At 41.6% G+C, this 288,358-nt stretch overlaps 1 protein-coding gene, 1 long non-coding RNA gene and 2 pseudogenes across 2 annotated transcripts; 3 read left to right on the top strand and 1 right to left on the bottom strand.

Annotated features, from left to right (window-relative positions):
* Nucleotides 1–69,529: 69,529 nt before the first annotated feature.
* Nucleotides 69,530–175,923, bottom strand: ANKRD30B (ankyrin repeat domain 30B). The gene is made up of 20 exons (XM_042909677.1): nucleotides 175,673–175,923; nucleotides 170,879–170,993; nucleotides 170,545–170,718; nucleotides 164,412–164,560; nucleotides 148,029–148,101; nucleotides 140,772–140,901; nucleotides 140,391–140,452; nucleotides 134,334–134,500; nucleotides 123,046–123,216; nucleotides 121,073–121,106; nucleotides 120,126–120,261; nucleotides 102,254–102,467; nucleotides 100,235–100,418; nucleotides 97,569–98,159; nucleotides 86,162–86,167; nucleotides 79,281–79,571; nucleotides 78,529–78,746; nucleotides 77,057–77,285; nucleotides 71,078–71,123; nucleotides 69,530–69,689 (listed from the first exon to the last, which is right to left on the bottom strand). The coding sequence occupies exons 1-20, from the start codon at nucleotides 175,921–175,923 to the stop codon at nucleotides 69,556–69,558; spliced, it is 3,375 nt and encodes a 1,124-aa protein (XP_042765611.1). The 3' UTR covers nucleotides 69,530–69,555.
* Nucleotides 74,743–75,736, top strand: LOC122203394. The gene is made up of 3 exons (XR_006195153.1): nucleotides 74,743–74,764; nucleotides 74,875–75,005; nucleotides 75,203–75,736. It is a non-coding gene; the product is annotated as an uncharacterized LOC122203394 (long non-coding RNA).
* On the top strand, nucleotides 106,440–109,114 carry LOC122203392 (annotated as a pseudogene).
* Nucleotides 118,639–119,020, top strand: LOC122203393 (annotated as a pseudogene).
* Nucleotides 175,924–288,358: the final 112,435 nt, after the last annotated feature.

The raw sequence follows: 288,358 nt of genomic DNA, 5'->3' as shown, positions 1-288,358 counted from the left end.
GAGGCTAAGGGAAAAGCCAAGGAGGAATAAGATGTGTGTTCATGTATATGTGTTCACACACTTTTATTAGGATGCCTCATTAAGAGAAAGAGTTTCTGGAGAGGTGATTTGGAATGCAAAATCACCATCACAGAAAATGGAGTATAAAATTTCAAAGCATTAATCAATGAGGAAATCTATTTTGGGAGTATGAAAACAGCAGGTATATTTCTGCTGTGATTTCCATTGATAATAGGAGCTATATTTAAAGACTGCGTGTACCCACTGACCTTAAATTCTTAAAAGAAGATGCGTGCTTGTGTTTTCTTGGTCAGGAGAGCCCTAATTCAAATGAGTTTCTACAATAAGGAAAGGTAATTCTTTGGCTGCTTCATCATGAGCCTCAGTTGACTCTTGGCCCAAGATTTAATTGGCTCTGGGTTTGTATTGATGCTCTGCATGTTTTTCCTATCAACCACTTTTGTTTGTGGATTAGATTTCTTCTTTCCCCCCTCTCTTTGTCTTTGCTTTTGGTTTTGGATTAAGACTGATATTTCTACTGTATGTGATCACTGTAATAGTGGCTTGTTTGATTTGCTAGGCATTTGGCTTTGTACCTGAAGCTTTAAATTGTGAGCTTCGTGTTGTTGTGCTAACAGCATAGTAAAGACAAAGAGGTCTTGGATTGTTCATCAGTGTCATTTTGGTACCCTAAGAATGTTTCTGGACATGTGGAATAAGTGTCCAAAACAAGATCATCAATGATGTCTCAGGGATACATCATAAGTATTTCTATGTATAATTCTCTTTTTATGCTGATGTTTAACAAATATTAAATGTATATTCGGGACCAAATATTGTAGTCCAGCTTGGAAAAAAAAACCTTTCCTTGTATAGGCTGATGTAAAGTTTCTTTCTTTTCGTCTTCCATCCATTATTAAGATTAAAGCACACTTACAAAAGCAAGACCACAATGGACATCTCTCAACTTACTAGAGTATATTGATAGATTCAGACACTTCAACTGCATAGTGATAATATATAACAAGAATGTGAATTCTATTTTGTTTCTTGCATCTTGAAGGGTGAAATCCTTATATTTGTTAACAGGACAGATTGAATTCTTAACTCTCTGTAACACAAAATTTAATAAAGGCACATTTTGTATGGTTCAAAACCATTTTCCTTATTACACTATAGATGATGTGTACTCATTTGCTGCATAAAAGAGAAGAGATATCAGGATTGGGTAAGATTATCATCTTTCTTTGCTGTAACGTGTTTTTATACCAAGGAGAAATATGTGACATGTGAACTTTAGTTTTCTCTAATTGATCACATCTTACATCAGTTCACTTCTTTCTCACATTCCCTGCTCCATTCTGCAACATGGTATCGAGGAGTCAGGACATTTGTAGTTGAATTTCCAAAATACGATATTTGTCAGCAATAAATGCACATTAAGTGCTTTTTATCAAAGACTTCAAGTGATTGCATCATATTATCAATGTACAGTTGACATTTTTAATTCCTGTTGTAACAATGCATTTGAACTCAAATGTAGATGCTAAAGAAGAATAATCTCTAAGATTTCTTTTCCCTTTAGGAATGAGGGAAGGAAAGATTTCTCAGAGACTCTAGCCCACATATTATTAATGAAACAGTTAACACTGTATCAACTTAGCGTTGCTTCTTTTTTTTTAATTTCTTAAATGTTTTATTATTTATTTTTGAGAGAGAGTTAGAGAGAGAGAGCGCGCGCACACGCGCGCACACACACACACACACACACACACACACACACACAAGCGGGGGAGGGGCAGAGAGAGAGGGCGACACAGGATTAGAAGCAGGTCCAGGCTCCGAGCTGTCAGTGAGGAGCCTGACATGGGGCTCAAACTCATGAAGCGTGAGATCGTGATCCGAGCTGAAGTCAGACGCTTAACCGACTGAGCTACCCAGGCACCCCAGCGTTGCTTCTTTTAACACAGTTGTATTTTAACGTAGTTGTTCGTTGTAAACCTTACCACAAAAATTTTCAATTTTTCTCTAACTTTGCTTTTGAATAAATTGCAATACCAATTTATTACTTTACCCTGGGAGTTATATAAAGCAGGCAAAGTTTTCTTTTGCGGACTAACCTTCTTCCTTTGTAATAACTTTATGTTGGAAGTCACAGTTTTACATTTTAAGAGATTTCAGTGCAGTGGTTCTTCATGTTTTGGGATGTGAATATCTGATGAAAGCCATGTGACCTCTTCACAGGGAAAATGTGCATGTGCACATATGTTCATGGTTTTGCCTGTTTTTAGGAGCTCATGACTCCCTGGGTTTCATTTTTGACTTAGTAGTTTCAGAGCAGAATAGATTCTTTGATGGTCACTTTGCCAGTACTGCAAATGGGACACCATTGTGATTAAACCCCTATTTTTAAATTTTTTTAATGTTTATTTATTTTTGAGAGAGAGACAGCATGAATGGGCAAGGAACAGAGAGAGAGAGAGGGAGACACAGAATCCAAAGCAGGCTCCAGGCTCTGAGCTGTCAGCACAGAGCCCAACGCGGGGCTTGAAACCACAAACCGTGAGATCATGCCTGAACCTAAGTCAGACACTCCACCAACTAAGCCACCCTGGTGCCCCAAACCCCTATTAAAAAAAATTTACTGTGTGGAATTTGAACATGTAATACTAATTATGACAAACCAGAGTCTGTAAGCAGTAATGTCAGACTAAAAAAAAAAAAATGAGGCTGCTTAGTTCAATCCCTGTTAATATAACCTAGGACAAGAAGACAGGAAGTTGTGTTTGTGTCGTTGGTAGCAATACATCCAGCCCTTACATTCAGTTACCTGGGGGTAGCATCGTGCACCAGTTAGTGGCATGGGCTCTGTAGTCAGGCGCCTGTGTTCACCTCCCAGCTGGGCGACATCTTGCGTGTGTAACTTTGGGCAAGTTACGTGGGGACCAACCAGAGTCCTTGCTTCTAAGGAGTGTAAAACAGTGCTAGCACCTTGTACAAACTCAGTAAATGCACAGTGCACCACAGGATAACTATGCCAGTATTTATAATATATAGAAAGCAATTGTTTTGGTTATGCCTTTCTGATCTCTACTCTTGTGCCAGTTCAGTGAAAAGGACTCATCTAGAAAGAGTTTCTTAGACTTTCCTGTGGTGTCCTGACTGAGCTGTCTGCCTCCAGCACAATCCCTGGGAAAGATGGGGTACAGTAAGGACAGATGGGTCCCCACATGCAGCCATGCTGGCAAGCTCCTAGAACATGGGTAATCTGTGGTGCTTTTCAGGTCTTCAGACTAAGGGTATGAAGCATTCTGCCTTCCCTTTCTGCAGTTTGTAGTCTGAATTTAAATGTTTGGTGATCCTTATTCTAATTATATATATACACATATTGTACTAATGAAGAAAATATTCATGATAAAGTGAACCACTGGTGTGAAATGAAAAATAAACAAACTTTAAAATAAAAATAAATATGAATTAGATCTTGAGCTGTGTAGCACTTTTAAATTAAAAGCCATACAGAAGTGAAATGATAGGGATTTGATTTTGCTTTCTTTCTTGGATCTTTATGCAGTATTTCTATGTATTTTTAGTACCTAAAAAGCATAAACTACAACTTATACTTCACCAATCACATCTGAGAGCTAGTAAGAATCCGTCATTAACACAAATTGGTTAGCTAACCTGTAAAGAATATTTTGAAGCACTTGGTCTGATTTTGCCTTTGGAACTAAGTCAGCTAAGACCTCTATTTTTGACAGTTATGTTCAATATGGAAATAATATTTGCAGGACTTTCAAACATTTGTCAATTACCACTGATGTTTTTAACAGAGCTAAAAAAATTTTAGAGCTAGTGAAGAGCTAGGGCGTTACCTGGTCTACCTCTTTTATTTTACATAAAATGAGAAGTTATACAAAGGAGAGTTTAAATGGTTTATTCCTACTAATTGGGATCCATTATTCCTACTTTTCTTCTCAATTTTTTTCTTTCTTTTCTTTTCTTTTTTCTTTTTTTAAGCAAAGGAAGTTCTGAAACTCTGGTGACTTGACCTTTGTTTTTACATCATAACTAAATAGATTATACTTCTTGGTTTGCTAACTGTACTTTCCTTTGTTGAGTAGAAATACTTGTCCTGGGTCTATAACCTATTACATTTTCAGTGGCCATCAAAGAAACAGTCCTCATTACCTCGATTGCTGTTTTGTAACTTTTATAGCACTAGCTGTCGATTCATTGACAAAGGAATTACATCTTTGTTAGGTATAAGTGAAAGAAACTTTTTTTTAAAAGTACTTAAAAAATAATTTGTTAAATATATACTGTGGACTCTTACAAAACAACTTAGCTTGTAAGGTCTGGGATGTAGCTTCGCCTTGGGAACATCTGGGACCAAGCCTTGAATGCCATCAAAACTGTGGTTTACCTGTTTTTCTGTCTGCCTTGGCTTCCTTCTAATGCAAATGAATTTTTGTTGAAAAATCTACTAGCAGGTCTAAGTTTAAATCTCCACAGATTCCCAATTCCAGTTCTAAGATTCTGGGAAAGGACACTAATTTGCTTAGCCTGAGTCATGTGCCTACTTATAGACTAATTGGCTGAGGTCAGGAAATGAGTGTTCACAGAAACAACGTCTTGGCTCAAGTAACCACTCTTGGCCCAACCAACTATGTCTCAAAATTGGGGTCACAGTGCCTCTCAGTATAACCATGAATTTTAGGAAAAGGGCAGTTCTTGGAAAAGGGTGCCAGATAAACAATTCTCATGGAGGCCACTATGTGACCAAACGAAATTTGCTCTTCATGGGTTCCTAAATCACCATTCCAATCTCTCCTTTCCCCAGCCATGTTGGAATAGATTAAAAACCTTGAACCAATCTAAAGAACTTGTCTTTAGATTTTACCCACACATCTTTATACTGGTACCAGTATTTTTTATTTTATTTTATTTTATTTTATTTATTTATTGGTTTGTTTGTTTATTTATTTATTTATTTTAGAGAGAGAATAAGCACACATGTGCCCACTTGCACACACAGGCCAGGAACGGGTAGAGGGAGAAGGAGAAAAAATCCCAAGCAGGCTCCATGCTCAGCGTTGAGCTCCCTGCAGGGCTAATCCTACAACCCTGGGATCATAACTTGAGCCAAAATCAAGAGTTGGGTGCTCAACTGCCTGAGCCACCCAAGTGCCCTGGTACCAGGATTTTTTTTATAGTTTTCGTTGTGCAATGGATGATACATATGAAAAAGCATATGCAACACCAATGTAAATTAAGAAGCACAAAAATAAACACCTATGAATCCATGACTTAAGCTGAGGAAATAGTATGTGACAAACATTACCAAAACCCCTGGTATGCACTCTCTGTAGCACCCCTCCAATATCTTACTTAATCTATTAAATAAAGGTTAATATATATTTCCCCTTTTTTGGTAGAAAGACAACAGAAGGTAGTAATCGACATAGGCTCTGGATTAGAATTCTGCCTTTTCCACATCCTACATGCATAAATAAGCTTAGCAAGTTATTTCATTTCCCTGTGCCTCTCTCCATTCTTCATCTGTTAAAAAAAAAAGAGAAAAGTTCCCATCTCCCAGAATTTGAGGATTATATGAGAAATACAGGATTTTTTGTAATAATGAAAACCTGGAACTGGAAACAATATAATACAAATATTCATTAACAAAAGAAAACCAAATTGGTAGACTCAAACAATTAAGTATAGTGCAATAATTATCATATAGGTCTACTATAGCTATAGGTGTAGATATTTCCCTAACAGAAGGCAGGGTTTCTTCTACAACTTATGTGGCTATTTCCCTGGCCCCTCTAATTTGCAGTGGTGGGGCTAGGGCCCAAAACTCAGAGCTTGGAGACTGAGACAGAGGGTCCATGTGTATTACTGAATTTTGCGTTTTTCCTATGGAAGAAAAATGGGCAAACAGGAAACTGGTGACATGAAAAGAGAAGACTCAAGAGAGCCTTGATATGCATGGTCACTGGCCTGGCAGAGTCAAGGTGTGAGTGAAGCAGCCAATAAGGAGATCCTGTGGTAGTAGGGAGGGGAGGGGAAGCAGAATGTTAGTAAACTGCAGCCCATAGTCCAAACCCAGCCCACCACCTAGTTTTGTATAGCTCAGGAGCTAAGAATGGTTTTTTACCTAAAAATGGCTGAGAAATACATTTTTAGAAATAATATTTCCTGACATGTGAAGATTACATGAAATTTCAATTTCAGTGTCCACAGATCACATTCTATTGGAACGTGTCATGTCCATTCATTTGCATAGTGCCTATGACTCCTTTCCCTCATGGCAGGGCTGGGTAGTTGTGACAGAGACCATATGGATCCCAAAGCCAAAAATATTCACTATGTAGCCTTTTACTGAAAAAGTTTGCTGATTCCTGCCTTATGGTATAAACTGTGGGTTTTAGGAAGAGATGCTAAAATTTAATACATGCTCAGCACTTTTGCCCAGTGTAGCTCACAGCTCTTCACATGTATTTAATATAATCCTGTGAATAACACTAAAGGTAGGTACTGTTATTATCCCCCTTTTACCAATGGGAAATTGAGACACTTAGGTAATTTGCCTCGTGTCATACCATTAGCAAGTAGAAAAGCTAGGATATGAACCTGGGCTGTCTAATCCCAGAGCAATAATGTGCAATATCTAGTTTAGTTTCATTTCCTGACTGTTAAGTAGTTCCTGCCAGTTTCCCTTGGAACATCAGTACTGCTCTGTAAATAGTTGCCTCCTGGGTCTCTCAGTCTTACTGTAGATTAAGGACCTTTTGCTCCTAGCTGCTCTCAGAATTCTCTCTTTTTCTTTGTATTTTGCAACTTTCACTATGATATGTCCTGGTGTTGACCTGTTTTTGTTGAATTCTCCCCAAAAGAAAGGTCAAGAAGAAATCACAGCCGGGGACTTGCTCAAAATATATATAAGCAATATATTGGAACAAGAACTTAGAACAACAGTCATAAGACTACTGGCTGGGCTTGAGAAAAGTATAGAAGACCCTAGAGAAACCCTTGCTGCAGAGATAAAGGACCTAAAATCACTCTTACTATAGAGAATTGAAGGATTGCCTGTGCCTACCTTTGGGGCAAAGGGTCAGTAGGAAAGGACTGTAGCCTCAGGGAATGGTTCCAGTTTAGTCCTGGGTTTTACATTTGATGGCATCATAGAATGAAGGAATTAATTGTGTGTGTGTGTGTGTGTGTGTGTGTGTGTGTGTGTGTGTAATATACATAGAAAATGTCCAGGATTCACCCCAAACTGCAGATAGTAGTTGCCCTTGAAGAATGAATGGATAATGTAGAATTGGCAAATTTCTACATTTTAATTCTTTGTAGTTTGAAATTTATAAGTGGAGTGTAGTCTGTGTATTGCTATTAAAAAACAAATGAACAAACCCTATAGAATATGGTTGAAAGAACCCTCTGAACTGCTTTTTCCTTTGGTGAGGTAAATTAGCTTGTCTCCTGAGATTATCTTAGATACTGAGAAGAGACAAATTGTTTAAAAATTCATTTCCCCAGGATACAGCCTAGATGGAAGACAGATTATCCAAGGACCAAAAAATGCCCTGCTCCTCTAATTGGGATATGCCCAATTTAATCAGGAGTTGAGGACACCCTTTCTTTCTTTCAGAGCTACACGATGGCACTGGGCTTCCTATTTTATTTTATTTTAAATTCAGTATAGTTAACATCCAGTGTGATATTAATTTCAGGTATTAAATATAGTGATTCAACAATTCTACACATTACTCAGTGCTCATCGTGATTAAGTGTTAATCTTAATCCCCTTCACCGATTTCACCCATCTACCTACCCACCTGCCTTCTGGTAATGATCAGTTTGTTCTCTACAGTTTAATAGTTTGTTTTTTGGGGGGACACCTGGCTGGCTCAGTCGGTAGAGCACATGACTCTTGATCTTGGGTGTAAAGTTTACTTAATAAAAAAAAAGGATTAAAGAAAAGAGTCTATTTTTTTGGTTTGTCTCTTTTTTTCTCTTTGTTCATTTGTTTTGTTTCTTAAATTCCACATATAAGTGAAATCATGTGGTATTTGTCTTTTTACAACTGACTTATTTCACTTAGTATAATACTCCATCTTCTTCATTGCAAATATCAGGGTTTCATTCTTTTTTTATGGCTGAGTAATATACCAGTGTGTGTGTGTGTGTGTGTGTGTGTGTATGACACATCTTCTTTATTGTTTCATCTGTTGATGGACACTTGGGCTGCTTCTATAGTTTGGCTATTGTAAATAATGCTGCAATAAACATAAAGGTGTATATATCTTTTTGAATTAGTGTTTTCATACTCTTTGGGTAAATACCCAGCGGTGTGATTCCTGGATCATATGGTAGTTCTATTTTTAATTTTTTGAGGAATCTCCATACTGTTTTCCACAGTGGCTGCACCAGTTTGCATTCTCACCATCAGTGCACTAGGATTCCTTTTTCTGCACATCCTTACCAACATTTGTTTTTTTGTGTTCTTGATTTTAGCCATTCTCATAGGTGTGAAGTGACATTTCATTGTGGTTCTGATTTGCCTTTCCCTGATGATGAGTGATATTAAGCATCTTTCTATGTATGTGTTGGCCATGTGTGTGTCCTCTTTGGAGAAATGTCTGTTCATGTCTTCTATCTGGGCTTTCTCATGACATAAGATATTCACAGCTGTTAGAGGACGAAGCTCCATGCAAACAGCTTTACCTGTTCCACTTTCTGCTGGTGGGAGTAGAAGAGAAAGCTTCTTCCTTGCTGAAGACATTAATGGAAACCAGTACTAGGCTTTGCTCATATGTGATACTTGCTTCCCCTTTAAGATGGTGAGGAGTGTGCTTTTCTTCCTCGATAACTGTGTACTCAGAAGGATTACATCCATTTCTCTTGCCTCCTCCACTCCCCAAAATTCACACCCCTCCTCCCCCAGGACCAAGAGAAAGAATAGTCCCAGCTGTTTGACTACTCAAGGCTTGAAAGATATGACAGAGCCCTCCAACACCCAGTCATCACTCATACCTGGCTCTAAGCCCTAAACTTTGGACAGTGAAGAGTGGGATCTATCTTTTGAGCTCCTCTTCATATCTTGGGAGACAGTCTCAAGCTTAGTAAACTAGTAGTGAGTGTTGCTTCCATTTTAGATACAGCAATAAAAATGAAGTAAACCAAGGACGCCTGGGTGATTCAGTCAGTTAAGCGTCTGACTTCATGGTTTCAGCTCAGGTCATGATCTCATGGTTCGTGGGCTTGAGCTCCAAGTCAGGCTCTGTGCTGATAGCACAGAGCCTGCTTGGGATTCTCTCTCCCTCTCTCTCTCTGCCCCTCCCCTGCTCATGCATGCACTCTTTCTCTCTCTCTCAAAATAAAGAAATAAACTTAAAAAAAAAAAAGTAACCGAACAAGCTGGACATTTCAGTTCTACTTCTCTTGCAATGTTGAATACAGACTCGCATATTAGAAACATTTAAAGGAAAATAATTACATGACACACAATGTAACATCACATTGTTTTTGAATTCAGAGTTAAAAAAAATTAGTATAAACTCAAACTTTCTTTCTTGGAAAGGACTATCTTTTTCTTTCTGAGATTACCTTCTTTCTGTTTTGGTGGAGGGGAATGCCCTTTTATGAAAGTTTTGAGAAATTTTATGAAATTAATTAAGAGTTCTTATAATTTTCAAGAAACTGTTCTAGGTTTTAAGGTGTTAGCAATGAAGGAAACACAGGAAGTCTCTTAACACAAGAGCGAATTCCAGAAAGCAAACAAATGCATGTTCTGTTGATAGTAATAAGGGCTATGAAGAAAAATGAAGTAGGGTCAGGAGTTTAAGCAGTGGCGCTCAACCTTGGCTCAACACTGGAAACACCTGGCAGCTTTAAAACATGCTGATGCCTTGGTCCCAGCTGAAGGGATTCTATTTTGGTTGCTCTGGAGTGCAGTTTGGTCATCTGGATTTTAAACTCCTCAGGTAGGTCTAATGTACAGCCAGACTTGAGAACCACTAGGTTGGAGAGTGACATAGATGCTACTTTAGGGAGGTGATGAGAGACTGCCTCTCTGACATAGTCACGGGGGAAGAGACCTGAAAACGGACAGATTGTGAGCCAAGAGCATATCCGAAGTGCAGTCCAAGTAGATGGACCACACAGGTCAAGTCCTGGAGTGAGTGTGTGCTGGGTGTGCTCTCAGGATGGGAAGGTTGTATGTTTGGGTGGAGCCGAGTGAGGCAGGGGGAGAGTGAGCATTAGGCTGGAGGGGTAAGCAGGAGCCAGATCATGTAGAGCCCTGTAGGCCACAGAAGGAACTTGGGGTTAGTCTAATGTGATGGGAAGCCAGGGGAATATTTGGGACAGGGAAGTGAAATAGTCGAATTCATTTTTGAAAAGGCTTATTCTGGCAGCTGTGTGGAGAATATCAGGTGCTAAATATCAGGTGCAAGAAGGGAAGTAGGGGACCAGTTAGGAACCTACTGCTGTAGATCAGGCTAGAAATAATGATGGCTTAGCCCCAGAGTGTTAGGAGATGAAGGAGCGAAGAAGTGTTTGGATTGGGGATAATTGGGAAAGGTAGAGTGAAAGGAATTTGCTGATAAATTGGATGTTGGGTATCAGAGAAATTAAAAAAGGAGTCAGGAATAACTTCCAAGCCTTTGGCGTAAGCAAACATTTTTGGGTGATTGGTGATGCCATTTGCAAAGCTGTATGACACTGGAGAAACAGATTTTTGTTGGCAGAAAGGGATCAAGAGTTTTGTTTTTGGACATGTTACATTTGAGATGAGATGATGTTGGGGTAATAAATGGTAGGGTTTTACTTGTTAATATTCTCAATTGACAGACAGTTGGTAACATCGGTCCTTGAATTTCAAAAGTTATACTATTCCATCAATATTTTAAGCTAGTGTATTCCTGTTGTAGAGCACGATTAGGAATTGTGTTCCTGTTTATAAATATCTCCTGGTAAAATATGTCTAAAAGAAATTGGAAGACTTCCAGTTTTAAGAAATTAGCAATCTTACTAATTAGACTGTTGAAATTCCTCCTGGTTTTATCATTTCTCTGAAGTATCTGCATTATGGCAAAATTAAAGCATTAATCTAATGTTAGATTGGGAGATTTATATAGAAATATATTCACAACAGTGGCTGGACTAAAGCCTTTAAATTTCATGCCCTGTCTGTGCGTAAAAATAAGACACCTGTGCTTTCCTGAGATCTCTGTATACATTGTAGCATCTCAGAAGCTGAAAATCAAGAACTTATATAAACGAGAAAAAAAATCTTTCCTTCCAGCACCATGGGTGATACCAGAATAGAATGTGTTATAAATGCTAAGAGATGTTGTTAATATTTAGTAGAGTCATCTTGAATGTCTGACTCTTTTCCCTGCTATTTGGCCAATGGAACAATAAAATAATTCCCTATGATATCAGAGCCACATTATGAATTTGAGTGTTTGTGAGCAGAGTTCCCTTGTGGCTCAGAATGTCTGAATACAAGTCAGCATCCAGAGTGTGAGATGACAACATCTTTCAAATGTGACTAAAATAGAGTCCTTCCGTGTTTCTCTGGCAACGAAAGGGAAAAACTAATTACATTTTTCTTTTAGAAAAAATAAACTATGAAAGAAAAAGCTAAAATTCCCAAGAATCTGAGTATCTTTCAATGTAGTTCATTTCCTAATATCCAGTGATTTTTATCACTAGGTATACGAGCCTCTACATTGAAAATGTACTTGGAAAAATTGATACAAAAAGAATAAAACCATCTCATGGGGACGGAAACTGTATTCTGTAATTTCATTTATCACGAATTTATTTGAAACTAAATTGTGGCCATCTGGACACTAGTGATATTAAAAACATGTTCATGTTGTGCCTATTTGGGTCACTTTCTTGGGTTTTAAGGGTCTCTTCATAAACATAAGCAGCATAAGTAACCTAGCATTAATGGAGTTCCTATGGAGATTTTTAGGGCCATAATGTTTCTACCGATTTCTTTCTGTGGATCTATGACATGTATCCCCAAAACAGAGCTTTGTGTATTTTTTGAAGAATAAAAACACATGCAGGCACAAAGCCTGCTTCATAGAGGCTCCCAAGAGTGCTTTCTCTTGGTCCCAAAAGGTAACTTTCAGTGGTGATGGGAACCGGAAGGGATGTTGGGAGCAGCAATTCCAGGCGATCCCTATTCTCCCTCTGCCTCAGATATCACTCACTGCTTCTGTTTTTGTGATCTTTTCACAGTCGTGAAAAAAAATTGAAAACATGATATGTCTGACAAAAGCTGACAGTGAAATCCTACTGGCACAAAGTAAAAATTGGTCTTCATGCACTTCCATGAGTCACACACACACAGACCTCTGATAGCAATGCTAACATATGTTTAACATTTACTTCGTGCCCTCCATACATCATTAATCCTGAAAACAGTGCTATGATGTAGGCATTACTATTAGCCCCATTTTACAGATGAGGAAATGGGCCTTAGAGATTAAGTAACTTGTCTCCATCTATCCCGCCACCAAAGGGAGCAGCTGGAAACACTACCATAGTTCTCCAAACAGTCACATGGAGAAAATCTCCAAGAGCAACCGACACGGTCTTCTAGGCTTCTGGGCTCTTGACTAACCCCACATAAGGCATATACCACCTACTCCTCACCAACTTGTCAGGAGACCTACCACATCGCTAAGCCTTTGGGTAGAGAGTAAATATCTCTGTCCTAAATATCCTGGAGGCTTAAGAGTGCTAAAGATATTTGAAGCTAGAAAGACTCAGCCAACAGACACTGTTCACTCACCTGGCAAAATCCTGTCGATGGGAGAAAGAAAAGAACAATAATTATCTAATAAAACTCCCCTTCCTTTTCCTGCAAGTTAATTTGAACAAAGATTCTACTTGTGGTATATAAAAACCTAGAGTCGAAAGGGATCTCTACAGGCAAAGAGCAGCTCAATTCTAGCTTCTTTTAATTTTAATATAATTCTTGAACATGAGTCTTTGTTTTAAAATTTTATATATTGTGAAGTTTCATAATATCAAAAGATGGCTGGTTTTCAGGTCTTAAGCTTCTCTGGAAGGAAAAGTCTTATCTTGAAAGCATTTCTAGCTGAAAAGCTTCAGCAAGTTCTGGCAAGAGTTTGGAATCACGAACAACCTTGTTCTTTCTCAAATTGTGTGACTCAAAAGTCATTTCTTCTTACTACTTGCCAAATGGTTGGGCTACCCTAAGCCCTGAGATGAATGCCTCCCAGAATTCATCTCCAGTCACATTTGCCTTGTCGCCTCTCCAGGTTAATCTGGTCCTGTGCACCTGAGCAGGGGACAGATCCAGAAGTTTGTAATGCACTTAGGCAGTATTTTCCCTTTGGACTTCCAGCCCGAGTCAAGCCCAGGTGGGTGGTGATTCAAGTTGAAAGGAACGTTGGCTCCATCCAAGCTTTTGGTTTTGATCTGTAGGAAAACTTCTTTGTAATGCATGCCAGGGGAATGTAATTAAAAAAAAAAAATACTATGTGGGGAATTGTTGTATAAGAGTAAGAATGCTTTATGGTCCCTTGGCTGGGATGTTTAAAATGCCGTATTGCAGGGGTGGAAACGTAAAGTGGAAGAATATTGCAAGCAAAGTTTTGGTATAAAATATGCCCTTTTAAAAAAAATTGGAGTTTAAGTGCTCTTTTTAAAGGACCTTAAAAGTCACCCCATTGGCTGTTGCTGGTGTTTTCTCCCAATCTTGAAAGTGTTGGAAGGTGATGAATCACAAAGGCCAGGAAGAAGCTTCTCATTCTTGTCCTCATCACCTGGCATGAGACCATATGACCATATAATAACCTTTAAAAATCATCTGCAACAGGAGACCTCTTGAATTCTAAGACTGATTTGTATTTTAGGTAAATTTTTACTTGGAACAACATAGGCCCAAGGTTGACATCAAAGTCACTTATTTCTTCTTTCCCCTGATCCAGCTAATTTTTTATCTATGAAATGAGGTGGGTTATTACAAAAAATTATGCAAATAACTCTCACAAAAAAAGATTTAAAACATTGGTAGTTGAAATGATTGCTTTATTTCTGCATTTATTAATGTAATGCAGACATATTATTTATAGCCTAATTATTTACACTCCAGTTTTTATTTCTCTGGTTAATTGTTTTTTATTATGAATATTTTAAAGCATACCTGATGTTCATAGGTTCTGAGAATATGCAGAACAACAATCTGCTTAAAGTAAAATCTATTGTAATAAGTGTCTAAAACTTGGAATTTATCAATAATAAGGAAAAGCAATACTGTAGGTAGAATTTTCCCTGTAAAATTATTTCAACTTTCCTGTAAATATGAAAATTCAAATACTAAAAGTAAAAACAAAAACAGACTATACTTACCTGATGGGACCTCTGTAACTTTCCCATTAAAATACCCAAGAAGATACCCAAAAGGACAAAAAGTGGGAACAGTACGAGAAAGTAAGGGGCGGGGGGGAGACTGTTTGCAAAGTTGAAACACAACTGTGCTATTATATCACTGGGGGTGGGCTAAGCAACAAATTCTGGGGCTCTGTGTGCTGTGAATTCTAAACTAAAGCAGCAGGGATAACATCAGTAAAGAAAGAAAAAGGCTTTGATTTACCTCCAGTGCCTGCCCAGAACAAGGAGGTCTCTTGGACTAAAACACCAAAGAGGCATTCAGCCGTCTCCCTGCTGTACATGAACTCTGCTCTAAGCTGGTCAGTTATAGCCCTTCTTGACTTAGCCACCTCCAGCCCCACCACAAGCCTTTTTTTTTTCCCTATATCTACTCAGACTCTAAAACTCCTGCCATACTGCTGGCAAGTAGAGTGATGAGTTTCAGTATAAAATGATTTTTACAAAATAACTATAGTCAAAAGGAAAGAATGGAAGAGCCCCAAGAACAGTGTCTGTTGGGGAAGCTATCAGAAATGTCACAAAGGGATAGAGATGGTGGTCAACTTTTGACCACCATTGGAGAGTTCACACTGTAGGGGGACAGGTCCCCACTACCATATCAATTCCATTACGGCAAAGTATTGGTGACCACGGCTTGGGTATCAAAGCCACGCTTTTATGCTGGGTTGGTCTAAAGCTACATATTTACTCTTTTGAGTGCTCTTCATTTTGTCTGCAGATTTTCTTCCATTCAGTATAATTTCCCTTCGGCCTAAAAATGTTGTGTTAGCATTTCTTGCGGTGACAGTCTATTGGCAATGAATTCTCTTAGTTTCAGTGTTTGAAACTGTCTTTACCTTGCCTTCATTTTTGAAGGGAATTTTTGCTGGATACAGAATTTTAGTGTGTTAGTTTTCCCCTTTCAGGACTTTAAAGATGTGGTTCTGGTGATTTCTGCTTTTCATTGTTTCTGGGAGAATTCAGCCATCATTTTCTTCATTATTTCTCCTAAAGTAACTCCCGCCCCCCATCCCCCTACCCCCCCACCCTCACACCCATACCCCCACCCCCCACCACCCTCCCCCCGCCCCCATCCGGTGAACACTCATAAGATCTGCTCTTGTCTTTGTTTTTTAACAGTTTGACTCTGATGTGTTCAGGAGCAATTTTCTTTGTGTTTATCCTGCTTGGAGTCCCCTGAGATTCTTGGATCTGTGGATTGGTATCATCAATCCAAGAAATTTCTCAACCACTATTTCTTCAGATTTTCCCCATGTTCTACTCTCTCTCTTCTCCCTCTGGGACTCAGTTACATGCATAACATTCAGTCATTATTGTTATTGTCCCACAGAACTCAGATTCTCTCTTGTTTTTAACCCCCTTCCACCCCTCCTCACCTCCGTTTAGTTTAACTTTAATAATTTCAATTGACTTGACTACAAGCTCACTGATTTCTTTTCCTCTGTTTTGTCTAGTCTGCTGAGTCTTATATCTGTTAGGTTTTTATTTCTAACATTTCTATTTGTTTCTTATAATTTCCTGCTCTCTGTGGATATTGCCCATGTATTTATGCATTGCCCAATTTTTGATCACTAGACCCTTTTACATATTTTTATAGTTATTTTAATTTTGAGAGAGAGAGAGAGAGAGAGAGAGAGAATGTGTATGAGGCAGAGGAGGAGCAGAGAAATTGGGAGAGAGACAGAATCCCAAGCAGGCTCTGTGCTGTCAGGGCAGAGCCTGATGTGGGACTCAAAACCACGAACCATGAGATCATGACCTGAGCTGAAATCAAGAGCTGCATGCTTAACCGACTCAGCCACCCAGGCACCCCTATTATAGTTATTTTAAAGTCTCTGTCTGATAAGCCCACCATCCGGGCTGTCTCTAGGTTCATTTTTATTGATCGCTTCTTTTTTCAACCATAGCTCACATTTTCTTGCTTCTTTGAATGTGTCATAGTTTTTAATATTGGATCAGGCAATTATGTGTGAAAGAACAATGAAAAGGAAAATAATATTTACTCCCAGAAAGTAAATGTAGGGGCCTGAGTTGATCTAATGTTTAAAAAAATTTTTTTTTATGTTTATTTTTTGAGGATAGAGACAGAGCATGAGCAGGGGAGAAGTAGAGAGAGAGGAAGGCACAGAATCCAAAGCAGACTTCAGACTCTGAGCTGTTAGTACATAGCCCCATTTGGGGCTCAAACTCATGAATGGTGAGATCATGACCTGAGCCAAAGTCAAATGCTCAACCAACTGAGCCACCCAGGCGCCCTTGATTTAATCTTTAGTTGAACTGAGTGTGGACTTCATTGCTGAATTGGTAGATTCAAGTCATCACCAGCTTCAGCTGTTTTGAAGGCAGGTCCAGCACTTTCCCTTTAGCAGGGCTTGGGACCCTATAGATGTCTCTTTGCTTTATAATCAAGTCACTGGCTTTCTAAACCATGGAAGATCCCTTTCTGCTTTACAGGCTAGCTACCAACTCTTTGGGTCAGTGGGAAGTTCTTTTTGATTGTCAATTATGATCCCTACTCTGAGGGCCTCAGGAGATCTCTCAGTGTCTTACCCCAGCCTATGTAGCACACTCAGAGAAGACCCATGGGGTCTTAGTCTCAGCATTCTGCCCTCCCCTAGCTATAGGAAGCTGCCAGTCAGTGCCTTGTACTGAGTGAAATACTCAAAGAGCTTTCTCTCATTCCTCCTTACCTGCTCCGAGGCTTTGGCTTACCACTTCTCTCTATTCAGTGGAAGCCCATGGGATAGAGTTGACAGGTGGGTGCAGGACTGATCTGTGGATAAGACTCCTTGGGATTCTAAACTGTTGCAACAATTCACATGGGGCATTGGGATTATGGGACTCAACTAAAGTCATCTTATAAGGAAATACAGAGCCTTAAAGAATATAATAGAGAAGAAGAAATGTTGAAAATCAATAAGATAAAAACAGAGAGGGAGGCAAACCATAAGAGACTCTTAAATACAGAGAACAAACTGAGGGTTGATGGGGGAGAGTTGGTGGGTGGGTTAAATGAGTGACAGGCATTGAGGAGGGCACTTTTCAGGATGAGCACTGAGTGTCATATGTAAGAGATGAATCACTGGATTCTACTCCTGAAGCCAAGATTATACTGTCAACTAACTTGAAAATCAATTAAAAATAAAAGAAAGAAAGAAAGAAAAAGAAAATCAATGAGATAAGTCTCCATCTAAAGAAGATAGAAAAATAACATAAAAATAAACCCAAACAAGGAGAAATAAGGAAATAAAAAAATTAAATGGATAATCAGCAGATCATAGAGAGGATGGAAAAAGACCAAATTTGAGTCTTTAAAAAGAGTTATAAATTTAATACATTTGGAGGAACACAATAGAAGAAAAAAAGGAAAGGCTTCAATACTCCAAAATGGAAATAAGACACACCTCAGATGTTACAGATATGAAATAGATAAAAGAATATTATAAAACAAAACAAAATACTTAACCCCCCAAAAAATGGGAAAACTTGAAGAGGACGAATTCTTTTTCTTTTTCTTTTTCTCTTTTTTTTTTTTTTTTTGAGAGAGATCACAAGCAGTGGAGAGAGGTGTAGGGAGAGAGAATTTTAAGCAGGTTCCATGCTCAGTGCAGAGTCTGATGTGAGACTCAGTCCCACGATCACAAGATCTTGAGCCCAAATCAAGAGTTGGACCCTCAACTGACTGAACCACCCAGGTGTGCCAAAGGGACGAATTCTTTAAAAAAAAAAACAAAAACAATCAAAATCTTAAACTAAAAAAAACCAGCTTTAATAATTATCAAATAAATAATAAACAAAATTAAAGAAATTTTATCAGTAGTCAAATAGCTATAAAAACCAAAACTTCAGGCCCATGTGACTTCACTGGCAAGATCTACCAAGCATTAAAGGAAAGAATAACACTGCTCTCACATAAAGTCTTTCAGATAATAGGAATAAGAAAGGGGAAGACTTATTTTGGAGACTAGCATAACCTTGACACTAAGTCTAACAGAGACAACACAGGAAAGACAATGACAAGCCAACTAAATTGGGTAATATATATTAAAAAAAGATAACCATCACTGCCAAGTAGAGTTTATATGAAAAATGTAAATTTAACATTAGAAAAATCAATAATTTTTAACTCTATATGGTGACAGATGTTAAGAAGACTTATTTTAGTGATCATTTCACAAGTTATATGGATATTGCATCATTATTTTGTACACCTGAAACTGTACCTTATGTTATGTCATTTACACTTCAATTTTAAAAAAAAGGAAAATCAATAAATGCAATTGACTGACAAAGGAAATAAGTCCTCTAATAATCTAAATGGATTCAGAAAAAGTACTTGATAAAATTCATGACCATTTATGATTGAAAACTCCTAGCTATTATGGAATAAAAACAAAATTATTTGTAGATTACCAAAAATCCTTCCATAAACTTCATATGTAATGGTGAAATTTCCCTTGGAGTTCCAGAAGAGACAAGAATGTTCATTATCCCATCTCCAATTAAGCATTTTACTAGTGCTCCTAGGCAGATCAATAAAGCAAATGAGAGGCATAAAGGAAAGGAAGAAATGAAATAGGTATAAATCACATATGACACAGTTGTGTTTTTGGTAAAACAATATAATATACAGGTAAAATATTAGAGTTAACAACATTTAATGAGGTAGGTCTATATAAAATCAATATACAAATTTCAATTGTGTCTACATAAACCAGCAAATTCTTTTTAAAAAAATTTGTTTATTTATTTTGAGACAAGAGAGTGAGAGGTGGGGGAGGGCAGACGGAGAGGGAGAGAGAGAGAATTCCAAGCAGACTCCATACTGTCAGCATGGAGCCCGACGTGAGGCTGGAACCCACGAACTGCAAGATCATAACCTGAGCCAAAGCCGAGAGCTGGACACCCAATCAACTGAGCCATCCAGGCAGCCTGAAACCAGCAAATTCTTTTTTTTTTTTTTTAATTTTTTTTTTAACGTTTATTTACTTTTGAGACAGAGAGACAGAGCATGAACGGGGGAGGGTCAGAGAGAGAGAGGGAGACACAGAATCCGAAACAGGCTCCAGGCTCTGAGCTGTCAGCACAGAGCCCGACGCGGGGCTCGAACTCACGAACTGTGAGATCATGACCTGAGCCGAAGTCGGACGCTCAACCGACTGAGCCACCCAGGCGCCCCCCAGCAAATTCTTAAGCACACATGATTTATAATAGCATCAGACAAAGCCAATTATCTAGCAGCAAATCTGACTAAGGACACAGAAAGGATATATTTATAGGAAAAATAGCAAACTTAAGAGACATTTACAGATTTAAATGAGCAGAAACTACACTCACAAAGACTCAATAGTATGAAAATGAAAATTTTCACGAATTGATTTACAGAGTTAAAAGAATCAATAACTTTTTTTTCGAGTGAAATCTCCAGAAAAGTTTCTACAGCTTTGTGTATCTGTGTCTGTGAAACTTGACAAATTAATTCTAAAATTTATACAAAAAGAAAAAAAATCCTAAATTTAAAATTTATAGGAAATTTTAAAGGACCAAAAGTAGCCAAGGTATTCTGAAGAAGTACAGGACAGCAGGATTTCCTCTCCTAGATATTAACATAATTTCTAAAGCTGTAGCAGTGAATACAGCCTGATATTAGTGAGGCAGTGGACAAATGGATCAGAATAGAGAGCTCATCTATGATTGTATGCATACATAGACTTCGCTATACCAAAGTGGTTGACAGGCTACTGAGAAAGTTCTTACAATAAAGGTGCTCAGAGAATTGGATTTCCATATGGAATAAAATGAAACTGCATCTCTAACCTCATATCATATACAAAAGTTGAATCCACTCAGATTAAGGCCGAAATGGAAAGGCAAAACTGTAAAGTTTTAGAAGACAATGAAGGAGACTATCTTTACTGTTTCACCAAAGGGGAGAATTTCTTAAACATGACCCTAAAAAAGCACAGAAAACATTTATAAGCTGCATTTCATTGCAATTAAGAATTTTATTTAAAAACCCCATGAAATAGGGGCGCGTGGGTGGCTCAGTCGGTTAAGCGTCCAACTTTGGCCCAGGTCACGATGTCGCGGTTTGTGAGTTTGAGCCCTGCTTTGGGCTCTGTGCTGACAGCTGCGAGCCTGGAGCCTGCTTGGGATTCTGTGTCTCCCCCTCTCTCTCTGCCCCTCCCCCACTCGTGCTCTGTCTTTCTCTGTCAAAAATAAATAAAATGTAATAAAATTTTTTCTTTCTAAATAAAAAGACCATAAAATTAGTGAAAGCCCAAGCCCTCGCGTGGGAGAAGACATATTTCAACTATATCACTGACAGAGGACTAGTATTCAGAGCATTTTGAGAACTTCCATGATGTGAAAAAGGTAGAGAATCCTAAAAATGGGCAAAAGACTCCAAACAGGCACTTCACAAAAGGGGAAATCCAAGTATGCATGGACATGGAAAGGTGCTCAATCTCATTAGTGATCAAGGAAATGTAAATGAAAATCACAACATACAACTTCAGCGTGGCCAAACTGGTGACTTTTTGATTTCACTGTTTATTAGCTTGACTCTTTTAAATATCTAGACCTGTAGTATGTGGAGCTCCACTTGTTGGAAATGTTAGCTGAGATTAAGTGATGCGGACTTTTTGGTAAATTTTATATTATTTTTGTATTTACAGAAAAGTTGCAAGAATGGTACCCCCTAAAACTTTGTTTTTTTTCCTTGAAAAAAAACCGTGTGGTTGCAACATGTAAGTTGCTACATGATTGAAAAGCTTTTCTGGCCTCACAATACCAAGAGTAGGCAAAGATGTGAAACTGTAAGAACTCACATGTAGAATAAATGCATGTCTAAATTGGTAGAACTGCATTGGCAGACGGTGACACTATAGGATGACGTTCATGATACACAAGTCAGAGATTCCTAGTTGTACCCGGGATATACATATAAGAATATTCACAGCAGTGTTGTTGACAATATTACCCCAAACTGGAAGCACCAAAAGAGTCATCATTGGCAGAAAGAATAAATAAATTGTGGTATTTTTATAAAGTAGAATCGTATATAGCAATGGAATTGGATGAATTACAGCTTCATACAAAATAGATGCAGGCTATCAACAAATTAAGAAAATAAGCAGGGCAAAACAGAGCATTCCACTTAAGAAATTAAGAAACGGGCAACACTAAACATATTATTTATGGATGCATGCATATATGGTAAAAGTATAAAGGAGAACAGGAAATGATTAGCATAAAAGTCTAGTAGGAAGTGATTAGCATAACAATTGGGATAAACAGTGCTCTCAGGGGGAGCAGGGTTTTGGGAGTAGGAAGGACTGCTCCTGAGGCTGTTGCTGTGCTAGGAAATTTCTATTTTGTGACTATGTGATGGCTATGCTGGCATATGGTTTTTTAACTACTTGTTAAACTATACATGCACTTTGACATGTGGGTAATATTTCACAATAAATTGTGTGTGTGTGTGTGAGAGAGAGAGAGAGAGAGAGAGAGAGAACAGGAGAGGGAGAGAGGGAGAGGGAGAGGGAGGGAGATACTGATTGATTCTTGGTGTGATTTATGTGGTCCCAATAAACTTACTGTTCAATGAAGCAGGCATTTGCCAACAAGAATATCATTTTTGCTATCTTAAAGAAATGGATTGATGATGAGAAGATAACCATTCAGTTACAAGAAAAGTAGTCATTATTGTATGGTTCAAAGATAGGGAGGATTGACATGTTACAGCGCTGGTGAGCTAAAGCAAATTGGTTTCATCCAGTGACATTTTTGCCAGTCTTGATCTGCACTGAGGTTTTGTAAGTTCACAGTGACTCCTGGAATAGCCATCTCTCTGTTTTCTCCTAGAAGTAAATGATACCAAGACAGAGTAGTTTTCTTTTGTCAAGCCTCCTTCATTTGGAGGAAGTGAGTGAATCACATCTACTCATTCAGAGTTTTTCTATGTCTTTGAAGTTATGAATTTTCAAGTATACTAGCAAAAAACAATAACAGTATAACTGAATTGTGTTTGTAGAGGTTAAAAGATGTATTTCTTTTTTTAATTTAATTTATTTATTTAAAAAAAATTTAATGTTTATTTTTAAGAGAGAAAGAGAGAGAGCATGCACATGTGAGCAGGGGAGAGAGAGAGAGAGAGAATCCAAAGCAAGTTCCAGGCTCTGAGCTGTCAGCACAGAGCCTGATGCAGGGCTTGAACTCACAAACCATGAGATCTTGACCTGAGCCCAAGTTGGACACTTTAATCAACTGAGCCACTCAGGCTCCCTGCTTTGTTTTTATTTTAGAGACAGAGAGAGAGAAATAGAGAGAGAGAGAGAGAGAGAGAGAGAGAGAGAGAGAGAGAGTAGGGGAGCAGAGAGAGAGACAGAGAAAGAGAGAGAAAGAGGGAAAAGGAGAGAATCTTAAGCAGGCTCCCTGCTCAGTGTGGAACCCAATGAGGGGTTTGATCCCAAGACCCTGGGATAATGACCTTAGCTGAAATCTAGAGTCGGACACTTAACCGACTGAGCCACTCAGGTGTCCCTAAAAGGTATATATTCCTTTTTTTTTTAAGTTTATTTATTTATTTTTGAGAGAGAGAGAGAGAGACAGAGACAGAGACAGAAGGGGAGGGGCAGAGAAAGAGGGAGAGAGGGAGAATCCCAAGCAGGCTTTGTGCCATCAGCACAGACCCTGACATGGGGCTCGAACCCATGAACCATGAGATCATGACCTGAGCTGCATGAAGTCAAGAGTCTGAAGCTTAACTGACTGAGCCACCCAGGTGTCCCAAAAAGGTATATATTCTTAGTTCGGGGCCTACATACTGCTGCAGGAACACTACATTCTTGATTTTATCCTTCATAGTTAGAAAGACAAGCCATAATTTTGTAGCTATATATAAAAAAAATTTCTAACTTTAAATAGGACTGAGTTAGTTGTGAAACTTTCAGCTTCTGTGAAAACAAACAAAAATGAAACTAGAATTACCTCTGTACACACACACACAGACAACCCTCACTGAAATTGCTTCCTATGACTGGAATAAGTGGGGCTCCACATTCTCAGAAAGAAAAAAAGGTCTGTATGTTCTGTATGAAAACAATTACATTGAGCATTCAAGTAACAGGAAGTTAAGGGAACTAAAAGATCCTTTCAAGGGAGAATGAATTGTTAAGAGAATTAATGCAGGGAATTAGTATATGCATTTAGGTCATGACATCGCTCATTTGGAACAAGCTGTTTTAAAATAATCATCCTGAAGAAAAGAACATTAAGTCATAGTAATATGGTTTAAATCACAGTGTGGGAGTAAAATTAGGCAAGAACAAAAATTGTTTATTATTTTATTTAAAGACTCATTTTGAAAAATCCTCCCAGGATGATTGATTGTGGTATGAAATTGACTTTTTAGGAAACAAAGGATTTCACCATTTTTTGTAGGGCTGCTCCTATTTGGTATGGGGAGTACCAGCGAGCTCAGATCTCATTCTGCTGAAAGATTTCTGCCCCCTTTCCGCAGTCTTCAGGCCCTGCTATCCCCAGTTCTCCTTTGCACTTCTGCAACTAGATAAGAGAATCAAATCAAGGTAACTGGAAGGAAAGGACCACAAAGTAGGGTTTATGTTTTTTTGTGTACTATGGCATACAGAACACTGGATTAAGAGCTGGAAGATCCTGGGTCCCAGACACTTAATAGTTGAGAGCAAGGCATTCAAACTTTATCAGTCTGGGCTTGTTTTGGTTAGGGATATAATTACTTACTTTGCGTACATTACCGGGTTGTTAAAAAGATCAAATAACATGTTGTGAAAAATACAAGTGAATTATAAAATCATTGTTACTGCACTCTAGAACAATTCTGCGCTGCTTGCTTCACCCCTCTGTCCCAGCATGCTTTGCCCTTGCCCCAGCTCTGACCTTGCTGTTGAACTTCCAGATCCTGTCATGGGGTCAGGGATAGGATGGCAGGTGGAGTGGCACAGACAAGGGGGGATGAGGATACTGAACAGAGCAGGAGCGACAGCCCAGTTACTCAAGGTTATTAGCTACGCTCTTTTTATTTATTTATTTATTTATTTATTTATTTATTTATTTTAAATTTTTTAATGTTTATTTTTCAGAGACAGAGAGAGACAGAGTGTGAGCAGGGTGGGGCAGAGAGATAGAGAGACAGAAAGAGAGAGAGACAAAATCTGAAGCAGGCTTCATGCTCTGAGCTGTCAGCACAGAGTCTGATGTGGGGCTCAAACTGGTGAACCTCGAGATCATGACCTGACCTGAAGTGGGACGTTCAACCGACTGAGCCACCTAGGTGGTTCCCCGGGGTTATCAGCTACACTGTTTGTGAGAGTCATAGGCAGGAAGAACACTCCTGAAAACTATAACACAATATCAGAAAGGTTTCTGAACCATTGCCTTTCCTAGTTCTTTCAATCTGATCCCTAAAATTAAGATTTAGCATTGGTATGGAGGAGGGCTCTTACTCTGAGGCAATCACCTTCTCCAACAGAAAGAGTTCCCTCCTCATTATTGAATCGTGAAATAAGTTGAGTATGGTGGAATTTGATTTACTACGTTTTGCTTGGGAGAGGTGGGACTGTACAGCTTTCAAAATGGTGACACTTTACAAAATGTAGTACGTCTGGGGTGTCTGGGTGGCTCTGTCAGTTAAGCCTCTGACTCCTGATTTTGGCTCAGGTCATGATTTCATGGTTTGTGAGTTCGAGCCCTGCATTGGGCTCTGTGCTGGTGGCAGGAAGCCTGCTTGGGATTTTCTCTCCCTCCCTCTCTGCCCCTCCCCCCGCTCATGCATGTGCTTTTTCTCTCAGAAAACAAACAAGCAAACAAACGAAAACCCAAAAAACAAAATATATACATCTTTTAATGGGGTACGGGGAATAATGTGTAATGACAGTGTTTTCTAGACTTTTCGGGGGCAGATCATAAGATTTGCTTTAATACTACCAATAAGTGGGTTATATGCCTGAGCATATAATCATAGGGGGTCACTTTAGAAGGGAATTTTCTCATTCTTTATGAGTACTCACAGGCTAAGGAAGGAATACTCTAAGGTTAAAGAATGTTAATATGTGCGTAGGCATCAGCAAAGTTGAAACCAAGACCAACCAGAATAACTTGCCTTACCATCAAAATGGGATTTCTCAACAATGGTGCTATTGACATTTTGAGCTGGATAGTTCTTTGTTGTAGGAAGCTGTCTTGTGATGGTAGGATATTTTGCAAGATACTTGGCTTCTACTTACTAGATGTTGATAGCACTCTCCAGACATTGCCAAATGACCTGTGGGGGTGCGGGGGGGCAAAGTCATCCCAGGTGAAAATCACTACACTAAAACCATTGATTTAATTTACTGCACAAAAATATTATTTTTGCTTTCAGAAATTTGCTCTTATGAAGGAACACACTTTTCAATTTATCAACAAATTTTAGTTCTCACTAATTTTACTAATAGTTTTTATGGCTTTACAATTTACAAACACTTACTTAAAAATTTTTTTTAATGTTTATATATTTTTGAGAGACAGAGAGACAGAGCATGAATGAGGGAGGGGCAGGGAGAGAGGGAAACACAGAATCAAAAACAGGCTCCAGGCTCTGAGCTCTCCGCACAGAGCCTGACACGGGGCTTGAACTGACAAGCCGTGAGATATGACCTGAGCTGAAGTCGGGTGCTTAACCAACTGAGCCACCCAGATGTCCCTACAATAATTCCTATATGCAATAGTAGGGAAGTGAAAGAAGGACAGGAGTCAATATTTATTATTTACTATATGCTATCCACCAAAGGACTTACTTCAAATACATTCTTCCATTTAGATCTTGGAGCATTTCTGCATGCGAGTTATTTCCTCCATTTTACAGATGATCAAACAAGCTTAGAGGTGGTAAGTGGCTTTCCCAAGAAATGTAGCCAATCTTATGACTTCAAGTTTTACTACTCTATATCCCACATCACAGCTGCTAGAGAGGCACTGATCTTTTACACTTGAAAGTGAAATAACAATTATAATCTGTGTGTCAGAATTAGCTATCTCGTAAGGGGCCCAAGTCATTTTTTACAGGAGTGTTACATCTTTCTGTTTTGAGTTTGAAGGCCCAAATCCACCATGTATCACTATGAAAAGAAAACTCAGTTCTGTGTTTTGCAATAACCAAATAACTCACACTGTCTCTGGGCCGATTAACTTACGTTACCCATCCATCTGGCTGGTTTGGATTATTATAGGCCGGATGGGTAGCAGGAGAGGTAGGGTAACATGTTACTGGGGATTCAGAGTAGTGAAGGACAATTTCCTTGCAGCTGATGAACAATTTGAAATTAAGTATTAAAATGCTCAACATCACTCCATCACTCATCATCAGGGAAATACAAACCAAAACCACGATGAGATACTACCTCATACCTGTCAGAATTACTAACATTAACAACTCAGGGAACAACAGATGTGCAGAGAGGGAAGATCTCTTTTGCACTGCTGGTGGGAATGCAAACTGGTGCAGCCACTCTGGCAAACGGTATGAAGCTTCCTCAAAAAATCAAAAATAGAGCTACCTGGCAATTGCACTACTAAGTATTTATCCAAGGGATACAGTTATGCTGTTTCGAAGGGCCACATGCACCCCAATGTTTATAGAACACTATCAACAATAGCCGAAGTATGGAAAGAGCCCAAGTGTCCATCGATGGATGAATGGATAAAGAAGATGTGTTACACACACACACACACACACACACACTGGAGTATTACTCAACAATCAAAAAGAATGAAATATTACCATTTGTAACTATGTGGATGGAGCTAGAGGGTATTATGCTAAGAGAAATTAGAGAAAGACAAATACCATATGACTTCACTCATATGAGGACTTTAAGATACAAAACAGATGAACATAAGGGAAGGGAAGCAAAAATAATACAAAAACAGGAAGGGGGACAAAACATAAGAGACTCTTAAATATGGAGAACAAACAGAGGGTTACTGGAGGGGTTGAGGGAGGGGGGATGGTAAAGCTCACTGAGGAATCTACTCCTGAAATCATTGTTGCAGTATATGCCAACTAACTTGGATGTAAATTAAAAAAATAAACTCTTTAAAGAGAAAAAAAATGTTTATTTTTGAGAGAGAGAGAGAGAGAAAAGAGAGAACGAGTGGGGGAGGGGCAGAGAGCAAGGGAGACACAGAATCCAGGCTCTGAGCTGTCAGCACAGAGCCCGACACAGGGCTCAAACTCACCAGCCGTGAGATCATGACCTGAGCCGAAGTCTGTCACCCAACCAAGTGAGCCACCCAGGAGCCCCTAGATACCCCTTTTCTTAAAAGTCCTTCAGCCACTGCATTTCCGGAATGCACCCCATTCTTTCTGGCTACTTTTTTCCCTGGCACCAATAATCCATCACACAGATTAATCAGTCTTTTCCCTCAAGTTTCCCCTCCTATTCCTGAACTCTCTAACACCTTCATCTTTATCTCTCCTCTAAATTAACTTCCTTTCATTTACAGGGCAAAGCCCTTAGCTCTCCACCCCCTCCTCGGGTCGGGGTCCACCTCTGCACATTGAAAGATGCATTCATCACTTTGCTAAACAAAAGGCCATGTCCTCAGATGCTCACCCTGTGCATCACTGAAGAAGTGGTAGGCTTTACAATTTCTGCCTTTCCTTAGTCCCCACCCCACCTCCTTTTCCCTCCTCCCAAGCTCTATAAGTGGAAGAGTTCAACATAACATTTCTTTTCCAATTGATAAGAACTGTCTAGCCAGCCCCCTACACATCTTAAAAAGATGCAGTAGTCAGTTTTCAATTTTTAAAAACGTTTTCTATTGAAGAATCAAGTACATACTGAAAAGTACACAGTTCCTAAGTGTACCTTCTATTAATTTTTATAAACTGAACATACACGTGTAACCAGCGTCTTGAACAAGACGCAGAACATTACAAGCATTCCAGAAGCCTCTTTGTTCCCTATAGCTGTCTTTTCTAATGACAAAGAGTCTGAACATGCCAGCATATGCTCTCTAACCAAGAGCACTGCAGTGCGTAACTGAGTTTTATTACTGTGTTGGCCTACAATCAGAAATTCACCACATGAGGCACAATTACTTATGTTATTTGTACCCAAGTCATTGAACAGGTAGTGATTGTTTTAACACTGTGGTTTAGGGCCTCAAGAAGGGGGAGAAATCTGCTTTCTGTTCCTGGGATTTCTCAGAGGTGTCGTCTCTTAGTCACCCATGAAGCCCCCATTTTCTTTGGGTTCTACACGTGTTACTTTCTCTGATGAGTGATTACTGCTCTCCCAGCAGACGTCACACTACTGCACGTGGAATTATTGCTCCCAGAATCACCAACGGCATCACTTCATACTGTACTGTATAGGAGACCCTGAAAGGGTAGAATTCTCTACCCCCAGTGAATCTCAGCCCTGGCAGCACATTAGAATTATTTGAAGAATTACAAAAACAAAACCCAAAAACCCCACAAAACCCAAACAAACAAAAAAATAACCCCACCAACCAGCCAAAACCACAACCCCCTCCCCCCCCACACACAGACACAACTCATATCCAACAATTACCTGAGAACCTGTTGAGGGGTAGGGTCCAGCACTGATACTTGTAAAGTTCTAGGTGTTTCTGAAGGACCGAAGAGCATTGCAACTTCTCAGCCTCTCCTTGCAGCTCCCCTCCATTGTAATTTTAGGCATATCAGTAACTCTAATTACATTCTCAAGGTGATTGAAAATTTACTCCAGACTTAATTCCTTAACTACCTTTCAAACATAGGGTAGGGCAGTTTTCTTTTTTTTCCAGCCAAGGGACTATCCTTAAGTTATCAGAAGCTGGCAAAACATCTCCATTATATCCCAGTTTCTTTCCACTGAGCACAGCACAGGAATGGCCAGATCCCCTGGGATCGCTGTGAGGAAGGTCTGACCACCAGAATGCCCTGCCAGGGAAGAGGACACTACTCCAGCGTGGAAGCGAGACTTTTTCTGGTTGCTTTCAATTCAGAACACAAGGTCTCCTTTAACAGAGCCACGCAAACAAGTGGCTTCTATGTCTCTGAAAGCAGTTTTACTCTCAACTGTCATTGGTCACTCACCAGCTACCTTTTGATGGCCCGTGAGCTGCACTGGTGATGTGAGGGGGGCAGTGAGTTGAGACGACAATCTGGTAGAGAGTATCCCAGAGGTTTAGCTCAGAAGAGGTCGAGAGAGAGAGAGGAGTAGGCGTTGGCCCGGCTGTGGAGGAGTTTTCTTTTTTTTTCTTTTCTTTTCTTTTCTTTTAAAATTTTTATTTAGTTTTGAGAAAGAGAGAGAACATGAGCAATGGGAAGGGAAGAGAGAGAGGGAGACACAGAATCCGAGGCAGGCTCCAGGCTCTGAGCTGTCAGCACAGAGCCTGACGCGGGGCTCGAACCCACGGAACGCAAGATCATGACCTGAGCTGAAGTCAGACCTTTAACTGACTGAGCCACCCAGGCGCCCTCATAGAGGCCTTTTTTATAGAAAAAAAATCAGGCCTTGCTTCCTTTCATGTCATCATGTGCCTGCTTTTTCTGGCGGTTTCTCTATCCCTGGGATGTATTGTGTCCAGACGATCTTCCTTGGAACTGTATCCTGCCTCCACCACCTGAAAGATGTAGCACCTAAAGGGTGGGCAGTGACTTGAGAAGGCATCCCACAGGTGACCTGTCACTGGGCATGGGGGTCATACACAGATATGAAATTAGCCCCAAACATCTCTGACTCCTCTTACACCCTTCTCCACAAGTTTCAAGTATTTGGAAATCCCACCTTTTCTTTCTGCCCCCTTCTCTTCATACTGGCCTAAAAAATTTTTTTTAAATGTATCCCTCCTTTCAGGGGTGCCTGGGTGGCTCAGTCAGTTAAGCATCTGACTCTTGGTTTCAACTCAGGTCGCAATCTCATGGTTTGGTTGGTGAGTTCCAGCCTGGAGTCTTGCTCTGTGCTGACAGTGCAGAGCCTGCTTGGGATCCTCTCTCTCTCTCTCTCTCTCTCTCTCTGCCCCTCCCCTACTCATGCTCTCTCTCTCTCTCTCTTTCAAAATAAATAAATAAACTTAAAACAATTTTAAATGTATCTCTCCTTTCAGTTGTTTTTCATGTTCCTTCTAACCTAGTCTTTTCTGTGTTAAAGGCTAAAAGAATGGATGTTATACTGGATAATTTGCTCCAGACTTCCAAGAGGTGTCTTTGCTGGAAAACAAAGTGTACCCCCTGATAAACTTGAAGCCCCAGCTTTGAAACTGGGCCCCAGGAAAAGAGTCCTTAACTTGTCCTTTTATAGTAAAACCCCTGGGGAGTCACCAGCTCTGATGGCATTCCTGACTGATGGGACTGGCTGAATTAATAATAATAAGAATAGCCATCATTATTGAGGATCTGCTATTCACCAACCACTGTATATTCATTATGCTGTATGATTAGCCCTTTAAAAAAATGTTTATTTAGGGGCACATGGGTGGCTTAGTAGGTTGAGCATCTGACTTCAGCTCAGGTCATGATCTCACAGTTTGTGAGTTCAAGCCCACATGGGGCTCTGTGCTGATAGCTCGGAGCCTGGAGCCTGCTTCGGATTCTGTGTCTCCCCCTCTCTCTCTGCCCCTCCCCAACTCATGCTCTGTCTCTCTCTCTCTCTCTCTCTCTCAAAAATAAATACATATTAAAAAAATGTTTATGTATTTATTTTGAGAGAGAGAGAGAGAGACAGAGAGCAGAAGGGAGGGGCAGACAGAGAGCGAGAAAGAGAATCCAAGCAGGTTCTACACATCAGTGCAGAGCCTGACATGGGGCTTGAAATCACGAACCATGAGATAGATCATGACCTGAGTTAAAATCAGGAGTCATATGCTTAACCAACTGAGCCACCCAGACACCCCTATATGATTAACCCCTAAGGTAGGTATATCTCATGTCACTTTACAAATGAAGAAATCAGGGCTTAAAAATGTGAATGGCTTGCCTCTGGTCACACAGATGGTCAGTGACTGAATGAAGCTTTGAAACCAGGTCTGTCTGACTAGACCCTGCAGCCTTTCATAGACAACATTGATCTTCCACATTTCCCCTGTAAGGCAAAGCTACTAAACCTTCTCAAGTTCCTGGTGCTCTTATGCCAAACCTGAATTCAGAGTTTCCACCAATTACAGCCCAGTTCAGGCCCGTTCTCTTCCTTCAAAGTCCCACATGAAGAGAGCTGTGTACTTTTCTCCACCTAAAGCTCTTTTTTTTTTTTTTTAAGAGATTGCTACCAAAGCAGCAACAGTTCATGTTCTATGCAAAATGTCATGAGCTCATCTTTGGTTCTTCCTGGAAAATATACTTAGTGTATGAGAGCCTTCCAAGAACAATGCCTTAACCAAGATTGGTGCTGATAGTTGGGATATTAGACACCTTTCAGAGAGAGCTATATATGGGGTATTTGTAGAGGTTTCTTGAATGGGTCAGTTAGGACTCTCTGGTTGGACAAATAAGGGAAATGCAAACTCAACCTGGCTTAAGGGAAAAGAAGGTATACTAGCCAAATATTGGCAACATTAGAGAGAGAGAGAGAATGGTGAGAATACATAGTTGTATGAAATTTAGAATACACCACTTTATTTTTTTATATGAAATTTATTGTCAAATTGGTTCCCAGTGCTCATCCCAACAGGTGCTCTCTTCAATGCCCATCATCCACTTTCCCCTCCCTCCCACTCCCCATCAACTCTCAGTTTATTCTCAGTTTTTAAGAATCTCTTATGGTTTGCCTCCCTCCCTCTTTTTTTTTCCCTTCCCCTCCCCCATGGTCTTCTGTTAAGTTTCTCAGGATCCACATAAGAGTGAAAACATATGGTATCTGTCTTTCTCTAGAATACAGCACTTTAGATGAAAAGCTACATCTCCCAACAAAGTTAAATCTCTAAAACAACCCTGAATGAAAATGTCAAGTTGATGCAAGCACCTGCGTAATTTGCTAAAAGTATAAAGTTTAAAAATCTATAAAACGGGTTTAAGGATTCACAACTAGGAAGTAAAAATATAATGTCATGCATGGGTGTGATAAATACTGAATTTATCTCTGGGGTTGGAGTTTGAATCAGGTAAGAGTACACAGGTTGTCTCAAATCTGCAATATTTAATGCTTTACATGGAAAACATCTAAATTATGCTTAACATATTTGGTAAAACTGGATGTTCATCATATCGTTCTCTACTCTGATCTGCGTATTTAAAATAATTCATAATTATCTTTGAAAAGGGAATCTGCTGACTCATATAAGAGAAAGATCTGTGAGCATCTGGCTATGGGTTTGGCTTGATCTTGAGGATCAAGTGGTGGTGTTAGGAGCTCTCTGTCCTCATATTGGGGCTCTCCCTTCTTTTCTCTGGGTTCTGTTCAGGTTCTTATTCATGCTAGAGGCGGCTTCAGGTCCATGCCCTAAACTTTCAGCATCTCTTATAAAATGGATTTCTCTCTCCTGACAGTTTCAGTAAGAGTCCTGGAATTTCATTCCATTGAATCATGTGCCACCCGTGAATTAAATCATTTTGATTAGGGGAGTGAGCTGGGTAGCCAGGACTCAGTTATGGGCCAACTGCTAGAACTGGTGAGAGAGGAGATCAACCTCTCTCAAATGACATTGAAGGAGGAGTTTCCCAAGGAAATTCGGAGAATGTCTAAACAAGCAGAAGGGGAAGTAGGTTTGGGGTAAAAAGAAACATATGCCACGATAAACCCTTCCACAAAGAATGATTATCTTAGTCCGATGCCAGCTGTGCTCACCTGTCTCTAAGTGAAAGTGACTTACAGGAAAATATATCTCAGTCTTACTGAGGAGTACATTTATATATGCAAACTCATAAATAAAATGTCATAAAGTATACTTTAACAGTATAGAAAGGAATAATTTGCCAAAATCAATTAAGATTTATCCTAGCATAGAATAATACAAGAAAATTCTTTAATATAATACATTGCATTAATAAGTTATGAGAAATAACAAACAATAGGTGAAACGATAGATATTCTCATTAAAACTAGGAACAATAAAATGGCGCTCATCATAATTTAATTTTTTAATGAAATAATAGTGCATTAAGGAAGAAAGTAGATACAAAAATTACCCTAAATAGAAAGCAGGAGAAATGTTCTATGTACGAAAGACCAAAACTAACAAAAGTGGACAGATTCAGTCCAGTTTATCAACAAAGAGAACCTGATCTAAAGGACAAGGGCACAAGCTTGCTTTGGAATGGGGACAGTGGGAGTATTAGATAGGGAGCCAGGTCGTTCTGGGAATTGTCTCAGAACTAGAGAAAAAGGAAGAACAAGATCCAAGCCCCAGGAAATGAGGCTGGTGGGAATGAAGCCGGAAACAGGTTCCCACCAGCTGGCTTGATACCCATAGAGCACTGACACTGTAGCACCTAGAATAGGGAAGCCCCAAGTCCTCCAGGTAGAAGAGAGTCACATAGGGGCCCAGACTTGCCATGTTGTGTATCTGTCAACACTTCTTTTTTTCAGGAACTATAGACACACTTAGCATAAGCACACTTAGGTGAGAGCAGCAGGGCAAGAGATTTTGAGTTGGTGCTGGGCTGGCTCATCATTAGTGGGCGAGGGCAGGCAACCTATTCCTAAATGGAGACTCCTTCTACAGACGATATAACTGGGCTGAGAATACTATGGGACAAGCCCTGACAGTGCTCTCCATGTGTATCAAGGATTATGAATGGTATATCATAAAATAAATCATTATGTTGTAAATACACTAATGAAAGACATCCGTGGCAGTTTGAGCTTTTGACGTGGTAGATTATCCTTTGTTACTCAACAGATCTAGCCCTCTGAGTAGACTAGAGGGCCAGAAATTCCAAAACTCAGAAGGCATTTGGTCAGAGGGTCTGTTTTCAGGTAAGAGGTAATAAGTATACTCTGCCTCTCCTCTCCCACTGAATGAAGCTATAAAACCTGGAGGGAAAAAAAAAATGTGTGGAGTAGCTATTTAAGGAATCTGAAAAGTAAATAGCATATGGCTTGGGAAAGAAGATTAGAGTTTGAAATATCATTAAACCAGGATTTTTTACCATTCTTTTTCTTTCTAATATCTCCTGGCGTTAGCTCAATGCACTGGAATTGGGCAATGAGGCACAGAAAGAGAGTTTTAGGAGACATCCTCTGGTGGACCAGAGCAGTGGAAAACACAACTTTTATGCTCAGAGAGAGTATGGAAATCTATCTCCCTTCTCCTCTTTTCAGGGAGGAAAAAAAAAGAGGGAAAAACATGACATACACTGGATACATTAAAAGGATAATAACCCTACTCACGTAAATTCAATAGCTTAGGTGAAACTGACTCATTTAAGTCTTCAAAAAACACAAACTACCTGAACTGGCTCAAGATGAAATAGATAACCTGAGGGGCACCGGGGTGGCTCAGTTGGTTAAACATCCAACTCTTGATCTCAGCTCAGGTCTTGATCTCAGGGTTGTGAGTTCAAGCCCTGAGTTCAAGTCCACTGGCTGTGGAGCCTACTTAAAAAAAAATAATCTGAATATATAACTATTTATATATACAAAAATATGTAACTATAATCTAATCATTTAAAATAATTAATTCTCAGTTAAAATTGATTTGAAAATCTCCAACCTCAAATAGTTTTACTGGTAAATTCCACCAAATAAGTAATGACAAAGTAACACTTATAATACTACCCAATTTCTAAATAAATTATCAATAATAAATAACCTTCCTCCAAATAAAACACCAGGCCTAGATGGTTTCACTGGTGAATTCTAACAAATATTTAAGGAAGAGTTAAGTTAAAAAAAAAATTGTTTTAATGCTTATTCATTTTTGAGAGAAAGAATGAGACAGAGTGCAAATGGGGGAGTGGTAGAGAGAGAGGGAGACACAGAATCTGAAGCAGGGTCCTGGCTCTGAACTGTCAGCACAGAGCCCAGTGCAGGGCTTGAACCCATGAACTGTGAGATCATGACCTGAGCTGAAGTTGGACGCTTAACCAAAGGAGCCACCCAGGCACCCCAGGAAGACTTAAGTTTAAATTGAATTTAGGTCAATTCTCCACAATCTCTTCCAGGTAACAGAACAGAAAACAGACCATACTCTAACTCATTTTATGAAGCCAGCAAATTCAAATTTGACAAAGACAGTACAAAGAAAACTATTCCAGGCTTATTCCGTACCAGGCTTATCTCAGTTTTAGATTCTCGTTGATTAACAACTCATAACCAACTTCATAATAAAAGAAAAAAAATACTTACCTCTAACACTATATTTTCTTTTGAGGTCCTTTGTTAGCTTATCTCCTCCTGGTTTTTGCTAATTTAAATTGTTGGCTATTGACAACACTCTAGATATTAGCTATCCACTTAATATGTCTTCAAGAAAATCTACAGCCTACCCTGAATTGTTGTTCTATCTACTCCACCCCATGTTCAAATATCAGAATGCTCACTTGGAATTTTGAACTGAAATTGAAATATGAAATATCATCATCAATATGAAATATCTAACAAATTTTAGTCGGTAGTGAAAATGAGCCTAATGCAAATATTTGAATAGCACAGAACTTGTATCCATGAGTTTCAGAACCACAGCTCTGAAAGAGTTTGGAAAAAGTTTGTGTCCAAGGCCCATCTTTGTATAAAATTCAACATAGCTGAAATCTAATTCATTTTCCCCCCCTTCCCTGTCAGGACTTTTCCTTCTTATCAGTGGCACCTAGGCTTAAAATATTAGAAAAATGTTTGATATTTTTCACTCCCTTTTCTTCTCCTTGTCCTTCACCAATTGCCCCATGCAATTATTCCTTATATCTTTTGGATACATCCTTCCATTTCTAGGCCCCCTGCCACCACCATATTCTCGCCCTTTCCTGAATAATTCCTATGCAAAGCCAAATTTATCCATCTAAAGGACTGTATTTTACATATCATCCTAATACCTTTGTTTATACTGAATTCATTCTGCCTGAAGTGTGGTTACCTTTCTTGTACCGGTCTAAACTGTACCTTTTGTTGAGTCCTGCTTTCCTTGTGACTCCATTTCTGGTTGTCCTAAGCTTCAACCACTCTTGTCTGAATTTCTGGAGCATGTATTGTGTGTGTCACTTATTTAGCACACAAAATACTACTTTGTTGTATCTGTGCACGAATGCTTGCTTCCTTTCTAGCAGTGCCTGTAATGGTTATGCGTTAAGAGGTATTGGAGATTCTTTTCCCCTCTAATATTCAAGATAGAGATTCAAGAGACATCTCAACTTATATGTATATAAAAAAACAAACAAACAAGTAGAATACATTGTTCCAGTTTCCTGAGGTTGACTTGGGGTTTTTATATTAATATTTTTTTGGAGCAACTACTCTTTGTCTCTATGCTAGACATTATACTAGATGTTGGAGACAGAACAAAACAGGACAGCAGTCAGTTCTGCTTTCAAGAAGCACATATTCTGACAGGGGAACAAATAAACACAATGACAATACTGTGGAGTATATATCACAATAGATGCATAGGGAATATCAGAACACATAAGAACACGTAATACTGATGTGGGAGGCCATGGCAGTCATCCCAGAGAAAGGGATCCCCAAAACTGGAACACAGAGGAGGAGTAGAAGTTGCTCAGGCAAAAGTGTGTGTGAGTACATGCAGGGGTGGGGTGGGGGGTGGGGAACAGAAGACTACTCCAGGCAAAAGGACCTTATGTGCAAGGTCCTGGAGACAAGCAAAACATGGATCGTTGAACATGGGAAAGGAGTTTAATTTGGCTGGAACAGAGTGCAAGGCATGGGAAAGCAAGAGATGAGGTTGGAGGGGTAATCAGGGCTTATGATAAGATAGGAAACACTTGGCAGGACAGTGAGCAGCATGTGGGAGGCAGGATGACTAAATGAGATGCATTTTAGGGGGGCCATTTTGCCTGCAGTGTAGAGAATAGTCTGAGTGGGGAGGGGAGTGGAGGCAGGAAGGCCAGTTGGGTTGCTGCTATGGTAGGTAATCCAGCATAAAATTGATGATGAGCTAGCCATATCAGTGGTAGTAGGGATGAAAAAAACTGGATAAGTTTCAGGGATGCTGAAGGTAGAACTGTGAGGACTAAGTGTGGGCGTGGGAAGAGAGAGAGAGTTAAATAGGTGTTCATGCCATTCCATAAGAAGAAAATCAGGAGAAAAATCTGGTAAGGAGGAGAAGATAATGTGTTCGGTGTCAGCCATGTTTACCTTGGGATCCTCCACCTGGGAATACCCATGTGGAGATGTCATGGCAGCCGTGTATGTTGGCCTAAACCTCAGGAGAGAAATCTTGGTCGGAGATGTAACTTTGGGACTCCAAAGTAAATTACTCCAAGTATATGTGATAAGGAAGCCATGTAAGTCCAAGAAGACAATATGTGTGTAAAGTGTAGAATAAGAAGTGTGTGTGAAGTAAGAAGATAAAGCCAGCCGAAAATCCTAAACCCCAAAGAACAAAAATGTTTAAAAGATGAGCAAGAGGATTTTACACACACACACACAAACAAACGGAAAAGTGGTCTAGAGGTAGGAGGATATCTAAGAAACTATGGTGTTGCCTAAGTAGGTCCACAATGTTACAGACAATATCAATAAATCTGGGCCTATTATTTATGAGAAAGGTTTTTTTTTTTTTTTAATCTTGGTGTGACTAGTACAGTGCAGCAATTCTCAAATGTTTAGTTGTACAAATTATTGTATACTCTTATAAATTACTGAGGACTCAAAAGAGCTGATTATGGCAGGTGATTATGTAGATTATGGCTACATCTACTAATATTAATAGAAATTAAAATAGAAAAATTTGAATGTATTAATTCATTAACAAATAATAAACCTATTTGTTATTAGTTAAGATGTTTGTAAAAGTAACTATTTTAAAACAAAAATCTTAGTGAAGAGAGTGGCATTATTTTACATTTTGGCAAATCTAATGTCAGGCTTTCTGGAAAACAGCTGGAGTCTCATTTCTGGTTCTGCCTTCAATCTGTTTTGCTGTCACGCATTATGAGTAGCCTCTGGAAAATTCCACTGTATTATCATGAAAGAACAAGAGTGAAAAAAGTAGATAACACCTTAAATAATGATGAAAATAGTTTGTTTTGCAGACGTCCTCAGAGGGAACTGTAGAGATCTGGAGACTACACTTGTAGAATTAATGCCCCAGAGTGGGAGAACTCCATGCCTTGAGCCTCACAAACAAGCTCTTGATACTATACTCAAAAGTATGCTGGATAGAGGCAGCTAAGGCTTCAAGGGTTATTTTATGAGAGGTTGAGGTGGCCTGGTTGATACTACCTTCCAAAGTTAGGAATGGACTTTAGAATGTTCATTCAACTGATTCATTCAATGTGTATTTATTTAGTACATATTCTATGCCAGGAACTGTTTTAGAGGCAGAAGATATACCAATAAACAAAATAGACAAAAGCCTTGCCTTCATGAAGCCTCCCTTCTGCTGAAGAAGATTACACAATGAACAAAATAGTAAAATATATAGTATACAGGAGCATGGTAAGTACTGTGCAGAAGAATAACGCAAAGAGGTATAGGGATTGTTGGAAGGATTTGCAAATTTCAGTAGAAGGGACAGAGAAGGACTCATCTGAGCAAAGGCAGCATTTGAGCAAAGACCTGAAGGAGGCGAGAGAGCCATTTGGTTATCTGGTGGAAGAGCTTTTCTAGGTATTTGAAAAATTAGTTTTTAAAATTTATTCTCACTTTAATTAATATGTATTCTTTAATCCAGCATCGATTATATCTGGCAGTAGCTGCAAGCATAGAAAATAAGATCTGAGAACTAATGTTCATTCAGGGTCTGTCATGGACCAGGTATTCTGCTAGGTATTATAGGTATTATATATGAAGCTTGGTACCCTCATTAATGTTTACAGTTTAGTGAAGACAAAGTATGCACGTACAATTCCTGCAGTTGTGGTGTAGCAGTTCTTAGGAGGAACAGTAGTCAGTTTGAAGTTGCACCAGCAGAGGCTTCTATGCACCTGATCTACCTGAAGTTTACACCTCTTACAGTGAACTGATGTGTGAAAGGTACTATTCTTTAATGTAGCAGAAAGTAAGCCAGGAAGTTAGTAACACCTAATCGCACCTTTTACAGAGCACTTGAGTTTACAAAGCGTGTTCGCTAATTAATCCATTTAATCTTCATAACCATTTTCAGAAGTGGGTATTCTTCTTAGAAGTATTATTGCCTTTGTGCCATGGAAAACAGGCTCGGAAGGCTAGATAAAGTGGTTATACGGTATATTGCGGGGTCTTTGAGCACAATGGAAGCTCTGTGGTACAACTTAATACGTTTATTTAAAGTAGCACTGGGACGGACCTGTGGGCAGAAAGGGCTGTACTTTTGCTGTATGAGCCTCCTGGTTATATCCTTAGTGCTCAGGGAGGAGGAAACGCGCAGGGAGTATTCCATCATAAACGTTTTTCTCTGAATTTCTACTCATAAAACCACTTTCACAAGATTTCTCTGGTGATTATCATTCAGTTGCATATTTAAAAAAAATTTTTTACAACATTTATTTATTTTCAAGAGACAGAGTGTGAGCGGGGGAGGGGCAGAAAGAGAGAGGGAGACACAGAATCTGAAGCAGGCTCCAGGTTCCCAGCTGTCAGCGCAGAGCCCCGCGGGGCTCAAACCCACCGACCTTGAGATCATAACCTGAGCTGAAGTCTGACGCTTAACCGGCTGAGCCACCCAGGCGCCTCGCACTCCCTTCTATATTAACAATTTGTAAGACAGGCAGCCATGAAACCCTTTAAGAATGTAGCAACCAGCACATATTTGAACCTTATCAAAACTATGCTGGCTATACGTCACCCTTGTGGGCTAAAGTTGAACATATTTTTCCTTCTATCCCTCATCAGGTGGAGTTGGGGACTTAAGATAATCTGCCTTCAAACACAAAGCTTTTCCTACTGCAATGCAGCTGTTGTGAGCAGCTGCTGAAATTAAACAGCGTTGTGCTCTGCAACTCAGCCCTTTCCCAAGTATACCACTGAAAGGCGGTCAGGTTAGGACCGGGGAATACTAACAGGCGGCAAAGCAGGGCGAAATCACCCATGGCTCTTCCACTCTGCGCTTGCGCAGAGGAGGAATTAAACTCCCCGGAAAGACGCCTGGGACTCTGAGTTTGCGCCGGCGCAGAGCGTCCTCAAGGCGGAATTGGGGCGACCCGGGCTCCTGCAACTTAAACACCGGGGAGAAAGGAAGGTGGCAGACGTGCAGCGGTGCGCAGGCGCGGGCACTTCTCTCGGGTGAAGGGTTGAGAGCCGACCTGGGCGGCCAGCAGGGCTGAGAGCGGAGTAGGGTCAGGATGGACGAGGACGTGCTGACCACCCTGAAGATCCTCATCATCGGCGAGAGTGGCGTGGGCAAGTCCAGGTGAGGCGAGCCCGCGGGCCGTGACGAGCGCAGCGGGTCTCTTGCTGCCTCCGTGGCCTCTGTCTGCTGGGCCGCGACGGGAACGGTAAAGGCGGCGGGCCAGGCTGGGGGCGGGCTCCGCGGGTTCTTCCCGGCCTCTGGGCCGCGCGGTCCTGCGGCCCCTGTCCTCCCAGCGCCCGCCCGGTTCTCGGCCTGTGCCAGGCCCGACTTGTCTGGATCGCTTCTCCTCACGTCGCGCCGAATAAACAATTCCGAGGGCCGCCGCTCCGCCAGCAGGTTTGCTGCCGACGAGCGTAGGGCATGGCAGGCGGGTTTGGCCCGAGTGAGGCCGAGTGCGAAGCCGGGTCTCAGCCCCTGGGGTTCGTGCGGCGGCGTGCAGCGGCGGCATGCGACGGAAGCGTGCTGTGGCGGCGGCGTGCAGCGGAATGCGCGTCGGCGGCTGCCTGCGGCATAGTGCGAAGGAGGCGTGCGGCAGCGGCGGCGTGCGGCGACGTGCGACGGAGGCGTGCTGCGGTGGCGTTCGGAGGCGGCAGCGGCTGCTGGCCGGAGGTGCGGGTCGGCTGCGCAGCGGGGCCTGACGTCACCGGGCGCTCGCCCCCGCCCTCCCGAGGTGCAGCTGCGGAGCCTGAGAGCGGGCATCTACGCAGTCTGGGCTGAGAACGCAGCGCGCGCGGCCATGGTCTCCGGAGCCTCCGCTAAGCGGGCGCAGGGCGCGGGAGTGGTGGGAGGGCAGCCCCGGTCCCCCGTCCCCAGCGCTTGGCTGACCGGCTGTCCCCTCCTCTCGTCCCACAGAGGCGGACACTAGACGGAGGCTTCTGCGAACCGTCCAGAAGGAGGTGGGTGCCGGAGGCGGGGGCGGGGTCGCGATCCTGGGGGAAGGGTCTCCGAAGGAGAGGTGGCCGGTGGTGGCGGCGGCGGGAACGGCCATTTCTGGTTTGGGGCTCACTTGGCTGGGTATTTATCTGCCGCGGAACTGGAGGTGGGTGAGTTTGGGGGTTGGAGTATAGGGGGACTCTGGATGTTTTTATGCTGTGTGCAGGGGCGGGTGCAGCGGGAGGTTCCCCCGGGTGTGGGGCACCCTTGGATATGTCTGCCTAGGTCCTCCTCTTGTGGAGGAGCCGGTGGTTGGATCTCAGTAAGGTGAGGCAAGCGCCTGGGGGTGCTGACTGGGTGTATTGGGTGGTGGGGGGCTGAATGGAGCTGCAGAAGGAAGACCAGACTTCGGAAGGGGGGAAAGGTTCACTGTGGAAAAATGCCCCTCATCCCAGATCTGCCCTTTCCCGCAAATTCTCAGTGCTTGGAGCCACCCCCAGGACAAGAGACTCCCCCCATCCCCCATCCCTGAAAGCCCCTGGCAAGTGGGTTACTCCATTTGTGGGCTTGTCCCCTGCTGTTTTGGCAGGTGGGTTTCCCTTACCCCCTACCCCACCCCCACATGCAGTCAAGTGAGAAGCAAGCAAGGTTCAACTGTCCCTCTGCCCCTTCCCTCTCCTTGGGGCCAACTGGGAACCCAGTCCAGCCTTTAGTTTGTAGCCCTGGACTGCCCGCAGAGGGGAGAATCCATACTGGTTGGTTCCTGGGAAGCGTTTAGATGCTTGGACTGTGTGTGTGCGTGTGTGTAAAGCATGCACACGCCTATGTGGGTGAGGACATGTGGCTGTGAGTGTGTGCCTCTGAGCATGTCTGTGCATTGGTCTGGAGATATCCAAGTATATCTTCTTTTTGCGTGTACATGGGTCTGTGTGTTTATGTGTTTTCGTGAGTATGAGGTGTATCTGTGTGATGCATGAGTCTCTGTGTACATGGGTGAGGCCGTGACCACGTATGTGTGATTATATGTGTGTCTATCGCCTTCCTTATGTCACTTCACATCCTGGGACCCCGTCATTGCTGACCTGACTCACCCCTGTATCTTGAGTCTTCAGCCTGAGACCACAAATGCCCTCAGACCTTGGGGGCTGGCCTCATATCTGTGCCTGTGTATGTGTGTTGAGGGTGTCCGCATCTGGTGTCAGCACTGAGCACCAAGAAGCCCCTCCCCGCCTGGTGACAGACAGCCACCAAAGGACAGGCTTGAAGCCTGGACCTGTTGTTGCCCCTCCCTGCTCAGAAAGCTCAGGCATATGTCTGCATATAGGTCTCTAGGTGTGGCATGTCCTGCGTTGTTGAAAGAATCAGCTCCAGGGCTGGCTGTACATTCTAGCATTTCTTTTTTTTTTTTAACGTTTATTTAGTTTTGAGACAGAGAGGGAAAGAGCATGAATGGGTGAGGGTCAGAGAGAGAGGGAGACATAGAATCTGAAGCAGGCTCCAGGCTCTGAGACGTCAGCACAGAACCCAACGCGAGGCTGGAACTCACAGACTATGAGATCACGACCTGAGCCACAGACGCTTAACCGACTGAGCCACCCAGGCACCCCTCATTCTAGCATTTCTGAATAAGGTGGGATGTGTGGAATTCCTCAGAAAGGCCCAGATGTTTTCAGTTTAGCCCTCTTAGAGGCCCTGTGGGGACCTGAAGAAAGCTCTATGTAGATAGACCACCTTCCAACAAAACATACAGACCTACAGTATTCTGATGACTGTGTTAGGGGAGGGTGTCTCTAGCACCTCCCCCAAAAGCCTTCAGGTTAAAATCCTGCAGACTCTTTGTTCATTGTTTAACCAAAGCTAGCTGTAATATGTGCTCTGCAGATGTTTGCAACTGGAATGGCTGTGTTTTCAAGGAAATGGTTGGCTGTTCAACTGGGAGTGGGGGCCACAGGCAGAAGAATGTGTGAACAAGGCATCTGCCTCTGGGCAGGGCTCCAGCTGGGACCCTGGTCCCAGCTCTCCCAGCAGCTCCCTCGATGCCCTGGACAAGTCCTTTCCCCTCTCAAGGACTCAGTTTCCACATGTGGAGAAGAAGCGTCCTTGGAGGTCCCACCCATGTCAGTCTAGTTTGGATTATTGGCCGAGGGGTGGGGGGGGGGGTGGGTATATTTGCCCCTGGTGACCAGAGGTGTGGGCCTGCATCCTCTCTCCTGGAAGCAGCCGAGTTTGGGGCATGGAATGAGCTTTCTGCCAGACATGAGGCCAAGGCCATCGCCTGATCAGAGGGACCTGTGTGGCATCCCCCTTGGTGCCTCGGGGGGGCAGGGACAGAACCTTGCAAATTTGAGCAAAAGGCCTCTAGCGCCCATTGACTCCAGATCTGCAGTCTTAAGGCACGGCTTACAGTAGTGAGTTGGTGGCTGATTCTGAATTCTGAATTTCTTGGGGTACATCGTTTCAGGAATCAGAACTTCCATTTCCTGGGGGCTACTCTGTGCCGTACCCTGTGTGTACAGGTAACTTTCTGAGGTGAGTGCGATTGTCCCCACTTTACAGACAGAGAACCCGAGCTTTGAGGGGAGGCGTGAGTTGCTCAAGAGCACACAGCCGACAGGGTGCGGAGCCAGGGACTTCACCCCCAGGTCTGTCTGACATCAGAGCCAGGCTTTTACCTGTCATAACCCAAGCGGGTCCATCCACATCTACGCAGCACTGCAATGTCAGCATGTGTGGTGCCATGATTTTGATCGCACGGATCGCCTCCACTGTTGTCAACATCTTGCACGACAGTGGTCCATTTTTAGTAGTATATATTTTTCAGTTCCTTTCTTTAGTTTTGAGCGAGAAAGCATGCATGTGTGTGAGCAGCAAAGGGGCAGAGAGGGGAGAACGGATCCTGTGCTGTCAGCACAGAGCCTGATGTAGGACTTGATCCCATGAAATGTGAGGTCATGACCTGAGCTCAGATCCAGACATGGACGCTGAACCAACTGAGCCACCCAGGCACCCTGACAACAGTGGTGCATTTTATATGGACACTAACTCATCATTTTCAGGCAAAGTCTCTCATTTGCATTAGTGTTCAGCCTTGGTGTTATATGTTCTATGAGTTTTAACAAATGTGTAATGATGTGAATCCACCTTTGTGGTATCGTGTGAAAGAGTTTCACTGCCTCAAAAGTCCTCTGTGCTGTGCCCCTTTATCCCTACATTCACCCCAACCCTTACCTCCATAGTCTTGCTCTTTCCAGAGTGTCATATAGTTAGAATCATACAGTGGATATCTTTGAATGTTTAGAAAATTAAATTCCCCGGTAATTGAATGTAGGCATTCAAGATATTCTTTGCCCTTTGTTTTGTTTTGTTGCTCATCAGTAGAGGATCTGATGATATATGCCTTCCATGAAAAACATGATTTCTCTAGATGTGTGTCACCTAATGGGGACATCATGAACCACTACATAGCACTCACATTGGGATCATCCTCCTGTGTGATGTGCGGTGGGTCTAGATAGACTCTCTAGCAATGGAAGGAGACAGTCTCAAGAGGTTAGAACTTTATCAAACTGAAATGCCAAATCCTTCTTCCTTAACTTCCCATTGGAAATAAGGCCAGGGAGAGTCTGTTTGCTATGGTTTGGCCATGCTGCAAAGTGCAATAGCTATAGAGCACACTTTGTGAGGGGGTGTTTCGTCCTAAAACTGAACAGTCTGTACTGAAGGGCTGGGGAAGTTGTGCCGTGTTAGAGCAAAATGAAGATACTCTCTTTTAACTCCTCTAGTAGTGGAAGTCCAGAAAAATCATGCTAGTTTCAGTTTGACATTGTCAGCTTAGGATAAACATTCACCTAACGATACCATTTTCCTCCAACGTCATAGAGTCGGTCAGTGATGGTCATTGTAAACATCAGTTCACCTGTAGGTGTCAAATTCTGATAAAACCCATTCTTGCTTTTGGTCAATATAGAGGAGAAGGTAAGATTTCTCAGTGCTTTAAGCCTACCAATGGTATAATTACCATTCAGTGTAGTGTGGTTTCCAGGTGCGGTCCCAAAGGAATACGTTTGAACAAATCATTAGCCATACACTTGTAATTTCCTGTATTTTTCGATTGTTGATTTAACATGTATTTTGCTTTCTTCTTTAGGAGCAGATAAGAATGCTGAGGAAGACTCTATAACCAGGTAGGATTTTTATGGATTTGTAAAAATGACATTTGCTGGGGCACCTGGGTGGCTCAGTCGGTTAAGGGTGTGACTCTTGATTTCAACTCAGGTTTGTGAGTTCAAGCCCCATGTCGGGTTTTGCGCTGACAGCCTCCTTGGGATATCTTTCCCTCTTTCTGTGTGCACTCACTCTCAAAGTATAAAGGAATGAAATGAAATGAAACAGAAAATGAAATGAAAGGAAATGAAATGTATGAAATGAAAATTATGTGTTTCCTAAGGGAATGCAGAGAACAAAAGCAGTTGTTGAGTGTTCTACCCTGGACGAGACAGTATACCCTATGCATAACATCTGTTAAGTTATATAGTCATCGCATAGCTTTGCAAAGTAGCTGCATTATTGTAGCCTACTTTTTATTACTTTGGCAAAAGTGGTTCAGGGCAGTTGATTACTCGCCCCATGATTCCATAGTTAATGAGTAGCTGAGGGGGTTGCCCGTCAGCTTATGTAGCTTCCACATCCATTCTCTGGTTCCTCAGCAGCACTGAGATGAAGACACAGATCCTAGGGCAGATCACCTCAGAATGTCAAAAGTAATGATGTCGGAACTCTAATTTAGGTTTTCTTAAGAAACCAGGTTAGTGCAAGTATTTGCCCTTATATGTTTGACCACTAGTGCTAACAAAAGTAATTAGTGCAGTGGTAACTAGTCCCTTGTTTTTACCATCAGAGATTGTAGGGTGGATGTCAGCTATGGCCATGGTGTCACGGCTTTTGCATAATAAGCAAGATCTAGTCAGGCAGCTCCTTAGATGTGGTGATATCCCCTCTTCTTGAGACAAATGAGTTTTCTATAAGGAAAGGATATCTAGTTGTAGACCATGTTTCGTTAATTAAATTCAGCCTTTATTTGGAGGATATTGCTTTATGATTCTCTGTTGCCTAAGTTCCCAGTCTGGTTTCCCTTTGGGCCAGTACCCTTGACTTGTTCTAGGAAGCTTTTTCTTTTTTTGGAGATGTTTTTTCCCATGACTTTTCTGTACTGTGTTTTTGCCTTTTTACTTTCTTCTCTGGTTTTCTTGGTATTTCTCTTTTTTCCATTAATTTTTCCACTTCTGCCATCTAAGGACTCTCCATTTTTCCAGAAGCCAAATCAAAAGCAGTTAGAATCTCAAGATTTAGGGAACCTCAGAGATTAATTCATCAAAATACCCTCTTGTACTTCAGCCTATGTTTAACCTCCTTGCCCAATGGTTGTTTCCATGGAGAATTTGAAACTCAAAAGAGATTGAAGTGACCTATTTGGATATGATAAGTGACAGAAATGAGATTTAAATTTGGGTTCTTTTCTTTCTTTCTTTCTTTCTTTCTTTCTTTCTTTCTTTCTTTCTTTCTTTCATTTGTTTCTTTGTTTCTGTCTTCACCTTGCAGGCAAATGTTTCAATAATAGAAAGCTGGGGAGCGGGTCTAATGAATACAATGAAGGAGAGTAAGAATCGAATTAGCAGAGGAGACCAGGTTTCAAGAAGAACAACACTGAATTGGATAGGAATAAGAGTTTTAGAAAAGATGTCAGAATATGGGGGTTTATGCCAAGTGAGATAAAGGTGAATGACGGGAATGAAGGACCCAGGATTAGGGGAGTTGCTTAGAAAGGCATATTCAAATAGAGAGTTCAAGAGGGTCCTGACCAGGTTTCTGCTTTTGTGTCTGTTGGTTTCATTGAAGGTGCGAGCATACTTCAGATTTTCTGTTGAGAGAGATTAAAAATCATTTGAGCTGCTGGGAAGAGTCTGTTTACAGCAAAGAGAAGTATGATATCATCTACTTCCACCCCCACTTAGGGAGGATGGCTTAGATCCTCTCAAGGAATTGGGGTTTGGATGTGGAGATTCTGAACAACAGAGATGTATGGCCCAAGGCAAGCTGTCTCCTCACTCCATCTCTATTCCTAAATCTGTGATGCCCTTCCCATGTATCTGTAGGGCTGGGCAGGGGTAGGACTGACTTGTCAAATCAGTAAGGGAGCTTCATCTGGATAGGTGATAACATGCCTATGTTGAGGTGACTGTGTGGATGACTGAGACTCCCAATTAGCTCCTGTTCTCCAGGAGCAGGACATGGCTCCTACCCTTGGTCATTTGAGCCCATCCTTGTTGTAGGAGTCTATGCCTTCATAGGCTAAAGATTGAAAGTTTGGAGAATGCCACTGAACCTTGCCGAAGAGGGATGTAGGAGTGGGAGCTCATAGGGAAGAAAATATTCAGGCCATGTATAGAGAAATAGAGGCACAACTACCGGGACCATTTTGATCACAGTCTCTCTCCTTGGGTAGCTGAATGCCCCTGAAGGGTTGGAAGGTCTTGCTAGTTATTATGGACCTCAATAAGGCAAGACCACTGTAGGAACAAAGTTGGCCTTGGGAACTTTTAATCTTTTAATCTCTAGTTAGTACTTCCACTCATAACATAGAAACCTGAACTTTGGTATATTTACTTAAACATAGGTCTACCTGACACACAATGTAATGTGTGATGCAACAACTCTGGATGTTCCTCCATGCTCGCCATAAGTGTAGCTCCCGTCTGTTAATGTATAATGCTATTATGATATCACTGACTAGATTCCCTATGCTATACCTTTGAGCCTTGTGATTTATTCATTCTATGACTGGAACCCTGAACTTCCCTCTCCCCTTCACCAATTTTGTCCATCCCCCCACCTCCCCTCCCTTCTGGAAACAGTCAGTTTTCTGCATTTATGGGTCTGTTTCTGGTTTTTCTTTGTTTGTTCATTTGTTCCCTTTTTTAGATTCTACATAGAAGTGAAATCATATAGGATTTGTGTTTCTCTGTCTGACTTATTTCACTTAGCCTCATACCGTCTAGGTATATCCATGATGTTGCAGATGGCAAGATCTCATTCTGGTTTATAGCTGCATAATATTCCATTGTGTGTGTCTGTGTGTGTGTGTGTGTGTGTGTCTGTGTGTGTGTGTGTGTTTGTGTGTGTGTGGTCTGTTCATGTATTGGTGGACACTTGGGTTGCTTCCATATCTTGTCTAATTGTAAATAATGCTATAATAAAGATAGGGGTGCATATATCTTTTCAAATTAGTATTTCCATTTCCCTTGGGTAAATAAATACCCAGTAGTGGAATTACTGGATCCTATGGTATTTGTATTTTTAATTTGTTGAGGCCCCTCCATACTGGCTTTCACTGTGGCAATACCAATTTACATCCCATGAGCAGTGCACAAGGGTTTTTTTTCTCCACACTCTGAGCAACGCTTGTTGTTTCCTGTGTGTTGAAACTGAGCCATTCTGACAGATGTGAGGTGAGAAGTCATTGTGGTAACTTTTATACATTTAATTTTCAACCATTTCAGAGAATTCCCTGCCTGTCACACTGGGTTGTGGAAACTCAGACTGGGTCTTCCCTGGAGATTTCACAGGTTAGGAGAGATGGAGGCAAAATAGAGAACTGAAAGATTTTTTAAAACAGGGTCCAAATTTTGAGACCTGTACTCTGGAAACCCTAAAACACTGATGAAAGAAATTAAAGATAATGGAAAAGAAGAGAGAGAGACATCTGATACTCACAGATGGGAAGAATGTATATTTTTAAAGTGTGTACACTACCGAAAGCAATCTACAGATGTAATGCAATCCCTGTCAACATACCAACAGCATTTGTCACAGAGCTAGACAAGCAATCCTAAACGTTGTACAGAACCACAACGACCTTGAATGGCCAAGCAGTATTGCAAAAGTGGAAAACTGGAGGAATCACAATCTCAGATTTCAAGTTTTATTCCAAAGCTGTAGTAATCCCAACAGTATGGTGGGTACTGGCGTGAAAAATAGCCACATAGCTCAGTGGAATAGAACCAAAAACCCAGAAAGAAATCCACAACTGTGTGGGCAGTTAATCTTCCACAAACAGGAAAGATTATCCAGTGGGGAAAAGGTAGTCTCTTCACCAAATGGTGTTGGAAAAACTGGACAAGCCACATGCCAAAGAATGAACCTGGACCAATTTCTTTACCATAGACAGAAATAAAATCAAAATGAATTAAAGGCCTAAGAATTAAAAGCAAAAATGAATTACTGGGACCTTATGAAGATAAAAAGCTTCTGCACAGCAAAGGAAACAACCAACAAAACTAAAAGGCAACCAACGGAATGGGAAAAGATATTTGCAAATGACATATCAGACAAAGGGCTAGTATCCAAAATCTATAAAGAACTCACCAAACTCCACACCCGAAAAACAAATAACCCGGTGAAGAAATGGGTAGAAAACATGACTAGACACTTCTCTAAAGAAGACATCCGGATGGCCAACAGGCACATGAAAAGATGCTCAACGTCGCTCCTTATCAGGGAAATACAAATCAAAACCACACTCAGATATCACCTCACACCAGTCAGAGTGGCCAAAATGAACAAATCAGGAGACTATAGATGCTGGAGAGGATGTGGAGAAACGGGAACCCTCTTGCACTGTTGGTGGGAATGCAAATGGGTGCAGCCATTCTGGAAACCAGTGTGGAGGTTCCTCAGAAAATTAAAAATAGACCTACCCTATGACCCAGCAATAGCACTGCTAGGAATTTACCCAAGGGATACAGGAGTACTGATGTATAGGGGCACTGTACCCCCCAATGTTTATAGCAGCACTCTCAACAATAGCCAAATTATGGAAAGAGCCTAAATGTCCATCAACTGAAGAATGGATAAAGAAATTGTGGTTTATATACACAATGGAGTACTACATGGCAATAAGAAAGAACGAAATATGGCCCTTTGTAGCAACGTGGATGGAACTGGAGAGTGTGATGCTAAGTGAAATAAGCCGTACAGAGAAAGACAGATACCGTATGGTTCCACTCTTATGTGGATCCTGAGAAACTTAACAGAAACCCATGGGTGAGGGGAAGGAAAAAAAAAAAAGGTCAAACGGTGATTTTTCTAATCCCATCATTCCATCTACATTTCTTATTTACAATTCTGTAAGGAGGAGGTATCTTTTTTTGTTTCTTTCTATCAATATGTACTCACAGTGCCTCTAAATGTTTAGTCAGTTATACCAAGCATTACTTAGCTTTTGTGTGGCATATTAACATTTACCGATTTACTTTTATGTGTGTGAAAAGGAATCATTTAAAACACTAGTAATTTAGGGACACCTGGGTGGCTTAGTCGGTTAAGCATCGAGCCTTCGCTCAGGTCATGACCTCATGGATCGTGAGTTCGAGCCCCGCGTCGGGCTCTGTGCTGACATCTCAGAGCCTGGAGCCTGCTTCAGATTCTGTGTCTCCCTCTCTCTGTGCCCCTCCCTGGCTCACACTCTGTCTCTCACTCACTCTCAAAAATAAAATAAAAACATTAAAAAAACATTTAAAACACTAGTAACTTAAAATCCATTTTAATTTGGCTTTTATATATTACTTGTTCCTTTAAAAAATTGGTAGTAAAACTTCATTTCACTCAGAACATGCCTAACAATGGATAGTGAGGAGAAGGGTAGTAACTGGCAGGAAAGTAAATTTGCCTAGAGTTAAAGTTTTACTAAGGGAATGATCCATATATAATATAAAGCCATCTGTCCTCATTTCAAACCCAATTGGAATCTGGGGACTATGATAAATTATGTGTTGTCCTTCCTATTAAAAAGACTTTTTCTGTTTTAAAAACAAATACTGAGATTGTGGCATACTGATGAGTATATACATAATTTGTTCCCCAGAGGGCCCTAGGTCTTGAAAAGTATCTTTTACATTTAGGCATCAGATTATTTTCTGCCTTAGGTTATAACTAACATACACATGAGTTTTTAAAATAAAAGCAATTAGCCCATTTGCTATAATGATCTGGTAAAAATTAGTGCATTGTGGAAAATTAGTATCTTACCAATAAAATAGTAAGGAAAGCATACTTTCATCTTTCAGTAATATGGTGAGACACTCAAGTTTTTGTCTTGTATAAAATATCCTGTTAACATATTTGTTAGATTTTGAGTCTGAGGATGGTACAATAAAGTTGGCGTTTTCTTTTTTTCCTTTCTGGCAGTTGGCCAGAGTAACAACAAAGAGAGGGAAAAACTAAAACACATACGCTGTATTCCACTAAACTAGAAGAGAGCTAAAAACCCTAGGCCACAAAATAGGCGGAATGTCTGCCAAAAGCAGCGAGAATAAGCAGGCTGCATGTGGGAAGTGGAGCGAGGATACCACACCTATAGAGCTTGGAACCAGCAAGAGATGCTTCATGAAACCGAGAGGCCCACCCTGAGATGCAAAACCAAAATCCCTTGTTTGCAAAAACAACGTGGGCTTTTAAAGCTGATGGCAGGAGTTTTCCTGTACCTGGTTTGATTCTAAGAAATTGGGGCGATGAAGCCAAACAGCCTTTTTTTGTTTTTGGCATTTTTCTGTCTCTGTAGCAGTGGGGAAGAGATGTCTTTGCATCCTGAAAACCTCAGGGCTGCTTGTCTCCAGTGGCTGTTGAGAATTAAAAAAAAAAAAAAAGATTCTCATGGAAAACCCTGAATCAAGACAAAGTTTTTCTGGTCAGGAACTGGAGTCACTATGGCCTTCTTCATGAACCTCTTACCAATAGCTTATCCAAAAAACCCCCAACCTCCTTTAAAGATGAATTAACAAAAAGATTTCAGCTGAAGGCCACTCCTACCTTTCCAGAATCAAAAAGGAAGAAAGTAGCAGAAAAACCAAGGACAGATAAAGCATACTCAACAGAAAAAATACTTCTGTAAGGGAGTTGAAAATCATGTCCAACCATTTTGTTAATTTAAAACACTTTTTGGAAGTATTTAGCACTGAGAGCACAAAGCAGTGATAGAAGAGGTCAGGGAGGAGATAGTGTAGCCACATGAGAAAATTCAATGTAAGCTGATTGAGCAGAAAGAAAAATAAGGTAAGAAAATAAAACCATCGCTGCAATGAAGGTGAAATTAGAAGGATCACAAGGGACAGTAGAGACTGGAAAACAAAATAAAGGACAGGGAAGCTAGAAATGGAAAAAGTGGGTGGCATTTATCAAAGTGAATACAAATCTTAAAACACATTAGAGAAAATGATGTGGAAATCAGAAAAGGAGATTCAGCATATGTGTATTTGAATCTTAAAAGAAGAAATAGAATGAGGCAACAGATACAAAGGTATAACCCAAGGTAATTATTTCTGACATAAAAATAAATACACACACACACAAAATTGTAAGAATATATTGAACAGGTTTTTTGTTTGCTACGTAGGGGTGTTTGAAAGAAAAAGGCATAAAGTTTCTTTTTCTGCTGTGGTGAGGCCATATGATGGTACTTAATTGGCTGCATAAATAGAACTAATTGAAATGTAAGCATCGGTTAGATCTTGTAGAAATTAGTTACACTAATTTCATATAATTTGATTACATGGGCAAAATTTGCTTCATGTTAAAGTTTTTATTTTTATTTTTAATTTATTTTAAGTTTTTGTTTTTTAATTTACTGTTTTAGGTAACTTACCCTTGAGTAGAAAAAGTGCTTTAAGTAAAACTTTTTTTCAAATGAAAAAATTAGAAAATTTAAAACAAGTTGTCTACTTAAGATAGCTCACAAACTGTTCCTTAATCTGGTTGTAAGACATAATTGCTAAAATATATGAAAATGGTTTGAGTTTTGATAATTTCAATGTAGACAAATTTTGGTTGTGATTGGTTGACTTAGGTCAATGATTCTTATTACTCCCTTGTTAAGCTTTTAAAAATATTAATGAGTGTGCCCTCATATTACCTGTGTTTGGCTTCTAAGGACAAGCGGTCAAATCTGTTCCATCCACAAGTTACCTTATGGTTTGGGCTTACTTAACAAAATGACAATTTATTTAAAATAGTGACTTTATATATCTTGTTTAATGCCATAACACAAACTTGTTAAATTATTTGGAAATATTAGGTAGTTAGAAGAAAAATGTAACTATTCTGTTTCATGTAATTTCATTCAGTTAAACATTTTAATTGGAGTAAAGCAATAAAGAGGGCTCTAGTATTTCTGTATTTAGAATAATGACAAATGGTCTTCATCATATGTAAATAATTTCTTTTTTCCTCTTTTACTAAGGGTTTTATTGGGAGAGAGTATGACTTTTTTCATATGCCTTGTCAGCACTGATTAATGGTTGATAGACTTTTTAATACAGAAGGGTTCTTGCTTTCCTAGATAGGTCTTCGCTCATATTTTTGACATATTTCTGGATTATGTTGACTAATAGTTTAGGATTTTTACATCTGTTTTTGTACACAAGATAGTCTTTATTTTTTTAAAAAACAGGATTTTATATTAAAGTTGTACTGGTTTATAAAATGAAAGTTTTCTATTTTTTAAAATTGTCGTTGTTAGCTTCAATATTGGAACTATCTGTTCTGTAGAGGTTACATTTTAACTGTGAATCATTCTGATCCTTCTCCCTTCTTTACCACTTTAACCACTTCCAGTTTTCTATTTCTTAGGACAGCCTTGGGAGTGGAACTGGGAAAGCCTCCCAACTTATCTCTTAATTGTTTATGTTTTTCCTTCATTTCTAAACTTGGATGTTTTTGTAGTCTGTCTTTTCTTAGGAACATATTTATTTAATTGTTTGAGAAATTGCTTCATTTTTTTTCCTTCTTCCTACTTATCTTTTGGTTTATTTTGTTAGTTTCTTATGATGAGTATTAAGTTGCCTTCTTTTTAGTTCTTATTTAATAAAGATATTCTGGAAGAATAAGTTTGCTGTGCCCCATAGGTTTTAGTAGGGTGTCTAGTACTTTTTCATTGCACACTAGATAGTTTGAATTTTCAGTTTAGCTTTCTTTGAACATTTGAATTTTTTTATTTTTATTTTTATTTTTTAAGTAGGCTTCATGCCCAGTACAGAGCCTAATGCATTGTTTGAACTCACGACCCGGAGATCAGGACCTGAGCTAAGATCAAGAGTCGGATGCTTAACTGATTGAGCCACCCAGGTGCTCCAAACATTTGAAATCTTTGATTTAGTTGATTTAGGGATGTGTTTCCTAAATTCCAGGCTATTTTGTTGTCACTACACAGACCTGTGTAGACTCGGTAAAAGGCCTAGCGCCATGCACGCACCACAATAGAAGCCCAGGCCTCTGCACACGATCATAGATGGGTGTACGTGTAAGCAAAGCTGCCCAGAGCCACGCACGCATACAGGCCCCAGAGGCCTCTCCACACGGTCACGTACATGTGTACACAATCCCGGCTCAGGTACACGCAGGAAGGGCAACCAGGACCGGGCACACACCATAACACAGATGTACACGCCCATGCACTCCCGGGAGCTGTAGGTCACACAGTCCCATGCACACAGCAGAACATGGGCGCAAACATCCACGCACACACCAGAACCGGACACGCGGACCCTGGCACACGCCAGACACACACACACACACACACACACACACACACACACACACAAACACACTGACCCGCCCCACATGCCATCGCACACACAGCAGCTCAGGACTAGCCTGGCCATGGGCCAGCGCATGCACGGTCACAGGCAGGGGGGCGCATGTGCCCAAGCACACGCACGCGCGCGCACACACACACACACACACACACATTTGATTGCACACGCAGGAGGCACAGAGCAGTGGCCAGAGACTGCGGCCTGAGGCGCCCAACGGCCCAGCCCAGCACGGCTAAGGGAGGGGAGGAGGACCCGGTGGGGGTGGGGAGCTCCTATAGGAGCTTGAATGAATGAATGAATGAGTGAGTGAATGACTTTCAGCCCCAAGGAGCATCCCTGTTCTTTTACCCATTCCTCCTCCCTTTCCATCCCTGTGGGAGGAGACGGACCCTCCAGAGGGTAGCCTCACACCATGGAGGGATGGTCACAGGGAACCTGCTTGGCCACACCTGCCAGAAGGGCAGGGGAAGTGAGGCTTTGGGCGGGGCTAAAGGAGGCATGGTAGAAGAGTAGTGGACCACCCACCTGTGGTCTAGAGTGGGACTGACATGGGCCCACAGCCCTGCCTGTAACCCAGGAAGTTAACGGGGTCCCAAAATACTTTTTCTTGCACCGCCCCAAAATACTTTTTCATGCCTGGATGCCCAAGACAACCACGTCACTGGTGTCCTGGCCTCCAGGGCACGCTCCTTGTGGCCCACTTATTTTCGTTTTATCTAGAAAAATAAAGTTGGAAATAATCATTCACACACCCTAATTACTCCATTGCTTTCTGAATTTAGAGCCGGTTTGGCTCTAGACTTTGGCTCCTGCTGAAGGAGGAATCCTCTGGGAGGGGCAGGGTGAGGGCCAAGGCAGGAAGCCAGAGTCTGCACTGACACTGGGGCCTCCTCGGGGTCTGCCCTCCACTTGTCCTCTCCTAGCAGGCTGGGAACTTCCCAGAAGCAGCAGCCCAGATGGGGGTCTGAGCGAGGGAGGGTGGCCAGAGGCAGTCTCCAGGATTCTGGTTTACCGAGACCCATAATGGATGACTTCCCAGGCTGTTCTACCCCACCTGGACCTCTGAGTCATAATAATTTGCTGCTATTTATCGAGCACTTACTATGTGCTGGGCGCTGGGCCAAGCACTTTGTCTGCATCATCCCAGCTATGCCTGCTAACTTCCCTTGAAGCAGGTACTATTATTCTCCCCATTTGGCAGTTTGAGGGTGCCTGGGGGCCGGGGCTCAGGACCGGGAAGTGGTGGGGCTGGGATTGTGCCCAGCCTGTAGGACCCCCAGAGCCCAATGGGGCCCCCTGGATGGGCGCCTCGGTCACTCAAAAGGGAACGGTCTCTGAAGCCTGGACGCCCAAAACAACCACATCACTGGTGTCCTGGCTTCCAGGCCACCCTCCTTGTGGCCCTGATTGCCACTCCCTTCTCCCTCATAGTCCTGGGGCTCTGTCTCTGGAAGCCCCGTGTAGTCTCACCTGGGCGGCTTGGGGAAAATACAGATTTCCCAGGTCCTGCCACACCCTGCTGACTCATAATCCCACTGCGGGAGAGGGGGCTGGAAACCCAGATTTTAAAATGTTGTCCTGGGGACACAGAGACCTGTGGACTCCCAGAACCACTGCCCAGCCCAGTGGAGTTCAGGCAGCTTTAAGAGACTCCCTTGCACTTAACCCAGATCCCTATGACCCTGCCCCCGCTTGTGTTCTCAGCCTCTGCCCCCTGCTACCCTAACCCAGCTCTGCACACACCACACCACACTGACCCCCCCACGCCCCAATTTGCCTTTATCCAGGCACCTGCTGCTGCTGTTTCCTTCTGGAAACAGGTCCCAGCTGGCCACAGACCCCACAGAGCTTGTGTAATACTCTGGACTGGTCGATCGCGGCCCCGCTCTTGCTAGCCCGGGCCTGGCACGCAGCCTGGGGGAATCATGGTTGGTGAGTGATGGTGGCCGGGGAAGGCGGAACAAGGGAGGGCTGCCCATGACAGGTGGGGCTTCTAGGCTGGGCGCACAGGCACTCTCTGGGGGCCGGCACCAGCCCTAACATGCAAAAGGCATTTGATGACTCTTTCTTAACTGCTTAATGAATGGTGATGAGTCGTGTGACAGGTGAGGGCCACGTTCGGAAGCAATGCAGATTGGCCGGTTGAAGTGAAAGATGGAGAAGGTGCCTTCCAGGCCATCTCAGAGGACTGTGAATATTAATGGTCCTAACTCATTTATGTCTCGGATGGGAGTGAGGGGCTGGTGTTTTCTTGCTTGATTTTATTTCAGTGTCTCAGGAGCCCTGGGAGGGGGTGCTGATGTAATCCTTATTTTGTTCAACAGAAACTGAGCCCTAGACAGGTGACTTAGTAGGGTCACACAGCTGGGAGGGGGTCCTGCAGAATGGAGCCTTGCCCGTTGTGCGAAAAAAAATCAATGAGTCTGCACTCTACAGTTTATGAAGCAGTAACACATTATCTCAGTTGGTTCTAGCTGTGGCTTGGAGGTGTGGCTCTACGTTTTCACCTATGCCCACATCCCAGGGTCAGAAAACCTGCATCCAGGGGCCTTCTGTGTCTGTAAGGGGCAGTGGTGGGAAGAGATCCCCGCCTCTGCACTGGCGGGAGAGAGAAAAAAAGAGGCAGTGTTGGGGGCTCTGGCACATAGTAGGTGTTTGGGGACCCCTGTGGTCAGTTCAGGCAGAGCCAGCTCTGGTCCCATCTGGACCTTGGAACAGCCCAGATCAGTCTTCAGTCTTTGAGCCAAGGCCCACAGGGTGTGGGTGACGGGTCCAAGGTCATACCTGCCATAAGAACTAGAGCAGAGGGTGTGAGGCTCCTCCACCACGGCCGAGAGGTCCAGGGAATGGGTCAGGGGGATTCTGTCTGTGCGGGATGACCTCTGTCAGAGCCAATAAACCACAGAGCCTGGCCCCAAAGGGTCCCCAGGCAAACCCCTCTCGGGAGTGTCCAGGACTGCTGTGGGGCCTGGCGTGTTATTGCTGTCACAGAAGTTCGGGGCCATACCTGAGTAGGGGCAGTGGTCCTGTAGCCACCAGTGGGGGATGTAACAGACTCTGTGGTCTGCCTCCAGGCACTGGCATGTGGGGAGGGCGAAATGCACCAGCACCCCACCCAGACTAGAAATCCAGGTGCTGGCTTCCCCCACACACACCTCCCTCACCCCGCCCCGCCGCCAGGCCTTTGCAGATGCTATCCCTCTGTCTGCAGTGGCCTTCCCCTCCTCTCCTGGCAGGTGCTGGCTCATCCTTTAAGACTCCTCCAGGAAGCCCTGCCTGACTCCCACCCCAAGGGCCAGGCTGATCCGCCCTGCCAGGATTTCCATTTGGCTGCTCCACAGGATGCTGAGAACCTTGAGGGCCTGGTCTGAGATGCCAGTGGAGTGGACAGGGAAAGCAGCTGTAAGGTGCAGCCCAGTTCAGGCGACTGTCCCTGCAGCCCACAGAAGAGACCAGGCTGGGGAGCCTTGAGGCCAGATAGCTAGCCAAACATGCCCATTTCACAGAGGGAACGTTGAAGGCCTGAGGTGCTTGGGACTGACCTAGAGCACCCTGGGGAGTGGGTGGTAGTCCCTTTGTGGCTTGTAAGAGGAGAGCCCAGTGCTGTGTGGCCGTACGCACCCCCCCCCTCCGGTCCCCAGCTGGAGCATTTGTCTACAGGATCCAGGTCAGGTCTGGGGGGGATGGGAGAAGCCCAGGAGAGCAAAGTCCCCAGGGCTCAGGTCTGCCCTCGGTCTTCCCATGTGGAGGACAAAGCTCCTTAGAGAAAATGCTTGCTGTCCTAAAGCTGGCAGGAAATGCACATCGATAGCTCATTCCAGCAAGAAGATGCGCGGGGGGGAAAAAAGCCTGTGAGAACTTAGGCCAAAATGTTAGCCCCGGGGATGGTGGGCGATATTAGCCTTCTTACGCTGTGATTTTCACATTTCCTAGGTTGTAGGTGAAACCTTTATAACCAGAGAAATGAAGTTACCATGGAAAGGAGAGAGGTCTAAGAAAAGGTGCCCTGAGAATAGCCAGCTCCCCATTCATGAGATTCTGGGGTCACCATGTGTGAGTGGCTTCCAGAGGGACCCTGGCCCTGGGCCCATCCCCCGGAACAGGCGCGCCTGGGGCAGACAGCTTAGCCCGTGTGTCTCTCTTTCTCGGAATTTGGGTCAGCGAGAGTCCAGACCTGGGGCTACTGGGATGTAGCACACCCAGAATTCCATTCGAACCTCTGCTGTCCTTCCTGTCGTGTGGGTTAGGCCTCAGGGCCCTCGCCTTCCCACTTCCACCTGGAAAGCCAGCCCACCCCACCCCAGGCTGTCCTCTGCCCCTCCCAGCCAGAGGTGGCCCTAGGGCTATTTCCTTCACCTCCATCTGGGTGCCCAGGTGGGTGCGTAGCACTGTTGACAGCCTTCCTTACCAACTCCGGCCCCGAAGTGCCTTTCCAGGGGGTCCTCCTACAATGTAGTCAAGTTCGACCTCGTGCAAATGGTCTTTGGAATCACAGCTGAGCCCTGATTCTGGGTGAGGATTGATCTCCGTCCCCCATATACCTAGTACAGAGCCCTCATTCATTCGGTCAGCTGTTATTCAGCCAAGTACCAGGGCCCAGGCTAGGTGCCAGGGGCACAGATCTGCTGACTTGAGGGTGTAACGTGTCTGTGTTTTTGAGCACGTGTTTTGTGCGCATCACCTGCACGCACACACAGCGTGAGCATCTCTGTCATATGTGAACTCTGGTCTTTGAGGCTGTGACAGTGTGTAATCCTGCCGGGACTCTGGGCACACCTGGTTAATTCATTCTGCAAGTGTTTAACAGACACCCACTAAGGAAGTACCAGGCTCTGACCCCAAAGAAAAATGACCCAAGGTCTCTGTCCTCAGGAAGTGCCGTCTTGGGGGCTGTCGCAGTGCGGACTGGTGGGGGCAGAGGCCGGCAGGGCTGGGGGTGGTCAGAAACGTGGTCCTGGAGACACGGGGAAGGGTGTTCCTGCCCAGCCGTGAGGATGATCTCCAGTATCCTCTTCAGACCAGTGATCTGGGGCCTGGGGCAGGCCTCCCCAGCCATTTTCATGCCCTAAAGCACCCCCGAGGGCCGACGGAACCGGAGCTCCAGGTGGTGACCCGTGGGCCCCGACTGCTGGGGGCTGGGAGAGAATACAGGGAATGAAAATGAAGCATGTTAGCTGGAGAACCTGCCTGGGCTGCAGACCTTTCTGAGAGGCGAACTTGGGGACCAGGCACCAGAACACAGCACCTGGAAAGTAGAACCCCGTGATCCAGACCAGAGAAGCGGGATCACGGAACTTAGAGGAGGAAGATGGAGCAGCAGAACTAGAATGTGGGCCTTCTAGAACCTGGAACACTCAAGTCAGCCAGAAGCTGGAAGATCCAGTCTGTGCCCCCGGTAGTCAGTGGGGGAAACTGAGGTCCGGCAGGAACGGGGAGGCCTTGAGCATTGGGTGAGTTTCAGTGGCACACACGCGGTCTCTGCTGAGCCAGGACCTCCCTACAGCTGGCTGCTGCCTGACCTCGGGCGAGTCCTGTCCCCTCTCCAAGCCTTTCCCCCTCTGTGAAATGGTCACGTGACGGTGAGACAAGATGGAGCACTTCACCTGGTGCTCAGGCTCTCCCGGCAAGCTAGTGGCATGGCTAAGGCCTGGACCCTGGCCACCTGACTCCTGAATGACTCTGTCCCCTTGTGGTGATGGTCTGGTCACTGCTGTTCCTTTCTCTTCTTTCTCACACTCAGTGGGACATTTGGGCACTTGCGGCCCTTTTCTGGAATGCTCTCGGGATCTAACAGAGGGAAAAGACTAATCAGAGGAGCAAGAACAGACTGGCGGCTCGATATGAAGGAGCAGGGGCCTGGTGCCTACAACCCTGCGTGGTGGCCTGTGCCATTTGGTGAGGGCTTCTTGAGTGTCCCCCAGTGGAGACGGTCGGGTCCTGAGCCAAGGGTGCCGCGGCCCCTCGAAGGCAGGGGTGGGCAGAGGTGGATTGGGAAGGGAAAAGAGAAAGGGCTCATTGTTCCAGCTCCATGGAGGCTCTACAGGTGCACCTGCTCCAGGCCACCTCTCCTGAAGGAGGTGGACGACCTTGCTCGGGCTCCCAGAGAGCTGGAGCTGTAGGATCTGGGCCAGGAGCAGCCTGGTCACTTCCCCAGATCCCTGTGAGGCGGCGCTACCAGCCCCCGCTTTTCTGCCTCCAAGAGAGCAGGATTCCAGAGTTGGGGGCGGGGGGCGTTGGAGCCAGGGTTCCAGCCCATCCTTTGAGGCAGCAGCAGCCTGGCATGGTGCCAGGCACTGAGCACCCAGGGGGGAACTGAGATCCCTTCCTGTTTCCCCTCCTTCCTTGCCGGGTCTCCTCCGGACCATCAGCCATCCTGCTCAGAGAGCTTGGAAGGCTGGAGTCCTTCCCCGTGTCTCTGCTCTCCACCACTTCCCTCCCGTTTTGGGGGACCCGTCAAGTTCCTGTACATGAGCCACCTCATCGGGGTGTGCCTTGCCCAGGCAGGACTAGACGTTTTCGAACCCCAGACCAGTTCTGAGAGCCCAGCAGCACTGACTGCAGGTGCAGGTGTGTGGATTTGGGGACGGAGGGGCGGGGTGTCGTTTATTCATTCAACAGGCCAAGGTCAGCGCCTCCTTTGCATCAGGCTCTGTGCTGGGGCCCCAGGAGAGTTAGGCAGCACCACCCATTGTGGGGTGAGGAGCCCTGGGGGGAAGGCCAGGGGTGAGGCAGCTCAGTCCTTCCTCAGTCCGGGGGAAGTGCAGTTCAGTTGAGCCTCCCTGGGCGAGAGTGAAAGATTACATGGAAACTTGGAGCCTCCTAGAGGATTTGGACTTTATCCTGGGAGCAGGTGTTCCAAGCTGAGAGGGGCAGCATCAGATGTGGCTTTTTGCTTGGCTCAAGCCAGGAGCCCCTTCCCTGGCAAGGCTGCTGTTGTCCAGGTGAGTGTGGATGGTGGCGCAGGCAGCGTGGGCCAGTGGCACAGGGGGCCGGGTGGGCCTCTTTGGGGTTTTCCATATAGAGTATCATGTCATCTGCGAAGAGGGAAAGTTTGACCTCCTCCTGGCCGATGTGGATGCCTTTTATTTCTTTGTGTTGTCTGATTGCAGAGGCTAAGACTTCCAATGCTATGTTGAGTGACAGTGGCTAGAGTGGACATCCCTGTCTTGTTCCTGACCTTAGGGGAGAAACTCTCCCATTTTTCCCCACTTAGGATGATATTAGCGTCGGGTTGTTCATATATGGGTTTTAGGATCTCGAGGTATGCTCCTTCTCTCCCTACTTTCTTGAGGGTTTTTGTCAAGAAAGGATGCTGTGTTTTGTCAAATGCTTTCTCTGCGTCTACTGAGAGGGTCCTATGGTTCTTGCCCTTTCTTTTCTTGATGTGATGAATCACGTTAATTGTTTGGCGGATATTGAACCAGCCCCGCATCCCAGGTATAAATCCCGCTTGGTCGTGGTGAGTAATACTTTTCATGTATTGTTGGATCCGGTTGGCTAATATCTTGTTGAGAATTTTTGCATCCACGTTCCTCAGGGAAAGTGGTCTATAGTTCTCCTTTCTAGTGGGGTCTCTGCCTGGTTTTGGAATCAAGGTAATGCTGGCTTCATAGAAAGAGTTTGCAAGTTTTCCTTCCATTTCTATGTTTTGGAACAGTTTCAAGAGAATAGGTGCTAACTCTTCCTTAAATGTTTGGGAGAATTCCCCCTGGAAAGCCATCTGGCCCTGGACTCTTGTTTTGTGGCAGAGTTTTGATTACTAATTCAATTTCCTGACTGGTTATGGGTCTGTTCAAATGTTCTATTTCTTCCTGTTTCAGTGTTGGTAGTGTATATGTTTCTAGGAATTTGTCCATTTCTTTCAGATTACCCATTTGATTGGCATGTAATTGCTCATACTATTCTCTTATTATTTTTATTTCTGCTGTGCTGGTTGTGATCTCTCCTCTTTCATTCTTGATTTTATTTATTTTGGTCCTTTCCTTTTTTTCTTTTTTGACCAGACTGACTAGTGGTTTATCAATTTTGTTAATTCTTCCAAGGCACCAGATTCTGGCTTGATTGATCTGTTCAACTGGTATTTTTGTGGGGTTTTTTGTTTGTTTGTTTGTTTGTTTCGATAGCATTAATTTCTGCTGTAATCCTTATTATTTCCTGTCTTCTGCTGGTTTGGGGTTTTATTTGCTGTTCTTTTTCCAGCTCCTTAAGGCATAAGGTTAGGTTGTGTATCTGAGATCTCTCTTCCTTCTTTAGGAAGGCCTGGATTGCTATCTATTTTCCTCTTATAACCACCTTTGCTGCGTCCCAGAGGTTTTGGGTTGTGGTGTTATCCCTTTCATTGACTTCCATATAATTTTCAATTTCCCCTTTAACTGCTTGGTTGGCCCATTCGTTCTTTAGTAGGATGTTCTTCAGTCTCCAAGTATGTGTTACCTTTCCCAATTGTTTCTTGTGGTTGACTTCGAGTTTCATAGTGTTGTGGTCTGAAAATATGCACGGTATGGTCTCGATCTTTTTGTACTTACTTAGGGCTGATTTATGTGCCAGTATATGGTCTATTCTTGAGAACGTTCCGTGTGCACTGGAGAAGAATGTATATTCTGCTGGTTTAGGATGAAATGTTCTGAATATATCTGTTAAGTCCATCTGGTCCAGTGTGTCATTCAAAGCCATTGTTTCCTTGTTGATTGTTTTGATCAGATTATCTGTCCATTGCTGTGAGTGGGCTGTTGAAGTCTCCTACTATCATGGTATTACTATCGATGAGTTTCTTTATGTTTGTGATTAATGGATTTACATATTTGGGTGCTGTCACATTTGGCCCATAAATGTTTACAATTGTTAGGTCTTCTTGGTGGATAGACCCCTTGATTATGCCATAATGCCCTTCTGCATCTCTTGATACAGTCTTTATTTTAAAGTCTAGATTGTCTGATATAAGTGTGGCTACTCTAGCTTTCTTTTGTTGACCATTAGCATGATAGATGGTTCTCCATCCCCTTATTTTCAATCTGAAGGTGTCTTTAGGTCTCAACTGGGTCTCCTGTAAATAGCATATAGATGGACCTTGTTTTTTTATCCGTTCTGTTACCCTATGCCTTTTGATTGGAACATCGAGTCCATTGACATTTAGAGTCAGTACTGAAAGATATGAATTTATTGCCATTATGATGCTTGTAGACGTGGAGTTTCTGGTGGTGTTCTTTGGTCCTTTATGATCTTTGTTGCTTTTGATATGTATACATATACATATGTATACATATACATATATGTATATGTATATGTATACATATGTATATGTATATATATGTATGTATGTATACGTAATTTTTTTTCATCTTCCCTCAGAAAGTCCCCCTTAAAATTTCTTGCAGGGCTGGTTTAGTGGTCACAAATTCCCTTAATTTTGGTTTGTCTGGGAAACTTTTTCTCTCTCCTATTTTGAGTGACAGCCTTGCTGGATAAAGAATTCTTGGCTGCCTTTATTTTTTATTTTATTTGTGTAATGTTTATTTTTGACAGAGAGAGAGAGAGAGAGAGAGAGAGCATGAGCAGAGGAGGGGCAGAGAGAGAGGGAGACACAGAATCCGAAGCAGGCTCCAGGCTCTGAGCTGTCAGCACAGAGCTGATGGGGGGCTCGAACTCACAGACCGCGAGATCATGACTAGAGCTGAAATCGGACGCCTAACCGACTGAGCCACCCAGGCGCCCCCACACATTTTTCTGCTTCAGCACACTGAATATATCCCGCCACTGCTTTCTGGCCTGCCAAGTTCTTGTGGGTAGGTCTGCTGCAAACCTGATCTGTCTTCCCCTTTAGGTTAGGGAACTTTTTTTTTCCCCTTGCTGTGTTCATGATTCTCTCCTTGCCTGAGTATTTTGTGAATTTGACTATGATATGCCTTGTTGATGGTCGGTTTTTGTTGAATCTAATGGGGGTCCTCTGTGCGTCCTGGATTTTGACGTCTGTGTCTTTCCCCAGGTTTCGTACATGTTTTCCGCTATGATTTGCTCACATTACCCTAATACCCCTATTTCTCTCTCTTCCGCTTCTGGGACCCCTATGATTCTGATGTTCCTTTTTAATGAGTCACTGGTCTCTCTAATGCTTAAATGGTGCTCTTTTGCCTTAATCTCCCTCTTTTTTTCTCTGCTTCGTTATTCCTTCTAAGTTTGTCCTCTATATCGCGGATTCTCTGTTCTGCCTTGTCCATCCTTGCCGCCACTGCATCCATCCGTGATTGCAGCTCAGTTATAGTATTTTTAATTTCATTCTGGCTATTTTTTACGTCTTTTATCTCTGCAGAAAGGGATTCTAATCTATTTTGGACCCCAGCTAATATTCTTATTATCGTGATTCTAAATTCTGGGTCAGACATCTTGCTTCTATCTGTGTGGGTTAAATCCCTGGCTGTCGTTTCTTCATGCTCTTTCTTTTGGGGTAAATTCCTGCTGAATTCTGTGGTTCAGGTTGTGCAGATTGTTGTGTTAGTCCTCCAATCAGTGTTCTAGGTGTGTAGGATGGTTTCGTGTTGGCCTGGCTGTATTTCATGGATGGAAGACACACACAAAACTTCCATGGTCTTCTGCCATCTTGGCCCCTCCCCCATTCACAAATATTTTAAAAACTTATCTCAGGGTGCCTGGGTAGCTCCCTCGGTTAAGCATCCAACTTAGGCTCAGGTCATGATCTCACAGTGTGTGAGTTACAGCCCCACGTGGGGCTCGCATTGGGCTCGCCACTGTCAGCGCAGAGCTGGCTTCAGATCCTGTCTCTCTCTCTCTCTGCCCCTCCCCTGCTGGCTTGCTTGGTCTCTCTCAAAAATAAACAGTTAAAAAACCTATCTCAGTAGACGTGAAATAAACATCTGTTAACATTCAATATTCATTCATGACAGAACTTAGAAAACTAGTATTATGAGGGAACTTCCTCAATATACTTGTAGCAGAAAGACCCTAAGTGACTCCATAATATCTGCCCTTTAGTGTTGTCACCTTTTGTTTATAATTCTTTTCTCTTAAGATCTGTGACTTGACTCTAGCTATTAGAATATGGCAAATGTAAAGGAATGTTGCAGACATAATTAATTCAGTTAATTCAGAGTCAATCAAAAGGAGGATTATGCTAGGCCAACCTGATCTGATCACGTGAACACCCTTCAAGGAGGACTGAGCCTTCTCTGAAGTGACATTCTCCTTGCTGGCCTCCTAAACTAAGCGGCCACATCGAGGAAGTCTACGTGGCCACGAACAAGGAACAGCCTTGCTCTAGGCTGAATATTGTGTCCCCACTCACCGAAACTCATGTGTTAAATCTTAATGTTCAACGTGATAGTATTTAGAAGTGGGGGATTTGGGAAGTGATTAAGTCATGAAGGTGGAGCCCTAATGAATGGGATTAGTGCCCTTATAGAGGAGGGCTGGGAGAGCTCCCTTGGCCCTGCGCCAAGCAGGAAGACCAGTGTCCATGAACCAGGAAGCAGGCCGTCGCTGGACACTGAATCTGCCAGTGCCTTCATTTTGGACTCCCCAGGCTCCAGAACTGTGAAAAATAAAACTTTTTTTCACAAGCCTATGGTATTTTGTTAGAGCAGCCCAAAAGGACTAAGACAAGTGCCTGGGAACGCTTAGGACCTAAGCCTCCAACTAGCCGACAACTAGCAAAGAGCTGTGGAAATGAGTCCAGTCATACAGTCACAAGGAAATTCTCTTAAAAACAAACACAATGGGCTTGGAAACAGATTCTTTCCCATCGAAGCACCCAAATGGGGAAGCGCCGTCTAGCAGACACCTTGGGAACAGCCTTGTGAGAACCTGAACAAAGGACCCAGCTAAGCCATTGCTCAGCTTCTGACCCATAAAAATGTGAGATACATGTGTGTGGCTATAAGACACTGTGTTGATGGTGCTCTGTTGTAAACGGCAAGAGCAAACCAAGAGACTGATAAAAGATATACACTTTTAAAAACCCCACTATCTACATAGTTGTAGAAAACTAGTTTTACATGTTGCAATTTCAAGAAGACATGAACACTCACTATCCTCACATTTACTCGTCATTCTTGTAGTAGGAAAGGAAAAAAAATGAAAGCTCTAGGAATTGGAAAGAAACGAAAATGCCACTATTTATAGATTATATGTCACTACATGCCCCAAATCCAAAGGAATCTGCAGATAAAACACTCAAGTAAGAAACAATATATTGTGGGGAATAAGCTTAGACAATTAAAAGACTAGTTGTTTGGAAAAATCAGTATAAGAAATGTCTTTCCTTACAAACTATTGGCAGATTCAATGCAATTCCAATGAGAAATGGCTTTGGAGAGCTTGCCAAGTTGATTAAAGAAGACCTGTGGAGCCCTTCCTTCCTTTCTTCTTTCTCATCCCCAACAGTTTAGTTCCCAGTCCTAGAAACAGAGGCATGGAGTTGTGGGGGTCCAGAGTGAGGTGCTGGAGCTTAGACAGAATGGGGAAGGCATTACGTGTGGGACAGTCACCCTGCACAGTGTTGGAGCTCAAGTGAGAGCATGCCTGAAAAGTGAATGATATAGAATAATGAAGTATCACAGACTGGACAGGGTGGGGAGGCATCTGCACAGGGGAAGAATAGCCCAGCGTGGGTTTTCAGAACCTGCAGGGGGGCAAACCATCTGCAGAAGAGGTGGCCTGGCCCAGGGTCTGAGAAAGGAGATATGTACATGTCTCAAAGTACTTCCCCACAAAATACTAAATAATTGGAAAGCGGAAAGTTAACATTCCAGGCGAGAAACCTGGCAGATACTACCTCTGGTGGCCAACATTAACATCACCAGTATTGGGACAAATCAAAATTGTAGGTCACATGATAGGATGCAATGAAAAGAGTAGGTTGTAGCGATACTCTTGCTAAAAATGTATGATCTGAATTTTACCGTAAGGAAACCTAAGAAAAATCCACATTGAAAGACATTCCACATTACTGGAATTTACTCGTCAAAAGGTTAAAAGTCATGAAAGTCAAGGAAAGACAAAGGAACTGTTCTAGAGTGAAAGAGACTAAGACACACAACTGAATTCAATACATGGCTCTGAACAGGACCTTCCTTGGTATTGCGTATACTACAGATAAGTGAGCAAACTTAAAAAGAATTATGAGGAATAAATGATAGAATTATACTGAACCCTTGAACAAAAGAGTTTTAATGGGTGCACTGACTACATACAGATTTTTTTTCAGTACTGGAAATGTATTTTCTTTTATAAATTTCTTCATGGTATTTTTTTTCTGTAGCTTTATTTTAAGATTATAGTACGATACATATCATATACAAAAGATCATTGGTAGTAGCAGTGGTTAAGTCTTTGGGGGTCAAAAGTTGTTCATGGCTTTTTGACTGTGGGGGGCAGGGGTCAGAGCCCTTAACCCCATTGTTCAAGGGACAAGTGTATTAGAGTTAATGCTCTGATTGTGAAGGTTGTATGGTAGTTATGTGGAATGTACTGACTTGTAGGATTTAAATGCTACAGGAATCAGGCATCCCATTAGCAATTTACTTGCAAATGGCTCTGGGGCGGGGAGGGGGGGAAGTTCTTTTTTTGTTTGTTTGTTTCTCTATTTTTTCTTTTCTCTAACTTTGTTTCCAAAAAGCAAATCAAAAATAACTAACTAAATAAATAAATGAAAAGGTGAAAAGCCTTAGGCAAATCTTACTTCTCTATGTGGAAAGAGCTATGAATCAGTGTTGACAAGTAAAATTATAAATAGGTTTTATGGCACTATAAAAAATTGTAATATGTACAAACATTGGCAATAGCCATAGCAGGAATACATCAAACTAACGTCTAAATCTTTAGGCCCACATATAGTGATAAAAATTGGAAAATACAAAAAAGCCATCCATGAACACTACTGAAGTATTAATGACAACTTCGTTGTTTGGGTGCTGTTCAAACAGCAGGGAGTGGAACAGTCTGATGTATGTCAAACCCTCTAGTGCTGGTTTCCACGTACAAAATGTGCTTAAAAGTTAATGAGATGCCAAGAAACATAGTTTAAAATATTATACAGATTTTCATTACACACATGTAACACAAAAACATTTTCCTTTAATCAAGATTTTGCCATATAGTGTGTTCAATTGGGAAACAATGAAAATGTTTTGTAAGCATCCAGTAAATTTTTTCTATTTATTTTTCAAATCATATAATTTTTGTTCAAAATCTGTACATATTCTCGTGACGCTTTCCATACTGGATCTTGATTTATAATTGAATCATCAGTAGATACTAAAGGAGTTCTACAGGATCCTCGTTCAACTTCGGTAGCAGCTGAAAAGGAAAAGAAAGAATTATCTTCTTTCTCCAAAATGCTTTTCACTACAAGTCCTTAAAAAAATAAAGGAAAGGAAAGAAAAAGAAAAAAAGAAAGTTGGGGCCTTTATGAAAAGGTGTTAAGAAAATTGAAAAATAACTACGTACAACGGCAATATGAAACCCAAGATTAGTATTAAATATATTTTGCTCAGGGTTGCACACTGAATTAATTGCTATTGTGGATAAATATCAGAGTTTCTGGTTTTTTCATTACAAGGTGAAATCACAAGATGAGGACACAGTCCACCCTGAACAATCATAAACTATAAACTGAAAAATCAAACAGGCATTTCCCAACATTTCTGAACAGGACCTTCCTTGATATACAGATGTAAGTGACAGGTATAAAACACAGCACTACTGGAACATACAGAAGGGACATCCCAGTTTTGTGTCAATATTGTCTGCTTTTTGGTGAAGGTGATATGTAAGCTGACACCTGAAGGACAAGGAAATAGTATGCTAGGTAGAGGGAAGAAGCACATACAAAGAGCTAGATGTGAGGAAGAACACTTGTGCAATTATGAGTAGTTTAGTTTGAGAAGGTGCTAGAGCAAAGCAGCAGAGTAGGGCAAATAGTGAGACAAGGCTGAATAATCTGGCAAGAAGCAAACTGATTTGGCTGTTTTCATTCCATGCTAAGGAATTTGAAGTTTTACGCAAGGGCAAAAGCAACGACAAAGTCAATGAGTGAAGATTGAAACCTGTTACCTGTCAAGTGACAGCTATATGACCTCTAATTACTTAATCAAGCATTACTAAGACGACTTTGGCTTTTTGGGTCTTCTATCACTAGCGGAAACAACAATTTGATAAAGCACACCTTTTCTGAGACTTGTGCAGGTTGACAGTTCCATAGGGATGGCACCAGTGAAGGAAGATTATCGCCAGAAATAATAACAGATATATAGACTTAGGGAGATTGAAAAAACTTCTTTAACGTTTATTTATTTTTGAGAGAGAGGCAAACCACAAGCGGGAAGGGGCACAGAGAGAGGGAGACACAGAATCTGAAGCAGGCTCCAGGCTCTGAGCTTTCAGCACAGAGCCCTCTGTAGGGTCTGAACCCACCTGAGCTGAAATCAGTCGCCCAACCGACTGAGCCACCTGGGTGCCCCTAGACTTTTGGGAGACTTTAAAAGAGCTATGAAACATGAGGACTAAATGAGGAAGAAGTGTGTTCTTCATTATGCTCATGCTTTTACATTTTTTATTAGATATGTACAAAAAAAAATGTGAATGCGGTATCCATTATCCAAACAATGGAAAGGGATGCCATTTACTATTTATAGTTTATTTCAGAAATCAATGATATCTAACTTCATACATTTTTGGAAACATACCTTCTTCTAGTGCTCTGGTTACTCCTTTCTCCAACTCCTGCTGCATCTGAAATAAGTCAAATATTATTTTTTTTTCAACGTTTTTATTTATTTTGGGGACAGAGAGAGACAGAGCATGAACGGGGGAGGGACAGAGAGAAAGGGAGACACAGAATCAGAAACAGGCTCCAGGCTCCGAGCCATCAGCCCAGAGCCTGACGCGGGGCTCGAACTCACGGACCGCGAGATCGTGACCTGGCTGAAGTCGGACGCTCAACCGACTGCGCCACCCAGGCGCCCCTGAAATAAGTCAAATATTATTTAGAATGTGTAAGGTAAACAAAAGACATTGTACGAATTATATATAGCTTACGACATGTGGTCTTGAAACAATACTTGTAGAGATTAAACCAAAGTTAGGGATTGCTTACATAGAAAGACAATCACATGAATAAAATAAATTCCTACCTATTTTATGTTAGTTTTAGATAATTGAGAACAGATACATACATACATACACACACACACACACACGTATATATGTATATATATATATACGTATATATAATATGTGTATATTATATATACATATATAATGCTATTTAAGTGAATCTGATAAAAAGCACAATTAATATTGATCTATTGAATGTGTATAATCTCTGAAAGGTGATGTTTGATCTTACTGGTACAAAAAAGTTTAAACAAGAATCATATTGTATACTGAATTATTACTTGGAAATGATTAGAAAATCTGCCATTTATGAAAGTTGAATCAGTTTTTTACCTTAATGAATTGTTCCTTAAAATGGGCTTTCCATTCTTTCACTTTTAGAAAAACAAAATTTGAAGGAATGCTTTTGCTATTAATTTTTCAGGACTGACTCTTAAATACATATAAAATGAAGAAAGTGGGACTGTCATACTGTCATGTGGAAATTCTACTGGCAAAAAATTGAGTAATAATATTTTGCTATCTGTATTATGACTAAAACACATTTCTTTTCATATGCACACAAAGATTTCAGAAAATCTCTTTGAAGAAAGGAAAAATAGAGGGTTACAACAGTTTTCAAACTTAGCATCTGATTTATAACTTTCTCAATTAGAGATAAGGAAAACAGTACACAATTTTCAATTGTAACTTTGTTCCTTTTCTCCAAATTAGGACCAAGTTTGGAAATACTTGACTTATTAAAGTTATGGTTATCTACTTACTTATGAAATGTGTACGAATATTTCCAACTACAGGTGACCCTTGAATAACACAGGGGTTGGGGTACGGTCAAAAACCTGCATATAATTTTTCATCCCCCCGAAACTTAATTACTAATAGCCTACTGTTGACTGGAAGCCTTACCGGTAACATAAACAGTCGATCCGTACATGTTTTGTACAGTAGAATAAGCCAGGGCACAAAAATGACATTGAGAAAAACAGAAGGAAGAGGAAATACACTTACAGTACTATACAGTATCCAAAAATAATCCATGTGTAAGTAAAGTAGGCCCGCACAGTTCGAAACCATGTTGGTCAAGGGTCAACTGTATATTACAACTGTTCCTATCTAGAATGTTCTTATTTAGATCTTTCTTATACAAGGTAGCCTCTCCCTGAATGCCCCAAACGGGCTCCAAAATAGTGTACTGAACATAATCAACACTGGTGATAAGGATTCCAATGTCTTTACAAATTTAGGTGTGAGGACAAATGTTTTGGCTGACATGTTTCCCAATATTTTCAGAGACTGTTTTCCCTAATACCTTTTTTTAATTGAAGTATAGTTGACAGACAATGTTACACTAGCTTCAGTATACAAATTCAGATTGGACAATTGTAGACACTATGCTATGCTCACTACCGTACGTGTAGTTACCCTCTGTCACCATACAACATTAATACACTATTATTGACGATACTTCATATGCTGTATTCTTCATTCCTATGACTTATCTATTTTATAACTGGAATTTATACCTCTTCCTCCTCTTCACCTATTTTGTCCTTACACTCTACCCACCTCCCCTCTACCAACCACCAGTGTGTCCTCTGTAGTTATGATTCTGTTCGTTGACTTGTTTGGTTTTTTTATATTCCACATGTAAGTGAAATCGGATGGTATTTATTTGTCTTTCTCCAATTTATTTCACCTAGCATAATATCCTCTAGGTCTATCAGTGTTGTCACAAATGGCAAGATCTCATTCTTTTTGATAGCTGAGGTATATTTCATTGTATACATATTACACATCTTCTTTATCCATTCATCTATCGATGGACACTTAGGTTGCTTCCATATTTTGGTTATTGCAAACAATGTTTCAATAAACGTAGGGATGCACACAACTTTTCAAATTAGTGTTTTCATTTTCTTTGGGTAAATACGCAGTAGTGGAATTAATGAATATCTATTTTTAAGTTTTTGAGGAACCATAACATCTTTGACAATAGCATTATATTCAGGCCTTATAAAATGAATGGGACAACATTACTATACCAGACTTATAAAATTAATAACTCAATACCAGATGATGGGGGTAGGCTTTATTCAAACAATTTTATGTTACCATTAATAAATACGATATAAAATATAAACCACGTTTTTTACATGACATGACTTAAGGAACTACCAAGGTAATGTTGCATCTTTTCCCCAAAAGTTCTTTTCCTAAATAGGTACCTCTGTGACCTTTATGCTTATTTCTAGGTAAAAACTGTGTTTCGATGGTGAAAATAGCTTTCAAGTCCATGAATAAGGACCCATGTGTACTTTTATATATACCTTTCCATTTATCAGAAATATAAGAGGGTGAGAAAATTATACACAGAAAAACTATATATCAGCAAATTTTAATTCAAAGAACATTTTTAAAGAATTTTTAATTAGAAGGATTTTCTCATTAACTGTTAGCATTCAAATATGGCCCTTAGAAATCTAAGGTTCGGTTGGAGACACCGCAGGATTGAGGGACAAGGAAGTCACAGCCATAGTCTCCATCTCTCCTTTAGTTAGACAGCTCTACTTCTCTCTGTTTTACACAATACAGTTTAATGCAAAAAAAAAAAATATGTTCTATTCTTTGAAAAAAAATTATTTTGAAGGTATAAAAGTCACTAATTTAGTCAAAATCCCGAATTTTGCGTAATAGACAAAAAGGGCTCAGAGAGAGTGTACTTTATCTGCGGTCATGAAACCAACTAGATGCAGATCAGAAATACACTTCTGGTCTTATCAAGCCTAGAGTTCTATGCCAGTTACTTCCTCATAGTCAGGAAAAATACGTATATTTTAAGTATAACTCAGAGAAAATGAATACATAAAACTTTGTCATGTGGCTCAATAATGTTTAGGTATGAGGTACAGAATAGTAGCTCTCTAACTAAATTACAAATTTTAAAGTCATGAATAAAAATAAAGGAACAGAAATTATGTTAACTCCTTTTAGTAGCAGTCAATTTTTAAGCACAACTTTTTTAAACCACAGGACAGAGAACTTGAGAGAGAAAATCTTTAGGTGAAGCAAGCAAGCTGAAACTGAGGAAATTCTTCCTGAAAGAATGATTTATTTCTTCCAAAGAAAATTTGGTTTATCAAAATCAGTCAACAAATGAGTGAACCCATTGTGTGGTTATTTATAGCAAAATTTAAAACCCAACACAGATTTCTCTTTCCCATCTAGCATGCTTCTGTCTAACCTCTCATTATTAGTTGGTATGTACAAAAGACACAATTCACTTTATTTATAATTTAAATCCAGTCAGAAATAATAGGTGAACCTTCACTTCTCACATTTGGACTTATCTCTCTCTCCCTCCCGACAGGAAGGGAGACTTACCTAATGGGTGAATTTGGGAGAAGGAGCTAAGCAGTGCTTATGTGTTTCTGAATCTCCTCTTTGAAAAGATGTGCCTGCCCACAGTAACATGAATTTGGGTCAGCTCTCAGCTCTGTGGTAAGCACCCTGCCCCCAGGGTGGGTGTCAAGCATTTGTTTCCTCAATTTACAACTGTGTGGGGAAGTGCCTAATTTGGGAGGAAGCCCAATGCGGCTAACATAACCTAAATCATATCCTCCAATTTGTTAGTGTGTATTAGTAATAAAGCTACTAAGTTTCTCTCCATCTCCCTGTCTCCTGTGTTCTGAATTTAGAAAGAGAAGAGCAGTGTTACTTGTCGCCTACCCAGTGTCACCTGTCACAGCTCCACCAAGAAAAATGACTAGACAACACTTACAGAAACATTCTCTTCTTCCTTGGCTTCATAACCAATGTACATTGTTCAAAAGCAACGCCCACTCAAAAGAGAGAAAAAATTGAAAGAAACCATTTTAGAAACAAACATAGAAAGTCAGACAAACTGAGGACACAGAGGAATACCTTCCAAATGAAAGAACATGACAAAACCTACGAAAAAAAAACACTAAGTGAAACAGAGGTAGGTGATGTACCTCATAAAGAGTTCAAGGGAAAGGTCATAAAGATGCTCAGTGAACTTGGGAGGAGAATGAATAGATCCAGTGATAACATCAACAAAGAGATAGAAAATATAAAAAAGAACCAATCAGAGCTGAAGGATACAATAACAGAAATGACAAATACACTAGAGGGAATCAACAGCAGATAAGAAGATGCAGAAGAACAGATCAACAATTTGCAAGACAGGGTAGTAGAAATCATCCAAGCTGGAAAACAAAAGGAAAAAAGAACTTTAAAAATGAGGCTGGGTTAAAGGACCTGTGGGACAACATCCAGTGTAATAATACTTGCTTTCAAGGGGTTCCAGAAAAAGAAAAGAGAAAGGGGCAAAGAACTCATTTGAAGAAATAAAAGCTTCATTTTAAAAATTCAAATATTTGCTTGATTTAGCTATTTATAAAATGCTCTACAATCGCTCAGCAAGATATTTTATAAAAATTGAAACAAAGGTGCTATAAGTCAAAAAAAAAGGAAAAAGAAAAAAGAGTGCCATAAGTAAGAAAGCAATTAAAGATGCATTCTCATGTTAGAAAATAGCAAAAATTTAACTTAAAAGAGAAATTAACCTTTTTAGTGTTACAAGTTGATTTAATTCATAAAAAGGACTTACCGTGGATTCTTTTTTTTTTTTTTTTTTAAAGTAGCCTCCATGCTCAGTGTAGAACCCAATGCAGGACTTGAACTCATGACCCTGAGATCAAAACCTGAGCTGAGATCAAGAGTTAGACGCTGAAATGACTGAGCCACCCAGGCACCCCCTTGGATTCTTTTAAATAGTAAACATTCATATGTCGTTAAGTGTTTGGAGGACGATCATTCACTGACATACAGGGGTGCAAAAACTGGATGATAGCAAAACCTTCAAATGTTTATGAACCACTGCCAACTGAAAATAAGTTCAAGCATCTAAGTGTACCTGTGGTCAGCAGGCAATAACATTTACTTTCTAAAATCAAATGTAAATGAAAGCTTTTCAAGAAACTTAACATGGGTCAGTTTGGTTATATTTATTGAATACAGTTAATACAAGGTGTCTCTTGTGGCGCACCTAGGTGGCTCAGTTGTTTTCAGTGTCCAAATCTTGATTTTGATTCAGGTCATGATCTCATGGTTTTGAGACTGAGCCCCACATTGGGCTCTGTGCTGAGCATGAAACCTGCTTAGGATTCTCTTTCTCCCTCTCCTTTTGCCCCTCCCCTGCATGCACTCACTCATTCTCTCGCTAAAATAAAATAAAAATAAGTATCTCTTGGAAATGAGAGATCAAGGGACTAACATATATATATATATATACATATATATATATATATATATATATATATATATATATATATATATATATGTGTGTGTGTGTGTGTGTGTGTATAGATATAGATATAAAATTTACCTCAGTTCTTTCTTAGCACAGATAATTATGACTTTTACTTCGTATGTATTAGTTACTTAAACAACTCAGAATTTCACCAAATTAAAAGCAACAATTATATCAGATATCTGAAACCCAAAGTAAAACAGATAATATAACTAACCTTCCACAAGGAAGTCTCCCAGTAGGCATATGACGGCCGTGGGTTTAAGGTAGGAATCACTAAGTTTCCTCTTGGAGTAAGGTTTCCATTGAGCACTGAATTATTTTCAAAATGTCCACAATAAGGTGTTTCCAGGCCTGAGCTCATAGTAAGAGTCCTGAGTAAAGTTTGATGCTGCTGTCTCTCCGCAAGAAGTTTTGTATTGCTCTCTGACAGTCTCTCGTTAGTCCTGCGAAGATTAAAAAACACAAATACATTTTCTTTTTCCCTAAATCATTCCTAAATGACTTACATCTTTTTAAGTTTCCATAATAGTAAATAGCATTTGCCATTGAACAGTGTTTTAACACTGAACATGTGACAGAGCACACCTACTATCTAAAATTATACTTTTAAAATCGTTCTAAAGAAATATTTGTGTTTCCAGGGGGATCTCTAACTAACAATTCAAATTAGGGAAGGGAGAGAAGTGGCTATCAGTGATGTACATGGCTTAACGAATAATACTTGCTGTCTTCTGGAATGGCTGTACTGACAGGATCCTTCAGGATGCCAGTATATATACATACTTATATTTAGTAAGCCTGTTTACAGATATAAAAATAAACCATCCCTCAAAGACATTTTCAAGCGTTTGCTTTCACCACTCTTGTACATTTCACTTACTATCTCAAAGAAACTGAGCATTTGACACCGAGGAATCAGTGAGACCAACAAGCTCTAGGGGAGATAGTAGATGGCAGAGGTGTGATCAGAAAGAACTAAAACAGCTACAGAGGCAATTAGCTTATAACAGTTACCAAGGCACTGGAGGCAGAATCTGCCCTTTCTGTCTTCAGCCTTCCACATACCTCCCTCCCACCATGGTGTTCTTTTTAGCCACTTTGGGAACTATACTCCCCTTCAGCCCCGTGTGAGTCTTTCTGAATTTCGCATGTGTGCCATTATGTAAAGTAGAAAAACCATAAAGGATAGTTTGTCTCAAGGCCCACTCTAGTAATAATACCAAAGTTCACAATCAAGAGAATAAATGTACCAAGCTGCCAGGATGAGTAGTAGTAGTACTTGACCTTTTAGGTTAAGGATGTCATCTTCCAAAAATGAACTCATCGACATTTCTATTTAGTGTACTTCTGACAAGCAATTTTATAATAATATGCTTCTAAATGAGAAAGCTTCAAACAATGCACTTAAAGACTAGCAGATCCGATCATTGGAAAATATACAGGGCAGGGGGTGCAGGGGTGGGTGGGAGAAGAGGTCCTGTAAAACCAAAAAGAAGAGGAGGGATGCAAACTGTCCTGGACTAACATTTCAAAGGTAAGTTCACTTAGAAACATCATTTTCTAAAATTACACGATCTAGTTGGCTTTCACTTCCTACTCATCTCATGAACTTAGCTCCACAGAAATTATGCTTTAGAGGTAAATTAATAAGCTAAATTTCTTGTCTGTGATTCTGTTTTGGCTTACCTGTTCAGCTTATTTTTCAAGGACTTTCTAACTTTTAATTCTTCTAGGTAGAGTTGCCTGTAGGTTTCCAACTCTGTTTTAGTAGAATCTTCTTGAGACGTCTTCATTGTAGAGACCTGAGATTCCAGATCTTTAATTCTAAGTTCCATTTGACTTCTCGTTGAAGCATGAGCATTTTCTCTTAACTGGTCCAAGTTTTCTTGAGCTGCTGCTTGTGCCTAAAGCAAATTCACGGGATAGTTTTAAAATAGCTATAATCTGAATAATTAATTATACCTGTTTCCTTTAGTTCTGAGTCAATGATTCAGAGAGCAATTTTAAATGAAAAAAAAAGCTCAAGTGTAAAATATTTATCATCAATGTCAACTGAATTAAATGATTTATAAAATTAAAGTTCAATCATTCTTGTATTAGTATTCACGCAATCTGATAATTCAAATAATAGAATCAATGACAAAATTTTAAAACTCAACAATAAACTTAAGAATAATCCAAGTACAGTGCAATTTTTAAATCATAATTTTTCTTTTCCTCTTAATAGTGAGACTAGTTGTTTAAATCATCATTTTTTCTTTTCCTCTCGATTTAGTAGGATCAGTGATGAAAACTGAAATCTTTAAAGGGAGGAACAAATGCCTCCAGAAATCTACAAATTACCATAAAGCAAGTAGAGGAAACCCATACAGTACATCTATCCAAGATGTAATTTGCAGTGAAATGAATGAAAGCACATTACAGATCAATCAATTAACCTGTAAAAACAGGTTGACTTCGTGTAATTTTTCTACTATGTCCAGTCGTGCTCTTTCTTCAATCTCCCATTTATACTGTTCCACTTGACTGCGTTCTACCATATTCATTTCCATAAATTGTTTCAATTTTACTACTTCTTGTTTTAACTTCTTGTTATTGCTCTCTAGTTTTTCACGTTCTTCTTTGAAAGCTTTCATTGATAATAACTCTTGTTGAAGAATTTGATTTTTTGCATCCAGGTGTAGACATTTTGAAGATGTAGTTTCCAGTTCTGTTGTAAGGACATCAGCCTGCATGAATAAAACACTATAGTTTGGAAGTGGAGTGGAAAGAGTCTAACTCAAAACTATCAATTTTTTTTTTTCAGATTTTAAGTAATCTCTAAGCCCAGTGTGAGGCTTGAACTCACAATCTCAAGATCAAGAGTAACTGAGCCAGCCAGGCACTCAAAATTTTAAATAAACTCATTTGCAATAAAATGTTACCTGTCTTAGAATGTGGAACCTTAAACAACTCAGAAAATCAAGAGCAAAGTTAAAGCCATCAGGTGTTACTGAAATAGATCTTTGCTATCGTTGTCTTTACTACACGACATTTGCACTTGATTCTATACTTTTATTTTTCTATCATTCTTTCATATCTTTCTTTCATAAAATAAGTCCCCTCTTAGGAGAAAGTCTCTTAGCCCTTCCCCCATCTTAACACTCCATAATTTTTAAAGAAGTTTTAGCAATATCATATTGACTTATGTATGCCCGAGTCCAAAAATACGTCCCAAGATAAGACTCTGAAAATAAGACTCTAATTCATGAATCTATAAGTAATGATTCTAATGCCACGGCCTTTTTCGGAGCTGCAAATGTTTTAATGCTAATTTGAACTTGAGAGGCCTAGGCGAACTGAAACTTAACCAGTTTGTTCCGCTTCTGTACAGAGCTTGAGTTACGGGAAACTAAAACCTAACCAGTCTAACCAGCTTGTTCCACTTCTGTACAATTGCTTGGTGCGCCCACGTATTCCTGACCAATCATTAAGATACCCGTACCCCCACTTGTGGTTAGACCTAAAGGTGGGAACCAATCAAATTCTGCTAAGTGTTCAAATTTAAATATCAACCAATTACGGCCCTGTAACTGTGGAAAATTCCTAATTTCCCCATGACTTGTTTGTACCTGTCTATAAAAGGGCTGTAAAAACCTCACTCGGGGCCTCTTAGCGTCACCAGCAACGAGTGCACAGAGGACCGGGTTCGAACCTGCAATAAAAACGACCCTTGCTGCTTGGCTTTGACTCTGGACTCTGGTGGTTCATTTTTGGGGTCTCTTGAACTTTGGGTGTTACAAACTGCATTCCCAGGAGAAATGATTCTCCAGGTTAAGAAATCACATCTCGCAGTATAAAACTTTAATTGGATAATCCACATATTTTTTTGAGGCAAAAAAAATTTTAATTCAATACTGTTGTCTTGTAATCCTTTGTTACTTTCTAGAAAATAAGAGATCATACTAAACAACAACAACAACCACAACAACAAAACTGGCTGGAGTTTCAGTGATGCTGAGTTGGGAAGGTCTTCCATCCATTATATATGATTTTGGTAAGACAAGGTGAGTGGATGTGGTCATTTTATAAATTTGTTGATACTTCTGTGAAAATCCCGCCCCTTAAATATATGCTGGCTTCAGTAACTGGTTTCTAGTGAACAGAATATGCAGAACTGCTGTGATTTTTAAGGCCAGCTTCGAAAATGTGATACAGCTTCCATCTGACTTTCTTTCTCTAGGGAAGCTCACCCTTAGAACCCAGCCACCACGTTGTGAGGAATCCCAGGCTACCTAGTGAGTCTTCATGTAGATACCCCAGCTGAGACTAGCCAACGTCCTAGCCAAAGGCCAGCCTCAACAGCCAAACACGTGCATGAACAAGCCTTTAGATGATTCTAGTCTCCAGCTTCCAGTTATGCCAGCTGATGCCAAATGAAGAAGAAATGAGTTGCCCTACTCTGCTTTGCCTAAACTAAAGATTGGCGAACAAGATAAATGCTGTTTTGAACTACTAGGCTTTGAGGTGGCTTATTATGCAGCAGTAAATTACTACCACAGATACTGATACTAAAAACGGTGTGCTGCTATTGAAAAAAACCTAAAACTAAACTTCCTTTGAACCAGGAGGTAGGTGGAACCTGGAAAGATGTAGAAAAGCATAAGAGTGAGACCCAAAAAGGGCCTCCACGAGACTCTTAGTGGAAGCCTGATGGCCTGTGAAGAGGCTGACAGCAAGGGTTTCTAAGCAAGTGAAGGAAATGACACTGGAGGAAAGGGAAGTCATACTACAAAATACCTGAAAGTAAAACGGATAGGAAAGAGAAACTAAAGAAAGACTATGCAACTGAAAGGAACCAGGACTTACTGGGTTCAAGTATCTGTTTCTCATTTACAGCCTCTCTACATGTGGAACTGTCAAATAATGCTAACATGAAGAAATGGTTTTTGGGTTATGAGAAAATACAGGGTGCTACCAGAAAAACAGAAAGATGTAAGGTATGCCTCCAATTTCTTTAGGGATCTTAAGAGTATAAGATTTTTTTTTTAAATTAGGTTCCACACCCGACATGGGGCTTAAACTCAGCACCCAGAGATCAAGTGTCACATGCTCTACCAACTGAGCCAGCCAGGAGCCCCAAGAGTAGACGAATTTTAAAGGCATTGTCATATAAGAGCTTCACAGGAAACCTGAAGCGAAAAGCTGATCTCAAAAGGACTTGGGAGGGTCGCTTTGCTACAACACGGCATGAAATCCAGTAATATTTATAGAAAACTAAAAAAGGTAAGAGATTTATAGTAGCAAACATACTATTTGCTAGCTTGGACCAAAAGAGACCAAATCGTGCAAAATGAAAAGAGGCCTTTGGGTCTTAGAAGTCCCACAGGGAGGAAGCAGGATGAAAAAACAGCTGCAAATACAGGTCATTCCTTATGAAAAGGAAGGAACCAAGAGCTCAAAGAGTAAAGAAAGGGAAGAGACATGGAGAAAGTATTCCCGTGGTTAGGACTAAGTCTTAACTTAAGAACTGACAGCATGCATCAGGCTATATTTCAAAACTCTTATGGACTAGGGTGCTTCCCATCTTCTTTTTCTGAATGGGAGAGTCTTCAGCAGTTGACTAGAATGTTGCATTTGTGAGTGGTCAATAACTGTCTCTTTCGTTCTCAAGTCCTCATATTGAGAACCCTTGCACTCAAGGGGCTATACTTTAGATACCATAACCCAGGCAGCTTATCCCCAGTGCACCTGATTAAGATGGTAAGATCTTGGACTCAAGCCCTGAACCTGATGCCATGATAACTGAGACTTGCAGGAGGTCTTGTAGGGGGAGGGGAGTGAATGTATTTTTCAGGTGGGAGGAATACAAACATTTGTGGCCAGTGGGTAAATTATACTGCTTTTTAAAGGTGTCCATAGGTTTCAAATATTAATTCAATAAAAAAAAAGACTATGGAACAACCTTAGTGACTTGCTCCTAATGAACAGAATATGTGACTATGATGCTGTGTGTATTCCAAGCCTAGGTGACAAAAGGCGATACAGCTTCTGCCTTGCTCTGTATCTCAGGCTGCTTACTTGGAATCTAGCTCCCCATCTAGTGAGGAAGTCTAGGCCACAAAGAGGGTCTAGGTGTGTCAGTTTAAGTGTTTCTGCTGCCTCCTGAACTGAAGTCCCAGGCAACAGCCAGCATCAACAACCAGACGTTAGTGAACAAGTCTTCAAATGGATCTAGCCCCAAACCTTTCAGTTGCCCCACCTGAAGCTGAGCGGGGCAGACACTAGCTGTCCTGGCCACACTTTTCCTAACAGATTTGTGAACAAAAGAAATCTAACCTTTGGGGAGTTTGTTAAGAAAGAAACAAAAATGATAAATGGAACAGTGGATGAAAAAAAAAGAGATAAGACACATAAACTTGTATAGGAGAAGTTGGTCTCCATTAAAGTAGGATGTAATAAATGTTAAGATTAATTTATTAACAACCAACAGTGCTAATGAGAAGAAGCAGATAACTAGAAGCAAGATCTAAGAAGTTTTTCTCTCAGTTTTTCCCCAGTTAGGATCATATTAGCTGTTCATTTTCCATATGTGGCCTTTATTATGTCGAGGTATGGTTCCTCTAAGCCTACTTTGTTGAGGTGTGCTGCTATCCAAAACATCCATCATGACCATATGATCCTGTCAATCGATGCAGAAAAGGCCTTTGACAAAATTCAGCACCGTTTCTTAATAAAAACCCTTGAGAAAGTCGGGATAGAAGGAACATACTTAAAGATCATAAAAGCAATTTATGAAAAGCCCACAGCTAACATCATCCTCAATGGGGAAAAACTGAGAGCTTTTTCCCTTAAATCAGGAACACGACAGGGATGCCCACTCTCACCGCTGTTGTTTAACATAGTGTTGGAAGTTCTAGCATCAGCAGCCAGACAACAAAAGGAAATCAAAGGCATCAAAATTGGCAAAGATGAAGTCAAGCTTTCACTTTTTGCAGATGACATGATACTATACATGGAAAATCCGAGAGACTCCACCAGAAGTCTGCTAGAACTGATACATGAATTCAGCAAAGTTGCAGGATACAAAATCAATGTACAGAAATCAGTTGCATTCTTATACACTAACAATGAAGCAACAGAAAGGCAAATAAAGAAACTGATCCCATTCACAATTGCACCAAGGAGCATAAAATACCTAGGAATAAATCTAACCAAAGATGTAAAAGATCTGTATGCTGAAAACTATAGAAAGCTTATGAAGGTAATTGAAGAAGATATAAAGAAATGGAAAAACATTCCCTGCTCATGGATTGGAAGAATAAATATTGTCAAAATGTCAATACTACCCAAAGCTATCTACACATTCAATGCGATCCCAATCAAAATTGCACCAGCATTCTTCTTGAAACTAGAACAAGCAATCCTAAAATTCATATGGAACCACAAAAGGCCCCGAATAGCCAAAGTAATTTTGAAGAAGACCAAAGCAGGAGGCATCACAATCCCAGACTTTAGCCTCTACTACAAAGCTGTCATCATCAAGACAGCATGGTATTGGCACAAAAACAGACACATAGACCAATGGAATAGAATAGAAACCCCAGAACTAGACCCACAAACGTATGGCCAACTCATCTTTGACAAAGGAGGAAAGAACATCCAATGGAAAAAAAGACAGTCTCTTTAACAAATGGTGCTGGGAGAACTGGACAGCAACATGCAGAAGGTTGAAACTAGACCACTTTCTCACACCATTCACAAAAATAAACTCAAAATGGATAAAGGACCTGAATGTGAGACAGGAAACCATCCAAACCCTAGAGGAGAAAGCAGAAAAAGACCTCTCTGACCTCAGCCGTAGCAATCTCTTACTCGACACATCCCCAAAGGCAAGGGAATTAAAAGCAAAAATGAACTACTGGGACCTTATGAAGATAAAAAGCTTCTGCACAACAAAGGAAACAACCAACAAAACTAGAAGGCAACCAACGGAATGGGAAAAGATATTTGCAAATGACATATGGACAAAGGGCTAGTATCCAAAATTTATAAATCTATAAAGAGCTCACCAAACTCCACACCCGAAAAACAAATAACCCAGTGAAGAAATGGGCAGAAAACATGACTAGACACTTCTCTAAAGAAGACATCCGGATGGCCAACAGGCACATGAAAAGATGCTCAACGTCGCTCCTTATCAGGGAAATACAAATCAAAACCACACTCAGATATCACCTCACACCAGTCAGAGTGGCCAAAATGAACAAATCAGGAGACTATAGATGCTGGAGAGGATGTGGAGAAATGGGAACCCTCTTGCACTGTTGGTGGGAATGCAAACTGGTGCAGCCACTCTGGAAAACACTGTGGAGGTTCCTCAGAAAATTAAAAATAGACCTACCCTATGACCCAGCAATAGCACTGCTAGGAATTTACCCAAGGGATACAGGAGTACTGATGCATAGGGGCACTTGTACCCCAATGTTTATAGCAGCACTCTCAACAATAGCCAAATTATGGAAAGAGCCTAAATGTCCATCAACTGATGAATGGATAAAGAAATTGTGGTTTGTATACACAATGGAGTACTACAGGGCAATGAGAAAGAACAAAATATGGCCCTTTGTAGCAATGTGGATGGAACTGGAGAGTGTTATGCTAAGTGAAATAAGCCATACAGAGAAAGACAGACATCATATGTGTTCACTCTTCTGTGGATCCTGAGAAACTTGACAGAAACCCATGGGGGAGGCGAAGGAAAAAAAAAAGAGGTTAGAGTGGGAGAGAGCCAAAGCATGAGAGACTCTTAAAAACTGAGAACAAACTGAGGGTTGATGGGGGGTGGGAGGGAGGGGAGAGTGGGTGATGGGTATTGGGGAGGCCACCTTTTGGGATGAGCACTGGGTGTTGTATGGAAACCAATTTGACAAAAAATTTCATACATTGAAGAAAAATAAAAATAAATGAAATGAAAAAAAAAACATCCATCATGAATGGATGTTATAGTTTGTTATAGTTTGTCAAATTCTTTTTCTGCATCTATTGCAATGATACGGTTTTATGCTTTTTTGAAAATTAATATGAGGTATCACATTCATTGATTTGCAAATATTGAACCACCCTGCAAACCAGGGATAAATCCCATTTGGTTATAGTGAATGATTTTTTTAAATGTTTATTTATTTTTGAGAAAGAGCACAAGCAGGGGAGGGACAGAGAGAGAGGGAAACACAGAATCTGAAATAAGCTCCAGGGTCCAAGCTGTCAACAGAGCCTGAAACTGGGCTCAAACCGACGGACCATGAGATCGTAACCTGAGTTGAAGTTGGATGCTTACCTGACTAAGCCACCCAGCTGTCCCTGCCCCTGGTGAATGATTTTTTAATGTATTGTTGGGTTCAGTTTGCTTATTTTCTTGAAGATTTTTGCCTGTTCATCAGAGATGCTGGCCTGTAATTCTCTTTGTGGTGTCTTTATCTGGTTTTGGTATCAGGGTAAAGCTGGCATAGAATGAATTTGGAAATTTCCCTTCCTTTTATGTTTTTCTGGAACAATTTGAAAAGGACAGGTTAAGCTTTTTCTTTTTTCTTTCTTTCTTCTTTCTTTCTTTCTTTCTTTCTTTTTGGTATTAGCTCTTCTTTACATGTTAAAATTTACATCTGAAGTCATCTGGTCCTAGACTTGTGTTGGTTGAGAGTTTTTTGATTCTTGATTCAGTTTCCTTGCTGGTTATTGATTTTTTTTTTCAAATTTTCTATTTCTTCCTGTTTTTGTTTGGTAAGTTATATGTTTCTAGGAATTTATTCATTTCTTCTAAGTTGTCCAATTTGTTGGCATATATTTTTTCACAATATTCTCTCATAAATGTTTGTATCTCTGTGGTGTTGGTTCTTATTTCTACTCTCACATTTGTGGTTTTATTTATTTCGGTCTTTTCTATTTTCTTGTTGATTACTCTGGCTAACGCCTTACCAGTTTTATTAATTTTTACAAAGAACCAGCTCTAGGTTTCATTGATCTGTTCTAGTTTTATCTGGTTTTTGTTTGTGTATCATTCATTTCTGCTTTAATCTCTTTTTTTAATTTTATTTTGAGAGAGACCACACATGAGTGGGGGATGGGCAGAGAGAGAGAGAGAGGGAGAGAGAGAATCCCAGACAGGTTCCATGCTGCCAGCAGAGAGCCTAACACGGGGCTCAATCTCACTACTGTGAGATCATGACCTGAGCCAAAATCGAGAGTCAGACACTTAAGCAGTTAAGCCACCCAAGGGCCCCCTGCTCTGATCATTATTACTTGCTTTCTTCTGCTGGCTTCAGGCTTCATTTGTTGTTCTTTTTCTAGCTCCTTTAGGTGTAAGGTTAGGTTGTTTGAAATTTTTCTTGCTTCTTGAAGTAGGCTTATATTGCCTTGTACTTCCCTCTTAGGACTACTTTTGCAGCATCTCAAAGGTTTCAGACCATTGTTTTCTCATTTCCATTTGTATACATGTATTTTTTTTAATTTCTTCTTGTATTTCCTGCTTAACCCATTCCAGTGTAGTAGCACGTTATTTAACCTGCATGTATTGTTTTTTAATAATTAAGGCCTGTTTTTTGTTTGTGATCCATTCTTGAGAATGTTCCGTGTACACTTGAAAACAACGGGTATTCTGTTTTAGGATGGAACGTTCTGAAAAAATCTCTTAAGTCCAATCTGGTCCGCTCTGCCATTCAAAGCCATTGTTTCTTTCTTTCTTTTTTTTTTTTTTTTAATATATGAAATTTATTGTCACATTTGTTTCCATACAACACCCAGTGCCCATCCCAACAGGTGCCCTCCTCAATACCCATCACCCACCCTCCGCTCCCTCCCACCCCCCATCAGCCCTCAGTTTGTTCTCAGTTTTTAAGAGTGTCTTATGCTTTGGCTCTCTCCCACTCTAACCTCTTTTTTTTTTTTCCTTCCCCTCCCCCATGGGTTCCTGTTAAGTTTCTCAGGATCCACATAAGAATGAACACATATGGTATCTGTCTTTCTCTGTATGGTTCCAAGCCACTGTTTCTTTGGGGATTTTCTGTTAAGATGTATTTTTTGGTGATTTTTTTAATTAAGATCTATGGATGTAAATGGGGTGTTAAATTACCCTATTACTGTATTATTATCAATTAGTTCTTTTATGTTGGTTATTGTTTTATGTACTTGAGTTCTCTCATGGTGGGGGCATAAATATTTACAATTGTTAGATCTTCCTATTGGATTGTACCCTTTATTATGATATAGTAGCATTCTTTGGCTCTTGCTACAGTCTTTGTTTTTGGTTAAGTTTATTTATTTTGAGAGAGACAGAGTTGGGGAGGGACATAGAAAGGGGGAGAGAAAATTTCAAGCAGCCTCCATGCTGTCAGCCTGGAGCCCACCATGGGGCTCAAAGCCACCAGCCATAAGATCATGACCTGAGCCAAGACCTAGTCGGTCGCTCAGATGACTGAGGCACCCAGGTGCCCCACAGTGTTTGTTTTAAGGACTCTTTTGTCTAACAAATGTATCGCTACTTTTTCTTTTAACGTGATAAATTTTTCTCCATCCCCTCGTTTTCATTTTTTTTTAATAGAATTTATTGTCAACTTGGCTAACATACAGCGTGTACAGTGTGCTCTTGGTTTTGGGGGTAGATTCCTGTGGTTCATCACTTATAGACAACACCCAGGGCTCATCCCAACAAGTGCCCTCCTCAATGCCCACCATCCACTTTCCTTTCTCACCCACCCCCCCCATCAACCCTCTATTTGTTCTCTGCATTGAAGAGTCTCCTATGGGTTGCCCCTCTCCTTCTCTGTTTCTAACTATTTTTCCCCTTCCCTCCCCCACGGTCTTGTGTTAAGTTTCTCAAGTTCCACATATGAACGAAAACATATGACATCTGTCTTTCTGTGACTTATTTCATGTAGCATAATATCTTCCAGTTCCATCCACATTGCAACAGATAGCACGATTTCACTCTTTCTCCTTGCCAGGTAGTATTCCAGTGTATATATAAACCACATCTCTTTATCCATTCATCAGTTGATGGGCATTTAGGCTCTTTCCACAATTTGGCTATTGTTGAAAGCACTGCTATAGACATTGGAGTACATGTGCCCCTATGAATCAGCACTCCTGTATCCTTTGCATAAATTCCCAGTAGTGCTATTGAGGGGTCATAGGGTAGTTCTATTTTCAATTGTTTTGAGGAACCTCCGCACTGTTTTCCAGAGCGGCTGCACCAGTTTGCATTACCACCAATAGTGCAAGCATCTCCTCACTTTTAATCTGCAGGTATCTTTATGTCTAAAATGAAGTTTTTATAGGCAGCATACAGATGGGTTGTGTTTTTTAATCCATCCTGTCACCCTAGGTCTTTTGGTTGGAGTGTTTATTCCATTTATATACAAAGTAATTATTGACAGGTATGTATTTATTGTCATTTTACTACTTGTTTTGTGGTTGTTTCTGGAGATTTTCTCAAATCCTTTATTGTTTTTCTCTCTTTGATGTCTTTCTAATTTGCTTTAATGATATATTTGGATTTATTTCTCTTTATTCTTTGCATGTTTATTAGTGGGTTTTGGTATATGATAAGCATTAATCTGTATATCGCCTCCTCTGCGTGTAGCAGTCTCTATTAAGTTGATGGTCAATTAAGTTAGAACTCATTTTTTTTTCTCCTCCCCATGGTTTGGATAAGCTATTATATTGTATATCCTTTTTGGGGGCATTCCTTGACTGATTTTTTTTTACAGAAATATACATTTTTACTGCTTTTACATTTTCTGCCTTTATACTGTCACTTTTGATCTCTCCTTTCCACTCAGAGTCCCCGATAATATTTCTTACAGGCTGATTTAGTGGTCACAAACTCCTTCCATTTTTGTCTGAGAAATTCTTTATCTCTCCTTCTATTATGAATGATAGCCTTACTGGATAGAGTATATTTGGCTGCAGATTTTTCTCATTCAGCACTTTGAATATATCATGCCTTTTCCTTATGCCTTGCAAAGTTTCTGTTGAAAAATCTCCTGCTAGCCTTGTGGGTTTCTCCTTGGAAGTTAATGACTTGTTTTGCTGCTTTTAAGATTTGTAGCAGTGGGGCGCCTGCGTGGCTCAGTCGGTTAAGCATGACTTGATCTTAGCTCAAGTCGTGACCTCGCAGTTCGTGGGTTCAAGCCTCCAGTGGGCTTTGCACTGACAGCACAGAGAGTGCTTGGGATCCTCTCTCTCTCTGTCTCTCTCTCTCTCTCTCTCTCTCTCTGCCCCTCCCCTGCTTGTGTCTGCGTTCTGTCACAGAAAAATCAAAAGCAAATCAAAACAAAAAAAAAACAAAACACTAAAAAAAAAAGATGTTAGCAGTATATTTTGCAAATTTAATTACAACATATCTTGGGTGTTGATTTTGATGGAAGTTCTCTGTGTCTCCTGGATCTGGATGTCTGTTTTCTTCTCCACATTAGGGAATTTTTCAGTGATTGTGTCTTCAAATCAATTATCTGTCCCCTTCTCTCTGTCTTCTTCTTCTTCTGGGACTCCTATCATATGAATGTTTTTACATTTGACGGAGTCACCGAGTTCTTTAAGTCTATTCATGCATTGGATAATTCTTCTTTGTTTTCTTCAGCTTCATTGTTTTCCATTACTTTGTCTTCTAGGTCATTAATTTGTTCCTCTGCTTCTTCCAGCTTGCTGTTCATTTTACTGCACTCTTCATCTTTGATCCTTGAACTTTTTTATGTCTGTGGTAAGGGTCTCACTGATGTCTTCCATTCTTTTCTCAAGTCCACTGAATATCCTTATGATCATGGTTTTAAATTCTCCATTAGGCGTGTTATTTACATCTGTCCCATTTCGGTCTCTGGCCATGGCTTTATCCTGTTCTTTCATTTGGGATAAATGCCTCTGTCTTTTCATTTTGTCTAAGTATCTGCCAGCTTCTGTGTGTTAGAGAAGCCAGTTATGTCACCTGCTCCCGAAAGTAATGGACTTAGGAAAAAGACGTCATGTAATGCCTAGGGTCTAGCACTTCAGGGAGTGTCACCAGTGTGTGCTGCCTGTGTCCTGCTGTTGTGTTCTGGCTATGCTAACCTTCAGGCCAGTCGTCTGCAGAGGCTCTCCTTGCCTGGTCTGGTGTGTGTTTGGTCCCTGGCCTGAATGTAGCGAGTTTTAACTAGGTGTGCTCTGGTCTGCTTAGGAAATGAGACCTGTCACCACCTCTACTGGAACTGAGGCCAAGGGAAACTCTCTGGTTGGGAGATGTGGTGTGGGCAGGCGTTTGTCCTGGTCTTCTGGGGGAGGGGTCTGCTGTGCTGGAACTCAAGCAAGAGTGATTGAGAAGGGTAGTTCCACCAGAGTGCAAGGGGGTGGTGCTTGGTGTAAGCAAGTTAGGTAGCCAGTGATAGCAATGCACTGCTTCCTGCAGGTGGCTTTATGTTTGTGGTGAGGGGCAGGAGAAGGAGATGGTGTCAGCCAGCGGCTTTGTTCCTACAGACAGGTCTCTCTGAACTTTGCCTCTGAGGGACGTGCTCTGAGAACAGCAAATAATCTCCCCACTGTGTGCCCCAGGCACTCTTCAGATCACTGTATCCATGCTGTATGCTCCCACGTTGTTTGCCTGCCCTCTGTCCAAGAGCAGTGCAGTACCTCAGGGCTGTAACCCAGCTAAACCGGATGCCCTTTAAAACTCCAGACTTTAAGCACTACTGGTGGCAATGACTCACGCAATGCAGCCCCTCTTGTTTTCCAAGCCAGTGGGTATGGGGAAATGTTCTCTTTGTGCGTTCCCCTGTGCGTTCCTCTCTCTCACCCTTATCCACAACCTTGACTCCCTCCCCTCTGCAGCAGCCAGGATCTGTTTCTCTTCTAGACGACATTTCTGCATCAAGGACCTTCTTTGATGTGGCCTCTTCTCTCCCTTTTGTTGTGGAGTTTGTTCTGTCAGTCTTCAGGTCGATTTCTGGGGTATTTAGGGTGAGCTGATTGTTATCTAGTTGTATTCGTGGGATGAGGCAAGCCTAGAGTCCTCCTACTCCTCTGCCATCTTCCTGTGTCTAAGATAGTTTCCTAAGATTCCCTTCACTTACAACAATTCTTACAAGTAGGCAGGAATGCCTCTTTAGAATTTCCCCTCAGGTGAAGGTAGAAGCACAGAGACATATGATTTGAAGCACAATAGTTGAAAAACTAGAAAGAGTCAATCTGATAACCAAAATTGGGCCTTTGATCTGATTTCAATTAAAGGAAATAGGCAGCTTTGAGTATTTTTTAATCCATTGAATACTCAATCTTCATTCTCCTTCCCTCAGTGAGGAAATAAAGAGAATGTTATGAAATCATTTTTCATCTTCTCAGTAGCACAACAAATGTACTGTCCTTTAGCACTACTTCAATTAACTGCACATTCTCCTTTACCTTACTCCAACCTTGTTTGTGGGGGGAGGTAAGACCATTTCATCTTTGTGTTGTCCCACAATGTTTCTCCGTATCATACAAGTTGGCTTCAAAAATTTTTTGTCATTCAAATTACCAATCTACTATTTGTCTCTGATAAATCAACTTAATACTACCTCACTTTGTACAACTGTATTATTTGAATGATGTAATGTTTATTCCATTAATTATACGCTGAGCTATAATGCATAGCTATGCATATCTTTCTATTTAAGTGAAAGAAAGCGATACAGGCTACTGTGTTTTCCAAGAATGTAGGATCTGTGCCAAGAACAGGATTAACACCAGTGTTACACACAAGAACCAGGTCAGAAGAGGATCTCATTGTGAATTGCAAGATGATGGATTAGCAAGATTGCTTAACAGGAAAGAGGAATACCCCAGAGTTAATCTTTTCCTTCCTAGATGGTGAAAAGTATGGGTGAGTCTATGCATTATAATGAGAGAATAAAATATAATGAAGTAAACGGTAGACTGAGTCAAGACATCCTATGGCCAAGATTTGATGGAAATGAAAGTGGGCAGCACTGACTGAGAGACTAAAAGTTTGCACAGGCGGGGAACATGGGTGGCTCAGTCAGTTGAGCCTCAACCTCTCAGGTCATGATCCCAGGGTCATGGGATCAAGACCCCTGTCAGTCTCCACACTGAGTGTGAAGCCTGCTAAAAATTCTCTCTCTTTCTCTCTCTCTCCCTCTCTGTCTCTCTTTTTCTCTCCGGCACAAACACACCCCCACATCCTGCTTGTGTATGCTCTAAAAATAAAATAAATAAAAATATAAATAAAGTCTGAACACACTAAAGAAAGAGCATTTTATCTTTTTGAGCCTGACTTCACATCAAGTCATGGGGTCAGCAAGGCATAGGCTGGTGAAAGGTTCCTTCAGGAAGCAAAAATCTCTATAGGAGCAAAGTTAAGTTCTACTACATTGGCTTTTTATTATTACATAAGTGACTGGTCATTTGCAAGATAACTAGGAAAAAGTTTTCATAAAATTTGATATGGTACTGGCATAAGGACAGATCAATGTATTAACATTGAGAATCTAAAAATAAACTCTCACATTATAGTGAACTGATTTTCCACAAGGGTGCCAGACAATTAAATGGAATGAGAATAGTCTTTGTAACAAACGGTACTGGGACAAATGGATATCCACATGCAAAGTAATAAAATCAGACCTCTACCCCATAGCATATTTACAAAATTAACTTAAAATCTAAGAGCTAAATGATAAAACTCTTCGACAAAAGCTGACGTGTATATGTTTGTGACTGGATTTGGCAATGATTTCTTAGACATGACACCAAAAGACAAAAGCAGATTAAGTTTACTTCATCAAAATTAAAAACTTCTATGCTTCAAATATCACCATCAAGAAAGTGAAAAGGCAAGTGACTAAATAGAAAATACCTGAAAATCCCATATCTGCTAAGGGATTTGTATGTAGGCTATTTATATAATCCTTCCAATAATGAAAAAACAATCCAATATAAAAACGGGCAAAAGAATGGATTAGTTCTTTAAAGACGAAATAGAAATGGATAATAATCACGTTCAAAGGGAGATGTTCGGGGTGCCTGGGTGGCTCAGTCAGTTAAGGTTCTGACTTGGGCTCAGGTCATGATCTCACTGTTCGTGGGTTCGAGCCCCGCATCGGGCTCTGTGCTGACAGCTCGGAGCCTGGAGCCTGTTTCAGATTCTGTGTCTCCCTCTCTCTCTGCCCCTCCCCTGCTCACACTGTCTCTCTCAGAAATAAAAGAGACATGTTCAACATCATTAGTTATAAGAAAACGCAAACCAAAAACCACAAGATGCCATTTCATACCCACTAGAATTGCTATCATAAAAGCAACAGATAATGACAAACATTGGCAAGAATCAGGAAAATGGGAACTCTCAAAAATTGCTGATGAAAATGTAATGTTGCTGCCACTTTGGAAACAGTCTGGCAGTTCCTCAAAAGGTTAAAGTAGAAAAACAATTTTTCTAAACATATTTGAGAGAGAGTGCACAAGTGGGGTAGAGGGACAGAGGAGAGGGAGGGAGAGAATCCCAAGCAGGCTCCATGCTCAGAGCAGAGCCCAATGTAGGGCTTGATTCCACAAACCCTGAGATCATGACATGAGCTGAAATCAAGAGCTGGCCACTCAACCGGCTGAGCCACCAGGTGCCTGCCCCTCCTCAAAAGGTTGAAAAAACAAAACAAAAACAAACAAAAAAGGTTTATTGAACAGAGCTACCATATGAACCAGCAACTGTATTTATAGGTATATACCCAAGAGAAATCAAAACATGTTCACATAAAAAGTTGTTCATTACACAAAAAATAACCTCAAAATGGATGAAAGACCTCAATGGAAGACAGGAAGCCATCAAAATCCTCGAGGAGAAAGCAGGCAAAACCCTCTTTGGTCTTGCCTGCAGCAACTTCTTATTCAAAACATCTCCGGAGGCAAGGGAAACAAAGGCAAAAATGAACTACTGGGACCTCATCAGACTAAAAGGCTTCTGCACAGCGAAGGAAACAATCAGCAAAATGAAAAGGCAACTGACAGAATGGGAGAAGGTATTTGCAAATGACATATCAGATAAAGGGTTAGTATCCAAAATCTACAAAGAATTTCTCAAACTCAACACCCAAAACACAAGTAATCCAGTGAAGTGACGGGCAAAAGACATGAATAGACATTGCTCGAAAGAAGACATCCAGATGGTCATACAAATCAAAACCACACTGAGATACCACCTTGCGCCTGTCAGAATGGCTCACATTAACAACTCAGGCAACAGCAGATGTTGGCGAGGATACAGAGAAGAGGATCTCTTTTCCATTGTTGGTGGTAATGCAAGTTGGTGCAGCCACTCTGGAAAACAGTATGGAGTTTCCTCCAAAAACTAAAAATAGACCTACCCTACAACCCAGCAATTGCACTACTAGGCATTTATGCAAGGGATACAGGTGTGCTGTTTCGAAGGGACACATGCACCGCCATGTTTATAGCAGCACTCTCAACAATAGCCACAGTATGCAAAGAGCCCAACTGTCCACCGATGGATGAATGGATAAAGAAGATGTGGTATGGGGTGCCTGGGTGGCTCAGTTAAGCGGCCGACTTCGGCTCAGGTCATGATCTCGTGGTCCATGAGCTCGAGCCCCGCATCGGGCTCTGTGCTGACAGCTCAGAGCCTGGAGCCTGTTTCCGATTCTGTGTCTCCCTCTCTCTGACCCTCCCCTGTTCATGCTCTGTCTCTCCCTGTCTCAAAAATGAATAAAATGTTAAAAAAAATTACAAAAAAAGAGAAGATGTGGTATATAGATTCCATGGAGTATTTCTCGGCAATCAAAAAGAATGAAATCTTGCCATTTGCAACTACGTGGATGGAACTGGAGGGATTATGCTAAGTGAAATTAGTCGGAGAAAGACAAAATTCATATGACTTCCCTCGTATGAAGACTTAAGAGTCAAAACAGATGAACAAAAGGGAAGGGAAACAAAAATAATATAAAAACAGGGAGGAGGACAGAGGAGACTCATAAATATGGAGAACAAACTGAGGGTTGCTGGAGGGGTTGTGGGAGAGGGGATGTGCTAAGCGGGCAAGGGGCACTAAGGAATCTACTCCTGAAATCATTGCTTCACTAAATGCTAACTAATTTGGATGCAAATTAAAAAAAAAAAAAAACTAAAGATACAACAAAAAGAATAAGGCCCCCCACCCACCAAAAGTTTCTCAACCCAGGAAGACTCTGGTTTGGGGATTCAGGAGATAAGGACCTTCTAGAGAAGTCAGAGCTATGGAATGAGTTGGCTGAACACTATCTAAGTTTTTGTTTCACAGGGAAGACTTTAAAGTGGCAGATAATTTCATGCCATAACCCTAATTCCTTTCTATAGGCATCTACAGAAAATCCCTCATTATTCTTTACTAAGCTTCATCAGTATCGGATATTCTTACAAATTTTAGTTTTAGAGACCTTAAAGATTTCTTTAGGACACAGTAGCAGGACGTCTAGCACTCTCATTCATAGAAGACTGATCAACGGAGTGTCATGTTACTCGCATGAAAAGTTCCCTAATACAATGTGACTCATTGATAAGAGGTCTAGAAAAGAAAATAATTTTCAATGTCTCTTCAGCCAAAAAAAGGACCAGTCAACAGAATGTTCTAGTTCCCCTGACGGGTATAGCTGTCTAATGAAACTTGCATGTATATTATATAGCTTTTGTGACTGACAGAAATGAGTTGGTCAGTGTATCTACCTCATTGCTCCCACTTAGGATTTACAATGTGAGTCCTACAAAGGAGGGTGAGAGTGGGATGACATTAACTGTTCTGCTTGGAAAATATTTGGGGTTTCACTACATATCGATAAATTAGAATCCTGAATGGCACATTAGTCTTTTCTGAGATTGAATTGTGAAATCTCTGAAAGGCTGATTAACTCAAGTGAATGGAAAAAAAAAAAAGAGTTTCTGAACTTGCAATGGTAGGAGCCCTATGTTTCTAGGTAAGGCCCTGACTGAGCAGCCATTTGTACTTTTTCACTGGCATTTCTTTTCCTTTACAAAATCCAACAAGGAGAAAAGTCCATTCCTTTGAGAAGGACGTTTGCGTAATGACCTCTAGTCATTGTTGATGAAGAGAATAAATTGCAGATTTGTAATTACAAATTACAACAAATCATCATTAAAATAACCCAACTCAAACTCTCACTGAAGGGATGAGATTACAAGAAGAAGTCAGAATTCAAGATGAAATGATCACTCAAAGATTGGGGACGTTTGAAACACGCAGAGAAATATTACCAGGGACTCGCGCACCTGTATGCCAACGTTCACAGCAGCATTATTAACAGTAGCCAAAGGTGGACTAAACCAAATGCTCACTATGGTATATATAAAATGTTGGTTTTTTTAGACTCTCACAATGTTTTTTATGAAAATCTCACTATAAACATCATTACTTTATGAATTCAATCAACTTCATCTATATAGAAGAATTACATCACTAGTAGCAAGTAGGAACAATATGAACCTACTATTTTGATCTGTGAGATTTTTCATATGATCCAAAACATTCTTTTTTTAAAAAAAATTTTTTTAACGTTTTTATTTATTTTTGAGACAGAGACAGAGCATGAAGGGGGGAGGGGCAGAGAGAGAAGGAGACACAGAATGGGAAGCAGGCTCCAGGCTCTGAGCCATCAGCCCAGAGCCCGACGCGGGGCTCGAACTCACGGACCGCGAGATCGTGACCTGAGCTGATTTCGGACGCTTACACATTCCAAAAGTAAAGTCTTTTCTCTGAGAGCATCTCTTATGTGATGGAGCTCAATTTCCAGGGCATTGAATTTACTTTCATCTTGAGAAAGTTGCCGAGAAAGAACTTCATTGTTATCTTGTAGTTTAGACACATCAAAATTCATCTTGTCCTGTAAGTGAAACCATTCATCTCTTGCTCTCTGAAAAGCAAGTTCTAGGTCTCTTCTTGATGTCTGACTCTGATCATGATCGTGTACAGCAGTAGCCAGTCTAGCACGGTATGATTCAACTTCTGCTTCCAGGCTCTCTTTATTTTGTTTTTCATTCTCCAGTTTAGACTTTAGCATCGTAATCTCAGCAGTCAGAACATTAAGCTGTCCACTATATCGGAATATTGTTTTTGATAATGTTTCCTCATTCTGTTTTATGGTCTTTTGAAGATTGTCATTCTTTTCCTTTACACTTTCAATGTCTTCACAATATTTCGTTTCCTTTCTCTGGTTCTGATTTTTTATGGTGTCTCTTTCCAGTCTTAGCATGGCGATTTCATCCTGCAACATGTGGTTTTTATGCAACAGATTTTGTATTTTCTCACGACTATCAGAAAGCTAAGTAAAACAAAGGACATTTTCATATCACATTCAATAAAATGACATTATCATCCTTTTCTTTGAAATTAAAGCATAATCTATGTTTAAACAATGAAAAGGTTACAGGAGGTGCCAGGGTGGCTCAGTTGGTTAAGTGTCTGACTCTTGATTTTGGCTCAGGGAATGATCTCACATTCTGTGGGTTCAAGCCCCACATCAGGCTCTGTGCTGACAGTCAGGAGCCTGCTCAGGATTCTCGCTCTCCCTCTCCCTGCCCCTCCTCTGCTTGCGTTCTCTCTCTCTCTAATGAATAAAGAAACATGGAAAGAAAGAAAGAAAGAAAGAAAGAAAGAAAGAAAGAAAGAAAGATTACAGTAAGTGAATATCCAACTGGAAAAAAATGAAGTTGGCTCCAAATCTCAAATTTTATACAAGCATAAGTTCCCAAAAGTTCAGAACTTTAACTGAAGATAATGAAGGCATGAAAGTAAAAAAGAATTCGTGAGAAGTTTTCAGAATCTCAGAATTGGAAAAGCCTTTCTCTGATTTACAACAAACCAGAAGGCCTGAAATAAAAGATTAATAACTCTGACTACACTTAAAAATTGAGTTTACAGTAGATATCAAAAACACAGCTACCCCACAGTAAAATCGTTAGCTCTGCATCTACTTGGACAGATTAAATTTCCTAAAATTCTTTTTTTTCCTGAGAATATTTCATAGATGTCTACTTTGCTAACATTTCTATAGTCAGTTATAAGAATAGATCTATTGATAACTGACAAATCTAGGCAATGTATTATAATATAAACACTTCTCCATATATCAAAGAACTCATTTGGTTATCACAATTCTAGAATGGAGAGATTAAAACGGTGAGCTGCAGGACTCTCCCCAGGTCTTCTCACTCCACAACTAGTGCTCTTGCACCAACCACTGCTACTTCTCTAGTGTAAATACACAAATATGAAAGAAGTCTTGAATTTCAAACTACTGATAGGAAATAAGGTGAAATTTATACATCTCTTAGAAAATCATGAAATTATTTACTGCTGCAATAACTTGTATTTCCTCTTCATGTTGAAAATAGTAATAACTATAAAAGAGGGGAAAGACACTCCACTATTTTATTAGGAATAAAATACCTATCAATAAATTGTCATTAAGTGTATACCATAGCGTACCATTGTTTTCAAAAGTTCCTTGTAATGAAAGAGGATGCTACTTGAAGTAAACTGTTACTTCTCTCAAAAGTAGGAGACTTGATACCGAAAATATGATCTGGGAACTGGCTATACTCGTCCTCCTGTCCATTAGCAGAAGTGTTCAACTGATCTATTAATATATCAAGGCAGTGAAGTAACTGTTCAAAACCAAAACACATGTTGCTAGTAGCAATAGTTTTGAGATTAGGGAAAGCTCATCGATTCCTACAGAAAGTAATAAAAGCCTCTCCTTTGGATGAGGACATTATGAATGTCACTAGTTGTTGCAGACAAATGCATTTAATCAAGAATATTATTTTATCCGATGAAACAAAAAATGCCGCCGTCCCCCATGCCCCTCCCCAAAAATATATGTGCTTTTAAAACCCTCTATAGTTTCCATGATGTACAGTGTTGGGTTTTTAAAATTTATATATACATACATGGAGAGAAAGTAATAATAATTAAAAAATAGAATGTATACAAATACATACACACATGTACTTCAAAATGACTAAAGAAGATATTTCAGAATTCGTTTTCTTATGAGCCATTTCTAGCACCTTTTGCTTGTAAAAGTGATTGTTTAGACTTCCATCTTGTAATACTCTGGCCTTCTGTTCTGGAGAAAGTTGCCACTGTCACTGCGCTTTTCTACAACCTGGAGATACGTTTCATCACGATTTTGGTCTCATACCGTTAAAAAAAAAAGTCAAAAGCTGAAGAGGAAAACTTTAAAAAAATGTTCCAAGGAACATGATCCCATGTTTTAATTTATTTTAAACCTAAATAATATATATTGAATCAAAGGGATACCACAGAATATATGTATAATACACTATATAATATTGATGGAAATAAACAATTTTTTATCAAAAAGTAATTTACCTGATTCAAATTATCTTTTGCGGCCTTCAATTCCATGTTTACTGTTCTAAGAGCGAGTTCAAATCCTTGTTTTGTTTCAACTTCTTTCTTATATTGGTCTTCTATTCTTCTTAACTTCTCCCTAATTTTTTCATACAACATATCAGCATTTCTTCTTTTTTCTTCCTCTTGTTTTAAAGTAAATCTGCAATTAAATGTGCTTATTTTAAAATTTGTTTTGTTAGAAATAAAAAGTTCCTCTTATGATCTGGCTCCACATATATTGGCTTACTGTCCAAATGAAATTTCTATGTTCTCAAGTTTTTTTTTTTTCCTTTCTAGGGCTCATGTTTTTAATTTGTCACTTTAATCTCTTCCAAAACATATATACCGTTGAAAAGAAGCAAGGAAAAAGCATTATGCAACTTAGTTACTTTTAGTCAGTAATAACTCTGGTAGATGTTGTAGGAAAGAAGTTTGAAATTATTCAAGAAAGTGAGAGTTGAAAATTACCCCTTTTCCCACAGGTATAATTATTCCTCCACAGGACAGATAATTCAGTTACTCATTAAAAAGAGAAGTTGCTGTTTATAAACAAGTTTATCAATTCACTGGAAATACATTTACCACTTGACAAAACATTACAGGTACCTCCAAAAATGATGTGCAGTGTAAGAGAGCATCTGCGGATGTTGTTTACACAACATACACATGCAGATTACTGTCATCCAAGTCTAGGCTAGCAAGTCTAATATCTGTTGCCCTATACATTTGTTTCTTCTTCCACAACACTTGCAACTTACCTTGTTGAAGATTACCTACTATATGAATCACTTAAAAATCCCTTCTAGAACAACACAGGATACATATCAATTAAGTAAACAATAGAGAGTAATATGAGCTTTCAGCATACACTTTTGAATTAATTTTATCTACCTATGACAGAGATGTTGGAAAAACTTATCAGTAATCACTTTCCGTATTACTTTTTTTAAAAATGTTTATTCATTTTTGAGAGAGAAAGGGAGAGCCCATGCAAACAAAGGAGGGGCAGAGAGAGAGAGAGAGGGAGACAGAAAATCCGAAGTGGGCTCTGCACTGACAGCAGAGAGCTCAATGCGGGGCTCGAACTCACAAACCCTGAGATCATGACCTGAGCCAAAGTCAGACGCTTGAATGACTGAGCCACCCAGGCACCCCCATTTTCCTTTGTTTAAATTTTTTCTTGAGGGAGAAATGACACAAGTGAACGAGGGCAGAGAGAGAGAAAGAGAGACAGAATCCCACGAGGGGCAGAGAGCGAGGGAGAGACAGAGAGAGAGAGAGAGAAGAGGGGCTCACCCGAAGTGGGGCTCGTGCTCACCCCAAGCAGGGCTTGAGCCCACCCAAAGCTGGGCTCAAACTCACGAGATCATCACTTGATCCGAAGCCAGATGCTTAACCAACTGAGCCACCCAGGCACCCCCACTTTACCTTTTAACCCCTGCATGTTAAGAATCAAATGGAATCAATTTGGGGGAATTTTACTGTCTTGAGAAAAATGACCATTTTATACTCTGTTGGTAGGTACAGAAATTAATGTAAGCTTTCCTGAGAACAATTTAAAAATATGGATCAAAGACCTTTATTAAAATTTTTATACTTTAACCAAATTATATTGTATTGAAGAATTTATTCCAAGTAACCAGAAATGTAGAAACAGATTTATATAAAAGACATTCTTGACAGCACTAATTAAAATACAGAAAGATGAAAAACAAGCAGAATTCAATTGGTTAAATAATGATGTTTCTTGGACTATGGTGGACTTTTACATGGCCATTAAAATTGTGATTTGGAATAGACATTAAATTATTAGAAGTATTCACTGTTAAGAACGTCCTGTGTTATTTCCAAGAATCTCACACTTCACAACACTAAAGAAGTTTTCTTTCCTGGAAAATCCTATAAGGTTAAGTTTGCAGTTACAAAACTGCCCCTACACTTCTGTCGTGCAAAAGTAAAGAGTTCAAATATTTATTTAAAACCGAGATGCTATACCTCAAACTGCATACTTCATGTTCCCATTCCACTTTTTGATGCTCTAACCGTGATATCACGTCTTTGGCTTCTCGTAGCTCGTTTTGTAGTGCACTAACCGTTTTTTCCATTTTTTTAATTTTTCCCGTAAGTAGTTTACAGTGATTTTTGTTACTTTTCCTTAATCTTTCATGGGAAACAAGTATATTTTGGATTTTTAAGAAGCCAGCAGAATCTGCATCAGAGAAGAAACAGAAACAGAAATAAAATATATGAGTACTTCTTGCATATACAGGACTGTGCATCTTCAATTCACTCATTCACAGATTGAATAAATATATACCTTCATGGAAGACATTATACTCAGCTCTACAGATACACTAGAGAAGACCCCTGGTTCTCGATTAGCTTAAAGTTTAGTGAAGGAGAAAGACAACTCAAATGATAAGTCTAAATTCAGATAGTTCCTATTAGGAAACAGAGTTCTGTGATCATAACTTGATCCAGATTGGGCCCAAGAAAGATAGATTTCCCTGAGGAAGAGGTAACTATACTGAGGAATGAAGGATGAGAAGGAGTCAATTAAGCAAAGGAGGAAGACAAGCACTCTCGACAGTCTAGAGCATGTGCCGAAGTTCCACTGTAACCTGCTTCTGGCCAACATGGAGTAACACGTACTGATTGATCTTCCTACCTGAAGCAGGCAAAAACAAAACAGACAAATTAGAATCTTAACATGATTTTCAAGACACAGAACTTCAGACAATGAAGGACAATGATCCCTGAAAACAAAACACGTTAGCCTAACACATGCCCAAGCTCACTGCCTTGAGAGAGTTTTCAGGCTACGACCCAGGAGACATAAATAATTTAAATAGATTCCACCAGACTCCTTGAGTCGAGGTGACGAAACTGAGAGTCTGGTGAATTCAAGGCACATAGAGATGACAGGTCAGCATCCAGGAGAGGAGAAAGCAGAACACAGAAAGAACCCTGGACATCTGCAGAGGGTCCCCTTTGGCTACTCAGCAGAGTAACAACCAATGCATACATGGAAGGAAGTCATCAAGGGAAAAAAATCTGAAAATATAGAGGAAACACTGCCTGGTGCTCCCACAGCACGAGGGACAGTATCTATTCACATTAGCTAGGATAGAAAAACTCATAATTTGCTTTAGGCTGATCACCTCTCTGGATTCATCCAATAATTCATAATAGCAACACTAAAGGATCCATCTGTTTGTAAGCAACCTAACTATATCTCCAAACAAAGCATGAAAAGATAACTAGAGGCATAGAAAATATTCTTTTAAAAACCAAATAGCACTTACAGAGATGTAAATTATGTTAGACATGAACAATACGATGGACAGGAATAAACACATTTTAGACATCACAAAACAAAAGACTGAAGTTTAACATTGGAAACCCGGGAGAAAACTTCAAGGGGGAAATACACAATTGCCCAAAGAGGCAGGGGAAAGGGACAGGAAAAAAAATGGCTCAAATCTTCCTAAACTTCATGAAAACTATAATCCCACAGACCCAGGAAGGATCTGTCTAGGAAAGAAGAAATGGAAGTAAACTATTGTAATTTTCCTAAACTATATACGATGTGGTATAACATTAATGGAAGCTAGACTGTGATGTTTAACCCACAGACTATAAAACCTAAACCAACCACCACAATAGCAAAACTGAAAAGTTCTAGCTAGGAAGCCTAAATCAATAAGTGAATAAGTGAATAAATAAATAAATCATAAATGGATAAAACTGAATCATAAAAATGACTCGATTAAAAGAAAGCGGAAAAAGAAGAGAACAGGAACAAGGAGCAGATAGGACAAATGCAAATACATTCAAACAGCATGATGACAGATTCAAATCAACTATATCAATAATCACAGCAAATGAAAACGGTCTAAAAGCCTCAACTAAGACGCAGAGTGTCAGAATGGATAAAAAAGGAAGACTCAGCTATATGCTACCTATACAAAATGCACTTAAAATGTCAAGACAGAAATTTGTTCAAAAGACAGAAATATGATATAGCACACTAACACTTGACTAAAGAAGGCTGAGCTAGTGTGGCTATATGAATACCAGACAAAACAGTTTCAAAACAAAAAATTATTACCAGCAATAAACAACAGGTCATTGTATAATCATAAAAGGGTCAATGAATAGCAATCTTAAATGTTTATGGATCTGTTAATAGCTTCAAAGTACCTGGAGCAAAAATTGATAGAACTGAAAAGCGAAATAGGCAAATTCGCAATTATAGTCTGATATTTCAATAGGCACAACATCAGCAAGGACACAGTAGACTTGACCACCACTCTTCTTTCCAAGGATCCATGGAACACTTACCAAAAAAGACTATACTCTGGGTCATAAAATAAATCTTAATAAAAGGAAGAAGTCAAGAGGCCTGAAGTCATAAAAGTAACCCTAACCCTAACCCTGACCACAAAGCAATCAAATCAGAAATCAAGAACAAAAATATCTCTGGAAAATACTCAACTGTTTGCGAACTACAGAACACATTGAAATATCCCCTGGGTCAAAGAAGTAATGAAAAGAGAAAAAAACTAGAAAGGATTCTGAACTGAATGAAAATGAAACCACAGTAGAATTTGTAGAGTCCTGCTTTAGTAGCACTCACATGAAGACTGATGGCACTGAATGTATACATTAAAAAAGAAGAGGGAAGTGCAATGCTCCTTGCTGCCTTTGTGGCTCCTCTGCTGCTTCCCAGGCGCCTCTCCCCACCCTGCCCCTGTGGCAGTTGGAGAGCTAGAACTTTCTTCACCTGCCCACAGAGCTGGCTTTCAGCCTGGTGGGGGCGGGATGCGCCACCTGCCCGGAATTGAAGGTGGGGGAGTAGCTGCAGGAGGTGACCACCCTACCCTGAGGTGGGCAGGGGCTGGACCACCCCGCCCCCCGCTGCCCCAGCCCCTGCCCCCCGCTGCCCCAGCCCCCGCCCCCCACACCCACGCCCCCCGACGCCACTCCCCACCCCCGCCATCCCACCCGCACCGACCCCCGCCCCCGCCAACCCTCGACCCTGCCCCCGCACCCCCAGCCACCAGGCCCCTGCTGCCCCCCCACCGACCCTCCCGCCACCCCCACCCCCCGCCCGCACCAACCCCTGACCTTGCCACCGCTTGCCTCCGCCCCCGCCACACCCCCTCCCCCCATGCCCCCCCGCCCCCCCACCACCCCACCCGCGCCAACCCCCGCCACTGCCAACCCCCCCCACCCCGCCCCTGCCGCCCCCACCCCCATACCCACCCTCCCCCCCCCCCCCGCCCCTGCCACCCTCCCCCCCTCTGCTGGAGCCGGAGGCCGCGACAGTGGCGGAGGCATGGGCCCTTCTGGAAGGGAGAGCCCAATGTCTGTGAGCCTGTCTCCCCTCCCTTCCTCTCCACCCCTGCCATGGGTTTTGTGTTCTAGCTCCCCATCTTTTTCTGATTACCTACATCATCACCCTTCTTCCGGCCGGCCTCATTTCCCAGCTTCTTGCCACAGTTTCTCTCACTTAAGACTCGGTTACTCAGGCTCTTTTTACCCTAGTCCTGCCAGACACTTCGCACAACCAGCAGCACTTAATAGTCTCTTTCATGGGATGTCCCCGTCCTTCCCCTGTCCTCACATCCTATTCGGGGCTGATGGCAGCCAGGAACCCTTCCTATTGCATTTACCGGCAGTTTCCACCTGGCCCTGAGGCTTGGCGCAGATCAAGTCCACCACGTCCATGCTGCGAAGGACCCCTAGGAGAACCACTTGTCCCATGGTGGTATTGGACAAGATGTTCTCTGTTTTCCTGGGGTTGTTTATTTTAGTCTGAATATTTGTTACTCTCCACCGCTATACTTTACAAAGGTATGTTCTGGTTGCATGACAAGGAGTTAGAAATGAGCCAGAGACCATTTGCAGGTAAGGAGAAGACTTCGACATTTAGGATTAAAGGAAGAAAGGAGAAACAGAATGTTAAGAAAGTTAGATTTCTCAAAGTATTTTGATATCTTTTGTGATCTGAGGAAGTGCAGATTACTGACCCTACACAGATTGACACTTTGGGAGAAAATTTCATGATGCTTGATTCGCTCTTGGAGTAACGTAAACACAAGTTCTCAAACCTGCATATTCTCTCATCTGGTATATCTGAATGTTCACTTCCATCAGAACTTGTATAAGAGAAAGAATGGGAGTCTGGTTCAACAAAAATGACTACATCCGGGACCTGAAAATGGTCATTCTGTTTCCTAATAGTGTATACGGCCATTTTAGTGGGGACAGATCGGGATTTTTACAGTTTACTTGGAGTATCCAGCACTGCAAGCAGTAGAGAAATAAGACAAGCTTTCATGAAATTGGCATTGAAGCTACATCCTGATTAAAAAAAAAAAAAAAAAAAAAAAAAAAAAAAAAAAAAAAAACCACGAATAACCCGGGGCGCCTCGGTGGCTCAATCAGTTGAGCGTCCACCTTCCGCTCGCTTGGGTCATGATCTCACAGGTCGTGGGTTGGAGCCCCGCATCGGGCTCTGTGCTGATGCCTTGGAGCCAGGGGCCTGCTTTGGATTCTGTGTCTCCCTCTCTCTCTGCCCCAACCCACTTGCATTCCGTCTCTGCCTCTCTCAAAAGTAAATGAACATTAAAAAAATAATAAATAAATAAATAAATAAATAAATAAATAAACCAAACAAACAAATGAATAACCCTAAAGTACAGAGTGATTTTTCAAAAATAAATAGAGCATATGAGGTACTCAAAGATGAAGATCTGTGGGAAAAGTATGAAAAATATGGAGAAAAGGGACTTGCAGATAATCCGGCAAATGGCCCGTATGAAAGCTGGGATTATGGTTGTTATGATTTTGGTATTTATGACGATGATCCTGAAAGCAGAACACTGGATAGAAGAGAACTGGATGCTGCTGTTAATTCTGGAGAACTGTGGTTTGTGAACTTTACTCCCCAGGATGTTCACACTGCCATGAATTCGCTCCCACATGGAGAGACTGTGCGAAAGAAGTAGATGGATTACTTCGAACTGGTGCTGTTAACTGTGGTGATGATAGAATGCTTTGCCGAATGAAAGGAGTCAACGGATCTCCCAGCCTCTTCCTTTTCAGGTCTGGAACGGCCACAGTGAAATATCATGGTGACAGATCAAAGGAAAGTTTGGTGAGTTTAGCCATGCAGCGTGTTAGAAGCACAGTGACGGAATTATGGACAGGAAATTTTGTTCACTCCATAGAAACTGCTTTTGCTGCTGGCGTTGGCCGGCTGATCATTTTTTGTTGCAAAGGAGGAGATTGTTTAACTTCATAGACACGACTCAGGGTCAGGGGCATGTTGCATAGTGTTGTTAATGTAGGATGGATGGACTGTGCCACCCAGGGCAAACTTTGTAAAAGTTTGGTATTATGACAAGTACTACTGCCTATTTTCCTCCTGGCGCCACATTAAATAACAGAGAGAAAAGCAGGGTTTTGTTCCTTAATTCATTGGATGCTAGAGAAATATATTTGGAAATCGTGCATAGTCTTCCAGATTTTGAACTGCTTTTGGCAAATACACTAATGGGTCGATTGGCTCGTCATTGGTGGCTCTTATTGTTTAGTTTTGGAAAACATGAAAATTCAAATGATCCTGAGTTGAAGAAACTCAAAACTCTACTCCAAAGTGAACATATTCAAGTTGGCAAGGCTGACTGTGCCTCTGCACCAGACATCTGTAGTAATCGCTCTATATTTCAGCCATGTCTAGCAGTATTTAATGGACAAGGAACCAAAGAATATGAAATTCATCACGGAAAGAAGATTCTATATGATATACTGGCCTTTGCCAAAGAAAGTGGTAATTCTCATGTTGCCACGCCTGGACCTCAAAATTTTCCTGCCGATGACAAGGAACCGTGGCTTGTTGATTTGTTTGTGCCATGTTGTCCACCATGTCGAGCTTTATTGCCAGAGTTACGAAAAGCCTCAAAGCATCTGTGTGGTCAGCTTACGTTTGGTACACTAGATTGTACGGTTCACGAGGGACCCTGTAACACATAAAGCATTCAGGCGGATCCAACAACAGTGGTATTGAACCAATCCAAGGTTCATGAGTATGAAAGACATCACTCTGCTGAACAACAGATCTTGGAATTCATAGAGGATCTTAGGACTCCTTCAGTGATCTCCCTGATGCCCACCACTTCCAATGAACTAGTTAAACAAAGAAAACATGATGAAGTCTGGATGGTTGACTTCTACTCCCCGTGGTGTCATCCATGTCAAGGCCTAATGCCAGAATGGAAAAGAATGGCCCAGACACTAACTGGACAGTTACTGTGGGCAGTATAGACTGCCAACAGTATCGTTCTTTTTTGTGCCCAAGAAAATGTTCAGGGATACCCTGAGATAAGATTTTTCCCCCAAAACCAAATAAAGCTTTTAAGTATCACAGTTACAATGGTTAGAAGAGAGATTTGGGGTCTAGGATTTCTACCTCAAGCATCCACAGATCTAATGCCTCAGACTTTCGATGAAAAAGTTATGCAAGGGAAAAATCACTGGGGGATTGAATTCTATGCTCCTTGGTGTGGACCTTGCCAAAATTTTGCTCTCGAGTTTGAGCTCTTGGCTAGGATGATGAAAGGAAAAGTGAAAGCTAGAAAAGTCGACTGTCAGGCTTATGCTCAAGCATGCCAGAAAGCCGGCATCAGAGCCTATCTGACTGTTAAATGTTATCCCTACGAAAAAGCAAAGAGAAACATTTGGGGAGAGCAAATAGATGCCAGAGATGCAAAAGCGATCGCTGCCTTAATATATGAAAAATTGAAAAATCTCCACACTCATGGAAAGAGAGAGAAGGATGAACTTTAATGATGTGAAGATGAAGAAAAAAGAGAAAAGGAATTCTAACACATGACATCAGAGGATCATCTTTGTAGGATGTTGCTACATTCTGGGTCAGAATAAAGGAACACTATCTCAGAAATGGAATCGCACCGTCTGAATTCTGTACAACATTGGTATAAATGAAGGGTCTGCAAGCTTTTTCTGTAAAAGGCCAAACTGTAAATATTTAAAGCTTTGTAGACCATGTACATTTGTCACATAGTCCTTTGTTTTTGCTTTGTTTACAACCCTTTAAAAAGTCTGAAAACTTTTCTTAGCTCAGGGCCATACCCAAACAGGCCAAGCCACATTCAGTCCATGGGCCATAGATTGCTAAGCCCTGGAAATGATACTAAAACTGCCTGGCTCAAACAGGAGCCTGCTCTGTCACGTACAGACACGTCTAGGGTCTATTCCTTAAAGTTTTGTGGCTGGCCTGAAAGGAAATAACTTGGTATTTAGTTACCTGTCTTAAAAATTGTGTGAAATGGCCACAATGTGGCCAGCAGATACCCGATTTTCTGCTGTATTTTAGTGAAGAGATTTTCTTCTTTTTTCTTTCTAAAGGTTGAAGAACTGAATTTAATTTTTCACAATTGAGAAAAATTTTGGTAAAATAACTCCAATAGATTTCTACAGCATCTGGAAGAAGAAGAAGGAAGAGGAAGAAGAAGAAGAAGAACAAGAAGAAGGAGGAGGAGGAGGAGGAGGAGAATGGGAGGGGGATGAAGAAGGAGAGGAGGAAGAAGGAGAGGAAGAAGAGGAAGAAGAAGATGAGGAAGAAGAGAGGTCTGTTGGTTCCACCTTTAGAAACTAGAACAAGAAAACAAATTAAAGCCAAACCAAGCAGACAAAATGAACTAATAAAACTCAAAGTCAAAATCACATGAAAGAAAGCAGAAAAATGATAGAGAATAATTGATGAAACTAAATGCTTTCAGGAGGTGAAAAAAAGGGATAAATTTCTACCAAGACTGATCCTGAAATGAAGAGAAACAAAGGAAATATTAACAATATATCAGAAATTAGTAATATACCATTACTAGACATTCACAGATACTAAAAAAATAACAAAGTAATATTATGAACTTTATATAATTAATTTGACAATTCAGATGCAGTGGGTAAATCCCGTGGAAGACAGAAATTAGCAAGCTCAATCAAGAATAAGGGGTACCTGGCTGGCTCAGTTGGTAGAGCATGTGACTCTTGATCTCTGGATTGTGAGTTCAAGCCCCATGTTGGGTGTAAAGATTGCTTAAAAATAAAATAAAGTAAAATGAAATGAAATGAAATAAAATAAATAAAATAAAGGGAAAAAAAAGAATAGATTAGCTAACTAACTCTATATCTATAAAAGAAACTAAAGTCTTAGTTAAAGATCTTTCCACACAAAACAATTCCAGGGCCAAGTGGCTACTCTGGTAAATTCAGCCAACATTTTAGGAACAGATGTCATCTAGTCTACACAAAGTCTCCCCAAAAAATGGAGAGGAGAAATATTTCTCCCCTCATTCTATAGTGCTAGCATTACCTGAAACCAAAACTAGACAAAGATACTATAAGAAAGAAAATTCTGTCATAAGCATGGGAATAAAATTTCTGAAGAAACCATCCACAAATCAAATCTAACACCACATTAAAGAGGGGGTGAGTCAACATGACAGAGAAGCAGGGGGACGTGAAATCACCGAGTCCCTCAAACACAGCAGTGAGGCAAGAAGATGTGGAAATCTAGGAATCCGGGCTACAGAGTGACATAAACATCTCCAGGGGCCCAGGGGGACAACTTGCCAGGTCATGGAGACTTTTAATCTATTTTTTCTGCACCTCTTCTGTATCTCCTTCTTCTTTATTTTCCTCTCTCTCTCTCTCTCTCTCTCTCTGTCTCTGTCTCTCTCTCTCTCTCTCTTCCCTCCTTAGATTAAGTTGTATAGTTTCTCTGATTCTCTGCCTGGTCAATTTTTTGTCTTCTTCTCTTTTCCCTTGCCCCTGTCATTTCTCCCTTTGTATGGGATAAGACATCTTCCATCACCGCCTCCCCAACTCTTTAAATTCTTTTCCAAGGTTACATTATGAACAAATCTAAGCACACCTAGTGGAATGGCCAACCCACCAATAGGAGTAGGGAAATAAAGCAACCAGAATCACAACAACAGAGAGCATGAAACACACTCCAAAAATACCTGTTGAAGGGCCAGGCCCTGGACAGTGTATGACCCCTTTTTAAAATAGTAGTAGGGGCGCCTGGGTGGCTCAGTCGGTTAAGCGTCCAACTTCAGCTCAGGTCATGATCTCGCGGTCCGTGAGTTCGAGCCCCGTGTCGGGCTCTGTGCTGACAGCTCAGAGCCTGGAGCCTGTTTCAGATTCTGTGTGTCCCTCTCTCTCTGACCCTCCCCCGTTCATGCTCTGTCTCTCTCTGTCTCAAAAATAAATAAACGTTAAAAAAAATTAAAAAAAAAATAGTAGTGCTCTCAGGTGCAGGACACATGACAACTAGGAAAACACATAAAATACTGAACACTGATGAAATGGAAGAATTCTCCTCAAAAGAAACTCCAGGAAGAAATGACAGCTAAAGAACTGCTCAAAACAGATATAAACAATAAATATATCGGTTCAAGAATTTAGAATAATAGTTGTAAGATTAACAGCTGAGCTTACAAAAAAGCATAGAAGACAGCAGAGAATCTATTGCTGCAGGGATCAAGGAGCTAAGAAATAGTCACAGTTAAGAAATATTGTAAATAAGATGCAAAATAAACTAGATGCAGTAATAGCAAGGATGGAGGAAACAGAGGGGAGAATAAGTGACATAGAAGATGAAATTATGGAAAATGATGAAGCCAAGAAAAAGGGTGATAAGAAAATATTAGACCATGAGGGGAGTATTAGAAAACTAAGTGATTCAATGAAATGCAGTAATATCGATATCATCAACGTTCCAGCATAAGAGAGAGAGAAAAGGGCAGAAGGTTTACCTGAACAAATTATAGGTGACAACTTCCTTAATCTGGAGAAGGAAGCAGACAACTCCCTTCAGATTCAACAGGAATAGGTCTGTGTCCAGCAGGCACAGACAACTCCCTTCAGATTCAACAGGAATAGGTCTTCTCCACAGCATATCATAGTGAAACTGGCAAGTTACAAAGAGAAAGAGAGAATTCTGAAAGCAGCAAGGGACAAACGGGCCTTAACCTACAAGGGTAGACACATATGGGTAGTAACAGACCTGTCCACTGAAACTTGGCAGGCCAGGAGGGGATGGTAGGAGAAAGTCCATGTGCTGAACAGGAAAATATGCAGCTAAGAATCCTTTCTCCAGCAAGGCTGTCATTCAGAATAGGAGAGATAAGCTTTCCCAGAAAAACAAAAACTAAAAGGGCTCATGACCACTAAACCAGCCCTGCAGGAGATCCTCAGGAAGACAATGTGAATGGAATGTTGCCAAGTCTACAAAGGACCAGAAACATCACCACAAGCATGGAACCTACAGACAACACAATGACACTATACCCATATCTTTAAATAATCACTCTGAATGTGAATGGACTAAATGCCCCTATCAAAACACACAGGGTATCAGAATGGATTAAAAACAACAACAACAAAGTCCATCTATATGCTGTCTACAAGAGACTTATTTTAGACATGAGGACACCATTAGATTGAAGGTTAGGGGATGGAGTACCATGTATTATGCTACTGGAAGTCAAAAGAAAGCTGGAGTAGCCATAATTAGATGAGATTTCAAACTACACACTCTAACAAGAGATGAAGAAGGGCAATATGTCATAGTTAAGGGATCTATCCATCAAGAAGAGCTAACAATTGTAAATGTTGGTGGCCCCAACGTGAGACCCCACAAATATATAAATCGATTAATCACAAACATAAGCAATCTTCTTGATAATCATATGGAAATTGTAGGTGACTTTAATACTCCCTTACAACAATGGACAGATCATCTAGGCAGAAAATCAATAAAGAAACAAAGGTTTTGAATGATACACTGGACCAGATGGATTTGACAGACCTATTCAGAACTTTTCATCCAACAGCAGCAGAATACACATTCTTCTCGAGTACACGTGGAACATTCTCCAAAACAGATCACACAGTGGGTCACAAAACAGCCCTCAATAAATATAAAAGAACTGAGATCATACCATGCATATTTTCAGATCACAACACTATGAAACTTGAAATCAAACAAAAGAAAAAGTTTGGAAAGCCTCTGAACGCATGGAGGTTAAAGAACATCCTATTGGAGAAAGAATGGGTCAACCAGACGATGAAAAGAGAAATTTAAAAAATATGGAGGCAAATGAAAATGAAAACATGACAGTCCAAACCCTTTGGGATGCAGCAAAGCATCCCTAAAAGGAAAACACATTGCAATCCAGGCATTTCTCAAGAAATAAGAACAATCCAAAATACAAAATCGAACCTCACACCTAAAGAAACTAGAAGAAGAAGAGCAAAGAAACCCTACAGCCATTAGAAGAAATAATAAAGATTAGAGCAGAAATAAACACTATAGAATCCAAAAAAACCCCCAAAAAACAAAACACAAAACACAAAAGGGTAGAACAGATCAGTGAATCTAAGAGCTGCTTTTTTTTTTTTAACGAAGCTAGCATTACCTTGATTCCCAAAACAGATAGAGACCCCACTAAAAAGGAGAATGCCAGGCCAATGTTCCTGATGAACATGGATGCCAAAATTCTTAACAAGATACTAGCAAATCCAATACGGCAGTGTATGAAAGAATTCTTCACCATGATCAAGTGGGATTCATTCCTGGGCTACAGGGCTGGTTCAATATTCGCAAATCAATCAAAATGATACATCACATTAACAGAAGAAGGGATACGATCATCCATATGATCCCGTCAATAAATGCAGAAAAAAACATTTGACAAACTACGGCATCCTTTGTTAAGAAAAACCTTCAAGAAAGTTGGGATAGAAGGAACATACCTTAACATCATAAATGCCATATATGAGAAGCTCGCTGCTAATAGCATCCTCAATGGGGAGAAACAGAGAACTTCCTGCCCCCCCCCACACACACCGGAGATAAGGAACATGAAAGGGATGTCCACTCTCACCAGTGTTGTTTACCATGGTGTTGGAAGTCCTAGCCTCAGCAATCACAACAAAATGAAATAAAACTCATCCAAATTGGCAAAGAAGTTAAACTTTCACTTTTCACAGATGACATGATACTCTACATGGAAAACCCGAAAGACTCCACCAAAAAGCTGCTCGAACTGATACATGAATTCAGCAAAGTCACAGGATACAAAAATCAACACACAAAAATTGATTGCACTTCTATATACCAATAATGAAGCCACAGAAAGAGAAATCAAGAAACTGAGCTCATTTACAATTACACCAAGAACCATAAAATACCTAGGGATCAACCTAACCAAAGATATAAGAGATTTGTATCCTGAAAACTATAGAAAAAATATCAAAGAAATTGAAGAAGACACAAAGAAATGGAAAAACATTCCATGCTCATGGACTGGAAGAAGAAATATCATGAAAATGTCGATACGACCCAAAGCAATCTACACATTCAATGCAATCCCAATCAACATTGCACTGGCACTCTTCTCAGAGCTAGAACAAACAATCCTAACATTTGTATGGAACCACAAAAGATCCCAGATAGCCAAAGTAATGTTGAAAAAGAAAACCAAAGCTGGAGGCGTCACAATCGCAGACTTTAGCCTCTACTACAAAGCTGCAATCATCAAGAGAGTATACTATCGGCACAAAAAGAGACACAAAGGTGAATGGAATAGAATAGAGGATCCAGAAATGGACCCACAAATGTATGGCCAACTAAACCTTGGCAACGCAGGAAAGAGTATTCAATGGAAAAAAGATAGCCTCTTTAGCAAATGGTGCTGGGAGAACTGGACAGCACCATGCAGAAGAATGAAACTGGACCAGTTTCTTACACCATACATAAACTCAAAATGGATGAAAGACCTCAATGTGAGAGAGGAAACCATCAAAACCCTAGAGGAAAACACGGGCCACAACCTCTTTGACCTTGGCCACAGCAACTTCTACTCAACACATCTCTGAAGGCAAGGGACATAAAAGCAAAATTGGACTATTGGGACCTCATCAAGGTAAAAACTTCTGCACTGCAAAGGAAACAATCCACAAAATTAAAAGGCACCAATGGAACGGGAGAAGATATTTGCAAATGACATAAAGGATTAGTATCCATACTCTATAAAGAATTTACCAAACTCAACACCTGAAAAACAAATAATCCAGGGAAAGAATGGGCAGAAGACATGAATAGACACTTTTCCAAAGACAAAGACACTTTGTCTTCCAAAGAAGACATCCAGATGGCCAACAGGCACATGAAAGGATGTTCAACGTCGCTCATCATCAGGGAAATACAAATCAAAACCACAGTGAGATACCACCTCACACCGGTCAGAGTCGATAAAATTAACAACTCAGGAAACAACAGATGCTGGTGAGGATGTACAGAAGTGGGAACTCTCTTGCACTGTCGGTGGGAATGCATGGTTGGTGCAGCTGCTCTGGAAAACAGTGTGGAGGTTGGTTCCTCAAAAAATTAAAATAGAATTACCCTACAACCCAGGAATTGCACTACTAGGCATTTATCCAAGGGATACAGGAGTGCTGATTCATAGGGGCACATGTACCCCAATGTGTATAGCAGCACTATCAACAATTGCCATATTATGGAAAGAGCCCAAATGTCCATCAACTGATGAATGGGTAAAGAAGATATGGTTTATCTATATGATGGATATTACTTGGCAGTGAGAAAGAATGAAACCGTGCCATTTGCAACAACATGGATGGAATTGGAGGGTAATATATGAAGTGAAATAAGGCAGTCAGAGAAAAACAGATATCCTGTTTTCACTCATATGTGGATTTTGAGAAACGTAACAGAAGAACATGGGGGAACAGAAGAGGGAAAAATCATTTCAGACAGGGAGGCAAACCATGAGAAACTCTTAAATGTAGAGAACAAACTGAAGGTTCATGGAGGGGTGGGGGAAAGGGGAGAATGGGTGATGGGCATTGAGGAGGGCACTTGTTGGGATGAGCACTGGGTGTTGTATGTAAGTAATGAATCTTGGGAATATACTCCCAAAGCCAAGAGCACAATATATACACTGCATGTTAGCTAACGACAATAAATGATAATTAATTAATTAATTAATTAATTAAACTATAGCCATGTGTGGGGGGGGGTGGAATCTAACAATACACTAAGGGATAATTTGTTATGACCAAATGGTGTTTATCCAAGAAATGCAGAGTTGGTTTAAGATTCGAAAACCAATTAGTGTTATTCACCATATTAACAAACTTTTAAAAAAGGAAAATTATATGATCATCTCCATAGGTAAAATAAGTCCCTTGTCAAAATTCAACATCCCATTCCAGATAAAAACATTCAGCAATCCTGGAATACAAGGGAACTTCAATATGATTTAAAACAAAACAAAACAAAACAAGTCATGATAACTCTACATCTAACGTTACATGTAATGGTAAAAAACTGAATGCACTTCCTAGAAGATCAGGAAGAAGACAAGTAGGACATGCACTGAATGACTTTTTCTCTTCAGCACTATACTAGCAGTTCTAGCCAATGCAATCAAACAAGAAAAAGCAACAAAGGACATCCAAATAGAAAATGAACTGCAAGTGTCTCTATAGCAATGCCATGGTCACAAAATAGAAGTTGGCAAACTCCCACCAGTGGGCCACGTTACTTGTTTTGGTACATTAAATTTTATCAAAATACAGCCGTGTCCATTAATGTATGCAGTATCTATTGACTGCCCTTATAGTACAATGGCAAAGCTGTTTAGTTGCGACAGAGAATGTATTGGCTACAAGTCTACAATATTTACCATTGTTAGTAAAATAGTAATTAAAAGTGAATTTTAATGAACTTTGCTTATGTAGAAAATCTGACAGAATTAAGAAAAATGCTACTAGAATTAATGAATTTATAGCGGCACATGGATGACTCAGTCGGTTGAGTGTCTCTTGATTTCAGCTCAGGCTATGATCCCAGAGTCATGGGATGGAGCCCTATGTCAGGCTCGCACTGAGCATGGAGACTGCTTAAGATTCTCTCTCTCTCTCTCTCTCTCTCTCTCTCTCTCTCTCTCTCTCTCTCTGTCCCTCTCCCCTACTCATGTACTCTCTCTAAAATTAAATATATGTATACATATAAATTTATCAAGGTTGGAAGATACAGAATCATTACACAAAAATCAACTGTATTTCTATATACTAGCTATAAAGAATCAAAAATAAAATTTCAGGGCACCTGGGTGCCTCAGTTGGTTAAGCGCTGGGCTCTGGCTCTGGTCATGATCTCACCGTTGGTGAGTTCAAGCCCCACGTCGGCTCTGTACTGACAGCTTGGAGCCTGGGGCCTGCTTCAGATTCTGTATCCCTCTCTCTCTGCCCCTCCCCAACTCATGCTCTGTCTCTCTCTCAAGGGTAAACATTACAAAAAAAAAATTTAATTTAAGATATATTATTTACAACTGCACTGAAAATAAAAAATAATCACAGTTAATATCATAAAAGACAGAAAGACCTATACATTAAAAACTACAAAATATTACTGAGAAAATTTTAAAAGACCTATATCAAGGGAGAGATATATCCTCTGTTCAGGGGTTAAAAAATTCAATATTGTCAAGAAGTCAATTCTCCCCAAATAAATCTGTAGATTCAACATAATCTAAACTTCATTTCCAGAAGACCACCAGAGTTGGGGTTTTGTTTGTTTGTTTGTTTTAAGAAACTGACAAACTGATTCTAAAATTCACGTGGAAATGCAAAGGATCCAGTGTAGCAAAAGAACACCGAAAAGAACCAAGCAGGACGACTAACACTACCTGATTTCAAAAATTCTTATAGACTGGCAGTGATTAAAACAGCATAATATTGGTGCAAAGATGGCCAAAGAGATCAATGAGACAGAATAGAGCCCATAAATAAACCCACACATATATGGCCAACTGATTATGACCAGGGAGCAATGGCATAAAGTGGAGAAAACACAGCCTTTTCAATAAATGGTGCTGGAACAACTGGATATCCATATGCAAAAGAATGAACTTGTATCCATACTTTATATCATAAAAAAGAATACAAAATGGGTCATAGATCTAAATGTGAGACCTAAAACTATAACACTTCTAAAAGAAAGCATGAGAGAAAAACTTTGTGACCTTGTGCTAGGCAAAGATTTCTTAGATATGAAAACCAAAAGCAACAGTCATACAAGAACAAATGAATGCGTAAACTGGACTTCACCAAAAAGAAAAACTGCTCTTCAAAAACACTGTTGAGAGAAGGAAAAGTCACAGACTGGGAGAAGAAAAACCTTGCAAAAAAAAAAAGAGAGGTGATAAAGGAACTGTATCTAGCTCTTTCCACCATCTTTCTGTGCCACCATCATGATGCATGTGAATGTCGTGGCAGATGCTCCCCAAAGCATAACAATACTGAAAAGAGAAGCAGACGCCAGGTTCTTACGAGGCCGTGCTCCAAAGACATTGTCCACTTTCTAACTGTGATGATGAAGCATGGTTACACTGGTGAATTTAAAACCATTGATGATCACAGAGTTGGGAAAATTGTTGTGAACCTCACAGGCAGGTTAAGCAAGCATGGAGTGACTGGCCCTAGAACTGATGGACAATGCAAAGATCTAGAAAAATGGCAGAATAATCTGCTCGGTTTGGTTTCATTATACTGACCACCTCAGCTACAGTCATGGACCATGAAGAAGCAAGATGAAAACACACAGAAGGGGAAATCCTGGGATTCTTTTTCTAGGGATGTAATACGTATGTGCAAATAAAATGCCTCAGTGGAAAACAAAAACAAAAACAACCACAAAAAAAAAAACAAAAAGAAAACAAAATAAGAAGGAACTGTGTCTAGAATATACAAAGAATTCTGAAAACTCAACAAGTAAGAAAACAAATTTTTAAAATAAAAAACGATTTGGACAATTCAAAGAAGATATACAGATGGCAAGCAAGCATGTGAAAATATGGTCAACATCGTCAGTTATTAGGAAAATGTATATTCAAACCATAATGATATATAAAATATCCATCTGAATGGCTAGGATTTAAAAAGCTGACAATACTAAGTGTTCATGAATATGTATGCAGGAATTGGTGCTCTCACAGACTGCTGGTGGGAATGGAAAACGGTACAACTCCTTTAGAAAACGATTTGGCAGCTTCATAATAAGGGAATATAAAGGGACATGAGATTTTTAAGGGTGATGAATATGTTAACTGTCTGGATTGCGGTTATCGTTTCATACGTGTAAACATATGTCAAAACTATCAAATGACTTCATATATGTGCAGTTTACCTAACTAAAGCTGTTGGAAACGAAAAGCTCTTTCACAGGAAGAAACGTCTAAAACAGTGGATAAGACACAGATGGAAAGAAGGATGTCAAACAATACAAGATGAAGCCAGAGGACTGTGGCCTTTTAACCTAATAGCAATGAGAAGTAACAGCTAAGCTTTAAGCAAGGAGGTAACATGATGAAATACACATTTTTTTGAATATGTAATATTTATGGTTGCAGTGCAGACCAAGGTCCTGGGAGGTTGAACGGCAGGGAAAACGGTCCTGAGGTTATTTCAGTCATCTAGGAGAAAAATAATGACCTGACCTGGGTGAAGGCACAGAAGAGAAGCAGAGTTAACAGACACGTTAGATGTGCCATTCTCACTAAGAAAGGTACAGTAGAAATGATGACTCTTTGGCTGAGAGGATACAATAGTTCTCCTTTTATTTTAATATAAAACATATTTCTGAGTTGAACAGCTCTACAATACAGCAGTGTTCTATGGTGCAGTACTAGGCAAGGTGTGCACATATTACTACAGCCATATACGTAAAAAGGCTTCCTACCTTTACAATCCATGCCAAGTTGTTCAATCAGCAACATGAAATTCTTAGAGTAAGGCAACTCACAATCCTCTGAGGCTGTTTCAGATGACTGAATGAAGTCGACAAGGTCATCCATAGAAGTAATTTGCTTTTTGACCTACAAATAAAGAATACCATTTCAAAATGTCCCCCAAATATTTATAAAATATACAAGGTGTAGAGAAGCGATAAATACCCATCTTTTTATAAAAGCAAACACAGGGGCACCTGAGTGGCTCAGTCGGTTGAGCATCTGACTCCATTGTGGCTCAGGTCATGACCTCAGGGTTCCTGAGTTTGAGTCCCATGTTGACCTCCACAATGTCAGCATGGAGCCTGCTTGGGATTCTCTCTCCCCCCTCCCCCTGCCCCTCCCCCACTTGTGCGTGCTCTCTCTCAAAATACATTTTAAAAATAAGTGAATAAACATTTAAAAGAGACTTTTTTTTTTTTTTTAATTTTTTTTTTTCAACGTTTTTTATTTATTTTTGGGACAGAGAGAGACAGAGCATGAACGGGGGAGGGGCAGAGAGAGAGGGAGACACAGAATCGGAAACAGGCTCCAGGCTCCGAGCCATCAGCCCAGAGCCTGACGCGGGGCTCGAACTCACGGACCGCGAGATCGTGACCTGGCTGAAGTCGGACGCTTAACCGACTGCGCCACCCAGGCGCCCCTAAAAGAGACTTTTTAAAAGAACGGATTTTTATCAAAAAGATACCGTTATCAATAGCTAGTATTTCTAAGTAACTTTTTCACAGCAAATGTCTCTACAACAAAGGAAGATTTTCTATTTTTTCACTACATCTTTCATAAAGTATTTTTTTTTGGCCACTGAACAATATCTCTAATAAATATTTATCAAAATAATATAATAAAATAAAAATAAAATAAATAAATAAAATAAAATTACATTGTCTATTTTTCTTACCTTGTTCTTTTTCTTAGAAATTTTCTTTGCAGGTCTGAAAAAACCCAACAACTCTTTTCAGGCAAATCTTAAATACTTAAAATACAAAGAATATTTAAATCTATTGTTTCTGATATAAAATCTCTGCATTTGAAACTAATTTTCTACAAAGGGGATTAAACAATAGAGTAACATTAAACAGCATAGAAAATATACTGCTACTAATATTAACAAAGGATTAGACGTATCCAGGTGTAATACATGTGCTGCTGAAGCGAGAACAACAAAGTACTAAATTTAGATAAAAACTAACAAAAGCAAAGGAAAATCCTAATGCTACTTGCATTATTTGATAGGCATGATACCATTGTTTTTGTTGTTGTCATTTTTACTAAAAATAAGCTTTTACTAGCACTAAAACCTACTTGGAAACTGCAAGTTAAGTCCCTATATGAAAGGACCCCTTTTGAACAATCGTGATATTAACGTGTTGAAGACTCACTGTGCAACTACTCTCTAGGCATTACTATGAGCACTTTACATGTCTTCAAGGCATTTGAAGCCCCACAACAATCTTATGAAGTAGGTTAGTATAGTAGGTATTTTACACAGGAAGAAAATGAGGCACAGAAAGTCGAAGTGACTTGCCCAAGAGGCCCTAATCGCTGGCCAAGAACAGACCCTGAATTCAAACCCAGGAATGTGCCTTCAAAGCATGTGTTTGATAACATGTGGTTAAAGTAATACTTAAGTGTTTCTAACTAATATAATAGCAAATGAATCTACATTATTATTCTATTTCTAGCTATAGCTGTACATAACAATTTCTGAATCTTACACATTCTTTTAAGAGACTTTATACCTAAGCAATATTGGAAATCTACTTTCAATAAACTACAGATTTGCTTCTTCTAGAGAAGTTCATCAACAGGCATTCATTCGTTCATTCAACTGTTTATTCCCACATTCAACACATACTTATTGAACATATAATCTGTGTCAATGACACTGCTGGTACAGGAAGCATGGTTTTTGTAATTTAGAGCTTTCCAGTCCAAAAGGAATAATCTGTGATGGGTTACTAGTTTATTTTCCAATTGTAAATAAACAAAATCTTCCCCTTTCCCCAGAACGTAAATAAATATTAACTTGATATAACCAGATACTTTCAAGTCCCTAACAAAATCATAGCTATTCGTGATGCTATCAAAGGCACTGAATATCTAAAATCATCAAGGAAGGATTAGTTCTATTCAGAATGGCCTCAGTGTTTGCATACATTTATTATAAGTGTGAGTGTATATATATACACACACATATACTTATATATTCATATAGAATTCATACAGAGGTATATATATATATATATATATATATATATATATATATATATATATATATACACCTGCATACACGCATATATATATTTTTAAATCTGCACATTCAATTATAGGAGAATACCCCATTGTGGAACCAATTCTGAATAAACCAACTTCTTCCACAAAATTACATGAATAGGAGTACTAAAGACAATTACTATAATCTTTAAAAGATACTGTAATACACTCAACAAAGTTCCTAATGTTTGGAAACGCAAACAAAATTAAATTAACTAACCATGTCTATCTCTATTGATCATTTCCAACAGCATACATACTCTAAAATCTCCCATCTTAAAATAAGAAGAGCAAGACAATGCCTTTGCAACTCACATTCTTTTTCAGTTATCATCCATTTCTCTATTACCTTTCCCAATTAAAATGCTCTAAGGAGTTGTTTACACTTACTCATCTTCCATGCTTCCACGGTGACTACTGAAACTGCTCCTTGACAAAGTCACTTACCCTCATCATAACTTTTCAAGCAGTGTGTTTGATATGTTGAGTATTTCTTGCTTTAGCTTGGACCTACCTACACTACAGCATCGTATTTCCACAAAAGGTAATCACGGCTAAAATTCCTTCACAGGCACATAAAGAATTTATAGATTTTACCTGCTTTCATGCTGATCCTTTACACTGAAATGGCTGCCATCATTCTTTTGTAGTGGACCACCAGTTAGGGAATCGGCCTTCTTCAACACTGGTGTGATCACAGCTCCTTTTGATGTCCCTGTTTCATTTTCACCTTCATTTAACTTCTTCATATGTAAACCAGGTTCACTCCTTAAAAAAAAAGCCATAAAAAAGCCAATGTTTTCTAATAATTTTACTGATAAAGAATAAAAAGACAATTTTCATTAAGTTCTGAATTTTACCCATCTGACTTAATTTATTAATTCAGAGAACAGTGCTGAAATACCAACCATACACAAGGAAATACTCATCTGTTGCTTCAAACACAGATAAGTATACAATTATAATACAATGTGATTTGTAAGAATTGACATGTGAAAAGCTGTAAGTGAGGACAAGAAAGGCTTTATTGAAGAGGGAAAATAAACAGGAGAGGTCACCAGGAAAAGAAACGGGAGAAAACCATTTTCTTAGAGATTAGAATGTAAGCACAAAGATTACATAGATGGCATCTAGGTGCCTTGAAAGGAAAAGTATACTTTTAGGAACTTGGAAAAAAAGCATAAGATACATGGAACCAAGTAGTAAGAGTCAGGAAAGAAATTCTGACTCAGACATGGGGAGTAATAACTAGATTTGTGCTATATTTTCGGCTTTTCTTTTAAATATAAAAATGCTTCATTTCAACAAAGTTTTAAAATAGCACGAGGTCCATATAACATGAAAGAAGAAATCAGGGAAATATCTTAGGGGCAAAACTACTTTTAAAATACCCATATGTCAGAGCGATATCAGTATCATAGCTGAGTAAGATGTACCTTGTTGTGTCTCCCCACCTACAACAAACTGGCATCTTATCCACCCAAGGGCAAAACTACCTTTGCAGGAGCTGTGGGAATCTAGCACCATATCCCAAGGGACCGAGGAAAAGTCTTGCCTACCCGTGCATCAGGTAACAGGCATACATACTACAGTCTAATCTGTGGACCTAGCAATAGCCCATAAAGTGCCTCCAGTCCCTCCCTCTCAGCTACATCTGGGAGTCCCTCCCTAGAAAACACTGTCTAGGATAATCACCCGGGGATGAGAGAGCCTATTTGGAAAACCAGGTGTCCTGCAGAGAATTTCCAGCATACCACTGGAGCAAAAAATCAGGGTTGGACACACTGAAGAGGTAGTCATTAAAGACTGGAGGAGGTGACTGCTACTTCAAATGCAAAGACAGCAATGCAAAATTGCAAAGAATATGAAATATCAAGGAAATATGATACCATCAAAGGATCACAATAATCTTCCAGTAATCAATCAGAAACACATGGAGATCTGTAATTTATTCAAAAGAGAATTCAAAAACAGCAGTTTTAAGGAAACTCAGTGAGTTACAAGAAAAACACAAAAAGCCAACTCACTAAAATCAGAAAAAACACTCTATGAATAAAATGAGAAGCTTAACAAAGAGCTGGAAATAGTAAAAACTGACTAAACAAAAATCCTGGAGCTGAAGTGTATAATGAAGGAGATGAAAAAAGCAAGAGTGATCACTGACAGGAAATGGATCAAGCAAAAACAAAAACAAATGTGAATTTAAAGACAGGAACTATCAAATTATCCAGTCAGCAGAGAACAAAGTAAAAAGAATGAAAAAGAGTGAGGAAAGACTATGTGACTACAAGTGAACCCTCATAAGGGTATTGGCAATTTCTCAGCAGAAACCTTACATACCAGGAGGCAGTGGGATTATACATATTCAAAGTGCTAAGAGAAAAAAGACTACCAATCAAGAATACTTTACTCAGCAAAATTACCCTTTGGAAATCAAGTCAAATAAATACATTTGATACACCGCATTAACAGGATAAAAAAAAAATCATATGATCATCCCAGCATGTGAGGAAAAAGCATTTGACAAAATTCAACATCTTTTCAGGATAAAAACTCTCAATAAAGTGGGTACTGAATTATCACACCTGGACATAGTGAAGTCCAATATGATAAGCCCATGGCCAACATCATATGCAGTGGTAAAAAACTGAAAGCTTTTACTCTAAGTTCAAGAACAAGGCAAAGTTGCCCACTTGACCACTCCTATTCAACAGGATATGGGAAGTCCTAGCCAAAGCAGTCAGGCAAGAAAAGGAAATGAAAGGCATCCAAATCAGAAAAGACATAAAACCGTCTTTGTTGGCAGATGATATGTTCTTATATATAGAATATACTGAAGATACCACCAAAAAGCTGTTCAAAGGATGAAGGATATAAAATGAACATAAAGATGCAGGGGTGCCTGGGTGGCTCAGTCAGTTAAGCTTCTGACTTCGGCTAAGGTCATGATCTCGTGGTTTGCGGTTCAAGCCCTCTATTGGGCTCTGTGCTGACAGCTCAGAGCCTGGAGCCTGCTTTGGATTCTCCCTCTCTCTCTCTCTGCCCCTCCCCTGTCCACACTCTGTCTCTTTAGCCTCTACTACAAAGCTGTGATCATCAAGACAGTATGGTATTGGCACAAAAACAGACACACAGACCAATGGAATAGAATAGAGACCCCAGAAGTAGACCCACAAATGTATGGCTAACTAAGCACTGACAAAGCAGGAAAGAGTATCCAATGGAAAAAAAAAAAGACAGTCTCTTTCTCCTGGGAGAACTGGACAGCAACATGCAGAAGAATGGAACTAGACCACTTTCTTACACCATACACACAAATAAACTCAAAATGGATGAAGGACCTGAATGTGAGACAGGAAACCATCAAAACCCTAGAGGAGAAAGCAGGAAAAAACCTGTTTGACCTCCGCCGCAGCAATTTCTTACTCGACACATCTCCAAAGGCAAGGGAATTAAAAGCAAAAATGAACTATTGGGGCCTCGTCAAGATAAAAAGCTTCTGCACTGCAAAGGAATCAATCAAGAAAACCAAAAGGCAACCGACAGAATGGGAGAAGATATTTGCAAATGACATATCGGATAAAAGAAGGGCTAATGTCCAGAATCTGTAAAGAACTCACCAAACTCCACACCCACAAAACAAATAATCCAGGGAAGAAATGGGCAGAAGACATGAATAGACACTTTTCCAAAGAAGACATCCAGATGGACAACAGACACATGGAAAGATGCTCAATGTCACTCCTCATCAGGGAAATACAAATCAAAACCACACTGAGATACCACCTCACGCTGGTCAGAGCGGCTAAAATGAACAAATCAGGAGACTATAGATGCTGGCAAAGATGTGGAGAAACAGGAACCCTCTTGCACTGTTGGTGGCAATGCAAACTGGTGCAGCAATCTAGAAAACAATGTGGAGGTTCCTCAAATAATTAAAAATAGAACTACCCTATGACCCAGCAATAGCACTGCTGGGAATTTACCCAAGGGATAAGGAGTGCTGATGCATAGGAGCACATGTACCCCAATGTTTACAGCAGCACTTTCAACAATCGCCAAATTATGGAAAGAGCCTAAATGTCCATCACCCGACGAATGGAGAAAGAAGATGTGGTTTATATATACAGTGGACTACTACTTGGCAATGAGAAAGAGTGAAATCTGACCATTTGCAACAACGTGGATGGAAGTGGAGGGTATTATGCGAAGTGAAATAAGTCAGGCAGAGAAAGACAGATACCATATGTTTTCACTTATATCTGGATCCTGAGAAACTTAACAGGAGACCATGGGGGGAGCGGGGGGAAAAAAGTTACAGAGAGGGAGGGAGGCAAACGATAAGAGACTTGTAAACACTGAGAATCAACTAAGGGTTGATAGGAGATGGGGGAGAGGGGAAAGTGGGTGATGGGCATTGAGAAGGGCACCTGTTGGGATGAGCAGTGGGTGTTGTATGGAAACCAATTTGACAATAGATTATATTTAGTAAAAAAAAATTACAAAATCAACATCAAGAAATCAGTTGCATTTCTACACAATAACAATGAAATAGCTGAAAAAGAAATATAAGGAGGGGCGCCTGGGTGGCTCAGTCGGTTGAGTGTCCGACTTCAGCTCAGGTCACGATCTCACGGACCGTGAGTTCGAGCCCCGCGTCGGGCTCTGGGCTGATGGCTCAGAGCCTGGAGCCTGCTTCCGATTCTGTGTCTCCCTCTCTCTCTGCCCCTCCCTCGTTCATGCTCTGTCTCTCTCTGTCTCAAAAATAAATAAACGTTAAAAAAAAAAAAGAAATATAAGGAAAAAATCCCCTTCCCCAAAACATCAAAAAGACCAAAATACTTTGGAATGAATTTAATCAAGGACTTTCTGAAAGATAGGTACAGTAAAGACTACAAGACATTGTAAAAGAAACAGCAGAGACACAAACGAATGGGAAGATACCCCGTTGTTTATGGATTAGAAAAATTAGTATCATTAAATATCCGCATTACCTGAAACCACCTACAGAGTCAATGCAATCCTTGTCAAAATTCCAATGACCTTTTTCACAGAAATAGGAAAAGCATTCCTCAAATGTGTAAGGAACAAAAAAGACCCCAAATAGCCAAAGCAATCCTAAGAAAGAAGAACAAAGCTGGAAGCATCACACTTGCTGGTGTCAAACTATTACAAAGTTATGGTAATAAAAACCGTATGAAGTTGCACAAAAACAAACACAAACATGAATGAAACAGAATCAAGAACCCAGAAATAAACCCATGCATGAAGTCAACTAAAAACCCATGCATAAAGTCTCTTTGTTAAGCGACCCGAGAAAACTCAAAAGAGAAAAGGTAATCTCTTCAATACATGATGCTGAGAAAAGTGGATATGAACATGCAACAGAATAAAACTGTGCCTCTACCTTACACCACTCACAAAAGTTACCCCAAACACAAATAACGACTTCCATATAAAATCTTAAATCATAAAACTCCTAGAAGAAAACACAGGATAAAAGCTCCTTGGCATAGCTCTTACGAATGATTTAGGATAGGACATCCAAAGTACAAGCAATAAAAGCAAAACAACCAATGCAATCAACAATGTTTCCGCACAGCAAATGAAACAAGCAACATGACGGAAAGGCAACCTATGGAAAGGATGAAAACATTCACAAGCTACAAATATGAAAAACGTCAATATCTAAAATGTGTAAGGAATTCGTACAACTGAACACCTAAAAACAAATATAATTAAAAACTGGGCAAGGCACCTTCATAGACGTCTCTCCTCAGAACATATTCAGATGGCCAAGGGTACACAAGAAGGTGCTCGATATCACTATTCATCAGGGCAATGCAAATCAAAACTGCAGTATATAGATATCACTTTGACCTATTAAAATGGCTATTGTCAAAACGACAAGAGATATCGTTGGCAAGGATGTACAGGAAAGGAATTCCTTGTACTGCTGTAGGACTGTAAATTGGGACAGCCACTATGTAAAACAGTATGGTGGCACCTCAACACACTAAAAATGGAACCTCCATATGAGCCAATAATCCCATTTCTGGGTATATATCTTAAAGACATGACATCCTTACCTTGGAGAGATAGCTGCAGCCCTCTGTTTATTGCAGCATTATTTACAATAGTCAAGAAACAACCTAAGCATCCATCAATGGATCCATGGATTAAAAAATATGGTATATATTTACAATGGAATATTTTCAGCCACAAGCAAGAAGGAAATCCTGCCATTTGTGACAACGTGAGTGAAACTTGAGGGCTTTATGCTTAGTGAAAAGAAGTCAGACACAGGAAGACAAATACTGTATGATCTGACTTATATGTGGAATTAAAAAAAAAAAATTGCACGGAAAACAGAACAGATTGGTGTTGCCAGGGTTAGGAAGCTGTGAGAAATGGGTAGATATTGGTCAAAGGGTACAAACTACCTGTTACAAGATTAATAAATTCTGGGGATTTAATGTGCAGGATGGTGATTACAGTGGACAATAGTGTATCATATCATTTGAAAGTTGCTACAAGAGTAGATCATCACAAACAAGAAAGGATAATTATGTGAGGTGATGGAAGTATTAACACTATTGTGGTAATCATTTGACAATATAAAAGTGTATCATATTAATACAGGTATACCTTACAGTTACACAGATGTATGTTACTTATATCTCATAAATCTGGAAAAACTTCAAAAATTCAAAAGTACTCATATGTCATTATCTATCGCTCAAAAATAGCAATCATCTGATTAGTTATCCTTTTGTTTAAAAAAAAAATGGTTTGCGGTGCCTGGATGGCTCAGTCCGTTAAGTGTATGACTTTGGCTCAGTTTGTGATCTAAGGGTTTGTGGCTTTGAGCCCCACATCGGGCTGTGTGCTGACAGCCCAGAGCCTGGAGCCTGCTTCGGAATCTTTGTCTCCCCCTCTCTCTGCCCCTCCCCCACTCTCACTTTGTCTCTCTCCAAATGAATAAACGTTTAAAAAAATTAAAAAAAAATGATTTGGTAACTTTTGTATACTTTTAGCCTAATATCTAGTCCTGATAGAAAATACTGGGAGATTCACCAAAAAGAAAATTATAATTCTTTTTTCATGGACTAAATGCATGCAACAGAATATTATTACCATACAGCTACGTACATTTCCAAAAAGAATGAAATTTCCCACAGATTATTTAGGACTTAAACATGAGCCCCGAAGAGCACCAAAAACAAAAACAAAACTAGCAATTGTGTTTTTTTCAAAAAAACTGTTATACAGATAACTTTTCTTGTTGAAATAACATCCAAGAAAAGAAGAATCTTTCTGAAAGCAATTATCAAACAATTCCTCTCGACCCAAACTTCAAAAATGAATCTGTAATTACAGAATTTAAAATAGCTTTCATTTTGAACCCAGTCAATAGAAGCAATTTTTAAGTAGAAAACATCTGGTGAAAGCCACCTCAAACTTAGAAAAAACAAAACAAAACAAAACAAAAACCCCCTAACACGTAGCCATGGTAACAAGAAGCCACCAGAATCAGTTTTAAACGTGTTAATCAATGCCCACCAGCCCTACTCACCAACCAATCCATTTCAGCTCCTTCCTTCTGAAAGACAGCCAATAAAGGACAAAAATCACTCCAAAGCACATGCTTCAGCGTGCCAACCAATCCACACCAGTCTCCAAGCACCCGAATAAGCATGGTGCTTCAAATGATGACAAACCATTTAATTTTCTGAAAGTCCCCCAATCCTTAAACTCCACTCTTCCCTGTTAGAAAAGACTATACCTAACCAGCATAGCTCGCTCTTATTTGTAAGCGATAAATGCCAACTTCATCTTTTTATTTCAGATCTTGAGGGCTCAGAATCCTTTGGCAAGAATCTTTAAAGTCGTATAATAATTTGCCACCATATTTTAGTTTCCTTCATAAATATAAAGGAAGTTTGCTATTCCTTTGATACATTTCACCATAATTAAAACTAACATAAATACAACTAAAAGAATAAGTAGCAAGTAAACACAATATTGGGCCCCCCAAAATCCAAAAAATGTATATAACTGGCAGGTTTAGTTGTCAGAATGAACCCACGCCAAACTTTGTAAAAGTGAGGACTAGTATTATGTTAAAAACAATACACACAGGTTAAACTCCATTCACTCAATAAACATTACTGAATAAGTGCTGTATAGACTAGAACATTTTCTAGGCACTGAGGACATAGCAATGAACACATAACAATCCTACTCATGAGTGAAGTAAACCTACAATAACAATAAGCTACACAGGCCAAACATACAGTATTAGAGGAGAAAAACTAAAGCAGAGAAATCACATTTTGAGGTGTTATAGGGAAAAGGGGAGTTGAAGTACTAGTCAGGATGGCCAAGAAAGGCCTTGCTGAGAAAGTGACTTTTAAGCAAAAACCTGAAAGAAAAAACAAACAAAAAAGGAAAAAGCAAGCCATGAGGTATCTGAGGGAAAGCATTCCAGATAGAGTCAACAGCAAGTACAGAAGTATGTCCGAAGTACTGAAAGAGTAGTGAGAAATTCAGTATGGCTGGACAGAATGAAAGGGGTAGAAAAGAGTTCAAATCAGAGAGAGAGAGGAGGAGACACCTGATCATATATACGCCTTGTCGGCATTAGGAAGAGTTTTGGCATGTACTCTGAGTGAAATGGGAGGCAATTAGGCTTTGAGCGGAGGAAGGACACAATCTGACTTACGTTTTACTAGATCCAAAGTGTTTAGAATTAACGGAAACAGAGGAAAAACAAAAGAAGAAACAAACAAACAAGAAGACCAGTTAGTTACCTAGTACTCCAATATAAACAACAGATGATAGTCTCTTGGTCATGGAAGATGTGTTTGGATTCTGGATATATTTGAAGGAAGACTGGACAAGATTCGCTGACAGATGAGATGTGATGTGTATGAAAAAGAAAAAGAAAAGAGAAAGAAAAAGAAAAAGAAAAAGAAAAAAAAAAGACAGGACTCAAAGATGATACCAAGTTTTTTAGCAGAGCAAATCATAGAACTGTTATTAACCCAATTAGGAAAGACATGAAAGGCAAATATTAAGAAAGAATATCAGGAGTTCAATTTGGGACATGTTAAGTTTGCAACAGCTATCCAGAAAGAGGTATCAAGTAGGCAGTTTGATATGCGGGCCTGGAATTATGGAGAGAGATCTGGGCTGGAGATATAAACTTGAGGATCATTAGAATATACAAGATAGTAAAAGTCAAGAGAAGGAAAATCCAAGGACAATTCCTGGAAGACATCAATGGGTTAAAAGGTGGGGGACGAGGAGAAACAAGCAAATCAGGCTGAGGTGTACAGACTAGAAAGGCAGCGGCAAAATCAGGTGAGTGAGTGATCTCCTACAAGCAACATGGAGACAGAATTTGGGAGGAGAGAGTTTTCCATTGGGTCAAATATTGCTGAAAGCTTAAGTCAAATGAGATGTATGAAATTATGTTTAGATTTAGTAAAGTGAAAATCGGTGGCAACCTTGAAAAAACAATTCTGGAGGAGTGAGAGGGAAAATTGCTACAATGAATTCAAGAATGGATGGGAGGGAGGGAAATCAGGATCAAAGAGTGAAGAAGGCTCTTGAAGGATTTCATAGCTAAGTGAAATGGTCATGGTTGATCTAATTTTCTATTATTGCTGTAGTTTTCAATTGTTACATAATGATTAGGTAGTATTTTTGTAATATTTGGAAGTCTTAAAAATTGCATATATGTAACACTAGTTTTTTTTTTTTTTTGCTTTTTTTAAATGCCACACCAAGGTACCAAATAACTCACAAAATTATACAATGAGAAGACTCCTTAAAATTTTTCTAGATATATAACATTATATAAGCTGATTACCATTTTTCTCATGCTTAGAAAGACCACGGAAAAACTAAGTTTCAAGGGCAGTATTTTGTGCTTGATAAAAATTATGGAACTCTAAGGGCACCTGGGTGGCCCAGTCCATGAAGCATCCAGCTCTTGATTTTGGCTCAGGTCATGATCTCTAGGATCTCTAGCATCGAGCTCTGCACTGACAGCATGGAGCCTCCTTGGGATTCTCTCTCTCCCTCTCTCTTTGCCCCTCCCCCACTCATGTGTGCATGCTCGCTCGCTCTCTCTCTCAAAATAAACAAACACTTTTAAAAAGTCACCTAACTCCAGGCTATTATATACTATCCAAAGTAATTAGTCACATTAAAATTTTATACACAGAAGTAAAAGGGGGTGGGAATGCAGAAAATAGTCCTACTTTGTAAACTGAATTGTCATCAATTGTAGAACATGAAGGCACTGTTGAAAAATTTGGTGTGGTGCATGATGAAATATATTCTCTAAAAAGGCAGGATAATGGCATGCAAGCAAGGTACCTTTATGAAAACGATTCACTGCATTATCAGCATCTTGGTTTATAGCACACGGGTCATGAAATGTTTATATAGAATATGAGACATGTTACCACGTGAAACCTCTTGGCAATATTCAGATTAAGCTGAGGGTCCAACATTGGAGCACTCATGCACTGGGAAACAAAGCCAAAAATCTAATAACTAGCAATTTTGTTGGTAATGAAGTAGACTGCCAGTGTAGTAAGGAACTTCCTTTTGCAATTCAGCAGATATTAAAAGTATTCTAACAAAATGTGCGTAAGACATGATATCAAACCAAACCAAATGCTTTAAATATACTTTGTTAAACCAGCAGGACACATAGACCTAAATTCATTTTTTAAAATGGTCACATATTCCATTACTTTATAGAAGTGAAACTTAACTTCCTTATTAATGAATGGATATTTAGCCTATCTCTGGGGCACCTAGGTGGCTCAGTCTGGTGAGCATCCGACTGTTGATGGTGGCTCAGGTCATGATCTTGTGGTCATGAGATCGAGCCCTGTGTTGGCCTCTGCACTGTTAACGTGGAGTCTGCTTGGGATTCTCTCTCTCTCCCTCTCAGTCTCTGCCCCCCCTCGATGCCTGGGCATCTGAGTGTGCACATTCTCTGTGTGTCTCTCAAAATAAGTAAATAAGCATTTAGACTATCTCCAAATGTTTGATATGGGAATGCTATAATAAATATCCTTCACATATACATGTAACATATTTATATAAGTAACCTTAACATATCTGTCCTATTTTGTATATGTAATAATATATAATAAATGCCCTTACAGTGTGTGTGTGTGCGTGCGTGTGTGTGTGTGTGTGTGTGTGCGTGTGTGTGTGTGTTTGCATGCACAGGCGCACGTGCTTGCTTATAGAAGTCACGTATTTCAGAAGGACCCAGTCCTGGCAACAAAACCATTGGAATAAAGGGATGACCTACCTGAAATATTTTTCTCATGTTATATTATTTATTTTTGACAGTGACAGAGACAGAGCACAAGCAGGGAAGGGCCAGAGAGAGAGGGAGACACAGAATCGGAAGCAGGCTCCAGGCTCTGAGCTGTTAGCACAGAGCCTGACGCAAGGCTTGAGCTCGTGAAGTGCAAGATCATGACCTGAGCTGAAGTTGGACACTTAACCAACTGAGCCACCCAGGTGCCCCGACATATTTCAAAATTTGAAATACACCGTTAAATCACCTTTCAAAAAGGAGTTACCAATTTCATCCAGCCACAGTGTCTAACAATGTCATTTTCCTCACATTTCCTAACTTTGGTTATTTTTTTAATAAAATATTTATCACTATGACTGCAAAAAATGGTATCTCGTTGGTATTTACATTTTTCTCATTAGCACGTAGGATGCAATGTCTCCACGAAAAATACGAAATTTGTTCATCGTGAACATTAGCTCAAACTAGAAAAGTTTGTTGCATAGGAAAATAACAATGACCTACTATTTAAATATTGCTATAGGCTTACCTATCAGAATCTTTTTTTTCTGTAATAGGCAATTGATGGTTATCAGTTTTTCCATTCTGTCTTTGTGGAATTAATCCAGCAGCCGCAGCATCATGTATGTTTTCTGATACTTCCATGTCACTTCCTCTGTGCTTCTTTTTTTCTTCAACCTTTAATGGAACTTGATACTAAAGGTAATTGTTACTTTAGTCAATAAAAAGAAGTTTTTTCATTAATTTTATCAGCTGACACTTAGTTTGTCATAAATTCAATGGAGGAAAATATTTTGTGTTTACTTTATCATTACAAGTAACTGTAATTTTTATAAACTCTGCTTCATTTCTGTTGAAATTAAAAAAAAGCAGAAGTTACCAATATTTCTAAAAGGGCTTTCTTAATTTTGTACTCTTATTCATATCCACACTTTGCTACCGAGAATTCCCCACCCACCCCCACCCCATCTGACCAAGAGATACAAAGAAATAAAAAGACAAAAGACAAAATTTGTCCTTTTCTATCCTTACCACCTGGGTTTTACACAACAGCCAGATTTAAAACATGGGACATGGAGGTGCTAGAGTAACAAAAACAGGGAACTTTCCTCTTTCTGCACGGAGCTTTTCTTTCCCTTTTTCTTTTGGATCCTAAGGTTCTCAAAAAAAGTGACAGTGTCCCCTAAAATTTATGAACCAAAGTTTGCCACAACACAAAAGGAACAAAGTGAAACGGACGTTAGGGTGGAATTCTGGGAAATTAGTAATGCTCTCCGAATCTCACATTCAATAACCATAACATTTTATAGGGAGAGGGTATAAACGTAATGATCACCTTTAATTCCATTTGCTACTGATAACGCGAGTAAAACTCGAAAAGGTTAAATGATTTGTCCCAAGTTCCTAAAGTGGCATTACCTAGCATTTTATGGCACCAAAAGAGATGATACAATTCTTGAATGCTGACTCAGAGAAATGACCACAAATTCATTAAATTAATGAGATGCATGAAAAGTGTGCCTTTGGCACAGTAAATTAATACCTTGATAGAGGACGAGGGGATTAGCTACTTATTCTTCTAAAGGAGGGTATCTCTAGGTTTTGTCTATTTCTTAACTCCACACATCTCAAAACTCAGTTTTCTCCCTTGGCGTTACATACTGAAGCTTTGCTGAAGGTTTATGCTACCTACATGCTAAAAATCATACAGGCCAAAAGGTATCATACTTTATTGAACATAAAGTGAAGGTTTGACTCAACAGAAACATCTGAGAATGATGATTTTAAAAATGTGGGGAAAAAAGCGGTGATAATACAAATAGCTGTTATTAAGCCTATCTCAAAGGGGTCATGTTGAAATTCTAAGTTCCAAGATTGTGAGTAAAGCAGACAAGACTGCATATATTTGTGGGCAATAAGCTTAGGAATTCCCTGAGCCTGCACTGATGGGTTAACCAGGCATAAAATATTACAAAGCCATAGGATGCTCACACCCAAGTTTGGGTAAACAAGATTAGGTAACTAAGTAGAGAGAGGGCGGGGAAAAGGCTCCAAGACAAAGGTGTGTGAGGGAAACCAGATTAGATATGCAGGAGGACACACTCCCCAATTTAGTACTATGGCAGGAAGCTGCTTTCACAGGAAGGAAGGACCAAATTAGGTAAACAGGTAAATAGGGCTATAGGCTGTAGGCTGCAGGGTGAAGATGCCCAGAGGGGAGCTAATTAGCAAAAGAAACGTGCCTTGTGGATCCTGAGGTAGCATCCCTCTTCTCCCCTAGACTAGCTAAGATAAACAGAGAAGCTGCCTCAGGTCTGCTGTTAACAACCATCTGCCAGGCACAAGGATTTTGTTTTATATTGACCCAAACCCCTAAAACCCTATATCTTCAAAGCCCCTTTCCCTCATGCCCATGAGTTCATGTTCACAGATTGATTGTGTCTTTGTGCACGTCCATCACCATGTTTGGAAGCCTTCTGATCCTAATAAAAACAGCGCAAGGACCCTTAATCCGGGCTCCTGTGTTCTCCCTGACATTAGCCGTCTCTCCTATTGTAATCCTGCATCCCGCTGCTGTCTTGCTAGACAAGCAAGAACCCTAGACCCAGAGTCTACAGACACGTACTGAAGCAATAAATAGATTGCTTTAGCTGGGAACATTTCTGTATATTCCTTCTCTTAGTTATTGCTCCTTTCCCATTTTATTGTTTATGGAAATGCAATTTATATTTAAGCCAATATTTTTTTTAAAAAAACCTGGAGATTATTATGTTTTTTAAGCAGTTTCTTTATGGTTATTCTGGTTCATGAGGTCACATGGTACTTACATAGCTAAGTTAGTTTCCCAGTTCATATACTACTTGGAAGACTGACACAGAAACTTTAAGGAAAACAAATCATAAGAATGTTTTCCTGAACTCTTATTTGTTAGATAGCAGAAATAATCTATTTCCAGACACAATTACTTATTTAGACGATTCCATTGTATTCACACTCTTGTTCTCTTGAGTGGAAAATCAGAATGGATCAGATAATTGCTAAAGAGAAAAAACAAGAGTAACAGCAAGGTGGACCTCTATCTCTTTTGGAGGTTGAACTTTCTCTCTTTCCAAAGACAGGAACTCTACTTGTGACATGTCTATCGCATTCTTAAACCTTTGCATATCTTGATGTAATTCTTCACTTAGATATACTTCAGATGCTGGAAAACTAGATGCTGAAGAAGAACTCACAATTTCTAATTCAGAATCAATACTTTTATAGTTATGAGTACTGGCATTATCTGCATATAATGGCTTCTGGAAAAAAGTCTTGTACTGGTTAGTTTTCTCGTGTTTGTGACAACAGAAATATCATCCCTTTTTGTTTGAACCGTGTGTTTCATCACATCGCAGCAGGCAAGCCACAAATCAAAAAGGCTCTCTGAATCACTAGACTGAGGTCTAATTTACAATCGGTGGTATTTTGGTCCATATTTTTTGCCATTTGCATGTCAAACTCTTGGCCTTCTTTTACTTTAAATGTAACTAGTGGGTTCCTTGCTTTTTTTATTTTCTATATAATTTTAAAAATCCTCATTGTTGTTAAAAAGATGCTCAATGTCTGGTTTGTTCTCATTTTCATAGTCTGTTTTACTTTCTTTTTTTTAATATGAAATTTATTGTCAAATTGGTTTCCATACAACACCCAGTGTTCATCCCAACAGGTGCCCTCCTCAGTGCCCATCACCCACCCTTCCCTCCCTCCCATCCATCAATCCTCAGTTTATTCTCAGTTTGTAAGAGTCTCTTATGGTTTGGCTCTCTCCCTCTCTAAGGTTGTTTTTGTTGTTTTTTTCACTTCCCCTCCCCCATGGTCTTCTGTTAAGTTTCTCAGGAACCACAAAAGAGTGAAAACGTATGGTATCTGTCTTTCTCTGTATGACTTATTTCACTTAGCATCATACTCTCCAGTTCCATCCACGTTGCTACAAAAGACCATATTTCATTCTTTCTCATGGCCAAGTAGTATTCCATTGTGTATATAAACCACAATTTCTTTATCCATTCGTCGGGTGATGGACATTTAGACTCTTTCCATAATTTGGCGATTGCTGAAAGTGCTGCTATAGGGGCACCTGGGTGGCTCAGTCGGTTAAACGTCCGACTTCAGCTCAGGTCATGATCTCACAGTCTGTGGGTTCGAGCCTCACGTCAGGCTCTGTGCTGACAGCTCAGAGCCTGGAGCCTGCTTCGGATTCTGTGTCTCCCTCTCTCTCTGCCCCTCCCCTGCTCATGCTCTGTCTCTCTCTGTCTCAAAAATAAATAAAAACGTTAAAAAAAAGAAAAAAAAAGAAAGTGCTGCTATAAACATAGGGTTACAAGTGCCCCTATGCATCAGCACTCCTGTATCCCTTGGGCAAATTCCTAGCAGTGCTATTGCTGGGTCATAGGGTAGATCTATTTCTCATTTTTTGAGGAACCTCCACACTGTTTTCCAGAGTGGCTGCACCAGTTTGCATTCCCACCAACAGTGCAAGAGGGTTCTTGTTTCTCCACATCCTCGCCAGCATCCATAGTCTCCCGATTTGTTCATTTAGCCACTCTGGACCGGTGTGAGGTGATATCTCAGTGTGGTTTTGATTTGTATGTCCCTGATGATTTGCTTTCATTTAAAGAATGCTTAGAAGATGACTGACAAGCATATTCTGGGGACCCAGAGTATGAATGAGAGAGAATGACATTTTCAAGACTAGGCTCTTTTTGTTCAGGAAATGCCTGAAATACTACCGAGACAGACACTCCAAATGCATCTTCTTCCGTATTTGTCCAATTCGAAGGTATTTCCTTTCAGTTCGTTCCTTGTTAGAGTGACCCTGTGGTGGTTCTTCTTCAAGATGAGTAGGAATGCTGTATTGTTAACAAATTTCACCAAACTTCTGCTTTCACTCACTGCTGATGAGTTTTAAGCTCTTTTTCCAGTCTAATTTGCCTTATTTGATCCACATTTCCTCAAAGTTTTGCATAGAAGCATGTCTTAAATATACAGATATATCATGCTCCCTAACACATTCCTTATCCATTGCTGGTTCTTGAGTCACTTTTTGCAGTTGCAAAAACGGATGGTTAATTTCCTTGTTTTGATTTTCACATGAATTTTCTGCCAGGATACATGTTTGTAAAAACACCTTATCCTTAAGTAATCAAGTACGGACAAAGAAAAATGAGAAAATAATTACAATTTTACTGTTAAATTTCTTAATCTATGTTTAGTTGTTCCCAAGTCACTGGATTGTAACTTCCTGTAAGAAGTGAAAACTAACTTGCCTTAGCCTAAGACAGAAGAAAAATATGAACTCATGAACTTAAGCTTGTCAGTTTTTGGAACTAAACAATTCATTACATGTTAAATCGACCAAAAAATTAAGTTAGATGTTTTTTAATGTTACAAACCTTAAAAACTATTTAGCTTACCATCCCTTATAATGAGCACTAAAGTGCATTTGAGCACTTTTTAAAGGTTAATAACTAGAGAATTGGAAAACTTCAAATTATTAGCAGCCAAATCAATTAATATCAAAGAGAAAGAAATGCGCTGGCAGTGTGAATCGGCTTAAGATTCTCTCTCTCACCCTGCCCTCACCTACCCACGTGCTCTGTCCTCACTCTCTCTCTCAAAAGAAATAATGAAAAGAAAAAGAAATCATAAGGAACAGAAAATACATTTACAGGATGGTACTCTATTTACTGAAAAATATCTGTGTGTAAGTGGACTCCCACAGTCCAAACCCATCTGGTTCAAGGGTCAACTGTATACCTATATGCTGTCTCCACTAAGAGCTTACAGGAACTTCACATAGCCCCAGATTAGAAAATCAAACACCCATTCCTACTTTCCCATTCTTTTCTGGACACTACTGCCATTTTATTGGCCTTCAGACATCTTCACATTTAAAACAAGTATTCTTGGGGGGCCTGGGTGACTTAGTCAATCAGGCGCCCAACTTTGGCTCAGCTCATGTTCTCACAGTTCATGAGTTCAAGTCCTGCATTGGGCTCCTTGCTCTCAGTGCAGAGCCTGCTTTGGATCTTCTGTCCCCCCACCCCCCTCTCAACAATAAACAAACATTCACCAAAAAAAGTATCCTCAATATTTACTAAGTCAATACATGCCACTGTGATCATTTTGTCTTCTATTTCTATAGCACCCTTTACAGGTTACAAAACGTTGCCACATTTGTTCATTACACATAACCAAGACGTGGGTATTAGTGCCATTTTTAGGAATGAGGTCATTGGCATTCAAGCAAGTTTTTCCAAGATCCCACAGCTAGGAAGTGACGGAACCAAGATGCTAGCATGTCTTTTGATTTCAAATACAGTGCTTGCAGCATTATGCAGCAGCTGCCTGGGCCTAAGACATCAGGACCTTTTTACCTCCTTCCCTAGTTGTCACCTTAGAATAGGTCATCATTACTTTACTTATATTACTACAAGTATGACTGCGATATTATTTTAATTATCCAAAAGTCAAAGTCAAAGCACCTCGTGGACGTTTTAACATCACTCCTCCATGCTTATACTTAAAAATAAGAAGAAGACAGTACCTCAGGAAGAGAAGGTGATTCTACATCTTCCTCTTCTCCCAATTCTAATGCTGACATCATATCTATAGGATATGGTCACAGATAAATTAATGTGTTACAGATAAAACATGTGTTACTATGAATTTTAAACACATACACAAGTCTATCTCCATTCATGACTATTTCAATAAAATAAAAGCAATAGCAGAAAAGATGTTCAGGGGGTTCAAGATTTTCCGGAAGCACAAGGGGGCAGTACTTGGGATACTTATAAAGAAAGATAGCTACAGAAAAATATCTTCATGAAAAAAGGATAATATATTTGGATCTACATACTTCCAGATTTTTCTCATACTAGCATTTAATCATAGGAAAACAACTCACAGAGATTCACTAGCTTACCACTTCTGTAATTTTTATGCACTCCAGCAGCAGAAGTCAAACTGTCATTAACTGTTTGCTCTGGTGGCACATTTTCAATAATACCAACACCATCTTCCTTTGCTTCCATTGCTGACTTTGCTGTTCCTTCCTAGAAAAACAGCACAAAACAAAAACCCAACTTCATAAAAACATCACATTAATTCCTTTGGTCACGCACTCACCCACTCAGAAAAACAAGCACATACTGTATCTGTCAAGTCATAGCCACGATCCGGGGACGAGCTGGAAATATAAATAAAAGACAGAGTCTGTTCTATACGCTAGTAGCGGTAGAGATGCATGAAAACAGGTAAGGACAGAACAATACCATCCACTAGTTCTGCAAGGGAAGTGAATCACGTACAGTGAACGCACAAAGGAGAAAACACTTACATTTGGGAAGCTCAGCAAACTTCCCAGCTCAGCTGGAAAGATAGGGCTGTATCTTAAAAGACAGACAAAGTGCATGGGGAGGGTGTGAAGGGCATTCTAGAATGAGCAAAAGGATCAACTATGAAGTAATATAGTAAGTGACAACACCTATGCAATATGGCAAAACTGGAACAGAGTTATTGGGAATGGGTAGATAGATATTACTGGAACATCAGGACGAAACCAAAAAAATAAATAAATAAAGAGCAGTCTTATGCTAGAACATGAATTTTCTCCTTCAGGTAATGGGGATCCATTGAATAAGCAGAGGAGTGACATCGTCACAAGTATATTTTAGAAAGGTCACTCTGGCAGCAATGTAGGATGAACGTAAAGGAAGCAAAACCAGAAGAGTACTGCAAAATTATAGGTGAGCGAGTGAATTACAGGAATAACATATGAAAAATGGTAAGCAGGTACAAAATATCGAATGTGGTGAGTGACTGGATGTGGTCATTTCAGGGAAGTTCGGAGTCCAGGACTTTTCCTGTTTCAGGGCTGCTATTTTTTAGGCTAGGGAACACAAAGGACAGAGCACATTACAGTCAGGAAAGAGGAAAGGGAAAGAGTCAGAAACAATGTCTTGAAACTAGGGCATATTACATTTAAAGTGCCCAGGGGACTTCCAAAGAAAATGTTAGGGCCGCCTGAATGCCTCATTCAGTTAGCACCTGACTGTCGATTTTGGCTCCAGTCATGATCTCACAGTTCAAGGGTTCAAGCCCCCTGTCTGGTTCTGCGCTGACAGTGCAGGGTCTGCTTGGGATTTTCTCTCTCACCCTCTGTCTCCCTACCCCTCCCCACGTGTGCTCTCTCTGTCTCTCTCTCCAATTAATAAATGAATAAACTTTAAAAAAACAAAAAGAAAATTCAGATCAATGAAGTTCAAGTAAGAAAAGGCCATCATAAATATCTATAAAACATATTAAACTGATAGAATAATGCAATCCTACACAGAACTGTGAAATTGTGAAAAGGAAAGTAAAAGGAGGCGGGAGGAGTTAAGATGGCAGAGGAGGGGGATCAGAATTTCCCTTGTCCCTCAAACACAGCAGTATTGAGGTCACAACACTTGGAATACCAGCAACACAGGCTGCAGAGGGACAGGAAAATCTCCACAGGTGCAAAGAGACAGCTTGGCGGGACAGAAGGGTGTGTATGTGAATTGGGAGAAAGAAAATGGGCAGCGCAGGCATGGAGTGGGTGAAGCCCTTTGGTACAGAAACGAAAGGAAGAGAGAGAGAGGCTGTGGGAAGTGTATTTGGATATGAGAAAACCTGTCCAGACCACAGACCAAGGAGATGTCCAGAGAGCCAGTTTCTCCTTTGCAAAACAGCCTTAGAAGCTAAAAAACAGAATTTTCAAGGTTGCCAGGCTTTCTCTAGACCAGAGCTGCCACCTCCCATCCCTGGTGGGGAGGGAGCCGCCCCTAGGCTCTCAGGGCAACACTGGGAGAGAACATCTTGAGTATGGTGGAAAGAGGAGGTATTGCCCTCCCCAAGGGAGAAAGAACCTGCAGGCACGAGCCAGAGGCCCTTTGTCCACTGTGCAGAGTGGCGCTACTCCAGAACCAGGTCTGAGCAAAGCGGGATCCTACAGGGTTTTGAATCCCAGCTCAGCGCTCAGGGAGCACAGGAGACTGTGCAGCAAGGCAAGCTGGCCTCCCAGGCTATTCTGTGAGGACGGCCTAAACAGTGAGTTTTGAGACACCTCGTGTGGGCAGGAGAGATTGGGGTGTTGCCATTTCTCTCCCCATGACCAACATCGTGGGGCTTCAGGGAACGGACAGTGAGCCTCAGTGGAGGCAGGCCCATGACACCAAACCTTGCCTCTCTGTGCCTGGTAACTGCTTCTCTATGGGAGTGAGACTGACACTAATGGGACCAGACAGCCCCTCCCCTAGACCAGCACAGCCACCAGTCCCAGGCACCAATAGACAACGCTCCTCTGGTTTTCTATCTTAGTTCGTTTGTTTGTTTTCATTTGAATTATTATTCTTTTTTCTTTTCGTTTTCAATGTTTATTTCTTTATTTTGAGAGAGAGAGAAAAAGTGATCAAGCAGGAGAGGTGCCGACAGAGGGAGAGAGAAAGAATCCGAGCAGGATCCATGCTCTCACTGCAGAGCCTGATGGGGGTTTCGAAGCCACCTACAGCGACAACATGACCTGAGCCAAATTCAAGAGTCAGACGCTTCACCAACTGAGACACCCAGGTGCCCATCTTTTCTTTCCTTTTCTTTCCCTTTCTTCTCTTTTCCCTTTTTTCTCTTTCTACTCTCCTCTTTCCTCTCCTCCCTTGGGAATCAGCCTAGTAGTCTCGGGTTGACTTTGGGTCAAAGCTATTTATATGTATTTATATTTCCCCTCTGTTCTTCTGTTCTGGTTCTTTGTTTGTTGGTTTCATCGGGGACGTTCTCTATACTTTTCCAGATCTCCTTCTTCATTTTCCTCCCTCTTTCTGGATTAAGCCCTATAGCTCCTTTGAGTCACTGCCTGGTCTTTTCTTCCACTCCTGTCATTTCTCTCTTGTTTGGGCTAAGGATTCTTCACCACCCTCTTCTCCTTTTTTCCAAGATTACTTCAACAAACAAATCAAAGCACACCTGGTGGAAGGCCCAAACCACCACTCCAAGTAGCGAGAAAAGCAGCCAAAGACGCACCAACAGAGTGCACACGACACACTCCAAAAACACGTGTTCAACTGTCAGGCCCTGGAGAGTGTAGGACCCCTTTGTAATATAGTAGTACTCACAGGTGTGGGACACAGAACAAGCTAGTAAAACACATAAAGGACAGGAAACTAGCCAAAACGACAAATCAGAAGAATTCTCCCCCCCAAAAAAAAAAAATTCCAGGAAGAAAGACAGCCAGAGAAGTGCTCGAAAGAGACAGAAACAATATATCTCATCAAGGTTTTGGAATAACACTCAGAAGACTCATAGCTGGGCTTGAAACCAAGCTGCTTCAGAGATCAAGGACCTAACGAATCATCACGATGAATGCTGAAAATGAAATGTTGTAAAGGAGATACAAAATAAGCTAGATGCAGTGACAGCAAGGATGGGAGAAGCAGCAGACAGAATAGGTGAAATAGAAGATACAATTATGGACAAAGATGAAGCAGAGAAAGGAAAGAAAGGAAATTACTAGACTACGAGGCAGGTACCAGAGACCTAAGTGATTCGGTGAGATGAAATAATAGCCACATCACAGGAGTCCCAGAAGAAGAAGAGTGAGAGAAAGGGGCAGAAGGTTTATTTGAACAACTTATAGCTGAGAACATCCCTCATCTGGGGAAGGAAACAGGCATCCAAGTCCTGGCGGCACAGAGAATTCCCTTCCAAATCAACAAAACCAGGTCAACACCATGGCATGTCATAGCGAAACTGGAAAACTACAAAGATAAAGAGAGAATTCTGAAAGCAGCTAGGGACAAACAGGTCTTAATCTACAAGGGAAGACACATAAGGGTAGCAGCAGACCTGTCCCATGAAACTTGGCAGGGCAGAAGGGAGGGGTAGGAAACGGTCAATGTGCTGAATGGGAACATATGCAGTGAAGAATCCTTTCCCCAGCAAGGCTGTCATTTAGAATCGAAAGAGAGAGAAAGGCTTTCCCAGACAGACAAAACCTAATGGAGTTCATGACCACTAAACCAGCCCTGCAGGAGATCCTAAGGGGCGACTCTGTGAGTGGAAAGCAGCAGAGACTAAGAAGGACTAGAGGCCTCACCTAAAGCATGAAACCTTCAGATAACATAATGTCGCTAAATCCGTATCTTTCACTAATCACTCTGAATGTGAATGCACTCAATGCCCCAATCAAAAGACACAGGGAATCAGAATGGATAAAACACAAAACAAAACCAAAGAACAAGATCCATCTACATGCTGTCAACAAGACACTGATTTTAGACCCCAGGACACCTCCAGATTCAAAGTGAAGGTAATGGGAGCCACCTATCATGCTACTAGAAGTCAAAAGAAAGCTGGAGTCACCATACTTCCACCAGACAGACTAGATTTTAAACCAAAGACTGTAGTAACAGATTCAGAAGGGCATTTAATCATAATTAAGGGGTCTATCCATCAAGAGGAGCTAACAATTGCAAATGTTTATGTCCCCAAAGTGAAAGGCCCACATAGATGAATCCATTAATCACAAACATGAATAAATGTATACATACAAATACCATGGTTGTAGCCGACTTTAAGACTCCACGCATGGCAATAGGCGGATCATCAAGGTAGAAAATCAGTAAGGAAACACAGATCCAATGTGTCATTGGACCAGATGTATTCAGATATACATAGAAATATATTGGACTTAACATATGCATTTAGATACATGGATATCAATACAGATGTAGTGAGATCTTTTCATTTAACAGCAGTAGAATGCACATTCTTCTTAAGTGTACATAGAACATTCTCCAATATCAATGACATCCTGGGTCACAAAACAGCCCTCCACAAATATAAAAGGACTGAGATCATACCTTGCATATTTTCAGATCACAACAACGAGCACTTGCTCATTCTTTCCCTCTCTCCCTCCCTTTCCAAGAGAAATACAAACATTACAAAAACATTTAGCTCAGCTCCTTCCAACAAAGAGGAAAAAAGAATAATAAACCTTGTGGGGCAATGAGTCATGGACGAAAACCACACACAGACCGTAGAATTCCATAACCAATATGTTGACAATGGAGTTGACAGAAAGTGATGTACTAAAAGAACAGACACTAAAGAAATGGTTTCTGCAAGGAAATATTAGGCTACGGGTAAACGATTAAAAAAGAGCATGGTGGGGGAAACACATAGGTGGCTCAGTCAGTTCAACGTCCACCTTCAGCTCATGAGTCATGATCTCACGGACTGTGGGTTTGAGCCCCACATTGAGCTCTGTGTTGACAGCTCAGAGCCTGGAGCCTGCTTTGGATTCTGTGTCTCCCTTTGTCTCTGCCCCTACCCCGCTAGCTCTCTCTCTCTCTCTTTCTCTCTCTCTCTCCAAAAAAATAAACTTGAAAAAATTAAAAAATACCTTAAAAAGCATGGGGGGAGAAGAGGAAAAAAGGAAAAAAAATAAGACATGACCAATCAATCAAGCATGAGCTTAAGACAAGGAAGAAAAGGAAAAATGTGAGCAAAATAAGGTAAGTGGAAACAACATACACTTTTCAACAGGTACATAGGTAGGATTGGGAATATGCTATGAACAATAGTGTCTTTTAACCCTTTTAAAGATATATGTGTGTATATATATGCATATATGTATATATGTGTGTGTGTGTATATATATATATATATATATATATATATATATATATATATATAGTGTATACATAAAAGAGTCTTTGATTCACAGAATACCCCTGATAATACTGACTTTTATCACTCTACAATTATCTGCTTATAAATACTGTAATAAAGAATTTAATTTTTTTGACTCTAAAAGAAATTGTTCAGTTACTGGCATCTATCACTTCCTAAGAGCTATAAATTATTACTACACTAACAAAAGAACAGAACAAGAAAGGTTCCTAACACATCAACTTTCACTATGGAGAAAGAATTGGGAATGAGAATTCTAGGAAGAAATGTGAACCTTCAAAGGATGTATGTAATGGGACACAGATGGGGTTAACAAAACAAAGGCTGAGGAGTTTTTCTCTGCAATTCTAAGCTCACAATGGGAGGATACTAAAAATATACTGTAACCTTCTTTCTTATGTAACTGCTGATTTCCTCAATAGAATTCATTTGCGTTTTTACATATAAAACACCAAAACGGAATATAAACTGAAGCCTTACTTTTTAAATTCACATATTTAATTGTGATATATCATGTGTATTTCGTTACTCTTCAAATTCCATTCTACGGAATTCCATTTCCCTACTCATTTATTCACATTCAAAAACTATGACATTGCTTCTTCCAAGCAAGACTTTATTCTAGGAGCTCCACGAGTCAAACAAGTATGTTTCCTAACCTGCAGTAGCTTCTAATGATTTAGGGGCTTTGGAATGAATATTTAAATAAATATCAGATGTCTGAAACTTTAAATTTTAGAATCTGACACAAGGACTAGGAGGAGATCGTTTTAAAAGCTAGAATAGGAAAGATTTCTGAAATTAGAAATTTGACAACTTGGCTATGAAGAGCCTCTGCTCATAGAGCTACTCTTTTCAGCAAAATACGTATTCTTCAGGGAGATGCACAATTGTAACTTACTCTTCGTGGAGTTATTTCAAAAATACAGGGGAACACTTTTGTAAGGTAAATGTTGAGAAATAATGTAAACATCTAAATTTCTACATTTTCTAATATTATTTTAGGCTAAATGTAGAACAAAGGATAGAGACAAAGGAAAATCCTGTATCTCACCAAAATAAAAATTGCCTGGGGCAGAGGGCAACCTACAATAGATACTTGGATCTAATAAGATTTCATTTAGGCATGAGTATTATCAGTCATGTTAGTATCACAGTAAGAATCCTTATCCTTAACCAAATGTCATATTTCCTCCATTATGGGAAAGCTTTTCCCAATATAATTTCACGGTCATTATATATTTTCCAGCCCATTCTTTGATCAGCCTCCACCTCTAGGATTTACCAAAGGAAAACAAAACAAAACAAAACATTCAACGCGTCATGTATCTGTAAAGTGGTTTGTTCTTGCTAACTTTCCGTTACACATGTAAAATGATGATACACAGGCTACTGTGTAAATTTTCAGAGTAAATAAGGGAGAAAACTAAATTCAGAGCAGGAAAGTGAGTTTCACAGGAGGGTACTTTACCTTGGTACCAAAACCAAAGTCTTGGCTAGCTGATGTAGGCCATGAATCATCAGGACCAGGTTTGTCGGAAAGCCTTTAGAGCAAAAATATACAACAAAAACATGTTCATTTATTGAAAAACAAAATTTCAAAAATTAAGGGAAAGGTCAGGTATCTGTTTCTTCAACGAAGTTTCTTGGTATAATTAAACGTTGGCCTCTGTTGTTTTCATTAAGTTTTACTTTAATTCCAGTAATAGTAACATCCAGTGTTATATTACTTTATGAATATAGTGATTCACCAACTCCATACTCACCCTGTGCTCATCATGACAAGGGCGCTCCTTCATCCCCATCACCTCTTTCACCCCTCCCACCACTCACCTCCTCTCTGGGAACCATCTGTTTGTTCTCTGCAGTTAAAAGCCTATTTCTTGGTTTGTCTCTCCCTTTTTTTTCTCCCTTTGCTCATTTGCTGTTTCTTAAGTGCTACATGAGTAAAATCATATGGTATTTTTCTTTCCCTAACTTTGCTTACCATACTACTCTCGGGCTCCAACCAGGTCATTGCAAATGACAAGATTTCATTGTTTTATGGTTGAGTAATATTCCAGTGTGTGTGTGTGTGTGTGTGTGTGTGTGTATGGATATACATATACACACACATACATACATATAGGACTTCTTCGTTCACTCGTTTGTCCATGGACGCTTGCGCTGCCTATTGGAAATAATGCTGCAATAAACACAGGGGTGCATGTGTCCCATGGAATTCGAGTTTTTGTATTCTTTTGGGTAGTATCCAGTAGTGCAATTACTGGATCATAGGATAGTTCTGTTTTTAATTTCTTGAGGAACCTCCATACTGTTTTCCACAGGGGCCGCACCCATTTGCATTTCCACCCACAGTGCAAAAGGTTTCCTTTGTCTCCACATCCTCGCAAACACTTGCTTCTTGTGTCTTGGAGTTTAGCCATTCTGACAGGTGTGAACGTGGTATCTCGATGTAGATTTGGGGAGCATCTTTTCATGTGTCTGCTGACCATCTGCATGTTGTCTTTGGAAAAATGTCTGGTTATGTCTTCTGCTCATTTTTAAACTGGGCTTTTTTGGAGGGGGGGATGTTGACTTGTCTCAATTTTTTATACATTGTGGATACTAACCCTTTACAGGATTTGCAAAACATTTGCAAATATGTTCTCCCATCCCAGAGTTTGCCTTTTAGTTTTGACGGTTTCCTTCACTGTGCAAAAACTTTGTAGTTTGATGTAGTCCCCATAGTTTATTCTTGCTCTATTTCCCTTGGCTCAGGAGACATAACTAGTAAAATGTTGCTACAGCCAAACGTCAGAGAAATGACGGCCTGTGCTCTCTTCAAGGATTTTTCATGGTTTCAGGTCTCACACTTAGGTCTTTAATTCATTTTGAGTTTATTTCTGTGTATGGTAAAGAAATTGGTCCAGGTTCATTCTTTGGCATGTGGCTTGTCCAGTTTTCCCAACACCGTTTGGTGAAGAGACTGCCTTTTCCCCACTGGATAGTCTTTCCTGTTTGTGGAAGATTAACTGACCATACAGTTGTGGAGTTCTTTCTGGGTTTTCAGTTCTATTCCATTGAGCTGTGTGGCTATTTTTTACACCAGTACCCACCATACTGTTTGGATTACTACAGCTTTGGAATAAAACTTGAAATCTGAGATTGCGATACCTCCAGTTTTCCTCTTTTGCAATATTGCTTTGGCCATTCAAGTTTTTTTGTGGTTCTATACAACGTTTAGGATTGTTTGTCTAGCTCTGTGGCAAATGCTGTTGGTATGTTGACCGGGATTGCATTACATCGGTAGACCGCTTTGGGTAGTGTCGACACTTTAAAAATATGTATTCTTCCCATCTGTGAACACTGGATGTCTTTCTCTTTCTTTCAATCATCTTCAATTTCTTTCATCAGTGTTTTACGGTTTCCAGGGTACAGGTCTTTCATACTTTGGGCCCCTGCTCAGCCCTACAGGTACTTGGGAAGGGCATCACAGATTTAGGAAAAGAGGTGGAGTGAGGAGACAGCTATCCTTGGGCCATACATCTTTGTAGTTCAGAATCTCCACCCCCCACCCCCAATTCCTTGAGAGGATCTAAGCCTTCCTCCCTAAGTGGGGGTGGAAGTAGATGATATCATATTTCTCTTTGCTGTAAACAGACTCTTCCCAGCAGCTCAAATGATTTTTAATCTCTCTCATCAGAAAATCTGAGGTATGCTCGCACCTTCAATGAAACCAACAGACACAAAAGCAGAAACCTGGTCAAGACCCTCTTGAACTCTCTATTTGAATATGCCTTTCTAAACAATTCCCCTGATCCTGGGTCCTTCATTCCTGTCATTCACCTTTATCTCACTTGGCATAAACCCCCATATTCTGACATCTTTTCTAAAACTCTTATTCCTATCCAATTCAGTGTTGTTCTTCTTGAAACCTGGTCTCCTCTGCTAATTCAATTCTTACCCTCCTTCATTGTATTCATTAGACCCACTCCCCAGCTTTCTCTTATTAAGACATTTGCTTGCAAGATGAAGACAAAAAAGAAAGAAAGGAAAGAAAGAAAGAAAGAAAGAAAGAAAGAGAAAGAAAGAAAGAAAGAGAGGGAAAGAGAGAAAGAAAGAAACAAAGAAAGAAAACCCGAATTTAAATCTCATTTCTGTCACTTATCATATCCAAATAGGTCACTTCAATCTCTTTCAAGTTTCAAATTCTCCATGTAAACAACCATTGGGCAAGGAGGTTGAACATAGGTTGAAGTACCAGAGGGTATTTTGATGAATTAATCTCTGAGGTTCCCTACATCTTGAGATTCTAAGTACTTTTGATTTGGCCTAGAAAAATGGAGAGTCCTTAGCTGGCAGAAGTGGAAAAGTTAATGGGAAAAAAAAAAGAAATACCAAGAAAACCAGAGAAGAAAGTAAAAAGGCAAAAACACAGTACAGAAAAGTCATGGGGAAAGAAATCTCGAAAAAAAGAAAAAGTTTCCTAGAACTAGTCAAGGGTACTAGCCCAAAAGGAAACCAGACTGGGAACTTAGGCAACAGAGAATCATAGAGCAATATCCTCGAAATAGAGGCTGAATTTAATTAATGTAACATGGTCTACAACTAGATATCCTTCCCTTACAGAAAACTCATTTGTCTCAAGAAGAGGGGATATCACCACATGTAAGGAGCTGCCTGACTAGATCTTGCTTATTATGTATAAAGCGTGACACCATGGCCATAGCTGACATCCACCCTACAATCTCTGATGGTAAAAACAAGGGACTAGTTACCACTGCACTAATTACTTTTGTTAGCACTAGTGGTCAAACATATAAGGGCAAATGCTTGGACTAACCTGGTTTCTTAAGAAAACCCTAAATTAGACTTCCGACATCATTACCTTTGACATTCTGAGTTGATCTGTCCTAGGATCTGTATCTTCATCTCAGTGCTGCTGAGGAACCAGAGAATAGATGTGGAAGCTACACAGGCTGATGGCCAAACCCCCTCAGCTACTCATTAACTATGGAATCACGGGGCGAGTAATCAACCTCCCTGAACCACAGTTGCCAGAGTAATTAAAAGTAGGCTACAATAACACAGCTACTTTGCAAAGCTATGCGATGACTATATAACTTAACAGATGTTATGCATATGATATAATGTCCAGTCAAGGGTAGAACACTCAACAACTGCTTTTGTTCTCTGCGTTCCCTTAGGAAACACATAATTTTCAGTTCATTCATTTCATTTCTTTTCCTTTCATTTTCCATTTCATTTCATTTCATTCCTTTATATTTTGAGAGTGAGTGCACACAGAAAGAGGGAAAGATATCCCAAGGAGGCCGTCAGCACAAAACCCCACGTGGGGCTTGAACTCACAAACCTGAGTTGAAATCAAGAGTCACACCCTTAACCGACTGAGCCACCCAGGTGCCCCAACAAATGTCATGATTACAAATCCATAAAAATCCTTCCTGGTTATAGAGTCTTCCTCAGCACTCTTATCTGCTCCTAAAGAATAAAGCAAAATACATGTTTAATCAACAATCGAAAAATATAGGAAATTACAAGTGTATGGCTAATGATTTGTTCAAAAGTCTTCCTTTGGGACCACACCTGGAAACCACACTACACTGAATGGTAATTATACCATTGGTAGGCTTAAAGCACTAAGAAATCTTACTTTCTCCTCTATATTGACCAAAAGCAAGAATGGGTTTTATCGGACTTTGACACCTCCAGGTGAACTGATGTTTACAATGACCATCACTGACCGACTCTATGACACTGAAGGAAAATGACATCGTTAGGAGAATGATTATCCTAAGCTGACAATGTCAAACTGAAACTAGCATGATTTTTCTGGACTTCCACTACTAGAGGAGTTAAAAGAGAGTATCTTCATTTTGCTCTAACACGGCACAACTTCCCCAGCCCTTCAGTACAGACTGTTCAGTTTTAGGATGAAACACCCCCTCACAAAGTGTGCTCTATAGCTATTGCACTTTGCAGCATGGCCAAACCATAGCAAACAGACTCTCCCTGGCCTTACTTCCAATGGCAAGGTAAGTAAGAAGGATTTGGCATTTCAGTTTGATAAAGTTCTAACCTCTTGAGACTGTCTCCTTCCATTGCTAGAGAGTCTATCTAGTCCCACCGCACATCACAGAGGAGGATGATCCCATGTGAATGCTATGTAGTGGTTCATGATGTCATTTTTCTCAACCCTCCCCATTAGGTGACACACATCTAGAAAAATCATGCTTTTTTTTTTCATGGAAGGCATATATTATCAGATCCTCTACTGATGAGCAACAAAATAAAACCAAGGGCAAAGAATATCTTGAATGCCTACATTCAATTACTGGGGAATTTTAATTTTCTAAACATTCAAGATGTCCACTGTATGATTCTTACTATATGACACTCTGGAAAGAGCAAGACTATGGAGGTAAGGGTTGGGGTGAATGTAGGGATAAAGGGGCACAGCACAGAGGACCTTGAAGGCAGTGAAACTCTTTCACACGATACCACAAAGGTGGATTCACATCATTACACATTTGTTAAAACTCATAGAATGTATAACACCAAGGCTGAACACTAATGCAAATGAGAGACTTTGCCTGAAAATGATGAGTTAGGGTCTGTATAAAATGCACCACTGTTGTCAGGGTGCCTGGGTGGCTCAGTTGGTTCAGCGTCCAAGTCTGGATCTGAGCTCAGGTCATGATCTCACAGTTCATGGGATCCAGTCCTGCATCAGGCTCTGTGCTGACGGCACAGGATTCTTTCTCCTCTCTCCCTCTGCCCCTTTGCTGCTCACACGCTGCATGCTCTGTCACTCAAAACTAAACAAAGGAACTGAAAACAAGATACTACTCAAAATGGACCACTGTCGTGCAAGATGTTGACAACAGGGGAGGCTAGGCGTGTACGGGAGCATGGTATGGTATATGGAGACTCTCTGCACTTTCTGTTATATTTTGCTGTGAACTTAAAACTGCTATAACAATAAGGCTCATTAAATGTAAAAAACAACAACAAAACACGGTATCCATTGAAGCTACTCTTACCATATATTAACGCATGATACAGTCACCTTGAAAATTAAGATAGATATGAAAGTAACACAGTAGGGGTACTGTCTCCCATATGGAATTATATGAAAATACATAAGGCAACATACAAAAATACAAAAGATATTTGTATACTTAGGAAAGAAAACAATTGGTGAATAGGATCAAATATCTTATAACTATAAACAGGAATTCAGCACTATATGAATCAAACCTGGGTTTTGCATATAATTAAGAGATTTTATTCTAATTTTAAATAAAAAATCATTATGTTGATCGTATCTAAGAATCATAAGGAAAGCTTAATCACATCAAAGAAGATTATAATGACCTAATATTGCCCTAGTCTTTTTTGTACAAATACCTACTTCATATGGATGATGAAACTGAAACCAGTACCATGGTAACCATCATATTACTTGCTAGTAAAATAAAATTTTAAGACGCCACCAAAAATTAAGTCAGGGCTATAATTCCTATGCAGAACAGATTTCATCCAGCAGGCCAAAGATGGCTACCCTCAGAACATCCTCCTTGAATGACTGGCCCTTGGTTGTTCCCTGGGATCTTGGACTTAAGGAGGGTTCCCACCATTTCCTAGCTGGTTAAGAGTGGCTCACTGTGCCTAAGTGCTGGTACAATCAATGTGCTTAAGGCCGTACACTTGATTTCCTTCTGGAAACCTGGAATTTTGGCACATGCTAAGGAGAAGATGCCTATGTGATTAGCGTTTGGTGAAAACCTTGGGCACTGAGTATCCATAAGCCTCGTACTGGCAGACATTTCACTTGTGCTGTCCTAATTTCATGCTGGAGGAATTAAGCACATCCTGCTAACTCCATAGAGAAAGGATTCCTGGAAGCCTGCGCTTGGTCTCCTCTGCACTTCACCCCATGCACCTTTTCTCTGGGCTGATTGGCCTTTCTAGCCTGTCCCCATACCAAACCACAGGCATGAGTACAACTATATGCTGAGTCCTGTGAGCTCTTCTAGTGAATAATCAAATCGGGGTGTCGTTGGGGTGCCTCTAACACAACTGCGTTATATGAAATTTTTATTATTTGGGTTGATGACACGTGGTTACAGTCAGAAGGTTATGCCACAGAATACCTGTCCTGGAATCTCTTTTTCTTGGTGTTTGCCTAGAAAATTCCTACATTCCTATATATCCATTTGAAGAAAGGTTTCAAAGGAATAGGTGAAAGCATGATGTCAGAAAGTGTGAAACAAGCAACAATCCTATTTTACTCAGAAAAACAAAAGAGAGAGAATCCTGGTGGTTGCCACTATGTTCTACCATATACAAGTTCCTCTCAAAGATGAAAAATCAGTTCATTTTCTCCAACTCACTAGGACTTAGTTCATTTTTCTGGCAGATAGGAATCAAAGAAGTAACAGGGATCGTTCTAGAAAAAACAGAACTATCAGACCCAGTATAAAAACATACTACCGATTATATAATTTTTTTTGTTTCTTTTCCTTAATTTCTTAGAAAATTAAAAATATAGTTCACCTATTAAAGGCAATTATTGCCAAAATAATCAAAAAGTCATAATTACTGTGTCCAAATTGTCAGGGGAATTATCCACCCCACCCTGAAAACAGCAGATTTGAGCATTAAAGATCAATAGGACCCATTTGGGGGAAGGCAAAGTGAGTTATCTTCTATATAATTGGTTCAAAACTTGGTATTCCATTTGGCCATATATTCTTGTTAAGTCACAGCTTACCAATTTCTGAAAAAAAATATTAAAGCAGTTCACTTTAAAACTGTACCCTACAAAAATTTCTACCTGACAATCCAGAAAATGCTTTCAATCTTGACAGGACATCATCACGGACAGTATCACTATCAGTGTGTGTACAGGTAGAAAGTCGTTTTGCCTAAGAAACTCATAAATATGACACAACTTTGAGATTAGGTAGCCCAATGCCTTAGAAGGAAATATACATATATGTTCAACATGCATATGGTGGAAATGTATTCTAATAGTAGTAGATTCCAAGATAATTTTCCTTAGAGCTTTCTTTAGGGATGAAATTCAGAAAGGCAGACTAAAAGGAGAGATATCAGAAGAAGGACAATCAAAAGAAAATAAAGAGAGACAGCATTAACAACATACAGTCAGGTATTCAAACATAACAAAAAAGACACAAGCAAAAATAATCCCGTATTGACTTTGTTACTGACATCACTAGAATTCCCAAACTACTGAGAACTAGTAGATTCAGCGCATCACCTGACATTTTCTCCTTGTTATGGTATTAGTTTTCTGCAATAACATAAGGACACGAGGTCAGTTTCTCCACTCTGCTGCTCTGGAAAGTATTTCTGATCAAAACTTAAAACTATTAAAAATACAGCTGTCTCGGGATTCCATTCCAGAGACAGGGCCTGACAGTGGCTTCCAGCTGTTGCTGCCAGATTTTTGTCTCAGTATTCATCCAGAAGAGTTCATCAAGGACTTGAGGAAAACCTCAAGTACTCCCACAAGAAGCAGGTAAGAACGACAACACTTTTCCTCACACTTGACTCCTAGGTTTTGACAGTTATGGAAAAATGCTGGGCAAGTATACTCACCAGGCTAGACCATTTTCCCTTGACCCTGCCTGGGTAGGTGTTGCATTTGCAAAAAGTTAGATAGGACCTTGGTGGATATGTTATTTTTCCACATTTGGACACCGAAAGCACCAACCACGTAAATAAAAGGCCTTACAACTCACAAATTGTTCTTTTGAAAAGGTTACCACCAGAGAACTTTTAAAAGTTAAATCCAACTTTCTTTGTAGTAATTTGATAAAATACTCCTGCTTGAAATTTTTAAAAATTTTCTCAACATCACTTCCTCTAATTCCTCGCCTACTTTTTCCCTAGCACTCCTCAGTCTTCGTTACTAACTGCCACTCTTCCATCCATCCTAAGTTGGTATTCCCAGGGTTTGTTCACTGGCCTTCACATTCTCCATGTTCTCCATCATGAACAAGCTCAATCTTTATCCAAGCTATGACTCTGCCTAATAATTCTCAGCAGATTATTTCAAATCTGCACCTCCAATCTTGAAGGTCTATCTCCAGCTGGAAACTCCTATTATTCAATTATCTAAATACTGAGAATATCCTACATGGATATTCCATCAAAGTCAACATATACAGAAAACTACTGGTCTTCCTCATTCCTGCTGCTCTCCTCTGTTCATCTGATAAAGTCCTACTCATTCTTCCTGTCCAATTTAAATGCTGGCGCACAACCTGGAAACCTCTGAATCTTCTGAGAGTTCTCTCTCACCCCCTAACTTTTTATGTTCAGGAATCACAAACTCATATTAACTGTACTGTTTCTGTCTCTGCTTTATCTTTCCCCTGCCACTGCCCTAGTCAAACATGAGTTCTTAACTGATGATTTTCACAGGGAAAAAAAAAGCCACCAAATATTATTGTTATTTCTTAACGATTAAAAAAAATTTCAGCAAAATAAATGAGAAAGACACAAGGCCCAGAAAAAAAAATTAATGGAATAAACTGAACCCCCTTACGTTTTCAATCTACACAGCTGAAAGTTTCACAATGGACTAATACCAGGCTAAGAAAACAAGAGCTTCCTTTGCCTCCCAGTCTCTTTATGTGGTTTCCTATAACCTATCTTCCATACGAGGGTTCAGCAAACTACGGCCACAGGCCAAATCCAACCTGCCATCTGGTTCTGTAAATAATGTTTTATTGGGGCCTAGTCCCAGGTGTTCACTTACATATTGCTACGGCTGCTTTCACACTACAAGGGCAGAGCTGAGAGACCACATCACCTAAAATATTCACTGGCTCTTTAGGAAAAAGGCTTGGTGATCTGTATTTTATGCCATAACCAGAGTGTCCTAACTCAAATCTAATCTTCTTAGTCTTCTGCTTCAAATTCTCCAAAATCCCTATATCAAATACTGCTGCCTCCCTCCCTAAGAGCCATTCCATATTCTTCATTCTTGCTAGAGAATCACAACTTTATTTGGATATTACTGTCTCCATACACAAAGAAGGTGGCCTCACCCTGGCCTCAAAAAGAGAAAGGATTATTCTAAGCTAATCACAGTACCTGGTTTACCAGGGACCAGTTTAGGAATGAGTATGTGATGTAACCTAGTCTTTAAAATGCTAGAGGAAGGCTACTGCAAGACTCTTCCTAGTGAAAAGAAACACCTAAAGAAAAGCAGTCCTTCCCACCCACTGGATGTTGCCATGTGAGAATATGATACCTGGAGCAGTTGCTAATTAGCCATCCCGGAAAGGAGAAATAAAAACACCACCAACTCCAAAACTGAACAAGAGACGACTGGGATCCTGATGACATCACCGAACCATCAAAACATTTCTGGTTCCTACTGTTTTCGTCACTGTTAGAAGTCACCTATTATTTGCCGCTAAAAGCAGTCTACTGAAGAAACTTCCCAAAGCCTATCGGGTAAGATCTACTCCTCTCTATAGCACTGACAAACTTCCATAAGCTTGTCTTACCTAGGTATTCACCTCATTCCCAACCATTCCCATAGCACACGTTTTCTACAAGCAAAACCCAACTGCTCATAAATCCTGCTAAGTTCACTCATACACCTTCGCCTCTGCACTGCTGTGTACTCCGCCAAACACGTAATCGTGACAGTTTACAAACATTGTCAAACATACAAATGTTGGTCCTGCCAAACATTGTCATTCTGCCTCTCTACCTGGCAAACTGAACTACTCACCCTGCATGCTTACCGTAGATTCTACCCAGTCTTTGAAAACTCAGATTCCTCACCGTGAACATACGGTAACTGGAACAAATGCCAATACAAAATAACAATGATATTTATAAACTCTACGAGACTCTGGCACCTAGTAAGCACTAAAGAGAGTAAATAATACAAATGACAGGGATAACAACAAACTCCTGGGGTTCAGAGACTGGTTTTTGAATGTTTGTATTCTACAAAAACAGGATAACACTTAGCAGCTAAAAGGCACTTAAGAGTGACTTGTGAAGTGAACAAATGGACATGAATAAAAATGATTCCTTTGAAAATTATTTTTAAAAACCACAGAAAATTTTCTGTTTCAAAAACCGCAGGGACAGCTCTATTCTGTTATGAGCACCTTTATGATCCAAACGCTGTCTGCTCGATCTTTGCCTTTCCTGTAACTTCCAAAACTAGCCTACAGAAGGTCTTTGGTAACAGTCTACCAAGTTAAAGCTTTCTTCCTACTTTTCAGATTGTACAGTGCACTAGGTGCCACAACTAGGGAGCAACAGTAGCTCTTTTTTGTGATTGTGAAACATCTTTGTGCTGTTATAATTTATGGAGCCCAAGTTGCCCTATTTGAATACTTATGAATATAAAATTTTGACTAATGGCAACAGACTATCTTATTCTAACAAAATTATAGTGTCATGACAGTTCTCCAAGAAACAGAAGAAAACATTGTTCTAATGAAATCAACATTTCTCATTCTGAATTTCTTGTTATTTTTAAATGTTTATTTATTTGGAGAGAGACAGAGCATGCATGTACAGGGGAGGGGAAGAGAGAGAAGGAAAAGGGAAAATGCCACACAGGCTCTGAGCTGTCAGCAGAGCCCAACAGAGAAGTCTCACACAGGACTCCAACTCACCAACTGTGAGATGATGATGACCTGAGATGAAGTCAAGAGTTGGACACTTAACCGACACAGCCACCCAAGCGCCCCTCTCTTTCTGTTTTGATTTATGAGGAGTGAAGTTGATAATGGTGAGACCTTGTTGATACAATATGTGAAATAACCTACGCCTCTCAACAAGGCATTGCTCTTCTTCAGTACTACTGGCAGCTATCTGTAAAAAACAATCTCATTGGCATTGCTGCACACTAGCTAAGTTTTGCAGTTCTTATTTTTTGCCATTTGTTTATGGTACCAGGAAAGTACTGTAGAATTCCCAGTTTTAGGGCTGGTTCATTTTTTAATGAGACAAATCACTAGGTAACAATATTTACTAAATATAATCCACTTGTAAACATTTTATAAAAGATCCATTTTTATAGCAAGTGCAATTTGGTATAATATGTTTATGGAGGAAACATAAAACATACTAACTTAAAAATCTTTTTTCCTCTGGGCACCTGGATGGCTCAGTTGGTGAAGCATCTGACCTTGGCTCAGGTCATGATTTCGCAGCTCACGAGTTCGAGCCTCACTTTGGGGTCTCTGCTGTCAGTGGTGGAGCTGTTTTGGATACTCTGTCTACCTCCCTCTGTCCCTCTCCTGCTGACTCTCTCTCTTTCAATCTCACTTTCTCTCTCAAAATTAAATAAACAGTTAACAAAGCATTTTCGTATTTATTACACAAAGACGTCACATGGTATTTTAGGGGTCATGACTAAAATAATGAATTTCTTTTCAGATAATACTGCCTCATATTTTCAATTACCTAAAGTTAACTTCTTAAATCATTCTGATCATTACACTCTAAAAAAAGAAATTAAGAAAGAAAATACACATGCAATTTACACATTGGTGTTCTTTTCTTCATTGTTCTTTCATTATCAAAACACCCTTACTCTGACTTTACCTATGTTAGGACCACCAAGAGCAATTCACTATGTAAAGTCTTACCTGGATTGCTATTTTGCAAAGAATTTTTAAGCACGATTTCTTCTTTATGGTGGCAAATTATTTTGTAACTGCTATGTATAAAAAAGGGTCATAAATAATATTACTATTTAATGCTCATATGAAAAACATTTACCAAATACATCAAATTCTTAGAGTATTTCAAATAATATCAGAGCAAATATCAAAACTTGAATTACCCCATATACTTCAAATTTGTATGTTCTAGAAGCTTTTCATTAAGTCTGTACTTAAAGAAGAAAAAAACAGGAAGATGAACCAGTCATGAATTGAGGGCATTCTAGCTTAGTAAATTAGAACTAGCTTGCCCAGGGCACCTGGGTAGGTAAGCGCCCAACTTTAGCTCAGGTCATGATCTCACGGTTTATAGCTTTGAGCCCCATGTCGGGCTCTGTGCTGATAGCGCAGAGCCTGGAGCTGGCTTCGGATTCTGTGTCTCCCTCTCTCTCTGCAACCACCCCCCACCCCAGCTCGTACTCCGTCTCCCTCTATCAAAAGTAAATACACATCAAATAGTAATGAGAATAATTAGAATTCACTTGCCAGAATGGAAAGTGTTTGGAACTCAGAAGTCCTAGCTCTATAACCTATAGCTATTTGTTCTTGGAGAAGCCACTTCTCTTTGGCTCAAAATCCTCCTCTATAAAACAAGGGAAATTACTGCCTTAGTTTACAAGGTTGATAAGAGGATTTAATGAGATATTATACCCAAAACATGGCCTCTCAGGCCATGGCCTCTTAGGTGATGCTCATTACTCTGGGAAGGGCAAGATGAGACCTTCCATGACCTCAGAAAAGATGCTCCACAGAATTTAAAGCGGTGGTCCAGGGGCACCTGGGTGGCTCAATCTGTTGGGCATCCAACTCTTGATCTCAGCTTGGGTCTTGATCTCAGTCTCGTGAGCTCGAGCCCCATGGTGGACTCCACGCTGGGCATGGAGCCTACTTAAAAAAAAAGGCAGGGGTACAGATCTACTAACAAAGGAGAAAGGGAAGTCCGATCTCTTCCTGCAGCATCATTTGAACCTCTCTGACAGCTTAGAATGGTACCAACTAACATCTTCTGGCCAAAAAAAGACAAACAAGATCCTCAAAGAGTAACTCATAAGGAAAGTCTAGGCTAAGATATGGGTTCCACATAAGGTCTCTGAGCGTGGAGGGACAGGGGTGTATGGCGAAAGCCAGGAGGCCCAGCTGCCCCAACAGGATGCTGGTGCTTTGGGATAGCTGCTGAGCATATGTGCATGTGCAGTGAACAAAAGAAACTTTGAAACTTTGAAATCTAAGTGTGGATCACCATGAAGACTGAAAAATCTGGATCAGCCAGGGAATCCTGGGAGCAAAGGTCAATCACGACCAGACTGCAGCACCAGTTTCAACAGCAATGTCGCAGAAACAGAATCAAAGGAAACCATAGAATGATCAGGATGTCCTTTTGTCCCCTCCAAATGACTTGTGAAAGAGGACTGTCTCTTTGGTCTTAGGGTGCTCCTTAGGTTCTTGGAAAATTCAAGGGACAGAGTACAGGAGTTAGCCCTCAAAGGAAAGTATAGGGTCTTCTACAAAACTGAACATTTCAAGACCCAAGTTACTAGTTCGAAAACACAGAGATGTAACATTATTTGTGCCCCATGGAAAGGGGTTATACCTGAAATGAAATGCATAGGGTTAGGATCCTGGAGGATAAAGGTCTCAAAAGTCCTGAGATAAAGAATCCTGCACACATTCCTACTTCCAACTAGTCTAGTCCTTTGCTTGATTTCTGGCTCATGTTGTGGACTAATCGACTGCCATTCCAAAACTGCCTGACCAAACTACGAAATCCCATCTGTTACATACGAAGTTAACAGTTAAATTATTTTAAACCTCAGTTTAGTAATAACTAGCATTTTAATACAAACACTTACAGATTAAAACCCTTAATATAAGCATATTCATCTGCAGTGCATCCATATACATCTTGAGGAAAGGGTTCAATACCTTGCTGAAGAAGTAGCCTGACTAAATTTGTTGAGTCATAATTTACAGCAAGCACGAAGGCTGTTATAACAGAGATAACTTCACTCTTAGGAATTTAGAGTTATTTAAACAGCTAATTTGATATACGTTATCAGGTTAATATCTTGCCTATGTGTTCAGAATCGACCATTTACATGTTTCAGTGTTCATATTTGTAAATGATCTCCAAGACTAAAATGAAGGAACAAAAAGGAAGCTTCTTGTCCCACTTGGGTAACGTATTATAGAGTTGCTAATTTAAAGTCCTTTGATAAACAAGAAACTATGCTGAGGTCACTTATCTGAATAGGTAAAGATTTTAAAAAAGAATTCCCCATGTCTTCCTTAATCTGATACAGTGCACTTCAAAGGCATCTAGAGAGGTCAAGTAAGTATAGAAACTATCTGCAGGCTTAAAATGATAATATTTTAATGCGAATGCTAACAAAATAGGCATAATTGTAGTTAACGATGCTGATAAGCATATGGTAGGCACTAAATTAAATGCTATGTATATAAAATATTATTTACGCACAACCACCCTTGCAGGATATATTATCATCCTCCTTTTCATATCAGGAAACATATTTAGGGATGATACGTAACGCTCCCAAGGTCACAACACCTAGCCAGTAGGAAAGCTATGAATCAACCTAGTCTTGCGTGAATCTAAAGCACATCTCTTCCTTCTTTATCACCCATCTATAACTTATCCTCGTTAAAGGAAAAGTCTATTCAGTTAAAGTTATCTTTCATCTTTCTACTCCTACCAATTAAAAATAAAATCAAAAATACATATACTGGACATGAAAAAGGGTAAAACCTGATGAGACCTGGTAATAGTAATTAATCATCACTTAGAGATCACCTAACGACATCAGTATTCCTCAAAAAAGAAAAAAAAGCAATTTAAAGAAAAGTGTCATCCAAAAGACAAAACAACTCCTATTTATGTTTAATATGCATCTTTTTTTTTTAACATTTATTGGCTTTTGAGAGACAGAGCTCAAGCAAGGGAGAGGGAGAGAGAGAGGGATACACAGAATCCAAAGCAACTCCAGGCTCTGAGCTGTCAGCACAGAGCCCAACGTGGGGCTCGAACCCACGAACCATGACATCATGACCACAGCCAAAGTCATAGACTTAACCAACTGAGCCACCCAGGCACCCCAATTTACATCTTTGAAGGACAAATGTATATGAAGTAGAATTTCTTTTTTTTTTTTTTTTTTTTCAACATTTTTTATTTATTCTTGGGACAGAGAGAGACAGAGCATGAACGGGGGAGGGGCAGAGAGAGAGGGAGACACAGAATCGGAAACAGGCTCCAGGCTCCGAGCCATCAGCCCAGAGCCTGACGCGGGGCTCGAACTCACGGACCGCGAGATCGTGACCTGGCTGAAGTCGGACGCTTAACCGACTGCGCCACCCAGGCGCCCCAGAATTTCTTTTTTAAGTTTACTTACGATTTATTTTGAGAAAGAGAGACAGTGCACCCGAGAGTGTGGGCAAGGGGCAGAGACAGAGAGAGAGAGAGACAGAGAAAGAGAGAGAGAGAGAGAGAGAGTTTGAGAATCCGAGCAGGTTCTGCACTGTCAGCACAGAGCCTTATGTGGGGTTCAATCCACAAACCATGAGATGATCACCTGAGCCAAAGTCGGTTGCTTAACCAACTGAGCCACCCAGGTGCCTCTATGAAGTAGAAGTATAAAAAAATATCATAAAAGGGTTAAGAAGGCCAATATTGTGTCATAAAGTAAATTAAGAGCTGAGAGTCCACCCTTTATAAAACTGATATGAAATCCCTTTAGTTAACACAAAATCATGTGCAGAAAAAACAAACAAATAAAAACCATTGCAGGAGCAACTGGGTGACTCAGTTGGTTAAGCATCAGACTCTTGACCTCAGCTCGGGTCTTGATCTCAGAGTCATGAGTTCAGGCCCAGCGTTGGACTCCACGCCGAGCATGGAACCTACTTAAAAATAAACACTGCAAATGACACGAGTCAACATCATCAAGGAATATGAATTCTGCTATACCCTGTTCTTCATGTGGCCCAGTCAGAATAATTGCTTTCTGTCTAACTGGTGATGTGTTGACAGTTTTCACTATATAATTATAAATTAATCTTCTTCTTCTGAAGTTAATCTTCCTGACTTGAATAATTATTACCACTCTAGAACCATACTAAGGTTTAAAAGAAAACTACTGCACCTTTTTGATTTATCCTCTGCATGTATATTTGCTGCCTTTTCTACTAAAACTTCCACTATTTGCTGTTTGTTTTCATTTACAGCAACTAGAAGTGGTGTGAAGTTATCCTGTAAAAGAGCAAAAACAATTTAGAATTTACAAAATTACACCTTTCCATACAGAATTTTAAAACATACAAAAGATCCTCTAAACTTAAACATATAATACAAAAAGTAAATAAAAAATGGCCTCTTCCTTCCCACCCCTGTGCTTTCACCTGCTGCTGCTCCTCTTTAAAATAGCCCTCCTCCACTGGGGCACCTGGGTGGCTCAGTTGGTTAAGTGACCAACTGCAGCTCAGGTCATGATCTCAGGGTTTGTGAGTTCGATCCCTGCATTGTGCTCTATGCTGACAGCGCACGGCCTGGAGCCTGTTCCAGATTCTGTGTCTCACTCTTTCTCTCTCTCCCCTCGCTCTCTCTCTCTCTCTCTCTCAAAAAGAAATACACATTAAAAATTGTTTTTGATAAAATAGCCCTCCTCCACCTTCTTCAACAGATTATATGCAGTCATTCTCCCAAATTCACTTCAAACACTGACTGGTTCCAAGATCGTTGCCTGTATCACATTACTTATGATGGTATACTGTAGTTATTGTTCCCTGTCTAAACCAAGAGCTTCTTGAGAGCAGGGGCTATTTCTTATCTCTATATCTCCAAACTCCAAAACGCAGCAGTAAATGCTTTACGTACTTTTACTGAATTAATAACCTAAATGATGATCTCTGGAGTAGTGTTTCTTAAATTATCTTCCAAAGAATACATACTTTGCCAGAAGGTAAGTACTATGTCCCAATGGAAAGATTTCATGATCACCTATGTTTGAGAAATATTATAAAACTGCATTATATGTCTGGCATTACAGAAATCCATTTAAATCTGCTCAATCCCCATTTGACAATCCTTTTTGTGGCAAACATTCACATTTGAGGAATCAGAGTTTCAGGGATATAGTTTGGAGAACTTTCTGATAAAAGGTGAAGCTTTTTCCAAAGTTATACAAACTTGCTTGTCTTCTGTCAGTGGTATCAGGATCCACTGACATCCGAGATGTCAACATAAGGCATTCCTGCTCCAAATGGGTCACTAAGGAGATGAGCTCAGAACTCCAAGAGATAAGCTTCAAATGAACTTTGATTCCTTAATATTAAATAGCCCATGGCCTTTCTCCTATGATAAAATGCTAAAGTTTTATCTTAACTGTTAGGAAGCTCAATATGAAATTTTATTCTCAATTATAATAATCCTGGGACCCTAATGCATATCTACTTCTAAAAAAATCTGTTTGTATTCTAGTTGCATTCCAGTTTCCACTGGAATAGCTACTTACTTTATATTTTAGGCAAAATATGAATCGGAAATAAAAATATAATGGTTTATCAATAAAAATTCAAACACTGGTTTCTACAGATCATTTTTAGCATAATGAAAGTGACTACATTATTTGCATTTTTAGGGAACAATGCTGACGAGAAAGAGAATATTGTCTGCAATAGGCATAACCTATTCAACTGTAACCATGATTAACGTAATACGGTTTGCAAATATTCCAATAGGAATACGATTATTCAAATTTTGTTTCTTTTAAAGTTTATTTATTTTTGACAGAGAGAGAGAGACAGAGCATGAGCGGGCAAGGGACAGAGAGAGAGGGAGACACAGAACCCAAAGCAGGCTACAGGCTCTGAGCTGTCAGCACAGAGCCCCACACGGGGCTCGAACTCACAGACCACGAGATCATGACCTGAGCCAAAGTCGGACGCTCAACCGACTGAGCCACCCAGGTGCCCCAGGAATACGATGATTTATAGTACACAGAAGGAAAAAGTGTCTTCTTTTCAAACTAACTTATGGGGCACCTGGGTGGCTCAGTCAGTTAAAAGGCCGACTTCGGTTCAGGTCATGATGTCATGGTTTGTGAGTTCAAGCCCTGCATCGGGCTCTATGCTGACAGCTCAGCCTGGAGCCTGCTTGGGATTCTGTGTCTCCTTTTCTCTCTGCCCCTCCCCCACTCATGCACGTGCTCTCTCTCCTTCAAAAATCAATAAACATTAAAAAAATAAATACAATACAAAAACAACTTAGAAAGTCGAACTTGGAAAATTCAATCCTATTCCGAAGACATTAACATAAAATACAAAATATATATTTTAAATCAATATGGATTCCCTTGAAAACCTTGAATCTTTATCAAAATAGACCATAAAACAGAGGTGCCTGGGTAGCTCAGTCAGTTAAGCATCTGACTCTTGACTTTGGCTCAAGTCATGGTCTCATGATTCATGAGTTCAAACCCAGTGCCTCCTAGGGATTCTCTCTCTCTCTTTCTCAAAATTAACTTTAAAAAAAAATTACCAAGGTTTCTTTGTGTCCCAAAAGAGATCTGATTAGCACAGTCTAAACATATGTATATATATATACATATATATGTATATATGTTTATACGCATATACCTATGTATATGTATATGTGTGTGTGTGTGTATATATATGTATATGTATATGTATAGATAGATCATAAAACAGTAATTGCAAATGTAATGCTTATGGAGGCAAAGTAGGTGACTCGAGTAAGTGAAGGCCTAAGTGGGGACAGTAGCAAACTGGAGACACACACGCCTCATATAAAAAGGGCAGCCGCTGGAATGCATACCAAACAGTAGTATGGGCTCAAAGTACCAGGTATGATTCTGTACGAAAAGTCTGAAATCCAGATTTCTGCATGAGTGTCATAATTTTTAACGTTGATTCAATTTATGGAGGAAACTAAACACATCCAGGGGCCAAATTTAGTCAATAGCCCACGGGTATTTTGGTTGTGCATAAAGCAAATATTTGTATGTAAATCTTTCCTGAAGTATGAGTATCACGTTTTACCAAACACTTAGGCCCCAACAGGTAATAAAAATTGCTATTAAGACTCATAAGAGGGGAGCCTGGGTGGCTTAGTCAGTTGAGTATCTGACGCTTGACTTCAGCTCAGGTCATGATCCCAGGGTTGTGGGACTGAGTCCTGCATCAGGCTTGGCACTGAGCTTGGAGCCTTCTTGAGGTTCTCCCTCTCTCCCTCTGCCCTTCTCCCCCACTCGCACTCTCTCTGTCTAAAAGAATCACAACAAAAAGACTCGTAACACCCACTTTAAGATTTTTCCCAACGCTTATTAAAACTGCAATCTATCTGTGTTTAATTCTCCCTGACTGCTAATCAAATAGACCAATTAGTTCACAACTATGCTGAAACTAAATTATTAAAACAATTCCCAACTGTATTGTCACTAACTACATTTCCATGTTTAAAACTACCATTTGGATTATGCCAGGGCTATATGAACTTAACAGACATCATAAGACAGTCTGTCACATAGCTTCAACTAATAAAAAAGATTCAAGATTTTCTCCTATTGCAATCAGGAAAACACTGCTTGTAATAACCAAATGGCTATGAATAGGAGAGAGAGAGAGAGAAAGAGAGAGCAAGCGTGAGCGAGTGGGGGGGGGGGCAGGGAGAGAGACTCTCATGTGTCTCTGCACCATCAGTGCAGAGCCCAATGTGGGGTTCGAACTCACAAACCATGAGATCACAACCTGAGTGGAAGTCGGACGCTTAATCAACCGAACAACCCGGGTACCCCTCCCTTCAGTAGTTAGCTTTTTTTTTTTCTTTTTTAAATGTCCACTTATTTGTGAAAGAGAGAGAAAGAGCACGAGCAGGGGAGGGGCAAAAAGAGAGGGAGACTACAGAATATGAAGCAGGCTCCAGGCTCTGTCTAAGCTGTCAGCACAGAGCCCAACACGGGGCTAGAACTTGTGAACCGTGAGATGATGACCTGAGCCTGAAGTCAGACGCTTAAGCGACTGAGCCACCCACACACTCCAGTAGTTCTTAACCAAGAGTTGTAGCACAGTCTCAAAAAAAATATTTCTAAATATCCATGTCTATGTATACATGTTACGAGATTTACTCAAACTCTTCAGGGGAGAGTTTAGGCTTGTAAAAAAAAATTGCAACTTCCCCAGGGCACTGGGATTCACCACCACGATTCCAGGTGAGAGCTGGTGCAGCAGCCAATCACATCAGTCTCATCTATGTGGCCAACTCCCTCTATCATTTGAAGATTTAGCCAAAAGAATGACTTCAAAACTGCATTTAATTTCCCTGAGCAGAGGTAGAACAGGGACTAAATGTAAAGTCAAAATGCAGCTTGATTTCATTACTTTTAAGCTTCTTACTTCCTATCAAGATATTCTAGATTTCAGAACGGAGTTTAGACTCTTATCTAAGTGGCTGTTTCTGCCAGAATAGGATTATATGACAGTTAGTTATTTGTTCTTTCCTCTTCTTGCCCACTTCATCAACCACCTGTTCACTGCCAATCTGATTTCCTCTGAGTCCTCCTACACTTGGTCTCTAGGCAGGTTTACAACTCACTCTTTCCCTAAGTAACAATTATTCCCCTCGAAAATTGAAGACTCCTTGACTAAACATATAAACTGAAGGGAAAAAAATAATAAAACAAACAGCCTCTTCTTGTTATTTTCTCTCATTTGCCAAATTTCCAAATTGGCCCACGTAGTTCAGACTGCTCCCTCCTTTCCCCTTTTTCCTCTTAAGCCTTGGCCAATAAAAGATAAATCCCATTTTTATAAATCACTTTTTTATCAAATGTGAACTTGTCAACAGCAGCAACATTTTTTATTGTAAAATACATTTGTTTTCTTTGAGTTTTAAGACAAAGCCGAGGGCAAATTTTGCTTTCCTGTGTTGTTTTTCACTAATAAAAAAAATTGGATGGGAAAAAATATTTGAAAACAAAATAAGTTTTACCTTTAACAAATATATTGTTTTCATAAATATTTGCCATAAATACATAAACCAAAGCAGTATTCTCTAATGTTTCTTTAGAAGTATCCTTATTTAAAATGAAATCTTAGGGGTGCCTAGGTGGCTCAGTTGGTAGAGCATCCAACTTCGACTCAGGTCTTGATCTCATGGCTCATGAGTTCACGCCCTGCATTGGGCTCTGTGCTGACAGCTGGGAGCCTGGAGCTTGCTTCAGATTCTGTGTCTCCTTCTCTCTCTCTGCCCCCTCCCACTCTTGTTCTGTCTCTGTCTCTGTCTCTCTCTCTCTCAAAAATAAATAAAAAATAATAAGAAGGAAGAAAGAAAGAAAGAAAAAACAAAAGAAAGAAAGAAAGAAACGAAAGAAAGAAGAAATCTTAGATAAATAAGTTGTTTCCAAATATTTTCATTCAGGGAATACTTGAACTTCCAAATACATAAAATTGACCCAACCTATGTCAACCAAGGGTGTTCCTTTAGGGGCTTCAGCAGTGAGAGGTAATGCATGTCAAAGAAAAGGCAGGTGGGCCAGCAAGTGTGGCCATCATCTACTCCCCATGTACAGCTACAACCCTGCTGAGGAGCTACACAAGGTTGAGCGGGAGCTACTCTCTGAAGTGGGACACCCCAACATGGTACATGGCTGGCCGAGTGGCTACCAACACAAGTAGATGCCTTTGCTGGATGTCAAGACATGACCTGACCCCAATGCCCTCATCTTCAGAGCACCGGGGCCTGCAGTGCCCAGCATCTACAACCTGCTGCTTTCTCCTCCCGCATGCACACATCCAAGCTCTCCCTGCTGGGTCTGGGTCTCCATTCCTCCTCCCACCTATCCCCAGCAGCACCCCTTGCCTAAGCCCCTGCATAGCACCCAGCCTCCATCATCAACTCACTCCCCTCACTAGACCTTTAGTCCTTTATGGGCTCTGAGACTACCATCCACTTATAGGCACTAATGGAAACATTTTCTTGCTGGGGTGGAAGGGTGGCTGGGAGATACAACTTTGCCCTTTCTGTGGGCACTACCTTTTTCTAGATCTCCCTGACTTGGCATTGGAGTTATTTCCATGATGACAGGGCCTGATGGATAGAATTCAGTGAGTGAGTGTGTGTGTGTGTGTGTGTGTGTGTGTGTGAAATAAAACATTTTGAGGCTAAAATATTCATGTATATATATAAAATTTCAAATAATGTATAAATTAGTTCTTTACCTTATTTCTTGCTTCAGTAATCGCATTGTATAGCAGCAGCTTCTCTATTATGGATATATTATCACCAAAGGCCGCATAGTGGAGAGCAGTGTTGCCACTCACATCCCTAATATTTGGATCGGCACCATTTTCCAATAGTAGGTTTACACATTTCTCTTCTTGGCACTGTACGGCCTGTCAGTGATATGCCAAGAAACAGAGTGTAAATTCTGAGAATTTAAAGTAAGCATGCCACAGGTTTCACCGATTCGTTTTGTTTCAAGGCAATAACTTCATTTCATTCTAAGTAATGACATCAAATCCATCTCAGGCAGACATAGCTGCTACTACACACCTTCATGAGAGCTGTCCTGTTTTCATGATCACAGAGGTTAAGATGGCATTTCCTCTCTACTAGGAGGGTCACCACTTCTGGATGGCCATTGGCACAGGCCAAATGGAGAGCAGTCCTAAAAAAGTGAGAGGACTTTTTAGGAAATGATAGTGCACTCTCTCAAAACATGCAGTTAATTCAGGAAATTGTAAACATTAAGTAGCATGTTATTCCTATGCCTCCAAAACAAAGATTCAGTTTTCCTCTGGAGAAAGTACAATATTTGGTAGTGATGACTCCTCACACTAATAAAAGAGCAGCCTGTTTGAAGAGAAAGAGCATGACCTCGGGATTCAGCTCCACTTGGGTTTCAATCCTAGTTTAACTCTGCCACTCACTAGTTATTGCTTAGACTTATCCTCAATGTCCTCAACAAAAGGGGATAAAAATAGTAGTTGTCTCGGGTCCCCTGGCTAGCTCAGTCTGAAGAGCATGTAACTCTTGATCTCAGGGTCGTGAGTTTGAAGCCCTACAGTAGATGTAGAGATTACAAAAATAAAAAATAAAAAAATAATAATAACAAAATGAAATGAAATGAAATGAAATGAAATGAAATAAAATACATAGTAGTTATCTCACAAGACCTCTTTGTGATGCTTAAATGAGGATCTATGCAAGTATTTAGAACACTTCCTAGCACAAACAACATCTCAATAGTTGTTGGATAATATAATTTTTACCATTACTACCACTTTAAATAGACAACACTTCAATTAGGTACCTTGATACAGTTACACCTACTTTGCAGACACGTTTTAAGGATTAGCAAGAATACTGCAACCAATGATTCTAAGATGCTCATTTTGTCACATTTTAATATCTCTGACATTGGAATGCAATTTATAACTCAAAATGTCTTACAAATGTAACTGGCAGGACTTTAAAAAAAATTTATTGGTACATAAAATAGTGGGACACCATAGAATCTTGGTGCCTTCCATTATGTGAAATGATGGTATATACAATAGGTCTATTGCAGTTCTAGTCATATGATTGGCATTTACATAAATTTTAGTTCTGAAAAGCATTATAGGAAAAGAGGACTAAATTAACAAAAGGAAAACATTTTTAAGGACTTCTTACTTTGCCTCTCAAGAAAGTTTAAGCCAAAGGAAACTCAGGATTCCAATGACCAGGAACAGCTCATTTTATTAAATATTGAGGTCTACAGATTGTACGGAAATCAAGTATTTCCAATGATCAATATTAGTACTTACTCCTCTCATAAATTTCAAAAGGGCAGGTAAAGGTTATCTTTTACAATTTCCTATCTTCAGAAACTTTGAAAGGAAGGAGGAAAACTTCCATTGAGATTAAGTCCTAATACTTCAATGTAAAATTTCTCATTTTAGGGGTGCCTTGCCGGTTCAGTCAGTAGAGCATAGGACCTTGATCTCAGGGTTGTAAATTTGCCCCACGATGGGTGTAGAGATTACTTAAAAATAAAATCTGGTGCAGAGCCTGCTTTCGATGCTCTGTCCCTCCTCTCCCTGTCCCCCTCCCCCTGCTCATGCTTTCACCCTCAACAATAAACAACACTTAAAACATAAAGTAAACAAGATAAAAGCTGGGGCACCTGGGTGGCTCAGTCTGTTAAGCGTGCAGCTCTTAATTTGGGCTCAAGTCACGATCTCATGTTCACTGGCTCAAGCCCCGTGCTGGGACTCTTTGAAAAGTGTATTGGAAAAGTTCCTGCTTTCAGCACGGGGTCTGCTTGGCATTCTCTCTCTGTCCCTCCATTCCCCCCACCCCCACCCCCACCCCACCCCTCTCAAAAAATAAATAAATAAACTTAAAAAATAAAATCTTTAGAAAATAAATCAATAAAATTTCTCATCCTGCTCATACTGTGCAAAATGAAGTCTTTGAGAACAAAAGGATATTGGGTAGAGTATGTCCACTATATAATATATGTGCAGGTTCTAGTTGATAAATAAATGGATGGAAAGAGTGGATAAATACAGTTGGAGAGTTCAATAGTTTTAAAGAAAAGGTATATAAAGGAAAGCATACTTCTGAAACAGTAAATAATCACTTATATTTGCTAGGTCTTATTTTTTCATAAGCACACAACTAATATATTTTACTTTCATGATTAATATAAATCATTTACCTATTACATGTAATAAAGCTACCTATAACAGAAAACATATGTATATGCTTAATATATGCATAATAAAATCTACAAGTGCAAATAAAAATTCTCCCTTTACTTCTGAAGAGCCAAAAGTTGTCCAGATATGCCAATCCTCAAAAAACATTTTAATTAACTCATTTTTCTTATTTTACATCCAAAAATATTTTTAACACAAAGTGAGAAATTATTTTTATGTATATAAGATTCATATTCTTGCTCTTCTCCAGGATTACTTCAACGATAATAAACCTTTCTGCTGATAATAAACTTTTAATAGGACCTTTATACACCTTTTCCTGTAGAAAGCACAGATTTTCTTTGAAGGAAAAGAAAAATGCATGTAAATACAAAGGCTCATAAATCAAAAATGTCATCACATTTTGTGCATTTTTGGGCTTAACATAAAACCGTAGTCGGCTTGTGTGTACCTATGATCACACTGATTTTTGTTCTCAATGATCAACTAAAGCACAGATCTGCATCTCTGTGTATGTCTATTATCTATGCCACCTTCAATGATCACATATCCATCTTATGGATATAATGCCAATTACTTATAAAAGCCATTATATGAGTTCTTCTTAATACATTGCTATTTTAAATAGTGCTGAGAAAAACAAAATGTATGTTATTTATCCCTAGTGATTTCCTAAAGATATTTTAGTAGAAATAAAATTGATGGGTAAAAGGAATATATATTTTTTAAATGTGGTACTTACACCAAATTGTCTATTGGAAAGTCGAAAACAACTTAAACTTTAAGCGGCAGTATAAGCACCATCACTCTATTTTCACAAAGGTTGTAGATGGAAAACGGTATTTCAGTCCCTTTTTAACTTAAATTTCTTTTTTCCCAGGGACACTATATTTCCCTATGTCCACTGGTCCCTTGTAAATGTGCAAAGAAGTACTTTGCACGATTTCAAATTACAGATTTTTGTTTGTTTTGATTTCAAAGACTTCCCTGTAAAACGAAGATATGTTTTGTTGTCTGATACAAATATGTTGTAAATATTTGCAAGTGCATTGTCTTTTATTTTAATAATATTATTTTCTGATAGAGGCTTTTAGGTTTTTATGTTGCTAAACCAATCTCCAGAATTCTTGATTTAAAATTTTTTTAATATTTGTTTATTTTTGGGAGACAGAGACACAGCGTGCAAGCAAGGGAGGGGCAGAGAGAGAGGGAGACACAGAATCTGAGCTGTCAGCACAGAGCCTGAAGCGGGGCTCGAACCCACAAAGCATAGGATCACGACATGGGCCAAAGTCAGACCGCTTAACCTACTGAGCCACCGAGGGGCCCCAATTTTTTTTGAGAGAGAGAAAGAGAGAGAAAGAGAGAGAGAGAGAGAGAGAGAAACAAGACAGAATCCCAAGCATGCTCCACATGGACAGCAGGGAGCCTGGGGAAGGGCTTGAACCCACGAACCCCTGAGATTATGACCTGAGCCGAAATCAAGAGTCAGAGGCTTAACTGACTGAGCCACCCAGGCACCCCCAAAAGTCTTGCTTTTCAAGTCATTCTTAAGATGGGTAAATAGGCATTTGTGGGGTTTTTTTCTGTTACTTTTCTTATTTTGCATATTATAATTTTTAAATTTATATCCCATCTGGAACTTACTTTAGGGAGATAAAAGTCTAACAAGTTTTCTCCAAATCGGCTGTTCCTCCACTACTTACGAATAATTCACCTTTTCCTACTAATATGAAAGGTCACCAGTATCAAATTCTAAAGTCTTATGTATATTTGAGCGTTGGTCATGTTCTACTCTGTACCACTCCTTTATCTGTCTTTTCAGCTGTTTGTAAATGAATAATTTGTGGAAATTTAAGGTACATTTTGATATCTGGGAGGGAAAATCTACCTCCTATATAAAAACATAAGTTCTTAGGTTAATTCCAGTTCATTAACATACAGTGTTCTATCAGTTTCAGATGTACAAGACAGTGAGTCCAAAAATTTCCTTAATGACATCACAAGAAGAGCATGTGTAGCTCAAAATTCTTAAAACCAGGATGCTTTCATTTGCTTTATCTAAAACTGACAGATACAGGAAGGGTACACATTTTGAGAAAAAGGAGTCCTCTTATTCAGAGCCATCTTCCACTTCAAAATGTCCTTCCAAGGTCCCTCAGTAAATAGCACACATACCTAAGTGTACACAGACATAAACTGGATACTGGATTCTGTCCCAAGAATTTCTAGCCCAGAAGTTGATTACAGGAATTATTTCTCCCATTACGCACTTTTCTATGTATGACATTATGGTATGAAAATGAGTCCATTAAAAACAACATGTTGTCAACACTTAATTTTGTGTGTATTACTATTGAAATTTGGGTAAATCACGTCAAACTTGAGAATCAAGTGGTCTATTCAGGAATTAACATGTACGTGCCAGGGCAGCTGAAGATTTTGTTTTTGCCGCTCACGCTGTCGGCCTGGGTGCTAGACCACGTAGGGTTCCCACAACCGGGGGGCAGCGGGACCTCAGGAGGGAAGAGAACCCAGCTCCCCCAGAGAGGGCTCGGATGCACAGGTAGAGCTAGTCCAGGTGTGCTTTTGTCCCAGGTCCGTCCCGCCTCCTCCCTGCCAGCCTCCAAGCCCCTATTACCTGTTCATCTTGTCTCTATCATCCACGCCATTTTCCCCCAAGAACAGAATCTGGTGCACTTGCACTACGTTGCCCACGCAGGCAGCCTTGTGGATCTTTCTGAGATCTCTGTCTCGGATGTGGTAACCCAGCAGCAAGTTGTCAATTCTATTATTCTTCTGCCCAACGCCCCTGCCCTGCCTCTGCAAGCCAGAAGCGAAGCCCAAGGGCGACACGCCCTTCTCCCTCCCGAACCCCCAAACCCTCTTCATTGCGAAGCCTGCGGGCTCCACAGAGACTTCACCCCGCCCTCCCTTTCCACTACCTCCCGAGCCCAGCACTAGCTCCGGAGATAGGCCAAACCCGCCTGGCCACAACACCCCAGCAGTGAGGATCTGTGTTTGGGTGTCTGCCACTTCTCAGTAACCGGAGGCAAGCAATACCGCCAAACACAAGCGCGCTTGCGCACTTCAGAAGAGGCAATCACTGCGCAAGCGCACAGAGGCCTGACTGTCAAGGGTACCCACAGCTCCGACGCTCCCCCCAGGCCCAGCGCAAAGCAACGAACGGAGGGGAGGGGACTCCGGTGGGGGGTGGGGCGGGGGCCCAAGCCGGAACCCAGCACACTTCTTGCCCCACAGCGCCTCCCGGGGGACCCCTCCCCCGCGCCGCGGCCCGGGGTGCAGCCAGGCGGCTGTTCCCGGACCGCGGGAAGGGGTGGAGGTGGGGGCGTGAGGCGGGGATAGGGACCGGGACCGGGGCCGCAACGCCCGCTAAGCTGGGAGCCCACTGCAGCCGCTACCGGATCCCGGAATGGGGCGAGAGGCTGCGGCGGAAGCCAGCATCTCCCAGCCTGGGGCCCCGGTGGCCGCGGAGGCAACGCCGCCGCCGCTGCCTCCGCTGCTGAGACCAGGCTGGAGATGAGTGAGTTAACCCTGACGTCACGGGGGACCCGCGCCACAGCCCCTCCATCCCCGCACTCCTGGCCTTTCTCCTCCATCTCCTCGCTTCCAGCGCAACCCCTCCCCCCCACGCCGTCAGGGCTCCCACAGCCCCCTCCCTCCATGAGCGTGACCTTAGGGGCGGGAGCAGGAGATATGGGCCAGGGGGTTGGGGACATGGAGACAGGGAGATGGGGGCGGGATGCCAGGGAGACTACTCAGCTCAGACGCACCCCCCAGGCCCAGCGCGGCGCAGCGAACGGAGGGGAGGGGGCTCCGGTGGGCGGTGGGGCGGGGGCCCAAGCCGCGGAACCCAGGGGGAGCCAGCACCTCTGCTCGCCGCGCTCGGGTCTGGCCTCGGCACCCTTCTTGTCCCACGCGCGCCTCCCGGGGGGCCCCTCCCCCGCGCCGCGGCCCTGGGTGCAGCCAGTTGGCTGTGCCTGAACCGCGGGAAGGGTCTTCATTTATCACCGATACTCATAGCAGCACATAAGCAAGACCTCTGCTTCATTGTGACTGATCCCCCAAAGCAGGAACGTGGCCTGTTCTTCATTATTGTCCTTTGAATGTTTCTCCACTGAGCCACTGAGATAATTACACTTTCTTTTCTTTAATGTTTATTTATTTAGGAGAGAGAGAGAGAGAGGGAGAGAGAGATGGACAGGGTGCAAACAGGGGAGGAGAGAGAAAGGGAGACACAGAATCTGAAGCCAGCTCCAGGCTCTGAGCTGTCAGCACAGAGCCCAAGGCAGGGCTCGAACTCATGAACCGTGAGATCACGACCTGAGCTGAAGTCAGACACTTAACCGAGTGAGCCACCCACGCACCCCATAATTACACTTTCTTAATGTGTTTGTAAGTTCCTTTTCATTTTCTTCCCCAAGTCCACACACACGCACACACACACACACACACACACACACACACTCACATGCTTTTTATCTGGGTAAAAGCCATTAAAATACCCTTCTTCCCTCATTTACCTTTTTAAGACATTTATAAAGAATTTCAAAAAAAAAAACACAAAAGAATTTCAAATAGTCCTCATAAATTTTCTAGCAGTATGAATCATATAGTAGGTGCAGAGTATATATTCCTTGAGTTAACTAACTGGACATTTGCTCAAAGGTAGGAAGATAATAATAGGTCAGATGGTATGTGGGAACCTTGTGTTTGCTCCTGTGTCCCCCTGCTTCCCTTTGCCCTTCACTCATCTCTCGCTGCCTGACTGAACCAACACCTGCTTATCCTTAGGGGCTACCTACCAATGTCAGCTGATACCATGGAGACTTGCACAGATTCCCTCTGCATAATAAAAAATGCTCTCTTCTCACCTACCACTTATACCAGCCACAATTGACTTTACCATCAACACTGTCTTGTCTAAGGGCTCTGATTTCACTCAGCCCAGTGAACACCTGAGAACATACTAGAAAGATCAGGGCAATGCTATATTACCCACAGAAAACTCAACTGCATTAGGACAATGAGTGAGACCCTCTCTCAAATAACAGGATTGCTCATGTTTGTGTTTCCACAGAAATTATCATGGGGGAAAAGGAGACCAGTAAACCAAGAAACATACTCTTAACTACAGAGAACAAACTGATGGTTACCAGAGGGGAGATGGGTGGCGGAATTGGGTTCTATAGGGGATGGAGATTAAAGAGTGCACTTTGTGATGTGCACCGGGCATTGTATGTAAGGGTGGAATTACTGAATTCTACACCTGAAACCAACATTACACTGTATTTTAGCTAACTGGAGTTTAAATAAAACTTTAAAAAATATTCTATATTAGCCATAAGGAAAGGCCCTGTGCTTAAGTGTCCAAAGCATCACTGTGCTTCAAATGACATTCTTGTCCTTCATACACAATAGAGTAACACTTTCCCCACATTTCTGTGTCCACACTTGTGCTTTACTGCTGAAAAGTATCCTTTGCTCAAAGAGGGTTTTAGAAAGCTCCTTGGGGATCTGTAGTCAGAAGTGTTTTTAGCCCTTGAGAAGCACTAGGAAATGGCCTAGAATTAGGTGCCTAAAAGTACACTGTGGTAATACATTCTTCATGTAGCTTTCAGTGTATATCTAGTAGAAAGTTTTGTTTAAACACTCTCTATTCATATAAGGGAATGTCCATACTCTTAACTCCCAGAAAAGCGCTTTTCTGAAAGCATTTGTGAATTAGCTTCTCATAAACATCCAGTAAGAAGTGAGCTTACAGCCATCTGTATAAGCACTGTATAAGCACCCATCTGTATAAGCCCAGGTGCTGAACTGACTGAAATAGTTGTGTTCTAAATGAGGATTTCAAATTCCTTTTACATACACTGAATTACAAGTGTTAAACTTCTCTGTAAAAAGCTATGGAAGGGACTTTTATCTGACTGCATAACTACTCTGTGCTTCATAGTCTTCCTTTGGTTTTTAACGCATCTAGTTGGGTAGTTTGTTTAAAATCTCTATTATGAAAAGGGATTGGCCATACACTTTATTGCCACAAATGCCATTGTGGCTTAAGGCATATTTGCGTTAGCTTCTTAGAGTCATCCAATGAGAAGTGTGCTTGAATTATTCTAAATAATCTCTAGGGAATGTACAGGTGCTTAGCTGCCTGAAACAGTCATGCACTGAGCAAAATCCCCAAATATTTTTTAAATATAGGAAGTAACAAGTGTTCTTAAATTATTTTGTATAAACACACTAACGGCTTCGAACTACCGTTTTGCAAGGCTGACTGATGACTTTCAACATATGCAAATAAACTCATGCAAACACTATATGAGGAATAAGAAATAGCCAAGTGTTTAACTGCTTAAAACTACAGTGTTCTTCAAAGGTCTTTCATGTAGCATTTCATGCACAGGTAATAGGACCATTTGTTTAAATACTCCATATTTGCAAGAGGGTAATGGCCATGTGTTTATCTTCCTAAAATTAAAGGTTGTGTTTCAAGTGCCTTACATAAGCCTCTTACACTGAAAAAAAAGTGCTTAAAGCACTAGAGAATGGACATGGCCTTAACTCCCTGAATGTGCCATGTGCTTAAATGCAGTTTGCATTTTAGTTCAATGTAGGAAGAAGTGCTCTTAACTCCTGTGTATACAAACAGGGAAGGGCCTACTGCCTGTATAAAACTACTTACTTCTGAAAGTGTCTTACATATAGCTTTTCACATACGTCTCATCAGAACTTTTGTTGAAACACTGTATGTTGGCAATAGGAATGGCCATGTGCCTCACTGCCTAAAACCACACTGTGCTTCAAGAGGCTTTCTTTTACCTCTTTAAAGTCTTTTTTTTTTCATTTTTGTATTATTCCTTCAATTCCATTTAGTTAAAATACAGTGTTCTATTAGTTTCAAGTGTACAATAGAGTGACTCAACAATTCCATATACACCGTCCAGTGCTCATCACGACAAGTGCACTACTTACTCTCCAACAACTATTTAAGCCATCCCACCATCTCTCCCCCTCTGGTAACCATTAGTGTGTTCAGTATAATTTAGAGTCTATTTCTTGATTTGTCTCTCACTGCCTTTCCCTTTTGGGGGTTATGTATGTTTGATTCACATCCAATATATGTATCTGCTATAGCCTTGTCCTGTTCTTTCATTTGGGATAAATATCTCTGCCTTCTTTCTCTAACTCTCTGTGCTTGTTTCTGTGCAATATAAATATGTTAGCAATACAGAAAAGCCATATACTTAACTTCTAGAAACAACACTGTACCTAAAGCATCTTTGAGTCAGCTTCTTTGATTTTACCATTGTTTAGGGTGCTTACATAATTCTGTATAAGAAGTAGGAAATGTTTGTGTGCTTCACTGCCTGAAAAAGCTGTGTGTGCAATGAGGATTGCATTAGCTTTTAAGTTCATGCAGTAGCAAGTCTTCCTAAACTTCTCTGTATACATAAAATGGAAGTGTCTTATGCTTTACCGCTTAAAACTAAAGTTTTTAAGGGTGTCAAGGGATCACTTAGACATTGTTCCAATGGCCGTGATCACAAAAGCCTGAATTTGCAATGTGCTTAAAGCAGATTTCAATTAGTGTTTCAGATAAATGTAGTAAGAAGTGTTCTTAATCTCTCTCTGTAAACTCTAGGGAGGGGTCTTGGGCTTGTCTGAAACTCCATTGTGCTTATAGCATCACTCATGTAGTCCTTACATACATATCATTGGAACTCTTGTTGAAACACTATTATGGGTAGAAAATGACTATGTTCTTAACTGCCTAAAAACTACCTGGTGTTCTTCATGTAGTCTTTTACATAAGTGTGATAGGAGCTTTTGTTGAAACACTGTATGTGCAAAGGGAATGGCCATGTGCTTCTCTGGCCAATGATGCTGTGCTTCAAACTTAGTTCAAAAAGAATTTTAAATACAGAGTCATAACTATTCTGACTCTCATGTAGAAGCACTGGAAATGCCTTTGCTCTTCAGTGTCTAAAACTACACAGTGGTTAAGGCATCTTTCATGTCACTTATAATGGACATCTAGTAAAAATTTGGTTTAAACTTTAATACTCTTGTGTTTAACCGAAGACAAAAGACTGCTTAAAGTAATTTTGTGTTAGCTTCTTGGATTTATCTTGTCACTAGTGTGTTTAAATCCTGGCAAGCGCTAAGGAATGCCCATGTGTTTGTTTACCTGAAATTCCTGTGTTCTCAAGGAAGTTTCCAAATGTCTCCTAAATACAAATGTTATTAAACTTCATTAGCTCAGGAATAGGGAAGGGCCTTCTGTTGAAGTGCCTAACACTACACTGTACTTCAAACATTTTTTAACAGTCTTCATATTTATCTCATAGGCAACTTTGTCGAAATGCTATATATTAGCAATAAACAATGGCCCTTTACTGAAGTGCCTAAAACTATGCTTTTTCAGGCCGCTTGCATGGAACCCTTTCCATGTAATAAAACTCCTCCTTAAATGTACTACAGAAACAGAGGAATTCCTTGTCTTTACTTTAAGTACATTTATTTATTTTGGGAGAGGGAGAGAGAGGAGAGAGTGCACAAGTGGGCAGGGGCAGAGAGAAAGAGAGAATCCCAAGCAGGCTTCACACTATCAGCACAGAACCCAATGCCATCAGCATAGAGCCAGATGTGGGGAATGAATGCTCAAATTGTGAGATCATGAATTGAAATGAGATCAAGAGTTAGATGCTAAGCCGACTAAGGCACCCAGGCACCTGAGAAATGCATTGTCTTAACTGTCTTGAACTCCACTGTGCTTAAAGCAGCTGTCAATGAGCATTTTAGATGAATGTAGTAAAAAGTATTCTTAAACCCTCTGTATAAACCCTAAGAAAGAGCTTTGTCCTTAACTGTCTAAAATGACACTGCATATTAAGCATCTTTCACACAAGTCCTGAGACAGCCAGATTGCTAGCAGAGTCCCTTCCTTCTCAACAATCTCCAATTCTCATCTGTCATAAAAGATGCTGGTCGTCCATGTATCTATTTTTACCACTTTGCTCAATTTTCGAGGGAGGTTATCCTTAGGGTCCATTCAGGTTCAGGCTTTCTGAGGAATATCCTCTGCTTGGAAGTGGGGAGTCTGGTGAGGTCCCTATAACTGTGGGGTAGGTGTTACACAGGACTCCATTTGAAATCTTTTTCAGAACAGTATGTTCATCCAGAAGCCTAGGCCATGTGAAGGTGCCCAGCAGAGAATGTTTGGTAGGGTGAGCCAGAGGTTTTGGAAGGGAGATGGTCTCTTTTCTGGGGTGAGTGGAAGTGAAGGCAGATATCTTTCCAGATTAATTCAATTCCATTGGAAATGTAGAACATTGGCCCTCCTTGGAGCCATTCCCTTCCCATCACTGACTTTTCTAACTAGGTCTTTGTTCACACTTAGGAGCCATGGAGCTCTCACACACTCAACCAGCAACCAGGAAGAGACAGGGAGTTGCCATTTTAGTTCTGTGTTCAACGAAAGAGACCAGTGTCAAAATATCCAAAGGGAGGATGGCCCGTTGGTCCCTAAGCACTTGGTGCTTGACAAGTTGTGCTATGGAAGGTGAAGGAGAGCCAGTTGATACATTCCCCTGGCTGATTGAGATATCCTCATTTTGACTGGCAGACAGTTTACACATGGGAATTAGGCTCCAGGAGCTGGTGAGTGCAAGAGTCCTTTCCAGGAAGACAATACCAGGTTCTGGTTCCAGATGCCCGAGCCACAACAGCCAGGAGTACCCAACAACTACAGCTCAACCACTGCCATTTCTATCCACTGATGGGAAGAATAGGGAAGACAGAGCCAGGGATTTTAGGCTCTGACTGCAGGAAGAATGCAGACCAGTTGCTAACAGGGCTCCCTTGTATAGCTTGTAGAGGGCTCCATTTGCTTAAGTTCACAGGCTTTTCTTATTCATGAGATAGTCATCATGCTAGGAGACTGTGCTGGGTACTTCATTCTCAACATTCTCCCATTAACATCTCTAGAGAAGAACTCTGGCCACCCGTAGTTTCCCTTCACACACTGTTGCCTTTTTTGAGAAACAATTCTGCATGGAGTCCATTCAGAGTCAGTGTCTCAGTGTAATAATCTCTGCTTCCAACTCGGGAGTCTGGTGATATAGGTTTTGCATTGGGCCCTTCTCAATTTGGTTTTAGACCTATGTGAACATACAGAAGCCTAGGGCATTTGAAGGTGCCCAAAGGAGAATGTTAGGATGTAGGCTAGTTCAGGGGTCTGGGGAGGGAGCCGGCATACTGCATGGGGTAAGAAGAAGTGAAGATAGTTCTTTCCTGGATTTAGCCCATGCCAAAGAGGCAGACAAAACCTTGACCCTCCATATACTCCTTCCACTACTGTTATTGTTTTCCTATGTCACGTTCACCTTCCAAGATCATGGGGCTGTCATTTACACAGCCAGGGTCCATGAATCAGATGCAACTTACTAGTCAGCACATGAGTTTATTGGGAGCTCTCAATGTCTGATATTCCTAAGAAAATCCCACCTCCTGGTACTCAGCCATAGTAATCTTAGTGAATGGAAGCCATTTTGCTTCCTCCCATAGCTGATTTGTGAAGCATTTGCCCTGAAGTTCATAAGGTTTCCTATAGGAACTGTTCTCTACACTATACCAGCCTTTCGAGTGAAGACCACACCAAGGCTGCCTACCAAACAAGTGACCATCAGCCAGGAGCACATACCTGCTACTGCTACATTTCTGCTGCCCTATCTGTGGATGAGATGGCAGGAAAGACATCCAAAGCCAGAGATTTCCTTCTATATTTGAAGGAAGGCCTAATGGAGGCCTCATGATGACAGTGCTTCGGGTGTGGCCTGGAGGAGAGAGGTCCCTTTACCAAAGCCCATGGCTGTTTCTAATTTCTGAGACAATCAACTTGCTAAAAGATTGTGCTAGTCAATTCATTCACAACAGTCTCCCATTCCCACCTCTAATGAAGAACTTTAGCACACTATCATCTTGAACCCCTTTGCTCTATTTTCAAAGGAGTTTCTCCCTGGGTTCATTCCAAGTGAGTCTCTCAGAGGAATAGCCTCTGTTTTCAAGTGAAGAGTGTGGTGAAGTCCTGGTGAGTGTGCAATGTGTTTTGTAAAAAGACCACCCCCTCATTTGCTTTCAGAAGTATATGGACATCAAGAGGCCTGGGTCACTGGAAGATGCCCAGTGAAGAATGTTTGTATGTATGCTGGGCCAGAGGTTGCAGGAGAGAGCTGGCCTGCTTTATGGGCTGCAAAGAAATGAAGTGAGACACTCCTTCCCAGATTGATCCAATTCCTATTTGGAATGTTGAGCTTTGGTCCACCTCCTAGTCATTTTCTGACCATGGCTGTGTCTCTAAATAAATTTTTGTTCACACATAGGTGCCATAGAATTGCCACACACTCAGCTGACACCCTGGGGTAGGCCACAAACTCCCACTCTGGTCCTGTGCTCAGTGAGAGCTTTCAGGCTTGGCTATACCAAAGGAACGATGGCCTCTGAGTAGGTGGTGCTTGGCCTGCTCTGGTATAGAAGGTCAAGGGGAGCGACTTTGCTTCACTCACGTGCTTGATTGAGTTCCTTCATTCTGAGAAGCAGACAGTTTGCATATGGGCAGTATGAACCAGGAGAAGGTCAGCACAGGAAGAGCCCATTCCAAGAAGAGGGAATGAAGTCCTTGTTCCCGACTTGTGAGCAAGAGCCAGAAAAACTCAGCTACAGCTCAAACACTGCTGCCTCTGACAACTGATGAAAATCCTGGAAGGGACAAAGCCAGAAATCTCTGGCTCCTGAAGAAAGGCTGCAGGCTTCTTGATGATAAAGCTCCTGTGTGTAGTCCTTCAGAGGGCTCCCTTTGCCTAAGCCCATAGGCATTTCTTATTCCTGATAACAACCACGTTGATAGGAGATTGTGATAGTTATTTCAATCTCAACATTCCCCATGTCAGCTCTAATGAAGAACGCTGGCACTGTGTCCCCATTTACACAGCGTGACTCTCTTTTTGGGAAAAAAAAAAAGGTTCTACATAGAATCTGTTTAAACCCAGTGTCTGAGAGATATACTTCCTTCAAGTTGGAGTCTGCTCGTGTCCATGTTATTGTGATACAGGTTTTGCCTGGGCCCCTCTCAATTTGCTATCAGAAATGTGTGGCTGACCAAAACCCTAGGTATTTGAAGGTGCCCAGGGAGAATACTTATGGGCAGTCTAAGCCACCAGTCAGGGGCAGATCCTGCCTCCCATGTGGGACAAGAGAAAAGAAAGGCAGATATCTATTTCCTAGATTTGACCAATGCCCATTTGAAATGCAGGACCATGACTCACCTTGTAGTGATTCTGATCCCATTGCTGCTTTTCAAACTTGTTCTCAGTTCACACACCAAGGCCAAGAGGCTCCCCCATACCAACCAAGGTCCAAGGACTGGAATTGAGGTTTCAGGCCATTTGTGATACAATGCAGAGCTCTCAGAGTCGGATACATGAGAGGACAGCTAGCATACCTGTTTGTGAAGAGGCTGGGCCAAAAGCATCAGGGAGGTCTGGCCTCCATGCTGGGCCTTGGGGAAAATGATGTTTAATGTGTCCATTCCACATTGATCATATTCCTATTGGATGGAAAGATTGGACACACTTTGGTCCTGACTGGTGCCATTCCCTTTCCCTTACTGTCTTTCTGACTCAGTCTTTGTTCACTCTTACTAGCCATGGAGCTGGCACTCACTCATTGGCCCCAAGGGGTGGGCATGGGCTACACAGTCAGTTCCATGCTCAGTTACAGCCACGAGCATGGGATATCCCAAGGATAATAGCCCTCTTCTCCATGCTCTTGATGATTGGCTGTTTGTAGCAAGGTATGGGCAGAGGGGAGCCAGATTGCCTCATTGCTCTGTCTGATGCAAGTGCCTCCCTTCTGAAAAGCAGATAGTTCACATGCGGCAGGAAGTTCAAGAAGCTGGTCAGCCCAGAAAGAGCCCTTTACAGGAAGAGGGCTCCAGTGCCCCTTTCCATACTTTGGAACAACAGCTGGAGGCTCATCATAGCTACAGCACTGTCACTGTTCACAATGATGGGAATATCAAGAAAAGTAGACAGTGTCCAAGGCTCTCTAGGTCCTTCTGAAGGAAGAAGACAGGCTTCTTGCTGACAGGGCTCCCAGATATGGATGCTAGAAGGCGCTTTTGCCTAAGTCCTTTGGTGTTTCTTCGTCTTCCCATAGCCAGGTTGCCTGGAGCTGGTGCCTGGCACTTCCTTCTCCACATAATTCCCCTTTCGATCTCAGAAGAGCTCTGGCCCTCCTTATCCACCTTTACACATCTTTGTTCTTTTGTAGAAACAGGGTTCTTCCCACAATCAATTCAGAGTCAGTGTCTCAGAGTCATATCCTCTGCCTTCCATCTGGGAGTCTGGTACAGTCCTTGTGAGGTGGGAGAGATGTTGCGACAGGGCTTCTTCTCATTAATTCATCAGTTTCAGAATTACGTGGTCATTCAGAGGTCCAGGGAATTTGAAGGGTCGTATTAGAGAATGTATGTGTGCAGGTTGGGCAAGAGATTTGGGCAGGGACCTGACCTCCTTCTGGGACAAGGTCAAATGAAGTAAAGCATCTTATTTCCAAGTGGGTCCCAATGTCCACTGGGTATGTTGAGCTCCATCCCTCCTTGCACCATTTCTTTCCCCTTGCTGCATTTCTATTTTGTTTATCCATTAGGCCCCATGGAGCCATCAGTCACTCAGCTGGCACCCCTGGGTAGGCCACAAACTCCCACTCTGGGGCTGTGCTCAGTGAGAGCAATCAGGCTCTGAACTAACAAAGGAAAAATGGCCTGACTCTGAATGCTTGGTGATTGCCCTGCTGTGGTGTGGATGGTGAAGAGGAGCCAGCTTGCTTCACTGACCTTCACATGTCCTTTTTAGATTGATCACATTCTCATTGGATGGAAATATCAAACTCACTTAGGTCCTGGTTTCAACCATTCCCTTTCACTTACTGTCTTTCTGACTCAGTCTTTGTTCACCCTTACGAACCATGTAGCTGGCACTCATGCAGAGGACACCAAGGGACGGGCATTAGGTGCCCACTCAGTCCAGCACTCAGTGACAGCCATGAACATGGGATATCCCAAAGGAAAATAGCCCTCCAATCCTTGAGCTTGGTGATTAGCAAGGAGTTGGGGGAGGGGAACCAGCTTGCCTCATTGCTCTTCCCGATGGAGGTGCCTTCCTTCTGAAAAGCAAACTGTTCACACATGAAAGAGGCTCCAGAATCTGGTCAGCAGAGAAACATCCCTTTAGGGAAAGATGGCATCAATGCCCCTTTCTACACTTTGGGGCAACATCTGGGGGCACCTCATGGCTACAGCACTGTCACTGCTCACTCCATTCAGTATTGGGAAAAACAAGAAAAGCAGATAAAGTCCCAGGGCTGTCTAGGTCCTTCTGAAGGAATAAGGCAGGCCTGTTGCTCACAGGGCTCCCAGAGGCAGATTCTAGAGGCCTCGTTTGCCAAAGTCTTCAGGGGTTTCTTCTTATTCCCATAACAAGTTTGCCAGGAGCTGGTGCCAGACACTGCTTTCACCCTGGAAATCCCCTTCCTATCTTTGAAGAGATATGGTCCTCCTTATCACCTTCACACATCTTTGCTGTTTTGTAGAAACAGGGTTCTTCCCACAATCCATTCAGAGTCAGTGTCTCAGAGTCCTATCATCTGCCTTCCCCCTGGGAGTCTGACCCAGTCCCTGTGACTGGGGGAGAGATTTTGCCATAGGGATGCTTCCTCATTAATTCATTGGGTTTCAGAATTATGTCGCTGTCAATAGGCCCAGAGATTTTTAGTTTCCCAAAAAAGGATATTTGTGTGAAGGCTGGGCCAGAGATTTGTGCAGGGATCTGGCCTCCTTTTGGCCAAGGGCAAATCTTCTTTCCAAGTGAGTCCCAATGCCCACTGGAAATGTCATACTTTGGCCCTGCTTGGGCCCATATTCTTCTCCTTGTTTTATTTCTGACTTCTTTCCCCCCTTAGGAGCCATGGATCCATTACTCATTCAGCTGGCACCCCTGGGTAGGCATCAAACTCCTACTTGTGCTCAGTGAGAGCTATCAGGCTCTGATCTAACAAAGGAAAGATGGCCTTTAGTCCATGAGTGCTTGTTGCTTGGCTTGCTGTGGTATTGGAGGTGAAGGTGAAGCTTCCCTCACTGATCTGGATGATTGAGTTGCCTTCATTTTGGGAAGCACACAGTGTGCACATAGGCAGTATGGACCAGGCCGTGGTCAGTATAGGAAGTGCGTTTTCCAGGAATAGGGAATGAAGACCTTGTTCCAGACTCCAGAGCAAGAGGCAGTAGAACCTAACAGCAACACCCCCAATACTGCTGCCTTTATCAACTGCAACAAAAAATGTGAGGGACAGACATAGCCAGAAGTCACTGACTCCTAAAGAAAGAATGCAGGCTTCTCGCTGACAGGACTTTCACATGTACTCTCTTAGAGAGCTCCCTTTCCCTAATCCCGTGTGCTACTTCCAGATACAACCAGCTTGACAGGAGACTGTGCTGGGTATTTCATTCTCAACATCTCCAAGTCTCATGTGTGATGAATAGCTCTGAGAGTCTGTATCTCCATTTCTGCCACTTAGCTTTTTTTGTCAAAAGACTTTCTGCATGGAATTTATCTAGAGCCAGTGTCTTAGAGTAATATCCTTTTCTTTCAGCTTGGAAGTGTGGCGGTATTCTGTTGATGGTGATATAGGTTTTCCTTTGGGTCCTTCTCAAGTTTGTTTTAGAATTTGTGGCCAACCCCACACCTAGGGTGTGTAAAGATACCCAGGGAGAATGCTTGAGGGTAGTTTAAGCCAACGGTTATGAGGAGGATCCTGCCCCCCTGTGTGGGAGAAAATGAAGGGATGATAGAGATACCTCCTTCTTTGATTTCATTCATGCCCATTGGAACTCAACTCCTAACCTGTTGCTGCTTTTCTCACTTGGTCACGGTCACCCACCAAGACCATGGGGCTGCCCTCTACACAACAAAATCCCAAGGATTGGAGGTGAGTTTCCAGTCATTTTCTGAGTCAATAGAGGGCTCTCAGAGTCTGTCCCAGAGGTCAGCTGATCCTCTGTCCTGTAGCTCTTGTTGCTTAGCGGGGTATAAGAGCAATAATAAATAATTGCTCTTCTTTGGAAACAAACGTTCTCCCTGGAATCCTTTCAGAGTCAGTGTCTCAGAGTCATATCCTTTCTTATTCAGTGAGGAGTCTGTTACAATCCCGGTGAGTGTACAAGAGGTTTGGCCACAGGGGTCCTGGGAATTGGGTTTCAGAATTTGTGGACGTCACCAGGCCTAGGGTATCTGCAGGTGCCCGGTGGAGAATGCTGGTGTGTAGGCAAGCCAGAGATTTTAGCAAGGGAGCCGGCCTTCTGCCTGGATGGAGATTTAATTAAGACAGATATCTCTTTTCTAGATGGGTACCATTCTCTCTGTAGATGCAGAACTTTGGCACTGCTCATACCCATCCCCATGCCATTGCTGCTTTTCTAGCTAGGTCTCAGTTCATTTTCCAGGAGCATGGGGCTGTCACTTATCCAGCCATGGCTGTATGAATGGTGCCAGTTTCCCAGTCAGTTGATGAGGAAATTGAAGGCTCTCTGGGTCTAATATCCAGAGGAAACCTGGCCCTTCTGTTCTGGAGCACAGGCTGTTGCTTAGCTGGCTCGGGTATGCATGAGCATTGGTAGCCAGTTGGCCTCCCTCCCCTCACTAATGGAGACCCCTTCATTTGGAAGAACAACAGGTTTTCACGCAGGCAGGATGCTCCAGGATCTGGTCAGCACAGAAAATACCTTTGGAAGGATTACTGCACCAAGTCCCACTTGCAAATACTTGCTCATCAGCCAGGAGCACATCTCTGCTACAGCTGTATCACTGCTGCCCCTATGGACTGTTGGAAAGTGCAGGACACATACCCAGAGCCAGGTCATTACTTCTGTTTCTGAAGGAGAACAATCTGGGCAGACTTCTTGTGGACAGAGCTTTCAGGTGGAACTCACAGATGGCACCATTTGGCAAAGCTCACAGGGGTTTCTAATTCCTGAGTCATCAGTCAGCAAGCTAGGGAAGACTGTGCTAGTCACGTCACTCTCCACAGGATCTCATGCTTATCCCTGATGCAGAACTCTGAGCCTCCCTCTATCCATTTTCACCCTTTTGCTCTATTTGAACCCTGAGCCCTTCCTGGGCTCCATTCCATGTGAGTGTCTTAGACTCATACCCTGAGCCCTCAACTGGGGATTCTGGTCCATTCCCTGTGACTGTGGCATATGTTTGGCCAAAGGGTCCCTGACTCTTCAGCAGGATAATTTCCCCTGCCTGATGGTTCCTCTCTGCGTGAGTCTCACAGTACTTGGATTAGTAGCCAAGTCGGCCTGTATTTTTTGTTTTTGTTTTGCACAGGACATATACTCAGATCCTCTCAGGTTTTCAAGTATATTGAATGGACAAGAATAACTGAAAAATGGGAAGTTGTTACAATATCTGAATGATGCTCAGGGCAAGATCTATTTATTTTAAACCAGTTCAAACTTGATGATATATGAGCAGGCAAGGCAACCCTGCTCTAGTACCTCCCTCTGCACTTCTTCCAGGCATATTGCACACTGGCCAGCATCTTTACTCAGTTCATTCTCATTATAGGTTATTCCTGGCTTTTTTCAATGCATCACATCATGCATATCCATTTCATGTGAGGATACACATGTGAGAGTACGTTAATACTACAAACATGGGCTGGGAGAAGTGAACTCGTAAGGAGGCAAAGACCAGGAGCTGCTGCCCTCAGGGGTTCCATCCTATCTACCAGTCCCTGCCTTCTGTCACTGATCTTGGGGCTCTTGTAAACATAGTCCTGCCAGCCAGAACCATCACCATGGCTACTGTTGAGTATGCTGAAGGGGGACAGCGCTGCACCATGGCCAATGCCAAGGTTGCCACACCATGTTCACAGTGGGGCCTTGTTTGGCCACTGAGGCTGCTATGGCATTGACTAATGTACAGGGCTGTTCATGCCTTGGCACTTGACCCAAAAAAATCCTTGTAGCCATGCCCTGCACCAAGTACTGATGACTGTGATCCCACTGGCCCCCTGCCCTAGCTAGAAGGTAAATCTAAGTCTGAGTAAGTGCAACTACTGCCATTAGCAGTCGCTGGGCTGCCTTGCTTGGTGCCCACCTCCCACATGTGCAGGCTTGTGTGAAAATCTATCCCTGGGTATTGGTCGAGTGAGTCACAGCACTGTGGCTCCTAAGTCTGAATGGGACATAGTTAGCTCTTAAGCCGAGGGAAGAGAATGGCCATAAGGTTCCATGTGGAACCTTTTCATGCTATTTCTTCCTCTGGGCCACTACCTAAGTTGCTGCTGGAGACTGTGGGCCCTGTTGGCTCACTTTCTCTGAGGTCCCCTGGAGCATCTGGAACATCTGGGATATGGTCACAATGTCCTCCTGTGCAGCTACGGGAAACATCAGGTGGAACTGTATGAGATCGTGTGACATGTTGTTTGGGGAAAATCTTACAAGAAGTCTAGGGTTTATTATTGGACATGTCTTCTGAGGTCTTGGGGTGGAAGTTTCCCTGGATGACCCAAGTTAGTCACAAAGGAAGAGAACTTTCTATGGTCTTCCCAGGGCTGAATGAAGGCTACATTCCCAATGTCATTAGGGCCCCTTCCCTGATCATCCTACTTCTGTGACTGCTGGGTCCTAATCTTGCTTAGCTGTCCTTTTCCCAGTCTCTCTGAGAGCCCTCAACATGCCCTGCTCTGTGGAGGAGCCCTGGCACATGTCAGTGTTGTGGAGGACATAGTGGTGTTACGTGCTCCTGTGTCACATGGGAAGTTACTTTGCAAAGTACACACACTGACTGCAGGACATGGGTGAGTTGGGAACAGAAAATGCGGCCTTCCCTTTACAGGGAAGCTTGAACAGAGTATATAGAATCTCAAACTCACATGGTGAAATTGTGCCCTGAGGTGACTCTCTCTCTCTCCCATAAGGTTTCATGGAGGGTCAGGGAACCTGAGGAGATGGACAGTTCCCAATCAGGTGGGGATCCTACGTGCGCCTCCTTGATATTGGGGCTTACTAAGTGCCCCCAGGGATCTACAGTGGGTGAGGTAAGCTTTCCTGCTTGCAGGAGCCCGGGTCCCTGTGCCTTTTTCACTCATATCCCAGATACCTAAAGTGGGATATCAGATCACTCCGCAATATCTCATCCCAATTGATGTTCTGATGTGCTGCAGAAGCTCTTTGTTGACTAGAACAGGGGGGGAGGGCAGCACTGGGTCCTGCAGAGTGAAGGGATGATCAACTCCAGGAGTGCTCTTCCCAAAAAGCATAGTGAAGAGTGTGTGTTTGTGTGGTGTGCCTTTGGTATGTATGTATATGTCAAGTGTGTGCTGTTATGGTCAAAATGTGCTGTGAGTATGGTGTATGCGTGGAGTTAGTGGGTTGACTTTCCTGTGTGTAAGTGTGTGTGTCATGAGTGCTATGTACTTGGTATAAGTGTGGGGTGTGTGTGTCATTTTCCTTTGGTTTTACTTGTGGTGTTGGTGGAAGTGTTATGAAAGTCTGTGGAGTATCTGTTTTGTGTATGTCAGTGGTATATTGTGGCATGCTCTGTGTGTGTGTCTGTGTGTGGTATATGTGGTTTGTGTCTTTGGTGTGTGTGTTGCATTTATGGTTTGATTGTGAGAGATGTGTGTGTGGTTGTGTGTGGTATATGTTATGTGTGTGTGGTATATATTTGGTGTGTATGCTTGGTATTGTGATGGGAGTGGTGTTTATGTGGTGTGTGGATTTGGAGTGTGTGTAATGTATGTGTGTTATATATGTCATTAGTGTTTGTGTATCTGTGGTACGCATTATGTGGGGGTGATGTGTGTGGTGTGTCCATTATTTCCACGTGCTGTATGGGCTGTGTGGTGTGTGTGTGTTTTTGTGTGTGTAATATAGGTGTGGTGCATGTGTTATGTGTGTGTGATGTGTGTGTGCAGTGAGTGTGGTATGTGTGAGATACATGTGTGGTTTCCATGTCATGTATGTCATGTGCCAAATGCATTGTGGTGTGTGGGGGGGCATACTATAGGTGTTGTGCATGTGTTATGTGTGTGTGATGTGTATGTAGTGAATGTGGTATGTGTGGTATTCATGAGATACATGTGTGGCTTCCATGTCATGTATGTGTAGTGTTTTAGTGGCAAATGTGTGGCATGTATTAGGTATATGTGTGTTGTGTGTGTGGTATATGCATGTTGTGAGTATGGTGTGGTGACACGTGTGGTCTTTGTGTTATGGCATATATGAGCTGTGTGCATGCTGTGTGTGTGTAAAATGCTTTTGGTGAATAGTTGGTCTATTTTGTGTGTGTGATATAAACATAGTTGCAGTGTATGTGTGATATTTTGTGTGTCTTCTGTGTGTGTGCATTATGAGTGTGGTTTATATGGTGAGTGTGTGGTGCATGTACACATTGTGGGTTATGTGCAGTGTCCATGTGGGTTATGTGTGGTGTTTGTGTGGTTATGTGTAGTTTGTGGTGGCATATATGTGTGGAGGATTTTGTGGACTCTGTGTGCTGTGTGTGGTGAGTGTGGTTTGTATGTCACGTGTGTGGTTTATGTGTGGTGTGTGTAGGTGGTATATGTGGTGTGTGTGGTATCTGTATGTGGTGAATGTGAGGTATGTGTGTGTGGTATATGTGTCATATGTATGTTGAAATTGTGGTGCATGTGTTGTGTGTGGGATAAGTGTTGCCTGTATTTTGTGTGTGGTGTGTTTCTGAAATGTCTTTTATGTGTAATGTATGTGTGGTGTGTGTGATTAAAGTGTGTTGAATGTGGTGTGTGTGGTGTATGCTTGGCTTATGTGTGCAACGTGTGTGTGGTGTACATGATGTGTTATATGTGTGTTATGAGTGTGTTTTATCTGTTGTATGTGCTGTATGTGTGTTGTCTATGTGTGTTTGCAATGTGTGTGGAGTGTGTGTGTTTTGGATGTGCACTATTACGTGGTGTGGGGGTTCAGCCTGTGTGTGTCACATATATGTGATGTGTGCATCATAAGTTTTGTGTGTGTGGAGTGCATGTGTGTGATACATATGTTGTGTCTGAATAGTGTAGCTAAGTTGTGTTTGGTGCATGTATCATCTGTGTGAGTGTTGCATATGTGTGGTGTGTGAGTGGTGTTTGTGTGGTGTTGGTATGTGTGTACCTTGAGTGAGGCATGATATGCATGATAATGGTGGTTATCTCCATGGTAAGTATTTTACTTGTGTTTTGAGGGGTTGTTTCTGGCTTTTCTGCTTTGTGTTGTGTTGTGTTGAATATGTACGTTCTCTGTAGTGTGTATGTTGTACATGTTGTGCTTCTGATGTGTGTGTAAGTGGTGTGTGTGTGGTGCATTTGTTGAGCATGGGTTGTGTTGTGTGTATTGTTCCTTTCTGGGTTGGGGTTGTGTAGTGCATGTGTCATGTATGTGTTGTGTGTGAGTGTATGTGTATTCTAGGTGTGGTCTATGAATGATATATGGGTGGTGTGTGTGCTATATGGGTTGTATGTGTGGTATATGGGTGGTGTGGCAGTGCTGTATGTGTTGTGTGTTGATTTGCATGTGGTAGATGTGTGTGGCATATTTTTCTCATGGAAGTGTGGTACATGCAGTTGTGTGTGGTGTATGTATTGTGCATATGCTTTCAGTGCAGTGTGGGCGTGTTTTTGCAGTATATGTTTGAGGAGTGTGGTGTGATGTGACTGTGGTATATGTCAGTATTTGGAATGAGTGCTTATGTGTGGTATACATGAGTTATATAGGTACTGTGTGGGGTGTCTTTGGTATTTCAGGTGTGTGTGTGTGTGTGTGGTATATGTATGCTGTGTGTGTGTGTGTATGTGTGTGTGGTATGTGTTGAAAGTGTGGTATATCTATGGAATGTGTTTGTGTGTGTGGAATAGTGTTGGTGTGTTTGTGTTGTATGTATGGTGTGTCTGCGTGCATTGTGAGTGTTTGCATGTGTAGTGTATGGACATGGATCCACGTAAATACGTGGTTATTGTGTGGTGTGTATGTGTGTGTGAGTAAGTACATGGATATTGTGGTGTGAATGTGTGGTGGGTTTGTGATATCTGTGCATCATATAAATAAGTTGTATTTGAGGTGTGTGAAGTGTGTATGTATGTGGTATATGTGTGTGGTATGTGTGGTGAGGATGTGATATGTACTGTGTGTGTGGCATATGTGTGGTGTGTTGTATAAAAGGAGCATGCATGATTGGTCTGTTTGTGGTGTGTGTTGTGTGAAGGCAGACTTGGGTGTATGTGGTAGGTGCATGGGTAAGGGTTTTTTTGGTGTTGTGTGTGTGTGTGTGTGTGTGTGTGTGGAATGTGTATGTGTGAAATAGAATTCTGGTGTATATTTGCTGTGTGTGGTGTGTCGAGGTATATGTATGACATGTGCAGTGTGTGGTATGTGTGTTAAGGATACTGTATGTGCTGTAATACTGCGAGTATTCTGTATGTCTGGTTATTTTGTGACATATGTGTGGTGTGTCTGTGTGATATCTCTGGTGTATGTGTGGTGTTTGGTAGGATTTATTAGATAGGTGTGTGGTATGTGTGGTATCTGATTGGAGTGGTTGTGATATAAGTGCTTTGGTGTGTTTTGCATGTATATGTGTGTTATCTCTGTTGTGTGTGTGTGTGTGTGGTTATGGTATTTGTGTGGTGTGTGTGAAGTGTATGCGGTGTGGTCAGTGGTATGTAGGTGGTTTCTGTGTGTTCACGTAGGTGGTATGTATGGTATATGAGTTGTGATGATGGTATATCCCTGGTGTGTTTGTTCTCTGTGTGTAGTATGTGTTTGTGTGGTATTTGTGTGGCATGCATGTTGTATGTGTGGTACATGGGTGAATATGTGATATATGTGTGTGTCATATGTATTGTGTGTGGTTATGTGTGGTGTTGATCTTTGTGATGCATAATTGCTGGTGTGAAGTGTGTATAATATATATGTGGCGTGCATTTAGTGTGTATAGGTGGTGTTCATATGTTACATATTTTGTGAATGTTTGGCATGTTTGTGGTATGTTTGTTGTCTATGTGTTATGTGTGCTCTATTTCCGGTGTGTATGTTCTATGATTGGGGAGTGTGTGGTATATTGTGGAGTATGTTTGTGGTGTATATAGGTGGCTTTCTGGTATATGTATGATATGCTTGTGCATGTGCTTTATGTGTGGTATGTTTGAGTGAGAGTGTATGTACTACATGTGTGGTGTATATGTGATGTCTGATAGGTGAGGTGCGTGTGGCATGTATGTATGGAGTGTGTGTGTGTGTGTGTGTATGTGTGGTGTATATGTGAGGTATATGCCTGGTGTGGGTGTTGTGTATGTGTGTTTCTGTGTGACATATGTATGTTTTGGGCAGTGCATGTGTAGGGTGTGTGTGTATGGTACCTATGGAGAGTCTGTGGTGTGTGTGGTGTGCATGGGGTGTATTTGTGGTGTGTATGCAGTGCAAGGTATGTATCATGCACATGTAGTTTATGTGTTTTTTGTATTTCTTTAGCATGTGCTTTGTGTGATATGCTGTGTATGTCTTTTATGTGCAGGACATGGTGGTGTGGATGTTGTGTACCTGTATTTTATGTGTAGCTTATATGCATGGAGTGGTATAGGTGTGATCTTTGTGCGGTGTTTGTGTGTTTTATTTGCGATGTGTGTAACATGTTTGTGATGGTATGCAGCATATGGGTGGTGGGATGGAGTGAAAGTGCTGTTTGTGTGGGCTGTGAAGTGTCTTGTGGTGTAAATGGTACATATTTGGTGTGTGTTTATGTGTTATAGGTGTGGGATAAGTGCAGTGAATTTGGGTTATCTCTGTGTGTGCAGTATATGTGTGTTAGTCTGTGATGTGTGGGAGTATGTGTACATTGGTATATGTGGGGTGTGCATGAAGTATGTGTGGAGTTTGTGGCATCTGTGTTTTATACCTGTGTGGTGGGTGTAGTGTATGTGTCATGTATCTGACTGTGCTTGCAGGATATATGGGCATATTGTATTTCTTTTGTGTGGTATGTGCATGTGGGATATGAGGGCTGTGTGTGTGTGATATTTGTTTGATGTGTGTGAGTGAGGTATATGTGCAGCATCAAGAGTGGTGTATGTGTTGTGTACATATAATGTGTTTTCGATGTGTGGAATGTGTGTGGTGTATGGGGGTAGTGTGTGAGCTGTATCTGTCATTTTTGGTGTGTGTGGTTTCTGTGTGTGGCAGAAGTGTAGTAAACATGTGTGGGGTATATGTGTTGTATATGTATGGACTAGATATGGTGTATGTGTGTTTGTGCGGTGTGTGTGTGGTGAAATTATGTTGAATATGTTTTGTGTGGTATATATTTAGCATGTGGTTTGTTATAAATGTGATGTGTGTTTGTGGTGTAACTATGGTACATGTGTGGCATATATCTGTATGTGTTACATGTGTGTTGTTGGTGCAGTTTGTGTGGTACAATATGATGTCTGGGTTAGATGGACTCTGTATGTGGTACCTGTGCTGTGTGTGGTCTATGTTTGCTGTTTGTAGCACGTTTAGTTTGAGTGTCATGTGTGATATGTGTATGGTTGGTGTTTGTGGTTGGTGTATGTGTGGTGTGTGTGCCCATGTTGAGGCTTACATGTGGTATGTGTTTGATGTGTGTGGTGTGAGTGTATGTGTGGTGTCTGTTATATGGGTGGTTCACATGTGGTGTATGTATGTGTTTGCAATAAGTGTGTCAAGTTTCTGTGTATGGTATGTTTTTGGTATATGTGTGGAATGTGTATTATATCTGTAGATTTTTCAATGTGTGGGCATTGGTGTGTATGGCATATAGGTGGTAGTTGTGTGGTGCGTCTGGTGTTTTTGTGTGAGATCTATGTTTTATGTATGTGTGGATTAGGTGTGATTTATGTGCAGTGTGTTGTGGCATGCGTTCATGAGTGCATTATAATTGTGAGACATGTTGTGTGTGTGTAGTGTATATTTTCACGTGTGGGTTATATGTGTGCTGTGAGTGGTTTAAGCATTGTGCATGTGGGGTGCAAATCTGTGTTACACCTGTGCTGTTTGTGTGGTGTGTGTTTGGTATTATGGGGTGTGTTTGTGGTGCACGTTTAGTCTGTTAGTTTATGTCTGTTGTGTGTGAGTTTTATGCTGGGTGCTTTTGGTTTATATGTGGTGTGGGCATGGTGCTTGTGGTGTGTGTTTGGTGTGAGGTAGGAGTTTGTTGTATGTGTTTTTTGTGTGGTATATACAATGCATGTTTGAACTGTTTGCATGAGGTGTATGTGGTGGTATGTGTGTTGTGTGTGGTATGTGTGTGGCATGTGTGTGGGGGGAGTGTGGTTATGTGTTTTTGTGTGTTGAGGGAGTTGTGTGTGTGAGTACTATACGCATGTCCTATGTGTGGTGTTTGTATGATATATATGTATTTTGTGTACTGTGGTGTGTATGTTGAGTAGTGTATGTGAACTGTTTGTGGTATATTTGGTTTGTGCATCACCTGTGTGGTATATGTGTGGCTGTTGTTTCTGATGTATGTGTGCATGTATGCATTGTGGTGTGTCTGTGGTATATGCAATGTGTGTTTGGTGTATGTTGGTCTGCCATGTGTGTGGTGTACTTGTATATGTGTAATGTATGTGCTGTGTATGCATAGTGTGTATGTTCAGCCTGTGCATAAAGTGTGCTTCTGTGTGGTGTATGTGAGTACTGTTGTATGTGTGTGGCATATGTGTATTTTATCTATAAGGATTTGCGTGTGTGTGTGTGTGGTATGTGTGATATTTGAGTGTGTGGAGAGTGTGGAGTTATGTGTTTTCATGTGTTGAGGTGTGGGAGATGCAGGAGAGAAGCATCAAAGGAAAAGGCTTCAAAAGGTAAGGGCTGGAGAAGGTGCAAGAACTTAGGCCATGTTTACACAGCTGGACACAGCTGCGGCTTGGCTCATAAGGGACACCTAGAGCCATTAACATTGTCCAGGGCCAGATCCTCCTTCACACCTGACCCTTCCTAGTGTTATAGAAACCAATTCACTCAAAATTCAACCTTGAAAAGCTAAACCATTAGATTAACACACTTGCTTAGCTGACTTTATGCACGTAGTCTTTAGCAATTATCCTAATAAAAAGAAGCTTCATTCTGGTGTCGAGCCTCATTCCGACTCCAGTATGAGGACCTTCACTTAACTGCACTTTGCAGACTCATCTTTTGTGACTCCGGCCATACTCCCTGCAACATTGAGGGAGTGGTGTATGTGAGTACCATATGCATGTCGTGTGTGGTGTATGTCAGATGTGTGTGCAATATGTGTGGTGTTTGTGTGACATATGTGTATTTTGTGTATAGTGTACTATGGTGTGTATATTGCGTGGTATGTGAATTGTTTGTGGGTATATTTGCCTTGTGTGTCACATGTGTGATATATGTGTGGTTGTAGTTTCTGATGTATGTGTGCATGTACGCATGTGTGGTGTGTCTGTAGTATATGCAATGTGTGTGTGGTGTGTGTTGGTGTGCATCTGCTGTGTGTGTAGTATACTTGTAGTGTATGTGTAACTTATTATTGTGTGTGCACAGTGTGTGCTCAGCTGTGCATAAAGTGTGTTTCTGTGTGGTGTGTGTGAGTGGTGTGTGTTGTCTATGTGTGGCATATGCATGTTATATCTGTAAGGTTTTTCTGGTGTGTGTATGCATGTTTGTTCTGTGTGTGTGTCATGTGTGATGTTTCTGTATGTAGTATACCTGTGGTGTGAATGTGATGTATGGGTCGTGAGTTTGTGCCATATGGGTGGTTATTGTGTGACACATAATACTGTTTATGTGTGTGGTGTATAGAGAGTGTGTGTGGCCTATGTGTTCTGTGCATAGTGTTTGTACATGAATGCCATGAGTGGTAATGCTGTACATGCAGTGTATGGCATATGCATACTGTGTGTATACATTGTTATATGTGTCATAATAATTGGTGTATGTGGTGTGTGTGTGTGGTATATGTGTGTGTAATGTGGGTGCTGTGATATTGTGGTGAATACGTGTTGTGGTGTGTAGGTTGGGTGTCTTATGTGTGGTATTTGTGAAATATGAGTGTTGAATATATGTTGCATGTGAGGTATATATAGTATGTGGTGAAATTGTGATGTACAGGTTATGTGTGTGGTGTCAATGTGTCAATGTGTGTGGTGGTGCAGAGTATATAGGGTGTGCATGTATTGATATGTAACTTTGGTGTGTGAGGTGTGAGTGGTGTGTGTTTTGTGTGCATGGTGCATGTGTTTTCTCTGTGTGGTGTAGGTATGGAAAATAAGTGGAGTCTGGCGAGGGTGTATGGAACATGTGTTGCATGTGATGTGTATGTGCTGAGCGTGTGTGAGGTATACATGTAGTATATTTGTGAAGGTGTGGTGTGCGTATGTGTGATGTATGTATTCCTGTGAGTGGCATGTGTGTGGTGTATTTGAGTGTGGTGTGTCAATGTGTTTGTGTGTTGAATATGTGCAGAGTGTGTGCAAGGGTTGTGCTTTGTGTGTATTTTGCATGTTTTGTATATCTGTGTTGGGACTGTGGTGTGCAAGTAGATCTTAGTGAGTGTTGGCTATATGTTGGGTATTATGTGGTGTAGGTGAACCGTGTGTGGTATATATGAGTTGTGAGTTTGGTATATATGTGGAGTATATGTGCGGTAAGTGTGGTCTGTGCAGTGTGTCTATGTGTGTGTGTGTTATGGGTGGCAGTGATTGGCATATGTGTGGTATGTGTGTTTGTGGTACATAGTTAAGGTGTGGTGACACTACAGTATCTGTGTGATATAGGTGCCATGGAATTGTGTGTGCAAGGTGTGTTAGTGAAATATATATCTTCTACTGTGGTACCTATGAGGTATGTGGTGTGACTGGTGTGAAATTGTGGTGGACATGTGTACGGTGTATAGTTGGCCTGGGTGTGGTACATGTTGGGTGTGTGGGAGGTATATCTATGGTGTATGTGTGGCATATGTCCGTGTTGCATGTGTATTGTTTGGTGTGTGTGTAATGCACGTGTGTCATGCGTATTGTGTAGGGGGATATGTGTGGTGTTCATGTGGTGTGTGTTTGGCATGTGTGTAGTGTGTTTGATGTTTGGCTTAAGCGTTTTGTTTCTGTGAGTGTGGTATATGTGTTCTGTGAGTGGTGTTTCTGTGGTTTCTGTGGGTGTGAGAATCTATGTTGTGTGTCTCTGGTGTTTTTGCTGCAGAGGTTGTATGTGTGGTCTTTGTGAGGAGGGGGGACATGTGTGGTTATTTTGTGGTACACGTGTCATGCATGTGCATGTATGTATCATATGTGTGATATGTGTGCCGTGTTTGAAGTTGTGTGTTGTGGGTAGTGTCTGTGTACATGTGTGTAGTATATACATGATACTGATTGGTGTATGTGTGTTTTTGTGTGGTATTAGTGGTGCATGTGGTGAGTGAGTGGTGCCTGTGGTGTATGTGTGGTGTATCTGTTCAGTGTATGTCATATATATTTATCTAATACATGCCTTGTTTGTGTGGCGGATATGTGGTGTATCTGTAGCATATGTGTAATGTGTGTCATATGTGTGGGGTCTGGGGGCATATGTGTAATATATGAGGGGCATTGCATGTGTTGGTATATGTGTGGGGTGCATGTGGTGTTCATGTGGAGTTTATGTGTGTGATATCCATGCAGTGTATGTGTCTTGTGTGTGTGTTTTACATGTAGCTTTTTGCATATGCCTGGTTTGTTTGTGTGTCATATGTGTTGTGCGTGCATGGTGTATGTGTGGCATGGGTGTTTTGTGTGTGGTCTGTGTGTAAGGTATACGTGTTGTGTTTCTCTGGTGTGTGCATAGTGTATGACTGTGAATGTCTGGACTATGTGTTTGTGTGTGGTATATGTGTGTATGGGAAAGGTATTTGTGTGGAGTAAGTTAGGGTGTGAGTGATACGTTTTTGGTGTATTGGGTGTGCATTGTGTATTTGTGAATGTTGTGTTCTCCATTTGTGGTGAATGTGAAATGTGTGTGGTGTGTGTGCAGTGAAATTGTGATATATATGTTGTGTGTCCATGGGATTTATTTGGCACGTATCCATGAGGATATATGCATGAGGTGTATGTGGTGTATCTATGCTGTATGGTGGTGTAAGTCAGTTTGATTTATGCGTGTGTTCTTTGTGTAACATGTGTGTGGTCAGTGTGCAGTGTGGTGGTATAGGTATGGTGTGGGTGATGTATTAGTGTGGTGTGTGTGTGCTACGCATGTGTTTGGAATAAGTGGTTGGTGGTTGTTATGTGTGTGATGTGCGTGTGATATTTGTGTAGTGTGTGAGTGGTGTTTGTGGCATGTTCGCGAGTATATGTGGTCTCTGTGGTGTAGATTATGTATGTGTTTTGCATATATGTGGTTAGTGTCTGCTGTGTGTGTATTACGTGTTCAGTGTGTGGGGTGTGCAGTACAAGTCAGCATATGTGTTCTCCATTTGTGTGTGTGTGCATGTGCATGTTTCTGGTGCATGTGAGTGGTATGAGCATTGTAGCACTGTGTGTGCCATATGTGTTTATGTAACACATGCTTAATGAATGTGTGGTGGATTTGGGGTGTGTCTGTAATAAATGTGGGGCATGTGGGGAGCATATGCAGTGAATGTGTGGTGTGTCTGTTGGTGTGGTATGTGTGGTGTGTTGCATGTGAGGCACATGTGTGGTATGTGTGTGTGTGTATGTGTGTTTACAGCATATGTGTAATGTTTGGTGACACTGTTATCTGCGTGGTGTGTGGTGTACATGTTATATTTCTGTGTGTGCACATGGTGTATTTGTGAATTATGCTTTCTAAGTGGGATGCATGAAGGGTGTGTGTGGTATGTGTGACATGAAATAATGATTTATATTATGTGTGTACCAGGTGTATATTTGGCATGTGTGTGCCCTCTATAGTGTATGGGTTGTGTCAGTGGGTTTTTTGTGTGTTGTGTTTGTGACATGTTTGTGTGCCGTAGGTGTGGTGTGTGCAATGTGTGTGTTTGTGTGTAATATTTGCATTGTGTTTTTGTTTGAGAGATGTGAGGTTGGTGTGTGTTTGATGTGTGTGTGTGTATGTGTGTATGATACAGGTGGTGGATGAATAGTGTTTGATGTGTCTGTGAGTGTGTAGCAAATGTGCTGTGTGTGATGTTCACTGTGTGTGGGATTGTTATATGTATGGTTGTTGGTTTATGTATGTTTGGTGTGTGTGTGTGATCTGTGAGGTATGTGTATTCTGTGTGGTGTGTATCCAGTGAGTGAGTAAAGTATAAGTTGGTGGCATGTGTGTTCTATGTCCATATGTAATATATGTGTGGCATGTATTTGTGGTACATATGTGGCATGTCGGTAATAAATGTGTGTTTCTGTGTAGTTCTTGTGTGGTGAAGGTGTGGTGTGTTTGCTGGCATGCTATATAATTGTGTATATGTTCTGGCTGTGACATGTGACACACATGTAACATGAGTGATTATGTGGATTTTGTATTTGTGGTCTCTGTGCTGTGTGTGTGTGTGCATGTGGGTAGTTCAGAAATGTGATATATGTGGAGCATAAGGGTGTTGTGTTTGTTAGGTGTGTGGTGTATGGAAAAGGCATGTGTATGTGGTTTATAAACAGCATGTCTCTGGTGTATGCATGGGGTGTACATTTCTGTGCATGATGTATGTGAAGTATGTGTGGAATACATATGCTGTATAGGTAGTGTGATGTGTGTAAGGTGTTTGGACTTTGTGATGGATACTTTGTGTATGTGATGTTTTGGGTATGTTATATTTAAACTGTGTGTGCCGTTTACACATGGGATGTGTGTCCATGTGATTTGTAAGCAGTATAAAAGTGTTGTACATACGAGGTTTGAATGTGTAAGGTACTTGCAGTATGTTGTTTTGTGTGTGTGTGATATGTTTGGTGTTGTCACAAATGACAGGATTTCCTTTCTTTTTAAGCCTGAATAGTCTCCCATTGTATGGACAGACCACATCGTCTTTGTGCATTTTTTCATCAATGGACCTTCAGTTGTTTCGATATCTCAGCTTTTGCGAATGCAGAACAAGAAAGTGCAGATATCATATGGAAGACCAGATTTCAATATTTTGGATGTGTTAGCCAAAGTGGGATTGCTGAATCAAATTGTAGTTCTTTTTTAAATGTCTTGAAGACCGTCCATATTGTTTTTCCATAGTGACTGCATCAGTTTACATTCTCTGTTGGATAACTTTTAAAGGTTATTCATTTATTGAGGGAGCGGTGTAGAATCACAGTCAGAGATTTGATTCCAGAAACCTTGAGATCATGACCTGGGCCCAAATAAAGAGTGGGACACTTAACACACTGATGAAATTATATGGTCAGGAAGATCGGGCATTCTTGCTGGCATCAGTCTGTTGAGCTACCCTGACTCCATGTTCTTTGTAGGACAGAGGCATGAGGGTGTGGAGAAAAGCAGATTTCCCAGGGGAAAACTTAAGTCCATGTTTACAGTGTGAGAAGACAATGAATTCACAGTGTGTTGTGTGTGTGTGTACGTGCCCGCGTGCGTGTGTTTGAGAGAGGCAGAAACTAAGGGAGAGGGAAAAACAAAGAGAACGAGACACACTCATGAGAGAGAGAGAGAGAGAGAGAGAGAGAGATGTGTGTTTCTCCAGGAAACACGTGACATTGACACTGCACAATAGCCAATGTCTACTGTCAACAAAACTCATACTGCACACTTCCAAGAATGCTGCCGAACGAGACTCAGCAGGAACATTCAGTCCATGCTGGTAACCAAAGCCTCTGTATGCTCTGCCCCATGATCGTATCAAGGAAGAATCCCTGAGTTATTCTTGAGCAGCACCAACAATGTACTGCCATACATTCTCTGTCCTTCTAGGTGTCCCTAAGAGGGAAAAGATGCATGCCGTTCGTGTAAGAAGGTACCAGGCTGTTGCTGAGGTGAGCTTCCCTGTCTTGAGGAACACAAGTGCTTTCTTAGAGTCTTTCCAATCAACTTCTGTTGTCACTATGACAGTGTACATTTTAGACGATATTGTTAGTTTCCCTGGTACGGAGAGTGGTGAGTGGTTGTCTCTTGCCAACTGTAACTTTGGTCAGGGGACATTTACCACTGGCAGTGCAAAACCTGGTCAAAAACAGTGTCATCGAATCTTTTTCATCAGCAGCGATTTTTTCTGCTTGTGTGAAGAGTTTTGTAGTCGCCATCCTAAGTGGTCTTGAGAGACACATCCCCAGGAAAAACAACTTCTGACAGGCATCCTATTCATTTGCTTTTGTGGTCTTTGACTCACCCACTGTGTCCTATCTTATATCCTAAAGTCACCAAGAGAACTGAAGAGTGGGGCAAATACTGTATATCATGATCTCACCCTGATGGTGTTTTCTTTCCTAACATGTGGCCGTAGGAGCACGGGAAAAAGTTATGTATCCTGGAAACTGTTGCTGAAGAATATGTTTGGGTGGTGATGTTTGTGGGGTATTCTTGTCTTCAGTCTGGAGAGCTACCCTGATTCCAGAGTCCTGGGGGGACTGGTGCTTGAGGGTGGCGGGGGAAAGACCGACGTCCCAGGTGAAAAACTATGTCCATGTTTCTACAGTATGCGAAAGATAATGTATTCCTTGTGTGCTGTGTGATTTTGTGTGCATGAGTCTTGGGATGGTTCTGTATGTGTGTGTGTGTCGCGTGATTGTGAGTGTGTATGTGTGTGTGTATTTTCTTGAGAGACCCAGAGACAGAGAGAGAGCGTCACTCCGAAAGAGACAGACATATTGAAATACAGAGAGAGGGAGAGAGATGTGGGTTTTTCCAGGAGATATGTGCCACTGACACTGCACAATGACCAATGTCTACATTTTCAGAACGTTCTCATACTGCACACTTCAAGGAAGCCCATGCAGGTAACAAAAGCCTCCATATACTCTGACCCATGTTCATATAAAGGAAGAGTCCCTGAATTATTCTTCAGCAGCACCAACTAGGTGTTGACGTGCATTCTCTTTTCTTCTAGGTGTATAGTTGGAAGCATAGACCGTGTGGCTTTTTCAGGCTGACTTCTTTCACTGATATGTATCCAGTTAACATTTATCCATGTCTTTTGGGGGGCTTGATAGCTCAATTATTTTGTTACAGAATATTTCATTGGATGTATTGAAAGTTGGTTATCCTTTCGCCTATTGAAGGACAGTGTGGTTGCCTCTAGTATTGATCATACATAAAGCTGATATAAGCACTCCTGGGTAAGATTTTGTGTGAACACAATCTTTCAACTCAACTGGGTAAATACCGAGCGATAACATTGCTGGATGATACAGGAAGACTGTGTTTTGCTTTATAAGATTTGTTAGACGTCACCAGTGAAACCTTCTGAGGCTGGCACTTCCTTTATACATTATTTTTAAATTAATCAATTTTTTCTTTTTTGTATGTAGTTTTAATTTTTTATTATTTTGGTTCGTTAATATGCAGTGCAAAATTAGTTTCGAGGCAGAATTCAGTGATTCATCACTTACATACAACACCCAGGAATCATCACAATTTCTTTCCTTAATACCTGTCCACCCACCTCCCTCCAGCAACACTGTTCTCTATCCTTAAGATTTTCCTGTGGTTTCTCTCACTTTCTTTCTAAACCCTGATTCCCACGTTTTCATCTGTTTTTTTCTTAAATTCCACATGTGAGTGAAATCACATATTTTTCTTTCACTGACTCAATTTCTTTGATACACATCTATTCAGATGATATATTCCTCTTGTGTGGGTTTTGGTAGTTTGTGTCTTTGAAGGAAATAGCCTCTTTAGTTTAAGCTATATCAGAGTTGTTCCAAATATTACTTCAGAATTCTTTCAATGTCCATAAGATCTGTAGCGATGACTCCTTTTTCGACTGATGCTAACATGTTTTCTCTCTTTTCTTCATGGTTAGTCAGGCTAGAGCTTTAACCATTTTACTGACAATTACAAAGAACCAGCTTTTGTCTTGCTTTTGTTTTCTCTCATAATATCCTATTTTCTATTTCAGTCTTATCTGCAATATTTTTTCCTCCTGCTTCTTTTTATATTAATTACTGTTCCTTGCTTTGTTTCCTAAGGTGGAAGCTTAAATTATTCACTTTATGTCTTTCTTGTTTTCTAACACATGGCATTCAGGACTGTAAATTTCCCCCAACCACTGATGTCCACAATTTCTCATCAAATTATATCTTCACTTCATTGAAAAAAAAAACTTTTCAGTTTCTCTTGAAACTTCTTTGACCACTGTATTATTCAGAAGTGTATGATGAAATCTCCAGATATATTTGGATTTTTCCAATAATTCTCTTTGCTGTGGATTTCTAATTTAATTTCACAGAGGTGTGAGAGCATACATGGTAAGATTTCTACTCTTTTCAATTCGAGTTGGGTTTTCATGGCCCAGCGTGTGGTCTCTATTGGTGAAGGTTCCATGAGAGCTTGAGAAAAAAGTGTGTTCTTCTTGAGAGACTCTGCTCCAGTAAACTTGACTCCCCTTAGTAACTTTTCTGTCTCTTGGGGGCCAAGGTTTGTCTTGTGTTTTTCGCTCTCATAAATTCCAGAAGAGTTATGGATTGTTCAGTCTCTTCAGACTTTTTCTTGTTAGGATGGAGAGAGGTGATTTCCATGCCTCTTGCCTGTGGGGCCCTCTACTTTTGTTTGAACACGCCTTCATGCTCCTTTTCTCCTTAAGGGTGTATTGAGCTCAATATATTTGGGCACATGCTGCTTCTATTCATATAATTAGCTTTCCAAAACAGCTGAGAAGAACGTGCATGGACGTGTTTATGGACCACAATGCACATTTTCTTTTAAATGTTTGCTGTTACCCCCACTTATGGTTTTACAGAAATGTCAGCCATATGCTTTCACTCAACTTTTTACCCTCTGCAGATGTAAGAACTTGGGAAAATAGTATTTTTTTGTGTGTATGTGTGTGTTTCCTGTTTTTTTAAATATCCATTGAGTATCCAGCCTTCCACACACAACAGTAGATAGTGTGTTGAGATGAAAAGTGAAATAAGAATTATATATGTAGCTAATTGCATAATTTTTATGTAGAGGTCCAGCTTTAAAAAATAACAAGTCTCTATTAATGTTGTTTTGATGTAATGCTTGACTCAGATCTCCTGACTCTTCATCCAGAGCTCTCTTCAAAGGCTACACTATGGTCATTTAGATGACTTGGCAACAGTCTTAGCTTGAGGACTCACATTTAGAAGGAATCAACCATACAAGATGATACGGTTTCACACATTTGACAACACCAATATGTTATGTAGATGATGCGTCTTTTCCCAGGGCACATTGTTTTCATCATGTTTGATCAGATGTCTGTTGATCCTGGGTCAAGCAACTGATACATTCTGGAAGCATCGTGCACAGTAATTTGGGAAATGGCCACTTACTGTGTACTCAGGCAGTCACCAATGTCATTTTTGAGAACTTTATCTGACAACTTAAAAACTGTGTCTTCTTTAAGATAAAGTGATTATTTTTAGAAAAAGCAGCTGTGTCATGGAAAAAACACTGCCCTGGGAGCTTGGACCCCAGGGTTTGAATGCAGCTCTCAGTTTTGTTAGGTTGTGAGATATCAGACAAGTTATTTCCTTTCTGATTAAACTTCCTGAGCTTTAACACCACAGGCTTTACTTGCATTAATCATCCCACCCTCATGACAACTGTTGTGCTGTACTTTCTGAGGACACTGTTCAGATGGAGAGATTGAAGCACGAAGATTATTGTGACCAAGCTCACAAACTCTTAACTGAAAAGCCAAAATGTGAGAGCAGCCCCATGCTGGTATTCTGAGCTTTTGAATTATACTCCCCACACTGACATGGTTGACTCTGAACCATGGAATCAGTAGAAACCAAACAAACTCTTTCCAAGTTCTGTGTATATTTCTGGGACTGCATGCATCTCTGTGGTCACATTGAGGACAGTGTTTGGCGTAGCCATCATTGTGAAAACCACATAGAGGGTTCAAATCTGTCTGGTCAGCTCATAAAGAGACTGGGAGGGACAGTATCGAAATCCCTGGTAAATCTCTTTCAGTACTGGGTCACTTCTCAGAAGCTGGCCATAAACAGGGATTCAGAGATATGCAGGGATGCAGTGTTCTTTGATAGCTTACCTCAACCCCAGAAGTGCTCAAATGCTGGAAGCTATACACCTCAGCAAAAATGGCAAATAAGAACTCAAAGCACCTTTTTGGTTATTAACCCAAAGTGCACTATATTTTTTGCAACTCTTTTACAGAGTTGGGTTAGAGAATATAAAAAGGTACCCATGTCTCACACTGTAACGAACCCTCCCATTATTGGATGTCTGCTTTTAGCTTGGAGAGCTGCCTAACTCAAGGAATACACAGATGAGACAAAAACTGGATGGAAAAATACTATAGGATAAATTATGGTCATTTTAATTCATTTTACCTTTTGAATTTTTTGACTATCTTCTTTTTAGCGTTTTTCATTATTATCATTATTATTGTTATTATTGTTGAAGTAGAGTTGACACACAATGTTACATCAATTTCAGGCATAAAGGATAGTGATTTGACAGGCCTATGTGTTCATTATGTACTCACAAGTGTAACTACTGTGTGCCACCATGCAGTGCCATGATGGTACCATTGACTAAAATCCCTATGCTGGACCTTTCAACACTGTGACTTATGCATTCGATAATTGGAATGCTGTTCCTCCCACTCCTCTTAATTACAGCTAGATTTCAAAGGTATAATTCCAGTATTTACTGGAATCCCATAATGGATCATCCTTATAACTGATTATTGGAAAAATACGATAGAATTATAGATTCCATAGAATGACTTGCATTGAACTGAGCTCATCAATAAACAGGTTAAAATCACATGGAAAAACCTTACAAAATAGATTGCAGCCCGTGTGGATCCACAGAGGTAGAAATGGTTTTGCAAGACATCATGAAGTTAGTACCAGTTAGTGGGGCTTCACAGCAAGCAGTTTGTGTAATGGGACCCGTTTTTTGAATCGTAGAGCATAGTTTGGTTCCATTTGTAGATCTATTTCACAGTGCTTGAGGTTGATTTTAATGACAAAGCCACGACTCTGTTTATCCTTTCTTTCTTTTTTGTTTTAATTTTTTTTAACGTTTATTTATTTTTGAGACAGAGAGAGACAGAGCATGAATGGGGGAGGGGCAGAGAGAGAGGGAGACACAGAATCAGAAGCAGGATCCAGGCTCTGAGCCATCATCCCAGAGCCCGATGTGGGGCTCGAACTCACGGACCGCGAGATCGTGACCTGAGCTGAAGTCGGACGCTCAACCGACTGAGCCACCCAGGCGCCCTGTTTATCCTTTCTTGTCTGCTGTTCATCTTGGCCTCTCCTTCCATGAAGAAGGGTGGCTCAACAGCAGTCATATGCATGATTTTTAACCATCCGCATCCATCTACAGAGTTCTCTTGTCCAGGTCAAGGGAGCTCTTTGAGTGATTCATGAGATACAATTCCAAGGGCTGGAAGCTACTCTGTGTCCTCCTAGTCATCTCCAGTTGGGTGGCAAGTTGAAGGAGGTTCCTCCTGGCAAGACAAATGAAGAGACATCTCAATGGGCAGGGAGAGATTGGGACTCCTCCTCACAGTGTGTCCATTTGTACATTTGTGTCCATTCATGCTGTCCATTTGTACACTGACTCTTTCACACTAACAAGGTTGCCTTAAGCTGGAATGTCAAAGACTGTTTCTCCTGCATTTCCTCTTCCTCCTGGTTGCTTTCCTCTCTCAGCTGTTGCTGATAACCTAGCAACAGCTAAGTCCATGCTTATGATCCAGGCAATACCAGACAGTCTTGCCCCATATCCGTACTAACACTGATTGCTGGGAAATTCTGGAGCAACACTAACAATGGACTGACAGTTACTCTGTGTCCTCCTAGGAGGAGCAAAGGAATAAGAGCAAAGGAAGAGGACAGAAGGACAAACAAAATCTGCTTCTATGGTGAGCTTCCATGTCTTTGCCTGAGATAGAAATGTTGACTTCTAGGTTTTGATTATTTTCGAGTGAATTCAGACAAAACAATGTGACAGTGTATTTTTTAGAGGTTAGGTACCATTTTCTCAGGGTAGGAAGAGGAGGTGTAAATTGTACGGCAGACTCAGAAGAAATTTTTGCTCCTTGAACAAAATATTTTGCTTATTTATTTATTTATTTATTTATTATTGGAGAGAGAGAAAGAGAGAGAGAGCATTGTGATTGAGGGAGAGGAGCAGAGGGAGAGAGAGATTTAAGTAGGCTTCATGCTCAGCACAGAGCTCCTGATGGAGCTCAGCTCCATCGCTTGACCCTGGAATCATGACGTGAACTGAAATCAGGAATCAGAATTTCAACCATCTGAGCCACTGAGGTAGCTCATTGAATTAAGAACTTTAGAATTACTGCTTGAATGGACTTGTGAGATTCATTCCATAGGAAAAACTCATGTCTTTTCCACTGGTGTATTCTGTGCTTGATTCAGGGGCCTTGACTTTACTGGTTCTTCCAGATCATTTGCTTTCTAATAGTCATTAAGAGAACCAATGACAAGGTACACATATTACACTCATGGTGCTAGTTTTTCTGTAACTGCAGGTGTACTCAGAGGCCACTGTAAATGGTATGTATTCTGGAATCAGTCTCTTGCTAGGAAAACTCTAGATGTTAAGGCAGGTGGTGCATTCTTGTTGTGTTCAGTCTGGAGGACCTTCTATTTCCAGGACTAAGTCATGGGTGTGCGGGGGAAAGATAAAGTTCCCTGGGAAAAAACTATATCCATATTTCCATAATACAAGGGAGTCATGTGTTCCATTAATGTGTTTTGGGGAGAGTGTTCATGAGGCTTGGCGGTGTCTTGTGTGACTTTATGCAGTGTAAATGTGAGTTGGTGTGTGTGAGAGAGACAGCACGACCCCACCCACCCCTCTACGCTCACACACACACACACACACACAGAGTTGTTCCCCCAGAGGATATGTGCCACTGACGCTGCAAAATTGCAAATGTCTACCTTCTCAAAAAAACTCATATTGCACACGTCAAGTATTATTGCTGAGTGTGGCTCAGCAGTAACATTAAGGCCATGCAGGTGACCACAAGCATCCTTATGCTCTGGCCCATGTTCATATCAAGGAAAAGTCCCTGAGTTATTCTTGAGCAGCACAAACAAGGTACAGATGTGTAATCTGTGTCCTTCTAGATGTCCCTAAAAAGGAAAAGCGGAGGGCCGTTTCTGTAAAGAGGCAGCAGGCTGTTGCTGAGGTGAGCTTACCTGTCTTTCCCTGAGGAACACAAGTGCTTTCGTAGTGACTTTCCAACGAAGTTCTGTTGTAAATATGACAATGTACATTTTAGATGATAATGTTACTTTCCCCGGTGGGGAGAGTGGAGAGTGGGTGTCTCTTGCCAACTGTAACCTTGGACAGGGGTACATTTACCACTGGCAGCGCCAACCCTAATAATAAACAGTGTCATAGCAAATATTTCTTCAGCAACAATTTTTCCTGCTTGGGAAATTTTTCCCACTTGTAGGCATCCTAAGTGGTCTTGAGAGACGCATCCCCAAGAAAAACAACTTCTGACAGGCTTTGTATTCATTTGCTTTTGTCGAAATGGGCTCATTTATTTTACCTTTTTCAATACTTAACCACTCTAATATATTGACTTTCCACGGACAAAACGTTAGTATCTCAGAAGGAAGTTCAGGCATTCCAGGAGGTGGGGAGAAGGCAGGGAGTGACTATCTGGGGCCAAACAATCTTGCCAAGCACTGAGTTGTAACAGAACAACTTTTCTTCCCCAACATCAAAAACGAATTGCTGTGTGGCAGCCCACCACCAGAGTGGGAGCTTGCCTACTCACTGAGGACAGACCAGTCGCTCCTGACTCTGACCTCTGATGTCAGTCTCTTCCTGCCCCTGAAGTGAGGTGGGCTCTTTCCAGCACCACCTGTATTGAAGTGCATTTGGGTTTTATATTCTCCACTCTATTTGACATCTAACCTGATTGCTTTGCAACGTGACACTTTTCTTTGGATTGCATTAAACACACAGGGACACACCACTCTTTGTTTTATGTCTTCGGCTGTGTAGACATTATTAATATAACATACGGGACTAAAGTGGGAAGCCTTCCAGAGGTTGAGCTTTGAGTAATTCTGTGTGATCTCCAAACATGTAACTGATATCTGGCCCAAGTAAAGAAATGTTTACATTCACGTGAAAAGCAGTCTGTCACTTGTGGCAGCTGAATTTTGTCAAATTCTATTGTCACCTGGGAGTGGTGAGTTTGAATATTTTGAAACACATTGGATTAGAAAATGCATTAACATTGAAGCCTCATGATGTCACATTCTGCTCTCATTTTTTTCATACTTTATTCTAAATATTTGAGTGGCAAACAGTTGATTTTATGATACTGCTGATGAACTCTACGCACAAAGACAAAATAAAAACAAGCGTATTTAGAATCATGAGTCAGTCACAGTAAATCATTAGGCTTTTCCTTCTCTTTTTCCTTTTTCTTTTTAGTGCTCTTTGGAATATGTTCCACACTGGAGCCTCCAGCTTTGTTTTTCTTCCCCAGGATTGCTTTGGCTATTCGGGGTCTTTTGTGATCCCACCAAATTTTGGGATTCTTTGTTGTACCTGTGAGAAAGATGCAGGTGGTATTTGGATAAGGATTGCATTGTGTAGATTGCTTTGGGTAACATAGACATTGTAATAATATTTGTAGTTGCAAACCATGAATATGGAATGTTTTCTCATTTCTTTGTATCATCTTCCATTTCCTTCTTAAGTTTTCAGAGTGCATATCTTAAACTTCTTTGGTCAGGCTGATTTCTAAGTTTCTTACAAAGTATCTTTGGTGCAATTGCCAATGGGATCTATTCGTTGATTTCTTTTTCTGGGTGGGTGGAGGATGGGATAGAGGGGGGATGGGTATTGAGGTGGGCACTTGTTATGATGAGTACCGGATGTGGTCTGTAAGTGACGAATCACTGAATTCTAATCCTGAAACCAATATTGCACAGTAGGCTAACTAATGAGAATTAAATACACATTTGGCATAAAACAGGGAAAACCATGAGCAGATGATTTGATCTTGCTGTTTTTACACCTCCATTTGGACCCTGCTTTCCTGAAACAGACATTTTATCTTGGAGAACTGAGCTCCTGCACACAAATCATTTTATTTTGGTGCTGTGCTTAATGAACATGGAAATCAGACGTAGACGAACATAGGATGTCTTGGGATAAAGAGTTTCCGGGGAAAAATCATAAAACACTTCAATTTCTTGATCAACTTAAAAAAGTATAGCTCAACATACAAGTTCTAGTTTATCTGAATTTATTTTATAGCGAATGAATTCTTTTCAGGACCAATTAATTCTTCTGTAAATGACGGGATGTTCTCGCCACACCACCATGCATTCAGCCTAGATTCTGCTTTGTTAAATTTTAAAAAGGGAAATGCTATACTCACATGTTAGAGCGGGGACATCAATGATGTGTGATCTCCCATGGTGGGCAAGCCATAGTCAGTTATAGGGTAGCGACTTCCGGGGTTCATTTATATGCAGAAGAAACACATCTGTATTCTTTGTGCCACTGTGACTTTGATATCTACTACAGGTGCCCAAATCTCACCTCTACCAAAGCAAGAAATTTACCATTAGAGCACTGTGTGACTTTGGAAAGGATCTATGTCCTTCTGAAGGACAGATCTCTGTAGGCCCAGCAGCAGAGGCAGGTGTGGAAGGAAACTATGATTCTGAGGTAGAATGCTTCTGCCTGGTTGATATGGATGCCTTCCTTCTCTTCTGGGCACAGTAGGTGGCAGAGGGGTGGGATGGTTACTCAAGACCCACTTTTGAGCCGAGCCTTTGCTGCATTGCCATGCTTCTGAAAGCAGGGAGCACACTCATGCGCTGTTGGGCCTGAGTGATGTCCTGCGTGCCAGGTGGTGGACACAGACCTGATCTTTCCTCAGTGGCTCCAAACATTTGCCTGTTCTATGCAGGTTTTAAGGCCTGTCTAAAGCAAACAGGTACACTTAGTGTACAGGTGTGGCTGAACACTCCCCATCTGACACCCTAGGCAGTGTTGATGGAGCCTGATATCACATTCTCTGGAGAACTGACCTGTGTGGTTCTCTATCCAAGCTCTCATTCTACCGTGGGGTGACTGTTCTGATCGAGAGACTAGGACTGGCACAGATCACAGGAGGCGGGAAGAGTCCACAGGATAAGGCTAGCCTCTGCCTTTTTAAGCCATGGTTCAAATCCCTCCTATCAGGTTTTCTGTAGAAATGAGAGAGTTTAATATGCTGGGAGGAATCATGGCCACTTGTTCTCCATGTGGAGAACAAGTTACTTGTTACCCTCCAGTCCCCGCATGTACACTGGCACACATACACTCGTGGTGTGTTCATGAAAAAGGAGACTCTGGAGAAGTGACAAGAGGGTTCGAGCGAGCCCTGCCATGGGGCAGCAGCATCCATTTTCCTACCTGCATGCTCAAATGCCCAAACATGTGCAGGGAATTGCTGAAATTGGTAGGTTTCTGCTGGACACAGGGTCATCCTTGGCCCAGACTTCAGAGGAAAGGACTAGGGTACTCTGTGGGTACCTGGAATTATGATGAGCTAACTTCCTTGAATCTGTGAGGAAGATGACACAATGGAGGTTTCCGAAGAGAATGATTTGATTGTCATAGGATTAGAGCATCCATTGGAAAAGTTAAAGTGGCCTAGAAGATTCCTTCCAACATGCTGTAATTTGGTGAGACAAATTGCCAGACACGTACCTGGTCCACTCCAATTTAATTTTTTGTTCTAGGAATAAGTATACAGGTGACATTATCACATGTTCAATTATCACATATGTTCACATATTCAATACAAACACATAGTTTTCCAAAAACTCTAATGCATTCCTTTTACAAGACCTGTGTGCTACGTTTTCCTTTTGGAAGAAGTTTCCTTTGAAGTACAAGTCTCTATTTTAAATGGCCTGTTGCTGTTTTCCACCATCCCTGCTGACCCATGGACCCCCCCCCCCCACCCCTTTCACTTCTGTCTTTCTCATTGAACATCATCTCCACATGGCACCGGTCATGTTTTCATGGTCACAAATAAAGATATAGTGCTGGGCACAGAACAAGGATGGGTGGTGGTTAAAGGAATTCATACAAAATGAACCTGTATTTGAGGTGGGTCAAGAGCGTCACAAGTGCAGGCCCAGGATGGCAGGCACGGAGCATTTCCCACTGACCTTCCATTGCAAAGCCTCCTGTATCTATCTGTAAATTATTGTCATCCTGATTTGTCTTCAATTCCTGCCAATTACTCCTAAATATTTCTGCATGCAAGGTAGCAGGAGGAGGCCACATGTGTATGTTATAATTATATATGGAATTTATAGATATTTTATATAATTATATAATTAATAGATAATATAATTATTATATAAAAATATATTATATATTCTATTATATATGGAAATCCTATGTATATATAATCCATATAATTATATATATATATATATATATATATATATATATATTCCACTATCTATCTATCTACCTATCTATATTCTTTATCCATTCATTGATTGATGGACACTTGGGCTGCTTCCATATCTTCGCTATTGCAACTCATGCTATAAGTGTATCCTTTTGAATCAGTGTTCTTTCATTCCTTGGGTAAATACCCAGTAGTGCTACTGCTGGATCATAAGGTTGTTTGTTGTATTTTTAAATTTTAGAGGAGCTTCCATATTGTTTTCCACTGTGGCACCACCACTTTGCATTCCCAAGAAGTTTGTTTTCTCCACATCCTTGCCAACACCGATTGCTTCTTTTGTTGTTGAATTTTGCCATTCTGACAGGTGTGAGGTAGTAGCTCACTTTGGTTTTGATGTGCATTTCCCTGATGATAAATAAGCATTTCTCATGTGCCTGTTGGCCATCTGCATACGTTTTTTTGGAGAAAGGTCTGCTCATGTCTTTGGCCCAGGTTGTAATTGGTGGGGCTTGTGTTATATATCACTTCTTTATCTACTTTGGATATTAGCCATTTATTAGATATGTCCTTTGCAAATATCTTCTGCCATTCCGTAAGTTGTTTTTTCGTGTTGTTGACTGTTTCCCTCACTGTGCAGAATCTTTTTATTTGATAAAAATCCCAAGAGTTTGTTTTTACTTTAGTTTCTCTTGCCTCAGGAGACAGATCTTTTTTTTTTTTTTTTCAACGTTTTTTATTTATTTTTGGGACAGAGAGAGACAGAGCATGAACGGGGGAGGGGCAGAGAGAGAGGGAGACACAGAATCGGAAACAGGCTCCAGGCTCCGAGCCATCAGCCCAGAGCCTGACGCGGGGCTCAAACTCACGGACCGCGAGATCGTGACCTGGCTGAAGTCGGACGCTTAACTGACTGCGCCACCCAGGCGCCCCAGGAGACAGATCTTTGAAAGAAGTTGCTGTGGCTGATGTCAAAGAAGTTACTACCTGTGTTCTGTCCTAGGATTTCTATGGTTTCAGGTCTCACTTTTAGGATTTTCATCCATTTTGTCTTTATTTATGTGCATGGTGTAAGGAAGTGGTTCACTTTCATTCTTTTGCTTGATGCTCTCCCCTTTCCCCAACACCTTCTTTGAAGAGACATTGGATATTCTTTCCTGCTTAGGTGAAGACTAATCGAATATATATTTCTGTGTGTGTGTGTGTGTGTGTGTGTGTGCATCTCGGTGTTTTCTATTCTGTTCTATCTTTTAAAACTCATGTAATTAAATTGAAGTTGAATAACATACAGTGTAGTATTGGTTTCAGGAGGAAAACCCAGTGATTCATCACTTACATGTAACACTGGAGCTCATCCCAACAAATGCCCTCCTTTAATGCCCATCATCCATTTAGCCTATCCCCCCACCCAACACCCTTTCCGCAACCCTCAGTTTGTTCTCCGTATTTAAGAGTCTCTAATGGTTTGCCTGCCTCTGTATTTTTATCTTCTATTTTCCTTCCCTTCCCCTGTGTTCCTCTGTTGTGTTTTCTTAAATTCCACATGAGTAAATTCATATATTTGTCTTTCTCTGACTGACATATTTCACTTCACATAATACACTCTAATTCCATCCACATTGTTGCAAATGGCAAGATTTCATTCTTTACCATCACTCAGAAGTATTCCACTGTGTGTGTGTGTGTGTGTGTGTGTGTCTGTGTGTGTGGTGTATACCACAGCTTCTTTATCCACTCATCAGTCAATGACATTTGGGCTCTTTCCATACTTTGGTTATTGTTACTAGGGCTGTTATAAATTTGGGGTGCATGTGCCCCTTTGAAGCAGCACTCCTGTATCCTTTGGAGAAATACCTAGTAGTGCAATTGCTTGGCCATAGGGTAGTTCTATTTTTAATTTTTTGAGGACCCTCCATACTGTTCTCTAGAGTGGCTGCACCAGTTTGCATTCCCACCAACAGTGTTAAAGGGTTCCCCTTAATGTTTTTATTTATTTTTGAGGGGGGGAGGGGCAGAGAACGAGGGAGACACAGAATCCAAAGCAGGCTCCAGGTTCTGAGCTGTCAACACAGAGTCTGACACAGGGCTCAGACCCAAAACTGCAAGATCGCGACCTGCGCCAAAGTTGGACGCTTAAGGGTCCTAGTCACCCACGTGCAAGGGTTCGCCTCTCACCGCATCCCCGCCAAATCTGTTGTTGCCTGTGTTGTTAATTTTAGCCCTTCTGACAGGTGGGAGTTGGTATCTCATTGTGGTTTGCTTTGTATTTCCCTGATGAGTGATGTTGAGTATCTTTTCATGTGTCTGCTAGCCATGTGGATGTCAGAAGACATCCTTCTCTTCTCTTGATCTGTGTGTGTCTATTTTTGTGCCTGTGATACAACTTGAAGTCTGGAATTGCCATGCATCCTGCTTTGCTTTTCTCTTTCAGGAGTGCTTTGGCTCTTTGTGGTCTCATGGTTCCATAGACATTTTATGATTGTTCTAGTTCTGTGGAAAATGATAGGGACTACATTAAATGAATAGATTGCCCTGGGGACAATAGACATTCCAAACATACTTCTTTTTCTGATCCATGAGCTCAAATGTCTTTCTATCTTTGTGCAATCTTGGAGCACCTAGGTGGCTCAGTTAAGCGTCCAACTTCGGCTCAGGTCATGAGCTCACCGTTCGTGGGTTCGAGCCCGGTGATGGGATCTGTGCTGAGAGCTCAGGGCCTGGAGCCTGCTTCAGACTCTGTGTCTCCCTCTGTCTCTGCTCCTCCCCCCTCACACTCTGTCTCTGTCTCAAAGATAAAGATTAAAAAAATTTAAAAAAAAAAATCTTTGTGCCATCTTGAATTTCTTTCATCAGTGTTTTATAATTTTCAGGGTATGGTCTTTCTTCTGTTTGGTTCTTCATTCTTGACATGTCATTCTTCTGAGTGCAACTGTAAATGAGATTGTCTTCTTAACGTCTCTTTCTGTGGCTTCATTGTTAGTCTTTGGAAATGCAACAAATTTCTGTATATTGATTTTGGATCCCGAGACTTCACTGAATTCACCTATCGATCCTAGCTATTTTTATTGTGGAGTCTTAGGGTTTTGTATATATATTATCCTGTCGATAGTGAGAGATTTACTTCTTCCACACTGATTTGGATTTCTTTTGTCTGCTTTGTCTACGTTGTCTGCTTTGGCTACATCTTTCAGTCCTATGTTGAGTGAAAGTGGTGAGAGTGGACATCCTTGTGTTGTTCCTGCCTTACGGGAAAAGCCGTCAGTATTTTCTTATGAAGGATGATGTCAGCTATGTTTTTCATAGATGGCCTTTGTTATGTTGAGTTATGCTCCCTCTACACCTACTTTGCTGAAGGGTTTGTTTCTTTGTTTTTGTGTTTTTTTTTTTATCATGAATGGATTGTGTATATTGCCAAATGCATTTTCTGCATCTATTGAAATGATCTTATGGTTCTTAACCTTTCTCTTATTGATGTAATGTATCACAATGATTGGCTTGAGAATATTGGACCACATTTGTGACCCAGGAATAAATCCCAGTTGATCATGGTCATTGATATTTTAATGCATTGTTGAATGATGTTTGCTATTCTTGTATTGAGAATTTTTGCATGTATGTCCATCAGGGCTATTGGCCTGTGCTTCTCTTTTGTAGTGGTGTCTTTTCCTGGTTTTGGTATCAGGGTAAGGCCGGCCTCATAGAATGAATTCAGTTTTCCTTCTTTTTCTATTTTTGGGGATAGGTTAAGAAGAATAGGCATGAAGTCTTCTTTAAGGGTTTGGTAGAATCTGCCTGTGAAGCTATCTTATCCTGGATATTGCTTGTTGGAACTTTGTCATTACCGACTTCATTTCCTTACTGATACAGGGTATCCGTCTGTCCAATTTTCTATTTCCTCCTGTTTCGATGTTGGTCGTTTAATTTTTTCTAGGAATTTAATCATTTCTTCTAGGTTGGCAATTTGCTGGCATGTATTTTTTCATAATATTCCCTTATGAGATTGTATTTCTGTGGTGTTGGTTGCTATTTCTCCTTTCTCATTTGTGGTTTTATGTATTTTAGTGTTTTGGGTTTTTTTTTTTTTTTTCTGTGATGTCTGGCAAGAGGTTTATCAACTTTATTGGTTTTTCTCAAAGAACCAGCTTCTCCTTTCATTGATCTTTTCTGTTTTCATTTTCTCTCTCTTCTTTCTTTGTTTTTCTTTCTTTCTTTCTTTCTCTTTCGTTTCTATCTCATTTATATCTGCTCCAAACTTCATGATTTCCTTCTTTCTGCAGGTTCTAGGTTTGATGGTTGTTCTTTATCTAGCTTCTTTGGATGCAAGATTAGGTTGCTTACTTGAGATTCCTCTTGCACCTTGAGGTAAACCTGTATTGCTGGAACGCCCATCTCAGAATTGGTTTTGCTACACCCAGCAGTTTGGGATCATTATGTTTTCATTCTAACATTTTTCATTGCACTTTAAAAAGCTTTAAATTCAAGCTAGTTAACATGTAGTAAAATAATGATTTCAAGAATATAATGTAGTGATTCATCACCTATGTATAATTCCCAGGGCTCATCCCAACTAGTGTCTCCCTTTATGCCTGTCACCCATTTAGCACACCCCCCACCCAAACCCCACCAGCAACCCTCAGTTTGTTCTCAGTGTTTAAGAGTATGGCTTGTCTCCCTCTCTGTTTTTATCTTATTTTTGCTTCCCTCCCCCTCATTTCATCCGTTATGTTTCTTAATTCCACATGAGTGAAAGCATGCGATATTTGTCTCTCTCTCTCAATGACTTTATTTCACTTAGCATAATACATTCAAGTTCCATCCACATTGTTGCAAATGGCAAGATTGCATTCTTTTTCATCGCTGAGGATGAAAATCCTCCATTGTACATATATACCGCATCTTCTTTATCCATTCGTCAGTCGGTGGATATTCAGGCTCTTTCCATATGTTGGCTATTGTCAATAATGCTGCTATAAACTTTGGGGTGCATGTGCTCCTTCAAATCACCATTCCTATATCCTTTGGATTAAGTACTTCTAGTGCAATCACTGAGTCATGAGGTAGTTCCAGTTTTAATTTTTTGCTGAACCTCCATCCTGTTTTCCAGAGTAGCTGTGCCAGTATGCATTCCTACAAGCGGTAACAAAAGGATTCCTCTTTCTCTGCATCCTTGCTAATATCTGTGCTTGCCCAAGTTGTTAATTTTAGCCATTCTGACAGGGTGGTATGTCACTGTGGTTTGGGTTTGCATTTCCCTGATGATGAGTGATGTAAAGCGTCTTTTCCTGTGTCTGTTACCATGTGAAACTCTTCTTTGGAAAAGTCTGTATGTGTGTCTTTGGCCCACTTCTTCACCGGATTATTTGCTCTGGGGGTGCTCTTTATAGATTTAGATCTTTCCATGAAGTTTTAAACTTTCTTCTCCTCCTCCTCCTTCACCTCCTTCTCCTCCCCTTCCCACTCCCCTCCTTTTTCTTTTCTCCTCCTCCTCCTTCTTCTGTCTTCTTTTTTCCTTCTTTTCTTCTTTCCGTCTTCTTCCTTTATTCTTCTTTTCCTTCTCCTCCTCGCTCTCCTCTTCCTCTTCCACCTCCTCCTTGTCCTCCTCCTCCTTTCTTTTTCTTCTTCCTCTTCTTCATTTCCTGGCTGACACATTCGTTATTTAGTAGTATGGCATTTAACCTCCATGTATCTATGGTCTTTGCAGATGTTTTGTTATGGTTGACTTTCATAGTGCTGTTGTCAGAGAAGGTGCATGGAATGATTTCAGTGTTTTTGTATTTGTGGAGATCCATTTTGTGACGTAACATGGGATATGTTCTGAGAATGTCTGATATATATGCACTTGTAAAGAATGTGTATTCTGCTGTTTTAGGATGGAATGATCTCAATATATCTGTTAAGTCCATCTGGGCCACTAGGTCACTTAAAGCCATGTTTCCTTATTTTCTGTTTAGATGCCATGTCCATTGTTGTCAGTGGGGTGTTAAAGTCACCTACTTGTATTGTATTGCTATGAATTAGTCCCTTCTTTCATTATCAAGTGTTTAATGTCTTTGGGAGGGGTCCTAAGTTGGATCAATATATATTTACAAGTGTTGTATCTTCTTGCTGATTCTATTATGATATAGTGTCCTTTCTGTCTGTTGTTACAGTTTTGGTTTTAAGGTGTGTTTTGACTGATATAAGATGGCTACTCCAGCCTTCTTTTGACAACCATTTGCATGACAAATCCTACTCCATCCTCTCACTTTCAATCTGCAGGTGTCTTCAGGTCTAAAATGGGTCTCCTGTAGGCAGCATGTGGGTGGGTCTTGTCTTTTAATCCATTCTGCCTCCCTATGGTTTTAATGGGATCATTTAGCCCATTGACATTCAGAGTAATTATTGATGGATACCATTTTATTACTTGTTTTGTGATTGTTTTGGAAGATTTTCTCTGATCTTTTTCTTGACATTCTCTCTTTCATGTTCTCCTGATTTTCTTTAGTGATATGTTTGGATTCCTTTATCTTAATTCTTTGTGTCTTTATTAGTGGGTTTTGATATTTGGTAACCTTTCGGTTTGTATGTAACCTCTATTATATGTAGCTGTCTACATTAAGTTAGCCATAATTTGACGGAACCCCTTGTTTTCTCCTTTCCTCCACACGTTTGAGGTATATGATGTTTTATATCCTTTTCTGTGAGTTCCTTGACTGGCTTATGTACAGAAAAAGTCACTTAACTGCGTTTTCTACCTCTATGCTGACACTTTTCATCTGCCCATTCCACTGAAAGAGTTCCTTTTAATATTTCTTGAAGGTCTGGTTGAGTTATCATGAACTGTTTAGTTTTTGGCAGTCTGAGAAACTCTCCTTATATTCTGAAAGATCCCCATGCTGGAAGGAGTATTCTTGACTGCAGAACCTGACCCTTAAGGCTGACCCTCACACTAACAAATTCTCTCAACTGAGCCCTCCAAGTAGGCCTTTACCATTTTCCATGCACTAACCCTAAGCCAAACCATGGCTCTGACCTTAATAGGGCTTGAATGGTAGTTCTGAGGAAATTATTTGCGACACATGACTGATGCCAGGTGACTCAGCCAGGGACAAGAAAGCTAGTGGTGCCATTTGCAATGACCAAGATGCAGCCTCAGAGAAGGATTCTGAACAAAATTCTACCCTGGACCACACAATCAGCCTAAGCCAAAGCCTGTCACAAATCCTGAGTTTTGCCCTCAACTCAGCGCTCTGTGGGGGTTCTGCACTGCAGGTGAATGGACCATTACCATCTGCCATGCCCTACACCTAACCCTAAATATGACTCTGTTCCTACCAAGGCCTGGATCCCAGGTCTGACCAAACAAGGAATTTGGGAAACATGACTAACCCAAGATAATTCAGACAGGAATGGAGAAGGACGTTCTGCTCTTTGTAATGACGAGGACGGAGCTCAAATATAGGATTGTGGACCAACACCTAAGACTCACCCACACCATCACCCTAGCACTGAATACTGTCCATAAGCCTGAGCCTCACCCTAACATTTATCCTCCTCTCAGACCTTTAGGGAGGTCCTATGTTTGAGGAAGACACCGACTTGGGATCCATGACCACTGCAAGATTATTCAGCCAGGAACACAGAAGGAATCCATGCCCCTGGCCATGACTGGGACGGGGCAAAAGAGTATGATTCAGACTGAAAATCTAACCGGACTGCACACCATCAGCCCAGCCCCTGCACCTTAGGCTGCACCTAGGCTGATCCTCATCCTATCCCTCATCCTCAAATGACCTCTACAGTGAGGGAAATGTGCCTTGCTGGCGGCTAGGGCCCTATAGTCTCCTGGGCCTTAACACTAACCTTTCCCATGGATGTGGTCCTCCCAAGCCCACATTTCAAGTCTCGGGAAACAATGGGTTTGGGTTTGGGACACAAGACTCACTGAAGTGGACGCAGCCAGGGACACAGTGGCAAACTGTGCTATCGGGCATGAGGATGGAGCTAGAAAGTATGATTTTGTGTGAAAACCTGACGCTAAGCCACACGATACACCTAGCTCATGAGGCCAAAAACTAAGCCTCACCTTTACCCTTTGTGTTGCCATCACCTGAGCTCTCTGTGAGGGGCTAGGCACTGCTGGTGGATAGGCCTCTGCTATCTTCTGGCTCCCAACCCAAACCCTAGCCTTAGCTCCATCTCGACCCAAGAGCGAATCACAAGATGAAGGAAACAATGGATTTGGGACAAATGACTGACTCAAGGGGCTCAACCAGAGACACAAGAAGAAATGATGCTGGGTGCAAAGATCAGACCTGAAGCAGAACTTGAGGCTGACCCTCACACTGATACTTAACATCAACCAAGAGATAAGCCTTGACCATTTTCCTCATCCTAACCATAACACTAGCCACAGCTCTGACCCTACATGGGCCTGAACACTAGGTCTGAGGAAACAATGGATGTGGAACACACGACTGACCCAAGTTGCTTGGCCAAGTCCATAAGAGAAAATGGTGCCATTTGCAAAGACCATGATGGAGCCAGAGTGTATGATGCTGGGTAGAAACTATCCCGTATCCTAGACCACCCAATCGGCCTAGCCCTTTACCCCAAACCAAACCCTTGATGGACACCCGAACACTCGGGCTCAACTGAGCACTCTGTGTAGGTCTTTGCACTGCCAGCGGATAGGTCCTTATAGATTGTCCACAGCCTAACCCTAATCCTAGCCATTGTTCTGGGCCTACTTAGGCCTGAGTGCTGGTTCCAAGGACACAACTGAATTATGATACATGAATGATAAAAGATAACTTGGTTAGGAACAAAGAAGGATACAGAGCCATTTGCAAGGACTGGCATGTAGCCTTGAGAGCAGGATTCTGAGCAAAATCCTAACTCTAGACCACACAATCAGCCGAGCCCTTAAACTGAGACCAAAGCCTGTCGCAATTTGTCACTTTAGCCCTCAACCCAGCCCTCCAGGGAGGGTTCTGCACTGCCAATGAATTGACCCCTACAAACTGCCAGGCCCTAACCCTAACCCTAGTCATGACTATCCCCACCCAATCCGGATCTCAGGTCTGACCAAACAAGGAATTTGGCACACAAGACTGATGCAAGATTCCTCAGTCAGGAATAGAAAAGGCAGTTGTGTGGTTTGCAACAACTGAGATAGAGCTGGAGCGAAGGATTGTGGGCAAATACCCAACCCTAACCTTCACCATCACCTTAGAGGCCTAGGAACACAGTCCATAAGCCTCACCCTCACCTAACACTCAGCCCTTCGGGGAGTGCTCTGCAGTACCGGCAAAGAGGTCGCTAACATCTCCCGGTCCATAATACTAATAGTTGAAAACTAGTTTCTCTCTGGGTGTCATTCAGCGTGAGTGTCTCAGAGAAATATCCTTTCCTTTAAGTTGGGGAATCTGGCCAAGTCCTTAGGTCTCTGGCATAGGTTGGGACACAGGACCCCTCATTTGCCTTTCAGAAGTGTGCTGACAATGGGAGGCATAGGGGCCTTGAAGGTGCCCAGCAGAGTGTCCATGTGTAGGCAATGCTAGGGTTTGGCAGGGAGCTGGTCTTCCTTCTGGTTGAAGGAGAAACCACGGTAGACATTTCATTCCCAGCTTTGTCCTCCTCTCCTCTGTAATGTAGAAGAAGCCTAGCCTCCTTCTAGCCCTTCCCATCCATTTTCTGTTTCCTTAACTAGGTCATGGGTCACAACCAGGTGGAACTTGTCTGTCAGCCACATAACCAACACCGGGGTTTGTGATGAAATGCCACTCTGGTCTTGTGCCATGGGAGAGCCATCAGTTCCTTTATGCCAAAGAAGAATGAGCCTCGTGTCCATGAGCGCCTGTTGCTTGGCCCAAGTCATCTCTGTGATGGGTAGCCAGCTTGCCTCCCTCCCCTGGCTTATTGAAATGTCTTCATCCTCTTAGGCAGATGGATCAAGCATGCACAGTAGACGGCAGGACAATTCAGCCCAAAAAAGCCCTTATAAGGAATACTGCACCTTGACTTGGTTACAGTACCCCAAGCACCAATGGGACCCCTAACCTGCTACCCTTGAGTCACTGCTCCTTCTCTGCCTGACGGGGAGGGCATACAAAGGAGCCAAGGTCCAGAGCCTTCCTTCTCTTTCTGAAAGAAAAGTGTAGGCCTCATGCTAACTGAGCACCCAGGTGTAGGCAATGGATGTTTCCCTTTGCCTCGGCCCATGGGTGTTTCTTACTATAGTTAGCTTCTCAGGAGATTGTGCTAAGTGGGTCCTCAGCTTCCTCCTGCTCTCCTTTGTAATGAGGAACTCTGGCCCTCTATTTATTTCCATCCTTTTGCTATTTTCTTCAAACTAGCATCTTGCTGGAGTCCATTCAGAGTCAATATCTCAGAGAAACATCCTCCCTTCTAAACTGGGGCCTCTGGCTGAGTCCTGGTGACTCTGGCATAGATTGGCAATAGGACCTCTCATAACTTCCTATTACAACTCCGTTCTTAACGACAGGCCTAGGGCATATGAAGGTGCCAAATTGGATATGGATAGATATGGGTAGGTAGTCCCAAAGGTTTGGAGAGGGACTGGCCTTACATATAGAGCAAGGAGAAATGCAGGTAGATAAACGGAGCTAGCATAACTCATTCCCATTAGTAATGTAGAGACTTGGCCTCCCTTGTAACCATTCCCACCAATTTGCTACTTTCTAAGTCCTGAGTCACATTCAGAAATGATTGGGCTGTCACTCACTTCACACAATCAAAACCCAAAGATTGGTGCTAAACTCCCATTGTGAGAGCAACCAGTAACTTCAAATAAAATAAAGGATGGCCTTGTTGTCCCTGAGTGCTTGGTGCTTGGCCACGTCTGTTTAAATGCAGTAAGGGCATGTCTGCCCTCTTTCTGTGCCAAACATGATTCCCATATGCACACTATTCTTCAGACCTGGTCAGCACAGAAAAAGCCCTTTGAGGAGTGACTGTATCAGGTCCAGGTCCCAAACACTTGATCCCCAGCTGGGAGCAGGAGATCCTTGCCTCTACTTCAATGTTGCATTTATTTCCTGATAGGAAAGACAGGGAAAAATCACCAAATACAGCTTCTCATATTTCTTAACAAAAATACAGAACTCCTGCAGATTTTCACTCTCATGTATAGCCAATGGAGGTTTCCTTTTCCACCAGCTCTCAGGTGTTTCTTACTCTTCAGCCAGCCTGCCAGGAGATAGGAGAGGCACTGAATTCTATATCTCACTCTCTTCTGTAATGAAGACCTTTGATCTTCCAGGTGCCTATGTGATTTTATTGCTCTTTTCTCAAACTAGGTTCTTCCTGGGAGCCATTCAGAGCAAGAGCCTTAGAACAATGTCCTCTGTTTAAATTAAAACATTCCAGGATCCCCTGGAGCTGTGCCAGGTACAACCCAGGTCCAAATATTGGTCTTGAGTTCCCAGTCAGTTCCTCAGCCAATTGATGGCTCTCAGTGTCTTGTATGCCAGAGGAAAGCAGGCCTCTGTGTCCCTGGGGGCTTGGTGCCTAGTCAGCAAACAGCCAACCCCCAAGCTCACAGCTACGAGGAGTATTCTCCTTTGGGATATCCGATGCTGATGGCTGAGCACGGGACAGAGTGGGAACCCGATGCCCATCCCTGGGTGCCTGTTGAGTGTGTGTCAGCTCCATGGCTCCTAAGGGTGAATCAAGAGGCAGTCAGAAACACAGGAAAGCAGAGGAGATGGTTGCAGTCAGGACCAAAAGGCATTTGATATTTCCATCCAATGGGATAGAATGCGATCAGTGTGGAATGGAGAGGTTTATCTTCATTTTCCCAAGACATAGCAAGGGAGCCAGCTCTCAGCCTGTAAATCTGCCTGAACCTCCCCACACACAGCTCTTGGCGGGACTCCTTCTGATGCCTTAGGGCTCTGGATGTCCATGTGGTCCTGAAGCCACAAGGCCAGGGACTCCGGCTCCACCTGTCACACGACCGTGTGGGACTGGTCCCCATTGGACATCTGCAGCCAGATGTATAGTACTCTAAAAGACTGAGTTTTTATGGACCCCAAGACGAACCTTGATGGATGATAAAGCAATTTTGTGAAGCTGGATAAACCGAGGGCCAGTGTTCTTCGTGTTTAGAAGAACCTGACTAGCGCAATGTATTCACAATCTGGCTAGCACAGGAATCAAAAGAATTTGGGGGGGGGGGTCTTTGGCCACAGGAGTGTTCCAAAGGATTCCCGTTGGAGCCCTGTGAGCCAGAGGACCACATTTCCCCCCCCCCCCGAGAAATAGAGCAGAACTTTGCATTCTGGTGGGTTTCAGCCCATAATATTGGTAGAGAGGGTCAGCAGTGGCTCTGTGATATGAAGAATGTGCTTCCATGTGATGATCAAGATGTTGGAATGAACCTTGATGCACTATTTACTCAAAAGGCTTTTTGTGCGCTGATCATGTGGAGCATGGTGTGTTTTCACAGACTGTGTACTTCTGGATGAGGGTAGCTCCATCCATTCGGGGTGGGGGTCAACATGGCTCCCATTCCTATGATACTGTTGCCTGCCCAGCACCAGGGGAGCAAAGACATGGAGGGGTAGCTCTCCTCTGGGACATCGAGCTCTGAGAGCCCTGCATCGGGTCAGGGATGGCTTGGAAACTCACCTACCAACCAGGGATCTCACTTGGTGTATGAGGACAGACACAGTGCGTCACACTGTACTTGTAGGCACCTAACGCTAGGCCATTTCCTGGTGCTTTTACACAAGAGTTTAAGAATAGTTCTGTTCAAGTACACCTTTAGCCCCTTTCTCTCTCTTCTTCTTCTGGAATTCCTATGATACAGATAGTGTTCGGTTTGATTGCATCTCTTCCTTCTGTAATTCTCCCCTCATGCTTCTGGATTTTTTTTATCTCTTTTTCTCAGCTTCCTCTCTTTCTATAATTTTATCTTCTAATGGACCTAATCTCTCCTCTGCCTCCTCAATCCGTGTTATGGCTGCCTCCATTTTATTTCGCACCTCATTTATAGCATTTTTTTAGTTCCTCATGACTATTTCTTAGTCCCTCGATCTCTGTAGCAATAGATTCTCTGCTGTTCTCTATGCTTTTTTTCAAGCCCTGCGATTAATATTATGACCATTATTCTAAATTCTTGTTCCATTATATTGCTTAAATTGTTTTTGATCAGTTCATTAGCTGTCATTAGCTACTTCCTGGAGTTTTTTTGAGGAGAATTCTTCCGTTTTGTCCTTTTGGGTAGTCCCTGCGGTGGCTCCAAACTGCAGGGCACTTCCTCTGTGCTGCTGGGAGTTACATGTTGGTGGGCGGGGATGCAGTCAGACCCGACATCTGTCCCCAGCCCACCGCTGGGGCCACAGTCAGACTGTGTGTACTTTACCTTCCCCTCTCCCAGGGGCAGGACTCACTGTGGAGTGGTGTGGCCCCTGTCTGGGCTACTTGCACACTGCCAGGCTTGTGGTGTTCCTTCCATGGGACCTGACGTATTCGCCGGGATGGATCGGCAAAGTGCACAGGGGCAGGATGGGCAAGCTTAGCTCGCTTTGACAGACACATAGACCAATGGAATAGAGACTCCAGAATTGGACCCACAAACGTATGGCCAACTAATCTTTGACAAGGCAGGAGAGAATATCCAGTGGAAAAAAGACCGTCTCTTTAACAAATGGTGCTGGGAGAACTGGACAGCCACATGCAGAAGAAAGAAACTGGACCACTTTCTTACACCATTCACAAAAATAAACTCCAAATGGATAAAAGACCTGCCTGTGAGACAGGATACCATCAAAACCCTAGAGGAGAAAGCAGGAAAAAAAACCTCTCTGACCTCAGCCACAGCAATTTCTTACTTGACACCTCTCCAAAGGCAAGGAAATTAAAAAGCAAAAGAAAGGGAATTTTAATTGAACTATTGGGACCTCATGAAGATCAAAAGCTCCTGCACTGCCAAGGAAACAATCAACAAAACTAAAAGGCAACCGACGGAATGGGAAAAGATATTCGCAAATGACATATCAGACAAAGGGGTAGTATCCAAAATCTATAAAGAACTCACCAAACTCCACCCCCGAAGAACAAATAATTCAGTGAAGAATTGGGCAGAAAACATGAATAGACACTTCTCTAAAGAAGGCATCCAGATGGCCAACAGGCACATGAGAAGTTGCTCAACGTGACTCCTCTTCAGGCAAATTCAAATCAAAGCCACACTCAGATACCACCTCACGCCAGTCAGCATGGCTAAAGTGAAAAAATCAGGAGACTCTAGATGCTGGTGAGGATGTGGAGAAACGGGAACCCTCTTACACTGTTTGTAGGAATGCAAACTGGAGCAACCACTCTGGAAAACAGTATGGAGGTTCCTCAAAAAATTAAAAATAGATCTACCCTATGACCCAGCAATAGCACTGCTAAGCATTTACCCGAGGGATACAAGAGTGCTGATGCATAGGGGCACTTGTACCCCAATGTTTATAGCAACACTTTCAACAATAGCCAAATTATAGAAGGAGCCTAAAAGTCTGTCACCTGATGAATGGATAAAGAATTCGTGGTTTTTATACACAATGGAGTACTACTTGACAAAGAGAAAGAATGAATTATGGCTTTTGTAGCAATGCGGATGGAACTAGAGAGGGTTATGTTAAGTGAAATAAGTCATACAAAGACAGATACCATATGTTTTCACTCTTATGTGGATCCCGAGAAAACAGAAGACCACGGGGGAGCGGAAGGAAAAAAAGGTTAAAGAGGCAGGGAGCCAAAGCATAAGAGACCCTTAAAAACTGAGAACAAACAGGGTTGATGGCGGTGGGAGGGTGGGGAGGGTGGGTGATGGGCATTGAGGAGGGCACCTGTTGGGATGAGCATTGGGTGTTGTATGGAAAAAAATTTGACAATAAATTTCATATATAAAAAGAAGAGTACTTCTGACTACATATCCCCAAGGAGCTAGTTCTAAAACCGTCTTGTAGCAAAGGGTAATTTCAGCAGGAAAGCACAAGTGTCTACACAGAGGGGTGGTGAGGAAAGTGTTACGCCATATGTCTACGAAGGACAAGAATGTCACTTGAAGCACAGTAATGCTTTGGGCACTTAAGCACAGGGCCTTTCCCTATGGCTAATATAGAATGTTCAAGTTTGTATTTAAATTCCAGTTAGTTAACATACCGCGTGTTAATAGTTTCAGCTGTAGAATTCAGCTGCTCCACCCTTCCACACAACACCCGGTGCACATCACATAGTGTACTCTTTAATTCCCATGTCCTGTATAGTCCCACTGCCCCCGCACATTTCTCCTCTGGTATCTATCAGTTTGTTCTCTATAGTTAAGAGTAAATATCTTGTGTTGCTGCTCTCTTTGTTCCACCATGATTACTTATTTGTTTTGTTTCTTACATTCCACATAGGAGTGAAATCATACAAGCCTTTCTCTGACTCATTTCACTTATACTATTCTCGAGCTCCATCCAAATCATTGCAAAGGAAAATGTCATCCTCTTTCATGGCTGCATAATATTCCATTGTGTGTATATATGTGTGTTTTATATATATATATATATATATATATATATATATATATATATATATCACATCTCCATCCATTTCTCAGTCAATGGACATTTGAGCCCTTTCCGTAACTATTTTTCATTGTGCTGCTAAAAACACTGGGGTGCCTATATTCCTTTGAATTCTCATGTTTTGTATCCTTTGGGTAAAAACATAGTGCAATTGCTGCTGGATCATAGGGTAACTCTAAGTGTGAAAGGGTAATTTTTAAAATTTATTTATTTGAAAGGGAGAGAGGGAGAGGTGGGAGAGGAGCAGAGAGAGACAGAGAGAGACTCCCAAGCGAACTCCATTTTGCCAGTGCAGAACCCAACGAGGGCTCAGTCCCATGACTGTGAGATCATGACTGGAGTGGATATCAAGAGTCAGTCGCCTGACTGTGCTACCCAGGTGCCCCAGGGCAGCCTTATTCTTAACATTTGATTGATGAAACCTTGTGCTGTTTTTCAGAGTGGCTGCAACTGTTGGCATTCCCACCCACAGTGTCAGAGGGTTTCCTTTTCTGACCATCCTTGACAACACCAATTGTTTCCTGTTTTGTGAGATTTAGCCCTTCCGACAGATGTGTGATGATAATCTCACTGTAGTATTGATGTGTATTTCCCTGATGAGTGATGTTGAGCCTCTTTTCATGTGTCTTTGGAACAAGGGTCACCTTGTGTGTTCTCCTGTGTGCCCCTCTCCCTCTCCCTCTTTCCTCAATGAGGGCTTCCACTCCTCTGCAGCAATGCTGATATATTTCTCCCCAAGCCCCCTCTCTGCACTTCCTACTGTCTTTGATGTGGCTTCTTCTCTCCCTCTATCTGTGAACTTTGCTTTCTGGGGTATTTAGAATGATTGGCAAGTGATCTAGCTATGATTGGCTAGTTCAAAGGCTGAGACTACACGGCTGCCATGCTAGCTCTCTCAGCACACACTAATAAAGAATGTTTCAACCAACTGCTTTGAGATGTATGTGAAAGGCTACACGAAAGACCCTTGGGCAGTGTCGTTTCAGGCAGTAAACCACAAGGCGTGGGTGGCGGCTGGTGGGTGTGTTCAGGGGGTACATATGTGGTGTGTGTGGAGTGGCTGTGATCCTGTTCTGTATAGATGGCACATATGTTGTATATGTGGTTTGTGTCTGCCTATGGCATTTGTGTGGTGAGCGTGGTGTGTGTATGGTGTGTTGGTGGTTTATAGCTGTGTGGTGTAAGTGAGGTCTATGTGTTGTGATTGTACTATATATGTCATGCGTGTATACTCCATGTACAATGTGTGTTCGTGCGTGAGGTTTGTATGGCGTGTGTTTTGCATGTGGTGCCTGTGCAGTTTTGTGGTGTGGCATAGGGGTGGAGTTGGTGTGGTGGTAAGTGTGGTGTGTATGGTGTGCGTGGTTTTTGTGTGTCATATATGTATGGGTTCTCATGGTGTGTGTGTTGTAGATGTGGTGTCTGTGTAGTATGTGTTGTGTGGGATATACGTTCGGCGTGTGTGTGGTGTATATATGGAGTGTGTTTGTGTGGTATAGGTGTGTAGGGTGTGTATACGTGTGTGTGTGGTATGTGTATTGTGTGTAGGAAACAGTAGGTGGAAGATATCTGTGTGATGCGTATGTGGTGTGTATGGGGTGAATGGGTGAGGTGTTTCTGTGGCATTCGTGTGTCATGCGAGATGCTTGTACTGTGTAGGAGTAGTGGAGCCGGGTGGTAGATGTGTCACATTTGTGTCTACATGGGCAGTGTGCGTGATGTCTGTGTAAGTTATGTGTAGAGGAGGTGGCATCTGTCTTCTGTATATGTGGAGTAGGTTCGGTGTGTGTGGTGTGTATGTGGAGTGTGTTTGTGTGGTATATGAGAGGTGGTTTGTTTGGAAATTGTGTGCTGTATACGTGTTGAGTGTGGTAATAAGGTGAGAGGGTTATAACTGGGTGTGTGGGGCATGTGTGATCTGTGTTGGATATGCTTGTGGTATATGCATGGTGTGTGGTGTATATGTGGTGTGTGTAATACATGTGTGTGTACATGGTGTATGTGTGATGTAGGTGCGTATGTAGTATTAATGTGGCCAATGCGGTGTGCAAGGTGTGTGGTATGTGCAGGGTGTGCGAGTCTGTGCGTTGTAAGTGTCTTGGTAACAAACTGTGGTCGTGTGTGGTGTATTTTTCATAAATATTTTGTATTTGTGTGTTGTGTGTTCGTGTATGGTGGTAGGTGTGATACAGGTGTGGTGTTTGTGTGTAATATGTTGTACTGTGTGGTTGCATATTAGTTGCAAGATGGTTTCCCGAAAGTGCAGTTTGACCGAGTTATGTGGCACTCTCTGCATAGTTTCCGCATAAGTTTTCAGACACTGCTGAGTGAAACGAGATGTTAGCTAGGAGATGGTTTACCCACAATGTTCTTTCCCAGAGTTGTTTATACGGCACTTACCTTTGTAGGCCCCGCATAGGTTTCAAACAGTTCTCAGTGAAACAAGATATCAGTTGAAAGACTATGTCAGTACAGTGTTCTTTCACATAATTGAGTATATGGCACTTTCTGCATAGGCACCGCATAGGTTTTCAAACGCTTCTAACTTAGTGAAACCAGATATTAGCTGCAAGAGGGTTTCTCGACAGTGCTTTCAAAGAGTCGAAGTATATGTCACCTTCCTCATCGTTCCCAACAAAGTTCCTGGTGAAACAAGATGTTAGTTGAAAGGTGGTTTCCCAAAGTGCTGCTTGATAGAGTTGAGTACATGGCCCTTTCTGCATAGGCCCCACGTAAGGTTTTCAGACAGTTACCAGTGAAACAAATTGTTGGTTGAAAGATGGTTTCTCCACTGTATTCTTTCAGAGTATCGAATACATGTCACTTTCCACATCGTTCCCCACATAGGCTTTCATACGCTTCTAACTTAGTTATACAAGATGTTGGTTGAAAGATATGTTCCCCAAAGTGCAGTTTGACAAAGTTGAGTATATGGTACTTTCCACATAGGCCCCGCATGGGTTTCCAAACACTTCTGACTTAGTGAAATAAGATTTTGGTTGAAAGATGGTTTCTCCATAGGATTTTTTAACAGTCACCTTCCGCATCATTCCCCGCAAAGGTTTTCAAATGATACAAGATGTTAGTTGAAAGACGGTTTCTGCAAAGAGCGGTTTGACAGAGTTGAGTATGTGGCACTTTCGGTAAAGGCCCTGCATAGTTTTTCAAACAGTTCTAACTTAGTGAAATGAGATGTTATAGTTGAAAGATGGTTTCCCCACAGTGTTATTTCATAAGGTTGAGCATATATATGGCACTTTCCGCATAGTTCCCGCATAGGGTGTCAGACACTTCTAATGTAGAGAAACGAGATGTTAGTTGAAAGAACATTTCCCCACACTGTCGTTTCACAGAGTATGTGGTACTTACTTTGTATGCCCTGCATGGGTTTTCAGAGTTCTCAATGAAGTCGATGCGAATTGAAAGAATTTTTCACCACAGCGTTGCCCCACAGAGTGGAGTATATGGGATTTTACGTTTTGGCCCCATAAGGGGTCACAAACACATCCATGATTGTGAAAGCAGACGCTTCTTGAAAGATTCTTTAAACACAGTAGTTTTTCACTAAAGTGAATGGCACTGTCCGGCTAGGCCCGGCATGTGTATTCAAACACTTCTAACTTAGTGAAACTACATGTTTCACTGAAGTGAGTGTATGGCACTTTCCGTCTAGGCCCCGCGTTAGGTTTTCAAGTTTCCAAGTTAGTTGAACCCGACGTTAGATGAAAACGTTGGTTTCCCCCAAGCGCTGTTTGACAGAGCTGGGTATGTGGCACTTGTGTTCCAACACTACTCCCTTAAGTTATACAAGAGTTTAGTTGGAAGATGGTTTCTCTACAGGATTCTTTCACTGTGGCTGGTATGTGTCACTTTCCACATCTTTGCCCACGTTGGTTTTCAAACACTTCTAACGTAGTGCAGTTTGACAGAGTTGAGTATACGGCACTTTCCACATAGGCACTAAATCATTTATAACTTAAAGATTTAGTTGGAAAATGTTTTCCCTGCAGTGTTGGGTCACAGAGTTCAGTACCTGGCACTTTCTGCATAGAGCCTGTGTACTTTTCAAACACTTTTAGTGAAACCAGATGTTAGTCGAAAGATCATTTCACCACAACGTTGTTTCACACAGCTGAGTACATGGCACTTAGCGGTTAGGCTTCTCTTAGGTTTTCAAACACTTCTGAGAGCGTCCAGATAGTAGTTGAAAGACTACTGTGACCGTTTCCCCACAGTGTTGTTTCACAGAGTTGAGTGTACGGCAATATCCGCATAAGCCCCGCCTGTGTTTTCAAACACTTGTAACTGAGTGAAACCAGATGTCAGGAGATTGTCTCCCGACAATGCTGTTTCACAGAGGTGAGTATGCGGCACCATGGTTTTCAAACACCTCTTAGTAAAGCAAGAGATTGTTTGGAAGATGGAGTCCCCACAGTGTTCTAGCACAGTGTTGACTATATGGTACTTTCCGCATAGGTCCCTCATAGTTTTCAAACATTTTACCTTAGTGAAACCAGATATTAGTTGAAAGATCGTTTCACCACACCTTTGTTTCACAAAGTTAGTTGAGTGTGTGGCACTTAGCGCTCAGGTTTCTCTTAGGTTTTCAAACACTTCTAATGTAGGTAGTTGAAAGACGGCTTCCCCACAGGGTGGTTTCACAGAGGTGAGGATATGGCACTATCCTCATAGACCCAGCATGGCTTTTCAAACACTTGTAACTTGGTAAGTCCAGATGTTAGTTGAAGGACAGTTTCCCCACCATGTTGTTTCACAGAGTTGAGTATGTGACACTTATCTTCATCGCCCTAACCACACAGGTTTGCAACCACTTCTAACCTAGTGAAACCAGGTGTTAGGAGAAAGAAGGTTTTTCCCCCACTGTCTTGTTTCACAGAGCTGAGTATATGGCACTTTTGGTGTAGGCCCCGCATCGTTTTCAAACACACCTAACTTAGTGAACTAAGATGTTAGTTGAAGGACGGTGTCCCCAAAGTGTTGGTTGACACATTTGAGTGTAAGGTACTTTCCGTGTAGGTTCCGCATACGTATTCAAATACGTCTAAAAGTGATGCCGGATGTTATTTGAAAGATGGGTTCACCACACTGGTGTTTTACAGAGTGGAGCGGAGGGCACTTTCTGGGTAGAACCGAATAAGTTTTCAAACACATCTAACTAACTGAAACGAGAGGTTAGCTGACACATGGATTCCCAACAATGTTGTTTCACAGACTTGACTGGCCCTTTCGATGCAGGCCTTGCATGGGTTTTCAAACACACTCTGACTTTGTGAAACAAGGTGTTAGTTGGACAGTAGTTTCATCACACTGATATTCACACTTTTGCGTTTATGGCTCTTCAGGGTTAGGCCTCTCATAGGATTTCAAACACTTCTATCCTACAAAAACCAGATGGTAGTTGAAAGACGATTTCCCCCACTGGGTTGTTTCACAGAGTTGAGTGTATGCCACTATTCCCATAGGCCCCCGCATGTGTTTTCAAACACTTGAAACTTAGTGAAACCAGATATTAGTTGAAAGATCGTTTCACCACACTGATATTCACAGTCTTGAGGCTGTGGCACTTCAGGGTTAGGCCTCTCATAGGATTTCAACACTTTTAACTCAAGGAAACCAGATGGTAGTTGAAGGACAGTTTCCTCACAGTGTTTTTTCACAGAGTTGAGTACATGGCCCTTTGGGGGTCAGCCCTGCATAGTGTTCAAACACCTTTAGGGAAACAGGATGTTAGTTGGAAGGTGGTTTCTCCACAGTATTCCCTCCCAATGTCGAGTATATGTCAATTTCCCCATGGTTCCCCGCATAAGTTTTCAAGCGATTCTACGTTAGTGATGCAAAATGTTAGCTTCAAAGATGGTTTCCGCAATGTGCAGGTTGACAGAGTTGAGTATATTATATGGCACTTGCCGCCTGGGCCCCGCATGGTTTTTCAAATGCTTCCAACTTAGGGAAATGAGATGTTGGTTGAAAGACCGTTTCACCACACTTGTTTCACAGAGTCGAGTATGCAGCACTTTCTGCAGAAGGCCCAATAAGTTTTCCAACACTTCTAACAGTGAGACAAGATGTTAGTTCAAAGATGGATTCCCCACGGTGTTGTTGGACAGAGTCGAGCATATGGCACCTTCTGCATAGGCCCCGCGTTGGTTTTCCAACAACTCTAACTGAAAGGTGATTTTGGTTGAAAGATCGTTTCCCCACAATGTTATTTCCCAGAGCTGAGTGTGCAGCACTTTCGGCGTAGGCCCCTCATTGGTTTTTAAATAATTGCAACCTAGGGAAACTTGATGTTAAGTGAAGGATAGTTGCCCTAAAGAGCTGCTTGATAAAGTTGAGTATATGGAACTCTGCACCTGGGCTCCGCAAAGGTTTTCAAACACTTCTAACAGGGAAATGAGATGTTAGTTCAAAGATGTCTTCCCCACAGTGCTTCACAGAACGGAGTACATGGCACTTTCCGCATATGCGGAAAACTTGGGTTTTCAAACACTTCTAACTTCGTGAAACCTTATGTTAGTTGAAAGATGGTTTCTCCACCCTGTTGTTTCACAGAGTTGAGTAGATGGCAACCCCTTCATAGTTCCTCGCGTGGCTTTTCAAGCACTTCTAAGTGAAACAAGATGTTAGTTGAAAGATGGATTCCCCGAAGTGTTGTCTGACAGAGTTGATTATATGGCACGATCTGCATAGGCCCTGCATTGGTTATCACATACTTCTAACGTAGAGTCAGTTTGAGTTGAGTTGAGAGAGTTGAGTACATGGTACTTTCCATGTGGACCCCGCATGGGTTTTCTAACAATTCTCATTTATTGAAACCAGATATTTGCTGAAAGATTGGTTTCACCACAGTCTTTTCTCACAGAGTCGAGTATATGCATTTCCGCATAAGCCCCGCATAGGTATTCAAACACTTCTCGTTTACTGAAATAAGATGTTAGTTGACGGGTGGGTTCCCCACAGTGTTTCATACACTTCAGAATATGGCACTTTCGGTTTAGTCCCCACGTGGGTTTTCAACTAAATCTATCCTAGTGTAACAGGATGTTGGTTGATAGAAGGCATCACCACACTGGTGTTTCACAGGCAGTTTCAGTGTGGGCCCCACGAGCGTTTTCAAACACTTCCAACTTCGTTGAACCAGGTGTCATTTTGAAAATTGGTTTGTCTGCAGTGATGTTTCGCAAAGTGAGTAAAGGCCGCTTTCGTTATACTTCTATGTCTAGGATCTCAACGCTTCTAACTTTGTGAACATGTTAGTTGAAAGATGTTTCAGCACAGTGATTTGGCACAATGTTGGGCATGTGGCGCTTTCCGTAAGTACGCCATTTTTCAACACGCATCTTGTTCCACTGAGAAGTGTTTGAAAACCTATGAGGGAAACTGTGAGGAAATGGCATATACTCGACACTGACTTTCAACTCACATACACATCTTCACCAAGATGAAAGTGTTTGAAAATCTATGCAGAGCTTATGCTGAACATGCCATACATCAACTCTGGGAAACAACAGTTTACTGACAGTTTACCATCATTCAGCTAACCTCTCGTTTCACAATGTTGAGAGTTTGAAAACCCACGCGGGACCTACAGGGAAAGTGGCGTATACTCAACTCTATGAAACAACACTGTGGGGGGAATGATCTTTCACCCACCATCTGGTTTCACTAAGAGTTGTTTCAAAAGCAAGTCGGGGACTATGCAGAAAGTGCCTTATACTCAAATCGGTGAAACAACAGTGTGGGGAACGATCTTTCAACAAACCTTCGGTTTCACCAACTTAGAAGTGGTGGGAAACTTACGCGGAGAACTCCGAGAGACAGACGTGCCATACACTCAACTCGGTGAAACCACGCTGTGGTGACAACGTCTTTCAACTACCATCTGATTCCACTAATTTAGAAATGTTTGAAAACCCATGCGGGCAACTATGCGGAAAGTGCCATTACTCAACTCTGTGAAACAACATTGTGGGATAACCATCTCTCAATTAGCAGCTTGTTTCCCTAAGTTAGAAGAGTTTCAAACCTATGCTTGGGGACGATGAGGAAAGCGACAAGGACTCGGCTCAGTTAAAAAGTACTGTGGAGAAACCATCTTGCAACTAACATAAGGTTTCACTCTGTTAGAAGTGTTTGAAAACCTATGCGAGGCCTATGCATAAAGTGTCATGTATCCAACTCGGGCAAACAACACTGTGGGGCAACCATCTTTCAACCATCATCTTGTTTCACCACGTTAAAAGTGTCTAAAAACTCACGCAGGGGCACTTTTGTGCTCACTTTTGTGCCCGGTGAAAAAGTTGTCTGATGGAAACATCTATCAACTACCATCTGGTTTCTGTAACTTAGTGTGTTTGAAAACCGCAGCGGGGCCCACATCAAATGTGCCATATACACGACTGTATGAAGCATTGTGGGGAAACCATCTTTCAGCTAACAGCTCGTTTCACTACGGGACAAGTGTTTGAAAACCCATGCAGGGCCTAGGTGGAAGAAGCCATATACTCAACTCTGAAACAACACTGTGAGGTAACCATCTTACAATTAACACCTTGTTTCCCCAAGGGAGAAGAGTTTGGAAACATGCACACGTCCTACACGGAAACAGCCATATACTCATACTCATAAACACTGTGGGGGAAACCATCTTTCAAGTGTCGCTTTGTTTCATTAAGTTACAGGAGTTTGAAGACCCATGTGGGGCCTAAGGGAAAAGTGCTTTATACCTAACTTTGCAAAACAAGACTGAAAGAAAACATCTTTCAACTATTATCTCTTTGTCACAAAGTTAGAGGTCTTTGAAAACCCATGCCTGGCCGATGCAGATGGCTCTATATAGTCTGTGAAACAACCCTTTGTGAAACCTCTTTCAACTAACATCTTGTTTCACTAAGTTACAGTGTTGTAAAACCCATGCAGGGTTTATGCGGAAATTGCCATAAACGTAACTGTGAAAAAACAATGTGGTGAAAGCTTCTTTAACTACCATCTCATTTCACAAAGTTACAAGTGTTTGAAAACCTATGCAAGGCCTAGCAGGGAAAAGTGCCATAAACTCAACTCAGTGAAACACTTGGGAAAACAATCTTTCATTTAACATCTGGTTTCACCAAATTACAAGTGTTCGAAAATACACACGGGGCCTATAGGGATTGTGCCTTACACTCAACTCTGTGAAACGACCCTCTGGGGAAACCGTCGTTCCACTACCCCCGGCTGTCACTAAGCTAAAAGTGTTTGAAAACGTACGAGGGGCCTATGCACGAAGTGCCATATACCTAACTCTGTGAAACATTACAGTGGTGAAACCATCTCTCAACTACCCTCAGGCTTCACTAAGTTAGAAGTGTTTGAAATCCCAGGCGGGGCTTATATGAGAAAGTGCCATATACTCAACCCAGTGAAATAACACTTGGGGAAAACAATCTTTCACTCAACATCTGGTATCACTAAATTGCAAGTGTTGGAAAAAGCCTGTGGGGCCTTGGTGGATAGTGCCATACACTCAACTCTGTGAAAAAACACGGTGGCAAAACCAATTTTTGTTACACGAAGTCAGATTTGTTTGAAAACCCATGCGGGACTACACCAAAACTGACACGTACTCAACCATGTGAAGCAACAGTGTGGTGATTCCATCTTTAAACAAATGTCTGGTTTCACTAAGGTAGCACTGTTTGAAAACACTTGTAGGGGCTACAAGGAAATTGGCGTATATTCAACTCCGTGTAACAAACAAACACACACTATGGGGAAACAGTCTTTCAACTAACCTCTTGTTTCACTAAGGTAGAATTTTGAAAACACTTGCGGGGCTTATGCATTGACATTTTATTCAACTCTCAAAAAACACTTTGCAGAAACCATCTTTCAACTAACAACTCATTTCACTCTGTTAGAAGGGTTGGAAAACCTACGCGCGGCCTATAAGGAAAGGGCCATTTACTCAACTCTGTCAAACGACACTCTGGTGACACCAACTTTCAAAAACCATCTAGTTTCATTAAGTTAGTAGTGTTGGAAACCCATACAGGGCTTCCACGGAGCGTGACATATACTCAGCTCTATGAAACACTGTGGGGAAACAATCTTCCAAGTAACCTCTTCTTTCACTAAGTTAGAAGTGTTTGAAACCCTTTGTGGGTCTTATGCACAAAGTTCCATAACCTCAACTCTGCCAAGCAGGCAGCCTTTTGGGGATACCGTCTTTCAACTTACATCTTGTTTTACCAAATTACAATTGTTCAAAAATCTTTGTGGGGAATGATGGAAGAAAGTGACCATATACTTGACTGGAAAAAATTCTCTTGAGAAACCATCTTTCAACTCATATCTGGTTTCATTAATTTAGAAGTGTTTTAAAACCCTATATGGGGCTTATGGAGAAAGTGCCATATCCTCACCTCTGTCAAGCAACCCTGTGGTGAAACTATCTTTCAACTAACATATGGTTACACTAAGGTAAAAGTTTTTGAAAATATTTGCGAGAAATTATGAAGACGTGCCATATACTCAGTTGTGTTTGACAATACTGTGGAGGAACCATCTTTCAAATAACTTCTTGTTTCACGAAGTTAGACGTCTTCCAAAACCTATGCGGAAAACATAGGGGAATGGCACAGACACAGCACTGTGAAATAACATTGTGGGGGAGCCTTCTTTCAACTAATCTCTTGTTTCACTAAGCGACTAGTGTCTGAAAACCTACGCGGGCAACTCTGACGCAAGTGCCATACACTCAACTCTGTGAAAACAGACTGTGGACAAACTGTCTTTCAACATCTTTCTTGAAGTAGGAAGTGACTGAAATTCTAGGCCTGAACGTATAATGACATTGCCACACACTCACCTCCTTGAAGGAACACCATGGAGAAACCATCTTTCAGCTAACGTCTGGTTTCTTATTGAGGGGTGTGTGAAATCTTTTATAGGGAACCGAAATGACTTATACTTAATTCTGGAAAAACACTATCGCGAAACCTTCTTTCAGCCAAATTTTGCTTTCACTGTTTCCACATGTGGAAAACTAACAGCTTTCACGACGTTAGAAGTGTTCAAAAATCTAGGCCTAAATATATAATGACAGCGACATCCTCTGAACTCCTTGAAATTAAACAATGGAGAATCCTGTTTCAACTAACGTCTGGTTTCAAATGAAGAGGTGTTGGAAACCCTTTATAGAGAACTATAAGGATCTTATACTTAATTCTGAAAAAAAAAATCTATCCAGAAACGGTCTTTCAACCAGCCTCTCGTCTCACGTCTAAACGTGTTGAAAAACCTATCCTGAGAAATTATAGAGTGCCTTATAATCAACTCTGTGAGGTCACCTTCTGGAAGAACCATCTTTCAACTAATCCTTTGTTTCCTTCAGAAGTGCTTGATATCCTATGAGGACAGTGACATGTACTCGACTCTGTGAAAACAGAGTGGAGAAATGACCTTTAAATAACATCTCGGTTCACTAACTTAGAAGTGTTTGAAAATCTAGGCCTCAATGTCAAATGAGAGTGCTATAGGCTCCACTCCTCGAATTAAAATCTTGTCGAGAACCCTTTGTCTTTCAACTAACGTCCTGCTTCAAAGTTAGAAGTGTTTGAAAACTTTTACAGGGAACTCTGGGGAAAGGGTCACAATCTTAACTCTGTGAAAAAAACACAACTAACTTCTTGTTTCACTGGGTCGGACTAGTTGGAGACTCGATGCAGGGAACTATAAGGAAACTGCCATATACTCAACATTGGGAGAAAACAGCGTGGGGAAACCACCTGTTTCACTAGGTTAGGTGTTTGATAACGTACACTGGGAACTCTTAAGAAAGGGCCAAATACACAACTCTGAGAAAACACAAAAGTTTCAAACCAACTTCTTCCTTCAGTGGGTGAGAAGTCTTTGACTCTCTGTGGGGGAAGTATGAGGAGAGTGCCATGAACTTCACTCTGTGAAACAACACTGTGCAGAAAGCACTTTGCAGATAAGTTCTTGTGTCCGAAACTGCATTTTTTAAATCAAACCGACGTAATATAAGGAAATTGCCATATCCGCACTCTGAGAAACGCTGGGGAGAAGCCATCTTTCAACTAACATCACGTTTCAGTAAGTTAAACGCTAAGAAACTAACACCGGGGAACAGGGCTTTCAACTCTTGTTGACCCCACTTAGCTAGTCATGTTTGACGACCTGTGCGTGGAATTACAAGAAAGTCCGTATACTCAGTTCTGTTTGATAATACTGTGGAGACGGCATCTGTCAAATAACTTCTTATTTCACGACCTTAAAAGTCTTTCAAAACCTATGCAGAAAATATAGGGGAATTAATGTCACTGACCCCACTTCCGTGAAATAATATTGTGGGGGGAAACACTTCAACTAATTCCTTGTTGCACTAAGCAAAAATGGTCTGAAAACCTATGCTGGCAACTAGGGGGAAAGTGTAGATTCTCCACTCTGTGAAAACGCCATGAAGAAACGACCGAAGACAAGTGCCATAGATTCAACAGTGTAAAGAAATCATTTTTACACTAACACCGTGTTTCATTGAGTTAGAAATGTTTGAAAACCTATGCGGGGAACATTGAGGAAAGTTCATTTACTCAACTCTATGAAAAAAAAAAAAAAACCACTGTGAACATACCAACTCTCAACTAACGTCGTTTTTCACGGAGTTGGAAGCGACTAAAAATCTAGGGCTAAACGTATAATGACAGCGCCATACACTGAACTCCTTGAAGGAAAACCATCTTTCAAAAAAAGTCTGGGTTCAAATTGAGTGGTGTTTGAAACCCTTTACAGGGAACTATAAGGAAGGGACCTCGTGCTTAATTCGGAAAACCCACTATGGCGAAAGGTTCTTGCAACCAACTTCTTTCACGAAGTTAGATGTGTTGGCAAAACTATCCCGGCAACTATATAAAGTGCCATCTACTCAACTCAATGAAAGACCATGGTGGAAGGGACCATCCTTCAACTAATTCCTTGTTTCACTAAGAAGTGTCTGAAAACCTAGGCGGGGAACTATGAAGACAGTGACCTAACCTCAACTCTGAAAAAACGCGGCGGGGAAGCCACCTTTCAACTAACTTCTTGTTTTGCTGAGTTACAAGTCTTTGTGATGTAAGCGGCAAACTCTGAGGCAAGGGCCATATACTCAACTCTGTTTTACACACAACATTGTGCCGAAACCATTTTTAAACTAACATCGTGTTTCATTGAGAAGTGTTTGAAAACCTAAGCGGGGAACATTAGGGAAAGTTTCCTGTACTCAACTAGGGAGGCGAGGGGGCGGGGGAACCCTTTGGAAAAAGCCATGTGTCAATTAACTTCTTGTTCTAGTGAACAAGTGTGAAGTGTTAGAAAAACTATGCGGGAAATGATATAGAAAGGGTCATAGACTCAACTCTGTGAAAGAACTCGGTTGGGAAGGCTTCTTTCACCGAATATCTTCTTTCACGAAGTTAGGAAAGTTTGAAAATTAGGCCTAGATGTATAATGTGAGTTGCTATATGCTCAACTCTGAAACTAAACCGTCTTTCAGCTAACGCTTTGTTTCAGAGTTAGAAGTTTCTCAAAACCTTTACAGGGATCTATAAGGAAAGGACAATATACTGAACTCTGAAAAAACACTGTGGAGAAAGCATCTTTCAACTAACCTCTTCTTTCCCCAGCTGAGAAATGTTTGAAATCTAGGCCTGAAGGTATAATGACATTTACCATACTCTCAGCTCCATGGAAAAAACGTCTTTCGATTAACATCTTGTTTCACTACCTTAGAAGTGTTTGAAAACCTATGTGAGGAACTCTAAGAAGAAAGTGCCATATCCTCAACCCTGTGAAACAATGTTGAGAAACTGCCTCTCAACTAACATACCAAACTATTATCTTGTTTCACATACACCACACTATACCCAATATTTAGCCAACACTCACCAAGGTCTTCTCACCAAGCACACTCCACACACACACACACATATACCTCTTAACACACCACAAACACCCCACTTCAACCTCCCACAGTGCCTAGGAAACACATAAAAACCAAACATATCACACACAGACAAAACCCACCACAATATACCGCAAGTACCACACACATTCAAACCTCCTATGTACAACACTTTTATACTGCTTAAAACTCGGACGGGACACACACTTCATTTGTAAACGACACACACAGTTTCCATGTAACATACCCAATCCACTACAACACACGTTCAGAATATCCATCACACAGTCCAAATACCTCACAAACATCACACTACCTATGCAGCACATGTATTCCACAAACACACTTCACTTATACCATGCACAAAAATTCACACCCCACACATACACCAGAGACATGCTGCTTATAAACCACATGCGCACGCCCTTTCCATACACCACACACGTAGCAAACACAACACCTCAATGCTCCGCATATAGCCTGCTACATTTCTTCTGCCCCTACCTGCCAATGGGATGGCAGGAAAGACATCAAAAGCCAGGGCTTTCCCTCTCTATTTGAGGGAAGAATAGAGGCCTCGTGATGACAGTGCTTTGGGTGTGGCCTGGACCGAGGTCCCTTTACCAAAGGCCATGGCTGTTTCTAACTCTTGAGACAGTCAACTTGCTTAAAGATTGTATCAGTCACTTCACTCTCAACAGTCTCCCATTCATTCCCATCTCTGATGAAGACCTCTAGCACGCCAGTTATCATTTTGAACCCCTTTGATCTACTTCCAAATGAGTTTCTCCCTGGGCTGCATTCCAAGTGAGTCTCTCAGAGGAACAGCCTCTGCTTTCAAGTGGAGTGTGGTGAAGTCCTTGGGAGTGTGCAATGAGTTTTGTAAGAGGACCCCCCCCCCCCGTTCATCTGGCTTCAGAAGTATATGGACATCAAGAGGCCTGACTCATTGAAGATGCCCATTGGCGAATGTTGGTATGAATCCTGAGCCAGAGGTTGCAAGAGAGAGCTGGCTTCTTTTGTGGGCTGAGAGGAAATGAAGCGAGGCGTCTCCTTTCAAGAATAATCCAGTTCCCATTTGGAATGTCGAGCTTTGGTCCACCTCCTAGTCATTTTCTTCCTATGGCTGTCCTTCGAAATAAACTTTTGCTCACATATAGGGGCCACAGAACTGTCCTTCACTCAGCTGGCACCCTGGGGTAAGCCACAAACTCCCACTCTGGCCCTGTGCCCAGTGAGGGCTTTTTGACTCTGCTATACCAAAGGAACAACGGCCTCTGACTGGATGGTGCTTGGCCTGCTCTGGTAGACAAGGTGAAGGGGAGCTGTCTGGCTTCGCTCACCGGCTTGATTGAGTGGGTTTCATTTTGAGCAGCAGCCAGTTTACACATGGGCAGTATGAACCACGTGTGGGTCAGGATGAGAAGAGCCCCTTCCAGAATAAGGAATAAAGTCCTCGTTCCGGACACCTGAGCAAGAGCCAGCAGCACCCAATAGCCACATCTCAAACACTGCTGCCTCCAACAACTGAATGACAGAGATCCTGGAAGGGACAGACAAAGCTAGCAATCTCTAGCTCCTGAAGAAAGACTACAGGCGTCTTGATGGCAAGGTTCTTGTGTGTGGTCTTTCAGAGGGCTCCCTTTGCCTAAGCTGAGAGGCATCTCTTATTCCTGATACAACCAGGTTCCAGGTTGATGGGAGACTGTCAGTCATTTCAGTCTCAACATTCTCCAAATGTCAGCTCCGATGAAGAACAGAGGCACCCTGGGTCTCCATGGACACAACTTGGCTCTCTGAGAAGAAAATAAGGTTCTATTTACATCCAGTGTCTGAGAGACATACTGTCCTCCTTCAAGATGGAGTCTGCCAGTGTCCACATTATGGTGATGTAGGATTTGCTTGGGCCCCTCTCAATGTGCTATCAGAAATGTGTGGCCAACCAAAACCCTAGGGTATTTGAAGGTGCCCAGGGACAATGCTTGTGGGGAGGCTAATCCACCAGTTAGGGGCCGATCACACCTCCTTTGTGAGATGAGAGAAAGAGAAGGCCGATACCTATTTCCTAGATTTCCACCAAGGCCCTTTGTTAATGCAGGACCATGATTGACCTCATAGGGATTCTGATCCCACTGCTGCTTTTCTAACTTGTTCTCACATCACACACCAAGACCAAGGGGCTCTCCCTACCAAACAACGTCCAAGGATGGGAGTTGAGTTTCCAGGCCTTTCCTGAGTCAATACAGAGCTCTCAGAGTGGGGTACCTGACAGGACAGCTAGCACGCATGTCCCTGAGCCCTCGGTGCATAGCAGGCCTCAGTATCATAGGAATGGGTAGCCACATGAACCCGTGACCTTACTTGACTGAGATACCCTCATTTGGAAGAAAAGGCAGACTGTGAATGTGCAGCTTGCTTCAGGCACTGACCAGCACACAAAAAGCCTTTTGAATACATGGTGCACCATAGCCTCGTTCAAACCTACCGATCATCACAGGGAAGCCATAGTCCTCATGACTCAGAATAACTGCTGCCCCTATCTCCGGACACGATGCGAAGAAGGCCAACAGAAGCCAAAGCTTCCCACTATTTCTTAAGGGATAATGTGGGCTTCTTGGTCACAGGGCTGCAAGGGGCAACTTTTGAGGCACTCCTTGAGCCAAGCTGACAAAGGGTTCTTCTGATGCCTGAGCAAGCCAGCGTGCTAATATCTTGTGCTGGGCAGATTATTCTAAGCATTACCCAAATCTCAGCCTTAAGGAAGAACTTTGGCCCTCGGTGCATCACGTTTCATGACATTGCTTTAATTCTTCACCACGGTTCCTCTTGTGATTCCCCCCAGATCCAGTCACTCAGAGTCACAGCACCGACTTGTGACTTGTGGCATAGGTTGAGCCAAAGGGGCCCTGGCATTTTGGTTTCAGGACTCCATGGGCCTCCGGGGTCCTAGGCCTTTAGAAGGGGGTCCAGCTGAGAAGTGTGTATGGGTGGTCGGCCAGAGGCAATAGGGGGGAGATGGCCTCCATGCCCAGGGAAAACGAAGTTTAACATGTCCCACCCAAACCGAGCACATTCTCATTGGATGGAAATGTTGAATGCATATTGGTCCAGGTTAGAGCCTTTCTCTCTCCGTTACTGCCCTTCTGCCTGAGTCTTCGTCCAACCTTAGGAGCCACGGAGCAGGCACTCACTCGGCGGGCACCAAGGGGTGGGCTTCGGGCTGCCACTCAGTCCCGAGCCCAGTGACAGCCATGAGCATCGGCTATCCCAAAGGAGGAGCTCCTATCGCTGAGCTTGGTGAATGGCGGTTTGTAACATGAGGTGAGGAAGTGAGCAAACTTGCCTCATTGCTCTGCCTGATGGAGGGGCCTTCCGCCTGAAAAGCAGACAGTTCACACAGGAGCAGGAGGCTCCAGAGGCTGGTCAGCACAGAAAGAGCCCTTTACAGGGAGAGGGCCCCAGTGCCCCTTTCCACACCGTCGGAGGAAGACCTGGGGGGCACCTGACTACACCAACTGTCACTGCTCACTCCATTCAGTGATGGGAAAAGGAAGGAAAGCAACGCCCAGGGCTCTCTAGGCCCTTCTGAAGGAAGAAGGCAGCCCTTTTGCTGACACGGCTCCCAGTTGTGGATGCTACAGACACTGTTGCTTAAGGCTTCTGGTGTGTCCTCTTCTTCCCTTAACCAGGTTGCCAGGAGCTGCTTCTGGACCCTTCCTTCTCCACATAATTTCCCTTTCAAACTCTGAAGAGCTCTGACCCTCTTTCTCCACCTTTACACATCTTTGCTTTCTTGTAGAAGCAAGATTCTTCCCATCATCCGTTCAGTCATTGTCTCACGGTGATATCCTCTGCCTTTCACAAGGGAGTCTGATTCAGTCCTGGAGACTGTGGGAAAGATTTTGGCCACAGGGTTCATTCCTCATCAATACAATGGGTTCCAGAAGTATGTGGTCACTCAGGGACCCAGGCCAATGGAAGGGTCCCCTCAGAGGGTGTTTTTCTGTCGGTTGGGCAAGAGATTTGGGTATGGAGCTGGCTTTCTTCTGGGCCAAAGAAGTGAGACACTTCCTTTCCAAGTGGCTCCCAACTCCTACTGTGTATGCCAAACTTTGGACCCCCTTATGCCCATTGCCTTCACCTTGCTGCATTTCCAACCTTTTTTTTCTCCCTTAGGAGCTATGGAGCTATCAGAAGCTCAGGTAGCTCAGCCGAGTATGCATCAAACTCCCACTCTGCTCCTGTGCTCAATGAGAGCCCTCAGGCTCTGAAATAACAAAGGAAAGATGGTCTTTATTCCCTGGAAGATTGGTGACTGGTATGAAGGGGGAAGGGGAGCCAGCTTGCTTCACTATCCTGGTGGGCGGGGATGCAGTCAGACCCGACATCTGTCCCCAGCCCACCGCTGGGGCCACAGTCAGACTGTGTGTACTTTACCTTCCCCTCTCCCAGGGGCAGGACTCACTGTGGAGTGGTGTGGCCCCTGTCTGGGCTACTTGCACACTGCCAGGCTTGTGGTGTTCCTTCCATGGGACCTGACGTATTCGCCGGGATGGATCGGCAAAGTGCACAGGGGCAGGATGGGCAAGCTTAGCTCGCTTTGACAGACACATAGACCAATGGAATAGAGACTCCAGAATTGGACCCACAAACGTATGGCCAACTAATCTTTGACAAGGCAGGAGAGAATATCCAGTGGAAAAAAGACCGTCTCTTTAACAAATGGTGCTGGGAGAACTGGACAGCCACATGCAGAAGAAAGAAACTGGACCACTTTCTTACACCATTCACAAAAATAAACTCCAAATGGATAAAAGACCTGCCTGTGAGACAGGATACCATCAAAACCCTAGAGGAGAAAGCAGGAAAAAAAACCTCTCTGACCTCAGCCACAGCAATTTCTTACTTGACACCTCTCCAAAGGCAAGGAAATTAAAAAGCAAAAGAAAGGGAATTTTAATTGAACTATTGGGACCTCATGAAGATCAAAAGCTCCTGCACTGCCAAGGAAACAATCAACAAAACTAAAAGGCAACCGACGGAATGGGAAAAGATATTCGCAAATGACATATCAGACAAAGGGGTAGTATCCAAAATCTATAAAGAACTCACCAAACTCCACCCCCGAAGAACAAATAATTCAGTGAAGAATTGGGCAGAAAACATGAATAGACACTTCTCTAAAGAAGGCATCCAGATGGCCAACAGGCACATGAGAAGTTGCTCAACGTGACTCCTCTTCAGGCAAATTCAAATCAAAGCCACACTCAGATACCACCTCACGCCAGTCAGCATGGCTAAAGTGAAAAAATCAGGAGACTCTAGATGCTGGTGAGGATGTGGAGAAACGGGAACCCTCTTACACTGTTTGTAGGAATGCAAACTGGAGCAACCACTCTGGAAAACAGTATGGAGGTTCCTCAAAAAATTAAAAATAGATCTACCCTATGACCCAGCAATAGCACTGCTAAGCATTTACCCGAGGGATACAAGAGTGCTGATGCATAGGGGCACTTGTACCCCAATGTTTATAGCAACACTTTCAACAATAGCCAAATTATAGAAGGAGCCTAAAAGTCTGTCACCTGATGAATGGATAAAGAATTCGTGGTTTTTATACACAATGGAGTACTACTTGACAAAGAGAAAGAATGAATTATGGCTTTTGTAGCAATGCGGATGGAACTAGAGAGGGTTATGTTAAGTGAAATAAGTCATACAAAGACAGATACCATATGTTTTCACTCTTATGTGGATCCCGAGAAAACAGAAGACCACGGGGGAGCGGAAGGAAAAAAAGGTTAAAGAGGCAGGGAGCCAAAGCATAAGAGACCCTTAAAAACTGAGAACAAACAGGGTTGATGGCGGTGGGAGGGTGGGGAGGGTGGGTGATGGGCATTGAGGAGGGCACCTGTTGGGATGAGCATTGGGTGTTGTATGGAAAAAAATTTGACAATAAATTTCATATATAAAAAGAAGAGTACTTCTGACTACATATCCCCAAGGAGCTAGTTCTAAAACCGTCTTGTAGCAAAGGGTAATTTCAGCAGGAAAGCACAAGTGTCTACACAGAGGGGTGGTGAGGAAAGTGTTACGCCATATGTCTACGAAGGACAAGAATGTCACTTGAAGCACAGTAATGCTTTGGGCACTTAAGCACAGGGCCTTTCCCTATGGCTAATATAGAATGTTCAAGTTTGTATTTAAATTCCAGTTAGTTAACATACCGCGTATTAATAGTTTCAGCTGTAGAATTCAGCTGCTCCACCCTTCCACACAACACCCGGTGCACATCACATAGTGTACTCTTTAATTCCCATGTCCTGTATAGTCCCACTGCCCCCGCACATTTCTCCTCTGGTATCTATCAGTTTGTTCTCTATAGTTAAGAGTAAATATCTTGTGTTGCTGCTCTCTTTGTTCCACCATGATTACTTATTTGTTTTGTTTCTTACATTCCACATAGGAGTGAAATCATACAAGCCTTTCTCTGACTCATTTCACTTATACTATTCTCGAGCTCCATCCAAATCATTGCAAAGGAAAATGTCATCCTCTTTCATGGCTGCATAATATTCCATTGTGTGTATATATGTGTGTTTTATATATATATATATATATATATATATATATCACATCTCCATCCATTTCTCAGTCAATGGACATTTGAGCCCTTTCCGTAACTATTTTTCATTGTGCTGCTAAAAACACTGGGGTGCCTATATTCCTTTGAATTCTCATGTTTTGTATCCTTTGGGTAAAAACATAGTGCAATTGCTGCTGGATCATAGGGTAACTCTAAGTGTGAAAGGGTAATTTTTAAAATTTATTTATTTGAAAGGGAGAGAGGGAGAGGTGGGAGAGGAGCAGAGAGAGACAGAGAGAGACTCCCAAGCGAACTCCATTTTGCCAGTGCAGAACCCAACGAGGGCTCAGTCCCATGACTGTGAGATCATGACTGGAGTGGTTATCAAGAGTCAGTCGCCTGACTGTGCTACCCAGGTGCCCCAGGGCAGCCTTATTCTTAACATTTGATTGATGAAACCTTGTGCTGTTTTTCAGAGTGGCTGCAACTGTTGGCATTCCCACCCACAGTGTCAGAGGGTTTCCTTTTCTGACCATCCTTGACAACACCAATTGTTTCCTGTTTTGTGAGATTTAGCCCTTCCGACAGATGTGTGATGATAATCTCACTGTAGTATTGATGTGTATTTCCCTGATGAGTGATGTTGAGCCTCTTTTCATGTGTCTTTGGAACAAGGGTCACCTTGTGTGTTCTCCTGTGTGCCCCTCTCCCTCTCCCTCTTTCCTCAATGAGGGCTTCCACTCCTCTGCAGCAATGCTGATATATTTCTCCCCAAGCCCCCTCTCTGCACTTCCTACTGTCTTTGATGTGGCTTCTTCTCTCCCTCTATCTGTGAACTTTGCTTTCTGGGGTATTTAGAATGATTGGCAAGTGATCTAGCTATGATTGGCTAGTTCAAAGGCTGAGACTACACGGCTGCCATGCTAGCTCTCTCAGCACACACTAATAAAGAATGTTTCAACCAACTGCTTTGAGATGTATGTGAAAGGCTACACGAAAGACCCTTGGGCAGTGTCGTTTCAGGCAGTAAACCACAAGGCGTGGGTGGCGGCTGGTGGGTGTGTTCAGGGGGTACATATGTGGTGTGTGTGGAGTGGCTGTGATCCTGTTCTGTATAGATGGCACATATGTTGTATATGTGGTTTGTGTCTGCCTATGGCATTTGTGTGGTGAGCGTGGTGTGTGTATGGTGTGTTGGTGGTTTATAGCTGTGTGGTGTAAGTGAGGTCTATGTGTTGTGATTGTACTATATATGTCATGCGTGTATACTCCATGTACAATGTGTGTTCGTGCGTGAGGTTTGTATGGCGTGTGTTTTGCATGTGGTGCCTGTGCAGTTTTGTGGTGTGGCATAGGGGTGGAGTTGGTGTGGTGGTAAGTGTGGTGTGTATGGTGTGCGTGGTTTTTGTGTGTCATATATGTATGGGTTCTCATGGTGTGTGTGTTGTAGATGTGGTGTCTGTGTAGTATGTGTTGTGTGGGATATACGTTCGGCGTGTGTGTGGTGTATATATGGAGTGTGTTTGTGTGGTATAGGTGTGTAGGGTGTGTATACGTGTGTGTGTGGTATGTGTATTGTGTGTAGGAAACAGTAGGTGGAAGATATCTGTGTGATGCGTATGTGGTGTGTATGGGGTGAATGGGTGAGGTGTTTCTGTGGCATTCGTGTGTCATGCGAGATGCTTGTACTGTGTAGGAGTAGTGGAGCCGGGTGGTAGATGTGTCACATTTGTGTCTACATGGGCAGTGTGCGTGATGTCTGTGTAAGTTATGTGTAGAGGAGGTGGCATCTGTCTTCTGTATATGTGGAGTAGGTTCGGTGTGTGTGGTGTGTATGTGGAGTGTGTTTGTGTGGTATATGAGAGGTGGTTTGTTTGGAAATTGTGTGCTGTATACGTGTTGAGTGTGGTAATAAGGTGAGAGGGTTATAACTGGGTGTGTGGGGCATGTGTGATCTGTGTTGGATATGCTTGTGGTATATGCATGGTGTGTGGTGTATATGTGGTGTGTGTAATACATGTGTGTGTACATGGTGTATGTGTGATGTAGGTGCGTATGTAGTATTAATGTGGCCAATGCGGTGTGCAAGGTGTGTGGTATGTGCAGGGTGTGCGAGTCTGTGCGTTGTAAGTGTCTTGGTAACAAACTGTGGTCGTGTGTGGTGTATTTTTCATAAATATTTTGTATTTGTGTGTTGTGTGTTCGTGTATGGTGGTAGGTGTGATACAGGTGTGGTGTTTGTGTGTAATATGTTGTACTGTGTGGTTGCATATTAGTTGCAAGATGGTTTCCCGAAAGTGCAGTTTGACCGAGTTATGTGGCACTCTCTGCATAGTTTCCGCATAAGTTTTCAGACACTGCTGAGTGAAACGAGATGTTAGCTAGGAGATGGTTTACCCACAATGTTCTTTCCCAGAGTTGTTTATACGGCACTTACCTTTGTAGGCCCCGCATAGGTTTCAAACAGTTCTCAGTGAAACAAGATATCAGTTGAAAGACTATGTCAGTACAGTGTTCTTTCACATAATTGAGTATATGGCACTTTCTGCATAGGCACCGCATAGGTTTTCAAACGCTTCTAACTTAGTGAAACCAGATATTAGCTGCAAGAGGGTTTCTCGACAGTGCTTTCAAAGAGTCGAAGTATATGTCACCTTCCTCATCGTTCCCAACAAAGTTCCTGGTGAAACAAGATGTTAGTTGAAAGGTGGTTTCCCAAAGTGCTGCTTGATAGAGTTGAGTACATGGCCCTTTCTGCATAGGCCCCACGTAAGGTTTTCAGACAGTTACCAGTGAAACAAATTGTTGGTTGAAAGATGGTTTCTCCACTGTATTCTTTCAGAGTATCGAATACATGTCACTTTCCACATCGTTCCCCACATAGGCTTTCATACGCTTCTAACTTAGTTATACAAGATGTTGGTTGAAAGATATGTTCCCCAAAGTGCAGTTTGACAAAGTTGAGTATATGGTACTTTCCACATAGGCCCCGCATGGGTTTCCAAACACTTCTGACTTAGTGAAATAAGATTTTGGTTGAAAGATGGTTTCTCCATAGGATTTTTTAACAGTCACCTTCCGCATCATTCCCCGCAAAGGTTTTCAAATGATACAAGATGTTAGTTGAAAGACGGTTTCTGCAAAGAGCGGTTTGACAGAGTTGAGTATGTGGCACTTTCGGTAAAGGCCCTGCATAGTTTTTCAAACAGTTCTAACTTAGTGAAATGAGATGTTATAGTTGAAAGATGGTTTCCCCACAGTGTTATTTCATAAGGTTGAGCATATATATGGCACTTTCCGCATAGTTCCCGCATAGGGTGTCAGACACTTCTAATGTAGAGAAACGAGATGTTAGTTGAAAGAACATTTCCCCACACTGTCGTTTCACAGAGTATGTGGTACTTACTTTGTATGCCCTGCATGGGTTTTCAGAGTTCTCAATGAAGTCGATGCGAATTGAAAGAATTTTTCACCACAGCGTTGCCCCACAGAGTGGAGTATATGGGATTTTACGTTTTGGCCCCATAAGGGGTCACAAACACATCCATGATTGTGAAAGCAGACGCTTCTTGAAAGATTCTTTAAACACAGTAGTTTTTCACTAAAGTGAATGGCACTGTCCGGCTAGGCCCGGCATGTGTATTCAAACACTTCTAACTTAGTGAAACTACATGTTTCACTGAAGTGAGTGTATGGCACTTTCCGTCTAGGCCCCGCGTTAGGTTTTCAAGTTTCCAAGTTAGTTGAACCCGACGTTAGATGAAAACGTTGGTTTCCCCCAAGCGCTGTTTGACAGAGCTGGGTATGTGGCACTTGTGTTCCAACACTACTCCCTTAAGTTATACAAGAGTTTAGTTGGAAGATGGTTTCTCTACAGGATTCTTTCACTGTGGCTGGTATGTGTCACTTTCCACATCTTTGCCCACGTTGGTTTTCAAACACTTCTAACGTAGTGCAGTTTGACAGAGTTGAGTATACGGCACTTTCCACATAGGCACTAAATCATTTATAACTTAAAGATTTAGTTGGAAAATGTTTTCCCTGCAGTGTTGGGTCACAGAGTTCAGTACCTGGCACTTTCTGCATAGAGCCTGTGTACTTTTCAAACACTTTTAGTGAAACCAGATGTTAGTCGAAAGATCATTTCACCACAACGTTGTTTCACACAGCTGAGTACATGGCACTTAGCGGTTAGGCTTCTCTTAGGTTTTCAAACACTTCTGAGAGCGTCCAGATAGTAGTTGAAAGACTACTGTGACCGTTTCCCCACAGTGTTGTTTCACAGAGTTGAGTGTACGGCAATATCCGCATAAGCCCCGCCTGTGTTTTCAAACACTTGTAACTGAGTGAAACCAGATGTCAGGAGATTGTCTCCCGACAATGCTGTTTCACAGAGGTGAGTATGCGGCACCATGGTTTTCAAACACCTCTTAGTAAAGCAAGAGATTGTTTGGAAGATGGAGTCCCCACAGTGTTCTAGCACAGTGTTGACTATATGGTACTTTCCGCATAGGTCCCTCATAGTTTTCAAACATTTTACCTTAGTGAAACCAGATATTAGTTGAAAGATCGTTTCACCACACCTTTGTTTCACAAAGTTAGTTGAGTGTGTGGCACTTAGCGCTCAGGTTTCTCTTAGGTTTTCAAACACTTCTAATGTAGGTAGTTGAAAGACGGCTTCCCCACAGGGTGGTTTCACAGAGGTGAGGATATGGCACTATCCTCATAGACCCAGCATGGCTTTTCAAACACTTGTAACTTGGTAAGTCCAGATGTTAGTTGAAGGACAGTTTCCCCACCATGTTGTTTCACAGAGTTGAGTATGTGACACTTATCTTCATCGCCCTAACCACACAGGTTTGCAACCACTTCTAACCTAGTGAAACCAGGTGTTAGGAGAAAGAAGGTTTTTCCCCCACTGTCTTGTTTCACAGAGCTGAGTATATGGCACTTTTGGTGTAGGCCCCGCATCGTTTTCAAACACACCTAACTTAGTGAACTAAGATGTTAGTTGAAGGACGGTGTCCCCAAAGTGTTGGTTGACACATTTGAGTGTAAGGTACTTTCCGTGTAGGTTCCGCATACGTATTCAAATACGTCTAAAAGTGATGCCGGATGTTATTTGAAAGATGGGTTCACCACACTGGTGTTTTACAGAGTGGAGCGGAGGGCACTTTCTGGGTAGAACCGAATAAGTTTTCAAACACATCTAACTAACTGAAACGAGAGGTTAGCTGACACATGGATTCCCAACAATGTTGTTTCACAGACTTGACTGGCCCTTTCGATGCAGGCCTTGCATGGGTTTTCAAACACACTCTGACTTTGTGAAACAAGGTGTTAGTTGGACAGTAGTTTCATCACACTGATATTCACACTTTTGCGTTTATGGCTCTTCAGGGTTAGGCCTCTCATAGGATTTCAAACACTTCTATCCTACAAAAACCAGATGGTAGTTGAAAGACGATTTCCCCCACTGGGTTGTTTCACAGAGTTGAGTGTATGCCACTATTCCCATAGGCCCCCGCATGTGTTTTCAAACACTTGAAACTTAGTGAAACCAGATATTAGTTGAAAGATCGTTTCACCACACTGATATTCACAGTCTTGAGGCTGTGGCACTTCAGGGTTAGGCCTCTCATAGGATTTCAACACTTTTAACTCAAGGAAACCAGATGGTAGTTGAAGGACAGTTTCCTCACAGTGTTTTTTCACAGAGTTGAGTACATGGCCCTTTGGGGGTCAGCCCTGCATAGTGTTCAAACACCTTTAGGGAAACAGGATGTTAGTTGGAAGGTGGTTTCTCCACAGTATTCCCTCCCAATGTCGAGTATATGTCAATTTCCCCATGGTTCCCCGCATAAGTTTTCAAGCGATTCTACGTTAGTGATGCAAAATGTTAGCTTCAAAGATGGTTTCCGCAATGTGCAGGTTGACAGAGTTGAGTATATTATATGGCACTTGCCGCCTGGGCCCCGCATGGTTTTTCAAATGCTTCCAACTTAGGGAAATGAGATGTTGGTTGAAAGACCGTTTCACCACACTTGTTTCACAGAGTCGAGTATGCAGCACTTTCTGCAGAAGGCCCAATAAGTTTTCCAACACTTCTAACAGTGAGACAAGATGTTAGTTCAAAGATGGATTCCCCACGGTGTTGTTGGACAGAGTCGAGCATATGGCACCTTCTGCATAGGCCCCGCGTTGGTTTTCCAACAACTCTAACTGAAAGGTGATTTTGGTTGAAAGATCGTTTCCCCACAATGTTATTTCCCAGAGCTGAGTGTGCAGCACTTTCGGCGTAGGCCCCTCATTGGTTTTTAAATAATTGCAACCTAGGGAAACTTGATGTTAAGTGAAGGATAGTTGCCCTAAAGAGCTGCTTGATAAAGTTGAGTATATGGAACTCTGCACCTGGGCTCCGCAAAGGTTTTCAAACACTTCTAACAGGGAAATGAGATGTTAGTTCAAAGATGTCTTCCCCACAGTGCTTCACAGAACGGAGTACATGGCACTTTCCGCATATGCGGAAAACTTGGGTTTTCAAACACTTCTAACTTCGTGAAACCTTATGTTAGTTGAAAGATGGTTTCTCCACCCTGTTGTTTCACAGAGTTGAGTAGATGGCAACCCCTTCATAGTTCCTCGCGTGGCTTTTCAAGCACTTCTAAGTGAAACAAGATGTTAGTTGAAAGATGGATTCCCCGAAGTGTTGTCTGACAGAGTTGATTATATGGCACGATCTGCATAGGCCCTGCATTGGTTATCACATACTTCTAACGTAGAGTCAGTTTGAGTTGAGTTGAGAGAGTTGAGTACATGGTACTTTCCATGTGGACCCCGCATGGGTTTTCTAACAATTCTCATTTATTGAAACCAGATATTTGCTGAAAGATTGGTTTCACCACAGTCTTTTCTCACAGAGTCGAGTATATGCATTTCCGCATAAGCCCCGCATAGGTATTCAAACACTTCTCGTTTACTGAAATAAGATGTTAGTTGACGGGTGGGTTCCCCACAGTGTTTCATACACTTCAGAATATGGCACTTTCGGTTTAGTCCCCACGTGGGTTTTCAACTAAATCTATCCTAGTGTAACAGGATGTTGGTTGATAGAAGGCATCACCACACTGGTGTTTCACAGGCAGTTTCAGTGTGGGCCCCACGAGCGTTTTCAAACACTTCCAACTTCGTTGAACCAGGTGTCATTTTGAAAATTGGTTTGTCTGCAGTGATGTTTCGCAAAGTGAGTAAAGGCCGCTTTCGTTATACTTCTATGTCTAGGATCTCAACGCTTCTAACTTTGTGAACATGTTAGTTGAAAGATGTTTCAGCACAGTGATTTGGCACAATGTTGGGCATGTGGCGCTTTCCGTAAGTACGCCATTTTTCAACACGCATCTTGTTCCACTGAGAAGTGTTTGAAAACCTATGAGGGAAACTGTGAGGAAATGGCATATACTCGACACTGACTTTCAACTCACATACACATCTTCACCAAGATGAAAGTGTTTGAAAATCTATGCAGAGCTTATGCTGAACATGCCATACATCAACTCTGGGAAACAACAGTTTACTGACAGTTTACCATCATTCAGCTAACCTCTCGTTTCACAATGTTGAGAGTTTGAAAACCCACGCGGGACCTACAGGGAAAGTGGCGTATACTCAACTCTATGAAACAACACTGTGGGGGGAATGATCTTTCACCCACCATCTGGTTTCACTAAGAGTTGTTTCAAAAGCAAGTCGGGGACTATGCAGAAAGTGCCTTATACTCAAATCGGTGAAACAACAGTGTGGGGAACGATCTTTCAACAAACCTTCGGTTTCACCAACTTAGAAGTGGTGGGAAACTTACGCGGAGAACTCCGAGAGACAGACGTGCCATACACTCAACTCGGTGAAACCACGCTGTGGTGACAACGTCTTTCAACTACCATCTGATTCCACTAATTTAGAAATGTTTGAAAACCCATGCGGGCAACTATGCGGAAAGTGCCATTACTCAACTCTGTGAAACAACATTGTGGGATAACCATCTCTCAATTAGCAGCTTGTTTCCCTAAGTTAGAAGAGTTTCAAACCTATGCTTGGGGACGATGAGGAAAGCGACAAGGACTCGGCTCAGTTAAAAAGTACTGTGGAGAAACCATCTTGCAACTAACATAAGGTTTCACTCTGTTAGAAGTGTTTGAAAACCTATGCGAGGCCTATGCATAAAGTGTCATGTATCCAACTCGGGCAAACAACACTGTGGGGCAACCATCTTTCAACCATCATCTTGTTTCACCACGTTAAAAGTGTCTAAAAACTCACGCAGGGGCACTTTTGTGCTCACTTTTGTGCCCGGTGAAAAAGTTGTCTGATGGAAACATCTATCAACTACCATCTGGTTTCTGTAACTTAGTGTGTTTGAAAACCGCAGCGGGGCCCACATCAAATGTGCCATATACACGACTGTATGAAGCATTGTGGGGAAACCATCTTTCAGCTAACAGCTCGTTTCACTACGGGACAAGTGTTTGAAAACCCATGCAGGGCCTAGGTGGAAGAAGCCATATACTCAACTCTGAAACAACACTGTGAGGTAACCATCTTACAATTAACACCTTGTTTCCCCAAGGGAGAAGAGTTTGGAAACATGCACACGTCCTACACGGAAACAGCCATATACTCATACTCATAAACACTGTGGGGGAAACCATCTTTCAAGTGTCGCTTTGTTTCATTAAGTTACAGGAGTTTGAAGACCCATGTGGGGCCTAAGGGAAAAGTGCTTTATACCTAACTTTGCAAAACAAGACTGAAAGAAAACATCTTTCAACTATTATCTCTTTGTCACAAAGTTAGAGGTCTTTGAAAACCCATGCCTGGCCGATGCAGATGGCTCTATATAGTCTGTGAAACAACCCTTTGTGAAACCTCTTTCAACTAACATCTTGTTTCACTAAGTTACAGTGTTGTAAAACCCATGCAGGGTTTATGCGGAAATTGCCATAAACGTAACTGTGAAAAAACAATGTGGTGAAAGCTTCTTTAACTACCATCTCATTTCACAAAGTTACAAGTGTTTGAAAACCTATGCAAGGCCTAGCAGGGAAAAGTGCCATAAACTCAACTCAGTGAAACACTTGGGAAAACAATCTTTCATTTAACATCTGGTTTCACCAAATTACAAGTGTTCGAAAATACACACGGGGCCTATAGGGATTGTGCCTTACACTCAACTCTGTGAAACGACCCTCTGGGGAAACCGTCGTTCCACTACCCCCGGCTGTCACTAAGCTAAAAGTGTTTGAAAACGTACGAGGGGCCTATGCACGAAGTGCCATATACCTAACTCTGTGAAACATTACAGTGGTGAAACCATCTCTCAACTACCCTCAGGCTTCACTAAGTTAGAAGTGTTTGAAATCCCAGGCGGGGCTTATATGAGAAAGTGCCATATACTCAACCCAGTGAAATAACACTTGGGGAAAACAATCTTTCACTCAACATCTGGTATCACTAAATTGCAAGTGTTGGAAAAAGCCTGTGGGGCCTTGGTGGATAGTGCCATACACTCAACTCTGTGAAAAAACACGGTGGCAAAACCAATTTTTGTTACACGAAGTCAGATTTGTTTGAAAACCCATGCGGGACTACACCAAAACTGACACGTACTCAACCATGTGAAGCAACAGTGTGGTGATTCCATCTTTAAACAAATGTCTGGTTTCACTAAGGTAGCACTGTTTGAAAACACTTGTAGGGGCTACAAGGAAATTGGCGTATATTCAACTCCGTGTAACAAACAAACACACACTATGGGGAAACAGTCTTTCAACTAACCTCTTGTTTCACTAAGGTAGAATTTTGAAAACACTTGCGGGGCTTATGCATTGACATTTTATTCAACTCTCAAAAAACACTTTGCAGAAACCATCTTTCAACTAACAACTCATTTCACTCTGTTAGAAGGGTTGGAAAACCTACGCGCGGCCTATAAGGAAAGGGCCATTTACTCAACTCTGTCAAACGACACTCTGGTGACACCAACTTTCAAAAACCATCTAGTTTCATTAAGTTAGTAGTGTTGGAAACCCATACAGGGCTTCCACGGAGCGTGACATATACTCAGCTCTATGAAACACTGTGGGGAAACAATCTTCCAAGTAACCTCTTCTTTCACTAAGTTAGAAGTGTTTGAAACCCTTTGTGGGTCTTATGCACAAAGTTCCATAACCTCAACTCTGCCAAGCAGGCAGCCTTTTGGGGATACCGTCTTTCAACTTACATCTTGTTTTACCAAATTACAATTGTTCAAAAATCTTTGTGGGGAATGATGGAAGAAAGTGACCATATACTTGACTGGAAAAAATTCTCTTGAGAAACCATCTTTCAACTCATATCTGGTTTCATTAATTTAGAAGTGTTTTAAAACCCTATATGGGGCTTATGGAGAAAGTGCCATATCCTCACCTCTGTCAAGCAACCCTGTGGTGAAACTATCTTTCAACTAACATATGGTTACACTAAGGTAAAAGTTTTTGAAAATATTTGCGAGAAATTATGAAGACGTGCCATATACTCAGTTGTGTTTGACAATACTGTGGAGGAACCATCTTTCAAATAACTTCTTGTTTCACGAAGTTAGACGTCTTCCAAAACCTATGCGGAAAACATAGGGGAATGGCACAGACACAGCACTGTGAAATAACATTGTGGGGGAGCCTTCTTTCAACTAATCTCTTGTTTCACTAAGCGACTAGTGTCTGAAAACCTACGCGGGCAACTCTGACGCAAGTGCCATACACTCAACTCTGTGAAAACAGACTGTGGACAAACTGTCTTTCAACATCTTTCTTGAAGTAGGAAGTGACTGAAATTCTAGGCCTGAACGTATAATGACATTGCCACACACTCACCTCCTTGAAGGAACACCATGGAGAAACCATCTTTCAGCTAACGTCTGGTTTCTTATTGAGGGGTGTGTGAAATCTTTTATAGGGAACCGAAATGACTTATACTTAATTCTGGAAAAACACTATCGCGAAACCTTCTTTCAGCCAAATTTTGCTTTCACTGTTTCCACATGTGGAAAACTAACAGCTTTCACGACGTTAGAAGTGTTCAAAAATCTAGGCCTAAATATATAATGACAGCGACATCCTCTGAACTCCTTGAAATTAAACAATGGAGAATCCTGTTTCAACTAACGTCTGGTTTCAAATGAAGAGGTGTTGGAAACCCTTTATAGAGAACTATAAGGATCTTATACTTAATTCTGAAAAAAAAAATCTATCCAGAAACGGTCTTTCAACCAGCCTCTCGTCTCACGTCTAAACGTGTTGAAAAACCTATCCTGAGAAATTATAGAGTGCCTTATAATCAACTCTGTGAGGTCACCTTCTGGAAGAACCATCTTTCAACTAATCCTTTGTTTCCTTCAGAAGTGCTTGATATCCTATGAGGACAGTGACATGTACTCGACTCTGTGAAAACAGAGTGGAGAAATGACCTTTAAATAACATCTCGGTTCACTAACTTAGAAGTGTTTGAAAATCTAGGCCTCAATGTCAAATGAGAGTGCTATAGGCTCCACTCCTCGAATTAAAATCTTGTCGAGAACCCTTTGTCTTTCAACTAACGTCCTGCTTCAAAGTTAGAAGTGTTTGAAAACTTTTACAGGGAACTCTGGGGAAAGGGTCACAATCTTAACTCTGTGAAAAAAACACAACTAACTTCTTGTTTCACTGGGTCGGACTAGTTGGAGACTCGATGCAGGGAACTATAAGGAAACTGCCATATACTCAACATTGGGAGAAAACAGCGTGGGGAAACCACCTGTTTCACTAGGTTAGGTGTTTGATAACGTACACTGGGAACTCTTAAGAAAGGGCCAAATACACAACTCTGAGAAAACACAAAAGTTTCAAACCAACTTCTTCCTTCAGTGGGTGAGAAGTCTTTGACTCTCTGTGGGGGAAGTATGAGGAGAGTGCCATGAACTTCACTCTGTGAAACAACACTGTGCAGAAAGCACTTTGCAGATAAGTTCTTGTGTCCGAAACTGCATTTTTTAAATCAAACCGACGTAATATAAGGAAATTGCCATATCCGCACTCTGAGAAACGCTGGGGAGAAGCCATCTTTCAACTAACATCACGTTTCAGTAAGTTAAACGCTAAGAAACTAACACCGGGGAACAGGGCTTTCAACTCTTGTTGACCCCACTTAGCTAGTCATGTTTGACGACCTGTGCGTGGAATTACAAGAAAGTCCGTATACTCAGTTCTGTTTGATAATACTGTGGAGACGGCATCTGTCAAATAACTTCTTATTTCACGACCTTAAAAGTCTTTCAAAACCTATGCAGAAAATATAGGGGAATTAATGTCACTGACCCCACTTCCGTGAAATAATATTGTGGGGGGAAACACTTCAACTAATTCCTTGTTGCACTAAGCAAAAATGGTCTGAAAACCTATGCTGGCAACTAGGGGGAAAGTGTAGATTCTCCACTCTGTGAAAACGCCATGAAGAAACGACCGAAGACAAGTGCCATAGATTCAACAGTGTAAAGAAATCATTTTTACACTAACACCGTGTTTCATTGAGTTAGAAATGTTTGAAAACCTATGCGGGGAACATTGAGGAAAGTTCATTTACTCAACTCTATGAAAAAAAAAAAAAAAACCACTGTGAACATACCAACTCTCAACTAACGTCGTTTTTCACGGAGTTGGAAGCGACTAAAAATCTAGGGCTAAACGTATAATGACAGCGCCATACACTGAACTCCTTGAAGGAAAACCATCTTTCAAAAAAAGTCTGGGTTCAAATTGAGTGGTGTTTGAAACCCTTTACAGGGAACTATAAGGAAGGGACCTCGTGCTTAATTCGGAAAACCCACTATGGCGAAAGGTTCTTGCAACCAACTTCTTTCACGAAGTTAGATGTGTTGGCAAAACTATCCCGGCAACTATATAAAGTGCCATCTACTCAACTCAATGAAAGACCATGGTGGAAGGGACCATCCTTCAACTAATTCCTTGTTTCACTAAGAAGTGTCTGAAAACCTAGGCGGGGAACTATGAAGACAGTGACCTAACCTCAACTCTGAAAAAACGCGGCGGGGAAGCCACCTTTCAACTAACTTCTTGTTTTGCTGAGTTACAAGTCTTTGTGATGTAAGCGGCAAACTCTGAGGCAAGGGCCATATACTCAACTCTGTTTTACACACAACATTGTGCCGAAACCATTTTTAAACTAACATCGTGTTTCATTGAGAAGTGTTTGAAAACCTAAGCGGGGAACATTAGGGAAAGTTTCCTGTACTCAACTAGGGAGGCGAGGGGGCGGGGGAACCCTTTGGAAAAAGCCATGTGTCAATTAACTTCTTGTTCTAGTGAACAAGTGTGAAGTGTTAGAAAAACTATGCGGGAAATGATATAGAAAGGGTCATAGACTCAACTCTGTGAAAGAACTCGGTTGGGAAGGCTTCTTTCACCGAATATCTTCTTTCACGAAGTTAGGAAAGTTTGAAAATTAGGCCTAGATGTATAATGTGAGTTGCTATATGCTCAACTCTGAAACTAAACCGTCTTTCAGCTAACGCTTTGTTTCAGAGTTAGAAGTTTCTCAAAACCTTTACAGGGATCTATAAGGAAAGGACAATATACTGAACTCTGAAAAAACACTGTGGAGAAAGCATCTTTCAACTAACCTCTTCTTTCCCCAGCTGAGAAATGTTTGAAATCTAGGCCTGAAGGTATAATGACATTTACCATACTCTCAGCTCCATGGAAAAAACGTCTTTCGATTAACATCTTGTTTCACTACCTTAGAAGTGTTTGAAAACCTATGTGAGGAACTCTAAGAAGAAAGTGCCATATCCTCAACCCTGTGAAACAATGTTGAGAAACTGCCTCTCAACTAACATACCAAACTATTATCTTGTTTCACATACACCACACTATACCCAATATTTAGCCAACACTCACCAAGGTCTTCTCACCAAGCACACTCCACACACACACACACATATACCTCTTAACACACCACAAACACCCCACTTCAACCTCCCACAGTGCCTAGGAAACACATAAAAACCAAACATATCACACACAGACAAAACCCACCACAATATACCGCAAGTACCACACACATTCAAACCTCCTATGTACAACACTTTTATACTGCTTAAAACTCGGACGGGACACACACTTCATTTGTAAACGACACACACAGTTTCCATGTAACATACCCAATCCACTACAACACACGTTCAGAATATCCATCACACAGTCCAAATACCTCACAAACATCACACTACCTATGCAGCACATGTATTCCACAAACACACTTCACTTATACCATGCACAAAAATTCACACCCCACACATACACCAGAGACATGCTGCTTATAAACCACATGCGCACGCCCTTTCCATACACCACACACGTAGCAAACACAACACCTCAATGCTCCGCATATAGCCTGCTACATTTCTTCTGCCCCTACCTGCCAATGGGATGGCAGGAAAGACATCAAAAGCCAGGGCTTTCCCTCTCTATTTGAGGGAAGAATAGAGGCCTCGTGATGACAGTGCTTTGGGTGTGGCCTGGACCGAGGTCCCTTTACCAAAGGCCATGGCTGTTTCTAACTCTTGAGACAGTCAACTTGCTTAAAGATTGTATCAGTCACTTCACTCTCAACAGTCTCCCATTCATTCCCATCTCTGATGAAGACCTCTAGCACGCCAGTTATCATTTTGAACCCCTTTGATCTACTTCCAAATGAGTTTCTCCCTGGGCTGCATTCCAAGTGAGTCTCTCAGAGGAACAGCCTCTGCTTTCAAGTGGAGTGTGGTGAAGTCCTTGGGAGTGTGCAATGAGTTTTGTAAGAGGACCCCCCCCCCCCGTTCATCTGGCTTCAGAAGTATATGGACATCAAGAGGCCTGACTCATTGAAGATGCCCATTGGCGAATGTTGGTATGAATCCTGAGCCAGAGGTTGCAAGAGAGAGCTGGCTTCTTTTGTGGGCTGAGAGGAAATGAAGCGAGGCGTCTCCTTTCAAGAATAATCCAGTTCCCATTTGGAATGTCGAGCTTTGGTCCACCTCCTAGTCATTTTCTTCCTATGGCTGTCCTTCGAAATAAACTTTTGCTCACATATAGGGGCCACAGAACTGTCCTTCACTCAGCTGGCACCCTGGGGTAAGCCACAAACTCCCACTCTGGCCCTGTGCCCAGTGAGGGCTTTTTGACTCTGCTATACCAAAGGAACAACGGCCTCTGACTGGATGGTGCTTGGCCTGCTCTGGTAGACAAGGTGAAGGGGAGCTGTCTGGCTTCGCTCACCGGCTTGATTGAGTGGGTTTCATTTTGAGCAGCAGCCAGTTTACACATGGGCAGTATGAACCACGTGTGGGTCAGGATGAGAAGAGCCCCTTCCAGAATAAGGAATAAAGTCCTCGTTCCGGACACCTGAGCAAGAGCCAGCAGCACCCAATAGCCACATCTCAAACACTGCTGCCTCCAACAACTGAATGACAGAGATCCTGGAAGGGACAGACAAAGCTAGCAATCTCTAGCTCCTGAAGAAAGACTACAGGCGTCTTGATGGCAAGGTTCTTGTGTGTGGTCTTTCAGAGGGCTCCCTTTGCCTAAGCTGAGAGGCATCTCTTATTCCTGATACAACCAGGTTCCAGGTTGATGGGAGACTGTCAGTCATTTCAGTCTCAACATTCTCCAAATGTCAGCTCCGATGAAGAACAGAGGCACCCTGGGTCTCCATGGACACAACTTGGCTCTCTGAGAAGAAAATAAGGTTCTATTTACATCCAGTGTCTGAGAGACATACTGTCCTCCTTCAAGATGGAGTCTGCCAGTGTCCACATTATGGTGATGTAGGATTTGCTTGGGCCCCTCTCAATGTGCTATCAGAAATGTGTGGCCAACCAAAACCCTAGGGTATTTGAAGGTGCCCAGGGACAATGCTTGTGGGGAGGCTAATCCACCAGTTAGGGGCCGATCACACCTCCTTTGTGAGATGAGAGAAAGAGAAGGCCGATACCTATTTCCTAGATTTCCACCAAGGCCCTTTGTTAATGCAGGACCATGATTGACCTCATAGGGATTCTGATCCCACTGCTGCTTTTCTAACTTGTTCTCACATCACACACCAAGACCAAGGGGCTCTCCCTACCAAACAACGTCCAAGGATGGGAGTTGAGTTTCCAGGCCTTTCCTGAGTCAATACAGAGCTCTCAGAGTGGGGTACCTGACAGGACAGCTAGCACGCATGTCCCTGAGCCCTCGGTGCATAGCAGGCCTCAGTATCATAGGAATGGGTAGCCACATGAACCCGTGACCTTACTTGACTGAGATACCCTCATTTGGAAGAAAAGGCAGACTGTGAATGTGCAGCTTGCTTCAGGCACTGACCAGCACACAAAAAGCCTTTTGAATACATGGTGCACCATAGCCTCGTTCAAACCTACCGATCATCACAGGGAAGCCATAGTCCTCATGACTCAGAATAACTGCTGCCCCTATCTCCGGACACGATGCGAAGAAGGCCAACAGAAGCCAAAGCTTCCCACTATTTCTTAAGGGATAATGTGGGCTTCTTGGTCACAGGGCTGCAAGGGGCAACTTTTGAGGCACTCCTTGAGCCAAGCTGACAAAGGGTTCTTCTGATGCCTGAGCAAGCCAGCGTGCTAATATCTTGTGCTGGGCAGATTATTCTAAGCATTACCCAAATCTCAGCCTTAAGGAAGAACTTTGGCCCTCGGTGCATCACGTTTCATGACATTGCTTTAATTCTTCACCACGGTTCCTCTTGTGATTCCCCCCAGATCCAGTCACTCAGAGTCACAGCACCGACTTGTGACTTGTGGCATAGGTTGAGCCAAAGGGGCCCTGGCATTTTGGTTTCAGGACTCCATGGGCCTCCGGGGTCCTAGGCCTTTAGAAGGGGGTCCAGCTGAGAAGTGTGTATGGGTGGTCGGCCAGAGGCAATAGGGGGGAGATGGCCTCCATGCCCAGGGAAAACGAAGTTTAACATGTCCCACCCAAACCGAGCACATTCTCATTGGATGGAAATGTTGAATGCATATTGGTCCAGGTTAGAGCCTTTCTCTCTCCGTTACTGCCCTTCTGCCTGAGTCTTCGTCCAACCTTAGGAGCCACGGAGCAGGCACTCACTCGGCGGGCACCAAGGGGTGGGCTTCGGGCTGCCACTCAGTCCCGAGCCCAGTGACAGCCATGAGCATCGGCTATCCCAAAGGAGGAGCTCCTATCGCTGAGCTTGGTGAATGGCGGTTTGTAACATGAGGTGAGGAAGTGAGCAAACTTGCCTCATTGCTCTGCCTGATGGAGGGGCCTTCCGCCTGAAAAGCAGACAGTTCACACAGGAGCAGGAGGCTCCAGAGGCTGGTCAGCACAGAAAGAGCCCTTTACAGGGAGAGGGCCCCAGTGCCCCTTTCCACACCGTCGGAGGAAGACCTGGGGGGCACCTGACTACACCAACTGTCACTGCTCACTCCATTCAGTGATGGGAAAAGGAAGGAAAGCAACGCCCAGGGCTCTCTAGGCCCTTCTGAAGGAAGAAGGCAGCCCTTTTGCTGACACGGCTCCCAGTTGTGGATGCTACAGACACTGTTGCTTAAGGCTTCTGGTGTGTCCTCTTCTTCCCTTAACCAGGTTGCCAGGAGCTGCTTCTGGACCCTTCCTTCTCCACATAATTTCCCTTTCAAACTCTGAAGAGCTCTGACCCTCTTTCTCCACCTTTACACATCTTTGCTTTCTTGTAGAAGCAAGATTCTTCCCATCATCCGTTCAGTCATTGTCTCACGGTGATATCCTCTGCCTTTCACAAGGGAGTCTGATTCAGTCCTGGAGACTGTGGGAAAGATTTTGGCCACAGGGTTCATTCCTCATCAATACAATGGGTTCCAGAAGTATGTGGTCACTCAGGGACCCAGGCCAATGGAAGGGTCCCCTCAGAGGGTGTTTTTCTGTCGGTTGGGCAAGAGATTTGGGTATGGAGCTGGCTTTCTTCTGGGCCAAAGAAGTGAGACACTTCCTTTCCAAGTGGCTCCCAACTCCTACTGTGTATGCCAAACTTTGGACCCCCTTATGCCCATTGCCTTCACCTTGCTGCATTTCCAACCTTTTTTTTCTCCCTTAGGAGCTATGGAGCTATCAGAAGCTCAGGTAGCTCAGCCGAGTATGCATCAAACTCCCACTCTGCTCCTGTGCTCAATGAGAGCCCTCAGGCTCTGAAATAACAAAGGAAAGATGGTCTTTATTCCCTGGAAGATTGGTGACTGGTATGAAGGGGGAAGGGGAGCCAGCTTGCTTCACTATCCTGGTGGGCGGGGATGCAGTCAGACCCGACATCTGTCCCCAGCCCACCGCTGGGGCCACAGTCAGACTGTGTGTACTTTACCTTCCCCTCTCCCAGGGGCAGGACTCACTGTGGAGTGGTGTGGCCCCTGTCTGGGCTACTTGCACACTGCCAGGCTTGTGGTGTTCCTTCCATGGGACCTGACGTATTCGCCGGGATGGATCGGCAAAGTGCACAGGGGCAGGATGGGCAAGCTTAGCTCGCTTTGACAGACACATAGACCAATGGAATAGAGACTCCAGAATTGGACCCACAAACGTATGGCCAACTAATCTTTGACAAGGCAGGAGAGAATATCCAGTGGAAAAAAGACCGTCTCTTTAACAAATGGTGCTGGGAGAACTGGACAGCCACATGCAGAAGAAAGAAACTGGACCACTTTCTTACACCATTCACAAAAATAAACTCCAAATGGATAAAAGACCTGCCTGTGAGACAGGATACCATCAAAACCCTAGAGGAGAAAGCAGGAAAAAAAACCTCTCTGACCTCAGCCACAGCAATTTCTTACTTGACACCTCTCCAAAGGCAAGGAAATTAAAAAGCAAAAGAAAGGGAATTTTAATTGAACTATTGGGACCTCATGAAGATCAAAAGCTCCTGCACTGCCAAGGAAACAATCAACAAAACTAAAAGGCAACCGACGGAATGGGAAAAGATATTCGCAAATGACATATCAGACAAAGGGGTAGTATCCAAAATCTATAAAGAACTCACCAAACTCCACCCCCGAAGAACAAATAATTCAGTGAAGAATTGGGCAGAAAACATGAATAGACACTTCTCTAAAGAAGGCATCCAGATGGCCAACAGGCACATGAGAAGTTGCTCAACGTGACTCCTCTTCAGGCAAATTCAAATCAAAGCCACACTCAGATACCACCTCACGCCAGTCAGCATGGCTAAAGTGAAAAAATCAGGAGACTCTAGATGCTGGTGAGGATGTGGAGAAACGGGAACCCTCTTACACTGTTTGTAGGAATGCAAACTGGAGCAACCACTCTGGAAAACAGTATGGAGGTTCCTCAAAAAATTAAAAATAGATCTACCCTATGACCCAGCAATAGCACTGCTAAGCATTTACCCGAGGGATACAAGAGTGCTGATGCATAGGGGCACTTGTACCCCAATGTTTATAGCAACACTTTCAACAATAGCCAAATTATAGAAGGAGCCTAAAAGTCTGTCACCTGATGAATGGATAAAGAATTCGTGGTTTTTATACACAATGGAGTACTACTTGACAAAGAGAAAGAATGAATTATGGCTTTTGTAGCAATGCGGATGGAACTAGAGAGGGTTATGTTAAGTGAAATAAGTCATACAAAGACAGATACCATATGTTTTCACTCTTATGTGGATCCCGAGAAAACAGAAGACCACGGGGGAGCGGAAGGAAAAAAAGGTTAAAGAGGCAGGGAGCCAAAGCATAAGAGACCCTTAAAAACTGAGAACAAACAGGGTTGATGGCGGTGGGAGGGTGGGGAGGGTGGGTGATGGGCATTGAGGAGGGCACCTGTTGGGATGAGCATTGGGTGTTGTATGGAAAAAAATTTGACAATAAATTTCATATATAAAAAGAAGAGTACTTCTGACTACATATCCCCAAGGAGCTAGTTCTAAAACCGTCTTGTAGCAAAGGGTAATTTCAGCAGGAAAGCACAAGTGTCTACACAGAGGGGTGGTGAGGAAAGTGTTACGCCATATGTCTACGAAGGACAAGAATGTCACTTGAAGCACAGTAATGCTTTGGGCACTTAAGCACAGGGCCTTTCCCTATGGCTAATATAGAATGTTCAAGTTTGTATTTAAATTCCAGTTAGTTAACATACCGCGTATTAATAGTTTCAGCTGTAGAATTCAGCTGCTCCACCCTTCCACACAACACCCGGTGCACATCACATAGTGTACTCTTTAATTCCCATGTCCTGTATAGTCCCACTGCCCCCGCACATTTCTCCTCTGGTATCTATCAGTTTGTTCTCTATAGTTAAGAGTAAATATCTTGTGTTGCTGCTCTCTTTGTTCCACCATGATTACTTATTTGTTTTGTTTCTTACATTCCACATAGGAGTGAAATCATACAAGCCTTTCTCTGACTCATTTCACTTATACTATTCTCGAGCTCCATCCAAATCATTGCAAAGGAAAATGTCATCCTCTTTCATGGCTGCATAATATTCCATTGTGTGTATATATGTGTGTTTTTATATATATATATATATATATATATATATATATATATCACATCTCCATCCATTTCTCAGTCAATGGACATTTGAGCCCTTTCCGTAACTATTTTTCATTGTGCTGCTAAAAACACTGGGGTGCCTATATTCCTTTGAATTCTCATGTTTTGTATCCTTTGGGTAAAAACATAGTGCAATTGCTGCTGGATCATAGGGTAACTCTAAGTGTGAAAGGGTAATTTTTAAAATTTATTTATTTGAAAGGGAGAGAGGGAGAGGTGGGAGAGGAGCAGAGAGAGACAGAGAGAGACTCCCAAGCGAACTCCATTTTGCCAGTGCAGAACCCAACGAGGGCTCAGTCCCATGACTGTGAGATCATGACTGGAGTGGTTATCAAGAGTCAGTCGCCTGACTGTGCTACCCAGGTGCCCCAGGGCAGCCTTATTCTTAACATTTGATTGATGAAACCTTGTGCTGTTTTTCAGAGTGGCTGCAACTGTTGGCATTCCCACCCACAGTGTCAGAGGGTTTCCTTTTCTGACCATCCTTGACAACACCAATTGTTTCCTGTTTTGTGAGATTTAGCCCTTCCGACAGATGTGTGATGATAATCTCACTGTAGTATTGATGTGTATTTCCCTGATGAGTGATGTTGAGCCTCTTTTCATGTGTCTTTGGAACAAGGGTCACCTTGTGTGTTCTCCTGTGTGCCCCTCTCCCTCTCCCTCTTTCCTCAATGAGGGCTTCCACTCCTCTGCAGCAATGCTGATATATTTCTCCCCAAGCCCCCTCTCTGCACTTCCTACTGTCTTTGATGTGGCTTCTTCTCTCCCTCTATCTGTGAACTTTGCTTTCTGGGGTATTTAGAATGATTGGCAAGTGATCTAGCTATGATTGGCTAGTTCAAAGGCTGAGACTACACGGCTGCCATGCTAGCTCTCTCAGCACACACTAATAAAGAATGTTTCAACCAACTGCTTTGAGATGTATGTGAAAGGCTACACGAAAGACCCTTGGGCAGTGTCGTTTCAGGCAGTAAACCACAAGGCGTGGGTGGCGGCTGGTGGGTGTGTTCAGGGGGTACATATGTGGTGTGTGTGGAGTGGCTGTGATCCTGTTCTGTATAGATGGCACATATGTTGTATATGTGGTTTGTGTCTGCCTATGGCATTTGTGTGGTGAGCGTGGTGTGTGTATGGTGTGTTGGTGGTTTATAGCTGTGTGGTGTAAGTGAGGTCTATGTGTTGTGATTGTACTATATATGTCATGCGTGTATACTCCATGTACAATGTGTGTTCGTGCGTGAGGTTTGTATGGCGTGTGTTTTGCATGTGGTGCCTGTGCAGTTTTGTGGTGTGGCATAGGGGTGGAGTTGGTGTGGTGGTAAGTGTGGTGTGTATGGTGTGCGTGGTTTTTGTGTGTCATATATGTATGGGTTCTCATGGTGTGTGTGTTGTAGATGTGGTGTCTGTGTAGTATGTGTTGTGTGGGATATACGTTCGGCGTGTGTGTGGTGTATATATGGAGTGTGTTTGTGTGGTATAGGTGTGTAGGGTGTGTATACGTGTGTGTGTGGTATGTGTATTGTGTGTAGGAAACAGTAGGTGGAAGATATCTGTGTGATGCGTATGTGGTGTGTATGGGGTGAATGGGTGAGGTGTTTCTGTGGCATTCGTGTGTCATGCGAGATGCTTGTACTGTGTAGGAGTAGTGGAGCCGGGTGGTAGATGTGTCACATTTGTGTCTACATGGGCAGTGTGCGTGATGTCTGTGTAAGTTATGTGTAGAGGAGGTGGCATCTGTCTTCTGTATATGTGGAGTAGGTTCGGTGTGTGTGGTGTGTATGTGGAGTGTGTTTGTGTGGTATATGAGAGGTGGTTTGTTTGGAAATTGTGTGCTGTATACGTGTTGAGTGTGGTAATAAGGTGAGAGGGTTATAACTGGGTGTGTGGGGCATGTGTGATCTGTGTTGGATATGCTTGTGGTATATGCATGGTGTGTGGTGTATATGTGGTGTGTGTAATACATGTGTGTGTACATGGTGTATGTGTGATGTAGGTGCGTATGTAGTATTAATGTGGCCAATGCGGTGTGCAAGGTGTGTGGTATGTGCAGGGTGTGCGAGTCTGTGCGTTGTAAGTGTCTTGGTAACAAACTGTGGTCGTGTGTGGTGTATTTTTCATAAATATTTTGTATTTGTGTGTTGTGTGTTCGTGTATGGTGGTAGGTGTGATACAGGTGTGGTGTTTGTGTGTAATATGTTGTACTGTGTGGTTGCATATTAGTTGCAAGATGGTTTCCCGAAAGTGCAGTTTGACCGAGTTATGTGGCACTCTCTGCATAGTTTCCGCATAAGTTTTCAGACACTGCTGAGTGAAACGAGATGTTAGCTAGGAGATGGTTTACCCACAATGTTCTTTCCCAGAGTTGTTTATACGGCACTTACCTTTGTAGGCCCCGCATAGGTTTCAAACAGTTCTCAGTGAAACAAGATATCAGTTGAAAGACTATGTCAGTACAGTGTTCTTTCACATAATTGAGTATATGGCACTTTCTGCATAGGCACCGCATAGGTTTTCAAACGCTTCTAACTTAGTGAAACCAGATATTAGCTGCAAGAGGGTTTCTCGACAGTGCTTTCAAAGAGTCGAAGTATATGTCACCTTCCTCATCGTTCCCAACAAAGTTCCTGGTGAAACAAGATGTTAGTTGAAAGGTGGTTTCCCAAAGTGCTGCTTGATAGAGTTGAGTACATGGCCCTTTCTGCATAGGCCCCACGTAAGGTTTTCAGACAGTTACCAGTGAAACAAATTGTTGGTTGAAAGATGGTTTCTCCACTGTATTCTTTCAGAGTATCGAATACATGTCACTTTCCACATCGTTCCCCACATAGGCTTTCATACGCTTCTAACTTAGTTATACAAGATGTTGGTTGAAAGATATGTTCCCCAAAGTGCAGTTTGACAAAGTTGAGTATATGGTACTTTCCACATAGGCCCCGCATGGGTTTCCAAACACTTCTGACTTAGTGAAATAAGATTTTGGTTGAAAGATGGTTTCTCCATAGGATTTTTTAACAGTCACCTTCCGCATCATTCCCCGCAAAGGTTTTCAAATGATACAAGATGTTAGTTGAAAGACGGTTTCTGCAAAGAGCGGTTTGACAGAGTTGAGTATGTGGCACTTTCGGTAAAGGCCCTGCATAGTTTTTCAAACAGTTCTAACTTAGTGAAATGAGATGTTATAGTTGAAAGATGGTTTCCCCACAGTGTTATTTCATAAGGTTGAGCATATATATGGCACTTTCCGCATAGTTCCCGCATAGGGTGTCAGACACTTCTAATGTAGAGAAACGAGATGTTAGTTGAAAGAACATTTCCCCACACTGTCGTTTCACAGAGTATGTGGTACTTACTTTGTATGCCCTGCATGGGTTTTCAGAGTTCTCAATGAAGTCGATGCGAATTGAAAGAATTTTTCACCACAGCGTTGCCCCACAGAGTGGAGTATATGGGATTTTACGTTTTGGCCCCATAAGGGGTCACAAACACATCCATGATTGTGAAAGCAGACGCTTCTTGAAAGATTCTTTAAACACAGTAGTTTTTCACTAAAGTGAATGGCACTGTCCGGCTAGGCCCGGCATGTGTATTCAAACACTTCTAACTTAGTGAAACTACATGTTTCACTGAAGTGAGTGTATGGCACTTTCCGTCTAGGCCCCGCGTTAGGTTTTCAAGTTTCCAAGTTAGTTGAACCCGACGTTAGATGAAAACGTTGGTTTCCCCCAAGCGCTGTTTGACAGAGCTGGGTATGTGGCACTTGTGTTCCAACACTACTCCCTTAAGTTATACAAGAGTTTAGTTGGAAGATGGTTTCTCTACAGGATTCTTTCACTGTGGCTGGTATGTGTCACTTTCCACATCTTTGCCCACGTTGGTTTTCAAACACTTCTAACGTAGTGCAGTTTGACAGAGTTGAGTATACGGCACTTTCCACATAGGCACTAAATCATTTATAACTTAAAGATTTAGTTGGAAAATGTTTTCCCTGCAGTGTTGGGTCACAGAGTTCAGTACCTGGCACTTTCTGCATAGAGCCTGTGTACTTTTCAAACACTTTTAGTGAAACCAGATGTTAGTCGAAAGATCATTTCACCACAACGTTGTTTCACACAGCTGAGTACATGGCACTTAGCGGTTAGGCTTCTCTTAGGTTTTCAAACACTTCTGAGAGCGTCCAGATAGTAGTTGAAAGACTACTGTGACCGTTTCCCCACAGTGTTGTTTCACAGAGTTGAGTGTACGGCAATATCCGCATAAGCCCCGCCTGTGTTTTCAAACACTTGTAACTGAGTGAAACCAGATGTCAGGAGATTGTCTCCCGACAATGCTGTTTCACAGAGGTGAGTATGCGGCACCATGGTTTTCAAACACCTCTTAGTAAAGCAAGAGATTGTTTGGAAGATGGAGTCCCCACAGTGTTCTAGCACAGTGTTGACTATATGGTACTTTCCGCATAGGTCCCTCATAGTTTTCAAACATTTTACCTTAGTGAAACCAGATATTAGTTGAAAGATCGTTTCACCACACCTTTGTTTCACAAAGTTAGTTGAGTGTGTGGCACTTAGCGCTCAGGTTTCTCTTAGGTTTTCAAACACTTCTAATGTAGGTAGTTGAAAGACGGCTTCCCCACAGGGTGGTTTCACAGAGGTGAGGATATGGCACTATCCTCATAGACCCAGCATGGCTTTTCAAACACTTGTAACTTGGTAAGTCCAGATGTTAGTTGAAGGACAGTTTCCCCACCATGTTGTTTCACAGAGTTGAGTATGTGACACTTATCTTCATCGCCCTAACCACACAGGTTTGCAACCACTTCTAACCTAGTGAAACCAGGTGTTAGGAGAAAGAAGGTTTTTCCCCCACTGTCTTGTTTCACAGAGCTGAGTATATGGCACTTTTGGTGTAGGCCCCGCATCGTTTTCAAACACACCTAACTTAGTGAACTAAGATGTTAGTTGAAGGACGGTGTCCCCAAAGTGTTGGTTGACACATTTGAGTGTAAGGTACTTTCCGTGTAGGTTCCGCATACGTATTCAAATACGTCTAAAAGTGATGCCGGATGTTATTTGAAAGATGGGTTCACCACACTGGTGTTTTACAGAGTGGAGCGGAGGGCACTTTCTGGGTAGAACCGAATAAGTTTTCAAACACATCTAACTAACTGAAACGAGAGGTTAGCTGACACATGGATTCCCAACAATGTTGTTTCACAGACTTGACTGGCCCTTTCGATGCAGGCCTTGCATGGGTTTTCAAACACACTCTGACTTTGTGAAACAAGGTGTTAGTTGGACAGTAGTTTCATCACACTGATATTCACACTTTTGCGTTTATGGCTCTTCAGGGTTAGGCCTCTCATAGGATTTCAAACACTTCTATCCTACAAAAACCAGATGGTAGTTGAAAGACGATTTCCCCCACTGGGTTGTTTCACAGAGTTGAGTGTATGCCACTATTCCCATAGGCCCCCGCATGTGTTTTCAAACACTTGAAACTTAGTGAAACCAGATATTAGTTGAAAGATCGTTTCACCACACTGATATTCACAGTCTTGAGGCTGTGGCACTTCAGGGTTAGGCCTCTCATAGGATTTCAACACTTTTAACTCAAGGAAACCAGATGGTAGTTGAAGGACAGTTTCCTCACAGTGTTTTTTCACAGAGTTGAGTACATGGCCCTTTGGGGGTCAGCCCTGCATAGTGTTCAAACACCTTTAGGGAAACAGGATGTTAGTTGGAAGGTGGTTTCTCCACAGTATTCCCTCCCAATGTCGAGTATATGTCAATTTCCCCATGGTTCCCCGCATAAGTTTTCAAGCGATTCTACGTTAGTGATGCAAAATGTTAGCTTCAAAGATGGTTTCCGCAATGTGCAGGTTGACAGAGTTGAGTATATTATATGGCACTTGCCGCCTGGGCCCCGCATGGTTTTTCAAATGCTTCCAACTTAGGGAAATGAGATGTTGGTTGAAAGACCGTTTCACCACACTTGTTTCACAGAGTCGAGTATGCAGCACTTTCTGCAGAAGGCCCAATAAGTTTTCCAACACTTCTAACAGTGAGACAAGATGTTAGTTCAAAGATGGATTCCCCACGGTGTTGTTGGACAGAGTCGAGCATATGGCACCTTCTGCATAGGCCCCGCGTTGGTTTTCCAACAACTCTAACTGAAAGGTGATTTTGGTTGAAAGATCGTTTCCCCACAATGTTATTTCCCAGAGCTGAGTGTGCAGCACTTTCGGCGTAGGCCCCTCATTGGTTTTTAAATAATTGCAACCTAGGGAAACTTGATGTTAAGTGAAGGATAGTTGCCCTAAAGAGCTGCTTGATAAAGTTGAGTATATGGAACTCTGCACCTGGGCTCCGCAAAGGTTTTCAAACACTTCTAACAGGGAAATGAGATGTTAGTTCAAAGATGTCTTCCCCACAGTGCTTCACAGAACGGAGTACATGGCACTTTCCGCATATGCGGAAAACTTGGGTTTTCAAACACTTCTAACTTCGTGAAACCTTATGTTAGTTGAAAGATGGTTTCTCCACCCTGTTGTTTCACAGAGTTGAGTAGATGGCAACCCCTTCATAGTTCCTCGCGTGGCTTTTCAAGCACTTCTAAGTGAAACAAGATGTTAGTTGAAAGATGGATTCCCCGAAGTGTTGTCTGACAGAGTTGATTATATGGCACGATCTGCATAGGCCCTGCATTGGTTATCACATACTTCTAACGTAGAGTCAGTTTGAGTTGAGTTGAGAGAGTTGAGTACATGGTACTTTCCATGTGGACCCCGCATGGGTTTTCTAACAATTCTCATTTATTGAAACCAGATATTTGCTGAAAGATTGGTTTCACCACAGTCTTTTCTCACAGAGTCGAGTATATGCATTTCCGCATAAGCCCCGCATAGGTATTCAAACACTTCTCGTTTACTGAAATAAGATGTTAGTTGACGGGTGGGTTCCCCACAGTGTTTCATACACTTCAGAATATGGCACTTTCGGTTTAGTCCCCACGTGGGTTTTCAACTAAATCTATCCTAGTGTAACAGGATGTTGGTTGATAGAAGGCATCACCACACTGGTGTTTCACAGGCAGTTTCAGTGTGGGCCCCACGAGCGTTTTCAAACACTTCCAACTTCGTTGAACCAGGTGTCATTTTGAAAATTGGTTTGTCTGCAGTGATGTTTCGCAAAGTGAGTAAAGGCCGCTTTCGTTATACTTCTATGTCTAGGATCTCAACGCTTCTAACTTTGTGAACATGTTAGTTGAAAGATGTTTCAGCACAGTGATTTGGCACAATGTTGGGCATGTGGCGCTTTCCGTAAGTACGCCATTTTTCAACACGCATCTTGTTCCACTGAGAAGTGTTTGAAAACCTATGAGGGAAACTGTGAGGAAATGGCATATACTCGACACTGACTTTCAACTCACATACACATCTTCACCAAGATGAAAGTGTTTGAAAATCTATGCAGAGCTTATGCTGAACATGCCATACATCAACTCTGGGAAACAACAGTTTACTGACAGTTTACCATCATTCAGCTAACCTCTCGTTTCACAATGTTGAGAGTTTGAAAACCCACGCGGGACCTACAGGGAAAGTGGCGTATACTCAACTCTATGAAACAACACTGTGGGGGGAATGATCTTTCACCCACCATCTGGTTTCACTAAGAGTTGTTTCAAAAGCAAGTCGGGGACTATGCAGAAAGTGCCTTATACTCAAATCGGTGAAACAACAGTGTGGGGAACGATCTTTCAACAAACCTTCGGTTTCACCAACTTAGAAGTGGTGGGAAACTTACGCGGAGAACTCCGAGAGACAGACGTGCCATACACTCAACTCGGTGAAACCACGCTGTGGTGACAACGTCTTTCAACTACCATCTGATTCCACTAATTTAGAAATGTTTGAAAACCCATGCGGGCAACTATGCGGAAAGTGCCATTACTCAACTCTGTGAAACAACATTGTGGGATAACCATCTCTCAATTAGCAGCTTGTTTCCCTAAGTTAGAAGAGTTTCAAACCTATGCTTGGGGACGATGAGGAAAGCGACAAGGACTCGGCTCAGTTAAAAAGTACTGTGGAGAAACCATCTTGCAACTAACATAAGGTTTCACTCTGTTAGAAGTGTTTGAAAACCTATGCGAGGCCTATGCATAAAGTGTCATGTATCCAACTCGGGCAAACAACACTGTGGGGCAACCATCTTTCAACCATCATCTTGTTTCACCACGTTAAAAGTGTCTAAAAACTCACGCAGGGGCACTTTTGTGCTCACTTTTGTGCCCGGTGAAAAAGTTGTCTGATGGAAACATCTATCAACTACCATCTGGTTTCTGTAACTTAGTGTGTTTGAAAACCGCAGCGGGGCCCACATCAAATGTGCCATATACACGACTGTATGAAGCATTGTGGGGAAACCATCTTTCAGCTAACAGCTCGTTTCACTACGGGACAAGTGTTTGAAAACCCATGCAGGGCCTAGGTGGAAGAAGCCATATACTCAACTCTGAAACAACACTGTGAGGTAACCATCTTACAATTAACACCTTGTTTCCCCAAGGGAGAAGAGTTTGGAAACATGCACACGTCCTACACGGAAACAGCCATATACTCATACTCATAAACACTGTGGGGGAAACCATCTTTCAAGTGTCGCTTTGTTTCATTAAGTTACAGGAGTTTGAAGACCCATGTGGGGCCTAAGGGAAAAGTGCTTTATACCTAACTTTGCAAAACAAGACTGAAAGAAAACATCTTTCAACTATTATCTCTTTGTCACAAAGTTAGAGGTCTTTGAAAACCCATGCCTGGCCGATGCAGATGGCTCTATATAGTCTGTGAAACAACCCTTTGTGAAACCTCTTTCAACTAACATCTTGTTTCACTAAGTTACAGTGTTGTAAAACCCATGCAGGGTTTATGCGGAAATTGCCATAAACGTAACTGTGAAAAAACAATGTGGTGAAAGCTTCTTTAACTACCATCTCATTTCACAAAGTTACAAGTGTTTGAAAACCTATGCAAGGCCTAGCAGGGAAAAGTGCCATAAACTCAACTCAGTGAAACACTTGGGAAAACAATCTTTCATTTAACATCTGGTTTCACCAAATTACAAGTGTTCGAAAATACACACGGGGCCTATAGGGATTGTGCCTTACACTCAACTCTGTGAAACGACCCTCTGGGGAAACCGTCGTTCCACTACCCCCGGCTGTCACTAAGCTAAAAGTGTTTGAAAACGTACGAGGGGCCTATGCACGAAGTGCCATATACCTAACTCTGTGAAACATTACAGTGGTGAAACCATCTCTCAACTACCCTCAGGCTTCACTAAGTTAGAAGTGTTTGAAATCCCAGGCGGGGCTTATATGAGAAAGTGCCATATACTCAACCCAGTGAAATAACACTTGGGGAAAACAATCTTTCACTCAACATCTGGTATCACTAAATTGCAAGTGTTGGAAAAAGCCTGTGGGGCCTTGGTGGATAGTGCCATACACTCAACTCTGTGAAAAAACACGGTGGCAAAACCAATTTTTGTTACACGAAGTCAGATTTGTTTGAAAACCCATGCGGGACTACACCAAAACTGACACGTACTCAACCATGTGAAGCAACAGTGTGGTGATTCCATCTTTAAACAAATGTCTGGTTTCACTAAGGTAGCACTGTTTGAAAACACTTGTAGGGGCTACAAGGAAATTGGCGTATATTCAACTCCGTGTAACAAACAAACACACACTATGGGGAAACAGTCTTTCAACTAACCTCTTGTTTCACTAAGGTAGAATTTTGAAAACACTTGCGGGGCTTATGCATTGACATTTTATTCAACTCTCAAAAAACACTTTGCAGAAACCATCTTTCAACTAACAACTCATTTCACTCTGTTAGAAGGGTTGGAAAACCTACGCGCGGCCTATAAGGAAAGGGCCATTTACTCAACTCTGTCAAACGACACTCTGGTGACACCAACTTTCAAAAACCATCTAGTTTCATTAAGTTAGTAGTGTTGGAAACCCATACAGGGCTTCCACGGAGCGTGACATATACTCAGCTCTATGAAACACTGTGGGGAAACAATCTTCCAAGTAACCTCTTCTTTCACTAAGTTAGAAGTGTTTGAAACCCTTTGTGGGTCTTATGCACAAAGTTCCATAACCTCAACTCTGCCAAGCAGGCAGCCTTTTGGGGATACCGTCTTTCAACTTACATCTTGTTTTACCAAATTACAATTGTTCAAAAATCTTTGTGGGGAATGATGGAAGAAAGTGACCATATACTTGACTGGAAAAAATTCTCTTGAGAAACCATCTTTCAACTCATATCTGGTTTCATTAATTTAGAAGTGTTTTAAAACCCTATATGGGGCTTATGGAGAAAGTGCCATATCCTCACCTCTGTCAAGCAACCCTGTGGTGAAACTATCTTTCAACTAACATATGGTTACACTAAGGTAAAAGTTTTTGAAAATATTTGCGAGAAATTATGAAGACGTGCCATATACTCAGTTGTGTTTGACAATACTGTGGAGGAACCATCTTTCAAATAACTTCTTGTTTCACGAAGTTAGACGTCTTCCAAAACCTATGCGGAAAACATAGGGGAATGGCACAGACACAGCACTGTGAAATAACATTGTGGGGGAGCCTTCTTTCAACTAATCTCTTGTTTCACTAAGCGACTAGTGTCTGAAAACCTACGCGGGCAACTCTGACGCAAGTGCCATACACTCAACTCTGTGAAAACAGACTGTGGACAAACTGTCTTTCAACATCTTTCTTGAAGTAGGAAGTGACTGAAATTCTAGGCCTGAACGTATAATGACATTGCCACACACTCACCTCCTTGAAGGAACACCATGGAGAAACCATCTTTCAGCTAACGTCTGGTTTCTTATTGAGGGGTGTGTGAAATCTTTTATAGGGAACCGAAATGACTTATACTTAATTCTGGAAAAACACTATCGCGAAACCTTCTTTCAGCCAAATTTTGCTTTCACTGTTTCCACATGTGGAAAACTAACAGCTTTCACGACGTTAGAAGTGTTCAAAAATCTAGGCCTAAATATATAATGACAGCGACATCCTCTGAACTCCTTGAAATTAAACAATGGAGAATCCTGTTTCAACTAACGTCTGGTTTCAAATGAAGAGGTGTTGGAAACCCTTTATAGAGAACTATAAGGATCTTATACTTAATTCTGAAAAAAAAAATCTATCCAGAAACGGTCTTTCAACCAGCCTCTCGTCTCACGTCTAAACGTGTTGAAAAACCTATCCTGAGAAATTATAGAGTGCCTTATAATCAACTCTGTGAGGTCACCTTCTGGAAGAACCATCTTTCAACTAATCCTTTGTTTCCTTCAGAAGTGCTTGATATCCTATGAGGACAGTGACATGTACTCGACTCTGTGAAAACAGAGTGGAGAAATGACCTTTAAATAACATCTCGGTTCACTAACTTAGAAGTGTTTGAAAATCTAGGCCTCAATGTCAAATGAGAGTGCTATAGGCTCCACTCCTCGAATTAAAATCTTGTCGAGAACCCTTTGTCTTTCAACTAACGTCCTGCTTCAAAGTTAGAAGTGTTTGAAAACTTTTACAGGGAACTCTGGGGAAAGGGTCACAATCTTAACTCTGTGAAAAAAACACAACTAACTTCTTGTTTCACTGGGTCGGACTAGTTGGAGACTCGATGCAGGGAACTATAAGGAAACTGCCATATACTCAACATTGGGAGAAAACAGCGTGGGGAAACCACCTGTTTCACTAGGTTAGGTGTTTGATAACGTACACTGGGAACTCTTAAGAAAGGGCCAAATACACAACTCTGAGAAAACACAAAAGTTTCAAACCAACTTCTTCCTTCAGTGGGTGAGAAGTCTTTGACTCTCTGTGGGGGAAGTATGAGGAGAGTGCCATGAACTTCACTCTGTGAAACAACACTGTGCAGAAAGCACTTTGCAGATAAGTTCTTGTGTCCGAAACTGCATTTTTTAAATCAAACCGACGTAATATAAGGAAATTGCCATATCCGCACTCTGAGAAACGCTGGGGAGAAGCCATCTTTCAACTAACATCACGTTTCAGTAAGTTAAACGCTAAGAAACTAACACCGGGGAACAGGGCTTTCAACTCTTGTTGACCCCACTTAGCTAGTCATGTTTGACGACCTGTGCGTGGAATTACAAGAAAGTCCGTATACTCAGTTCTGTTTGATAATACTGTGGAGACGGCATCTGTCAAATAACTTCTTATTTCACGACCTTAAAAGTCTTTCAAAACCTATGCAGAAAATATAGGGGAATTAATGTCACTGACCCCACTTCCGTGAAATAATATTGTGGGGGGAAACACTTCAACTAATTCCTTGTTGCACTAAGCAAAAATGGTCTGAAAACCTATGCTGGCAACTAGGGGGAAAGTGTAGATTCTCCACTCTGTGAAAACGCCATGAAGAAACGACCGAAGACAAGTGCCATAGATTCAACAGTGTAAAGAAATCATTTTTACACTAACACCGTGTTTCATTGAGTTAGAAATGTTTGAAAACCTATGCGGGGAACATTGAGGAAAGTTCATTTACTCAACTCTATGAAAAAAAAAAAAAAAACCACTGTGAACATACCAACTCTCAACTAACGTCGTTTTTCACGGAGTTGGAAGCGACTAAAAATCTAGGGCTAAACGTATAATGACAGCGCCATACACTGAACTCCTTGAAGGAAAACCATCTTTCAAAAAAAGTCTGGGTTCAAATTGAGTGGTGTTTGAAACCCTTTACAGGGAACTATAAGGAAGGGACCTCGTGCTTAATTCGGAAAACCCACTATGGCGAAAGGTTCTTGCAACCAACTTCTTTCACGAAGTTAGATGTGTTGGCAAAACTATCCCGGCAACTATATAAAGTGCCATCTACTCAACTCAATGAAAGACCATGGTGAAAGGGACCATCCTTCAACTAATTCCTTGTTTCACTAAGAAGTGTCTGAAAACCTAGGCGGGGAACTATGAAGACAGTGACCTAACCTCAACTCTGAAAAAACGCGGCGGGGAAGCCACCTTTCAACTAACTTCTTGTTTTGCTGAGTTACAAGTCTTTGTGATGTAAGCGGCAAACTCTGAGGCAAGGGCCATATACTCAACTCTGTTTTACACACAACATTGTGCCGAAACCATTTTTAAACTAACATCGTGTTTCATTGAGAAGTGTTTGAAAACCTAAGCGGGGAACATTAGGGAAAGTTTCCTGTACTCAACTAGGGAGGCGAGGGGGCGGGGGAACCCTTTGGAAAAAGCCATGTGTCAATTAACTTCTTGTTCTAGTGAACAAGTGTGAAGTGTTAGAAAAACTATGCGGGAAATGATATAGAAAGGGTCATAGACTCAACTCTGTGAAAGAACTCGGTTGGGAAGGCTTCTTTCACCGAATATCTTCTTTCACGAAGTTAGGAAAGTTTGAAAATTAGGCCTAGATGTATAATGTGAGTTGCTATATGCTCAACTCTGAAACTAAACCGTCTTTCAGCTAACGCTTTGTTTCAGAGTTAGAAGTTTCTCAAAACCTTTACAGGGATCTATAAGGAAAGGACAATATACTGAACTCTGAAAAAACACTGTGGAGAAAGCATCTTTCAACTAACCTCTTCTTTCCCCAGCTGAGAAATGTTTGAAATCTAGGCCTGAAGGTATAATGACATTTACCATACTCTCAGCTCCATGGAAAAAACGTCTTTCGATTAACATCTTGTTTCACTACCTTAGAAGTGTTTGAAAACCTATGTGAGGAACTCTAAGAAGAAAGTGCCATATCCTCAACCCTGTGAAACAATGTTGAGAAACTGCCTCTCAACTAACATACCAAACTATTATCTTGTTTCACATACACCACACTATACCCAATATTTAGCCAACACTCACCAAGGTCTTCTCACCAAGCACACTCCACACACACACACACATATACCTCTTAACACACCACAAACACCCCACTTCAACCTCCCACAGTGCCTAGGAAACACATAAAAACCAAACATATCACACACAGACAAAACCCACCACAATATACCGCAAGTACCACACACATTCAAACCTCCTATGTACAACACTTTTATACTGCTTAAAACTCGGACGGGACACACACTTCATTTGTAAACGACACACACAGTTTCCATGTAACATACCCAATCCACTACAACACACGTTCAGAATATCCATCACACAGTCCAAATACCTCACAAACATCACACTACCTATGCAGCACATGTATTCCACAAACACACTTCACTTATACCATGCACAAAAATTCACACCCCACACATACACCAGAGACATGCTGCTTATAAACCACATGCGCACGCCCTTTCCATACACCACACACGTAGCAAACACAACACCTCAATGCTCCGCATATAGCCTGCTACATTTCTTCTGCCCCTACCTGCCAATGGGATGGCAGGAAAGACATCAAAAGCCAGGGCTTTCCCTCTCTATTTGAGGGAAGAATAGAGGCCTCGTGATGACAGTGCTTTGGGTGTGGCCTGGACCGAGGTCCCTTTACCAAAGGCCATGGCTGTTTCTAACTCTTGAGACAGTCAACTTGCTTAAAGATTGTATCAGTCACTTCACTCTCAACAGTCTCCCATTCATTCCCATCTCTGATGAAGACCTCTAGCACGCCAGTTATCATTTTGAACCCCTTTGATCTACTTCCAAATGAGTTTCTCCCTGGGCTGCATTCCAAGTGAGTCTCTCAGAGGAACAGCCTCTGCTTTCAAGTGGAGTGTGGTGAAGTCCTTGGGAGTGTGCAATGAGTTTTGTAAGAGGACCCCCCCCCCCCGTTCATCTGGCTTCAGAAGTATATGGACATCA

This window comes from Panthera leo, chromosome D3 (assembly GCF_018350215.1).
Source record: "Panthera leo isolate Ple1 chromosome D3, P.leo_Ple1_pat1.1, whole genome shotgun sequence".
Taxonomy (NCBI): Eukaryota; Metazoa; Chordata; class Mammalia; order Carnivora; family Felidae; genus Panthera; species Panthera leo.
The sequence above is the reverse complement of the archived record's forward strand: the minus strand, read 5'-3'. Positions and strand labels throughout refer to the sequence as shown.

What these genes read in the sequence shown, in the direction of transcription:
- ANKRD30B (XM_042909677.1), bottom strand. Translation starts at nt 175,923, where the DNA reads ATGAAGAGGGTTTGGGGGTTCGGGAGGGAGAAGGGCGTGTCGCCCTTG. An exon ending in GATAGAGACAAGATGAACAG is followed by an intron (nt 170,994 to 175,672) that starts GTAATAGGGGCT and finishes TCACTTTTTTAG; the next exon opens with GACTGCTCTCCATTTGGCCT. An exon ending in TTTCTAAGAAAAAGAACAAG is followed by an intron (nt 120,262 to 121,072) that starts GTAAGAAAAATA and finishes CTTTATTTGTAG; the next exon opens with GTCAAAAAGCAAATTACTTC.